Raw genomic sequence first — 276,744 nt, 5'->3', positions numbered from 1 at the left:
AAGGCCTTCCTATATTTTCTAGTGTTCATCCGCCATCTCTCTGTCCAGAGTCAGAGGTATTAACCACATGCATTTACATAAGAGAGGTAGTTTCCGTGGGGACAAATGCCCACAAATGGCTCATAGTTATAAGAAAAGGTTTATTTTGGCTTTTCCCTTCCTGCACCTGGCTAGCCATTCACTCCTTTCCCCACAGGTGTGGTGGAATGTCAGGGAATCTATGCTTTCCTTCCCTTTTCATTTACAATACAATGGCAAGAGCCATCCTGGTTATGCCAATCACACAGTACAGAAACTATTCTCACAATTTCTCTGCACACCTTAACCCAAATTAATAAAATGTTCTCCAAGCCTCCTAAAATATTAATATTAATTCTGTAGCCTTTGGTACTTTACAACACCTGCGGGTGAAATGGCTCAGTGGCTCCTCACACACAAGGGAAGCAACCATGTGCTTCTCCACCTCTCCCCACCCCTCTCTCTTACTTTACCCCCTTTCTCCTCCCACAGCCACGGCTTCATTCAAGCAAATTGGTCCTAGGCATGGCTCCATGGCCTAGCCTCAGGCACTGAAATAGCCTAGTTGCTGAGCAATGGAGCAGCAGCCCCAGATGGGCAAAGCATCGCCTTGTAGAGGGCTTGGTGGTGGATACTGGTTGGGCTGCATGTGGAGGTCTATCTCTCTGCCCCCCTGCCTCTAAGTAAAAGAAAAAATAAATAAATATAGATGTTATGATGGTGAGGAGCCACTGCACCACCTCCCCCGCAGGTGTTGTAAAGTACCAAAAGGTACAGAATTAATATTAATATTTTGGGAGGTTTGAAGAACATTTTATTAATTTAGGTTAAGGTGTGCAGAGAAATTGTGAGAAATAGTCTCTGTACTGTGTGATTGGCATGACCAGGATGGCCCTTGGCATTGTATTGTAAATGCAAAGGGGTGAATGGCTAGCCAGGTACAGGGAGAGAAAAGCCGAAATAAACCTTTTCTTATAGCAATGAGCCATTTGCGGGCATTTGTCCCCACAGAAACTACCTCTCCTATGTAAATGTGTGTGGTTAACACGTGTGACTCTGGACAAAGAGATGGCAGATAAACACTAGATAATATAGGAATGCCTTTTAATATGTAAGAGACATCTTTCTGCCATTGTGTTGACTTGTAAATTTTGTTTTCTCCAAAATGATGTATGGCTTGCAAATTGAACATGGTCCTATCATGTTAAAGGACATATGACTATAACCAATAGTGGTAAGGGGCTCCTAATTACAATTTTTGTTTCTGTACTTCCCTCTTACAAAACTATAAAAACTAAGTAGAACAAAGGGCTGGTGCGCGCTCTCCCTCACACCTTTGTCGGAGTTGCCCCTGCTTGACCAAGCTAGACAATAAAGCTTTGATGTGTAATCGACAGACTTTCTTCGTGTCTTCAATGTTTCGGGTCCCTCCGGATTAGGCTTAACAATGGTCAGAGTGCCTTTTATCTCTATGAGTCTAGAGCATCAATAACTATACCAAAGAGACCATAGTTAACTAGGAAGCCTTCAAAAACAACCTAAAATCATTGCTCTGACAAGGAAGGGGTTCAAGTTTCCTTATCTTATCACCAGTGAAGCAGCCCTGCCTTAAACATGGTAACTGGGGTCCTCAATTTTCAAATATTTGTTATCTAAGTCTCCACATTTATGAGTATGGATAGGGAAAATTCATCAAAACATGAAGACATTTAACCATCAACTTCCAATTAGCCCCCTTGCAAAAATTTCTCCCCACTTAATATTCATATCTATCCCCACCTCTCTAGGTAACATCTTGTCCCTCAGGTGATATAAACATTGCATAATAAAATAAAAATACTGTATAATAAAAATTATTTTAAAGCAATACTGCATATCTTCCACCAAAAGAAGAAGTATTTCCACAAAGTACATAAAAATGATGGGGGAAACTGCTTGAATCACAAGCAAAGCCACTGACAAATGAGAATATGGCAGAGAAAAGTAATACATAATAGTGACAGATACTTCTTGTTCTGGTTATATATTGCTACCTGACCAATTTACTGGTTTAAACCAACAACAATTGCCCTGGCCGGTTGGCTCAGTGGGAGAGCATCAACCCAGCGTGTGGAAGTTCCAGGTTTGATTCTCAGCCAGGACACACAGGAGAAGCATCCATCTGCTTCTCCACCCTTCCCCCTCTCCTTTCTCTCTTCCCCTCACACAGCCAAGGCTCCATTGGAGCAAAGTTGGCCGGAGCACTGGGGATGGCTCCATGGCCTCAACCTCAGGCACTAGAATGGCTCTGGTTGCAATGAAGCAATGCCCCATATGGGCAGATCATCGCCCCCTAGTGGGCTTTCTGGGTGGATCCCAGTTGGGCACACACAGAAGTCTGTCTCTCTGCCTCCCCACTTCTCACTTCAGAAAAATACAAAAAAAAAAAAAAAAAAAAGCAATCATTTCATTTCCTCTCACAGTTTCTGTGGTCAGAAATCCGCAGGGGGCTGGGCTGGACAGTTCTGGGTTGCAATTTCTCACGCAGTTGCAGTGGGATAATGGCGCCCCCTCCTCACACCCAGGTACCCAGCCCCATTTAATCCCTAATAGGTCTGTTGCCTTTGGAATAAAGCCAAAAAACATACATATGGCTTTCCAAATGTTCTGTGGTGTGGCTCAATTTTTCTAAGCTCATCTCATGCCATCGTGCACCCTTCTTGTCGACCACCTACACTGGTCTTCAGTTTCTCAGATCCATTGCCAGCTGCCATTGCCAGAACCTTGCTTTCAAAAACAACCTAAAATCATCACTCCTGCTGTAGTTCCTGCTACCAGTAATTCTCTCCCCCTATCGCCTTTCATAGTAGACATCTGCTACTTTGCCTATCCAAAGAACTGTCTCATTTTCCTGATAAAAAAACAAACAAACAAAAGAACCTGTTTTTTCTTTCCATCACCTCATGGACCTTGTAGTAACATGGCTCCCTTCCCCCATCCTAACATGTAATTCAAGCTGGCAGATCAAAGCACCTCATCTACTAGATACAGTGATTGGTCCAGGATGGACCATGTGATCCAAGCAGAACTGAGCAGTCTTTTTCCTATAATTGCTAGTAATTCTGGGCACTGGAACATATTTGTATATGGGGGGAAAATCTATGAAGTCAACACAGAGTAAAGCAAGACTAAAAGATGGAGGAAAAGAAAGAAATCGTGATGACAGTGTTTAAATCCCTGAATTCTGGCCTTTCCTGAAGACTGTCTACCCTCTTGACTTTTTTTTTTTTTGTATTTTTCTGAAGCTGGAAACGGGGAGAGACAGACTCCCGCATGCGCCCGACCGGACCCACCCGGCACGCCCACCAGGGGCAACGCTCTGCCCACCAGGGGGCGATGCTCTGCCCCTCCGTGGCGTCGCTCTGCCTCGACCAGAGCCACTCTAGCGCCTGGGGCAGAGGCCAAGGAACCATCCCCAGCGCCCGGGCCATCTTTGCTCCAATGGAGCCTTGGCTGCGGGAGGGGAGGAGAGAGACGGAGAGGAGGGAGGGGTGGGGGTGGAGAAGCAAATGGGCGCTTCTCCTATGTGCCCTGGCCGGGAACCGAACCTGGGTCCCCCACACGCCAGGCCGACGCTCTACCGCTGAGCCAACCGGCCAGGGCCCCCCTTGACTTTCCTGTTACATGAAACTAGTTATGCTCAAGTTAGGGTTGGGTTTCTACTGCTTCATTGTCCTTTATCTGCCTAACTCTTAAAGAAAAGTCAGATTCCAGAAAGCCTTCACAGACCTTCCTGTGTAGGGCAAATCTTTTATGTGTTCTTTGTGTACTCCCCAGCATAGCAGTCACCACAATTATTGCTTCACCTTTATTCATGGAATTGTGTAAATATCTTCTCACAAGTTCCATGAGAGGGCCTTGGGTTTTGCTCAACACCTGGCCTAGAGCAGGCATTCCATGAATATTTGCAAAACAAATGAATTACATAATGAATACAAATTTCTGATGAGCAGCATGTGAAGCCCAGAAGAGATCAGAAAGAAGAGTCCTTCGTTCTTATAAAAAAAAAAAACAAAAAAAAAAAAACTGGTCCTGGCTGGTTGGTTTAGTGGATAGAGCGTAGGCCAGCTAGGACATCCCAGATTCAGTTCCCAGCCAAGGCACACAAGAGAAGTGACAATCTGCTTCTCTTCCTCTCCCTCTCCCCCTTCTTTTCCTCTTCCCCTTCCCTCAGGTAAGCAGCTAGGTGCTGAGGATAGCTCTGTTGGTCCCAGCGTCAGCTTCAGGTGCTAAAAATACCTCGATTGATTCGAGCATCATCGAGCATCAGGCCCAGAAGGGGGTTGCCAGGTAGAGGGGCACATGTGGGAATGAATCTGTCTCACTATCTCCCCTTCTCTCACTTAAAAAAAATAAGACTAGAAACCAAAATAAACCACTCTTAACATGACTTCATATTTCTCAACAAAAATGTAGCTGCTGTCTTTCCCTGGAACTCCATTTTCATTCTTCCAGTTTAAGCAGATTTTGGTTCTTAAAATAAAACAAAACAAAATTCTTTTTAAAGAACCTTTTATTTTTTTATTTTAAGATAAAATAAGAAATACAAAAAAACCCATTCATGGTTACAACGTTTCTGGAAAAAAAGTAGAGTAAAATATATAACCAAACACATGTAAATTTAGTTAATGATAATAGCAGCATTTTTTGAGAGAGAGAGAGAGAGAAGACAGGAAGGGAGGTTGGGAGGAGGAGGAGGAACAGAGAAAGGGAGAGGAGTACTAAGCTTCAACTCATAGGTGCTTCACTTTAGTTGTTCACCAATTGCTTCTCCTACGTACCTTGACCTGAGGGGAGGGCATGTTCAAGCAGAGCCAGTGACCAGCTGCTCAAGCCAGCGACGCCCACACTCAAGCTTGGGACCTCGGCGTTTTGAATTCAGATTTCTGCATTCCAGGGACGGGGGGGGGGGGGGGGGGGGGGGGGGGGGGGGGAGTGATGCTCTATCCACTGTGCCATCACCGGTCAGGTGATAAAGGGAGCATTTAAAATCAGTGAAGAAAAGGAGGATGAGCCATTAAATGGAACTCAGAAAAGTTAAGTAACTTACCCAAAGTCACACAGCTCGTAAATGAGCTGAACAAAACTGTAAAGTTATTTGATGGGGTCCTCCACTCCGACGGACAGGGCGATGACCAACCGTAGGTAAGTCTAGGACCTCCGGAGGACTCTACATCTCAGTGATAACCTCGCTCACTTGGCGCTGGCACCAGCAGGTGCACCTACCTGCGCTGTGCAGGACCCTCTAGGAGTGGACTCACAGGAGACTCAGCACAGGACCGAGCCGGTCGTGTTGGCGCAGAGTAGACACCTGAGCCTGTGGGAGGCGGCCTGGGGGAGCACGCGCGGGCTGGTGGGCACAGCAGAGGTCAAAAGGAAAGCGCCGGGTAGGACGACCGCCTCCTGGGGGAGCACACCGGAAGTGGCCGCTGAGCCGCGGGCGTGACGTCCAAGAAGTTGGCCCCACGCCCCAGTGAGAAGCAGGTGCATGGCGGCCGTGGAGGGGCCCCAGTAAGGCGGGAGGCTGGGGGGTGGCCTGGAAGTGAGACCTCGCTGCATTCGCTGAGCTGCAGGCACCGGCGCCTGGGTTCCTCTGGGAGGTGGGGTGGAGAGCAGCTCTTCGGAGGTAGGAGGTGAACCCCTCTTCGAGTTGGGAGAGACTGCGGCCTCTAGGACGCAGGAGCGTGGGGCTGGGCCTTCTATGTCCCTGGCCCTCTTCTGGGTCTCGGTGAGCCTGGTCCAGGGCCCTCCCCCTGCTCTAGTGTGTTCCTCCTGTGGGTATCGCAGACCACACCTCCCCCCAGACCCAGAATCAACCCTCACGCTACATTGACCCTATTCCTTGCCCCGCGCCGTGGCAGGCGCGTTTATACGTGTAACTTAATGTACAAGATCTAGTTACCACTCTCCAGGAGTAACTGACAGCCCTGCACGGGAGACTAGACTGAACTGAACTACAGGAATGAACTGTATAGTTCAGACAGGTTCTAATATTTGATCTAAAATATTCGCACTGTTGGAGTTAAGAGAAGAGAGGGATTTAGGCTGGTCTCTTTGTAAAGGTCTGCATATCCTTTTAGGAGTAGCTTCAAAAGTCATTTTCTTTAGGAAGCCTTCCAGATTGCCACCTCCCTACCTCCATCTTTAAGCTTTTCAACTTTTTTTTAGCTTATTTAGCTAGTACTTACTAAATGTCTAATTCATAAACACTTATTACCTTGTTTCAGGTGTGTGTGTATCTTCCTCTTCAGGCCCCTCTCTAGGCAGGGATTCTTTGTTTAGTCACCTAATACATGCACATAAATGTTAATTAAAAAGGATTGAAATGGTTAGAAGGTACTAACTGAGGTGGGCCTGCAACAGTGGGAAATATTTCTGTAAGTCAGATTGAAAAACGATGGCCCCTGGACAGATCAGACTGTAGGCACATTTTTGTAGTTCATGCTGTTTGTTTTTATTTGAATTAGTGGCCAGATTTTTAAATCAGGAAATTTCTTTCACATCCACACACACAAATATCTAGATTTTCAGTATCGCTTGAAAAATCAGATGTGGGCAAACAGGGCCTACATACCTGCATGGAGCTATTAGCAGGAGTTGAGTAGCAATTCATTCCTTTAGATTCAGTATAAAATGTCCAGATTCTGCCAGGTGCTCAGTGGAGAGCATCGAACTGGGACACAGACGACCCAGGTTCGAAACCCCGAGGTCGCTGCCTTGAGCGCAGGCTCACTAGCTTGAGCATGGGGTTGCTGGTTTGAAGCCTAAGGTTGCTGGCTCGGGCCAAGGTCGCTGGTTTGAGCAAGGGGTCACTCGCTCTTCTGTAGCCCCCCCCCCCATGAGAAAGCAATCAATGAACAATTAAGAAGCCGCAAGGAAGAATTGATGCTTCTTGTCTCCCTTCCTGTCTGTCTGTCTCTATCTGGCTCTCTCTCTGTCACACACACACACACACACACACACACACACACACACACACACACACAAATTTCCAGATTCCACCTGTGATGGCACAGTACATGAAGCATTGACCTAGAACGCCGAGGTCACTGGTTTGAAACCCTGGGCTTGCCTGGTCAAGGCACATGTAGGAGTTGATGCTTCCTGCTCCTTCTCCCCTTCTCTCTCTCTCTCTCTCTCTCTCTCTCTCTCTCTCTCTGTGTCTCTCCTCTCTAAAATGAATAAATAAATAAATCTTTAAAAAAATTTCCAGATTCCCTGTCCCCAGTAACCCATTATCTCCCTAACACTGAAGCAAGGTGTTAGTTGTCATTTATCACCTATTTTGCTCCAATCCTTCTGATTAACTGCCTGACCTCTTGTAGTCATTTGAATTCTTGATTCCAGATGTAGATAGAGGTGAGTAGGATGGGCATCACAAGTGGGAGAGTCATGGGAAAATGGGTGGAATGGGAAGAAACATAGTACATGGAAAAATTAGGATTCTAGAGCATAGGTTTGTTTTTAGGTGAATCATCAAGTAGGGCTATTGTTATAGGTTGAATTGTGCTCCCCCCCCAAAAAAAGATACTTGAGGTCCTAATTCTCAGTACCTTACAAAGTGATCTTATTTGGAAATAGGGTTGTTGCAGATGTAACTTTGATAAGATGAGGTCATACTGGAGTAGAATGGGCTCCTAATTCAATGTGACTGGTGTCCTCATAAAATGATGACCATGTAAAGGGACAGACACAAGAGTGCCATGTGAAGATTGAGTCAAAGATTGGAGTGATGCATCCTACAGAGCAAGGAACACAAGGATTGCTGACTGTCACTAGAAGCTAGGAGAGAGGATGGAACAGCTATCCCTCAAAGCCTATAGAAGGAAGCCCTCCTGCCATATCTTCATTTCAGACTTTTAGCCTCCAGAACTGTGAAAATAAATTTCTGTTGTTTTAAGCCTACCGATGTGTGGGACTTTGTTACGGTGGCCCTAGGATACTAATACAGTGCAGTAAGTCAAAAAAGAGAAGCTATCATTTCCTTTAAGAGGAACTTGGTAGACTTTTGAACATCGGTGTCAGTAAAAGCAGTGTTTTAAAAAATTGTTTCTTCTGACAGTGTTACCAGGATAGACTGGAGCAAGAAAACATGTTTGGAGACTTTATAGCAATCCAAACATGAAGTGAGAAGGTTCTGTATTAAGGTGGGGCTGGAGAGAGCCAAACAAGCAGCTTTCACCTTTTTCACCCAGCTCCCCAAACCCCCTACCATCTGTCACTCTGTTTTCTGTCTCTGATTCTGTTTCTATTTTGTTCATTAGATTCCACATCTAAGTGAAATCACATGGTATTTGTCTTTCTCTGACTGGCTTATTTCACTTAGCATAATACTCTCCCAGTCCATCCATGCTGTCATAAAAAATAAAGCTTCCTTTTTATGGCTAAGTAGTATTCCACTGTGTAAATATACTACATCTTTTTTATCTACTTATCTATTGATGGATACTTGGGCTGGTTCCAAATCTTGGCTATTGTACATTAACACTGCAATGAACATAGGGGTGCATATATTCTTTCAAATTAGTGTTTCTGGGTTTTTTTTATATGTTCCCAAAGTGGAATCTGTGGGTCATAAGGCAGTTCCATTTTTAATTTTTTGAGGAAACTCTATACTGTTTTTCACAGTAGCTGCACCAATCTGCATTCTCACTAACAGTGCACAAGGGTTCCCTTTTTTCCATATCCTTGCCAACACTTGTTGTTTATTGATTTATTGATGATAGCCATTCTGACAGGTGTGAGGTGATATCTCATTGTGACTTTGATTTGCATTTCTCTGATTAGTGATGTTGAACATCTTTTCATATATGTATTGGCCATCTGTATGTTCTCTTTGGAGAAGTGTCTTTTCAGATCCTTTTCCAATTTTTTAAATAGGACTGTTTGGGTTTTTTGGTGTTGAGTTTTATAAGTTCTTTATAAATTTTAGATATTAACCCCTTATCAGATGTATCATTGGTGAATATGTTCTCCCATTCAGTGGGTTGTCTTTTCATTTTGTTGGTTTCCTTTGCTATCAAAAACTTTTGTTTGATGTATTTGTTTATATTTTTCCTTTTGTTTCTCTAACCTTAGCAGATATATCAGAAAAGAAAAAAAAAACATAGCTGAGAGAAATGTCCAAGATTTTACCACCTATGTTTTCTTTTTTTTTTTTTAAGACTTTATTTATTGATTTTACAGAGAAGAGAGTGGGGAGTAGGGAAGCAAGAAGTATCAACTCATAGCTGCTTAACCTTTTTTGTTCATTGATTGCCTGTTGTATGTGCCTTAATCGGGCGAGCCCAGGGCTTCAAATCAGCGACCTCAGCATTCCAGGTTGACAATTTATCTACTGTGCCACCATAGGCCAGGCCTGCCTATGTTTTCTTTTAGGATTTTTATGGTTTCAAATTTTACACTGAAGTCTTTAATCCATTTTGAGTTTATTCTTATGCATGGCGTAAGAAGGTGGTCTAATTTCTTCTTTTTTTTTTTTTTGCATATATCTGTCCAGTTTTCCTAATATCATTTATTGAGTAAAGTGTCTTTACCCCATTGTATGTTCTTGCCTCTTTTGTCAAATATTAATTGACCATATAGACTTTGGTTTATTTCTGGGCTCTTTATTTTGTTCCATTGATCTATATGTATGTTTTTATGCTGGTTCCATGCTGTTCTGATTACTATGGCCTTGTAGTATAATTTGATAGCAGTTAGCATAATTCCTCCAACTTTGTTCTTCTTTTTCAAGATTGCTGTTGCTAGTAGGGGTCTTTTGTGTTTTCATTTAAATTTTTGGAATATTTGTTCTTGTTCTGTGATATATGTCATTGATATCTTGATAGTAAGTGCATTGAAGCTATAGATTGCTGAACATGGTATATGTTTCTACTTGTATATTCTTCAGTTTCTTTTATTAGTGTCTTATAATTTTTCAAGTACAGGTCTTTTACATTAATGCAATTGTAAATGGTATTGTTTTCTTAGTTTTCTGATAGTTCATTATTGGTGTATAAAAATGCAACCAATTTCTGGATATTTACTTTGTATCCTGCTACTTTACTGAATTCATTTATAGTTCTAGTAGGGTTTTTTTTTATGGATTCTTTAGAGTTCTCTATATAGAGTATCATGTCATCAGCAAATAATGACAGTTTTACTTCTTCCTTTCCAATTTGGATGCCTTTTCTTTATTCTTCTTGTCTGATTGCTATGGCTAGGACTTCCAATACTATGTTGAATAAGAGTGGTGAAAGCAGACATGCCTGTCTTGATCATCATCTTAAGGAAAACGCTTGTAGTTTTTGCCCATTGGGGATGATGTTGGCTATGGGTTTGTCATATATGGCCTTTATTATGTTGATGTGTATTCCCTCTATTCCCACTTTTCTGAGTTTTATCATAAATGGGTGCTGGATTTTATCAGATGCTTTTTATGCATCTACTCATATGCTCATGTAATTTTATTTTTCATTTTGTTTATGTGGTGTACCACATTTACTGATTTGCAGATATTGCACCAACCTTAAATCTCTGGAATAAAGCCCACTTGATTGTGGTATATGATCTTTTTAATGTATTGCCGTATCCAGTTTGCTAATATTTTGTTCAGAATTTTAGCATCTATGTTCATCAGGGATGTTGACTTATACTTTTTTTCTTTGTAGTATCTTTATCTGGCTTTGGAATTAGAATAATGCGGCCTTATAAAGTGAGCTTGAAAATCAGCCCTCCTCTTGAATTTTTTGAAATAGTTTGAAAAGGATAGGTGTTCTTCTTTGAATGTTTGGTAAAATTCACCTGTGAACCATCCAGTATAGGACTTTTTTTTTTTTTTTAGTATAGGACTTTTATTCACAGAAAGTTTTTTTTTATTACTGCTTCAATTTCATTAGTTGTAATTGGTCTGTTCAGGTTTTCTGATTCATATCGATTCAGTTTTGGAAAAGTATATTTCTAGGAATTTATGCATTTCATTCAGATTGTCCAATTTGTTGGCCTATCATTGTTTGAGATATTTTCTTACAATACTTTTTTTTTGTACTTCTCTGGTGTCAGTTGTTACTTCTCCTCTTTCATTTTGATATTATTTATTTGGGTCCTCTCTTTTTCTTGATAAGTATGATTAAAGGTTTGTCAATTTTGTATATCCTTTCAAAGAATCAGCTCTTGTTTTCACTGGTATTTTGTATTTTTTTTAAATTCTATTTTATTCTTTTTTTTTAGTGAGCGAGACAAAGACAAAGAGAGAGAGAGAGGGACAGATAGGGACAGACAGACAGGAATGGAGAGAGATGAGAAGCATCAGCTCTTTGTTGCAGCACCTTAGTTGTTCACTGATTCCTTTCTCATATGTGCCTTGACTATGGGGATCCAGCCGAGCCAGTGACCCATTGCTCAAGCAGCAATCTTTGGCTCAAGCCAGCAACCTTTGGGCTTAAGCCAGTGACCATGAGGTCATGTTTATGATCCCATGCTCAAGCCAGTGAGACTAAGCTCAAGCCGGTGACCTTGGGGCTTCAAACCTGGGTCCTGTGCATCCCAGACTGACACTCTCCACTGCACCACCACCTGGTCAGGCCTATTTTGTTTCTTTTTACATGATCTTTATTTTTTCCTTTCTTCACTTACTTTGGGAGTTGTTTGTTGTTCTTTTTCTAGTTCTTTTAAGTATAAAGTTAGATTATTTATTTGAGATTGTTCTTGTTTTTTGAGGTAGTCCTGTAATGCTATGAATTTCTTTCTGAGGACTGCTTTTGCTGTGTCCCATAGGTTTTGGGTTGTTGTGTTCTCATTTTCATTTGTTTTAAGGTGTCTTTTGATTTCTTCCTTGTTCTCATTGTTAACTCATTCATTGTTTAGTAACATCTATTTTCCATTCCTTTGTGTGTTTTTCAGCAGTTTTTTATTGTGATATTTTTAGGTTTTACACCATTATAGTCAGAGAAGATGCCTGATATGATAATTTACTGAGACTTGTTTTCTGTCCTAACATGTGGTCTATCCTAGGAAATGTTCTATGTGCACTTGAAAAGAATATATATTCTGCTGCTTTGCAGTGAAATGTTCTGAAGATATAAATTAAATCCATCTGATCTAGTGTGCCATTGAAGACCACTGTTTCCTTGTTATTTTCTGTCTGAAAGATCTCTTCATTGATGTCAATGGGGTGTTAAAATCCTCTACTATGCCTGACCAGGTGGTGGCACAGTGGATAGAGCGTCAGACTGGGATGCAGAGGACCCAGGTTTGAGACCCTGAGGTCACCAGCTTGAGCGCAGGCTCATCTGGTTTGAGCAAAGCTCACCAGCTTGGACCCAAGGTCACTGGCTTGAGCAAGGGGTTACTCAGTCTGCTGTAGCCCCACGGTCAAGGCACATATGAGAAAGCAATCAATGAACAACTAAGGTGTTGCAATGAAAAACTGATGATTGATGCTTCTCATCTCTCTCTGTTCCAGTCTGTCTGTCCCTGTCTATCCCTCTCTCTCTAACTCTCTGTCTCTGTAAAAAAAAAAAAAAAAAAATCCCCTACTATGACTGTAGTACTGTCAACCTCCCTTTTATGTCCGTCAAGATTTGCTTTATAGGCCTTGGCTGGGTTGCTCAGCAGATAGAGCAGCATCCTGATATGCTGAGGTCATGGGTTTTATCCTAAGTCAGGGCACATGAGAAGCAACCAATGAGTTTACAACTAAGTGGAATGAGCTGATGCTTGTCTCTTTCTCTCTTCTTGTCTCTATCAAATCAAAAGGGGGAATTTTTTTATTAAAAAATTTTTGCTTTGGCCCTGGCCGGTTGGCTCAGTGGTAGAGCGTCGGCCTGGTGTGCAGGAGTCCCGGGTTCGATTCCCCGCCAGGGCACACAGGAGAAGCGCCCATCTGCTTCTCCACTCTCCCCCCTCTCCTTCCTCTCTGTCTCTCTCTTCCCTCACGCAGCCAAGGCTCCATTGGAGCAAAGTTGGCCGGGTGCTGAAGATGGCTCCATGGCCTCTGCCTCAGGCGCTAGGATGGCTCTGGTTGCAGCAGAGCAACGCCCCAGATGGGCAGAGCACCGCCCCCTGATGGGCATGCCGGGTGGATCCTGGTCGGGCGCATGCGGGAGTCTGTCTACCTCCCCGTTTCTTTTTTTTTTTTTTGCATATTTCTGAAGCTGGAAACAGGGAGAGACAGTCAGACAGACTCCTGCATGCGCCCGACCGGGATCCACCCGGCACGCCCACCATGGGGCGACGCTCTGCCCATCCTGGGCATCGCCATGTTGCGACCAGAGCCACTCTAGCGCCTGGGGCAGAGGCCACAGAGCCATCCCCAGCGCCCGGGCCATCTTTGCTCCAATGGAGCCTTGGCTGCGGGAGGGGAAGAGAGAGACAGAGAGGAAGGCGCGGCGGAGGGGTGGAGAAGCAAATGGGCGCTTCTCCTGTGTGCCCTGGCCGGGAATTGAACCCGGGTCCTCCGCACGCTAGGCCGGCGCTCTACCGCTGAGCCAACCGGCCAGGCCTCCGTTTCTAACTTCAGAAAAATACCAAAAAAATTTAAAAAATTTTTGCTTTGTATATTTATTTAGGTGTTCCTATGTTGCGTGACTAAATGTTTACAAGGGTTATATCCTCTTGTTGGATTGATCCCTTTATCATTATGTAGTGTCCTTCTTTCTCATTATAGCCTTTGTTTTGTAGTCTATTTTGTCAGATATAAGTATTACTACCCCAGCTTTTTTTAAATTTCCATTTACATGAAATATCTTTTTTCATCCCTCTACTTTTAGTCTGTATCTTTCATTCTGAAATGGGTCCCTTGTAGACAGCATATATATGGGTCTTGTTTTCTTATCCATTCAACTATGCTAGGTCTTTTGATTGGATCATATAAACCATTTACATATAAAGTGACTTTTTAAATTTTTTAATTTTGTTGATTTGAGAGAGAGAGAGAAACATCTATTTGTTGTGCATTCATTGGCTGCTCTTTGTATCTGCTCTGATTGGCAATCGAACCTGCAACTTTGGCATATCGGAAAAATACTCTAACCAACTGAGCTACCCAACCAGGACTTAAAGTGATTATTGATAGTATATATTTATTGCCATTTTATTCTTTATAAATATGTTCCTCTGTTTCCTCCTCCTCCTTCTCCTCTTTCTCCTCCTCCTTCTTCTTCTTCAAGATCTTTTAACAGTTCTTGTAATATTGGTTTGGTGGTAATGAACTCCTTTAGCTTTCTCTTATCTGGGAAGCTCTTTATTTCTCCTTCAGTTTTAAATGATAGCTTTGCTAGGTAAAGTAGGTCCTTGTTATTCATCACTTTGAATATTCCTGCCAATCCTTCTGGCCTGAAATGTTTCTTGTGCTTTATTTTTTGTTTTTAATTACAGTTGACATGCAATATTATATTAGATTCAGGTGTATACCCATACACCTGATCAGACATTATGTAACTTACTAAGTGATCATCCCGATAAATTTCATACCCTCTGACACCATGCATAATTATTAGATTATTAACTATATTACCTATGCAGAACTTTATATCACCATGACTATTCTGTAACAACCAATTTGTACTTCTTAATCCCTTCACCTTTTCATCTACCCCCCAACTCCTTCTCATTTGGCAATCATCAGAATGTTCTATCTGTGAGTCTGTTTCTATTCTCCTAGTTTATTTTGTTTTTTAGATTCAATTGTTGATAGATAGATACATATTTATTGCCTTTTTATTGTTCATATTTTTAATCTTTTTTTTCCTCTTCTTCATAAGGAAGACCTTTCCACCTACTCTACCACCATCTTGGATCTTGGTCTCATATATTGTTAAAGGGAGAGGCAATATTATCTACTGAGACTAAGAATAATGAGGGAAATAGTAGAGATACAAAAAAAGAAGAGAGGGTATGGATTATCTATTACTAGCTCTCTGTTGGGAATTTATTGAGCAGGAACTTCTATTTCAGGAATTCAAGATGCTGCAGGATGTGTTGTGAATGAATCACAAAAGGATGCTGGTACGCTCAATGGAATCTCTACAAGGATGAGATGCTAGAGGAGGAGGCATAGCTGGTCTCACCGGGTAAGGGCACTATCCTCTAATTTAGAATCCATACACTCTGAGTTTTCTGAGTTTCAGTTGAAAAATAAAAACAAAACAAAACATGATAACTTTTTAAAGAGCTCAGTGGAATTAGAGTATTAAGGATTCCCAATGGCTTTGACTCTTGGAAGCAAGATTCTTCAGCTCTTTGTTGAAGGAGGGCTGGTCTGATCTGTGGTGTGGTGTTGGAAACTGACAGCCCCTTGACTTTCCTTGAGCTTGCTCTATCTCTGTCTTATTAGTCCTGTTAGACCAATGGATGATCAAAACTCAACTCATCTTCAAATCTTCAAATCTACTCTTTCCATCTTCAAAACTTACTCTTCTTCCGGTGTCCTCTATCTTTGTACACAGCACCATATCCCACCCATTACTCAAGTCAGAAAACTAAAGTCGTTTTTTATTTCTTTCTTTTTCAATAGCCTTACATTGTCCCTCCAGCATCCACTATTGATAAAAACCTAAATCTTGTGCCAGCTGGCAAAGGAGAAATGATCCAGATCCAGTAACACAAGCAAAGCAAAGAAGGGTAGGTATGGAGTTGAAAGACAATAACTTGCACACTACACTTTCCTCCCAATATTCCATGACAGTTCACCAGATTTAAAACTATGCCTCAAAAAAAAAATGTTTGGCTGTCATTTCAATAGAAATCACTTCTCAGCCCTGGCTAGTTGGCTCAGCAGTAGCGTGTCAGCCAACATGTAGAAGTCCTGGGTTCAATTCCTGGTTGGCACACAGGAGAAGTACCCATCTGCTTCTCTACCCTTCCCCTCTCCTTTCTCTCTCTCTCTTCCCCTCCTGCAGCCAAGGCTCCATTAGAACAAAGTTAGCCCTGGTGCTGAAGATGGCTCAGTGGCCTCCACCTCAGGCACTAGAATGGCTGTTTGCAATGGAGCAATGCCCTAGATGGGCAGAGCATCACCCCCTAAAGGGCTTGTGGGTGGATCCCAGTCTGGCCCATGCAGGAGTCTGCCTCCTCCCTTCTCACTTCAGAAAAATACAAAAAAAAAAATGTGTATGCATATGTGAAATGCTAATTAGAATGAGCCACTAATTGAAAGAAAACAAGTAACAGAAATGACAACAAGATAACTGAAGGCCAAGACACAAGAGTCAAGTGCGGAGTTTCCCCAGAGAAACAGTAGTGACTACTAGGAGTATCAAGAAATGAAAGAGCAAGAGACAAGAGAACAGTAGGTTTAGGGACCCAGATAGGACTGAGTGCCAGGGCAGAATTTAGATGACATGAGTTGGTGGGAATTAGAAGAAAGCATCTTCTATGAAAGGTTAGATTATAGGGAGAGTGGTTTTGTCTTGAACCAGAACTTTGTAATTGGGCACATTTTGAGAATTGGGGAGTCTAAATAGAATTTTGAAGAGAGGTCATCATTTAAGCTGCCAACTAATTTGGTAATTGGGCCCTGCCTGTCTGTGCAATCGTACACAATCCTTAAATATTTCTAGTGCTCTGAACTACTGGCATATTATATCTGAATTTTCATGAGTCATCAAATAAGAAAGCTACTGAAAGGGACAATGTAAGGCAAGAGGTTTTTTTTTAATTTATTGGGGTGACACTAGTTAACAAAATTATACAGGTTTCAGGTGCACAATTCTACAACACATTATCTGTACACTGTATAGTATATTCACTGCCCCAAGGCAAGGAGAATTTCATTCTCATGCCTTTCTTCAGTGGGAGTAGCTTGTAAGATGATGGAAGAAATCAGTAGTTCTCAACTGGGATGGTTTTGCCTCCAGGGTACATTTGGCAATGTCCAGAGACATCTGGTTGTCACAACTAGAAAGAAAATATTGGCAACTAAAGACTGGGGAACATTGCTAGTATCTTAAAATACAGAGTCCTCCCCCACCCCAACAAAGAATTATCTGGCCCCAAGTAGCAGAAGTACCATGCTCAAGAAACCCTGCCTGGGCCCTGGCTGGTTGGCTCAGTGGTAGAGTGTCGGCCCAGTATGTGGAAGTCCTGGGTTCAATTCCCGGCCAGGGCACACAGGAGAAGCGCCCATCTGCTTCTCCACCCTTCCCCTTTCCCTTTCTCTTTATCTCTCTCTCTTCCCCTCCTGCAGTCAAGGTTCCATTGGAGCAAAGTTGGCCCAGACACTTTGGCCCAGGCACTGAGGATGGCTCCTTGGCCTCTACCTCAGGTGCTAGAATGGCTCTGGTTGCAACGGAGCATTGCCCCCTAGTGGGCATGCCGGGTGAATCCAAGTCGAGTGCATGCGGGAGTCTGTCTCTGCCTCCCTGCTTCTCACTTCAGAAAAATACACACAAAAAAAGAAACCCTGCCTGTGGGTATTTAGAACAGCAATCACCTGGAGCCATGTAAATAAGCATTTCAGTGTGATGTGGGCAGTGGCCCCAGGGGAACCCAGAGCCTGAGAGAAAACTTTAATGTGATTAACATTTTTTTAATTTTACTTATTTATTTTTAGAGAGAGAAGAGGGAGAGGGAGAGAAAGAGAAGGGGGGAGGAGCAGGAAGCATCAACTCCCATATGTGCCTTGACTAGGTAAGCCCAGGCTTTCAAACCAGCAACCTCAGCTTTCCAGGTCATCGCTTTTTCCACTGCACCACCACAGATCAGGTCTGAGTAACTGTTTTAAGAGGCAATCTGGAGATGTAATTAAGGCTGTCAGGGTTACCGCATGAGGTAAAGAAGAACAATGTTTGGTCAATGGTGAATATTTAAATGCAAGTTAATGGCCCCAGGGCAACAAAGTCTCCCTTCAGTCTGTTAAAAGTTGTTTTGCATATTAATAGGAAACATCACCAGCAACTTGCCCATCTCCTAGTCTGCTAGGTCCTAGTAAATAGGAAAACACTACATTACTCGTGGTCAGGTCCTTATTTAGAGCTTCGTAGGAGGGTCCAACCTGACGTTAAAAAGGCAAGTTATCGCCTGACCAGGCGGTGGTGCAGTGGATAGAGTGTCGGACTGGGATGCGGAGGACCCAGGTTCGAGACCCCAAGGTCGCCAGCTTGAGCGCAGGCTCATCTGGCTTGAGCAAAGCTCACCAGCTTGGACCCAAGGTCTCTGGCTCGAGCAAGGGGTCACTCGGTCTGCTGTAGCCCCACGGTCAAGGCACATACGAGAAAGCAATCAATGAACAACTAAGGTGTCGCAACGAAAAACTGATGATTGATGCTTCTCATCTCTCTCTGTTCCTGTGTGTCTGTCCCTCTCTCTGGCTCTCTCTCTCTCTGTCTCTGAAAAAACAAAACAAAACAAACAAACAAAAAAAAGGCAAGTTATCTTTTTATACCATTTTATGGAATGTGAGGATTTGTTTTCTTAATCCCATTTCACACAAAGTTGAAACAAACAGTACAGTTCTTTCATGAGAAAGATATTGAAAAATGTAAATGTAACTAAAACATCAAATGTGAAATCAACTCAGTTAATGGTGGTATTGCATTTAGAACAAGTATAAAATAAGCAAGTAAAAGAGGCAATCTGGGCCCTGGCTGGTTGGCTCAGTGGTAGAGTGTCGGCCTGGCGTGCGGAGGTCCCGGGTTCAATTTCTGACCAGGGCACACAGGAGAGGTGCCCATCTGCTTCTCCACCCCTCCCCCTCTCCTTCCTCTCTCTCTCTTCCCCTCCCGCAGCCGAGGCTCCATTGGAGCAAAGATGGCCCGGGCGCTGGGGATGGCTCCTTGGCCTCTGCCCCAGGCATTAGAGTGGCTCTGGTCGTGGCAGAGCGACACCCCGGAGGGGCAGAGCATCGCCCCCTGGTGGGCGTGCCGGGTAGATCCCGGTTGGGCGCATGCGGGAGTCTATCTGACTGCCTCCCCATTTCCAGCTTCAGAAAAATACAAAAAAAAAAAAAAAAAAAAAGAGGCAATCTGGTCCTGGCCGAATAGTTCAGTTGGTTTGAGTGTCAGCCTGAGCATGGAGGTTGCTGATTCAATCCCCGGTCAGGACATATACAGAAAGATTGATGTTCCTGTCTTTCTCTTTCTCTCTTCTCTCTAAACAATAAATAAAAATGTAAAAAAAAAAAAGAGCCTGACCGGGTGGTGGCGCAGTGGATAGAGCATCGGACTGGGATGCGCAGGACCCAGGTTCGAGACCCTGAGGTCGCCAGTTTGAGCGCAGGCTCATCTGGTTTGAGCAAAGCTCACCAGCTTGGATCCAAGGTCGCTGGCTTGAGGAAGGGGTTACTCAGTCTGCTGAAGCTCCACGGTCAAGGCACATATGAGAAAGAAATCAATGAACAACTAAGGTGTCGCAACAAAAAACTGATGATTGATGCTTCTCATCTCTCTCCATTCCTGTCTGTCTCTCCCTATCTATCCCTCTCTCTGTCTCTGTAAAAAAAAAAAAAAAGAGGCAATCTGGTGTAGTAGAGGGAGCACAGACATGGGTTTGAATCCCAGTACAGTGTATTGGCTTCAGGACTAGAGCAAATTATATAAGCCCTCTGATATTTATTTTCCTTATTAATAAGATGGTGATAAAACAATCTACCTCGTGGAGTAATTATGAGGTTTAAATGAGAAAATGGAAATTTACTGTTGACACATAGAAGGGCATCTGGAGCTCTAACATTTTAAAGCAAGATGAAGGCCCTGGCTTGGTGGATAGAGCATCAACTCAGAGTGCAGCCTCCCAGGTTTGATCCCTGGTCAGGGCACACATGAGAACTGACCATGTGCTTCTCTTCCTCTCCCTCTCCTCCTTCTCTTCCTCTTCCCCTCCCACAGCCAGTGGCTCAGTTAGTTCAAGAATCAGCTTCAGGCACAGAGGATAGCTTAGAGCATCAGCCCCAGACAGGGTTTGCCGGGTGTGGATTCTGGTTGGGGCGTATGCAGGAGTCTATCTCTCCTCTCATTTAAAAAACAAAAAACTGGACCATTAAAATGACCAGAATATCTCACATTAAGTTGTTAATCATGAAAAACTACAACATACACACACACAAAAGTAACGCTTGTCTTGTTAGGAAAGATAAAAGATCTCCTCAAGCAGAGCAGGAAATCAAGAACAAAATGAATAGCTTCTTCAAACCTGAGGCTAACAGAGCACAGCAGGTTGGGGCACTCAGGTAAGGGTGAAACTTACAGGATAGGGACTGGTATACAAAATTATTAAGACTAATGAAACAATGTACTTTGGAATAATAAACATTAGAAAGGGATCAAATCAGTAACATTGTAAAGAAATACTTTCCTTATCCAAAGTTAGTATACTGGTAAAACTGTTCACAGAGGAGGATAAAAACATACAGGGATAGAGCTGCAAAAAGTGTGAGGGTATTTCTGGGTAGACAGGGCTTTGAGATTGTGAGACCTGGATTTTTAAATGGATGTAAAATTAAGGAAATTCAGGTTTTTCTCTCTTCAGAGAATTCCACTTGCACAGAATGATCACCAGTCAAAATTATGGTTAGGGTTTGACTCCCAAGTACATAGAGAGGGAGACAAATGAGAGAAATCTTCCCGAGGTAACTGGGTGAGGTGGACAAGGGTAGAGAATGAGGTTACAGTATGTGTGTACAGTACCTATAACAAAGTAGAAATAATTTTGTTCACTAGAATTTCTCTCACCTGACCAGGCGGTGGCGCAGTGGTAGAGCATTAGACTGGGATGCCAAGGACCCAGGTTCGAGAACCTGAGGTTGCCAGCTTGAGCACGGGCTCATCTGGCTTGAGCAAAATAAAAAATGCTCACCAGCTCAGACCCAAGGTCGCTGGCTCAAGCAAGGGGTTACTCAGTCTGCTGAAGGCCCGCAGTCAAGGCACATATGAGAGCAATCAATGAACTAAGGAGCTGCAAGGAAAAACTGATGATTGGTGCTTCTCATCTCTCTCCGTTCCTGTCTGTCTGTCCCTATCTATCCCTCTCTCTGACTCTCTCTCTCTCTCTGTCCCTGTAAAGAAAAAAAAAAGAATTTCTCTTGTTGGAAGATTCTTCTTAAAAAAAATTCTTCTTGAAAAGTGAGACCTACCCTTTTATAAAGATGCTTCGGTACAACACAAATTGATCACTAAACTGCCTTCTAATGTCTCAGATGAGTGTATTGTTAACTGAAGGACCTTTTCTTTTTCTGAGCAGTGGGTTTAAGATAATTGAAGGGGGACCAAAGGGGTGAAATAGGAATATAAAGAGGCTCTGCATGGGGCATGGAGGCACAATTCAGGGTATTGAGGGTGAAAAGAAAAAGCTAATTGAGCTGGGGCAGAGGGGCAGGGATTGGATAGCTGACAAGAAAAAAGGAACTAAGGTGACTGAATCCCATGAGGAAAGACCGAGAAAAAACTACAGTGGCAGTCCAGCCAAGGGACCTCTGAGAACTAAATGTCTAGTGAGATGTGAACCACTTCTTCACCTCTTCCACAACAGCATCATCAGGACAGTGTTACTCATGGATGTGTTTGTGTAGGGGGATTCTTTGGGGGGAGCTTGAAGAGGCACTGGCATCTATATCAAGGGCTGGTAAGGGGTGAACGTAGAAATAAGTATGCAAACACAGAAGTCGGAAGTTAAAGAGATAGGTAACATCCAGATTTCATGTGAGAAAGATATGGTCTGGCTACAATTCAGTTTGAGCTTGAGATTTCACTGCACTTGTAATCACGCTACAGAAAGAGGTAAGTCAAAGAACTTCTGCTGCCCTGGCCAGTTGGCTCAGCGGTAGAGCGTTGGCCTGGTGTGCGGGAGACCCGGGTTCGATTCCTGGCCAGGGCACATAGAAGCGCCCATTTGCTTCTCCAAGGGAAAAAAAAAAAAAGAACTTCTGCTAAGAGTTTGACTGCTAAAGGCAAGAGTACCTGGAAGGATGTGGAAACTGTGTAATCAACTGTTTACTTGTGCAGCCCTTTTCTCAAGCCAAGGGTATGAACCTGGGAGATCATATATTGGGGTACAGAATAAACCCACTTGGTGGATTTTGGCTGTGGCCAGTTATTTTCCCAAGCACACGATATGAATCCATTATATTCAAATCCACATAGCAATTAAGAATATAAAATGTGCAAATGATTTCAAATAAGGCAGTGATGAATTCACCAGCCACAGCACAACACAGTGGTTAAGAGCACAGACCAGGGTTGCGGTTTTGGCTCTAACACTCAGCAGCTGTGTGATCATGGGTACGTTACTTACCATCCCGCCTGCCCCTCCTCATCTTTTAAGTTAGTGTAGGAGTACCCACATCATTGATGGCTGTGCAACTGTAAATCAAGTAAAAAGCATTCAACACTTAAAATTTGAATTTTATAGTATGTAAAGTGTACTCAAGCTGTTTTTAAAAGGGAGAGTACCTAGATCATAGAGGTGCTGTTCAAGTAAAAATGTAAACTGTCAGGCACTATGCCTGACACACAGTAAACACTCAATAAATACTAGTGATTAGTATTAATGTAATAAAGAGATTAAAGAATAGAACACTGAAGATAAGTCAAAAGTACTATTGGGTTAGTTGAAACTTCAGAGATCATTTAGTTCAACTCCCCTCGCTTTACAGAAGAGATAATTAGGGGCCAGCAGATGAAGTGCCTTGATCAAGGTCTAGCTGTAAAACCAGACCCTAAGCCTGCTGGATCCCCATTAGTGCAATTCCCACTCCTACCCACTGCCCCGTAAACAAGGACATGTGAAAAATTGAGCATGGGTTCCCTCAAAAAAAAAAACACATAGGAGGACACAGAAATCTCATGTAGAGATAATGAGGAAGAGAATTCCAAAGCCAAAGGCAAAGTAAAGAGAGGCCATCACATACTGGCCTATCAGTCCAGGGGGGTCCAGGTCATGAGTTAAGTGCTTTGGCATGTGACCCTGGTCACTCAGGTGAACCAGCTCATCACTGTGGCCAGGTGCCTGATATGGTGAAGCTGCAGTCCTCTCTGCTACTTCCTGACACAGGATCTGTCTGCAGCAACAGTAGCTGGGGCCAAAAGTGAATGCAGTCCAGTTCTTGGGCACTGTCAGTCTGAGTAGCCCAAAATGAAAAATAGCTGCTAAAGAGCTGCTTCGCCCATGCTGAGTAGTCTGTTTATCACCCCCTGGCCTTGCTCATCAGCCCCTCTAGATTCTAAAGTCCTTTATTTATGATCCTGTAAATTGGCTGTCAGTTTCCTCCATCATGGCACCCTCTTCTAGCAATAGATAGGAAATGACTCAAAGATTGCCACTTCATTAGTGCTGCCATCTTCTAAGGGAATGTAATAGCATATCTGAAAGATTCTGAAGCTAAGGAAAACCTATATTATTCCAGTGCTAAATGTTAGAGAAGAGAAAAAGATGTTTCTTCTAGGCTACAACTTCCCAACATTTCAGGGGATAGCAATCAATGAGTCAACTCTCATTCTTAGAAGGTGGTGGGGCCCTGGCCAGTTGGCTCAGTGGTAGAGCGTCGGCCTGGTGTGCAGAAGTCCCGGGTTCGATTCCCGGCCAGGGCACACAGGAGAAGCGCCCATCTGCTTCTCCACCCCTCCCCCTCTCCTTCCTCTCTGTCTCTCTCTTCCTCTTCCGCAGCGAGGCTCCATTGGAGCAAAGATGGCCCTGGGCGCTGGGGATGGCTCCTTGGCCTCTGCCCCAGGCGCTAGAGTGGCTCTGGTCGCGACAGAGCGTCGCCCCCTGGTGGGCGTGCCGGGTGGATCCCGGTCGGGCGCATGCGGGACTCTGTCTGACTGTCTCTCCCCGTTTCCAGCTTCAGAAAAATACAAAAAAAAAAAAAAAAAAAAGAAGAAGGTGGTGGAATCACATTCCTCCATTTTTCCTGAAGAATAACAATTTAGGCTAAATGGCTGGCACATAGACCCCAAACCGTATGTGACCCACTAGGGGAGGAAGGAAGAAGGGAAGGAAAAAGGGACAGAGGAGAATTAAGACCTGAAACAGCTTTTATGATTTAACTCAGTACATTAAAACTTCTCAAAGAATAATTCATAAAAGTGCCTCATCCTATTTGAGCAACTGCTTAAATAAAAATCAGGACAGAGGAGGTTCTGTCCATTCATTTGATCTGAGAACTTGGGGTGTAGATTATAAGTCTGACTTCAGCTCTTCCACAGAAAGTTTCCTATTTTGCAAATCATTCCATACAATGAACACTTTGATGTCGGAGGAGGTGAGAGCTCCGACTAAAGGTCTTCTGACACTCCTGACACTCGTAAGGCTTCTCTCCAGTGTGAATTCTCTGATGTATGATAAGTTGAGAATGCTGGCTGAATGTCTTCTCACACTCATTACATTCATAAGGTTTCTCTCCAATGTGAATTTTCTGGTGGAGAAGAAGCTCAGAGTTGTCCCAGAAGGTTCTTGCACATTCATTACATTGATGAGGTTTCTCTCCAGTATGAATTCTCTGGTGGACAATAAGATGAGAGGTCCGCCTAAAAGCCTTTCCACACTCAAAGCATTCATAGGGTTTCTCTCCAGTGTGAATTCTCTCATGTCTAAGAAGTTCTGAGTTCCCCCTAAAGGCCTTCCCACATTCCTTACATACATAGGGCTTCTCACCAGTATGAATTCTAATATGTCTAATGATCTCTGAGTTCTGGCCAAAAGTTTTTCCACATTCATTACATTCATATGGTTTGTCCCCTGTATGAATTCTTTGATGCCGGATAAGCTCAGAACTCTGACCAAAGCCTTTCCCACATTCATTACACAAATAGGGTTTTTCCCCTGTATGAATTTTCTGGTGTCTGATAAGGCCTGAGCTATGCTTGAAGGCTTTGCCACACTCGTTGCACTCATGATATCTTTCTTCAGTATGAATTCTCTGATGCTGAATAAGCTGTGAGCTAACCCTAAAGGTCTTCCCACACTCATTACATTCATATGGTTTCTCTCCAGTGTGGATTCTCTGATGTAGAATAAGAGCTGAATTCTGACTGAAGGCTTTACCACATTCTTCACATTTATAAGGTCTCTCCCCAGTATGAATTCTATGATGGTGGATAAGATGCGAACTCTGAATGAAGGCCTTTCCACATTCATTACAAGCGAAGGGTTTCTCTCCAGCATGAATTCTCAGGTGCCTGCGAAGGCTTGAGTTAGTTCCAAATGTTTTTCCACATTCTTTGCATTCAAAGGGTTTCTCTCCACTATGAACTCTCATATGCTGGATAAGGTGTGAATTCTGATTAAAGGCTTTCCCACATTCTTTACATGAATGAGGCTTTTCTCCCACAGCAGTTCTCTGTGTTCTGTTAGGTTCTAAATTCTCTATGAAGTTTTGGCCAGAAGTGGCAAATGTTCTAACTGCCTCTGCTGTAATATCTCCCTGATGTGTAATCAGGTTTGGGCTCGGGGTACAGACTCTCTCACTCTCATTCTCTTGGTCTTTCTCACTGGAGGGTGATTTCTTAAAGATAATCAATCCTGATGCAAAGTTGCTCTCCTGAGGAGACATCTGCTCCATAATCTCTTCTGTAGACTCTTTTAAATACCCCTCCAAGTCTTCTTCACATGCTGCTTCAAACTTGTGACCCTTGTAAACTACCTTAGTAGGTTTCTCTAATATTGCCCCATGTGGCTCAGATTCTTCAGAAATTTCTTCCTTGGCAATTATCTCCTTGTTCTCAGTCCCCATCTGACAATCTGAAATGAGAGAGGGTAAGTATGTGAACTGGCTATATCATATCTAAATGAAGCTAATGCTAGAAGAGCATGCAGCTTTGGCATGGTTCTCACAGCACTCAAAACAGTCTTGGTGAGCCCTGGCCGGTTGGCTCAGCGGTAGAGCATCGGCCTAGCGTGCGGAGGACCTGGGTTCGATTCCCGGCCAGGGCACACAGGAGAAGCACCCATTTGCTTCTCCACCCCTCCGCCGCGCCTTCCTCTCTGTCTCTCTCTTCCCCTCCCGCAGCTAAGGCTCCATTGGAGCAAGGATGGCCCGGGTGCTGGGGATGGCTCTGTGGCCTCTGCCTCAGGCGCTAGAGTGGCTCTGGTCGCAACATGGCGACGCCCAGGATGGGCAGAGCATCGCCCCCTGGTGGGCAGAGCGTCGCCCCTGGTGGGCATGCCGGGTGGATCCCGGTCGGGCGCATGCGGGAGTCTGTCTGACTGTCTCTCCCTGTTTCCAGCTTCAGAAAAATGCAAAAAAAAAACAGTCTTGGTGAAATTGTAGAATGCTGTTAAGAGAAGAAACAAACAGCAAAACAGCAAATGCTGACTGAAAAGAATGAGAGAAATTATCAGAAGAAGAGAGTTAAGGAGAGGAAATAGATGGTAAGGAAATGCTGAAAAAGTTCCATTAATAGTAACAGTTGAATTAGGGCAGAATTTAAGGTTTGGTAAGAAAACATTTAGGGAAAATGGTGGCCATATTAATACATGGTACATGAAAAAAGTTGGGAAAAAGGGGAAAAAATAACTAATACAAACAACTTTTGGATTTATAGAAAAAGCATCCATAAAATAAGTAGCAAGAGGAACTCTCCTGAGCCCAGTCCGATGGCACTCACCAGCTCTGCAGAATGGGACTGTATGTGTACCCATTCGAAAGGTTTATATGACTTGGCTATGCTAACACAGACCCTTAGCTCCCTTATAGTTGGTTAAAGTAAGGTTCTAGCTTAACTTTCTCCAGATGGCTAGTAAATTGTAAAATAACTACTTTTCTTTTCCCTACTGATTTGAAATGCCATCTATCTCATAGTCCAAAGGACCATATATATTTGGGCTCATTTCTGGGTCAATTTCCAACTCTATTCTGTAGACAGCCACTGCATCTGAATGCGTCCAGCCTACGTGCAGCTGAAGGCAGAGGAAGGGACCTGCTCGACCTTGAGTGACCTGGCAGGACAAGGTCACTGAAACCACTTGAAGGCTGTTCATGGCATTGACGCCAAAGCAGAGCCAGCGGTGACACAATAGATAGAGTGACGGACTGGGATAACAAAGGACCCAGGTTCGAAGCCCCAAGAGATTGCCAGCCTGAAAACAGAGCTGGGGTCATTGTGTCTCTATCAGAGCACACTGTCCCACCTGGCCCAAACTTGATCTATGTCTCTGTGTTTTCCTTCATCCTCCATCACCCCCACTCAGGTCTTCCCTTCCCTGCACTGGTCGCAGCACTATTCAGTTCTATTCATCTGTCTACTCCCTCTCTTAATATCAAACTGTTCAACCTATTATAGCTTTATTTTCAATATGTTAATCCTAGCCAGACAACTTGGTTGGTTAGTGTCATCCCAAAGTGCAGAGGTTACCTGTTCAGTCCAGTCAGGGTACACGTAGGAACAGATCAATGTTCCTGTCTCTCTCTCTCTGTCTCCCTTCCTCTCTCTAAAATCTATAAATAAAATTTTTTTAACTTAATATGTTAGAGGAAGTTCTCTCTGTCTTCTTTATTACATATTTCCTACTTTCATAATTTTCTAAATAAATGTTAGTACAATTTTGCAAAATTTCCTAACTTATCCTGATGTTCTGTATCCATCATGTCTCTATATAAATTTTCTTTTAGTACATTTTTTGTATATTTTTCTAACTGGTTATTATTTTTATGTATAGCAATGCTGTTGATTATTATATACATATTAATTTTGTAATTGGCCCCTTTATGAAATTTTCTTAGTATTTTTATAGCTCTAAAGCCTATACTTTTTTAAAACTTCCAAAAGGCTGTAGCAAATGCTTAGTTGTCTATCCCAATATCCATTCTTCCCTACCTCATCAGCAACAGAATAATGATTTATTTAGTACAGCAATAAGCCTAGCTAAAGAAATAAATTCTCAGCCCTCTCTCTCTCCTCTCTTCTCCCCTGCCACCCCCAGAGCATGCCTGTTCAAATCTTATTTTCCAGTGTACTTCCCTAAGCTGCAAGGGCCCTTCTTTTGCCTCTGTAACTTGTTTACTTAGCCCATTTCTTATATGGCTGACTTTTACTACCTCTGTAACTTTCTAAATAAGCTTTCTCTTCTACTTAAAAGAAAAATATATATATTCTCAGACATCTTTGCAGCTAGGTATTGCCAGGAGACCAACTTCTGGCCAACAAAACAGTAAGAGGCAAATGAAAGGACACAGGACTTATGGGAAGTCTCCCTCATAATGAGGGGAAGCGCTTCTTCCCCCTCTTCTTCCATGTTGTGCCTACCAGCATGAGCTGGTAGTTAGAGTGCCATCTTGCATCATTGGCATACCCTATGACAGGACCAAAGCTGGAAGAAACCTGGGTCCCTGATAATTCCATGGAGCTACCATAGCAGCCCTAGAATGCCTGGCTCTGGACTTCTTTCATTTAAGATAGAAATAAGCTCTTCCTTCCTTGATCCTTATGGTTTCTTTATTTATGAAGACAAACCTATCCTAATTGGTACACTGGCCCCAGGAATTTAGCTGGGTCACCTACTTGAGCATGGGATCACTCACAGGACCCCATAGTCACTGGCTTGAGCCCAAAGGTCACTGGCTTGAAGCCCAAAGGCCAGTGGCTTGAAGCCCAAGGTCACTGGCTTGAGCAGAGGGTCACTGGCTTCCCTGGTCAAGACACCTATGAGAAGCAATCAATGAAAAACTAAAGTGCTACAACTATGAGTTTATGCTTCTTATCTCTCTCTTCCTGCCTGTATGTCTGCCTCTGCCTCCCGAACTCACACACACACACACACACAAATATATATATATAACTATACATTGCCATGTATATATATGCCTAAAGTATTGAGAAGTCTACAGCTATAGATCTAAGAGTACTCAGCATATATGTTATGAGAACTGTCAGATATACTAGAACAGAACCTAAAAGCCAAAGCTAACATTTAAAGGTACTCCAGTTCCCTTCCACCTTCTCCTCCAGAGCTACCTTTCTCCACCTGCTCTCCACCTCAGAAGGGTAACATATATAGCACATAACAACAACAGGATCTTCAGCATCTAGTTGTGTTCCACCAATGGAAAGGCCCAGCAGGAGGCCAGAAGTAGGGAAGAGAGCAAGATCAGGGTATTTATTCTCCTGGTTCCTATGAAATCACCATGGGCTGATGGTGTGAAGGTCATTACTATTCTCAAGGAGTCTATCCTACTCAAATGTCTCAACTAGGTTCTCTAATCACTTTTCCTACCTCTTGTTTCTTATGACCTGGGGCTAGTGACCACTCACTCCACAGTTGCCTCAACACCCTGCCCACATGTATATTATTTATAATTAACCTCTCTGCAAATAAACCCTCTCAAATTATCCTTATTTGATTGAAATATCTGCCCCCTTTTAGATTTCTAATGATAAAGAGGTGGATGAAGGAAGAGAAGTTTGCCATGAAGAGAAAAAATGGTTATAAGAACCAAAATACAGTATCACAGAAGTCATCAAGGGGGAATTAAAGTGTCACATGTAGTTGAAAGATCCAACATAATAAGAACTGGAAAATGTCTACTGGGACAATTAAGTAGTCACATCTATGGCCATACCACCCTGAACGTGCCCGATCTCGTCTGGTTAGTACTTGGATAGGATGTAGTCACAGTCTGTAAAAACAGATTCAGTAGAATAACAGAGCAGAAGCCAGTGACAGGGAGCTTTTGAGTAAATTTGCTGCTGCTTTCAAAAAAATTGGATGAAAGGAGAGGACCAAGATGGGCAGTAGCATTAGAGCTCAAAAAAGAGTCAAATGAGGATTTTCTATGATGGAAAAGATTTGAACATGTTTATATTAGGAGTGATGGTGCCACTACTGAGACAGCAGTTAAGAGGAAAAAGATTACTGAAGAAATGAAGACCCTGAGAGGTAGAAGAGACTAGGGTCAAATGGTAAGGGAAAGGGAAAGTGGTGATTTGGGGGTGACCTCTGTACTGTCCTTTTTCTCTGCTCAACCTCCCAGTCATCCACAGGATGGAAGTTATTACCACCACCCTGCCCTGTGGCCTCCTTCCTCATTCATCAGTGCAGCTCTGGTAACATCCTCTGCAACCTCCCACCTCCAACTCAAGTTCCTAATGGAATCCTGAAGTTGTAGAAGCTCTCTGTGCTACCCCTCAGAACGACCCAGAATCTTCTTCAACTTTTGCCACCTTGGCACCTTCTCTCACTTTCCCATGGAGTAAGGGCGGGCACCCAAAAGCTGGATTTCTCCTTTTTGTTGAAATTTTTGAAAATTATAGATAATATGTACCCATATAATTGTAAGGACCCATTGTAGAGAATTTAGCTATCTTCTTCATCCATGGTATCATCTGAGTTGGGAAATATTGTCTTAAATAAATTTCTCAAAAAAAAAAATTCTCTCTAATACTTAGCCAAGAACAAGTTCCATAAGCTGGTTTTTCAGTCCCTATCTACGTCCACCCCCCATCCCCCTGCCTTTCCTTTTCACCCTCATCTCTCCTAGCTCTTTTCCATCATCTAGCTCTTAACAAAGTCATCATTTATAGAACCTACATCTGGACCACACCATATGGAAAATCACTTGTCCACAGTAAAACAAGATAAAGATATGAAAGTTAGGTATGTACCTATTCCTAGCTTCATGATCTGGTTCAAAATTCAAATCCAGAAAATCTTCCCCAATGAAATCTGACCCCATCTTACCATTCTTTTTTTTTTTTTGTATTTTTCTGAAGCTGGAAACGGGGAGAGACAATCAGACAGACTCCCGCATGCGCCCGACCGGGATCCACCCGGCACGCCCACCAGGGGCGGCTCTGCCCACCAGGGGGCGATGCTCTGCCCCTCCCAGGCGTTGGTCTACTGCGACCAGAGCCACTCTAGCGCCTGGGGCAGAGGCCACAGAGCCATCCCCAGTGCCCGGGGCCATCTTTGCTCCAACAGAGCCTTGGCTGCGGGAGGGGAAGAGAGAGACAGAGAGGAAGGGGGGTGTGGAAAAGCAAATGGGCTCTTCTCCTATGTGCCCTGGCCGGGAATCGAACCCGGGTCCCCCGCACGCCAGGCCGATGCTCTACCGCTGAGCCAACCGGCCAGGGCCAATCTTGCCATTCTTTTGCTTTGCATTCTACCAGTAACACAATATTAATGTCATTTGTTAAATATGGCTTTAGAGGTACCTTCTCATATACAAAGCAAAGTCCGTCTCCGTTTGGTTTACTTTCCCAGAGGAACAGCCACACAACAAACCTCATCCTCGTATGGAAACACTCCACTATTCATTATTATTATTATTATTATTTCATTTTTCTGAAGCTGGAAACAGGGAGAGACAGTCAGACAGACTCCCGCATGCGCCCGACCGGGATCCACCCGGCACGCCCACCAGGGGCGACGCTCTGCCCACCAGGGGCCGATGCTCTGCCCATCCTGGGCGTCGCCATGTTGTAACCAGAGCCACTCTAGCGCCTGAGGCAGAGGCCAAGGAGCCATCCCCAGCGCCCGGGCCATCTTTGCTCCAATGGAGCCTTGGCTGCGGGAGGGGAAGAGAGAGACAGAGAGGAAAGCGCGGCGGAGGGGTGGAGAAGCAGATGGGCGCTTCTCCTGTGTGTCCTGGCCGGGAATCGAACCTGGGTCCTCCGCACGCTAGGCCGACGCTCTACCGCTGAGCCAACCGGCCAGGGCCTATTCATAGCCTAAATGTACATGTCCAAACATACTTTCCTGTACTTACATTTCTCATTTCTTCTTCCTTTTTTTTTTTTTTTTTTTTGACAGAGACAGAGAGTCAGACAGAAGGACAGATAGGGACAGACAGACAGGAAGGGAGAGAGATGAGAAGCATCAATTCTTCGTTGCAGCATCTTAGTTGTTCGTTGATTGCTTGTTCATTGATTGCTTTCTCATATGTGCCTTGACAGGGGGGAGGGGGGGGCTACAGCAGAGCAAGTGACCCCTTACTCAAGCCAGAGACGTTGGGCTCAAGCCAGCGACCTTTGGGTTCAAGCCAGCAACCGTGGGGTCATGTCTACGATCCCAAGCTCAAGCCAGCGGCCCCACACTCAAGCCAGCAACCTCAGGTTTCAAACCTGGGTCTTCCACGTCCCAGTCCAATGCTCTATCCACTGGGCCACCACCTGATCAGGCTCATTTCTTCACTTTTCTAAATTGCAATTAGCTATTTCTGGAGAGAGCTATTTCTTGGTCCTCAGTCTGGGGGATGACAAAGAGACCTCTAGTGGGTCTCCACAGTTCAGAATAGGGTCATCAACTCTGCAGACCTGGATTTTTTTTCCAATGAACCTTAGAGCAGGCTCAGAAAGTCTCATTCACAAAATACTGATGCATAAACCAGATACCCACCTATTAATTAACAATGAGAAATAACACTTTGAAAGGACCACATTGCCTAGATGAAAATCTACAATGGGAAGTCACATGGAAACTCTGAAAATTGTTTAGTAGGCTTGCAATCAGAGCAAGATTTTTATTTATTTATTTGTTTTTGATGAATGATTCTTAACAAATGATTCTTGGCCTGGAACTAGGCTAGATACATAGGAATCAATTGGGAAATCTGTTAAAATACTCATTTCCCACCTCAGAACACTCAGAATCAGAATCTCCAGGAGTGACCAAGGGCTCTGTATTTTTTTTTTTTTTTTTTTGTATTTTTCTGAAGCTGGAAACGGGGAGGCAGTCAGACAGACTCCTGCATGCACCCGACCGGGATCCACCCGGCACGCCCACCAGGGGGCTATGCTCTGCCCATCTGGGGCGTTGCTCTGTTGCGACCAGAGCCACTCTAGCGCCTGAGGCAAAGGCCATAGAGCCATCCCCAGCGCCCGGGCCATCTTTGCTCCAATGGAGCCTCAGCTGCGGGAGGGGAAGAGAGAGACAGAGAGGAAGGAGAAGGAGAGGGGTGGAGAAGCAGACGGGCGCCTCTCCTGTGTGCCCTGGCCAGGAATCGAACCCGGGACTTCCGCACGCCGGGCTGACGCTCTACCACTGAGCCAACCGGCCAGGGCCGGGATCTGTATTTTTAACAAGTGCCCCAAGTGATTCTGTTGCCCCTCCAGGTTTGGAAACCACTGTGTTAGAGAGTCCTTTTTTTTTTTAAGTGAGAGGAGGAGAAATAGAGAGACAGACTCCCACATGCACCCCATCTGGGATCCACCCAATGACCCCGTCTGAGGCCTATGCTCTGCCCATCTGGGGCCCATGCTTGCAACCAAGTTATTTTTAGTTCCTGAGGTGGAGGCTCCATGGAGCCATTCTCAATCAATCAAGCTATGGCTGCAAGAAGGGAAGAGAGAGAGAGAGAGAGAGGAAGGGTGAGGGGGAGAAGAAGCAAATGGTTGCTGGTTACTTCTCCTGTGTGCCCTGACTGGGAATTGAACCCAGGACTTCCACATACTGGATCACTGCTCTACCACTGAGCCAACCAGCCAGAGCCATGTTAGATAGTCTTAATGACTGAAGTTATCCCACTCTTAATCTGGTGCAGACATCCTCATCCAAGGTCTGGCCTACCAAGTAGCTAAACAGATGTATAAAGCTGCAGTATGATAGGTATACTGCCAGTTCTTGCTCTAATTTTTTCTTACCCTCCACCTTGACTGCCCCCTGCTCCTACCTTTCCTTAAACAGACAGGGAAGATAAAATAAATTGACTAGATTCCATTTTCTGAGTTAGAAATTACATTAAATCACTTTAGTTGTTCACTGCTTCTCATATGTGCTTTGATGGGGGGGGGGGGGTGCAACACAGTGCAAGTGGAGCCAGTGATGCCTTGCTTAAGCCAGCAATCTTCGGGCTCAAGCCAGTGACTTTGGGATCATAGAGATGATCCCAAGCTCAAACCAGCAACTTCAGGGTTTTGAACCTGGGACCTCAGCGTCCCAGGTCGACATTCTATCTGCACTAGCAACAGTCAGGCTCTAGAAATCTCTTTTTTTTTTTTAAGTTTTAAGTGAGAGGAGGGGAGATAGTGAGACAGACTCCCACATGTACCCCAACCAGGATACACCCAGCAACCCCGTCTATGGCTGATGCTTGCAACCAAGTTATTTTTAGCACCTGAGACCTACACTCAGAACAACCAAGCTATCCTCAGCCCCAGGGGCCAATGTTCAAACCAATCAAGCCACTGGCTGCGGGAGTGGAAGCAAGAGAGAAGGGTGAGAGGGAACAGGAGCAAAGCAGATGGTTGCTTTTCTTGTCTGCCCTGAACAGGAATCAAACCCAGGACATCCATATGCCAGGCCATCACTCTATCCACTGAGCCTCCCACCAGGACCAACAATTTCTTATAATAGCAATATCACTTAATCCTTTAACTTACCAGCCAAAAATCATAGTTATTAGCAGTAAAAAATAATAATAAAAATAAAATTTAATAATCTATTAGCCTACAGTCTGATTTGGTCTTTTTCAAATTTTGTTGAAAGCAAGATTGGTACTTAAATTACAAAAGGTCCAGGAATCATTTACTTCCTCAATAAACTCTCCCTCTCCCTTTGTGTAATACTACAGAAGTTTTTCTACCCCAGAGTAATACACCATAGTAAAATTAGGAGGGCATGGGTGAGAAGTATGTCTTTCTTTCGTAGAGGAGGAAAAGAGAAAGCTATAGACCACAGGCCCAATCTTAAGTAGATTGGTGGTAAGCAAGGATAAATACGGAAGTCAAGGATCTAGAAAATGATTCCCATTCAACAATCCATGAGCCTATAGACTTACAGAAAGGGTTTGTGTACCCCCTCCATGTGTTTCAGTTCAAAGACTACTGCACAACTGCATTCTGGGCAGAGAATGGGATAAGGAAAGCCTCAGAGGCCAGGAAGTACAGGAGGAATGAAGGAACAGAAAACATTCTAACTTCAATGTAGTATGTGCAGAGCTGGAGTAGATAAGAAGTGAGGAAGCAAGCACTGATATTTTTATGTGAAAAGTGATGATGAGCACTTACTATGCACTGCACTAAGCAACTTAGATAATAATAGCTTGTTAAACCCTCACAACCTCCTATGGGACAAGTATGCTGGACAGTATCAGTGTGAGAAGCCAATCAGCATGCTTTCCCGTCTTTCTCCAGCAACACTTTTGACAGCCCCGGAGCAGGCTGGGAATCTGAGTATATAAGCTGTGGAAGAATGAGGGAGTGAGGGACTTGAGGATGTTAGCCAGGACACAGTTGAGATGACTGAGACAGAGAAGCAAATGACATGGGGGGAAGGAGGGAAGAGTATGATGCTAATAGAAGTAGGTTACAGAGAAGGTGAAGAATGTGGTGAGCACAAGGAACCCAGGGCAGGTATCCAGGAAACTGGATGAGGTTTAATTTTGAAATGTTAAAATTTACAATACACCGCCTGACCTGTGGTGGCGCAGTGGATAAAGCGTCGACCTGGAAATGCTGAGGTCGCCGGTTCAAAACCCTGGGCTTGCCTGGTCAAGGCACATATGGGAGTTGATGCTTCCAGCTCCTCCCCACCTTCTCTCTTTGTCTCTCTCTCTCCCTCTCTGTATCTCTCTCTCCCTTTCTCTCTCCTCTCTAAAATGAATTAAAAAAAAGAAAAAATATTTATAATACATAAAAAATAGTACCCTTTGCAACTACTCAAATTTATGACAAAAGAAATGAAACCTTTTGGATGTCAACTTACATATATGTAAGGGGATGCAAAACTTTTCAAATTACTTTATGGGGTATTTGAGGAAAAAGTTTGCAGTGGCCTTGCTCTCAGAGCTCCTGGAGTGAACCCCAACTGAGTTAACCCAGTCAAATGAATACCATCCCCCTTGCTAGTGACTGTTCAGAACAGCAGGGATTGGTTCAGAAATGGGCATATGCCTTCATCTGGCCCAGTAATATTCTCAGTAAGTTTGCTGGGACCTTCCGGGAATAGTTTCCTGCCATTCTGAAAGAAGTCACAGGAAGAGATTTCTATATATGGTGGCCTGGAACTGCTGCTGCCATTTCACTCCCAAGTTGTGGATGAAGGCCAGTAGGGCTAAGAAAACAGAGGCGAAATGGAGCCAGCACTGAGGTATTAAGTCAGTCCTGAAATCACTTTACCTGTTGTCTTAAGTCTATGAGAGTTTATATATTGCATTAAGCTAGCTCGATGCACAGCCTTACTTACTGACAAAAGCATTTTAACTGATAAAAATACTTTCCCTTATCTTCTGAAAGGCCAGATACTCAAGATTTAGTATAAGAATCACATCCTCCCCAAAGTCTCCACTAACACCTGCAGGAAGGTTTTCTTTTGGTCCTCCGAAGCAGCATTTTACTCAACTCTTTCTTTTGTATCCTAGTTATCATGTTGCTTCCTGTTCATTGCTTCCTTAGACCTACAGAATAAAAACTTAATATGGCTCATAATGCCCTCCTGGTCAGGCCTGTCTCCCTTTCCATCTCCTATTCCATGCTCTCCAATCACGGTTGAAAGCTGCAGTCATGCTCATGGTCCTGCAGTGCAAACACTTCCTATTCTTGAATGCTCCTTGGCCTTTGCAGACAGGTTATTCCAGCTGCCTGCCCACCTTGTGCACTTAACATACACAGGACTCATGAGGCTCAAGCACAGACAGTCCCTCCTGTTTTTTTTCCCTGCCCCTGCCCCTAAGGCTTCTTCATCTCATAGCAGTTACCTTCGTTGTACTAGCAGTCTATTTTCATATTTGCTTTCTTCTTTATAACATGAGCAAGGATGATGTTCCATTCATCTTGGTGTTCCCAGCGCCTAGCACATGTCAAATACCTGGCAAATATTTGTTAAATGAATCTGTAAACGTCTTATCTACATAAAGAATCTGTGATACCCTTGAGGACTAACTGGATATTTCATTCATTTTGTATCTAAAGAGCCTAGAACGATGTCTGAAACATAGCCGATGACAATAACTATTTGTAAAAATCAAGGTTCCTTTTCCCATTGGGATGATATTTAATTTAAAGCACTATTATCTTCCTTTCTGCTGTCCTCCCCCTGGTTCCCACAATCAAGAAGGCTTTATTATCAGCTGTCTCCTTACCAAAACTAACCCTCATGAGCCAATATCCTGTCTGCTGACACAAGACACACTGTGACATGGGGGCCTTAGGTGTTTGACATTGCCCGGCCATTTCATCCCCGCAGTTTACTTGGGAATGGTATGTCAGAAAACCATAGCTCCCACTGGCTTCCAATTGGGGACCGAGGAAGGGAGTGCCCCTGCTTCTGCTGCCCCCGCGGCTAACAGGCACGGAACCACAAAGGGGATGGACCGTGGCAGAGTCCAGGCCCCACAACCTCTGCGTGCAGGTGGGAAATGGAGGCCCGGTCTGACCATAAAGTCCAAGGTCACTGAGCGAACCCGGATCAGGAACGGGCCTAAATGTTGGGTTTCTGCTCGGCTCGCGGGCCGGGAAGTCGGGAGCCTAGCGCACTCCTCCCGCCCGCCCGCAGGGGCAGAACAAGCTCTCACCGCAGGTAGCCTACCGCCCCACGCTCGCTTCGCTCAGACTCCAGGGTCAGCTCCACCCGCTCGCACAGAACCCGCAGCTGTTGTCTTGGTTTCACTGGCGACGGGCATCGGCTACTTCCGGTATCCGAGCGACACTCCAGCCAATCAGAGAGCGCCGCACTCAGCTGGAGGAACAGGTGGTTCGCACGCTAACACCTCCTCGCGTTTCCCAGAGTTGCTTTATGGGGATTGGCGCTGTAACCAGAGCGCCATCTCCCCACTGCCTGCCAAAGCCGCTTCCTGCAGTGACCCTGTGAACCGGCGGATGCCCATTTCAGCCCCAGGAGCAATAACGAGCTGGGTCCTCCTGGTTTCCTAGAACGGCTCCAGGGATGCACTTCCGCCCTGTGACCGGCCGCTCTGCGCGCTAGTGTTGCTCCTCAAGCATTGACCTGGGCTTGAGAATTGAAGTCAGCTTCGCTTCCTCGCAGGGCGGACATTGTGGGACCCCAATCTGCATCTCTTATCCCGCCACTACCTTCCCTGAGCTCCATGAGTCTGTTAAACACAGACCCCTAAATCCCTGGAAGAATCTGGAGACAAAAGTCTGAGGTCAGGAGGGCTTTCTGTAGGGAGGGAGTGATGTTTGGGCTGAAATCTGGAGGCAGAATGAGAAATACTCAAATTAAGAGAGAAGGGACAGGAGTCATCCTGGCCTGTGGTGGAACAGTGGATAGAGCCTCGACCTGGAAGCCCACCCCTGGGCTTCTCTGGTCAAGGTACATATAGAGGCAAAACTACTAGTTGATGCTTTCTGCCCCTGCCACCACCACCTTTCTCTCTCGCTCTTCCCCCTCTCTCTGAAAAATCAATAAATAAAAATCTTGGCCTGATCTATGGTGGCACAGTGGATAAAGCGTTGACCTGGAGCGCTGAGGTTGCTGGTTCAAAACCCTGGTCTTGCTGGGTCAAGGTACATACCAGAAGCAACTATGAGTTGGTGCTTCCTCCTCCCCCTGTACCCCCTCTAAAATCAGTAAATAAAAATTTTTTTTTTATTTTGCCTGACCAGGCGGTGGCACAGTAGATGGAGTGTCAGACTGGGATGCAGAGGACCAAGGTTCGAAACCCTGAGGTCGCCGGCTTGAGTGCAGGCTCATCGGGTTTGAGCACAGCTCACCAGCTTGAACCTAGGGTTGCTAGCTTGAGCAAGGGGTCACTATGTCTGCTGTAGTCCCTCCATCAAAGCACATATGAGAAAGCAATCAATGGACAACTAAGTTGCCACAACGAAGAATTGATGCTTCTCATCTCTCTCCCTTCCTGTCTGCCCCTCTCTCTGTCTCTATCAGAAAAAAAATTTTTTTATTTTATTATTCACTGAGAGGAGGGGAGGCAGACTCCCATGTGTGCCCCTACTCCACCAGGCAAGCCCACTTGGGGGTAATGCTCTGCCCATCTGGGTCATTGCACTGTTGCTCAGCAACCGAGCTGTTCTTAGTGCCTCAGGCAAAGAAGGCCATGGAGCCATCCTTGGTGCCCAGGAGCCAACTTGTTCCAGGTGAGCCATGGTTGCAGGAGGGGAAGGGAGAAAGAGAAGTGAGAGAGAGAGGTGTGGGAGAAGCAGATGGGCGCTTCTCCTGTGTGCCCTGACCAAAATGGAACCAGGGACATTCACACCCCAGGCCAGTGCTCTACCACTGAGCAAACCGGCCAGGGCCAATAAATAAAATCTTAAAAACAATCTTGGATGAACTATTTAGTCCCCCAATAAGATCCCTTCACTGTGACCCAACATTCCTCCTCATGCTAATGTGATCCATTTGCCATGTCCCACACTCTAGTTCTCTTCATTCTGTGTTTTCTTTTAAGCTGCAAGCCTGTCAACAATGCTGATTTTGTTCCACTGCCACTGAAATCCATAACTGTAATAATATCTAAGGTCCCTCTCAGGCAAAAAGGTATCTTTGTCTCTGAGACTTAATTCTGCTGCCAACACCCATGAATTCGCCCTCTAAACCAGCGGTTCTCAACCTGTGGGTCTGCCCCAGGCGCTAGAGTGGCTCTGGTCGCAACATGGCGACGCCCAGGATGGGCAGAGCGTCGCCCCATGGTGGGCGTGCCGGGTGGATCCCGGTGGGGCGCATGCGGGAGTCTGTCTGACTGTCTCTCCCTGTTTCCAGCTTCAGAAAAAAGAAAAAAAAAAAAAAAAGATAAAAAAAAAATAAAAGTTGCATTCCAGAGATTGTCATAGTCAGCAGATGTGCTGTCCCCGGCTTTGCTTGCAGTCCCCTGGGGCAGAAAGGTGGATTTCTTGTAGTCCCCTGGGGCACAAAGGTGGATTGCCTGCAGATCTCTTGAAGTCATATAGGTCCATTCAGGTATTCCAGTTCTTGGAACAAAGCTTTTCCTTGCATTAACCATTAAGCCTATTGATTATAACTAAAGTTATTACTCAAGCTTAAATTTTAACTATTGAGTTCTCCCTATCATTTGGCTCAAATAAACTCTCATCAACATCCCCAACAGGTGTCTTGCATTTACATTTCTCACACTGCTTGCTTGTCTGTCTTCACATCTGGACTCAACATTCCAACACCAAATGCTGCTTTTGGGGTGCCATGTAAGTGAATACTTAAGTCTCCATGGTTACTGTTGTAAACTCCCTCTCAACTGTAGGGGAGTGCTGTGTGTGATGTTTATCAGGAATACAAAACCAGCTCAAGGATGCAGTTAAGTTTTCCAAGCTTATCTTTTCCCTCTCCTTCCCTTTCCCCTTGCACAGCTGTACTAAAAGCAGGAATATGCCCCCTGCCTTGAAATTCTCTGATGTTCAGTCCTCCTGGGAACATCTTATTATTTGTTTGTGAGAACAGAAATAAAATTAATGCCCTTAAAAGGAGACAAGTAACAGCGTGAGAAGGACAGTGCTTGCCCAGGCAGCCTCCTCCTTTCTCCACTCTGGCCTGCACCGAGTGAAGTATCCCGTGCCTGAGAAGACACCCAAAAGGGGTGTCTGTAGTTTGTCCTGTCCTTGAAAGAAAGCAGGGTTTGTAAAGGCTCCCTATCCCTGCAGGTCTCCCTCTGTTGCCAGTTGTAGGAATTGTGAAAAGTGCAACCCCATCTCAGGGCCTTAACTGTAGGAAAAGCTTCTGAAACAGAAATCATTTGTGCAGCAAAACCAGGCAGAGGGCCAGCTGTGCTGGATGTAGTTTATAGCAGAGAATCAGAATCAGAGCAACATGTTTCTCTTCCATCCAGTAGGTGGCAGCCCCTTTCACTCCACTGTTCACTCTACCTCTTCTCCCTTCGGCTTCTCCACCCATGATCTGAAAATCCACCTCCCCCTGTAAAACTTTAAAACTTGTAAGCCAAATACCTTTGGCGCAGATTGAAGTGCTTAAAAATCACAAAGCCCTGAGCTTTTTGTTTCTCACAATGATAACAAAGAAAGTAAGGAAATATTAGAGCAGCTATAAAATGTAAGTTAAATCTTTTTTTTTTTTTTAAGCAAGATAGAAACAGAGAAAGACAGACAGCCAGTCAGGAAGGGAGAGAGATGAGAAGCATCAGTTTTTTGTTGTGGCACCTTAGTTCATTGATTGCCTTCTCATATGTGTCTTGATCAGGAGGCTATAGCAGAGCAAGTGACTCCTTGCTTAAGCCAGAGACCTTGGGCTTAAGCGAGTGACCATGGGGTCATGTCTATGATGCCATGCTCATGCCAGCAACCCTGTACTCAAGCTGGTGAACCTGCACTCAAGCTGGCGACCTCAGGGTTTCGAACCTGGGTCCTCTGCATCCCAGGCTGATACTCTACCACCGTACCACTGCCTACTCAGGCTGTAAGTTAAATCTTTACTTATTCTATTATCTTGTCCTGCTAAAACTGGGTTTCAGATTCTTGTCTTATTTTATTTTATTTTTATTTTCCTCTTTTAAAAGTGTCCAATAGTTTTTCATTAATATTAGAAAAGTTGTTTTTATAAATCTAAATTGTTCATTTGTAACCTCGAGCCTATAAATGTTATAGGAATCTATATTTGTTTGAGTGTTTGGTATAGAAAACTGTTGTTCACTTAAATTGTAAACTTGTTAATCATCATAAGACCTTTGAATTGACTCAGGAACAAGTCTTAATAACCCTAGAGGACAACACTGGTCTATCTCTCACTCTGCTGAGATAAAAAACAAACAAACAAACAAAAAAAAAAAAAAACCCTCACCTTTCTGGGTTCTCAGGAACCTGTCTAAAGGCATTCCATCTTTCAAAAAAAAAGTCAGCAAATCTTTAGGATAAACTGGAAAACACAATACAGAATCTTTATTTTCCATTCCTAAACTGCAGACCCAAACCAAGTAATCCACACAAATATCTAGGACAATATGAAGTTCTCTGGGAGGATTTCATAACTCACCAGTGGTTTGGTCACAGCAGATCTGGGGGCTAAGGAAGAAGGGCATGAATTCAGGGAGGAAAAGGGTCTCATCACATGATGGCTTTTTTTTTTTTTTTGTATTTTTCCAAAGCTGGAATCGGGGAGGTAGTCAGACAGACTCCCACATGCGCCCGACTGGGATCCACCCGGCACACCCACCAGGGGGCAATGCTCTGCCCATCTGGGGCGTCGCTCTGTTGCAGCCAGAGCCATTATAGCGCCTGAGGCAGAGGCCACAGAGCCATCCCCAGTGCCCGGGCCATCTTTGCTCCAATGGAGCCTTGGCTGCGGGAGGGGAAGAGAGAGACAGAGAGGAAGGAGAGGGGGAGGGGTGGAGAAGCAGATGGGCGCTTCTCCTGTGTGCCCTGGCCGGGAATCGAACCCGGGACTCCTGCACGCCAGGCCAACGCTCTACCACTGAGCCAACCGGCCAGGGCCATGATGGCATTTTCATGCTGAGAACAGCATATCCAGCTCTGACACATTTTGGAGGAGGAGTGGACGCCTCCCAATGTGTATAGTGTGCTAGGCACAGGACTAAGTGTTCACTGACTCCTCAACACACTTCATGAGGCAGGTATTATTATACCCATTTTCTGTTGGGGCATCTGATGAACAGAAAGTTTAACTAGCCCAAAGCCACACAGCTAATGAGTGGCTCAGAGTCCATGCCATTAAGCCAAGTCCACCTTACTGATGATAGAAGGGAGTACTTCCCTTCAACAAATATTCGAGCAGCTACCATAAATTAGGTAATAAGGGAAGTTCACAAGTAAATATTGGTCTCTGCTGTCAAGGAGGGGGAAATATTATTTTATTATTATTATTTTTAGAGAGAGCAAGAGATGGACAGGAGGGGACAGACAGAAAAGGAGAGAGATGAGAAGCATCAACTTGTTGTTCAAGCACTTTAGCTGTTCATTGATTGCTTTCTCAGACGTGCCTTGACTGGGGGGCTCAAGCTGAGCCAGTGACGCCTTCCTCAAGCCAGCGACCATGGGGTCATGTCTATAATCCCTCACTCAAGCCAGTGACCCCCTGCTCAATCTAGAGATCTCAAAGTTTCAAACCCAGGTCCTCAGAGTCCCAGGTTGACGCTCTGTTCACTGCACCACTGCCTGGTCAGGCAAGAAGGGGAAATCTAATGGGATAATTTAGTAGAAACAAGAGAAGAACCTAGGTAAACAGTAAAATAACAAGATTAAGTTTCCTAAGAGAGGTATATAAATTTGTTTGTAGGTGCGCAGAGGAGAAAAGAGAAACCCTCATCACACACCTGATTAGGAAAATGAAGGAGGCTCCACTCAAGAGGTAAGATTAGAGCTGGGTCTGTAAAAAGAGCAGTATTTTGACCAGGAGATAATTGGAGAAGGACAGAAGTTATTCTTGGCTGTGGAATAGATATGACAAGTTGGGGACTCTCATTTGGCTAATGGGGTCTCGTTATGGACTAGAGTGAATCTAAGGTAAGGCATCAGCTGGAACAAAGCATGAACCAGGACCCAGGTCATCTCCTGATGCCTGGTGTTGGGCTCTCTCCACTACCTGCTACTTCCTTGTCAATCAGAACATTCACCTGATTATGATCCTGATATAACCTCCCTGAGACTCAAGGCCCTTAGCTCTGAAGCTAAGTCTGACATGGTTTCAGACTCCTCCCCAGTCTAGTCACCTTCAGCTGAAGGCGGTCTTCTAGCTCTGACCTGTTGCCAACAAGCCAAAAGTTGACCTTAAACACGTAGCAGCCTCAGTTTCCTCATCTGGTATTTATAATACCTACCTTGATGTAATCATTGTATAAGAAGCCTCATGGCAGCTTTTCTATCCTACTACATTGCAATCTTCATTAGACGTGAATCTAGGTCTGATTCAAAGGGTGAATAAAGCTCAGTTCTTAACTTCAAAAGTCCAGAGGCAAAAGGAGAAGACAAGAACAAAATTCACAATTATTATTTTTATGTATATATGTATGTATGTATGTATTTATTTATTTATTTATTTATTTTAGAGTGAGAGATAGATGCTGGGACAGATGGCGGTTGACAGGCAGGAAGGAAGAGAGATGAGAAGCATCAACTCATAGTTGTACCTTGGTTGTTCATTGATTGCTCCTCATATGTGCCTTGACTGGGGAGCTCCAGCTGAGCCAGTGAACCCTTGCTCAAGCCAGCGACCTTGGGCTCAAGCTGGTGAGCCTTGCTCAAACCAGATGAGCCCGTGTTCAAGCTGACAACCTCGGGATTTTGAACCTGGGTCCTCAGCGTCCTAGGCTGATGCTCCATCCACTGTGCCACTGCCTGGTCAGGCCAGAATTATATTATTATATATGATAAATGTAGTGATAGAGATGTGTCCAGGGTAAGCTTGAAAAGAAAAGGGCCCCTGGCCCCAGCCAGTGGCTCAGTGGATAGAGTGTTGGCCTGGCATATAGATGTCCCAGGTTAGATTCCTGGTCAGGGTACACAGAAGAAGCAACCAACTGCTTCTCCCCCTTGCCCTTTTGCCCTTTTCTCCTTCTTCCCCTCCCATAGCAAGTGGCTCAATTCGTTCGAGTGTAGCCCTGGGTGCTAAGGATAGCTCCATTGGAGCGCATCAGCCTCAGGCACTAAAAATACCTCAGTACTTGAGCATTGCCCCCAGATGGGGTTCCCAGGTGGATCCTGGTTGTGGCACATGCTGGAGTTTGACTCACTATCTCTCCTCCTGTCACCTAAAAAAAATAGAAGAAAAAAAAGAGCTTCTAATCCAGATGGAGGGAATCAAGGTCTCCTGAGACTGCAGCAGCTAAGCTAAGACTCATGGGTGAGTAGGAGGCAGCCAGTTGAATGGGGCTGAGAGGTATAGAGTAGTGGTCCCCAACCTTTTTTGGGCCATGAACTGGTTTAATGTCAGAAAATGTTTTTATGGACCGGCCTTTAGGGTGGGACAGATAAATGTATCATGTGACCGAGACAAGTGTCAAGAGTGAGTCTTAGACAGATGTAACAGAGGGAATCTGGTCATTTTTTTAAAATAAAACATCGTTCAGACTTAAATATAAATAAAACGGAAATAATGTAAGTTATTTATTCTTTCTCTGCGGACCGGTACCAAATGGCCCATGGACCGGTACTGGTCCGTGGCCCGGGGGTTGGGGACCACTGGTATAGAGGACCTTCCAGGAGGAAGAAAGTCACAGGAAACAGTATATTGTCCACAAAGAACCATAAACAATTTAGTGGAGGCAGAGAGCACCAGAACGAAGGTGGGAGAGGTGAGGGCACTGGCTTGAGTGCAGGCTCATCCGGCTTGAGCACAGAGTCACCGGCTTGAGCAAGGGATTTTTTTTTTTTTTTTTTTTTTGTATTTTTTCTGAAGCTGGAAACGAGGAGAGACAGTCAGACAGACTCCCGGATGTGCCCGACCGGGATCCACCTGGCACACCCACCAGGGGGCGATGCTCTGCCCACCAGGGGGTGATGCTCTGCCCCTCCGGGGTGTCGCTTTGTCACGACCAGAGCCACTCTAGCACCTGGGGCAGAGGCCAAGGAGCCATCCCCAGCGCCTGGACCATCTTTGCTCCAATGGAGCCTCGCTGCGGGAGGGGAAGAGAGAGACAGAGAGGAAGGAGAGGGGGAGGGGTGGAGAAGCAGATGGGCGCTTCTCCTGTGTGCCCTGGCCAGGAATCGAACCCGGGACTTCTGCATGCCAGGCCGACGCTCTACCACTGAGCCAACCGGCCAGGGCCGAGAAAGGGATATTTTTTAAATAAATAAATAAGATGATGGATTCAAAGTTTCTAGCCCTTCTCACAGGTCAGTGGTGCTGCTCAAGGCCTCTCCAAATATTGTGGGTTTCAAATATGAATGTATCAAACCTCATTTATTACAGTATTTTCCCCATGTATAAGATGTTCTCATGTATAAGATGCACCTTAGTTTTGGGGCCCGAAATTTGAAAAAAAATATATTACATAAAGTTATTGAACTCAAGTTTTATACATCATAAAATTCATACTACTCCTCATCACTGTCAAAACTCTCATCCATTAGCTTGTCCTCATCTGTGTCTGATGACAAATCATTGTTTTCAATAATGAGCACAAAAACAAGTGCGGGAAAAGCAGGAAATGCAAGTAAAAAAAAACTACAACCATTGTATTAGATGCACCCAGTTTTTAGACCCCAAATTTTTTGGAAAAGTGTGTATATTATACGTGGGGAAATACGGTATTTCTGAAATCAGTAAGAATGATTTATCTCATACATAATAGTTTATGAATCAAGGGCCTTCAAGGTATGTACCCCAGGGCCTGCCCAGTCTTCACAAGGCTATGAGGATTTTTTTTTAAATTTTTTTTAAATTTTTTAAAATTTATTCATTTTTAGAGAGGAGAGAGAGAGGGTGAGAGACAGAGAGAGAGAGAGAGGAGAGAGACAGAGAGAGAGAAGGAGGAGGAGCTGGAAGCATCAACTCCTATATGTGCCTTGACCAGGCAAGCCCAGGGTTTCGAACCGGCAACCTCAGCATTTCCAGGTTGATGCTTTACCCACTGCGCCACCACAGGTCAGGCATCATAAGGCTATGAGGATTTTGTGTCCACCCTCCTACCCACCCCCAACATTAATTTAATGCTGTGTGAGGTCTTAAAAAAAAAAGGAACCCTAGCAATTGTCTAGGATTTCAGTTACTCTGTGGCTAATAGGTAAAGACATTAGGGAAAGTGAATCAGGGAATGGAGATTTGGAAAATCTTTACCACTGGCCCCTCCCACCCATCTGGACTGGATATTATGAGGGAGCGTGAAGAACCATCATCTTTCTTTTTTTTCTTTTTTCTTTCTTTTTTTTTCTTTTTATTTATTTATTTTTTTTCATTTATTTTTTATTTATTCATTTTAGAGAGGAGAGGGAGAGACAGAGAGAGAAAGAGAGAGAGGAGAGATAGAGAGAGAGAAGGGGGGGAGGAGCTGGAAGCATCAACTGCCATATGTGCCTTGACCAGGCAAACCCAGGGTTTTGAACCGGCGACCTCAGCATTTCCAGGTCGATGTTTTATCCACTGTGTCACCACAGGTCAGGCTATTTTTATTTTTTTTTACAGAGACAGAGAGAGAGTCAGAGAGAGGGATAGACAGGGACAGACAGACAGGAACGGAGAGATGAGAAGCATCAATCATTAGTTTTTCGTTGCAACACCTTAGTTGTTCATTGATTGCTCTCTCATATGTGCCTTGACCAGGGGCCTTCAGCAGACCAAGTAACCCCTTGCTTGAGCCAGCAACCCTGGGTCCAAGCTGGTGAGCTTTTGCTCAAACCAGATGAGCCCACGCTCAAGCTGGCAACCTTGGGGTCTCGAACTTGGGTCCTTCCATATCCCAGTCCAACACTCTATCCACTGCGCCACCACCTGGTCAGGCCCGTCATCTTTCTTGGCTGGCTTGGTTTATGGCTGCGGACGTTTGGGCTAATTTCTTAAGCTTTATGTGCCTTAGTTTCCTCTGCTTACATGGAATAATAATAATAGTAATCACTTCATTGGGCTGTTATGAGGATTGAAGTTTTTAATATTTTAAAACTACTTAGAACACTGCCTGGCACATAATCAGCACTATAAAAATGTTGGATAAATTGTGTCTTTTTCACTCTAAACCTCTCATGGTATTAAACACACCATTGCTTGGTATTATTATGAGGACGTAAATTTGGCCACATTTCAGTCTGGTTTAGCCTTTCCCCTCAGTAGTGAGGCCAAGCCGGGTTACATATCACCTAAGGAGTTTGTTTCTGTTTAAGTACAAATTCTAGGGTTTCATTGGTTCTTTCATTTGACAACTATTTGAGCACCTACTATAAAGTGTAGTATTACTGAGAATAGAATAGGTAATGAAATAGGTAACTACTCTCAGCGAACTTATATCCTAGTTCGGGAGATAGACCAGAGGTCAGCACACTTTTTCTATAGATGGCCAGATAGCAGATATTTTAGGCTTTTTTTTTTTTTTTTTTTTTTTTTTTTTTTTTTTTCTGAAGCTGGAAACGGGGAGAGACAGTCAGACAGACTCCCGCATGCGCCCAACCGGGATCCACCCGGCACGCCCACCAGGGGCGACGCTCTGCCCACCAGGGGCGACGCTCTGCCCCTCTGGGGTGTCGCTCTGCCACGACCAGAGCCACTCTAACACCTGGGGCAGAGGCCAAGGAGCCATTCCCAGCGCCCGGGCCATCTTTGCTCCAATGGAGCCTTGGCTGCGGGAGGGGAAGAGAGAGACAGAGAGGAAGGAGAGGGGGTGGAGAAGCAAATGGGCGCTTCTCCTATGTGCCCTGGCCGGGAATCGAACCCGGGTCCCCCGCATGCCACGCCAGGCCGATGCTCTACCGCTGAGCCAACCGGCCAGGGCCAGATATTTTAGGCTTTAAGGGCCATAAAGTCTCTGTTGCAACCATTCCATTGTGCCCTTGAGCAAGAAAGCAGGCATAGACATTATGTAAGTGAATAAGAGTGGCTATGTGCCAATAGAACTTATTTACAGACACTAAAATTTGAATCTCATGTAATTTTCATATTTAATGAAATATGATTTTTTTAATTTTTTTTCAACCATTTAAAAATGTAAAAACTATTCTTAGCTCAAAGGCCATATTAAAATAGGTGACAAGCCAGTGCAGCCCCTGAGATGGACAATAAACAAGCAAACAAGTACAAAATATCATTTCAGCTCAAATAGAGAAGTGGACTATGAAGAAACAAAACAGGGTGGTATGCTAAAAGTGTGTGTGTCTGTGGGTAACACTGATGAAGTTAAGGAAGAGGAGGAAAGGAGGTTCTCTGAGAAGACGACATTGAATTGAGAACTAAATGACATGAAATTCTCATGCAAAAATTGGGAAGGAAAGTGCTTAGAAACTTGAAGATAAAATATAAGAACCAGTCCTGTGGAACTGGTGGGCCATGATAAGGAAACTGGCTCTCATTCCAGGTGTCCTGAGAACCACAGGATTTGAAAGAAGAGAAGAGATGGTGAGATTGGGTTGGGAAGTTTTGTTTCTAAGAAGCTTCTCATGTGATTCTGATGCACAACCAAATTGAGAACTCTATTTTATAGCAGGCTCAACAGGACATTTTTAAAAAGACTTTAGTTATTCATTTTAGAGAGGGGGGAGAGAGAGAGAGAGAGAGAGAGAGAGAGAAAGTGAAGAGCAGGAAGCATCAACTCCAATATCTTCCTTGACCAGGCAAGCCCAGGGTTTTGAACCAGCAACCTCAGCATTCCAGGTCGACACTTTATCCACTGCACCACCACAGGTCAGGCCTCAACAGGACATTTTCAAAGGCCTCCTTCCCTCTACTACATAGTCTGCAGTAAGGGCTTCTTCCTGGGTCCTGGTCTCACAATTTCACATCTGCCCATTTCATTAAGAAAGAATGGGGCCACCCTGGCTGGTTAGCTCAGTGGTGGAGCGTCGGCCTGGCGTGCAAGGGGTCCCAGGTTCGATTCCCAGCCAGGGCACACAGGAAAAGCTCCCATCTGCTTCTCCACCCCTCCCCCTCTCCTTCCTCTCTGTCTCTCTCTTCCCCTCCCGCAGCCAAGGTTCCATTGGAGCAAAAGATGGCCCGGGCGCTGGGGATGGCTCCTTGGCCTCTGCCCCAGGCACTGGAGTGGCTCTGGTCGCGACAGAGCGACGCCCCCTGGTTGGGCGTGCCGGGTGGATCCTGGTCGGGCACATGCGGAGTCTGTCTGACTGCCTCCCCGTTTCCAGCTTCAGAAAAATACATACACACACACACACACACACACACACACACACACACACACAAAGAAAGAAAGAAAGAAAGAATGGGGCCTGACCAGGCGGTAGCGCAGTGGATAGAGCGTAGGACTGGGATGTGGAAGGACCCAGGTTCGAGACCCCGGGGTTGCCAGCTTGAGCGTGGGCTCATCTGGCTTGAGCAAAGCTCACCAGCTTGGACCCAAGGTCGCTGGCTTGAGCAAAGCTCACCAGCTTGGACCCAAGGTCGCTGGCTTGAGCAAAGGGTTACTCAGTCTGCTAAAGGCCCGTGGTCAAGGCACATATGAGAAAGCAATCAATGAACAACTAAGGTGTCGCAACAAAAAACTGATGATTGATGCTTCACATCTCTCTACATTCCTGTCTGTCTGTCCCTATTTATCCCTCTCTCTGACTCTCTCTCTGTCTCTGTAAAGAAAGAAAGAAAGAGAGAGAGAGAGATAGAAAGAAAGAAAGAAAGAAAAGAAAGAAAGGATCAAGAAATTTTGAATCACACAAAAAGCAAACTGAGTGGCTCCTCCGATCACAGAGTGATAGGCACCCACCCGGTTCTTTGGAACTTGTAAACTTTCACAAGAGCTAATTCAAGTGTGAATTCCCTAGAATTTAAAAAGATAAGAATCTAGCCTGACCAGGTGGTGGTGCAGTAGATAGAGCGTCGGCCTGGGATACTGAGGACCCTGGTTTGAAACCCCAAGGTCACTGCTTGAGCGTGGGGTCACTGGCTTGATTGTGGGATCATAGTCATGACCCCATAGTCGCTGGCTTGAGCCCAAAGGTCGCTGGCTTAAACCCCAGGGTTGCTGGTTTGAGCAAGGGGTCACTTGCTCTGCTGGAGCCCCCAGCCAAGGCACATATGAGAAAGCAATCAATAAATTAAGGTAATGCCTAACCAGGCGGTGGAGCAGTGGATAGAGCGTCGGACTGGGATGCGAAGGACCCAGGTTCGAGACCTCGAGGTCACCAGCTTGAGCGCAGGCTCATCTGGTTTGACCAAAGCTCACCAACTTGGACCCAAGGTCACTAGCTTGAGCAAGGGTTTACTCAGTCTTCTGAAGGCCCACGGTAAGGCACATATGAGAAAGCAATCAATGAACAACTAAGGTGTCGCAATAAAAAACTGATGATTGATGCTTCTCATCTCTCCTTTCCTGTCTGTCTATCCTTCTCTCTGACTCTCTCTCTGTCTCTGTAAAAATAAATAAATAAAATAAAATAAAATAAAATAAAATGAGGTGGAAAAAAAAAAGCCTGACCTATGGTGGCACAGTGGTTAAAGCGTCGACCTGGAATGCTGAGGTCTCCAGTTCTAAACCCCAGCTTATCCAGTCAAGGCACATATGAGAAGCAACTATTATAAGTTGATGCTTCCTGTTCCTCCCCCGCCCTACCCCTTCTATCTTTTTCTAAAGTCAATAAAATAAAAAAAAATCCATCTGACTTTTTACCATATTAATGAAACGTTTACCTATCTTCCAGTATAAATCCTGCCATCCACTAAGTTATGATATAGCCAAAGGCTATTCATTATGTCTACAGACTATCTCCTCAGTAAGAATTATCCAGGCTCTGTCTGACCAGGCCGTGGCACAGTGGATAGATAATCAGATTGTGACGCAGAGGACCCAAGTTCGAAACCCTGAGGTCGCTGGCTTGAGCACAGGCTCATCCGGCTTGAGCACAAGCTCATCCAGCTTGAGTATGGGCTTACTAGTTAAGCGTGGGGTTGCTGGCTTGAGCATGGGATCATAGACGTGATCCATGGTCGCTAGCTTGAGCCCAAAGGTCGCTGGCTCAAAGCCCAAGGTCTCTGGCTTGAGCAAGGGTTCACTCGCTCTGCTATAGCCCCTAGTCAAGGCATATATGAGAAAGCAACCAGTGAACAATTAAGGTGCCACAGCGAAGAATTGATGCTTCTCGCCTGACCAGGCAGTGGCGCAGTGGATAGAGTGTCGGACTGGGATGCAGAGGACCCGGGTTCGAGGCCCCGAGGTCGCCAGCTTGAGCGCGGGCTCATCTGGTTTGAGCAAAAAGCCCACCAGCTTGAACCCAAGATCGCTGGCTCCAGCAAGGGGTTACTTGGTCTACTGAAGGCCCGTGGTCAAGGCACATCTGAGAAAGCAATCAATGAACAACTAAGGTGTTGCAATGCGCAATGAAAAACTAATGATTGATGCTTCTAATGATTGATGCTTCTCATCTCTCTCCGTTCCTGTCTGTCTATCCCTCTCTCTGACTCACTCTGTCTCTATAAAAAAAAAAAAGAAAAAAAAAAAAGAATTGATGCTTCTCATCTCTCTCCCTGTCTCTCTCTCTCTGACTCTCTCTCTGTCAAAAAAAAAAAAGAGAGAGAGAGAGAATTATCTAAGCTTTAATTATTATCTGAGAATGCCAGTTCTGACGTTTTTCCTCCAAAATAAATTCTCCGAAACTCAATTATGTTAGAGTTTAATTTAAAGCCTGAGCCACATTTGATACGAGAAAAATGGTACCAGTCTGACCTGTGGTGGCACAGTGGATGAAGTGTCAACTTGGAATGCCAAGGTCGCTGATTCAAAACCCTGGGCTTGCCTGGTCAAGGCACATATGGAAGTTGATGTTTCCTGCTCCTCTCCCCTCCTTTCTCTGTCTCTTTCTCTGTCTCTCCTCTCTAAAAAAATGAATAAATAAAAAATAATTTAAAAAAAAAGAAAAAAGAAAAACGTACCAGCCTAGAAATCTGAGATCCAGTGTCCAATTCCAGTCCTACCCTATTGGATTCTAAGCAAGTCAATTAGCTTTTCTGGGCCTCATTTTCCTCATGAATATTAAAATTCCGATAGTTTATAATTTTGTATATAATTAACATTATATATTATTATTTTGTTTTTAAAAGTCAAAAACTTACAAGAAAAAAAATTAATAAAATCAGAAATTTGGGCTAATTTTCCTTGTACACTGTATATATTCTCTAATATGCAATTGGATTCAAATGCAGGCTGCAGTGCGTTCATCATAGCCACAGCTCCTTTCTGTGAGTTTTCTTTTCTGAAATCCTTAGTAAAGTGACTCTGGCTTTTGCTATGGGATTTGCCCTTAAGACACTAACATGTGTTCATTTGCAGATTTCTAAAAACCCTGTTTCCTGATCATCCTTCTCTTCCTTTGTAGTTCCCATACAAGTGAACAATACTAAGCACATAGTATAAGTAGGTGTCTGATAAATACTTTTTAAAATAAATATTTTTTGAACAAAAATTCTAGGATAGATTTTCGGGAGGTATTAATGGATACTTTGGGGTGAGGAAATACAGATTATTTTAATTTTCTTCCCTCTCCTTTTCTGTATTTGCTAAATTTGGGGAAAAGCAAAGCCCCAAACCTTCTCTCCTACAGGAGTATCACTCCTCCTAAGGTTGGTCCACTTCTCTTGCACTGTCTCTATGGCAGAAGGCACTCAATAAATGTCCTTTCTCTTCCCTTTCTTTGGATTTCAGGAGCACCCACGATGGGGGAAAAAATACTAACTCTGAAGGGAGTCAGGTCGTCCATTCGGACAACGAAGATGAAAACCGATCCCGGAGGAAGAAGAAAGGACCGCAGAAACCTCACCCTTTACCACCCTGCTCTGGCCCCTAGCCAGCTATCCTCCAGCCAGAAAGGGAAGCCGTGGCTGGCGTTGCGTCATGCCCTACCCAGCCTCTGCGCCAGCGCATCCTGCCCCGCCCCTGGGAGACTCAAAGCTGTGAAGGCGCAAGTGAAAGCTGCCAGTGTGGGAACCTGCGCCTTTTCTCCTCCTGGCGGACAACGGTGGAAGGACAGAGCTTAGGGAAGAAGTGGCAGGTAGGGAGTGCCAGGCGTTGAGGTGGGTGGGCCTGGAGAGGAATTTTCACATTTTGGGGGACCTGCCCCATTGTGCAGCACCTCCCTTCTTTCCCAGGATTTTATTTCCAGTTAAAAATAAGGGAAAAGGCAAGGCACCAACCATGAGCTAATAATGTGCCGGGTCCTTTACACGTATTATCTCATCAAATCGTCGCAGCACCTTCCTTGGGCCATGTCCTATATACAGAGAAGAAATCTGAATCCTAAGGTGGGTGACTTACCCAGAGTGACACAGCTAATTAGTTACCAGGCAGGAACCCAAGTCTGTGTGCTCCAAAGGTTGACTGCAGCCCTAACCTGTTGGGAATGGGGCCTGGGCTTGGAAAAAGGAGTTTATTCTCTCTAGCTGACCAGATCTACAAGAACATCCAGGACAGTTTCCACTGACATTTTTAAAGAAGCTCAGCTTACTAGGCACGAAAACTTTTCCTAGACTAGTGCATCTAGTCTATCAAGTAGGAACCCAGCTACAGCCTGGGAGCTAGAGCTCAGGCCAAGGCCTTCCCAAGTATCTGAAAACATAGTCCTCCAGGATTGGGGGTGGGGGAGCACAAGAAAGTGGGGAAGGCCTGATCTGTGGTGGCGCAATAAAGTGTTGACCTGGAACGTCCAGGTTCAGAACCCTGGGCTTGCCTGGTCAAGGCACATTTGGGAGTTGATGCTTCCTGCTCATCCCCCCCTTTTCTCTCTCTCTTTCCTCTCTAAAATGAATAAATAGATGTTCGTTCTTAAAAAAAGAAAGAAAGAAAGAAACTGGGGGAGTTGAGGGAATCCTCATTGCTGAGGCTGTCAGAGAAATTGCAGATTAATGTCAGCTTCTGTAACAATAGAATTGTTCAGGGATGATAGAAGCAGTTTCTGCAACACCCGTCCAGTGACCAGAACTTTAGATGAGACATGTATCTAGATGATGTCAATCTCCTCTTGCCTTTCAAGAGAAACAGAAGATGGTAGGAGTGAGAACTTGTATGGGGCAGAGGCTGCTAGCCTTTGACCTGACGAGGTGAACACTAAGCCAGTAGTGGGATTCAGCCAGTTCACACCGGTTCAGCAGAACTGATACTTAATTTTTTGTTGAGTTCAGTGAACTGGTTGTTAAAATGGCACTTGTAATCAGAGTTCTCTCTAAGGTGGGCATCTGGGCAGCCGCCCAATATGGAAATCACAAATTTACATTCCTACTCTTTTTTAATGTTCATCTACACAACAGCATATTCTAAGTGCCTGTAGTAATGTTCATTCCGTTCATGGGTGAAAAAGTTTGATAGAACTATGCTTGTGGCCCTGGCCGGTTGGCTCAGTGGTAGTGTCGGCCTGGCGTGCGGGAGTCCCAGGTTCGATTCCCAGCCAGGGCACACAGGAGAAGCGCCCATCTGCTTCTCCACCCCTCCCCTTCTCCTTCCTCTCTGTCTCTCTCTTCCCCTCCTGCAGCCAAGGCTCCATTGGAGCAAAAGATGGCCCAGGCGCTGGGGATGGCTCCTTGGCCTCTGCCCCAGGCGCTAGAGTGGCTCTGGTTGCGACAGAGCGACGCCTCGGATGGGCAGAGCATCGCCCCCTGGTGGACGTGCTGGGTGGATCCCGGTCGGGCGCATGCGGGAGTCTGTCTGACTGCCTCCCCGTTTCCAGCTTCAGAAAAAAAAAAAAAAAAGAACTATGCTTGTAATATTTATTTATTCATTTCATAAAACTCATTATACCTTTGATGAAATACTACATTTTAATTCCCTCTCGTTTGTTACCTCAGTAAACAAATATATAATGTAAAGAGAAAAAGTGCCAACCAGGGGGTGACAAGCTGTCATTGGAAATATCTTAAATAACAGTTTTATTGTCTTCTGTCAGGTATTATTTAATATTTTTTATTAATATTTTAAAACTTTCGAATAGTGTTGTGTTTCTCTTTTATTGTTTTTTTATTTTTTTTAATTTTTTTTATTTTTTACAGAGACAGAGAGAGAGTCAGAGAGAGGGATAGACAGGGACAGAAAGACAGGAACAGAGAGAGATGAGAAGCATCAGTCATTAATTTTTCATTGCGCGTTGCAACACCTTAGTTGTTCATTGATTGCTTTCTCATATGGGCCTTGACCGTGGGCCTTCAGCAGACTGAGTAACCCCTTGCTGAAGCCAGCAACCTTGGGTTCAAGCTGGTGGGCTTTTGCTCAAACCAGATGAGCCCGTGCTCAAGCTGATGACCACAGGGTCTCGAACCTGGGTCCTCTGCATCCCAGTCCAATGCTCTACCCACTGCGCCACCGCCTGGTCAGGCCTCTTTTATTGTTTTTAAGTATTAAATGCATGAAATAATAAACCTTTTGGTATATATATTTTTTGGGGTTTTTTTTTTTTTTTTTTTTTTTTTACAGGGACAGAGAGTCAGAGAGAGGGATAGACAGGGACAAACAGACAGGAACGGAGAGAAATAAGAAGCATCAATCATCAGTTTTTTGTTGCAAGACCTTAGTTGTTCATTGATTGCTTTCTCATATTTGCCTTGACCACAGGCCTTCAGCAGACTGAGTAACCCCTTGCTCAAGCCAGCGACCTTGGGTCCAAGCTGGTGAGCTTTTGCTCAAACCAGATGAGCCCGTGCTCAAGCTGGCGACCTCGGGGTCTTGAACCTGGGTCCTCCGCATCCCAGTCTGACACTCTATCCACTGCGCCACCGCCTGGTCAGGCGGTATATACATATATATATTGTGTTTGTTTGTTTGTTTGGGGGCTTGTCCGGGATATTTTTTTATACTTAAAATGGTCACTAGGGCAGAGAACTGGTTGTTAAATAACTGGAATGTTGGGGACCGAAAAGCCAACAATGTTTTTGCAGTTTAGATTTTGGGGGGACAGAGATGTGGGGAGCTAGCTGTAAGCTGACAGTCTGCCCAACCCCCCACCTCACTTGTTCTGTGAAGTTGCAAAAGGCTGTTAAACTGTGGTGTTGGATTGTTTATACTCATCCTATCCCCCATGTTCCCCTGGAAAGACTGGAGGCAAATTTCTTCTACCCTTTGTTTTGTGTAAAGTTAAGATGTTATGTATGGTGGGGATATTCTGCACTTGGTAAAATTCTTGGATTGCCTGAGAAATATGATCAGAGATCTCATTGATTTGCTAATGGCCTCACTTTGCCCTATAAATAAAGCAAGAAATAGGCTCTCTTCTTGCCAGCAGCAATTGCAGAGCCCTCCCAACCACATCCTTTATTTCTTTAAGCCAGTTTTCTTAATTCTGTGCTGTTCCCACTCAGAACCTGGAATTACTAGCTGCATTGGTTCGTGGCACTTGAATCCCACCACTGCACTAAGCCCACACTAGTGGGTAGCCAGAGATGTTAATGAAGCAATATTACCAAAGGGAGAGGCTGGAAGCAAAGTTGGGTTAAGTGGGATATTTAAATACCAAATAACTTTGGTATTTTTCCAAAGTTAGAAGCAGGGAAGCAGTCAGATAGACTCCTGCATGCGCCCAACTGGGATCTACCCAGCATGCCCACCAAGGGGCAATGCTCCATTCCCGCCAGAGCCATTCTAGCGCCTGAGGCAGAGGCCATGGAGCCGTCCTCAGTGCCCCAGCCAACTTCACTCCAATGGAGGAGCCTTGGCTGCGGGAGGGGAAGAGAGAGATAGAGAGAAAGGAGAGGGGGAGGGGTGGAGAAGCAGATGGGTGCTTCTCCTGTGTGCCCTGGCCGGGAATCGAACCTGGGACTTCCACACATGGGCCCGACGCTCTACCACTGAGCCAACTGGCCAGGGCCAAAGCCAGCCTCTTGAGGAGCATTCTCTAAAACTCTACTGGTACAGGAAGCAGGACTCCAGTGATAGAGTTTCAAATACTCCACGTGAAGGACTTAGATGATAATACAAGCAGAGTTTGTGATCAGGCAGGACTAGTGGGTCTTTGGGACTGGTGAGTAGAATTACCCACAGTCTACCAGAACCAGAAGGTCATCAAGTAGGTGCTGACATTATATCTTTAAAAGGAAAAAGAACAATTTAAAATCAAACCAAATTAGAAACTAGGAATATAGGAAAGGTGTAAAAAAAAGACTTTTAAAAAGTCTTAGAAGCCTTGGTCAGATAGCTCAGTTGGTTAGAGTATCGTCTTGATATGCATAGGTTGCAGGTTCAATCCCCTGTCAGTGCGCAATAAGAATAAATCAATGTTTCTGCCTCTCTCTCTCTCTCTTCCTCTCTCTAAAAAAAATCAATTAAAAAAACCCACTTTTTAAAAAAGTCTTGGGAGCCTGACCTGCAGTAGCACAGTGGATAAAGTGTTGACCTGGTATACAAAGGTGGCCGGTTCAAAACCCCTGGTCAAGGCACATATAAGAAGTAACTACCGTATTTCCCACTGTATGAGATGCACCCTTTTTCAAAAAATTTGGGGTCTAAAACGGGGTATGTCTTATATAGTGGTTATGGGATTTCAAATGCCATAGATGTTACTGAGGACCAGGCAACATATGAAGACAGTGATTAATCATCAGACACAGATGAGGACAAGCTAATGGATGGGAGTTTTGGGGTGTTTTTTTTTCTAGACAACTGCAGAATAATTTATATTGCTTTTTGTTTTTTTTCTGAAGTTGGAAACGGGGAGGCAGTCAGACAGACTCCCGCATGCACCCGACCAGGATCCACCCAGCATGCCCACCAGGGGGCAATGCTCTGCCCATCTTGGGGCATCGCTCTGCCGCAATCAGAGCCATTCTAGCGCCTGAGGCAGAGACCACAGAGCCATCCTCAGCGCCCATGCAAACTTTGCTCCAATGGAGCCTTGGCTGCGGGAGGGGAAGAGAGAGACAGAGAGGAAGGAGAAGGGGAGGGGTGGAGAAGCAGATGGGTGCTTCTCCTGTGTGCCCTGGCCGGGAATCGAACCTGGGACTCCCGCACGCCAGGCCGACGCTCTACCACTGAGCCAACCGGCCAGGGCTATGGATGGGAGTTTTGACAGTGATGAAGAGTTATATGAATTTTATGATGAATAAAACTTGAATTCAACAACTTTATGTAATACTTTCTTTTTTAATTTTGGGCCCCAAAATTATGGTGCGTCTTATACATGGGAGCATCTTATACATGGGGAAATATGGTACTACTATGAGTTGATGCTTCCCATTCCCCCACCTCCCCTTTCTCTAAATTCAATGAAAAAAATATCTTTTAAAAATAAGTCTTGGGCCTGACCAGGCGGTGGCGCAGTGGATAGAGTGTTGAACTGGAATGCTGAGGACTTTGGTTCGAGACCTGAGGTCCCCAGCTTGAGCACAGGCTCATCTGGTTTGAGCAAAGCTCACTAGCTTGGACCCAAGGTCACTGGCTTGAGCAAGGGGTTACTTGGTCTGCTGAAGGCCCCGGGCAAGGCACATATGAGAAAGCAATCAATGAACAACTAGGTGTCGCAACGAAAAACTGATGATTGATGTTTTGCATTTCTCTCCGTTCCTGTCTGTCTGTCCCTATCTATCCCTCTCTCTGACTCTCTGTCTCTGTAAAAAAAAAAAAAAAAGTATTGGAAGTCCCCAAATGTACTCAAGATATGTTAATTCCAGGTGAAAAAATTCCAAATGATTAACTAACAAATGGAAAGAAGCCTTCAGAAAAAAAATTTTTTTAAATAAAATGGAGCCTGACCAGGTGGTGGCGCAGTGGATAGAGCTTCGGACTGGGATGCGGAAGACCCAGGTTCGAGACCCCAAGGTCGCCAGCTTGAGCACGAGCTCATCTGGGTTGAGCAAAATATAAAAAAAGCTCACCAGCTCAGACCTAAGATCGCTGAGCAAGGGCTCACTCGGTCTGCTGAAGGCCCACGGTCAAGGCACATATGAGAAAGCAATCAATGAACAACTAGGGTGTCGCAACGAGAAAACTGATGATTGATGCTTCTCATCTCTCTTCGTTCCTGTCTGTCCCTATCTATCCCTCTCTCTGACTCTCTGTCTGTCCCTGTAAAAAAAAATAAATAAATAACATGGAGCCTGACTGGTGCTAGCACAGTGGATATCGCGTCGGCCTGGAATGCTGAGGTTGCTGGTTCAAAGCCCTGGGTTTGCCCAGTCAAGGCACATACAAGAAGCAACTACTATGAGTTGATACTTTTCTCTCCTCCCCTCACTTTTCTCTCTCTATCCTTTCTAAAAATCAATAAATAAAATCTTAAAGAAAAAAAAAGAAGAAAATGGAATTTCCAAGCAAACCGAGAGTGAAATTGTAGAAGTGTTCCAACTGGGCAAGTGAAAAAACTGGCAGACTGGAGTTTCTGCCCAATTCTGGATAAGACTCACAAATAGTGGTTTACACTCCTTCAGGGCAACTCTGGGAGAGAAACTAGAGACAGACTCATGAAATAATTGAGAATTCCTAACAGGAGAACACAACATAACTTCTAGAAGGAAAAGTAGTAGTACAGTATCCTAGAGGCGTCAGAGATCAAGTCTAGGCTTCTGTCAAGCTGACTTGGGTTGGAATCCTAACTTTGCCTCTTAAGAACTTTTTTTTTTTTTTTTAGATTTTATTTACTTATTTTAGAGAAGGGGGAGAGAGGGAGGGGAGGAGCAGGAAGCATCAACTCCCATATGTGCCTTGACTGGGCAAGCCCAGGGTTTCGAACCAGCGACCTCAGCGTTCCAGGTCGACGCTTTATCCACTGTGCCACCACAGGTCAGGCCGCCTCTTAAGAACTTTTATGCCCTTTAGGCCTGACCAGGTGGTGGTGCAGTGGATGGAGCGTCGGACTGGGATGGGGAGGACCCAGGTTCGAGACCCTGAGGTCGCCAGCTTGTGCGCAGGCTCATCTGGTTTGAGCAAAAGCTCACCGGCTTGGACCCAGGGTCACTGGCTCAAGTGGGGGGTTGCTCAGTCTGCTGAAGGCCCGCGGTCAGGGCACATATGAGGAAGCAATCAGTGAACAACTAAGGTGTCGCAACAAAAAACTGATGATTGATGCTTCTCATCTCTCTCCGTTCCTGTCTGTCTATCCCTCTCTCTGACTCTCTCTCTGTCTCTGTAAAAAAAAAATTTTAAAAAAAACAAAACAACCCTGAGGTCACCAGCTTGAGTGCAGGCTCACCAGCTTGAGTGTGGGACCATGAACATGACCCCATGGCCACTGGCTTGAGCAAGGGGTCACTGGCTCAGCTGGAGCCCCCCAGACAAGGCACATAAGAGAAAGCAATCAATGAAAAACTAAGGTGCCTCAACGAAGAACTGATGTTTCTCTCTCTATCTGTCCCTCTCTCTCTCACAAAAAAACAAAAACAAAAACCTTTTATTGACCTTCAGAAATTCATTAATCTATTCAAATCTTCTAATCTGAAAAATGGAGACAAAAAGAAACCTACTTTACAGGCCTGTTTTAAGAATGATATGCTAGTGTGTAGCATAGGTAAGAGATTAGTAGGCACTTCTCTGAATAAAATCTAAAGTTCATTACATTTTTTTTTAAGATTTTAAAGAGAGGAGAGAGAAATGGGGGGTGAGAGAGGAACAGGTAGTTGCCTCTAGACCAGGCAAGCCTGGGGACTCAGGCCGGTAATCTCAGCCTTTCAGGTCGACACCTTACCCACTGTGCTACCACAGGTCACACTAAAGTTCATGACTATTTTTTTTTTTTTTTTAGCAAGAGAGAGACAGAGACAGGAACAGAGACAGACAGACAGGAAGGGAGATGAGAAGTATCAAACTTGTAGCCAAGGCACTTTAATTGTTCCCTTATTGCTTTCTCATAGATGCCTTGACTAGGGGGCTCCAGCTAAGCCAGTGACCCCTTGCTCAAGCCAACCACCTTGGGCTTCAAACCAGTGACCTTTGGGCTCCAGCCAGTGACCTGGGGTCATGTCTATGATACCACGCTCTAGCCAGCAACCCCACGCTCAAGCTAGTAAGTTCATGCTCAAGCCGGATGAGCCTGCACTCCAGCTGGCGACCTCAGGGTTTTGAACCTGGGTCCTCACTGTCCCAGGTCAACACTATCCATTGCACCATCACCTGGTTAGGCGGTTCATTATATATATATATTTTTTTTTTTTTTTTGGTTCATTATATTTTTAAAGATTGATTTGGAAGTGAGAAATGGATAAATATGGCAGATAACACATTTACATAAGGTAGCCTTTAAATAAAAATATTCTAACACTATTTTAAATGAATGAGCTATCTTTCCCATCTTAACTCCCACAGCATGACCTACAGAGAACTTCCTATGCTATCATCTTCTTGCTCACATTTAGTCTCCCTGACCAGATTGTAAACTGCTCGAGTAAACAATGTTGCCAAAACTATCCATTACAACCCAGATCTTGAATCACTGTCAACAGGTCCCTGAAGACCTGACAAGTCAAAGGTGCCAAAATAAAGGTCGCCAGCATTAGGGTACAAAACCAATAGTAAACTGAATTGTACCCTTGCCCAGAGCTGTGGTTTGGCTGCAATTGGGATAATGTCTGTGGTTTTGGCTACTTGTACCTCAAGACCGACATCAGGAGGCTGCCGAGAAGCAGCTCAATTTTCCAAGTGGGCTGAAGTGTTTTCCTGAGAACAGGATGAAAACATGGGGATTCCAAGGATCCACAAGGTGAATGGGTGGAGCAGGGGGGATACAATCTAACCTGCAAAACCTTTACAACACTGCACTGCCAAGGGCTTGTTCCCCAAGTCAGAACATTACAAGCAGGCAGCATACTTCTTTTATTATTTTTTTTTTTAATTTATTCATTTTAGAGAGGAGAGAGAGAGGAGAGAGAGAGACAGGCGGGAGGAGCTGGAAGCATCAACTCCTATATGTGCCTTGACCAGGCAAGCCCAGGGTTTCGAACCGGTGACCTCAGCATTTCCAGGTCGACGCTTTATCCACTGCACCACCACAGGTCAGGCATTTTTTTTTTTTTTTTTTTTTTTTTTTTACAGACAGAGAGTGAGTCAGAGAGAGGGATAGACAGGGACAGACAGGAACAGAGAGATGAGAAGCATCAATCATCAGTTTTTGTTTTTTTTTCTGAAGCTGGAAACAGGGAGAGACAGTCAGACAGACTCCCGCATGCGCCAGACCGGGATTCACCCGGCACGCCCACCAGGGGCGAGGCTCTGCCCACCCCGGGGGCGATGCTCTGCCCACCCTGGGCGTCGCCATGTTGCGACCAGAGCCACTCCAGCGCCTGGGGCAGAGGCCACAGAGCCATCCCCAGCGCCCGGGCCATCTTTGCTCCAATGGAGCCTTGGCTGCAGGAGGGGAAGAGAGAGACAGAGAGGAAAGCGCGGCGGAGGGGTGGAGAAGCAAATGGGCGCTTCTCCTGTGTGCCCTGGCCGGGAATCGAACCCGGGTCCTCCGCAGGCTAGGCCGACGCAATCATCAGTTTTTCATTGCACGTTGCCAACACCTTAGTTGTCATTGATTGCTTTCTCGTATGTGCCTTGACCGTGGGCCTTCAGCAGACCGAGTAACCCCTTGCTGGAGCCAGCGACCTGGGGCTCAAGCTGGTGGAATTTTGCTCAAACCAAATGAGCCCGCGCTCAAGCTGACGACCTCCGGGTCTCGAACCTGGGTCCTCTGCATCCCAGTCCGACGCTCTATCCACTGCGCCACCGCCTGGTCAGGCAGCATACTTCTTGAAAAGTCTTAAGACAAAATATTATTTGGAATACTGCATGGACCCTGCCTAAAGGCAGGAAACAAACAGGGTGAAAATAATCAGTAAGTGTGGTCAGCCTGAGTAACCCATTCACCAGTGGACACCTTTAGATGGAACAAAATCTGGCCCACCTGTGGCTGCTTGGGAGCACTTTCCAAGTTAAGTGATTACATGAAGCAGAAGCTCTCCTTGCCCCTCAACCCCATTCCATTTCCTGTTAAAAATAGCCAACTAGGTGTTGACAGAGCTGTATTCCCTCTACCTCCCCTCACACCCTCCCTCCCCGTCCTGGACAACCTGGATGATGACAGCAGTGTTGGGGGCAGACATGGAGATACTAGGAAGGCAAAAATGAATGGGTAATAAAGAATGGGTCCTGGCCCTAGCCAGTTGGCTCAGTGGTAGAGCATTGACCCAGTGTGTGAACCCCGGTTTGATTCCCGGTCAGGGTACACAGAAGCGCCCATCTGCTCCTCCACCAACCCTGCTCCCTCCATTTCTCTCTCTTCTCCTGCAGCCACGGTTCAATTGGAAGTTGGCCCCAGGAGCTGAGGATGGCTCTATGGCCTCCAGCTCATGTGCTAAGAGCTCAGTTGCTGAGCAGTGGAGCAATGCCCCAGATGGGCAGAGCATCGCCCCCTAGTGGGCTTCCCGGGTGGATCCCAGTCGGGGTATAAGTGGGAGTCTTTCTGCTTCCCTCTTCTCACTGAATGAAAAATAAATATATTGGGCCCTGCACTCTAAAGGGAGGAGACATGATGCTGAAAGTTCATGAAACCAATGTGGACATGTTCTTGTATCATGATCTGGGTGGTAACTGCAGGGGATCATACCTATGTACAAATTCAGAGCCACTCACTAAAGAGCTGTGCATCTTACTTATATTACCTGTACCTCTATTAGACACCAAAACCAAACAACCACCAGTAACAAGCTCCCTCTGTTTGCTATCCTTTATTGTAGGGTCCCATATTGTCATGAGACCCCAGCCAAACCAGAAACCAGAAACCAGACAGGGCCTCCATATACAGCGGAGGCCTGTAAGGGAAGGGGAATAACTGATGATCCTGCTACACCTCCCTGGAAACAGAAACCACCACAGACAGACAGACAGACAGACAAGGACTGGGGAGGAGAACTTGCCTCACTCTGTTCTCTCCCCTTTGCCTCCACTTGAAAAGAAAGTCAAACACTGGCTACAGAGCACCCAAGCCCCCACCCCACCCATAGCAGCGTTTGTGGGACTCCCCTCTGTAAGGGGTGGCCCCCAGGCAGCTTCCCATCACTCTTCCTTCACTTTGGTTTGCTCTTAGCAACTCCGTGCCCTCTTCCTTCCTTCAGCCTCCGGCCTGTCACCCCATGTCATCTAGCACCTACTCGAACCTTCTCTCATTTCTAGGGCCTCCCAGCCCCAGGGCTTCTGGGGAAGCAGCGTCTCAGGCTTCTTCTCTCCTCCCATCAAGGGGCCCCACCAGGCCCTTTCTGCTTAGGATGTGGGACTCACACGGCTGCCCCACTCTCCTTGAGGTCAGGGGCTGAGCGCTGCCGTCTCATTCGCGGGGGAGTAGTGTATGGGGGGTAGCGAGGCCCTGGGGGCCGTTGGGCTGGGTACGGTTGGGGCTGCTGGGGATAATAGTTGTGCTTTTTCGGCTGGAAGTGCTGGGGTTCAGGCTGTGCAGAACCCCCTCCCCGGGATCGGCCGCCTCCATCCAGGGAATTCCTGCGGGGTCGGTGGGACCTTCGGGGACTTGGGGGCCTGCGGGCAGGGGTAGCTAATGGGGGAGTAACCTCCTCAGGGGGTTGGGGTGGAGCTGGGACCTCCCCGCCCCCCATCCCTGGCCAGGACTCCCTGTGCTGGGGGTTGCTCTTAAAGGGGAAGCGCAGTTTACAGTCGTGAGGGGGCACAAAGCGGGCTGGGGGTCTGCGCAGTCCCCCACCTCGGCCCCCAGAACCCTGCAGTCCTTGCAGCCGCAACTGCTCCTGCTTGAGCCAGCGAAGGCGGCCACGACGAAAGGCAGGGTCCTCCTCCATCAGCCGTGACACCCGCTCCCAGCTTGACAGGTGTGACGAACTAGGCTGGGCTGAGGGCACATGGTCACTGGGGGCTTCCTCTTCTACCATCTCTGATCCTTGGGGCGTGGCCCAGGTGGCCTCATTGGCTTCTTCATTCTCATCCTCATCCTCATGATCCTGGGAGGGAGGGGGTAAGAGAAAAGGAGAAGGAATGTAAGAAGAGCCGAGTCTCCTGAGCAGAGGGAATTTGGGAGAAGTCAGAAGGCCCTGGAGTGGATTCCCAGAGGAGCTCGGAGATCAGGGCACTAGAAGAATAGTGGTTTGGCCCTGGCCAGTTGGTTCAGTGGTAGAGCGTCGGCCTGGCGTGCGGGAGTCCCGGGTTCGATTCCCAGCCAGGGCACAGAGGAGAAGCGCCCATTTGCTTCTCCACCCCTCCTCCTCTCCTTCCTCTCTGTCTCTCTCTTCTCCTCCCGCAGCCGAGGCTCCATTGGAGCAAAAGATGGCCCGGGCGCTGGGGATGGCTCCTTGGCCTCTGCCCCAGACGCTAGAGTGGCTCTGGTAGCGACAGGGCGACGCCCCAATGGGCGGAGCACCGCCCCCTGGTGGGCGTGCCGGGTGGGTCCTGGTCGGGCGCGTGCGGGAGTCTGTCTGACTGCCTCCCCGTTTCCAGCTTCAGAAAAAATACAAAAAAAAGAAAAAAGAAAAAAAGAATAGTGGTTCAGGAGCACAGGCCCAGGGACCAGAGGATCTGAGCTCAATCCTGGTCTGCCACTTCACAGAATGGTCTGGAACTTCAGCTTGTAACCTCTCTGTGCCTTAGTCTCTTCATGTGTAAGATGAGATCAATAATATAGTAGCTACTGCATACAGTTGTTCTAAGAATTGAATAAATTAAACCATGTAAAATTTTTAGAATAGTGCCTGATACACAGTAGGCACTCAGCAAATACTGCTGAATACATGATGTGCCCTAGGGATACAGCAGTCAACAAAAAGGGAAGAAAAATACTTGCTATCATTTTAGTGGGTGAGACAGTTGAAAAATGAATAAGAAAACTATAATACATTACATATATTATACTATAATAAAAAGTTAACTCCAAGTATATATAAACTAGTATATATCATATTATATAAGCATATAAATTATATAATATACTTTATATTAATTATACCTATAAGAAGGAGAACAGAACAAGGAAGTAGGATGGGAGGCTGAGGAGCGGGGTTCACTGAGAAGTTATTCTCATAGGAAACACCTGAAGGAAGCGAGGGGCAAGCTGTAAGACTTCCAGGGAGAAAGGCATCTAGGCAGAGGGGACAGCAGGTGCAAAGGCCTTGAGGCAGGAGTGTGCCCAACAAGTTCAAGGAACAGCAAGGAAGCCAGAGTGGCAGGAGCGGAGAGCAAGAGGAGGGAGCTGCGTTTGGAGGAGCCAGCCTTCAGTGACCACGAGCTGTTGTGATCCGCTGCCTGTTGCCCTCCATTAGGAGGAAGGCAAGCTGGAATAGAGCAGAAACCCTGCCTGTGGTCAGCCCCAGTGGCTAGCACGATGCCAGCTACACAGTAAGCACTCAGGTATTAATTTGTTGGATGAATACATGCAAAACAGGATCAGTGATAACACTGCAATTCACGGGGCTAATTGTGAGGATTAAATGAGGTGAGGTGACACAGGAAAAGTGCTCAGCACAGTGGCTACCACAGAATAAATGGTCACCCATGGAGAGGGGAGGTTATGAGACTGTATACATATGTTCATCAAGCAGTAATTTAAGAATTGTGTACTTTATATCAGTGATTGTCAATCTTTACTGTACCTCAGAAACACCTGGGTACTTATCATAAATGCAGATTCACCCCAAAGATACTGATTCAGTGGGTCTGAGGTAGAACCCAGGAATCTGCATTTTCAGTTAGTGCCCTGGTTACTGAGGCACATAATTCACAAACTATACTAAGAAAAGTTGCTACACGTCAATAATATTTCTGAAAGCAAGAAGGGGAAGGAGGTTGGAGGGAGGTTCAGACTCCAGAAGGGAAAAAGTGAGGAGGGAAAAAGGGAGAGAGCCGGGCCAAGGCGCTCGTACCTGGGTCAGGGGGATGACCCTCTCCATGCGGAGCATGCGGTCCCTCAGGGCCTGCAGCTCTCGGTCCTTGCTGCTGTTCTGCAGCTTCACCTCCTGCAGAATCCCGGTCAGCTTGTCGATGTGAGCCCGCAGGTCCTCCACCTCTGCCCCGCGGGCTCCCTCCTCACCACCGCCACCCCCACCTCCGCTGCCTTCCTCCTCGCCCACTGTGTCCCAGACATCCCGGGCCACAGCCCTCCAGGCGTCCCCAGGCCCCTCTGGCTTGCCATAGGTACGACACAGCTCCCGCATCTTGAGGGCGGCCAGGGCCTCAATTTCAGCCCGCCCGTGGCGGAAGTCAGCCAGGGCCACCTCATAGCAGATCTCTTTCACTGCCTGCATCTTCAGATCAGCCATGGTGGCCCAGCGGGGGTCTTTTCCCTGCAGCCGTCGACGCTGGGGGATCTGATACACCCTGCGTGGGGCCCTGCGCTTGCCACTACTGGGCAGGCCACAGCGCTTGACGATGGTCTGGACTGTGGTGGGTGGCAGCTGCTCCCGCAAAGAGGAGATGAGCCTCCAGCTCTCTTCACAGGAGCGCTTGTCAGAGTCATCCCCACTGTCAGAGTCTGCATACTGGGGCCAGAGAGAGATCAAACTGCGAGAAGGCTAAGGATATCCCAAAACCCTTGAGTCCCAACAACAGAACCACACAACCCTTGGGTGGACTGCTTAACCTCTACTACGGAAATGACACCACTATCTTCCTCACAGGTCCATTTTGAGAGTTGATGTACACCAAGTGTGGGGAACACTGGCACAAAGTGACCAAGAAGTATAAGCTGCAGCTACATCAAGTCTAGATTTCTTGCATATCTGTTACTGCTCAGGATGAGGTTAAAGATTTAAAAGTAAGTCCATATGAAGAACTACCATAAACAAAAATATAAGTAGTATTTGGTTATAGTAAAAATCATAAAGGTACCACAGGATTGACTGGAGTCTGGGAAGCCCTGGTCAACTGGAAGGAGTCCCCACCACACACAGTGTCCTCCCTGGGTCACCGTTCTCTCACAGCCATCTCCGCCTAGAGGCCATTGCCACGCCCACCCCCACCCCTCATCCCCATGCCCGCTCCCACCCTGGCTTGCAGTGTGAACCAAAAGCAGAACAACGGCCCTGGCCGGTTGGCTCAGTGGTAGAGCGTCGGCCTGGCGTGCAGAAGTCCCGGGTTCGATTCCCGGCCAGGGCACACAGGAGAAGCGCCCATCTGCTTCTCCACCCCTCCCCCTCTCCTTCCTCTCTGTCTCTCTCTTCCCCTCCCGCAGCCAAGGCTCCACTGGAGCAAAGATGGCCCGGGCGCTGGGGATGGCTCCTTGGCCTCTGCCCCAGGTGCTGGAGTGGCTCTGGTAGCAACAGAGTGACGCCCTGGAGGGGCAAAGCATCGCCCCCTGGTGGGCAGAGCATCGCCCCTGGTGGGCGTGCCGGGTGGACCCCGGTCGGGCGCATGTGGAAGTCTGTCTGACTGTCTCTCCCTGTTTCCAGCTTCAGAAAAATAAAAAAAAAAAAAAAAAGGCAGAACAAGGCTGTTGCACTGCCAGCCTGGTTGCTCATGTCCCAGCCAGTGCATCTCCTTTCCCACTACACCCCCAGGGGACTCCTCACCAGTCGCTGCTGCTCCAGCAGAAGATCAGCCTCTTCCTTTTCTTTCCGATATTGATTCTCTAGATCCTGCAGCCTGGGATTAGGTAGGGAGGGAGAAGAACTGTGTAGTATTCTGAAGCCAACTCAAGAGGGGTGTCCAAACATAGGACGCTGGGGCCTGGGGGCCTGGGAGGGACAGCCTAGAGGGCCCCAGCGCACGGAGCACCCTCTCTCGCACCTCTTCTCCATCTCCAGCTTGATGTCGATGCCTTGCTGCTCCAGCAGTTCCTTCTGAGCAAAGTTCCAGTCCACGGGCTCCGAAGGTGGTCCTGGGGGTGGGGGGACCCCTCGCTCCCGTTCTAGCCGTGCCTGCTCCGGGTGATTGAAGCGGAAAACGTGGTTCTTGCCCATCACAATCCTATTCCCTGGAGATGGGAGGAGGGGAAAGTGGACTCGCTCCCCCATAGCCACAAACTCATCCCCATGCCCAAGGTGTACAGGGTCTTGCTCACAAGTCTCAGGGGCCCTGACACCAATTCTCTCATCATACCAAGTCTGAGGATGGTCAAGCCAAGGCTCTTTCAGCTTACACCAGGAACCACACTATTCCTAACAGCCAAAGGGAACTGGGGGAGTTTAGTATCCTCTCTCTGTTTCCCCAAAAGAGAAGAAAGCTTTACTCCTTGATCCTCACTTCCCGGTTTCTTCTTATCCCCACACTGTTTCATATTTGTTTCTGGGTGCTGCCCTTAGATTCACCAAGGAAGCTCTGACCTAGGGTTTCCTATGCACAGCCATGTCCAGAACCCTCACTTTGTAACACGTCCTCTACCTGACTTCAGCACCAGTGGCTCAGTCACAAGCTTCCCATTGACATAGGTCTCAGCTCCTTCACAAGGTTCCAGGGTGACCACCACTGAGAGAGAGAAAGGAAAAGAATAGATTAGACCCTGGGGGTAAGGGGGTTATGGTCATACTCCCATCTTGCATTACCTCCCAAAAAACACATGCCCCTCCAGTCCCACCCCCTAGTACCTGTTAGGGGTGTCATGGCCCCTCTGGTGGCAGGCAGCAAGGAAAAGGAAGAGCAGAAGGAGGGTTAGAGCCCTAGCTAAAATTCCCAGGAGCCTCTGCAGGGGCTCTGTACGCACCCACCACAATCCTCCCCAAAGCAGCTTAACAAACCAGTAATTCTCAGGGGGCTTCATCTCTTAAAGCCAACTGGTCATCAGGCCTTGTCATTTCTGCCTTCCAGATGTACATTCCTTGCTTCCCAACTAACATTATCCCTACCTAGGCCTGGATTCCTCCAGCAGGCTCCTGGCCCACTTCTGTCTCATGCATCTTGCAAAACACATCTTCTCACCGAACTAATCTTCTCAAGCCACAGTCAACAAACAGATCATCTTCATAGGACAAAATAAAGTCAACCCAACCCAAACATTTATCAAGGTGCTCCTCCGAACACATCACCAAACCTACTGCTTGCTGGGACACAAAGATGCATGAGGCAGCTTCCTATCCTTGCGGAGCAGTGCCCTGTTATCACAGAAGGGAGCTCTGTTCTCCCAAAAATCCAGGCTTTGTGACTCCTTAGCTGAGGGACACCAAGCAAGTCACCCAACTTCTGAGCTTTCATTACCCCATTTTATAGCTCACAGAAGTTAGCTCAGTCTGACCAGGCAGTGGCACAGTGAATGGAGTGTCAGACTGGGATGTAGAGGACCCAGGTTCAAAACCCCAAGGTTGCTGGCTTGAGCGTGGGCTCTCCAGCTTGAGCACAGGGTCACTAGCTTGAAGCTCAAGGTCGCTGGCTTGAGCTCAAAGTTGCTGACTTGAGCCCAAGGGGTCACTCGCTCTGCTGGAGCCCCCCAGTCAAGGCACATATGAGAAAGCAATCAATGAACAACTAAGGTGCTTTAACAAAGAACTGATGCTTCTCATCTCTCTCCCTTCCTGTCTGTCTGTCCCTATCTGTCCCTCTCTCTGTCTCTCTCTCTGTCACACACCACAAAAAAAGAAGTTAGCTCAGAGTGGTTGAAAGCTTACATAAAGTGGAGGCGGAAGTGAGTTATTTATGCTAGATGTAATAGAGAAACCAGAGTGAATTTTAAGTTAAGGCAAAGATGGGGCCACTGACACTATAGAACTCAGCTTAGACACACAGGACTAGAAATGATTATGGGAAAGCTACAATTTCTGAGCCAATGCTTGAAGGAAGCCTCAAATTTCAAGGGGCAAAAATGATAGAGAAGAAAAAGAAGATAGAGTGTGCACTAAGGCATTGGTCACAATGCCCTAGAACAGCAATGAAAGAAGGCAGCAGAGGACAGGACAGAATGCCTGTAATGGGTACCAGTCTATGCCCACCCTTATCATCTGTCACGCCCCAAATTTCATTCATCCATTCCACAAATAGACTCCATCCCTATCATCTGCCAGGCACTATAATTAGGTCTTGGAAATACAGTAGAAGTGAAAACCAAAATTCCTGCTCTTACAGAGAGCTCCCTTCCAGGTGGTAAGACAGACAGTAAACGAGTAAATCAGAAGGTAATCTAAAGTCAGGAAGAAATAGGTGTTATGGAGGGACTGGGGCCAGGCAATGAGAGGATTTTGCTCCAGCTGGCCAGGGCAGCCTTCTCCATGTCCATGAACCCACAGGATTCCATACTAATGCAGCTCAAAGCAGAGCTCAGAGCACATCCCTGGAGCCTGCCATGCTATATTCAAACCCACTTCTGCCATCTTCCAGCTATATTGGTCTTGCTATATTGGCAAATTCCCTAACCTAAGAGGTTCAGTTCCCTCTCCTGAGTTGCATGAGGAAAAAGCAAAGGCACAAAGTAGATGGTCAGTGATAGCTATTCTAGGTTCGCACCCATCTCCTCTCTGTCTGTTTTTGGTCAAATCTTAGATCTGCTGTAAGAACAGAGGCCCAAAAGGATGGAACTTTTAGATCCCCCAATCTTTGGGGCACAAATTCATCAGCTGCTTTTACCGATGTAACAGTTTTCATGCCTGCCTGTCATTTCTCAAAACACACTCAAAGCTACTAAGGGTGGGCTCACTTCGTAGCCTTTGGATGATTTTGGTGCCATCTCAGCACAGGACTTGAGGAAACTGCAGAACAAGAACTCAGCAGTAACTCACTGGGCTAAACTGATTCAACAGCTTTTAGCCCATCGTGCCAGAGCATTTGCTACCACTGGGGACCTAAGCCAGACCAGAATGACTGCACTAGTCCGCTGACCCAAATGAAGCCCAACAGGCATTGTCTTAAACCTGAGCTATAAACCACACAACAGGCCCTGGCCAGTTGGCTCAGTGGTAGAGCATCGGTCTGGCGTGCAGGAGTCCCGGGTTCAATTCCCAGCTAGGGCACACAGGAGAAGCGCCCATCTGCTTCTCCACCCCTCCCCCTCTCCTTCCTCTCTGTCTCTCTCTTTCCCTCCTGCAGCCAAGGCTCCATTGGAGCAAAGTTGGCCCGGGCGCTGAGGATGGCTCTATGGCCTCTGTCTCAGGCGCTAGAATGGCTCTGGTTGCAACAGAGCAATGCCCCAGATGGGCAGAGCATCGCCCCCTGGTGGGCATGTCGGGTGGATCCCGGTTGGGCGCATGTGGGAGTCTGTCTGACTGCCTCCCCGTTTCCAACTTCAGAAAAATACAAAAATAAATAAAAAATAAAAATAAACCACACAACAGTGTCATTTCTTAATTTTAAAAATGTGCTGATGTTGCCTGACCAGGCGATGGCGCAGCAGATAGAGCATCAAACTGAGATGCAGAGGACCCAGGATTGAAACCCTGTGAGGTCACTGGCTTGAGCACAGCCTCATCCGGCTTGAGCATGGGCTCACCAGCTTGAGTGCGGGGTTGCTGACTTGAGTGTGGGACCACAGACATGACCCCGTGGTTGCTGGCTTGAGCCCAAAGGTCGCAGGCTTGAAGCCCACAGTCACTGGCTTGAGTCCAAGGTCACTGGCTTGAGCAAGGGGTCACTCGCTCTGCTGTAGTCCCCCTGGTCAAGGCACATATGAGAAAGCAATCAATGAACAACTAGGGAGCCGCAACAAAGAACTGATGCTTCTCATCTCTCTCCCTTCCTGTCTGTCTGTCCCTGTCTGTCTCTCTCTCTGACTCTATCTCTGTCTCTGTCAAAAAAATAAAAATAAAAATAAAAATGTGCTGATCTTACATGCCTCATTTCCCTTTGCCCTCAAAATCATCAGACTAGGCACTCCTGTCAGATTTGGGAGACATGATGCATGGGGTCAAAGTGATCAAGAGTTCATGTGCGACACCAGTCACACTGCCTAGTTCATGTTCTAGAGCTCAACTATAACTGAACACAAATCACAAATCATTCCGCTTTTTTTTCCTTAAAACCTGAATAGGGTGATACTGATCTTTTTCTCTTTTTTTTTAATTTAGAAATTAAATTTAATGGGGCAATAGCCATTTTTTTAAAAATGACCTAGAATGAAATGGTGACCTCAAAACACACCCTGAACCATATGAGTATTGTTTTGTTGATGTCATACAGGACACTACCTTCACCCTTAGAGCTAGTGATTCCTAAAAGCTTTTGCAGCTATGGCCATATAAGGGCTAAAAATCTCTGAAAGTTTTGGAATTAGAGGGATACATGGTCCAATTAACTCCTTAAAACCATAGCAGTCATACCTGGATAGATAAGCAGGTTTTCCAGAGATAAATTCAGATAGCCCACTGAACATATACAGTTTTTCAAAAAAAATTACCAGGGTGATATTTTAGGAATAAAAAAAATAAAGGAAGAAGGTGGACCTGCTCTTCACCAACATTTCACCTTCTGGCACGCAGGGGTTCTGTCTCCGCCTTGGGGACCCCCGCCACCCGCTGCCCTTGCAGCAGTCTGCACTCTCAGGGTGGTGCCCACGGCCTGGCCCTTGAGATTCCCCCACTGCTTACCATGAGCCCTGTGAGGGCGAGGACATGTCTCCTCTTACACGGCTGTACATGCAGTGCCCAGTTCAGAGTGTGGGGTAAAACATGGGACCTGTCTCTCCCTGTCTGGCCACTCCACTCTCACCCCTTCAGCCATTACCTTCTCCGTCCGGCTGAGGGAGGCTCCGGAACAGACAGTGTTGCTCCTGAATGAACTTCCCAGTCAGCTTGATGTCCACATCTACCTGGCCAACCCTAGGGAAGGAATGGCCAACATTTTTAAGCATGTGCCAGACATTTACCAAGCCCCTCCTGAATACAAGTTCACCCAACTTTATAAGCTAAGTGTATTTCTATTTCAATAGATGAGGAAGCTGCGACTCAGAAAGGTAAAGGAACTTGCCCAAGGTCATGCAGCCCAGCAGTGCTGAGGCTGGAATCTAAACCCACATCTGCCTGATTCCAAAGCCCCTGGCCAAAGCAGTGGTGCTAAGAATGCGATGGCCTAAGTTTTCAACTCACTCCTGTGCTCCACTAAATCAGAAGCTATCCCACAAACACTGGGTCAGTGTGGTCCCAGGGGGCATCTCACCCAAACCAAAGGGGTGGGTGAGCAAGACAGCCACTTAGCAGCGAGTCTCAGAAACTCTCAGGAAGCCTAGAAAGTGAACGGGGCTCTGGAGTCAGCTGCACTGACATCTGGGGTGTGTCCAGTGAGGTCACCAGGAAAGGGAGTCACTACCGTGGCCATCCCTCGTCATGCACACTCCAGAATGAGAGGGTGCTACACAGGCCCCTGATTAAACACTACCTGGTGATGCCATCTTTGATGTGGTAGAGCAGACATTCTGACATCAGGGGATCTTCATTCAGGTTCACCAGGTGGGGAGTCTGTGGGAAAGAGGGGTGGTCAGGGGAGGGGTGCAGCAGAGGGAAAGAGGGAGCTGCAGCAGACATCCCCCCAGGTTCCAGCCCTAAGGGCTGCTCCTCCTCCCCTCACGTGGGACAACTTTCCCACTCTCCTTACTCTCACCTATCCCTATCACTTTCCAGACAGCCTAACCCACCCTCTCTCCACACACAAGGGGCTGACAAAATAGCCCCACCCACTTATCCCTTCCCAAGTCAGCAACCCTTCCGAAGGCCCCTAGACCCACTCATCTCTTTAACCATCTCTTTATCTGCTTTCCCTGTATTCCCTCTGTCCCCGCGTCTTATCAGTTCTTCCTCTAAAATGTATCCTGCCACTTCTGGAGAGTACAACAGGGGGTTGGGTTGGGGACTGGTACTTCCAACTTTTATTCCAGCTTCCCTTTCTTAGGAGCATGGATTACTTTTATAATTATAATTTAAAAAGAAAAAGTGTCCGTTCAATTCAAAAGCACATAAAACAGCCTGACCAGGCGGTGGCGCAGTGGATAGAGCGTCGGACTGGGATGCAGAGGACCCAGGTTCAAGACCTTGAGGTCGCCAGCTTGAGTGTGAGCTCATCTGGTTTGAGGAAAAGCCCACCAGCTTGAACCCAAGGTCACTGGCTCCGGCAAGGGGTTACTCGGTCTGCTGAAGGCCCGCAGTCAAGGCACATGTGAGAAAGCAATCGATGAACAACTAAGGTGTTGCAACGCGCAATGAAAAACTAATGATTGATACTTCTCATCTCTCTCCGTTCCTGTCTGTCTGTCCCTGTCTATCCCACTCTCTGTCTCTGTAAAAAAAAACAACAAAAAAAAAACAACCAAAAAACCCCCCACATAAAACAAATGAACTTGTTTTTCATAGCAGACTCCCCACTTTTCCCCTGCCACTGCCTGTCCCCAACCCTGTACCACCAGGGCCCAGGGTCACTGCTGCAGCTGCCTGGTGCTGTCCCTAGCCAAGCCTAAATCCACCCCTCTAACTGGCTGATCCTTATGCTGCTCCACAATGAAAACTCAGCCCATTCCCTTTCCCCAAAGCACCCCTTCCTGTCTTGTTTCTCTAGGGACACCCCGCCCTCCCCAGGCAAGTAACTGGGAAGTATACAAGCCTTGATCCCTCTACACCCCTCACGGCACTGCTGCCAAGCCTGGTGCAGTCCCCGCCCTAATATCTACCACAGGCCTGCCTGACTTCCTGCCATCTCCAGCGGCATCCCAGCTTTCCTGCTTATACCACACCATGGCCGTGTCATGGTTCTCCACTCAGACCTCGCCAGCTGGCACCCCATGTCCACCTGACTTAAGCCTGCTTTTTATGCTGGTATCCCTGGGCCTCCTCCACATCAGGGCCCCAGTTCACCTATCCCAGCCGCTATCCTGGGCCCCCCCCTCCCCTTCTGTGTTCCTACCCAGTGGATTGCTGAGCACTTATTGCAGAAGACCCCCTTCATCCCTGACCACCCCTGCGAGCTGCTCCCCATGGCCCCTCACCTGGAACAGCCTTGCTCCCAGCCCTATCCCTACCCCACCTGTCAAAATCATCCACTTCGCACAGTCTGTCTCAAATGCCACTTCCTCCACAAAGCTTCCCCTGCCTTCCAAATGAATACAAGATCCTCGGCCTTCTTTCTACAAGCGTTTACATTCTAAAGGCCCTATGAGGTGCTAGGTGGGACAGAGATGAATCAAACCCAGATGCTGCTGTCCTGTCAGTGAGAAAACCAGAGTCAACTTGGGCAGATAAGACTTGGCAATGTTACAAACGGAAAACGGATGTCTCATAGTAGAGTTTCTGATCTTTTCACACCTTCACTTAGCTCATTAATTCATTCACTCATTTGTTCTCAGGAGTCAAGTGCCACCATATCCTGGGAGGGGCTCAGACGCAGACAGAGTAAAAAACTGCAGGAACTCAGAGGGAGTTCAAGAGGACCTCATGGAAAGACAGCATGAGATCCCGTCTTTCAGGATGACGGGGATGTGAACATGCAGAACGAAGAGCGCTGCAGGCAAGAGGGGTCCCCACAACAGCATGGAGGCATGAAAACACATGGTATATGGAAAGCGGCCAGTAGTCGGGGCCCCGTATTTCTTAGGGGACCCCCTAAATGGTGAACCCAAGGCTGTGCCCATGGTGGATCTGACATGACATGACCCATGTATCAGCCCCTCTACCCAGGCACCCTAATGATCACTGCTGCCACACTTCCTCTTCTCCGGAGGGACTCTCACACCCCTCCCAACAACTGCAGTGTCAGGAATGGCAAACACTGATGGGCTCTGGGAGCAGAAAGTGATCTGTCCCTCAGGAGAAGGGACATGATTTAGGACAGTGCTTTTCAATCTTTATTCAGCCCTGGAACCCTTTGTTCAAATGAAACCTTACCTAGAAGCCTACTATTTCAAGCAGATAAGCAGGGAGCCACTCGGGTTGAGGTTGGGGGTAGGGGGCCCAGAGTTCAGTCCTGCCCTCCCTCTACCCTAATCCACCCCCATGAAGGAAGCACCAAGCCAGGTTTAAAAATCACCTATTTAAGAAGACCTGGTGGGGGGCTGTCCAAGAGAAAGGAGACTTTCCATAGGCTCTTGGCTTTCTCCAAGACAAGCTGTACCTTTCCCCCAGGACCCAATTTCCCACCCTGCCATTCCCAGTTTGGAGCCACCAAATCCATTTTTATATTTGTAAGTCTAACAGTTCTCTCTCCTGAAACATACATGGTTTATTTTTGGTTTTTTGGTGTGTTTTTTTTTTGTGTTTTTTTTTAGCGAGAGAGAGAAAGAGAGAGGGCCAGATAGGGCCAGATAGACAGGAAGAAAGATGAGAAGCATCAATTCTTTGTTGCGGAACCTTAGTTGTTTGTTGATTGCTTTCTCATATGTGCCTTGACCAAGGGGCTCCAGCTGAGCCAGTGACCCCTTGCTCAAGCCAGCGACCTTGGGCTCAAGTCAGTGACCATGGGGTCATGTCTATGATCCTACACTCAAGCCGGCAACCTTGGGGTTTCGAACCTGGGTCCTCTGTGTCCCAGGCCAACGTTCTATCTACTGTGCCACTGCCTGGTCAGGCCATACATGCCTTTTAAACAGATAAAAATATATTCATCCTCATCACCTTGAGAAAATGCAAAAGTAAAACACCATTTTACCAGATTGGCAAAGATCAAAAAGTAGAAAAGAATAGGGGAACATGACCTCTCTTGTACGTTGCTTTTAGGAGTATAAAGTGACATGGTTATCATCTTTGGAGGGCACTTTGGCAAAATACATTAAAATTTTACATACCTACCATTTGACCCCAAATCTCCACTTTTAGGAATTTTTTTCTACAGATAACAGACCTATTTATAAGACCACCTGTTGTAATACTGTTTACAGTATCAAAAAATGGGAAACAACCTAAATGACCATCAGTAAGAACCTGGCTAAATAAATTATTCTATATTAACAGGATATTCTGACACCATGGTAAAGGACAGTCAGAATTACAATGTTAACCTGAGAAGGTAAAGTATAAAATATGCAACCATGACTTTTCCAAAGAGATCATGTATGTACACACACGCACCTGCGTGCACACATATCTTTGGCTAATTATACATAACTCACACTCGTGTGTTTACAGGATACCTCTATAAGAACACATCAGAACCTGATGACAGGGCTTGTCTCTGGGAGAAAACCCTGAGGGCGCAAAGGAAAAAGACTTCCTTTTCACTGTACACATCTCTCAACACAATGTGAAGGTTCTCTCTGGTGTATGTCACCTTTACAAGATCAATTACAAACAAAACAAAACAACTCACGCCATTGGTCCCTGGGCTTCAGTAGGTGGAATCCCTGTGCAGTGGGAGCCCTCCAGGTACCCTCCACCCACCTCCCATCAGTTTCTCCACCCTTTTAAACCCTGCAACAGCCTGACCAGGCGGTGGCACAGTGGATAGAGCGTCGGACTGGGATGTGGAGTACCCAGGTTCGAGACCCTGAGCTTGAGCGTGGGCTCATCTAGTTTAAGCAAAAGCTCACCAGCTTGGACCCAAGGTCGCTGGCTCGAGCAAGGGGTTACTCGGTCTGCTGAAGGCCCACGGTCAAGGCACATATGAGAAAGCAATCAATGAACAACTAAGGTGTCGCAGCGAAAAACTAATGATTGATGCTTCTCATCTCTCTCTCCATTCCTGTCTGTCTGTCCCTGTTTATCCCTCTCTCTGTCATTGTAATAAAATAAATAAATTAATTAATTTTAAACCCTGCAACAGTCGTGGAAGCGCCTCAGGTACCCAGCAACTGAAGTGGCTATAAGCCATGTTGAGAGCTATCTGTAGGCCCTCCCCCAGATGTGAATTTCAGAAGGAGCCAAACCCCTGGACCAGGGGTATCAGAAGGTATCTACCCCTGGACCAGGTCCCTCAGCACAGCCTGCCACCCTCCATCACCCACCCGTAGCTCTCTTAACTCCCTCACTGGGCCTAAGCCACACAAAGCAAACCCTTCTTCTCAGATCGCTATTCAACGATCCCTGCTTGCTCAGTCTTCCCAACTGCCCAGATCTCATGAAACCAGGTGAGGCTACCTCCCAATAACCTACCACCTCTTCCAGGTAGCCCCTGTGACCCTGTCTGCCCCAAGCACACTGTATATGACTTAGGGTCCAATCCTATTTTACTTCTTAAAGTGAACCAGGCAGACATGGCTAGCTCTCCACTGGGACTGGATTTCCAGATTGATTCAAACTTTCCACATCACCCTTTCATCAGTATGCACAGCCCATACAGCTGTGCTGGCTGTTGACAGTTAGTGTCCATTCTGATTGGTCCATATCTATGCCCTGCTGGTTATTAAAAACACTGAATACCATTCCTGCCTCCAGCTGAGCTTGATCACTCCTACCCTGCTTCCTTCCTTCCTTCCTTCCTTCCTCTCAGCAAAGATGTACTGAGCACCCACTACACAGCAGGCACATGACAGACACTGCTATGCCTCACTGACACTTCCCTGTGTTTGCTTAACCTAACGTTCTCCATGCTCCTCTCAACCCCCAACTCCTGACCATCTTTCAGGCTCCACCTTCTCCAAGAAACCAGTTTCCATCCACCTCCAGGCTGTATTGATGCTTTACCATCTTTAAACCTCTCACTGCATTTACAATCAACATCTTAGTTTGGAGCTTTCTCCTCTATTCCCTTTACAGTCTTGCTTTTCCAAATTATCTTTTTTTTTTTTTTTTGTATTTTTCTCAAGTTGGAAACGGGGAGGCAGTCAGACAGACTCCCGCATGCGCCCGACCGGGATCCACCCGGCATGCCCACCAGGGGGCGATGCTCTGCCCATCTTGGGGCGTCGCTTTGCCGCAATCAGAGCCATTCTAGCGCCTGAGGCAGAGGCCACAGAGCCATCCTCAGCCCCCGGGCAAACTTTGCTCCAATGGAGCCTTGGCTGCGGGAGGGGAAGAGAGAGACAGAGAGGAAGGAGAGGGGGAGGGGTGGAGAAGCAGATGGGTGCTTCTCCTGTGTGCCTTGGCCGGGAATCGAACCTGGGACTCCTACACGCGAGGCCGACGCTCTACCACTGAGCCAACCGGCCAGGGCCCCAAATTATCCTTTTAAAAACACATTGTTTGGCTAACTTTTTTAGTAGATATCACATGTACAGGATACAGAATTTAAATGACACAGAAGGGTATTCAGTAAGTCTGTATCCAATCGAGTTCCACTCTCTCAGGTCCTCTCCAGAGATCAAGTCTATGCATGAACTTACATACAATACACACATATAAGGTTATGTTTGTAATAACCTAGATTCTAAGTAGCTTTTAAATCTCCCTAAGGGCAAGACCCTGTCTTCCTTCTGTGGTCCCTAGAGTCCCTGGCCACAGGCACTTAATGAGCACTTGCCTCTCTGGCTGTCAGATGGAGGGAGAAAGAAGGCAGGCATGGCCAGACAACACAGAAAGAAGGTAGCAGAAGTGAGGAGAGAAATGATGGAAAACAAGTCAAAGATCTTAGCGATCAGGGTTAGATCTTATCACCCTTCCACACCTAACCCTTGTAAGCATCCAGGGTCTCTTCATCCAACTACTTACTCACCTTCTTTGGAGAAAAGACGCCCACGGTTCCCCCATCTTCCCGGACAGCCACCCCCATCTCAGCCAGCAATGCTTCCCTGCAAGCCAAGAGACAAATCGTAGTCTTATTGTCGCTAGCCACGAACTCTCCCCTGAAGAACCTGAGCTTCCTTCCCTTCCCCCACACCTCCCAGGGCTCCAACTGCTGCCCGTGCCCCTCACACCTCTCCATCCTCAGGGCTTCTGTCTTGCGGAGTTTCTCCTCCCAGGTCTCATTCAGCTCAGCTATGATCTTCTCTGTTTCCTGGGGACATGAGACAGACAGGGATGAGGACAATCTGGGACAAGTAGCTGCCATGGGGCCCACACTGCTCCTTGGATTCCTTCTTCCTCTTCTACCCTGGCTTTGGACAACTATACTCCGATCAGCACCCCAGGCGTACAGCCCTGGCCAGCTCCAGCTTCCTACCTGCAGTCTCTCCATGGCCTCCTCAGGCCCAATTGGGGGCTCAGCGTTGGGGGAGAACGATGGCTCCAGTTCCCCGTTGTGTGTGGGGGGGGATGAGGGCGAAGCTGGGGCAGGGGGAGAAGCTGTAGCTGGCAAAGCACCTCCAGGACTCCCCTCGTCCACCTTCAGGCCTGGGAGGGAGAAAGATGGAGAAAGATATAGCTGATTAGAGACACAGAGATGGCCTCAGAGAGGACCAGTCTATAAGGACTTCAGCGAACATCTGGTCAACCTCTACCAAGCAGGAAGTCCTCCTACTGCAGCTTTAACAAATGGACACCCAGTCTTTGCTTGTTCCTCTCTAGAAATGAAGAGCTCATTACTGAACAAGGCAGTGAGTTTCTTCCATTGTTAGATAACTCATACTATCAGAAAGTTCTTAGCTATAGTGAGCTAAAATCTGCCTGTTGCATGTGCTTGGTGTTTCTAGTTCTGCTCTCTGGCATAAGACTGAGTATACTTCTTTTCCTTTCGCAAGACTACCTTTCAAATGTGGGAAGGTGAAAATCACGTCTATTTTATCCTTCTTGTCCCAAAGAAGGACAGCCTTAGTTCCCCCATGATGCCCCTCAGCACCCTGACCGTCCTCAGTGGAATGGACCCAAAGACTGAACACGGAATCCACACCTGATTCAGGCAACACAGATTCCACATCCTTTGAAATGAACACCATTTTGCACCAGTGAGGCTGAACATTAAGATTTAGAAACTATCCCACTGTTGACTATTGTTAAGCTTAGAGTCAAACAAACCTTTGATGTTTCACAAGAACTTTTATCAAGGCGTGGGAAGTACCCTCTCCATATCTGTATCCATGCCACAGAGAACATGAAGGGCTTCATGGTCAGTGGTCTCTCCCTTGCCCCATGACTGGGCAAAGGCAAATGAAGAGGGATGAGGCAAGCCAAGGGGCATCCCTAAGTGATTCCTCTCCTGGAGCCCTACCTCCCAGAGCAGAGGCTGAGAGCCCCTGAGCCATCAGCAGTTCCCGTAGCCGAGCCACCTCCTCCTGCAGCTCCCGGATCAGCCGGGCGTTAGGGTCCTCATTGATGACGGCATTGCAGCGGATCTGCTTGGTGCGGTCAGCATACCTGGGCGAGGAGGGAGGATTGGGATTGGTGAGGCCCAGACCCAGGTGACCTTAGTCTGCTGCCTATTTCCCTCTCTCCCTCCCAGGTTTTAAAATATTGGGGCACAGTTAAGGGTCCACTCTTCCTCAGGGGCAGGGTCTGGAGGTACCAGCCTCTGAGTTCCCCTGGCACGTTTCATGCGCTGCCCTACTCCACCAGAGCCCCACCTGAGGGTGCTGAGAGTCTCCTCGTAATTGATGTCTGCGGGGCTCAGGGCTGCAATCATTGCTGTGCGTGAGTTCCCACCTGTGCATGGAGAGGAAGGAAAAGCTTAAGCTGCAATGGGTCTGATGGAAAGTCATACCGGGTCGGGGGGGGGGGGGGCCTCAGTGCCCAGGCAGGGAGGGGTCTGACAGGGGCATGGCCAAGGTAGAGTGAAGTAAGAGTTGTGGAGCTACCCATGAAATCTGGTAGTTAGAGGGAGCAGGGGTGAGGTCAGGGAGACATCAGACATCTGTGAGACAATCAGAGATCAGTGGGAGGAGAATGAAGTCTGCAGTGGGTGTGGGATCAGAGGAGGATCATGGGTGGCCAGGTTAGTGAGGCGCTTGGCAGGCAGGGTATGGCCTTGATCTCAGCAACAGGACATCTTCAAAGGATGTTCCCCAGGTCAAGGGAAAGTTAATGAGACAACTAGAGGATCTCAGAGTCTTGGGGTGGCAAGGGGGTTTGTCAGATGTATAAAAAGGGTTAGGCCCTGGCCGGTTGGCTCAGCGGTACAGCATCGGCCTGGCGTGCGGGGAACCCGGGTTCGATTCCCGGCCAGGGCACATAGGAGAAGCGCCCATTTGCTTCTCCACCCCCCCCCCCCTCCTTCCTCTCTGTCTCTCTTTTCCCCTCCCGCAGTGAAGGTTCCATTGGAGCAAAGATGGCCCGGGCGCTGGGGATGGCTCCTTGGCCTCTGCCCCAGGCGCTAGAGTGGCTCTGGTCGTGGCAGAGCGACGCCCCAGAGGGGCAGAGCATCGCCCCCTGGTGGGCAGAGCGTCGCCCCTGGTGGGCGTGCCGGGTGGATCCCAGTCAGGGCGCATGCGGGAGTCTGTCTGACTGTCTCTCCCCGTTTCCAGCTTCAGAAAAATACAAAAAAAAAAAAAAAAGTAATAAAAAGGGTTAGTAGGATGGTGGCAAGGTCAGCAAAGAGAGAGAGAGGAGGAGCCCCTCACCCAAATTTTCCTTGAGCAGCCAGGTGAGCACAGAGTCCCTGTAAGGGATAAAATCCGACTTCCGCTTCTTTGATTGCTGGGGGATGAAAGGCGGAAGGGGGTCAGGGTGGACCATCCCCTGCCCCCTTTACCAGAGCCCATTCTCGTCCACCCCTAGGTCTTACCATGTCTGCAAGGGCAGAGATCACCTTTCCTAGAGTAGTCAGAGACTTATTGATGTTGGCCCCTTCCTGGAAAGGGATGAGGAACATGGGGAATGAGGTCCTACTCTCCCACTCCATTCCACTTCCCCGCAGCCAGAGTCCAAGGTTAGGGTTACAGATCACTACACACAGCCCCCAACCCTGCCCCTGCCCATCCCTCCAAAGCTTCCTCACCTTCAGGCGCATGCCTCGGGCACCTGAGGAGTCAGCCCGCTCACTCCCAGCAAGGTCCACCAAACTGATCTTACTAACCTGAGTCAGAAGAAGGAGGTAAAAGATAACTGGGGTCAGTGGGGTGGGTTAGGCAAATCAGCAGAACACCCAGCAAGGAAATTGGGTAGTTGGCAAAAGATGGAGAAGAGCAGAAGAGAAGGATGGAAGGGGACAGGAGAAAATGAAACTTATGAAGGCAACAGTAAGGGGCTGGTGACCTGGATGGGTGGCTCAGTGGATAAAGTACTGTCCCAGCATACTGAGGTGGCAGGTTCGATCCCAGTCAAGGCATATACAAGAAGCAATCGGCGAGCACACAACTAAGTGGAACAAGTTGAGGTTTTCTCTCTCTCTCTCTCTCTCTCTCTCTCTCTCTCCTTCCCCCTCCCTTCTTCTCTCTCTTCCTCTTCCCCCTTCTTTCCTCTCTTTCTCTCTCTCTCTTCCTCTCTCAATGGAAAAATTTTAAAGAAAAAAAAGTTAAAATATAGTAAGGGCCTGACCAGGTGGTGGCACAGTGGATGGAGCGTTGGACTGGGACGCAGAGGACCCAGGTTCGAGACCCCAAGGTCGCCAGCTTGAGCGCGGGCTCATCTGGTTTGAGCAAGGCTCACCAGCTTGAGGCCAAGGTCGCTGGCTCGAGCAAGGGTTCACTCAGTCTGCTGTAGCCCACTGGTCAAGGCACATATCAGAAAGCAATCAATGAACAACTAACATACAGCAACAAAGAATTAATGCTTCTATCTCTTTCCCTTCCTGTCTGTCTGTCCCTATCTGTCCCTCTCTCTGACTCTCTGTCTCTGAAAAAAAAAAAAACAATGCCTGGCCTGTGGTGGTGCAGTGGATAAACCTTCAGCCTGGAATGCCAAGGTTGCTGGTTCAAAACCCTGGGCTTGCCTGGTCAAGGCACATACAACAAGCAAGCAATGAACAACTAAAGTGAAGCAACTATGAGTTGTTACTTCCCATTCCATGCTCCCCTTTCTCTCCTGTCTCTGTAAAATCAATAAATAAAGTATTAAAAAAAAGTGTGTGTGTGTGTGTGTGTGTGTGTGTGTGTGTGTATAGTAAGGGGCTGGTTTCTCCTACACTGGTTCATTTATCAGTTTATAGATATTTATATGCCCACTGTGTGGGATCCAAGCCTTGAAAAGTCTAGTAAGAAGGACAAACAAACAAGTAGGAGTTTGTACCACACTGATTTGACAGGGGAAGGACAAGGGACTATAGAAACCCAGAGAAGGCACTAAAAACTAGCATGGGCGAGGAAGAGGATACAAAGTCATTTCATGACATTACTGTCCCTGTTACTAGGTGGGGATGTGGGTCCCACCTTCTCTGAGTCCAGGCCAGTGAGCTGGTCATGGCAGCGCTGTGTGAAGACAATGGTGAAGACAGCATGGGAACGGCTGCTGGTCTCATTCATGTTGGTGGCAGCCACAGTCCTGGGGGAAGGGAGTGGTCACTGCGTCCCACCTCTCACCTTCCTAAGCCTGGTTCCTTTTCCCTCCACTCCACCAGCCCACCTCACCTCGCCTTATTTCCACAGTCCATGAGGTCGGCAATGTCTGCATAGGAGGTCACAGCCAATTTAGACAAGTCCTGCACATAGGGGCCCAGGATGGGATGCTCTCGCACCCGCAGAGAGCCCCGACTCTTGGGGTTCAAGAGGTCTCGTACCCGTTCACAATAGATCTCCATATAGCTCACCTGAGTGGGAGAAAAAAAGAACAAGTCTGCTCTCCCTTCTGGGAGCATGCCCCCGCCGTTCCCCTTTCCTTTTCCCCCTACAGGAGTACATCTCCTAAAGCTCTAAGTGTCCCCATCAGACTGTTATCCAGGGGAGCAGTGGGCAGCAGCAGTTTGTCCCGGCTAACCCCTGAACCTGTCTTCGAGGTCCCCTTTTCTGACTTCCCAGTGAGCCGAAGCAGCCCCGCCTAGGCTCTCCTGTTGCTTCTTCTACCTTAAGCCCCTCCTTGTTTCACTGTCCCTGGCTTTAGTAAACATATTCTCAAAAATATAAAAGTTACAAGCTACAACAGTATGGTGATCACCAGAGGGAAAGGGGTGGGGGGAAGTAGAAGAGGACATGGGGGGGGGGTAAGTAGGGTTGCAAGAAGACCTGACCTGGGATGGTGAACATACAATACCATATACAGATGATGTGTTATAGAATTGTACACCTGAAACCTACATACTTTATTAACCAGTGTGACCCCTCCCCCAAATTCAATTTTAAAAAGTAACCAGCTAACCAAATACTGATTATGAAACCTACCCTACATTGCACTGAGTATGAAACAAGAGCTTTCGGCTAACATACACTGTGCATTTACTAGGCACCACAGCTGCCTACGCAGGGTCACCATGCCCCACCCCACTGCCCACCTAGACCCCTACTTACCTCCACAGAAAAGGAGAGCTGAGCACTCTGGTTCTTATTAACACGAGAGAAGAGGTCCTCGCAGAGCTGGAGAGGACACAGAAAAGCTGCTGTTCACGGCACAGCCGCAGTACCCAGCACCAGTCCAGGTCCCATCCTAAGTGGCCCTGTTAAACCCTAACTCAGCCCTGAGGGAGGGGTCAGTGCCATTTGACAGATGGGAAAGCAACCTCAGAAAGGTTCATACTTGCCCAGGGTTACAACTCAGTATTTGGTGAGCCAGGAAGCAAACATAGGCATCCTAACTACAGAGCCTATGTGCAAAGGGGAATTATGGCCAACTCTGTTATCCTCAACTGGCTTTTTCTATAGTCACTACCTTAACTATAGCGCACCAGTCTACAGGGGAAGTATACTCACAAGCAACTGAGACAAAGCAAGTAGTAAGTGGTAGAACCAGGGTTCAAACCAGGGCTCTCTGATGCCACAGCTTTGGCTCTCCTTCCTAAGACTTATTGCTTCTAGTGGGGGTCCTGGATGTCCAGGCTGCAGCCAACCCCTATCCCCCATCACATTCCCTGTCACTAAGGGCCTCGGTGAGCCAGCTCTCTTCTCCATAATCAATGCTTAGACCCCCTAGGGGCAGCTGGAGATGCTCCTGCCCGGGCTGCTCTGCCAGGTCCTGGCATGTACCTGGGGCACAATGCCCTGTTGCCCTGGCTCCTGCCGCCCCATCATGGTGTAGGATTTCCCAGCCCCGGTCTGTCCATAGGCAAAGATGCACACGTTGTAGCCTTCAAAGGCATGAAGCAGCATCTCTTCTCCAATGTCCCGATACACCTGTTGCTGAGATGCAAACTGGGGGTCCTCAGCCTAGGTGGAAAGGGGCAGAGAAAGTCAGCAGGAGCCCTAGATGATTTTGTCCTTAATGTGTAGGTCCCAGCAATCTTGCCCCCATTGCTAATGATTGCCCAAAGGTTCTGTATGTCTCCTCACTCCCGTCACAGTCTTAATCATCCCTGAGGGTCCTATCCAATCTCCTGCTGGTCCTAATTATCCCACAAGATTCTGCCTCTCTCATCCTGTCCCAGTCACAATCTAAAGGTCCTACCCACCCCAATCCCAACCAATCCCCCAGAGGTGCTATTTCCCTACAAGGCCCAGGACCTAAATCCTGTCCCTCATTGCTTAGTTCTTCCCGAGCCCAACAACCTCACCGAAGTGTGTGACCAGTAGGAGTAGTCGAAGGTGAAGCTTTTAGGGCCATCTTTGCTCTGTTTGGGGTTGATGATGGCTGAGGGGGCCGGAGAGGACAAAGTAAAGCCAAGATCAGGTACTCCCAACCTCTGCCCACAACCCACAAGCCCCCAAATTCAGGTATCCTACTATTCACCACCTCTGCCCTGGTTCATCTCTCCCCTTTAATACTCCCCACCCCCTCAGGCACCAAAGCTAATTTTGGCTTCTTAGGACCCGCCCCCACCAGACTGCCTCCTAGGATTGGGCAATGGAGGGCTCCAGGCCAACATTCCCCCTCCCAGGGACTAGGAGCACAGAAAGGCCAGCCTGTCCCAACCCCCGCCCTTACAACTAGCACCTGCTCTGTGCTGGACACAGCTCTACTCCTGGTTCTGCCCAACAGGACTAGCCTGCGTAGTGGGCTTAGCCCACCCCACCAGTACCCAGCTAGGCCCCTAGGACTCACTCACAGGTGGTGCTACCCTGCATGCTGACCACACACTTGGCATCCCGGCTTGTCTCACGGGCATTGAAGGGCCGAACCCTCACTGCCACTTTCACCGAGGCACCAGTCATGGCTCCAGATACTCCCACCTTCCTCAGCTGGAGGACAGAAATACAAGAGGTGGTTAGAGCTGCTGGGGTAACCCAGACATTGCCTCCCAGCTTCTCCAAGGAACCAGTCTCTCCACCCCTCCTTCCTCAGCTACCTAACCCTTCAAGAACCCCGTTCCTAGTTCCCTGGCCTTCCTCCCATGTGTCACTCCCCTCAGAGACTCCCAAAGATATTCCTGCCTCTCTCCCTAGCCATATCCCAGCTCGCAGTTACCTGTCGTCCTGGCCCCAGATCAGGGGGGCTGTATCAGTTCTGGCTGCCACCGGCCCTCGTAGGGGGAGCCCCATCCTACACTTGGGGCCTGGACACACCAGCTGGGGCTGTGGGGGAAACCCTGGTTGTGGGGGAAGAGTGGTTAGGAGGCACCTGTGGCTCCAGAGGTATGTAGGGGGTTGCATGATTGTAGGGTAAAGGGTGGGGGGTAATGTCAGGAAAAGTAAGAATGGCTGTCCCTCTGGAGTGGCCAAATGCAATGTGAATCCAAGGACAGGGATGGTGATATTTTTATTCCTCGTCACTCACAAGTGTACTGAACGTCAGATAGAAGAGAGGCTGGACAGAGGGCAATTCAGAGAGAGGGACACATGGGCAGAGACACTAAGGGTGGCAGCAAGGGGGAAGGGGGAACGGGGAAAAGGAGGGGCAGAAAGTCATAGACACCAAGAAAACAAGAGACACAAGAGGAAAGGCAAGATCCAGTTCATGGTATGAAGGAAATAAGGGGAGGAAAAGGAAGGAGAGTCAGAGTCCAGCAAACACAGAAATGGGAGAACAGGCAGGGAGAACTCCAGGACAAAAGCACAAACTGGGAGCCCAGAAGAGAAACAAGACAAGAGAAAAATTCCGAACATAAAACCTATCCTAAAATTCCCCACAGGGTCAGCCAGGGAAAAGTAGCAACCAGCTCCCACCCAGAGCCCACAACCTCCACACAGAGGCAAGGATTGCTAATAGGCAAAGTCCAATGGCTGGAGGTACAGCCCAAGACTTGGATTCACAGGGCCTGCCTGTAGCCCCAAACCCCTTGCCCAGCCCCCCGCACTTCCTCCTCAGGATCCAGGACAATGGGCAGGGGAGGGCGGGGTCATCCTGTATCCATCAACCCCAGGGATCTTCGGTTGAGGAAGCCAGAATACCTGTGTCTTTATGGGGAGGGGAGAGTAACACTGGGGTCTGTCTCCTTACAAAGGCAATGAAGGGAAAGAAAGCAGGCAGGTCCCACTGCCTGAGGCTAATGCTATGGCGTCCACTGCCCTGGGGAAGGTGCCAGGCTGGAGCCCAGGAATGTGGGTGATCGAGTGCCCACACCCTGGGAGGAGAGGCTGAGCAGCCCACGCCCACGGAGACAGGGTGGGGAGTGGTAGAGAGAGATCGGGGATGCTAGGGCCCCCTTCTGAGGCCCTAAAGGACCTCAAACCCCTGTCATGTTGGTTGGGTCTCACCTCACCAACCTTGAGAGTAGAGGTGCGGAGTGAGAGGAATGGTCTGTTCCAGGACAGGAAGGGAGTAGCTGAAATTAGAGGCTTTCTCAGGAAGCACAGCCCTGACCCCCAGACCCTGCCCACAAGGGAAAGAAGGGACACTGGTGGGGTCACGCAATGGTGACGTCGCTGCGGCTAATGGGGCAGAGAGAATGGGGTGGCACGGCGGGGCAACAGCAGGGTAAAGGACTAGAGAGGACAGGGACAGGGGTCGGCCGGTACAGCGTAAAAGAGCAGTGGGGCACAGGGAGGATCCACGGCTGGGGACGGGTCTACCCACCCGAAAAGGGGTGCTAGGGGGCCTAGACCTTGCCGGCCCGGGAGTTCTCATGCAGGCCCCGGTCCCGGCCTTGCTGGGAGGCCGTGCGGACCATGTCCTCCTGTCCAGCCTACGGACGGCTGCCCCGGGCCTGGCACCTCTCTGTGCCTCCGCGGGACAAATAGCACATGATCCCAGCTCTCGCAGCCAGCAGCCCCCGCCGGGTCCTGCAAACGAGGACCCCGGCTCCCAGCCCCCTAGCCCGACACATTCCTCTGCGGGCGTCCCCTCCCTTACCCCCCTCCCCCAGCTCTCACTTGCTTGCGGCAGGGCTCCGGAGTGGCTCCGCACAGTGCAAAGAGACAAACTTTCTGAGAAGCGTAAAACGAGAGCGGGGGAGATCCGGGCCGGTTCGGGGCTGCCCCCGCCCCTCGCCGGGTCCCCGGGCGGCGGGCGGCAGCAGTAGCGGCGCCAGCGGCCGGCGCCCGCCCGGGCAGCGCGAGCTGGGGCGGGAGCGAGGGGCGGAGAACCGACGGGCGCGCGCACGCGGGCGGGGGCGCGCATCGTCTCGGGAAGGGCCCGGGAGCGACTTGCACTACTGTTAAAGGGGCAATGCCTTTGGAACTGTAGGGCCCACCGGGCAGGGTCGGGGGAACTAAGTTGCGGGCGCAGAAGGGCGAGCTGGCTGCCAGGATTCGGGAAGGACCATTGGCGCCTGACAAGCTCGGAACGGTGGGGACTGAACCTGCAGGGAACCCGGGCCCGCGCACGTTGCCGTCCTCGGAGGCGCGCTTAGGGGGCGGAGCCTCTCGCCTGTCCCGCCCAGGAGGTGGCTCCACGCAGGCCCCGCCCCAGGCGCGCGAGACGGGTCGTCTTCTCCGTCAGGTTACCGCCTCGCTCGCTAGTCTCCTTCGCCCGGCTCAGCGTTCTAGAATTCGCCGCGCAGCTGCCTCAGGTGCTGTGGCCAAGTTCGGTCAGCGGCAGCACAACCACCCGGCGCTCTGTCCCTGCCTGGCCCCTCAAGTTAGGCAGTCCTGGCAGACCCGGGCCGCTGCCTCAGGCCCACGCCACCCGGATCCAGCCTGGCCCCACAGAGCCCAAACTGTCCCCCTAGGCATGGGCCCTCCACTTGGGAGCCACATTCCTTCCTCAGATTCCCCATTTTGTCCTCAGGCCTGGCTGCTCGGGAAGGGCTGGCCACGCCGCAGTCTACCTGCCAAGCTTCCCCTTCGCCCCCTGAGGTGAAGCCAGGCATTCAGGCCTTGCTCTTCGCTCCGGGCTGGGCCACACCCACACCCACTGCCCCCAGCCCAAGCTGACCCCTCAGGTCCTCATCTGCCTCTTCAGACCCTCCAAGGCCTTGACTACCGTTAGGTTAATTGTTGAGTGCTCCGTCTAGCTTCCTTAAGCCCCCTCCTGTCTCATATCTAGATTCCGCATTTAAGCCCAACTACCTGAAGTCTGAATGCCTCAGTTCCTCACAGCCCCCTGAGGTCAGCCTACCCCTCTGGCCCAGGACATCCCGTCTGGACCCCTCCTGCCTTATCAGCCTGGCTCTATCCCATCTGCCACCTCAGCCCTTAAATACTCCTATGCTTTTTTTTTTTTTAACCTCACCTACTTTCTCAGCCCATCCTCAGTTGCCCTTGGATAAAGTTTCCAGTTGGTCTTTTCTGTTATTTGATTGCTACAGGCACTCTCCCAGCTAGCATTCTTACCGTTTGTTTGTTTGTTTGTTTTTTGCCCACTCCAATAGGCTCTCATGTTGTATTTGGCCTCCCCTAATTCTGGCTCTGTGACTGACTTTTGCTCACCTTCTTTCCCTATGGATATTCCCAAGTGCCCCCCTCTTCCCTGTCATCAACTGATTACTCTGTACATACTTAACTTAACTTTCATTAATCCCTCATATCTGTTGTGTGTGTGTGGTTTTTTTTTTACCAACCCTCAATTCTCTAACTGCCCCCAACCACCAATTCTGTACCACAACCCACAAATACCTCTGTCCTATCTAGTTTCCACCTGCTATCCTTTTTCATTTCATCATTGCATAGTGCCAATTAAGTCATTTTACTGCCATCTGTAAATTTTCCTTACTCTATACATTTGGCTCCAGAAAATTTTCTCCTTTACTTCTACAATATCCACATTTCCTGGACTCTTCATCTTCAACCTGTATATTCAACTAATAGGAATGTCCAGCACTAGAAATACCTTTTATGCTCTTTCCTTTTTCAAGACGACCCATATGTCTTCTTTTCAATCTCTAGATCTGCTACTGGTCTCATCCCTAGAGCCATTGCTTGAGTGAGTGATTCATTTTTAATTATCCTCCTAGCACCAATGAAGAGGCTCAGTCCAGCCACCCAGCCCAGTCCAGTCGTGCATGTACACGAAGATGGAGGCAACCTCATCCCTTTTGCCAAGTGAGTCATCCCCACCCAGTGGGAGAATGGTGACAGGCTGGAGGAAAGATAACATGCCTGGGTTCTTTCCTAAGAAGAGTTGGAAATAAGGAACGAGAAGCTCAATGCCTGGGCTCAGGGAATTAGTCGCTCATTAATTTATTCAACAAATAGTTTTTGAACACTGTATGTATTACTCTAGGCACTATATTAGGCACCAGGGATTCAGCAATTAGAAAGACAGAAAGACGGGGTCCTGCCCTGGCCAGATAGCTCGGTTGGTTGGAGCGTTGACCCAGAGTGCAGAGGTTGCCGGTTCGAACCCCAGTCGGGGCACATATAGGAACAGATGTTCCTGTCTCTCTCTTCTGCTCTCTCCCTCCCTCTCTCTAAAATATCAATAGAATAAAACATTAAAAAAAAAAAAGAAAAAGAAAGACGAGGTCCTGCTCAAAGAGCTTACATTACAGGAAGAGACAGAATATGCAAATAAATATAATTTCAACTAGTGATAAGTACCATAAAAAATAAAATAGGCCTGACCTGCGGTGGCGCAGTGGGTAAAAGCATCGACCTGGAACACTGAGGTTGCCGGTTCAAAACCCCAGGCTTCTCTGGTCAAGGCACATATGGGAGTTGATGCTTTCTGCTCCTCCCTCCCTTCTCTCTCTGTCTCCTTTCTCTAAAATGTATAAATAAAATCTAAAAATAAAATAGGCCTTGGGCCCTGGCCGGTTGGCTCAATGGTAGAGCATCAGCCTGGAGTACAGGAGTCCCGGGTTTGATTCCCGGCCAGGGCACACAGGAGAAGCGCCCATCTGCTTCTCCACCCCTCCCCCTTTCCTTCCTCTCTGTCTCTCTCTTCCCCTCCCGCAGCCAAGGCTCCATTGGAGCAAAAGATGGCCCAGGCACTGAGGATGACTCCATGGCCTCTGCCTCAGGTGCTAGAATGGCTCTGGTTGCAACAGAGCAGTGCCCCAGATTGGCTGAGCATTGCCCCCTGGTGGGCAGAGCATCGCCCCCTGGTGGGCATGCCAGGTGGATCCCGGTGGGGCACATGCGGGAGTCTGTCTCTCTGCCTCCCACTTTTTTTTTCTTTTTTTAAATATTTATTGATTTCAGCAACAGAGGAAGGGAGAGAGAGAGAGAGACAGAGAGAGACAGGAACATTGTACTGCTCCTGCATGTGCCCTGACCAGGATCGAACCAGCAACCTCTGCACTTTGGGATAATGCTCTAACCAATTTTGCTATCTGGCCAGGGCTCTGCCTCCCTGCTTTTCACTTCAGAAAAATACAAAAATCAATAAATAAATATAAAAAATAAAACAGGAGTTGCCTGACTGGTGGTGATGCAGTGGATAGAACCTCGACCTGGGACTCTGAGATCCCAGGTTCTAAACCCCAAGGTTACCAGCTTGAGCATGGGCTCATCCACCTTGAGCACAGGCTCATCGGCTTGAGTGCGGGGTCGCTGGCTTGAGCCCAAAGGTTGCTGGCTTGAAGTCCAAGGTTGCTGACTTGAGCCCAAGGTCTCTGGCTTGAACAAGGGATCACTGGCTCAGCTGGAGCTCCCCCCTTCACCCTGGTCAAGGCACATATGAGAAGCAATCAATGAACAACTAAAACTCTGCAACTATGAGTTGATGCTTCCCATCTCTGTCCCTCTCCCTCTCTCTCAAAATAATATTACAGGAGTGCAATATAATGGAAAAGCAGAATGTCACGAAGACATAAATTTAGATAGGGTGATTGTGGAAGACTATTCAGGGGAGGTAAATTTGAATTGAGATATGAAAAATGAGAAGAGGCCAGTCTGATAAGAAATAGGGGAGAAGAAGGAATAGTAAGTATTAAAAAGTCCCAAGAAAGTGTGCGCTTCAGCAGCACATATACTAAAATTGGAACGCAAATTCATGAAGTGTTCTATATTTTAGAAAATAAAAACTCCTGTCTGACCTAAGGTGGTGCAGTGGATAAAGCATCGACCTGGAATGCTGAGGTCACCTGTTTGAAACTCCTGGTCAAGGCACATACGAGAAGTAACTACTACAAGTTGATGCTTCCTGCTCTCCTCCACCATTTCTCTCTCTCTCTAAAATCAATAAGTAAAATCTTAAAAGAAAGAAAAAAGAAAATCAAAGTCCCAAGAAAGAAACAGGCTTGGTATCTTCTAAGACCAAGAAGCAGTTCAGTGTAACTGAAATTTAGGGATCAAGAAAAATAACAGGCCCTGGCCGGTTGGCTCAGTGGTAGAGCGTCGGCCTGGCGTGCAAGGGGTCCCGGGTTTGATTCTGGCCAGGGCACACAGGAGAAGCGCCCATCTGCTTCTCCACCCCTCCCCCTCTCCTTCCTCTCTGTCTCTCTCTTCCCCTCCCTCAGCGAGGCTCCATTGGAGCAAGGATGGCCCGGGCGCTGGGGATGGCTCCTTGGCCTCTGCCCCAGGCGCTAGAGTGGCTCTGGTTGCAGCAGAGCGACGCCCCGGAGGGGCAGAGCATCGCCCCCTGATGGGCAGAGCGTTGCCCCCTGGTGGGCATGCCGGGTGGATCCCGGTCAGGCGCATGCGGGAGTCTGTCTGACTGTCTCTCCCCCGTTTCCAGCTTCGGAAAAGACAAAAAAAAAAAAAAAAGAAAAAGAAAAAAAGAAAAAGAAAAATAACATAGTTGGGCAGAATACTTAAAGGCCATTGAAAGGAGTTTGGGTTTTATTCTAAGGACAGTAGAAATCAGTGGAAGTTTGTAAGCAAGAGAATTACACAAGCTTGACCAGGCGGTGGCACAGTGGATAGAGTGTCAGACTGGGATGCGGAGGACCCAGGTTTGAAACCCGAGGTCGCCAGCTTGAGGGCAGGCCATCTAACTTGAGCACGAAGTCGCTGGCTTGAGCATGGGATCACAGACATGACCCCATGGTCACTGCTTGAGCCCAAGGTCTCTGGCTTGAGCAAGGGGTCACTCACTCTGCTGTAGCTCCCCCACCCCCATTAAGGCACGTCGAGAAAGCAATCAATGAACAACTAAGGTGCTACAATGAAGAATTGATACTTCTCATCTCTCTCCCTTCCTGTCTGTCCCTGTTTGTCTTTCTCTCTGACTTTCTGTCTCTGTCAAAAGAGAGAGAGAGAGAGAATGACATGAGCAGACTTTTTTTTTTTTTTTCTGACATGAAAAGCAGGGAGGCAGAAAGACAGACTCCCACATACACTCCGACTGGGATCCACCCTGCAAACCCCCTATGGGGCAATGCTTTGCTCACCTAAGGCTGTTGCTCTGTCACTCAGCACGGAGCTATTTTAGCACCTGAGGCAAGGCCATGGAGCCATGCTCAGCACCCAGGCCAATTTTCTCCAACAGAGCCATGGCTGCAGGAGCAGAAGAGAGATAGAGAGAGAGAAGGGAGAGGGGGAGGGTGGAGAAGCAGATAGTTGCTTCTCCTGTGTGCCCTGACCAGGGATCAAACCCAGGACATCCACACACTGGGCCAACACTCTACCATTGAACAAATGGGGCAGGGAAATTTTTTTTTAAGTGAGAAGAGGGGATATCGTGAGATAAACTCCCACATGTACCCTGACCAGGATCCACCCAACAACCCAGAAACCTCTTCTGCGGGCCAATGCTTGAAGCAACCAAGTATCTTCAAGGCCTGAGGCCAACACTAGGACCAACTGAGCCAGGGGTCCCCAAACTTTTTACACAGGGGGCCAGTTCACTGTCCTTCAGACCGTTGGAGGGCCAGACTAAAAAAAACTATGAACAAATCCCTACGCACACTGCACATATCTTATTTTAAAGTAAAAAAAACAAAACAGGAACAAATACAATATTTAAAATAAAGAACAAGTAAATTTAAATCAACAAACTGACCAATATTTCAATGGGAACTATGCTCCTCTCACTGACCACCAATGAAAGAGGTGCCCCTTCCAGAAGTGCGGCGGGGGCCGGATAAATGGCCTCAGGGGGCCGCATGTGGCCCGCGGGCCGGGCCGTAGTTTGGGGACCCCTGAACTGAGCTATCCTCAGCACCCAGGGCCGATGCTTGAACCAATCAATCCACTGGCTGCAAGAGGGGAAGAGGAGAGAAAAGGGAGAGGGAAGGGAAGAGAAGCAGCTGGTCACTTCTCATGTGTGTCCTGACTGGGAATCGTACCAGGGACATCTGTATGCTGGGCTGACACTCTTTCCACTGAGCCAACCAGCCAGGGCCTCTTCAACATGCTTATTATGGAAAATTTTAAACAAATACAGAAGTAGAGAAAGTAGTAATCATGAACCCAGTGCACCTTTTTCAGTCAGCTTTGGTAATTGTCATTATATGGATAATCTTTTCATCTGTACATTCAGCCTCCAGCTGCTCAGATTATTTTGAAGTAAATCTCTACTGTTTATCATTTTACATGACCTTTTTTTTTTTTCCAGAGAGAGAGAGACAGACAGGAAGGGATAAAAAGATGAGAAGCACCAACTCAGTTGTATCACTTTAGTTGTTCATTGATTGTTTCTCATATGTGCCTTGACCAGAGGGCTCAAGTTGAGCCAGTGATCCTTTACTCAATCTGAGCCAGTGACCCCTTGCTCACACCAGTGACCTTGGGCTTCAAGCCAGTAACCTTTGAGTTCAAGCCAGTGACCTTGGGATCATGTTGATGATCCTGCGCTCAAGCTGGCAACCCCGCGCTCAAGCTGGTAAGCTTGTGCTCAAGCTGGATGAGCCCACACTCAAGTTGGCAACCTCAGCGTTTAGAACCTGGGACCTAAACATTCCAGGTAGACACTCTATCTACTGTGTCACCACTGGTCAGGTTACACGATCATTTTTATTTTTATTTTTTTTTGCATTTTTCTGAAGTGAGAAGCAGGGAGGCAGACAAACTCCTGCATCCACCTGATGAGGATCCACCCAGAATGCCCACCAGGGGGCGATGCTCTGCCCATCTGGGCCATTGCTCCCATTCAATGGGAGCCATTCTAGCGCCTGAGGTGGAGGCTATGGAGCTGTCCTCAGTGCCAGGGCCAACTTTGCTCCAATGGAGCCTTGGCTGTGGGAGGAAAAGATAGACAGAGAGAAAGTAGAGGGGGAAGTGTGGAAAAGCAAATGGACACTTCTCCTGTGTGTCCTGTACAGGGATCGAACCCTGGACTTCCACACACCAGGCTGACGCTCTACTGTTTAGCCAACTGGCCAGGGCTTACATGATAATTTTTAAAAGATTACTCACATTGCTCTGTGAAGAATAGTTTGTAGGGGTTTGGTGGAAGCAGGAAGAGGAGGAAGCCATTGCAGTAGTCCAGGCAGGAGGTGCCTCTTCCTTCTGGGAGCACGCCCATGGCTTTCTTCTCTTACAGGCATGCATTTCCTAAACTCTAAGGGCCCCCTGGAATCTTGAAACTAGGGGAGTAGTGGGCGGCAGCAGCAGCTCATCCCAGGATAACCCCCTGAACCTGTCTCCAAGGCCCCCTTTTCTCTGACTTTCCAGTGAGCCAAAGCAGCCCCACATCGGCTTTTTCCTGTTGCTTCTTCTATCCTAAACCTTGTTTCACTGTCCCAACTTTAATAGATGCACTCTCAAAAAGAAGAATAAAAAAAGCCCAAGCAGGGGAAAATGAGCTAGAATACATTGGTGGGAGTGGAAATGATGAGGAATGGTCAAATTTGGGTATATTTTAGATGTAGAACTGAATAGGACATGCTGATAGATTGGATATAGAAGGTGAGGGAATATGAGGCATACCAGGGTACTGGCTCTAACAACTTGGCATTTGGGGTGCCTTTCAGTGAGATGGGGAAGGCTAGGAAGAAGTTGAGTGGGCAGTTGAACCTGCAAGACTGGAGTCCAGGAGAGGAGTCAGGACTGGGAATTAGATTTGGGAGTTATTAATGCATTGGTGGTACAGTCATGGTGGGAAAAAAGGAAAAAAAAGTCATGGACCTAGGTAAGATCATCTGAGGAGAGATGGAGATAGAGAAGATAAATGGCTCAGGCCTTCTAGAGAGCAGGAGAACAGTCATTCAGTCTGTGACAGTCTTTGGAAGTGATGAACACTGTTCTCAAACAGCTCCACATGCCCCTCATTACCTACAAAGATATTATTCTTTCTGAGACAGGGAAGACAAAGCAGGAATAAACAGAGATTTTTCTCTCTTGGATCCTTGTGTTAACCAAAAGGAACCTGTTTATCATCATCTAAGTAGCTGGGGACTTCCTCTTTAACAGCCCTGCTTGCTAAGTATGATGTTCTCTGGTTGTGGGGTGTAGAAGCTTGAGATTCAGTGAGATCTGAAGCTCAAACAGTTGCTAATCTCCACCCTCATCCCAGCTCCAATCTTTCAAGTTAGAGGTTTTATTTTTAAAATTGATTAAGTTAGGACATGTCCTGAGGGAGCCTGGGCAACTGGATGACCTCATGGAAAGACAGGGTCTCTGAATCCTTGGGGTGAGTAGAATCTATAAGGAAAGAGCAAGACCTGAGCCTACCTTGTCCTCACCTCAGATGTTCCAGGGTGGTCAGCCGATCTCTACCCTCCAGCTTGCCTTCCCAGAGCCTCAGACTGACGCCCCAGCATTATGGAGACACCTTCTGGGACAACCTTAGTCAAAGGCCCAGGTAGGTAGAAATAGTGAAAATGGGGACTAACTGAAGGTGGGAAGGTGACGCTATACAATTTTAAACAACCATAAAGCTTTACAACATACGCATCAGTCTGGGGATAACTGCCTCACTGGCTGATGGATGTTGTAGCTCCTAATGCCATTTATATAGGTGGTTGGAAGAGGTCATTAGAGAAACATGGATAGGGGTGTCCTCTGTGTACTTAGCCTGCTTTTTGTGCTTTACAGACCCACCTGGATGGAAGAACAGTACATCCCATCCCTGCTGGTATGACAAACTTCCTGCCTTTCAATACTTCTCGGTTAAAATTGCACCCACTGCCATCCTACCCACAGTTCTCCTTATTACAGCTTCCCTCTAGTGTCCCCCAACCAGAGCACTAAACAGGCCCTCCTTTCTATGAATCAGTCAGTGTGTTTTCCCTATCATACCTGTTTTCATGATCTGGGCTTCCCAAGACCCTTGACTCCCTATTTTAGTCCAAAATCCCCTGAAAGCCCCCATTCTGTCATCTATCTCCTTTTCTCCGTTCTCTACACAGAGATCCACTGATTGTTCCCAATCTGGAGTGTATTCTCTTGAGGGGCTCCCACCCCCTGAGACGCTTTGCAGAAGAAAGAGAAGGAGGCCATATTTCGCAGGAATGCAGCAGGGACCTGGGGGCATCCCAGCCCGGGTGAGGGCTGTCACTTACCACCTGGAAGATCTGAGGAGGCGACAAAGAATCATCAATGAGTAAGGAGACACATTAGGTCTCTGGAAGCCAAGCAGGGGTTGGAAGCAGAATGATTTGAACTAAGGAAGGGGTGGAGAGGATTTTTTGTGTGTGTGTGGGGTTTTTTTTTTGTATTTTTCTGAAGCTGGAAACGGGGAGGCAGTCAGACTCCCGCATGTGCCCGACCAGATCCACCCGGCATGCCCACCTGGGGGCGATGCTCTGCCCATCCGGGGTATAGCTCTGTTGCGACCAGAGCCACTCTAGCGCCTGGGGCAGAGGCCAAGGAGCCATCCTCAGCGCCCGGGCCATCTTTTGCTTCAATGGAGCCTTGGCTGCGGGAGGGGAAGAGAGAGACAGAGAGGAAGGAGATGGGGAGGGGTGGAGAAGCAGATGGGCGCATCTCCTGTGTGCCCTGGCCGGGAATCGAACCCAGGACTTCCACACGCCAGGCCAACGCTCTACCACTGAGCCAACTGGCCAGGGCCGGGGTGGAGAGTTTTAAAGGGATTAGAGGTTGTTTGGAAATGAATCATGAACTTGGTAGGATTGGAGTAGAATTTCCATAATGTGAAAAGGAGGGAACTAAGGGATGATGAGCCACATCAGTTGCAAGAAGCGGAAACTGGACCACGAAGACAGGAAAGCACTCCAGAGAACTGGAGAATGATGGAAAGCTAGATAGAGAGAGGTCACTTATGTATTCTTGAACAAAAAATACTTCAGTGTGGGGGAGCAAAAAGTTGGGAGTAGAGAATTGGAAATCAAATGACAAGGACCCTGGGTCCCAGCAGGAAGGTTTTTTTGTTTTGAGACAGAGAGAGACAGACAGGAAAGGAGATGAGAAGCATCAACTCATAGTTGCAGCACTTAAGTTCACTGATTGCTTCTCATACATGCCTTGAGTGGAGGACTCCAGCTGAGCCAGTGACCCCCTCCTCAAGCCAGTGACCTTTGGCTTAAGCCAGCAACCATGGGATCATGATCCCACGCTCAAGCTGGCAAGCCTGTGCTCAAGCCAGATAAGCCCATGCTCAAGCTGGCTACCTCAGGGTTTCAAACCTGGGACCTGTCTCAGGTCAATGCTCGATCCACTGTGCCACCACTGGACAAGCCCCAGAAGGAAGTATTTTAGGGAAGGGAGATGAATGGAGAAATGGGAGGCCTGGCCTCCAGGCGCTCTTTCCTAAACCTAAGATTTCCACAGACTAAAGAAGGCACAGAGGTACAGCTCTAGGGCTGCATCTGAGCCCCTGGTGCCTGGTGAAGCAGGCTGTAGATTCCCCAGCACCACTGAACAATCTAATCTGGAAGAGGAGAGGGCAACCTATCCACAGGAAGAGGACCACTTTCTCCCTCCTGCCAGGGCCCAGGTATGGTTGGAGAAAAACTTGGTGGGTAATGAAGGGTGATGTGGTTGCCTGGTCTCGCATGGGAAGACAGCAGAAGGCAAGAGTTAAGTTGGATGGCTGGATTTGAGGGAAAGAAAAATAAAGTAGGCGAGAATCAGAGACTTAGGTGTATCTGGGTTTGGGTACTAGGAAATCTGGAGAGAGATGTATTTTTCTATTCTTTCATTCTTTTTTCAATTTCTCTCATCTATACAGCTGCTTTGGTCTCCCTGGAGTCCTCTGGTTCAGGAAGGTTCTTGTCTGTCCAGACAGCTGAGCTCTCTACCCCCCTACAGCACTGTCACAGCCAGTAGGAACCCCTTTTACAGTGCCTGGGGGACAGAGTTTCAGTCTGAGGAGTAAGGAAAAACTGTCTATGCCCATCCGACATGCTAACATTGCCTCAAGGACTGAAGCCTCCTTCTCATCGCTGGAATCACCCCTATTTCTGGCATGAAGGCATTTTCCTTTCCTTAGCTTCTCCCCCAGCTTCGTCTCCCATCTGCACCAGGCACTAACTGCTCCCAGAGTCTCCCATCTCAACCCACCCCTCTCCCAGGAGCTCCCCAAGGCCTGTTGCCGCCCCAAGGCTCGCTTCCTGGCCTGGCCGTGTTCTTTGCTCTGTTCTATCATTAAAAAGCAAACAAGTTGAATCCAGAGTTGTCTTTTTCTCAGGGAAGCCGTGATGAAGAGACTCATGGGGAAGACCCAGCTACAGTGAAGTCGGGTTGAGTCCCCAAAAATCAAGGCGAGAAATGTCCTGTTCCCCAGTCCAGCATTCCTCGCCCATCACGGGACGGCCGCTGGTGCCCCACTCTCCCGGCCTGAGAGTCACGACAGTTGGCCGAGCTTCCGCCTCCGAAACCCCGGAACCCTGCGGCTCCATACTGCTGCCCCTCAGGGTCTTCCTGACAGCCCCTCCCTCCACCAGCGCCCCACCCGGAGTCCCACTTCTGCTGCGCCCGGGTCCCCTTCCCCTTAATTGGGTGGCCCCGCCCCGTGCGCAGTGACGTCGGACGTCGCTGTCAGCCGGCGCTGGGGGGGGTCGGTGTGGGGTAGAATGGCCGCTGCTGCCGTCACCTGCGGGACCCCGGGAGGTAAGAACCAGGGCCTCCAGACCCCCTCTCCGCCTCCGCGCCAGGGGGCGCAACTCCACCGGCCCCGACGTCGCGCGCCGCGCGGGAGACCACCGCCCCTTCTCCGGGTTCGCTTCCACTGCCCGCTTCCGTCCTCCTCCCCCGCGTCAGGGGGCGCCGCGCCTCGTAGGGCCCCACCGCGGACCTGCGGGGCCGGGACTGCCTCAGGGACCCCGCACCCTCGCTGCTCCTTGCCTGCCGCGCGTCCGCGGACTCTGCTCCGCAGTTTCTCTCTAGAACATCCCTCCTTGTGGGCGGAAGGCAGGACCCTCCCACATCGGAGCTTCTCCCGGGACCACTACCCCACTGTGGGGGGACGCCCCCGGGCCCGCTCCGCACCCTGGTAGGCGGCCTAGCCAGTACTGCGCACCTGTGCCCTGGGGCGGAGTCCTTACTCCAACCCACGCAGCCGAGCTCGGAGGGACCTCCTCCCCCTCTTCATTCTCGGACACCTGGCGGAGCCCGCGCTGAGAGCCACCTCCAGCTTCCATCTGTTCCCTCAGGGGGGTGGGGGCTTAGGCTGGAGCCAGAGTGGTAATGAAGGGTAGGCCTGGAGACCAGGGGAGGCAGAGGCGTTTGGAGAAGGTGGGGACAGAGGTGGGTAGGGGGTGAAGAGGGCTGTCAGCCTTTAGGTTGTCCTGAGGTTGGGAAGCTGAGTCCTGGGTGTCTAACCCAAATTGTACTAGGCCTTGACCAGCCTAGACCAGAAACAGGTTAGGATCGGTCAGATCTGCCCTTCCTCTTGGAAAAATCAAATAGAGAAGGGACTCAGGGTGTGTCTTCTAAGGCCTAGCTCTCCACTCGGACTTAGATCTCCTGCCCAACCCCCAACCTCCAGAATCCAGGCTCTGAATTGCCAAAATACTCTCCAAGGACCCAGATGCCCTGAGTCCTGTCCCCAGGACCTGACCCCACCAAAGCCCCAGCCTCTTCAAAAACCCACGTTGTAGGATGCCAGCCCTGCCAGTTTCTCCCCTCCCCCACCCGACTCTTCTTGATTACTGTGTTCTGTGGTGTCTCCCCACTCGCGTTGGTTTCTGGCATCATCGATTCTGGGTTCTCTGCCTTTCCCATTCCTTATCTCTACTCACATCAGCCTATCTGCTTCCTTCCTCTCTCTTCCTCATCTTTCCCAGATATCATGACCCAGTTCTGTACTCCCTCCCCCACCCCCTACTTCTCATCCTGGATAAGTGTGGGGACTTCTGCCATGACCTGGTCTCTCTTTTCCCAGCACAGACTCCCCCTCCCCCCGGCCCCTCAGGCCGGGGGTGACCTTGCCCCTGGAGCCCTCACCATGAGTACCAAGGACACCACTGAGGTTGCTGGTGAGTTCACAATCCAGGTTCTCATTTGGGGTACAACCTTTCTTTCTCCTTGCCCTGTGGTGACTGTAATTCTTGGATTCCCTGCTCTCCGTGTTTCAATTTCTCCCAATGCTCTAGATCAGGGGTCGGGAACTTTTTTGGCTGAGAGAGCCATGAATGCCACATATTTTAAAATGTAATTCTGTGAGAGCCATACAACAACCCGTGTACGTTATGCATTATCCAATAAAAATTTGGTGTTGCCTGACCTGTGGTGGCGCAGTGGGATAAAGCGTCGACCTGGAACACTGAGGTCGCCAGTTCGAAACCTTGGGCTTGCCTGGTCAAGGCACATATGGGAGTTGATGCTTCCTGCTCCTCCCCCTTCTCTCTGTCTCTCTCTCTAAAAAATCAATAAAATATTAAAAAAAAAAAAAAATTGGTGTTGTCCCAGAGGACAGCTGTGATTGGCTCCAGCCATCCGCAACCATGAACATGAGCAGTAGGAAATAGATTGTAATACACGAGAATGTTTTATATTTTTAATGTTATTATTATTTTTTATTAAAGATTTGTCTGCGAACCAGATGCAGCCACCAAAAGAGCCACATCTGGCTCGCAAGCCATAGGTTCCCGACCCCTGCTCTAGATTTCAGCCCTTTGCCTCTGGGCTAGCACGCTAAACCCTCCCTTTTAATTCCCTCTAGAGAACAGCCACCACCTGAAGATCTTTCTCCCCAAGAAACTGTTGGAGTGTCTTCCTCGCTGTCTGCTGCTGCCTCCAGAGCGTCTACGGTGGAATACAAATGAGGTTCTCTAGGGAGCGTGGGATTTTAGGGCCTAGCAAGGTCTGGTGAGCTAGAGGAAGGTGAATAGGGTTCTTTCTGTTTCTGTCCACACTCCCAAGTACAGAGTGTCATTCTGGGCTCCTTGAGGGTCATAGGAGAGGTATAAAGACCTGCATCTTGTAGGAGCTCACTTCTTGGCATATCCATCTGAGTAAAAATAATAGCTACTGCTTTTGAAGTATATCTAACAAACTCGGCACTATGCTAAGCACTTGACCTGCATGATCTCATTCAGTCCTCCAATGATGCTATAGAGCAAGCACTGTTGGTAATATAGATAAAGAAACTGACTTACTTCATGTTGTTTATTTAACTCACTCTGGAGCTCCTGCTTTTAACCACCACTGATGCTAGCTCCTTCTGGGGGGTATGGTCCTGTGTTACACAGTTTCTGTACTCCCCACACCCAGTGTTTTGTATGTGCTTGGTGGTGGATTATTATTGATTTAATTATTTGACTAGAAGTGTCAGTAAAAAGGTATGTGTGTGAGTTATTGTTGTAAATGCAGGAAGGGTTACATGGGTCAGCAGGGCTTCATGGAGAGCTAGGAAGGGATTTGGTTTAGGATGGGTAGGATTTCCAGACTCGAAGATATGTGTACATGGCACTTAGAGATTGTAGGGCACTAACATTGAGGAGGTTACTGCTCAGGGAAAGTTTGGGAAAGACTCAATGGACCAGTCTGGCAGGAATGGTAGGTGCAATATGGGTAAATAGTGTGAACATAGGAGTGACGGTTTGATCCCTGGTCAGGGAGAACCTTGAAGTGAGGTTGAGGAATCTGGAGTTCTTGGCAGTGTCAAACTATTGAAGTTTTCTGAGTCATAAAGTATAAAAATGGAATTTGGAGATATGCAGTGTAAACAAAGAATGATGAAGAGCTTGGACCTCGTCCCAAGATAAAAGCCCCCGTTGGAAGGGAGGAAAGGAGAGGTTAAACTTTTGTCTGAGGTGAAACCTGGAAATCTTAGGGAGACAGTGGCCTTGCTGGGTCCAGATACCTGACAACATCTTCCACTAGCTACCAGAACTCAGCAGAGTCAACTCTTCCTCTGAGGGCATAACTAAGAGGCCAGGTTGAGACTATATGAAGAGGACACCCACCTGAGTACTTCCTCTCCTACAGGAGATTGCTTCCTACTTGATCACCTTTGAGAAGCATGATGAGTGGCTATCCTGTGCCCCAAAGACAAGGTGAGAAAGATTGTGAACGTGGGGAATGGCAGGGGTCCTGAGTTCTGTTCACAGAACTCAAGGCCAACCATTTTAACTTCAGGCCTCGGAATGGCTCCATTATCCTCTACAACCGCAAGAAGGTGAAATACCGGAAGGATGGTTACCTCTGGAAAAAGCGGAAGGATGGGAAGACCACCCGAGAGGACCACATGAAGCTGAAGGTCCAGGGCATGGAGGTAAGCAAGGCATCCAACTCATCTGCCCTAGCCCACCCTTAGCTAGGTTCCAGCCCTGCCAAGGCGTGGCGCCATCCTCCACCTCACCACCCTTCCTTCTCACTCACTGCATCAGCTGGCTGATAGCTTAGCCCACCCTCCATATCCCATTTCCCTCCATGTCCCAGCTGTCCAGGCCTGAGGCCATACCTCCTCTGGAGGACACCGATGCCCAGTCCTTTTACCTCTCTGCATCTTCCTTAGGGGTCCAAATACCAAACCTCTTAAGCACAGGTTTCTCTTCCTTAAATCACTGCTTCTCATCTCAGATGTGTTCTTGCCCTGCCTTCTGATTTCTAGATAGTCCCATATCTCAAATATGGTCCTCATTGTAAGGACCTGGTCCCACTGTTCCCTTCTCCTATTCCTCATCTGTGATTTGGGGTGCTGGGATTTTAAAGGTGTGGGGACTAGGTTGGGGTGGATAAGGGTTGAAGAGGAACTGGTGGAAAGATTGGGATTCCTGCAAAGGGACTGAACAGAGGAAGAGTTGGGGAGCAGACTAGCCCTCCCCCCACCCCAGCCTGTCTCCTGGCAGTGTCTCTATGGCTGCTACGTTCACTCTTCCATCGTCCCCACATTCCATCGGCGCTGCTACTGGCTGCTCCAGGTAAGGATGGAAGAGCTTAGGGAGCCACACTCTTCCTGGCTCTTTGAGGGAGATGGGGTCTGAAAGGATGCAGTGGAAGGATGACTAGGTTCTGAGTGGGAAATTGAGTCTGGGAAGATAGGAAATTGGGAATCGATAGAGCCCAAACTTGGAAGTGAGGTTGGGGGGTGCCCGGGAAGAAAGGGAAGACTGGGAAGCTGAGCCCCTGGATCTCAGGACCCCATGGTGCTCTGTGTGTGTACCCTTGTGCCCTCAGAACCCCGACATCGTCCTTGTGCACTACCTGAACGTCCCAGCCCTGGAGGATTGTGGAAAGGGCTGCAGCCCCATCTTTTGTTCCATCAGCAGTGATCGTCGAGAGTGGTTGAAGTGGTCCCGGGAGGAGCTGTTGGGACAGCTGAAGCCCATGTGTAAGGCAGCAGGGCTAGGACAGTGCTCCAAGGGGAGAAAGGAAACAGGGAACTCCCAAAGGCGCCAGGAGCCTGTGGGGTGACCATTTCCTTCTAAGCCATGGGCGTGCTTTCCTGTGGGTGCTAGGCTTCCTGGTGATATCTAAGGTGTTGGAATATGGAGAAGGGAGATCTGAGAACTACAAATGCAAGCAGTCTTGAGGCTGCTAGCCTCTTTATACCTGGCCAGAAGTCTTGGAGCATCTCAGGTGCTTGGAGGAGCCATCAAGGTGCTCTGGGTACTTTTGTGGGGTCCCATAGCACTTTCCCCCAACTCTTCTCTAGTTCATGGCATCAAGTGGAGCTGTGGGAACGGGACAGAGGAGTTCTCTGTAGAGCAGCTGGTGCAACAGATCCTGGACACCCACCCGACCAAGCCTGCACCCCGAACTCATGCCTGTCTCTGCAGTGGGGGCCTTGGTTAGTGAACCCTCCTACCCGATCTTGGAGCTCTTTTCCTGTCTAGTCATACTGCACTTACTCAAGCCAGGGGGGTATCCATCTTGCTAGGATTTGCATGCTGATTTGCATGTCCCAGAAAAATGGGCCTTCCCATCTGGGTACACATTGGCCCCAGCTCCTCTTACTTGAGTCTTGGCAGCCCAGACTTATCTGCCTTCTACCTTTAGCAACTCCTTCCACCTCAGCACTACCACTTCGACCCAACCTTAGTTTTATTTCTAAGTTAGTACCCCCCTTGATTCTGTTCTTTTGTCTTTATTTTATGCCTTTATCTATTTTTCTCAGCTGTTTCTCCAAGCCCTCAATTCTCCGGTGCAATGCTCCTCCAGTCAGGTTTAATTTGGGGGAGGAGAAGTCTGCTGCTCCCAAGTGGCCACAATCAGTATTACATCGCTGGTGTATAGCAGAGTCCCAGGAAATACCTAAAGGCTTCCAGGAAGGGAAGGCTGGAGAAAGATGTGTCATATACATTCTCTCCCCACCTCTTCCATTCCAGGTTCCGGGAGCCTTACCCACAAATGCAGCAGCACGAAACACCGTATCATCTCTCCCAAAGTAGAGCCCCGAGCTTTAACCCTAACATCTATCCCCCATCCCCATCCCCCTGAACCCCCTCCACTGATAGCCCCACTTCCCTCAGAGCTCCCGAAGGCACATACCTCCCCATCTTCTTCTTCCTCCTCTTCCTCCTCTTCATCAGGCTTTGCAGAACCCCTAGAGATCAGACCTAGCCCTCCCAATTCTCGAGGGGGTTCATCGAGAGGAACTGCTATCCTCCTCCTGACTGGACTGGAGCAGCGTACAGGGAGCTTGACACCTACCAGGCACTTGGCTCCTCAGGCTGATCCACACCACCCTTCCATGAGCTTGACTGTGGTTGTAGGCTCTGAGTCCTCTGCCCCACCAGCTCCTCCCAGCCCTGCCTTTGACCCTGATCGTTTTCTTAACAGCCCCCAGAGGGGCCAGACATATGGAGGGGGGCAGGGGGTAAGTCCAGACTTCCCAGAGGCAGAGGCCGCCCATACCCCCTGTTCTGCCCTAGAGCCTGCTGCTGCTCTGGAGCCCCAGGCGGCTGCTCGGGGTCCCCCTCCACAGTCAGTAGCAGGTGGGAGAAGAGGAAACTGCTTCTTTATTCAAGATGATGACAGTGGGGAAGAGCTCAAGGCTCAGGGGCCTGCCCCACCTGTACCTTCACCCCCTCCTTCACCCCCACCCTCACCTGCTCCCTTGGAGCCGTTGGGCAGGGCAGGAAGAGGCGATGCCTTGTTTGGTGGAGCTGGTGGAGCCAGTGAGCTGGAGCCCTTCAGTCTTTCATCATTCCCAGACCTTATGGGAGAACTCATCAGTGATGAAGCTCCAAGCATCCCTGCCCCAACCCCCCAGCTCTCTCCTGCTCTTAGCACTATCACGGACTTCTCCCCAGAGTGGTCATACCCAGAGGTGAGTCTCCTCTCCACTCTCTCCCTCTTACCCCTTGGTCTGTGGCCTAGTTACCATGGCTGCTTAGCTCTCCTCCAAACCTCTATTTTTCCTCAGAGTGTATCTCCTTTCCTGTTTCCATAGTCCTGACTCACCCTTCTCCCTTCCTTCCCTTTCCTTCCCCTTCCATGTGGTTGTGTGAGTCCCCCAAGTAGGGGACTTTATTCTCTTGGTGACTTTCATGGAGGGAGTTGGGGCAACTCAGTATGGAAAAAAGAAAACATGGCTGGGGTATGATTGCAGATTTTGGGAAGCTAAAAGACTGTTTTTACCAGTAGAGAAGTTCTGCTTTATGCTGCCCTAGAGAGGGAAAGGAGGAACTGCAGTGGAGGCCTAAGGAAAGGACTTCCTCCTGAAGATAGCTATCTGCAAATGAGTTGGTAGCCTTGGGCAAAGCTAGCAGATGTTTGGGAGGAGGGCAGACTAGCTAACCTTATGCAGTGGGTCCAGTCCAATCTATATACCACCGGACTCCAGCACAGGTCCTGCCACATAGATACTCTCTCAGGGTCTGAATTAATGAATGAGTGAGTGAATGAATTCCCAACAGAGCTCTAGTCATGTGGCTCTTTGACTTCTGTCTGCAGGGTGGGGTCAAGGTGCTCATCACAGGTCCTTGGACGGAGGCCACCGAGCATTACTCCTGTGTCTTTGATCACATCGCAGTGCCAGCATCACTTGTCCAGCCTGGTGTCTTACGCTGCTACTGTCCCGGTATGGGGCTTGGGAACAGTGTGGGAGGGACTAACATATGGACATTGAGGACTTCCCAGAAGCACTGTATCAAAGGTGTTGAGTTGTTCCTAGGAACACAGATACCTCATCCAGTCTTGAGGCTGAGTGTCATGGTCCCCTAGAAGGCAGATGAGCCAGGGCTTAGGTGTCAGGTCTGGGTTCTGGTCCAAGAAATCTCCTTATCTGACTAGTGACCTTGGATATGTCTGCTCCTTTCTTGTGTCTTTGGACTGCCCTCCTGTACTGTCAGGCATTTGACCCAAGCGGTCTCTGATGTCATTCAGGCCTCTGGCTTAGAGTCAGAGTGTCTGGGTCTTGGGAGAATGAGAAGGGAGATCTTGGTCTCCTCCGCCCATTCTTGGGACTAAAGGACATTGGCTTCTAGACCTGTGCCTTCTGTTATGGTAGCCATTAGCTACATGCACCTATTGAAATTAAATTTAATTTAATTTAAAATTCAGTTCTTCAGTCACACTGATCACATTTTTTTTTTTTTCATTTTTCTGAAGTTGGAAACGGGGAGGCAGTCAGACAGACTCCCGCATGTGCCCGACCGGGATCCACCCGGCATGTCCACCAGGGGGCGATGCTCTGCCCATCTGGGGCATTGCTCTGTTGCATCCAGAGCCATCCTAGCACCTGAGGCAGAGGCCACAGAGCCATCCTCAGCGCCCGGGCCATCATTGCTCCAATGGAGCTTCGGCTGTGGGAAGGGAAGAGAGAGACAGAGAGGAAGGAGAGGGGGAGAGGTGGAGAAGTAGATGGGCGCTTCTCCTGTGTGCCCTGGCCAGGAGTCGAACCCGGGACTCCTGCACGCCAGGCCAACGCTCTACCACTGAGCCAACCGGCCAGGGTTGATCACATTTTGAGTGCCCAATAGCTACGTGTGGCCAGTTCTACACTATTGAACAGAGCAGGTAAATATTTCCATCACTGAGGAAAGTTTTGTAGGACAGCACTGGTCTAGATGTCATTGCCAAGGCTTGTCTCTCCCCTTTTGCCACCATCCTGGCCCCTTACCCTGCCTTCAACAGTCAGCCTTACTATGGTACCCTCAAAGATCACCAGAGAAACAGGTTAATACTTTAGTCGTCAGCGAGTGTGCTCTACCCCTCCACCCCCACCCCCACCCCCCGTCTCAACAGCCCTGTTCAGTGGTGCATGGACAGAAAGAGGATGAGACCAAAGAAGCTGGTGCTTGGGAAAGAGTCTCAGCCCCGAGTCTTGGGACCAGGGCCTGGTGGTTTCATTCTTAAGGCTATATATTGAGACCCCGAGACATGGCTCTCACTAGGTACCATTGGTGAGCAGCTAGCACTCCTTCCCCCATCTTCGTAATAGGGTCATGACCTGTGGATACTGAGCCTGGGAGAAGACCAAGGGGTTTATCTACCATCATACTGTTCATATATATAGGAATCTGTTGACCCTCAGCTTTCAGGCCTTGGTGCTGAATAATAAACATCTTTAACTACAGGATCTAGACTTTAAGCAGGTTCTGGCCCGTAGCAGGCATTCAGTTCTCAAATGAATGGAATTCCTTCCCAGCTAGTGCCAAAGCCACCAAAGCCAGGGGCCTCTTGGACCACAGCAGGGAAGTTGGGGAGTCAATATGAAATGACTATCTGTGGCTTTAAAACAGGGAGCCAGAGAAGGAGCTGGGGAAGAGAGCCCTTCTCACTAATCTTGCCCTCCCCAGCCCATGAGGTAGGGCTGGTGTCTTTGCAGGTGGCTGGGCGGGAAGGGCCCCTTTCTGCTTCTGTGCTCTTTGAGTATCGAGCCCGCCGATTCCTATCACTGCCTAGTACTCAACTTGACTGGTTGTCACTAGATGGTAAGTACTAGTCCTCTGACCTCAAGTGTCAGGCCCCACAACCTTTGAGCATGACATGCTCTTAGACCCCTCAGCACTCAGGTGGCTACCATCTAGCCCACATTTACCAGTCTTTTCTTAACTCCTGCTTCATTGGTCATTTCTAAATGCAGCAGCAAACTTCCCTTACCTCCTTTTCCTTGTAAATCTTGCAGCTATCTTGTCCCAGCTCTTGCCCTGTCCTCTCTATCCCAAAGGATGGGATCTAGGCAAGCAAAGCCAAGAGATAGGAGCAGGGACAGTGTCTAGAGCAATATATATGGGATGTGCATGAGTGTTTATATTATAGGCACACACCCACACATATATATACATACACACACACACACTTCAATTTTCTTATTCTCTATGAAGATATGCATTTATTATAGGAAATTTGGAAATGACAGAAAAGCACAAAGTAGAAAATAAAAACTGCCTATATTACTACTCAGTAATATCTACTATTTTTAATTTTTAAGTTCATTTTAGAGAGAGAGGAAGGGGGAGAAAGAGAAACATCAATTTGTTGTTCCACTTATTTATGCACTCATTGGTTGATTCTTGTATGTTCCCTGATGGGGGATGGAACCTGCAGCCTTGGCATATCAGTATGACACTCTACCAGTGGTCGGCAAACTCAGTCAACAGAGCCAAATATCAACAGTACGACGATTGAAATTTCTTTTGAGAGCCAATTTTTTTTTAAATATTTTATTGATTTTTTAGAGAGAGGAGTGAGAGAGACAGAGAGAGAGAGAGAAGGGGGAGGAGCAGGAAGCATCAACTCCCATATGTGCCTTGACCAGGCAAGCCCAAGGTTTCGAACCGACGACCTCAGTGTTCCAGGTCGACGCTTTATCCCACTGCGCCACCACAGGTCAGGCCTAAGAGCCAAATTTTTTTAACTTAAACTATATAGGTAGGTACATTGTTATTAACTTAATTAGGGTACTCCTAAGCTGGCCTAAGAGCCACATGTGGCTCGCGAGGCGCGGTTTGCCGACCACTGCAAGCTACCCTGCCAGGGCCAATATCTACTACTTTAATATTGTGGTGTACTTTCTAATACAAACACACAGAGATGCACACACATTTTTATGTGTATATATTTAAATCTAGAACTATGTTTGTTCCTTCTACTGGTTATCCCTCCTTTGGCTTTGAGAATTGTTTCTCTCTCTGCTCCTGCTGCTTTTTCAAGGTTTGCGCTTTTCTGTCTTCTCCTCTGGGTGTCTCTGTTGTTGCTTCTTGTTTTCCCAGTTCTGCTGTCATCCTGTTGAGTGTGTCTTTCTCATCCCTACTTCTCTCCCTCAGGGGCTGGTCCCTGGCTTGCCTCACTCAGAGCTGCCCCTTCACAAAGCCTGTGTGTGGGTTGTGTGCAGGTTGCCCCGCAGTCTACCTTGGGACCTTGCCAGGTCTCCCAAGCCTGTTCTGTCTGTCCTGCTATAACTGCTCACCTTACTTTCTTGTTTGCCTAGTCCTAGTCTGTTATACAATGTCTCCTTTTTTCCATTTCTCCTTGCGCTAGGGTCTTAATTTGTTCTCTTCCTTGTTGCTTGTTTAGTATAGTCCCCAGCTTTCCTGTGTCCTTTGTCTTCTCTTCACCATATTTATTCTTCCTGTTCTCTCCTGTAATACCTTGGTTTCTGCTCATCATTCTCCACCTTCCTACCCACATCCCTTCCATACTTTCATCCTCTTCTGCCTAGCATCTCAGAACATCCCTGACCTCCACCCTGTTTCTCTGTGCCTGTTTTTCCATGGCTCTGATCCCCTCCCGCCTCTCCTCCTTGTCCTTGTGTGATCTCAAGAGGGGACAGATATAGCTTGGGATGTGTGTGTGTGCATGTGTATTTGTGCATGGGGTGAGGGGAGGAGGAGGAATGGACATGGCTATCCATCTCTGTCACGTTCCCTCCCCACCATCCTTTTTGTGGACAGCTGCGGGGGGCCAGGAGGAGGGGACGGTGCTTTTCAAATCACAGTCCCTGAGCTCTTTTGGACAGTGGTTAACAGAGCAGGGACCCTGGAGTCCTTCAGCCCCAGCATGGGGGACAAAGGTAGTGTCTGGGGCAGGGAGAACTGACCGAATAGTTCATGCTGGGGGAGTGTGTGTGTGTATGCATGATCTGGGGCAATTCAGGGATGGATGCTATGTGGGAATTCCTACTATCTTTTTTTTTTTTTTTAAGATTTTTAAAATTGATTTTATAGAGAGAGGACAGAGGGGTGTGGGGCTCGAGAAGTACCAACTCATAGTTGCTTCACTTTAGTTATTCATTGATTGCTTGTCATATGTGCCTTGACCGGGCAAGCCCAGTGTTTCGAACAGGAGACCTCAGCATTCCAGATCAACGCTTTATCCACTGCGCCACCACAGGCCAGGTTCTGTTTCTGTGTCTTAAAGGACACAACTGTGGTTCTAGATTCTGGTCCTAGGTCGATGAATAGTGTTAATGACTAGCTTAAGGACTGAGTCCTGGTGGGCTACATTTCAAAGGTGGGTGGGTAAAGGGGCTGTTGTTTTACAGAAGAGAAAAGAATATGATTCTGTGTTTTTACCTACTGGATCCTGGGATAGGTCCAGTTCTGGTGTTCAGGGCATCACCTAGACCTTGCCAACTAAGCCTCCCATACCCGTGCCCCCTCAGACAACCAGTTCCGGATGTCCATATTGGAGCGACTGGAGCAGATGGAGAAGCGAATGGCAGAGATTGCAGCAGCTGGGCAGGCACCCTGCCAGGCTCCTGATGTGCCTCCAATTCAGGTATTTCCATGAGAGGTCTACAGTGAGCAGGGGGAGGGTCTTCCTAAAGAAAATGGCTCTAGTATATGACTTCTCCCTCTCCCATCCCCAACCTCCTCTCAGCCAGCCCTCCTCCCTAATCCCTGACATCACGCTGCTCCCACCCCCGCCCTGTGGCAAGAGTGGCTATTCTGGGCACCCTCTTGGCATGACAGGCTTCAGACTATTTCTGGTCTGAAGAAGGGTGGAAGCGAAGGAGAGGGTGGGGGGAGGGGAACTGGAGGGTTGGGACTCAGTGCTCTGTGGGTGCCGAGTCTCTGGAGGAAGAAGATGGGTGAGGACTCGGTTCTGAAGGGGAGAAACCATCTGTGGGTATGGCACTGATCTAAGCTGATGTGGAGGCACTATATGAGCAAGGGTGTGTGAGGTCTGGCTGCCAGACAGGCTAGAGGAAGTTGGCTGTGGGAGTGGGAGACATGCAGGAGCCTGAACTGGAAGAACTGACCGGCCATCAGAGGTCTGGGTGATGGGAACCTGGAGTGAGAAGTGTGAGAGGGGGTAGAATTAGAAACTGAGAAGACAGGTATGGGATGGCCAAGGCCATTCCAAGCCAGAGGACCAGATGCTCAGTCTTTGCATAAGGGTGTGTGTCCTGCAGGATGAAGGCCAGGGGCCTGGGTTCGAGGCTCGGGTAGTGATCTTGGTAGAGAGCATGATTCCACGCTCCACCTGGAGGGGTCCTGAGCGTCTGGCCCATGGGAGTCCCTTCCGAGGCATGAGCCTTCTGCACCTGGCCGCTGCCCAGGGCTACGCCCGCCTCATCGAGACCCTGAGCCAGTGGCGGTGAGCAGGGGCAGCAGGGAGGGGGCTGGGCAGCCACTGGGACAGAAGTGCCAAGGGACTGAGGGGCACTGGAGGATTGGAGCTCTGCCAAGAGGGAGTTAGGGTCACTGGGAAGGAAGAGGGGCTGGAAGATTTGTATTGGAGGGAATTTTAATATCCCCCCAAGTTACAACACTGACTTCTTGACCCCCTTACATTTATTAATCTCTGACTGCCTCATCCCACTGACTATAGTGCTTCTATTTTTTTTTTAAAGATTTTATTTATTCATTATAGAGAAATGAGAGAGAGAAAGAGAAGGGGGAGGAGCAGGAAGCATCAACTCCCATATGTGCCTTGACCAGGCAAGCCCAGGGTTTTGAACCAGCAACCTCAGCGTTTCCAGGTTGACGCTTTATCCACTGCGCCACCACTGGTCAGGCTATAGTGCTTCTAGATAGCTTGTTTTCCAGTCCCTTCAGCACCAATGTTCCCACTTTGCCCACTTTTTCCCTGACTGGGCTTTGTTGTCCCATTCCCAAACCCTCCAGAAGTGTGGAGTCCGGAAGTTTGGACTTAGAGCAAGAGGTTGACCCGCTCAACGTGGATCACTTCTCTTGCACCCCTCTGGTGAGGATGCTGGACTCCTGAGAGCACGTGGGCTGATGGGAAATGGGGAGAGTACTTCACAGGGAAGACCTCTTGCAGGAGGAGTGGGGGGGGGGCAAGGGGCTGAAGATGTAGCCACCAGGAGAAAGGGCTTCAGGCCTAATTTCTACCTCTGTCCCCTCATTCCTGTCCTGTTCCTGCCTCTCCTCAGATGTGGGCTTGTGCCCTGGGACACCTGGAAGCTGCTGTGCTCCTTTTCCGCTGGAACCGACAGGCGCTGAGCATTCCTGACTCTCTGGGCCGTCTCCCCCTGTCTGTGGCTCATTCCCGGGGTCATGTGCGCCTTGCCCGCTGCCTTGAGGAACTGCAGAGACAGGAAGTTTCAGCTGAGCCCCCACTTGCCCTGTCACCACCCTCCTCCAACCCAGACACTGGTGAGGGTTGCCCCTAATCTTTATAAGAGGGGAATGTGGGTGGGAGGATAGGCCAGGGGAAACTAAAGCGTGGGAAACAAAGTGAGAGGAGGGAAACCAAGGAGGCAGGGATGGGGAGGTTATACTAGCAAGACAGGGACCCTGCGAGGAAAAATGAGGCAGTTGACTCAAGGGACAGCATATGGCTTCTGCTGCCCTCACCCTCTTCCCTTACCTTACAGGTCTAAGCAGTGTCTCCTCACCCTCGGAGCTGTCGGATGGCACTGTCTCTGTCACATCAGCCTATTCTAGTGCCCCAGATGGGAGTCCTCCTCCAGCTCCTCTGCCAGCCTCTGAGATTATTATGGAGATGGTCCCAGGCCAGCTCTCCTCTGGTGCCCCAGAGGCCCCCCTACTCCTCATGGACTATGAAGCCACCAATCCCAAAGGGCCCCCACCTTCATCACCTCCTCTCCCACCAGCCCGGGAAGCTGGGACTGCTCCGGAAGAAGCTCACAGCCTACCAGCTGTGGATATGATCTCGGTACCACTCATGTTGATGGAATTATGAGGGCTAGAAAGAGTAGGGTGCTGGGATGGGGTGAAGCTGACTAGTCCACGAAACAGACTATTACTTCAGTTTGGGAAGAAGGGACCATTTATCCTCATTTTTGGACAAGCAAGGTAATCCTTTGCTTAGCTCCTACCAGAGATTGACTCCTAAGTCATGAGATATCAGAGGTTAAAAATTCTGGGGAATATCTTCAGTTAGAGGTGAATGTAGGCGTTACCTGTTGATCCAATGAAGAGACAAGCTTCTGGATCAACAAAGTGATGAAGGGAACTTGGGAGGACTATGGAAGAGAGAGGTTGGCAAGATGAAGGTATCTTTGGTGAGGAGGTTTGCACATGGTAAAAGATAAGAAAGTCTTGTGGAATGAATAAATGAGAGAGTAAATCTTCAAGTGGAGCAGCAAGAACCTGAGGATATATCTGCTTTAGAGGAGCTAATGGATTAATTGGGTAGCACGGTAAGTATAAAAAACTTGAGATCTCCACAGGCAGGCAGTGTTCCATGTGGCCAGAACGAAGTGCTGCAGGGCTGGAGTGAAGGCAAGGCTGAAGCCCTTCAAAAGGTTTCATGTGATCAGTAAGCTTTGAGTTGGTTCTTGGAGAGTGAAAGAGGATGGGGTGGCAGGCATGGCCAAAGCTGCAGGGTAGGATGTGCTGGTTGGCCTGCATGGGCCAGGCTTGGATGGGACAGTGGGCAGTCAGCCTGGAAGGCTAAATCTTTTATTTGCTCAGCTCTTGAACCTCCATTTGGAGTATATCCTTCCTATCCTGTGTTTTCCACATCTCAACACAGGTGGAAGCCCAATAAGTATAAATGAATGAATCTGGAACAGTGGCCAAGAAAAACGGGGTTAGAAAGGACAGCAATCCCTGAGGCCTCATCTGGTGGTGAGAGGAAAGAACAAGATAGGAAGTGGAATGAGACTACAACTGTGTCAGGGCAGGAACATCTGGCAGTTGGGACCCCTCAAGGCTCACCCAGCTTCTCCATCCAGGTGGACATGATCTCACTGGCCAAGCAAATCATCGAAGCCACACCAGAACGGATTAAACAAGAGGGCTTTGTGGGGCTGCCTGAGGCTGGAGCCCCAATTCGGGAGCGGACGGGGGCCCTTGGGCTCAGCGAGACCATGTCCTGGCTGGCCAGCTACCTAGAGAATGTGGACCATTTTCCCAGCTCTGCCTCTCCCAGGTGACCAGCTTAGGACAAAGCCTCCAGATTATTCTTCAAGGGAAGATGGGAAGGAGGAAGGCAGCTTCCCCATAGCTAAAGCTTCATTCTGGCAGAGGCCCCAAAGGCCTTTGAGAAGGGTATTGGAACTGGCTGATGAGCTCTGAAGTCATGCTCTCCAGACTGTGTTGTGGGAGGTCTCCCTCACAGCAAACCTTAGGCCAGACAGATAAGAGGGACTACACATGCCCAATGATTCGCCTTTTTCCCTATCCCTACAGTGAACTTCCTTTTGAGCGGGGTCGCTTGGCTATCCCTCCAGCACCTTCCTGGGCAGAGTTTCTCTCTGCATCTGCCAGTGGCAAGATGGAGAATGATTTTGCACTGCTGACATTATCGGATCACGAGCAACGGGAACTGTATGAGGCAGCCCGAGTCATCCAGACAGCCTTCCGAAAGTATAAGGTCAGGAGGCTGGGAGATCTTGGGATGAATTACAGTCTTGAGTCAGGGGGAGACTGTGGGCTCCCAGGACTTTTAGGAGGGAGAGCAGTTGTCCAGAGAGGTCTCAGATGGGGTGAAGGGTCAGGGACCTCAGGCAAGTTGGAAGGACAGATCACATGTCTATTAGGTAGGCAGTCAGGTACTGAGACTTCCTTTTTCCCCTTAGGGCCGGTGGCTGAAGGAGCAGCAAGAGGTAGCAGCAGCTGTGATCCAGCGCTGCTACAGGAAGTACAAGCAGGTGAGACCCTTTTCTCTCTAAAGCATTACACTAAACCACACCCACACACACCCCCATTCCAGCCCAGAGCATCCAGAATGCTCCTGGAGCCCTGACTCCCTTTCTCTCTCCACAAGCTGACCTGGATTGCACTTAAGGTATTAGGCATGAGATCTGGGTGTGAGGTTGTCTGTGATAATTCAGGCCTTTCCATGAGCATGTGGATTAGAGGAAGAGACCTGTGTCAGCTGAACTTGGGGTGGCCTTCAGGGGTTTGGGTTTCTATTCCTCCATTTCAGCCCCTTACTCTCCTTCCCACCTGTACAGTTTGCACTCTATAAGAAGATGACCCAGGCAGCCATCCTGATCCAGAGCAAGTTCCGAAGCTACTATGAACAGAAGCGATTTCAGCAGAGCCGCCGAGCAGCTGTGCTTATCCAACAGCACTACCGCTCCTACCGCCGCCGGCCCACAGGCAGCCTGCCTACTCGCAACAAGTACGGGTCCAGCCCTTAAACCCTCTGAGCCTGCCCACAGCATCCATGACCATTGCCCATGGACCCCCCCAACTCCCAGCTCATCGTTCTGCCCCCGGCCCTTCCTTGCTAGGGTCCTTAAGGGACTGAGGGCAGAGGATGCCTCAGTGTTCTGTGAGGTCTCATCTTTTCTTTCTTCTGCTAGAGGCTCCTTTCTCACCAAGAAGCAGGACCAGGCAGCCCGGAAAATCATGAGATTCCTGCGACGCTGCCGACATAGGTACTCATCCTTTCTCCTGCTGGATTTTCCTCTGCCACCTCCATCACCCCCTTCCCCAGGCCTGATGTTCTCTTCTGACTCTTTCCTTATCTCTCTGCAGGATGAGGGAACTGAAGCAGAACCAGGAGCTGGAAGGGCTTCCCCAGCCTGGACTGGCCACCTGACCTTCCCACCCTGGAGACAGCTCCTTGCAGTCTTAGGGAGAGGGTTCTCGGGGGAGGAGGAGCCCCCTGTCGGCAGCTTTCCCAGTCAGTTGGTTTGGAAATCTCCTAGGTCTCTACCGTCCTCCCGCTCCAAAGTGCTGAGCTCCCTCTCCCATCCCCAGCTCCTCTTTCCTCTGGGTCGTGCCCCCTCTTTTGGTCCCCGGTACCAGAAGCCCCACATACCTGCATCGTCAGCTGTGACCTCCAGAACCCTGCCTGCCCCTTCTCCACCGCTCCCTCCCTGCCTGCACCCATCTCACCTGTTTCCTGACTTGCCTTATTTATTTGTTCGACGCATTTCTGAATGTATCAGCCTGGCCCCACCTCCACCTTCGCTGAGCACTCGCCTCTTGTGTTTCCAGCGGACTCCGCATGTTTGCGTCTGTTTCCTCCCTTTCTGGCCCTATATCCCCTACACCCCCTCCGTCACTCCGACTCTGGCCACCAACCTCGGAGTCAAAGGGGATGCTGTATATATAGGAACGCTTTGCGGAGTTCCGCCCCATCCTCCGATGGGAGCGGGCTTGTAAATATGTAACATACAGAGTATAGTGAAGAATCTATTTAAGGCGCCGCAGGAAGGGCTGCAGGCCAGGCTTGTGATTCCCCGGGCGCGGTGGGGGCCTCCTGCCGGCCCCATGAGCACTTTCTACTTGTGCATGGGCTTGGTTTCTACGAATTGCCATTAAACTTCGCTGCACCAGTCAACCTCCGACTTCTGTCTGCTGGGGACGGGGAAGGGGCGGGCCTCCGCAGGTGGGCGGCTACCGTGTACCCTGAGCCAGATCATCGCATGGGCCCCGCCCAGGGTTTTCCGCCTCCGACGTGTTTCCGGCCTTAAAGGCTCTTAGCCCTTCCCTTTAAGACGCACCGCCCCCTGTCTCTGTCACTCCCAAGATGGCGGACCTACTAGGCTCCATCCTGAGCTCCATGGAAAAGCCACCTAGCCTCGGTGACCAGGAGACTCGGCGCAAGGCCCGAGGTGAGGATCCCAAATTTACATCCACCTCCACCTGGTTCGCAGGACTGCACTCTTCTTTCTTAGACGGTGCCGCCTCTTCAACCTTGAAAGACCCCTCACAGGCCCCTTTAGAGACCCCCCAGAGCCCTTCAAGGGCTGCGGGACCCGCCCGCTGTTTGTAGCGGACGGTGATTGGATACCCAAAATCTAGCTCCAGCTCCCTCTCTACCCTGGCCTTGCAGTTCTTCTTTTTCATTCGGCAACAGGTCCGCTTGTCTGCTGCTGGTGTGTTCTGATTGGTAGGCTGCCTCCTTGGTGTTCCTTGGCCCGCCTTCAGGTCGTAGGAGGGCGTGTTTAGCTAGTCAACCCTCCCCATCTTCCAGCGGAGTGTCCCACGACCCATTCCCTTTTCTGATTGGGTTTAGGACACGCCCATCTGCTACCTTTTACCTCTATTGGCCATCTTAACCTATTAAGGACCCCCCCCCCTCTGGCCCACCCACAGCACCTCCAATTGGTTGCTAGGTCCTTTTGATGCCCTTCTGCCCCTTCTATGTGGTTTAACCCGGTCCTTTCTGCCACTTTACACCCCTTCTTTCATATGTAGTCTGACATTCTCGAGTTCCCTGTGTGGGTCGTGATGCTGATTGGAGAGGTGAGGATGCCTCTGCCGGTCCATCGGCTATAGGCTCCCCGCCTGTGTTCTTTTAGTAACTCCCCTGCAGGCAGGCTCTAGGAGTGCGGCTGCCAGCGTAGGGCGCGGCCGGCCTGGTGATGCTAGCTTCCCCTGGGTTGCTCGTGTGTGGCGTGTGAACGAGTCTGACAGAATGACTCCCTTGGAGAAGACGCCAGCCCCCGACCCTGCGGGCCTTGAGACCACGGACAGGCCGGTCCCGAACACTGGCTCCCCACCCACCCGAAGTGGGGCCAGGGCAAACCGGATACCTTCAAAGTGCTCATCAAGTGCTGCTTAATACCTAAATGTCCGTTATTTACTGAACAGTTGCTAGGGGTCCTTAACCTAGTCTGTGGTGAGCTGAGATCTGAAGAATAGATAATTCAGTGAGAGTGGAGAGGAGAGGGTTACAGGCAGAGATGTGTATTTGAAAGCTCTGAGGAAGCAGGGGGAGCATAATGGAAACTGGCAACTGGAAGTGTTTCAGGCTCACCATGACTGTCTAGGTGGGGTTCATCAGTGGTAGTTGACAGGCTAGGAAGCCAAAGTTCAGAGTTTAGTCACTTGCCTGAGGTCACCTGCCTAAGTGGCAGGATTTTAAACCCATAATCTTATGTTACCTTTTCATATACAGAGGGAAGACTCACAAACCAATTAGTGAACACATACATGTACAGCTAGTGAACAAGGGTCAGAACCCTTGATGTCAAAGAGATAAGAGCTCCTAAGCTGTCATGCTCTGGGGCCACAGAGAATAACTGGATGTGAGATAAACAGGGTCCCTTCCCCCTAGGAGTTTATAGTCTGGTAGGGGAGACAAACAGTTAAATTACATTAGTTTTCAGCACATGCTTTGGCAGATGTCTGAACCAAATGTGTATGCACCCCAGAGGAAGAAGTGAATAACTCTGACTCATGGTGGGTCTCAAGTTTATAAGAGAAGGAAAAGTATTTCAAGCAGAAGGAATAACATGTGCAAAGGCATGGCGTGATTAGGAAAATGGGAAGAGGTCAGTGCAGCTAGAGGTATTCAAATCCTGTGGAAGAAGTGAGCCTTAAGGATATGTTTTTTGTTGTTGTTGTTTTTCAGAGACAAAGAGTCAGAGAGTGGTATAGACAGGGACAGACAGACAGGAACGGAGAGATGAGAAGTATCAATCATTAGTTTTTCGTTACGTGTTGCGACATCTTAGTTGTTCATTAATTGCTTTCTCACATGTGCCTTGACTGCGGGCCTTCAGCAGACCGAGTAACCCCTTGCTCAAGCCAGCGACCTTGGGTTCAAGCTGGTGAGCTTTTGGTCAAACCAGATGAGCCCGCACTCAAGCTGGCGACCTCGGGGTCTCAAACCTGGGTCCTCTGCATCCCAGTCCGACACTCTATCCACTGCACCACTGCCTGGTCAGGCCCTAGGATATAAAGGATTTGAAATGACAGAAGAGAGGAGAGGGGACATTAAGGTGCAAGCGTGGGAAGTTCCTGTACAGCTGACTGAACACCTACACTCCCAAAGAAGAAGGATGTCATATTAGCCATTTCAGCTTCATCCTGTCTATAAAAGTGAGAAGTTGGGGTGGGGGTTACAAAATATAGGAAGTTAAATAATTTCCCCTTTCCTATGTGGACAATGAGATGATAAATTCTTTAATGCTAGGGCTTAGTCCATTCTCCTTACCTCCCCACTTGCTTTATAGTTCTGTATATTGTGGGTATTAAATAAATGTTTGTTAATTGGTTTCTCCAGTGAGGTTGGGAAGTGGGGTTAGGCATGATTCTAATCTTTATGACTCCCACTACACTGAGCTCTTGAAGGGCAAAGCTGTGTCTTTTTTTTTTTTTTTTAACTTTTTTTTTCAATTTTTTTATTTATTCATTTTGGAGAAGAGAGAGAAAGAGAGGAGAGACAGAGAGAGAGAAAGGGGGAGGAGCTGGAAGCATCAACTCCCATATGTGCCTTGACCAGGCAAGCCCAGGGTTTCGAACCAGCGACCTCAGCATTTCCAGGTTGACGCTTTATCCACTGCGCCACCACAGGTCAGGCCAAAGCTGTGTCTTAAAACAATTTTAGTGCTCCAGGGCCTAGCTTAGTGCCAGGTTTGAATATTGATAAATGCTTGGTGAATAAACACAATCCTACCTTCTCAGCCTGGTACCTCCCAGTGGAGGTACCAGACCTCCTTTGAAGCCTTACAAACTCCCTACTCACGCTTCTGCCCCTGGCCTCATGCTTCCATTTCTCACCCTCAGAGCAGGCTGCCCGCCTGAAGAAACTACAGGAGCAAGATAAACAACAGAAAGTGGAGTTTCGTAAAAGGGTGAGAACAACTGGAGAGATGAAAGGCAGCCTGAGGAATGACTTCAAATAAGTTAGAATTAGAACTCAGTTTTGTTTTTTGTTTTTTGAATTTCTCAAGAGAGATGAAGTGTGAAAGCCAATGGCATGCAGGCTGGGATAGATGTGGGGAGGCAAAGGCTCATTGACCCGGATGGGGAGAGGGATATTGGGACAGAGCCATCATCTCATCTCTTTTCATTTCCCTCTCCCAAGATGGAGAAAGAGGTGTCAGATTTCATCCAAGACAGTGGGCAGATCAAGAAAAAGTTTCAGCCAATGAACAAGATAGAGAGGAGCATACTGTGAGTGTCTTGGGCTGGGGAAGGCAGGAAATGGGTGGCCAGGGTGGCATGAAAGGGGTAGTGGGGAAATCCACGAGAGGAGTGTGCTAGGCTCCCTCATGGCTCTACATACTTTCTCCCCTCTGCCCACCCTTCCTAGACATGATGTGGTAGAAGTGGCTGGCCTGACATCCTTCTCCTTTGGGGAAGACGATGAATGTCGCTATGTCATGATCTTCAAAAAGGTAGAAGGCCTGAGTTCCCCTCCTCTCTCCTTTTCAGCCTGTACCCCCCTGGGGAGAGAAATGAAATGAAACATGTATATGGAATCTTGACCCCTATCATCCCTTCTTCCCCAGGAGTTTGCACCCTCAGATGATGAGCTGGACTCCTACCGTCGTGGAGAGGAGTGGGACCCCCAGAAGGCTGAGGAGAAACGGAAGCTTAAGGTGAGTTATGCCTGAAGTTCCTAGAACCCTGTAGCCCTCCACCAGGGAGGGGTTGAGGTCTGGCCCTTGAGCACCAGCGCTCCAGCTCTGTACCCCTAGGAGCTGGCTCAGCGACAGGAAGAGGAGGAAGCTCAGCAGGGACCTGTGGTGAGCCCCACCAGCAACTACAAGGACAAGTACAGCCACCTCATTGGCCAGGGGGCAGCCAAGGAAGCAGCCCATTTGCTGCAGGCCAACAAATCCTATGGCTGTGGTGAGGCCAGAGTGGGGGCTGGGAGGGCAGGGCAGAGGAACACTGGATGAGCAAGGGAGGGAAGGCTAAGGTACAGGGGTCCTAGGCCTTCCTCTCCCCCTTTCCTCTGCCCCCAGTGCCTGTAGCCAACAAGAGGGACACACGCTCCATTGAAGAGGCCATGAATGAGATTCGAGCTAAGAAGCGTCTGCGGCAGAGTGGAGAAAAGTTGCCACCTACCTCCTAGGCACCCCAGCTCCCTTGGGCAGGGCCGGGGGTAGGGTGGGGGGGACAAGGCTGCTGCTATTAGAACCCATTCTGGAGCCCCACCTCTGAACCACCTCCTAACAGCCTAGTTAGGCTGGAGGAAGTAGATATTTGATTTGTCGCTATTAGAGCTTGGATATGTATGTGCTGTGTGTATGTGTGCAAGAGAGTGTGAAAACACAGGTGGGTATTTAATCTGTATTATTTTCTGTTCTCCTTGGAATTTTCTTCCCCATGGGGCTGGAGTTACTTTATATTCAATAAACACTGTTTGACTCAATGTCTTTGTTTGAACAGAGAAAGAGGTGTGTCCTGGAGAAGTGATTTTGTTTTATTTACTTATTTATTTTTGAGAGAGAGGGAGAAGCATCAACTTGCCATTCCGCCCAGTTGTGCCACTTAATTCCCATATATGCCCTGACCAGGGCTCGAGCTGGCAACCTTGGTGTTTTCAGGACAACGCTCTATCCACTGTACCACCAGCCAGTATCTGAAGTGATTTTAGCTTGAGCAGTGTAAAATTGTTTGTGCTTTAGCCAGCTGCGTAGTTCAGTTCATTAGCGCAACATCCCCATATGCCAAGGTTGCATGTTCGATCCCTGGTCAGGGCACATACAAGAATCAACCAATGGCTTGACCTGTGGTGGCGCAGTGGATAAAGCATCGACCTGGAACACAAGAGGTCACAAGTTCAAAACCCTGGGCTTGCTTGACCAAGGCACATATGGGAGTTCGTGCTTCCTGCTCCTTCCCCCCCTTCTCTTTCTCCCTTCTCTAAAATGAATAAATAATATTGTTGGGGAAAAAAATCAACCAATGAATGTATGAATAAGTGGAACAACAAATCAATGTTGCTCTCTCTCTCAAAAACAAAACAAAAAACCCAGTAAGAGTATTTTTAGAGTACAATCAGGAGAGCCAAATAGCCTATTTTTTTTTTTTTTCTGAAGTTGGAAACGGGAAGGCAGTCAGACAGACTCCCACCTGCGCCCGACCGGGATCCACCCGGCACGCCCACCAGGGGGCGATGCTCCACCCATCCGGGGCGTTGCTCTTTGCAACCAGAGCCATTCTAGCGCCTGAGGCAGAGGCCACAGAGCCATCCTCAGCGCCCGGGCCAACTTTGCTTCAGTGGAGCCTTGGCTGCAGGAAAGGAAGAGAGACAGAGAGGAAGGAGAGGGGGAAGGGTGGAGAAGCAGATGGGTGCTTCTCCTGTGTGCCCTGGCCAGGAATCGAACCCTGGACTCCTGCATGCCAGGCCGACGCTCTACCACTGAGCCAACCAGCCAGGGCCTCAAATTGCCTAATTTTGGATCCAGAATCTGCCAGTTACTGTTACCTAGAGTGGGGTATTTGACTTTTCTTCTGCCTCAGTTTCCTTACCCATCAAATGGGGATAATGTAACTATCTGATAGGACTGTTTCAAAGATTATACAAGTCAATGTCATATATTTAGAGCAGTTCCAGAACTTCGAGGTTCATTGAAGTGGTAATGGTCGGTTTTCACTATCTTCCTAATGAAGTACTTGACTTCATTATGACACTCTGTGGACTGTGGACTTCAACTTATTGGCAGATCTGATCCAGCTTCCCCCTCATGGTGATATCCAACCCTCGATTCCTCCTGGTTCTGGTTCCATGTTCCATCAGTGCCTCCAGCCTCATTTCACATGTGGCAGCTGCTTTCCCCAGCTTCCTTCCGAAATATGAACTTGGTTGTTCTAGATCCAGCCCAACTTCCTCTGTGGCCAGTCCCTAACTTCCTCTTTGTCCCAGCAGGTTACACACCTATCTTCCCTTCACTGCCCCATCTCCTATCTTCCCCAGTCCAGAGACCAGCATCTCCTCCCTCCCACAAAGGAGCACACCACTGTCTTGGTTGACACCAGCGTTTATTTCAGGGAGGTGGGCTTGAAGGCCTACATCTGTCCTGTGGGGGTCTGGGGCCTCCAGCTTCTCACTTGGCCTTTGGGTTGCGGAACTTGCGTCCAGCAAAAACAGCCTTGTCTCCGAGCGCCTCTTCAATCCTAGAAGGCCGACCATGTTAGCTGTACTCTTCTAACCCCCCAACACCCTTCAGCTCCCCACGCTCAAGCCCACTGTACGCACTGTACCTCATGAGCTGGTTGTATTTGGCTAGACGCTCTGAGCGGCAGGGGGCACCAGTCTTGATCTGGGAAGGAAAGAGGGATTCCAAGGGTTTCATGAGGCTAGAGAGGAGGGATTGGGCCTAAGGAAGCAGCCTGTGGTGTCATTCAACTCAGGCAGGAGGCCAGGGACCTGAAAAATCTCATTCTAAGACAACAGAGGGGAGCAATGAGTACCTGTCCCGTGCAGAGCCCGACCACGAGGTCAGCAATGAATGTGTCCTCAGTCTCCCCAGAGCGGTGGCTCACCATCACTCCCCAGCCGTTAGACTGAGCCAGTTTGCAGCTGGGTAGAAAGGATACTGGATAAGGCCTAATGGACTGCCTCAGTAAGAAAGCCAGGGGCTGGATGGGGCTTTTCTGTTTTGGGAAGTGGGCATTTTGTGGTGAATGTGATGACTAAAGTTCTTTGGAAAGTAGGAGAGAAGGGAGATTCCTGATCTGGAACTTGTGTTCCTGACATGCTGGTGGGGAGAAGGGCAGAACCTGGGAGAGAAGAATGGTATGGGGTGGGGGTGGGGATGGCAGGTCACAATGGCAAAACTCTTGGTAACTGGCCAACAGTTAGTCAAAGCCTTGAGGTCAGGAGAGCGGGTGGGTCAGAAGCCAAAGGAAAGGCAGACTTGGAGTTTGAGGGCAGGACTGCAGCTACAGTCAGAAGTGGGGTGGAGGGAGGCTATGGTGCATGCCAGGGCCAGAAGACACTCACGCCTGGATGGATTCGGTCACTGAACCAATCTGGTTGACCTTCAGCAACAAGCAGTTGCAGGCCTTCTTCTCAACAGCCTGGGCGATCCTCTTGGGGTTGGTGACCGTGAGGTCATCTCCCACAATCTGGATATCCACTCCCGAGAGGAACGAGGTCCAAGTGGCCCAGTCATCCTGGTCAAAGGGGTCTTCAATGGAGACCACTAGTGGAGGATGGGGTAGAGTTGCGTTAAAGATCTGGGGGCCTCATGAAGGGTGACGGGTCAGAAGAGTGTGGAGGGAGATGGCAATGTTGCTAAGGATTGGAAGGACCAAGCTGGTGGCAATGGAGGCTCTGAAGTCTGTGTGTTAGACAGTTGCCAGGTACTCAGGGATGGGGGGTCTCACCAGGATAGTTCTTAATGAAGCTCTTGTACAGCTCCCCTAGCTTCTCCCCAGTGATGTGCCGTGCGGGGTCATCGGGTGACTTGAAGTCAAGATCATACTTCCCATTGCGATAGAACTCAGACGCTGCCACATCCATACCAATCACCACCTTGTCTGGGTAGCCAGCTGCTTGGATGGCCGTCTTCAGCAGCTCCAGGGCTAGGAGAAGGACAAGAGAAGACCTGAGGCCCCAGTACACCCTGTCTGCACAGCCCCTTCCTTTGTGAGGACCTCAGAGTGCTCAGACTGACCCTCATTGTTCTCCAGGATGTTGGGTGCAAAGCCGCCCTCATCACCCACATTGGTGGCGTCCTTCCCATACTTGGCCTTGATGACCCCCTTGAGGTGGTGGTAGACCTCGGCACCAATGCGCATGGCTTCCTTGAAGGAGCTGGCTCCCACAGGCAGAATCATGAACTCCTGCATGGCCAGCTTGTTTCCAGCATGGGAGCCCCCATTGATCACATTGAAGGCCTGAGAGGAAGAGTGAATGTTCAGACCTGGGCCAGGGTATGAGAGATCAAGAAGAGCTAGGGAGGAGGGGTTGAGGTGGAATCTTGGCTTCCCTACTTACTAGCTGGGTTATCTAAGATGGGTAATTTTACTCCTTAGAGCCTCTTTCCTCACTTCCCTAATGGGAATACCACCTGCTTCACTGCAGGATCTTATGCTGAAAATTAAAAAAACTGAATGTAAAGCATGTACCTGGTACACATAGTTAACACTGATAGAGCACTTACTATAGGCCGGGCACTGCTCTAAGTGCTAATGTGCATTCTATTAGCTCATTTCATTCTCAAAACAACCCTATGGACTAGGCACTATTATCCCCCACTCTACACATGAGGAAACTGAGGCATAGAGAGGTTAAATAACTAGCTTAAGATCACACAACTAGCACACAGGCAAAGCCAGGACTCAAACTCAGGAACTTGTCTGCAAAGCTCATGCTCTTACAGCTATACAACCTACTTAGTAAGTAATGTTACAATTTATTGTAACATTATTATTATTTTTTTAGAAATAGATTTTTGCCCTGGTCAGATAGCTAATTGGTTTGAGGTTGGTTAGACAACTATCCCCAAGTGCAAAACTTCCAGTTCAATCTCCGGTCAGGGCACATACAGGAACAGATCAATGTTCCTGTCACTCTCTCTCTTTCTCCCTTCCTCTCTCTATAATCAATAAAATAATTTTTAAAAATAAAAACAGACTTATTGTATTAAACTGTTAATAGTTCAGGCTTTATCTGTATTATTATTGACATTAAATTCAAAGAGTTTCCATAAAGAGGGAATTTGGCTTTATAAGGATTAAAGAAGATACATAGAAATGCCAAGATCCTTGCCATGAAGAAGTTCTTTATCTGATGTGGGGGTCGGGGTATTAGACAGAATAAGAAGCTGGAGTTATTGAGCCTAGGACTAGAATGTGAAGGAACCAGGTTACATCAAAGGGAAAAAGCAGAGAGGCTTAAGGGAATGTTTGGATTGTGGGAAAGAAGGAGAGGCAGAACTGGCAAAACCATAGCAGGAGAGGTTCCATTTCAGGAAACCATTTTTTTGGAGCTGGGTCTGGAAGGTGAACTTTCCAGGGGCTGCTTATGTACTTCTCACTGGATGAGGCAACTCTGTCACTATGGGATCTGGTGGGGTAGTGGTACTCACAGGGACTGGGAGGACCAGGTCCGGGTTCCCAGCGAGATCTGCAATGTGTCGGTAGAGTGGGACCCCCTTCTCAGCTGCTCCAGCCTTGCACACAGCCAGGGACACTCCCAGGATGGCATTGGCCCCAAACTTGGCTGGAGAAAACAAGCATAAAGAAAGGGTGAGGAGCATTTGAGATTCTGCTCCCTCAATCAGGCTCAAATAAACTCTATAAAAACTAAAGGAAAAAAAAATTGTCCTGGTTGGATAGCTCAGTTGGTTGAAGCAATGTCCCAATGCACAGAGGTTGCAGTTTCAATCCCTGGTCAGGGCACATACAGAAACAGATTGATGTTTCTATCTCTCTTTATATATATAAATACATAAGAATCAATAAGTTTAAAAAAAAAAACTCAAAAAGAAAAAGAAAGGGTGAGAGCTTCTCCCTCAGGGTTTGGGTTTGTCTCCTTAAACTAAACATCCCTTCTGCTCACTCCAGGAAGAATCCAGAAATCCAAAGCAGTGCGCATTAAGAGTATGTTAACAGATCTCTCCCCAGCGACCTGAGGTGCTCAGGGTGCCCCCACCCCAGGGGGATGTGTCAGCTTCACATCTGTGTCCAAAGCCCGGCCCAGGCCTGGCAGAGGGCAAGTATCAGGAAATGCCTGTGGAATGAATAAAAGTCCATCCAGCTACAACATGCCCCAAAATGTGGGACACAGTAATAATCCTAACCAGACCTCAGCCCTGTGGTCTCGCCCCCATCTATCCCACATCCTATCCCTTCACCAATCCCTAGCCCTTCACTCACATTTATTCTCAGTCCCATCCAGCTCAATCATAAATTTGTCAACTTTTTCTTGATCCACAACGCTTAGTTTCTGGAAGGGCAGGTTCGAGGAGGGGAAAGCAGAAGTCAAATTTCTCAAGAGTCAGGGCATGTGCAGGAGGAAAACATGCAGGAAGAGAGATGGATGGTTGGCCTCTCCCAAGCATGGGCTGCTTGGGATGAGGCATCAAGAGTAGTGGTACGGGTGAGGGTGGAGTAGGAGCTCTTCCAACTTGCCTTTTCCAGCAGAGCAGGACCTAGAGTCTTGTTGATGTGTTCCACAGCCTTCAGGACGCCTAGACAGGCCGAAGGAGGGGGTTCAGATCTCTGATTCAATCATGTATCTTCCTGTGGACCCCAGCTCCTCAAGAGCTTTGAGTTTCAGTCCTCTACCCCAAGCAGACATTGTGGGCCCACATCCTGAAAGCACCCCTTACAGGTTCTTTCAGTGTTGGTCTTTCCTCACCTTTGCCCAGGTAGCGAGATTTGTCTCCATCTCTTAGTTCCAGAGCTTCATAGATACCTGTGGAAGCTCCGCTGGGCACAGCTGCTCGGAATCGTCCTGGATGAGAGGAATTGGAACATCACAGAGAGTCCCATCTACCCTCAGAGGACCAAGGTCTCTCGGAGCCCAGGGGCAGGAGGCAGTATAGACAGACTTGTGCTTCCCCTGCTAGGGGAGCAGATGGGAAGAGCTCTCAGGAAGGGGATCTCAGAGAAAGGTGAGGATGTGGGACAGCTGGAGGGCAAAAGCCAGATGGGGTTGGGGTCTTCCAAGGTAAAGATTCAATGGGCCTGTGTTACCCTTAGCTGTGTACAGGTCCACTTCCACGGTGGGGTTGCCCCTGGAGTCCAGGATTTCCCGGGCAACAATTTTCTGCATGGCCATTGCTTCAGGACGAGAGGCTGAGTGAGTGTGGGCAGTTGATCCCTTAAGGAACCCCAAATCCCTTGCCCTTTAAGTCTTCCCCACCCCAAGAAGGCAGGTGCTGGAGCTAAAAATATCCCATAAAAAGGTCACAGACCAAAGAGGCAGGCACAGCCCCCTCCCCCACTCAGAACAGCTCCTATTCCACTACCTACCACATCCTAAGAATCCAGCGGCCTCTCCTTTATAACTCCAGCAATTTCACCCTCCCTGAACCCCTCACCTGCAAAATTGCACTATGCCTTCTTCCTCCACCCTTCTAGTAAAAAAATATGCTCTCCATGACTTCCTAGCCCTTAAATCTTTTCCCATTATTCTGGTTTTCGTTTTCCTGCTCCTTAGTCTTGCTCATATCCTCAGGGTTGGGAAGGGGGACAAATTCTCTACCTGGTTCCAGCTTTAACTAGCCTTTTCTATCCTTTTCTGCCTGCCTCTCTTCATAGCCTCATTTCACTGTCCTTGGGTACACCCATCTGCTTGCTCCAACTCCTCCAGTCTTAAGTACCCCCAGTCCCAGAAAGGGAAAAAAAGCTGACATTTCCCTTATTTTCTCTAAGCCAGCACCACCCTCAGTCATTAGCACTCTTATCCCCTGGAAGATTCACCAGACCTGGATGTCTTGGCTGGGGAATTGGGGTGAGCTCCGAGTCTAGGTGGCAGCTGGGACAGTGTCAGCTCACCCCCTCTCAGGCTGGGCATTTATCCCCAGCCACCCTGTCCTCAGGCAGCCCCGCCTCTCTCCCTCTCTATACACCCTCTCCAAACCCTGCTGACAGCCAAGTGCCCACTACAGCCTGAAACCCCCTTCCCAAAGGTCAATAACTACCCCTCCTTTGTTTCTGTCCCCCAATAAAAAGTCCCTACTTTTCATTCCACCCCTGGGGAGGAGGGGGGAGGGGCTTCAGACTGGGGGGGGGTCTCTCCCCTCTCCAGGATTATATTCCCCTTTTGCAAAGGTTAAAGAGGAACTAGTGCCATTTAGGAAAGGCCAGGAGTAACTTGAGCCCTGAAGGGCTGGGGAGGGGGCCTGGAAGAGGGGCTGCTGGATTGACATCCACACATGCTCAGCTCACATGGCAGACTAGGGCTGCCTCTGCCTTCGGTTGGGGAATGAACCGGGGGTCTGGGCAAGCTCTGGAATCTAAAATTGAAGCCCTTATTCCGAAAGCTAGAGGGTCTCACCTCTCAGAATCCTCATAGCGGCCTCTCCCGGCTCCACCCCATCCTACCCTCTCCCGGTAGGCAAGGGGTGGGGGAGGGGCCAGGGAGACGAATTTAGACTGCCCTTCAGAGTAGGCTCGGCTGCCTACTGATAGATAGCTCTAGAACGGCACTTATCACCCAATGTGGAGACTGGCAGTCAGGAGCCCCTTTCCACATCGACTGCAGGCGTTTCAGGGCGCCGTCCCAGCCCATCAATGAATGCTGTTGAGTCAGGAGTGAAAAATTAATGGACAGGAGGAGAGAATGGCCTTCAGTGAGCGTCTGAACGCCCGGGGCCAGTCTAGTGATCTTCTAGTAGCATTGCAGAAAGGGGGGGTCTCTGCATTCGGTAACGCTCCGCCTCGTCAGCTCCGAGGGAAGAGCGGGGTCAGTCCCTAGTTTTGCTGCAGCCAGGGGAGGGAGGTATGCTGAGGCTCGGGCCGGCCGGCTGGTGGGCCAGGGTAACGGAGCGCAGCGCTACTCCGACCCCGACTCGGAGGCCCCTCCCGCAGGCGCCGGAGCGGCTCGCCACGGGTGACTCACTCCCGCGGCCCTCTCTTCAGCTCTCCTCCCCGTTCCGTCTGCTCCGTGCGGTTTATCTTCTAGTACCCTGCCCAGGATCCCTCCCCCCTACCACACCCCTACCCCCCCATCTCCGGCCGCTCCCTCTCGGGTTTTTTCCACCCTGGGGTAGGGGGTGAGGCAGGTCAGGGGTCAAGAGATGGCGGGCGGGGAGTGCCGCCACGTGCCCGAGTGCGGCCCCGCCCCAGTGGGCCAGTGACTCAGCCCTGGCGGCTGTCGAGGAACTTGGGATTCGGGGGCATCGGGTGCTCATGGAGTACGGAGTGGCCGTGGAGAAATCGCCCCCAGCTAGGGAGAAAGACCGATGAAACCCTTTCACCCCTGGGAAGCTCCCCTCCCCCGAGGGACCGGAAGCGGCCCAGCTCCTGGAGCAGCCCAAGCGGCTACAGCGCGGCTAGTTCACCTAAGCCGGCCATCAGGTCCTGCCCCACCCCCTTCTGGTTGGCGACGGACGATCTATTCGCACATAAATTGTTGACATAAGTTTTACTGAAAAAGAAGAAAAAACCCAACGGGCCCAAAGTAGAAGGGACTTTCCCCTTCTTGAAAAAGTTGCCAGTCTTGAAAATTCTTAGTATTCTTCCGCTTTGAAAAATAGGCCTGCCCGTCTAGCCCCACGGGCGCCCGCGCTCAGTGACCTCTGCAGAGATGCGCGAGGGGGCATGGCTGGTGACCCAATATGTTCCCCTGATCGGGGAACGGGCGAGGCTGGTACATGGGTGTGAGACCTGGGACTGATCCAGCTAGGGATAATCCCCTGGAGTGGGGGTGGGCTCTACTGAGTTTTAACTTGTGCCACCCGGCCAGACACTGTCTCCAGTGGATGATTTCAGTTCTGAAACCGGCCAGGATATTTTGTCAAATTTCCCTTTGCTCCCTTTTTTCTTGATTAAATAAAATCAAGAGTGGAGAAGCAGCAACGCGCACGCCTCGCTCTCGCTCCCACCCTTTCCGCCAGGCGGGAGACACGTTCCCGGCCGCCTTCCTTAGCTGGGATTCCAAATCGGTCCAGTCAAACGCACCACGGCGCGCGCCCGCGAAGTCGACCGCCGGCCCCAACCGCCCCACGCGCTTTCCCTTCCGGCACCGGCGCAGGCGCGGACGCACGCGCCGCCGCCCGCCGTTCCTTCCCTCCGGCGGAGGTGGGGGAAGGGGGAGTCGTTCTGTTTAACCCAGAGTTCCCCGAACCCTCTTTAATTTGCTAAATTTGCAGCTTGCTAATTCCTCCTTTCCTTTCCTTCCTCCCTCTTGCTCATTCCCTTCCCTTTCACCAGGGTGGTTTATGTTCAATACAAAGTGGAGCGAGCCTTAACCCTAACCTCTCCCTGTTCCCTCCCCCTTTTTCAACATTTTACATAGCTTCCCATTGAACTCTGCAAATTTTGTAACGGGGTAGGGATTTTTTAAATTGCATTTGTAAAGTTGGGTATCTAGGCAGGGGAAGGAGGGGTAGGGAGGGAGTGGGGAGCAGGCCCCGCCCCTACCGCCCTTTGCAAATAAAAATCTAGGAGGGGGGGAGGAGCAGGAAGTGGCGGTGCTAGGGCTGCTGCACAGCTAGCAGAGCGGCCGTCCGGACGGCAGCGCGTGCCCCGAGCTCTCCGCCTCCCCCCCCGCCCGCCAGTCCAAGGCAGCCCGAGTCCATCCCGCGGCTCCAGCAGCAGCCCCGAGAGTAGCCCCAGTAGCAGCGCCATGGCCGGGTGGAACGCCTATATCGACAACCTCATGGCGGACGGGACCTGTCAGGACGCGGCCATCGTGGGCTATAAGGATTCGCCCTCCGTCTGGGCCGCCGTGCCCGGGAAAACCTTCGTCAACATCACGGTACTGCGAGGCCTGCGCCGTCCTGGGGACTGGCCGAGTTTGGACCCTTGAGGGACGAACTTGGGTGGGGGCGGGTGCAGTCTGGGGAGGGCAGCGAAAGGCCGTGACCCGGTCTTTGCCCTGGAGGTGGCGCGAATGGTGGCTGCACGTGAGGTGGACCCTCGGTTGCCCCCTAAGTCCTACGCCCCAGGAGCGGCTCCCATCCAGCCCGCCGCCCCGCTTTCCGAGACGGGGCGTTACATCCGGGGCATAGGGCGGGGAGGGGCGCGCCACCCGGTGCGGCGGCCCACTTCCGCCTCCTTCAGGGCGGGGCGGCACGCGCTGCAGTTTCAAGCGGGGATTGTGATTGAGAAGGGACTTGGGGACCCCTGGACCCCCAGCTCCACTTCCGGCCGCCAACTTGTGCCTCCTCAACCATTGTTCCCCCCTTATGCGGGAGTGAGCGTAGCCGGAGTTCCATGCCGGTCCTCGTGGGATCTCTGCTCCTCCCAACTCCGTTAGAGAAGGCAATGCCGCCTCACCCCGTTACCCCCCACCAAGTCTGCACCGTGGACTCCACATTCCTGTGAGACCAACCCCGGAAGTCCCCTCGCCCTCCCTTCCCGCCATCCTGCGGGGCCTGGAGCAGGGGAACTTTGTGAGAAGTTATAGGATACTATAAGTAAAGAAATAAGTAATGACTATTGCTGTCTCCATCACTACCTCCCGGGTCCACACTGCCCGGAAGTGGGGAGGGGAGCGGAAGTTTGAAAGGGGGGAAGGGGATTTCCGGGCGGGAGGGGACCGGATGTGGGGATTTGGGGTGTAAGGGGGAGGGGTGGAAAAGGTTCCCTGGGGTATCGAGACCCGAGAGCTGGCGTGCTTGGTCTAGCTTCGGTCCCCTTTCAGAAGTTTTCCAACTTTCCCAGAAAGCCCCCAGGGATCTGCTGCTTCATCTTGGGGCATAGGTACCTGGACCTAAACTCTAGGTTACTTGGAGACCCAGGAGTCCGGGCCCCTAACAACTCCCTCAGAACCTTTGACCAAATAAGGGCAAAGTTGCTTCTCCTGGTTTGCCCGCCCCCTCCCTTCCCTTCTTAGCTTCTGCTTTTCCTGAAGGAGAGTTCTGAGCATCCAAAGGCTCCCCACGCCACTGGACTGATTGGCTTTAGGCCTTATTTTCCTGGGTTTGCTTTCCCTCATAAACGAGATCTAAGTCTCCAAAGGAATATGCTCTCTCTTCATGTTAGCATTCTGTAGGTTTGAGGATCCTGATCTTTTTTGTGCACTTAACTTCCAACAGCCCTGAATTTAAATTTCAGAGATGTATACAAAGTAACTAACGTACACACCTTTCTTCCCCTGGGGATTCTTGCTTCCCTGACAAGTGGAAAGCAGGTGTGTCATTGGAGAAGGTGGGAACCTTGGTGTACTAATTTGTTTGGTTCCCCTTCTAGCCAGCTGAGGTTGGTGTCCTGGTTGGCAAGGACCGGTCAAGTTTTTTTGTGAATGGGCTGACACTTGGGGGCCAGAAATGTTCTGTGATCCGGGACTCACTGCTGCAGGATGGGGAATTTACCATGGATCTTCGTACGAAGAGCACCGGGGGAGCCCCCACCTTCAACATCACTGTCACCATGACTGCCAAGAGTAAGTTTCTAATCTTAACTCTTTCTCTAGTTCCAAGTTACCTAATGTATATCCTTCTGTGAATCTTGTGGGTTTTTTATGTGGCTCCCCAATATGAAGGGGTCAGACCAGCTTTTTATACCCAGCCTACTTACTGTATGTTGGGACTTTGGATAGTCCCTCCAGTTCTGTCTCAGTTCCTCTTCTTACGATATAAAGTTGAACTGTAATATCTCACTTGTTCCTGCCTTGAGCCTTTTTAGAGAAACTTTTCTCAGGGGAGGTAGACTGTTATAGTCAGCACTTAATCATTGTCTTTTGAGCCCTTTTGTTAAGTCTTGGGAGTCGCAGACTCATCCACAACCATTTTTATCCTGAACATAAGTCAACAGTCTATAAGCCTTTGACCCCAATTTTAGCGTTCTGCTTCCAGTATTTTAGCTTGATTTTTCCTTTTTGAAAAGCCCTATTGTTTCAGGGTGATTGACAGCCTGCCTGTGGGGATGGTTGGGAGAGATGAGGTTGGGTTACAGCCCCCAGGGCTGGACAGCTGCTGAACAGCTGGCAGGGGGTGGCATTATGACACCTGGGTTCTAGCCTCCTTTCTCTTTCCTCCAGCGCTAGTCCTGCTGATGGGCAAAGAAGGTGTCCACGGTGGTATGATCAACAAGAAATGTTATGAAATGGCCTCTCACCTGCGGCGTTCCCAGTACTGACCTCATCTTTCCCTCCCCCCACCACTCCCCACTGCTTTTGTGCCCCTCCTTCCCATACACACACATACACCATTTTTATTTTTTGGGCCATTACCCTACACCCCTTATTGCTGCCAAAACCACATGGGCTGGGGGCCAGGGCTGGATGGACAGACACCTCCCCCTACCCATACCCCTCCTGTGTGTGGTTGGAAACTTTTTTTTTTTTTTTTCTGAATAAAAAAAGATTCTACTAACAAGGTGCTGTGTGGTTTTAGCTGGAGTGTCAGGATGGACAGTTACTGGGACTTGCCTCCTTTATCCTTGCTTCTATATCCAGGACTAAGCACCTGCCTCAGGCCTATCTGGTCAGATGGCTGGCTGTTTCCTTTCCAGCCCTAGATCCTCAGTGTGCTAGCTGAATTAGTGGGTAATGGAATACAGCCATCTAGACCAGAGAATGGGTCCAGGCCTGTGGGCAAGGCTGGGCCAAAATTGAGTCATCCTGTGGGTGGGGCTCCCCCTCTCTGACTCACAACAAATGCCTGCTTGGGCTATCCCTGAGACTATAGGTTAGTCTTTCCCAGCACTGCCCTGTCCAAGGCAATAAAGGGGGCACCATTCCCCAAATGTGTAAGAGATTCATCTATGTGAGAATGATCTCCCCCTTCCTTAGTTGGCAAAAACAATTTTATTAACCCAGTTAATGAAAACCCAATCCCTTTGCACCAACTCTCTCAAAAGGATGGGGTTGGATAAGGGAGAAACCCAGGGTAGGAATGTGCCCTATCCAGGCTATGCAAAATATGTCACCAGGGGTAGGGGTGATAAGGGCAGTATTAGACCAGGATAGCAGCTGAAGTGGAAGGAGAGGGTGGGGGATCTGTTGAAGACCCAGGAAAAGCAAGGGGGGCTGGGGCTAGGGAGCCAAAAGAGGTGGGAATTGTAGGGCTGGAGCCCAGAAGGGGAGTCCGCTCTGAGGCAGGTTGGTCCCTTGGTTCCCCTTCCTCATCACCATCTTGCTCCTGAGTTTCTTCCTGCTCCTCATCCCCAGGACCTCGGTGGACAGGCTGCTTGCAGATGGGGCAGGTTTTCCGGGTCTGAGTGAGCCAAGGGTCCACACAGCGGCTGTGATATGCTGCCAAGAGGAATGAGGTGAAACACCTGGTGTCTGTTGGTGGAATGAGGACATGGGCATAGGAACTGAGAGCCTCACCATGAGCACAGGGGAGCACTCTCAGCTTGTCACCATCCTCATACTCATCCAGGCAGATGGCACAGACATCATACTGGTCTCCTGGAGGTGGAAAAAAGTCCTTTTACTCTTAAGTCACATTGGACCAGGGCCCACAAGAACTCTATCTGGGAGGCCTGTTGGGAGTTAAACCTTGCAAATGTTATTTTCCCTTCTACAGAGCCAGTGGAAGAGCTAAGACTGGGCCTTGCAGGGTAAGACCAGGGTAGAACAAGAATTGGGGGTTAGGAGGGACAAAGAGAAGCAGAGGTAAGAAGGGAAGTGGGTTTTTTGAGGGGGAGGTTCAAGGGTGGATATAAGGAGTGGGAGGAGCGGAAATGGGGGCAGGGCTTCTGCTCTTGCCTTATAAGGGCACTGAAGGCTCCAGGGCCTAAAGACCTAGCCTCTCCTCACCTGTTTCTTCTTAGACTAAATCCTCCCCACTCCTTTCATTTTTGTTCTCTCTACCTCCCTTTATAGGCAAGGTCGCTCCTCCATCTTCTGCTGTTGCTGTTCTGTCCTCATTGTATGTATGGGTAAAAAGGAAAGGTGGCATCTCAGGCTGATGTTTTCTCCCTGTGATCTTTTTTTGCCCCTTATCTCCAGGGCTCAAACTCCTTCAGAACCATGTAAGCTATGGGAAAGGCCCTCTGCTACCCAATTCCCCTCACCCTTCTGATAGTCATGTGTTGGAATCTGTTTCAGTTGCTCTTTGGTCAGTCGATTCCGCTGGAGCCGTTTCCGGTGCTGGACACAACGAACTATCTGGGGGAAGGGGGTGGACAGATCAGATCAGCCTTAGGGAACATAACTGGACAATCCAGTACAAACCATCACTACCTCTAAACCCCAGATCCAGTCTGGTTTTAAAGGCCTCAGCTCTTCCCATCATGCTCCCTGAGCTACTCACCATCACTGCTCCCATGGCCAAAACCAGCAGTCCCACAATCCCTGTGAAAGGGATGAGGTAGTAACCCAATGGGAAGCTATTGTCCGGGACCAGAAGCACCCGAGCCCTGGGAAAAGAAAGACCAGTATCAGAGGTGTAAGAACAAAGGAAGAGACACAAAATAACTGGCTCTGGACAAGGTCCATGGATGGAAAAAGGGAGTGGAAAGAATCATGAGGCAGAATATTATGGACCTGAGGCTTGGGTTCCAGAATGGCATGAAAGTGCTGAAGGAAGAGTGGGAAGGAGGGACATGTCCTACCCCTTCTCGTAGACAAAGAGGGCACGTAGGTACTCAGAGCTCCTCTCCCCAATAAACACAGACGGGATCCAGATCTGCTGCTGGATTTCCTCTGCAGGGATCAGGGTATTACACTGAGTACTCAACTCTTGATTCAAACCCTTTGGTAACCCTGGCATTTGGTTCTTTTGCCCCATCCCACCCAAAGGATTGACTTTCTTTCCCCTAAGCCTTTAGCCCACATCTCTTAAGTCTGAGCTCTACTGATCTACTGATAACTCAGCTGTTCAGATCCCCCAACCTTACCACTATTCCACACCATGTTCAGAAGTTCATTGGAATTCACATTGTGTACCACAGCTGCACCATACCCAGCCTTCTGAGCATTCAGGACCTAGGGAGACAAAGCAGGGGATAAGGAACCATTATGGGCCTCGTCTCCATTCCTGGTACCTTTTTTTAGCTTCCCAGCCCAGCACCCACTCCACATTCAGCAACCTTGAGGTCAAAGTTGCAGTCGAATCTTCGAAGCAGTGCAATAAAGACTGACCCGTTGACCGGGGCTGAGGGTGGTGGGGCAATGCGGCTGCAGGCATTGGCTGGGTGAGCCTCCACAAGGAAGCCCTGGGGAAGAAAAGCAAGCAACAGTTAGATCTCACCTCTCTAGGTTCTGCTCCTCACAGGGCCCACCAAGCACACTGGCCTGCACATACTGAATATTCTCTATCCACTTCCTTCTCATTCCTAATGTCTGAGCATCCCACCCAAGTCAGAAGTCTACCTCTTCTCAGCCTCCTCAAGATGAAATTGTATCAAACAACATCCCTTACCAAACCCATTATCCCCTTCCCTGTCCCAGATGAACTAACCTATAACTCATACTCCAGGTTAATTCAAATTCTGCCTTCCAGTTTTCCATTGATTGTACATTGATTCTCCATTCATCCATGTCATTTTCTCTCAAGATCTATTTCATATTCCCTTCACCAGTACATAATCATACAGAACATATTCCCCTTTGTTAAAAGAAGCCCCAAATGGAGTCACTTATGCTAAGCCTCATGTCATCAAACAGACTTAACACATAACAATTAGTTTCAAGCCCGACCAGGCAGTGGTGCAGTGGATAGAGCATTGGACTGGGATGCGGAGGACCCAGGTTCGAGGCCGCCAGCTTGAGCGTGGGCTCATCTGGTTTGAGCAAAGCTCACCGGCTTGGACTCAAACTCTCTGGCTAGAGCAAGGGGTTACTCAGTCTGCTGTAGCCCCACGGTCAAGGCACATATGAGAAAGTAATCAATGAACAACTAAGGCGTCACAGCGAAAAGCTAATGATTGGTGCTTCTCATCTTTCTCTCTGTTCCTGTCTGTCCTTATCTACCCCTCTCTCTGTCAAAAAAAAAAAACAACAAAAAAAAAAACACCAAGAAACAAAACAGTTTCAAGTCTCTCCCAGGAAATGAACCTTAAATAAAACATTCTGGAATTACCTGATCAGCACTAGTCTTTTTCACTGCCTGAAAGACCCCTACCATCCCCTAAAGAAGGGTGGTTTTGCCACATATAACCAGCTTTTTGCTGGTATAACTCCTTGTCCCGCTCCTTTCTGCCTATGAAAGTCTGTTTGTATAGCTCTTTGGAGTTCCTTTCTATCTGCTACATGGGATATTGCCTAATTCGTAAGTCATCAAATAAAGCCAGTAAGATCTTTAAAATTATTCTGTAAGTTTTTTAACATTTCCCTTTAATTTTCCAATTACCTGCCTTACAACTATTCTGACATCTATGGCCCAGTTCTTGCTGTGTGGCAGTCTTTGTGATGAAGTACTACAAAATTGCTTACATAGTTTAATTCTCACAATAACCCTGGGATAAATTCTATTAACCCATATTACAGTAAAATCAACTAAGTCTTAGAGAGATAATTAACTTGTTCAAGATCATAAAAACCAATAACTGACCCCAGAGACCCTGCTAATAAGCACCACTTGTTTCTTTTATCTTGGTCCATTTTCAGTCTCCCTCCAGGGCTCAGTGTTCTAGGGGTGGACTTTGTCTTCTCCCTCTAGATTCTTAATTCCATACTAAATGTACTAGTGCACTTCCTACCTTGCCTCTCACCTCTAGCTTCATCCAAGGGCAAGGCTCCTCAACCCCTCTCCAGGATGGGAAATTTAGGGAAATAAAAAAAAAATCACCTGAAGTCCCTCCTGGCTCAAGGCAGGCCCGAAGAGAGCTGGGAGGTCTGCAAAATCCATGCTGGCATTGTGGTCCGAGGTCTGCGGACAAAAAATTCCATGTTCCCCTTCAGCCTGCAATTCCTCCCTTCAGCCATCTCCTTCCATCTGCCTCTCCGACTCACCGCTCGAATGAGCCCCCGGATAGGGGTCGCCCCCCACAACACAGTGGCCACAACTACAGGAAGCGAGAAGGCCGCAGGGTGCATGGCAGCGGGAGAGAAGAGGCTGAGGAGGCCGCGTCCTGGTAGCAGGAGCACAAGCGGAGTTCTGCGCTCTCTCCGCCCGTCCAGGATCCCAGGGGTCCAACCACCCCCAGGTCCCACTTCCCAGCTACATGGGGACGCGAAGAAGGAACCCTAACTCGAGGAGTAAGATATCCAACCCTTTTAGTGGACTGGGAAAGGAGACACTTAACGTATCCTTTCCTGGTATAAAGGTAAAACGGAGAAAGGGAATAAGATAAACACAGGTGACAAAAACTTATGGAAGGGTGGGGGAACTCAAGAAGGTGGGACTTCCGGCCAGGTGGCCCGTCTTCCTAGTCCCTGGAAAAGGGCTTCCGGCAAGGAAAGTCAGGCCGCTTCCAGCATTGTACGCTCAAGATGAAGGACTTCCGGTCCTAAAAGGCCTGTTAAAAGAAAGGTTAGAGCTGGAGGGAGTGCCTGTGGAAATGAAGGGAGCATCGAAGTCCCAGAAGACGACCTAGTTGATTCCCTTTTACAGCCCGGATCCTGGAGCTGACAAACTTACAAACCTCTTCTCCTTCTGGCCGCCGCCGACGCCGCGGTATCTCCAGACCTCGCGAGAGTCTTCACAGCATTTCCCTCCCACCAGCTGAAATCTTGCTGTATCTATCGCGAGAGAGCAAACTCTAGCCTACCTTACTTACTCTCGCGAGACCTTCAATCACCCTCTATTTTCCCGCGATTCCAATTCGGTAAAAACAGCCTCTGCTCTGGCTTCCTAAGTCAGCCACACCCCTTCTCGCACCCATTCCTGAGCTCCTCCTTCAGCACCGCCTTACTCCCGGTCACCTTTGCGCTGCGCGCCTGCGCCAGCTTCCAGCTGATTCTGGACCTGAGAGCTGCAGGGTTTTGCGCGCGCGCCCTCGACCCTTTTGCGCGCGCGGTGTCACCTTGGGCGCGAGCGGGGCCGCGCGCGCATGGGGCCGGGTGTCGAGGGCCATCGAGTAGTGATGGCGGCGGCTGCAAGTCCCGGGGCCGGCGGGATGGACGGGAAACCCCGTACCTCCCCTAAGTCGGTCAAGTTCCTGTTTGGGGGCCTGGCCGGGTAAGCTCAGGCCCCAGGGATGGGAAAGAGGAGGAAGGGACGGGTGCAAGGAACCGGGCCCAGTTCATCCTAGGCTCTGTTGCAGTGTACCGAGCCGGCATGGGGTCAGCGCCGTTTTCAGTGTATTTGGAGGTCCCTGATGCACTGCCAGGATCTTTTATTACCCATTGCAAGATCCCTCCTAGGCTGCATGCAGGACCATTACATGATTCCCGCTGGGAGGCCACCTGAATTTCCCAACCCATTGCTTGGCTCTGCTGGGCTAATTGGGTTCCAGGTCACTGCGTGGCTCTTGCCGGTATTGAATGCCCACTTCTCCTTGGGTCGGACTGCATGCAGTCCCAGGACACTCTTTGACCCCCTTGGAACTACATGGAGCACTTGCATTGCATGGCTCCTCCTGGACCATTGGATTTTTTAGACCCATTTCTCTTGATACATACAGAATCTCAAACACATGCCCACCAGTCGCCTGAATGTTTAGTCAATTGCATGGCAGGTCCTCCCCCTTATGACCTTTGTTGCCAGGCTCCAATGGGCATTGGTAGATCTGGGACACCAGGCCTTTGACTCTACCCCTGTCTTCCCCCAGGATGGGAGCCACAGTTTTTGTGCAACCCCTGGACCTGGTGAAGAACCGGATGCAGCTGAGTGGAGAAGGAGCCAAGACACGAGAATACAAAACCAGCTTCCATGCCCTCACCAGCATCCTTAAGGCAGAAGGGCTGAGGGGCATTTACACCGGGTATTGGGGCCACAGGATGGGAGTTAGGGTGTGGGTTGGCAGCTCCAGACCTTGACTTAATACCTTCACTCCCCAGGCTGTCAGCTGGCCTACTGCGCCAGGCCACTTACACCACCACTCGCCTTGGCATCTATACTGTGCTATTTGAACGCCTGACTGGGGCTGATGGTACACCCCCTGGCTTTCTGCTGAAGGCCCTGATTGGCATGACTGCAGGTGCAACTGGTGCCTTTGTGGGAACACCAGCTGAGGTGGCTCTTATCCGCATGACCGCTGATGGTCGGTGAGTTCCAAGTCTGAGCCTGCCTGCAGCCCCGTTTTTTAGACTCTAGAATTATGGACTAACTTCTTATCTTAGCTCTAGAGCAGAGCATTTATCTGTTCTGCCCTCCCTTTTTTTGTTCCTGTGGGGCAGGCAGGATAGTCTGTCTTGAGCTTGGCTTCTCCTTGCCTTCCCATCAGGCTTCCAGCTGACCAGCGTCGTGGCTACAAAAACGTGTTTAACGCCTTGATTCGAATCGCCCGGGAGGAAGGGGTCCCCACACTATGGAGGGTGAGTGAAGGGTCTGGGGAACATGGGGTTAGTTCTCAGGCATTTCTGACTCCTCTCCCATTCCCCACCCAGGGCTGCATCCCTACCATGGCTCGGGCTGTCGTTGTCAATGCTGCCCAGCTTGCCTCTTATTCTCAATCCAAGCAGTTCTTATTGGACTCAGGTGAGACGAAGAGCTGGGCCCTTAGCTTCCAGCCTGGCCTGGGCCAGCTGTGAGCTGACTGCCACTCCCTGCTTTGCCTCCCCCAGGCTACTTCTCTGACAACATCCTGTGCCACTTTTGTGCCAGCATGATCAGTGGCCTGGTCACTACTGCTGCATCCATGCCAGTGGACATTGTTAAAACCCGGTGAGTCTGCAGGCCTGAGCCTGGAGAAGGATGGAAGGGCCCCCTTTATGTCTCTCATGCCCCTACCTATTTTCCTTCAGGATCCAGAACATGCGAATGATTGACGGGAAGCCAGAATACAAAAACGGACTGGTGAGGAAGTAGGGCTGGGGGCTTGGGCTGAAGGATTGGATGCCCTGGGAAGACTGAGGGTGGCTGGGTATGAGGGCCAAGGCCCCAGAGGCCAGGTCTTAACACCTGTGTCCTGCCCGCCTGCCTATCTAGGATGTGCTGATGAAGGTCGTTCGCTATGAGGGCTTCTTCAGCCTATGGAAGGGCTTTACACCATACTATGCCCGCTTGGGCCCTCACACCGTCCTCACCTTCATCTTCTTGGAGCAGATGAACAAGGCCTACAAGCGTCTTTTCCTCAGTGGCTGAGGCAGGTGAGGGGCCTGGAGCCAGTGTGCTGGGGCTCCCACTCGCCTGCTGCCCCTACAGTCAGTGTGCCCCTGGGGGGCCTGGACTGCTGCCCTGGGCCCCTCTATTTATTTTCCCTCCACAGTGTGGATTTTTCCTCTGCGGTAAAGGACTTTTGTCTCTTCTACCCCTGCTCCAGCTTAACCTGCTTGTCCTGATCCTCATGGCCTCTCTGTCCCTGGTTGTGCCTTGGGAGGAACTGAAAACTCCCTGAGGATTTCCAGCCTCTTGGGTTTAGTTTCAGGACACATAGGACAGCAGAAGATTCCCCTTCTCAGTAGGGAAACCAAGGCAGAGCTGAGGGGACCAGAGAGAACAAAAGCTGTCAAGATGGTCAAAGGGTTTGCAGTGGGAGGATGTAGCCTTTCCTCCCTCCACCTCACTGAGGACATAATCAATAAATTGGATTGGTAACACTACCTCCAAATCTGAAGAGTTGTGAGGGCTGGAATGGGAGGAGACTGGACAAAGAAGCGATTGAGAACAGAAGCTGGAGTTTTGTATTTTTCTGAAGCTGGAAACGGGGAGAGACAGTCAGACAGACTCCCGCATGCGCCCGACTGGGATTCACCCGGCACGCCCACCAGGGGGTGATGCTCTGCCCCTCCGGGGCCTTGCTCTGTTGCGACCAGAGCCACCCTAGCGCCTGGGGCAGAGGCCAAGGAGCCATCCCCAGCGCCCAGGCCATCTTTGCTCCAATGGAGCCTCAGCTGCGGGAGGGGAAGAGAGAGACAGAGAGGAAGGAGAGGGGGAGGAGTGGAGAGGCAGATGGGTGCCTCTCCTGTGTGCCCTGGCCGGGAATTGAACCCGGGATTTCTGCACGCCAGGCCGACACTCTACCACTGAGCCAACCAGCCAGGGCCAGAAGCTGGAGTTTTTAAGGAAATTTACTGAAGGAAAAGCACCTGCTTTTATCATGTAATTGATGTATAAATCAGTCTTGTTGCAGCAGCTGACTGGGTGAGAAAACCAAAATCCAAGCCCCGTGTCTTGCTTCCCAGCCACTCGCCAAGAACACTGCAGATGCACAAGTCAGCACAAATCATCTCACGTAATCTTCAGGAAAAGCTCTGGGGTCTGATGACGGCTTCTATGGCCTAAAGAGGGAGGGAGTAGAGTCTGAGAAGAGAAAGCTGATCTGGGGGGGGGGAGGTAGGTGGACAGGGCTTGAGGGAGTGAGCACAGGAGCTAGGCCCCCAAAGTCTGGAGCTTTGAGGAAACATTATTGGCCAGAGACTTGATCTGCGTGCTACATTAGAGAGAGTGACTGCCTTATCAGATGTGTGATTCCTGGCCCTGTTCTCAAGGAGCCTAAAAACCTCTTGTGGCATAAAAGGGTATGAAAAGGTCAACTGGAAGGAGGGTTGGACAGGATGAGGCGCAAAGGCTTTTGAGCCAGGCCCGGGGACAGGCAGGCAGCAGGTGGGAGCTATCCCCTTGGCAGAGCTTTTTGATAGAAGAGGTGGGGCTCAGCAGCCTGGCGTCCCTACTGGGCCCTCCCACTTCTTTTTACTTGTTCCATGTACATGCTGGCCACTTTGAGACTTGAGGCATGAACATTGTACTTAAGAAATTCCAAGTCCAGGGAGGAAGATGACACAGGAGCAGTTAGGGAACTGGGAATGTAGAAATAGACTGTTGCTGGGTAACTTAGAGCACCTGGCTCTGCCTAGGGGAGGAGAGACCTGTGCACAGAAGCAGTTATACAGGCTGGGGAGGGGGGGGCAGTACTCTGGCTGACAGAGCAAGGCTCAGAGGAGAAGGCTGGGGAGCAGATGATCTACTCAATGTTTGCAATAGCTGGGGCACAGATGGTAAAGTATTTGTTGTGAGAGATAAAATAGAGTGTTCAGTGGATCAGTGCATAGAAGTCAATTGCCAAGCTCAGGAGTTTGTTCTCTGTCTGGGGAAAGAGTTCAGAGCAGGAAAAATGCAGTCAGGTTTTCAAGTTTAGGAGGATTTTTCCAGCACCTTCTGCGGAAAGGAGTCTCCGTGAAGCCAGAAAGGCTCTGCCTTCCCATTTTCTGGGCCCAATCCTTGGTTTTGGCTGGAATTAAGGTAGAAGAGAAGGCCCCATCAAATGTGGTAGGGAGAATGGGAGATTCTGGCAGCAGGTGAGAGAAGTGGGTTCCATTTGCATGTATCCTCACTTGAGAGGAGGAAACAGACTCTTCTGTAAAACCCACACCCTCTGTCCCACTCACTTGAACAGAGCCACAGGTGCAAGCAGGTACCCATCTTTACACCTACTACTGCGGGCCACAGACAGGTAGGCCTCAGCAGTGTAACTAACCTTCAGGGAAACATGGTTCTTGATCTAGAACCGGAGCTTGGAGTGGCCTGGAGTGTGGTCACCGTGGACGGGAAGTGCCAGCTAAGACTAGAGCTTTGTTAAGTGAGTAATGCAACTCGAGTGATGGTAGTTGGGAACTTGGGAATGCTAGAGACAAGTGTGCCAGCCATTCTTTCCCTCCAAAAAAAATCTAATTTTTCTTTTTGACATTTTTTATACAAATAATATGGTAGGAAACTAGAAAATGCCAGGCAGAGGAAGGAAAACTCTTTATTCCATCCAGAGACCAATTAGGGCTCACATGTTGATAAGTCTCTTTTCAAAATTTCAATACACAAGTGTGGGGGCCACATTCTTTTTTTTTTATTTGCTTTAAATTTGAAATTTTACTGATTTTTAAGAGGAAGAGAGAGAGCAAGAGAGATGGAAACATCAATCTGGTCCTGAATGTGCCCTAATCAGAGGTCAAACTGGCAATCTGTACTTTGGGACGACGCTCTAACCAACCAAGCTATCTAGCCAGGGCAAATTTTTTTAATTTATTGGTTTTAAGAAAAAGACAAACATCGATTTATTGTTTCACTTATTTATGCATTCATTGGTTGATTGTTGTATATGCCCTGGCCGGGGATCAAACCCGCAACCTTGGTGTGCCCGGGCCACAGCCTTACTTGCTTTTTCCTAAAACTTCCCCAAAGTGGTAATAACCTAGTAGTCTAAGAAACACCCCCTCCCCCATCTGACGCAGCATTGAGAGCTTTCTCCTATGACCTGCCCAGCTCCATCTCACTACCCGTCCTGGTCTGCTGGGTCTGAGGCTGTGTTCCTGTGCCCTGAAGAGGAGGCTTCTGTTAAAGGAACAGTAATTAAGACCTCCCCCTGACCCTGTGCTTTTAATCCCCCAACCCCCCAGCTAGTTCCCAGTAAGAAAGCCCATCAGAACCTCTCAAAGTCCCCAAGTCATCCAATTTCAGAGGCTGTGGCCAGAGTATCTAATGCCTACTGTACCCAGCAGATCTTGACCACGGCCCAGACTCAGGGCTGAGGGCCGCCGTCCTGCCACCAGAGGCCCCACACGGCCATTAGGCCGGACCCATAGGAAGAGGCTGGAGCGGAAAGTTGGGAATGACCCTTGAAGGAAAAGCAGCCAGGCCCGGGGGACAGTCACTTGTCTTCCTCTCTGCAGCTCTAGATGTGTGGTGTGCATGGCTGTGGCCAGGGCAACAGACTGGCCAAAGTCCATGGCCTGTGGTTTCAAGTGCTGGATCCAGGTTAGCAGCAGGATCAGGACCACAGAGGCAAACAGAAGCCAGAGGAGACCCAAGATGTAGAAACCCAGGGGGAGGAGACAGCAAAAGTCAGGGATGAGAAAAGGGTCATTTCTGAAGCTATCCACATTCCCTTGAGCCAACCCCCGGACCTTTGGGAGGTCAACAAATTCAGAGATGATGGTTGTGGTGGATTCTAAGGTAGTAGGGAGTGAGGTGGGTTCTGTGGTCGTTAAGAATATGGTTGGTCCTGAAGTGATTAGGGTTTTGATGGGTTCTGGGGTGGTTGGGGGTTCTGGGGTGGTCGGGGTTGTGGTGGGTTCTGGGGTGGTTGGGGTTGTGGTGGGTTCTAGGGTGGTCGGGGTTGTGGGTTCTGGGGTGGTCGGGGTTGTGGTGGGTTCTGGGGTGGTCGGGGTTGTGGGTTGGGTGGTTGTGGGTTCTGGGGTGGTCGGGGTTGTGGGTTCTGGGGTGGTTGGGGTTGTGGGTTCTGGGGTGGTCGGGGTTGTGGGTTCTGGGGTGGTTGGGGTTGTGGGTTCTGGGGTGGTCGGGGTTGTGGTGGTCTCTGGGGATACTAGGGTTATAGCTTGTTTAGTAGTGGGTTTTGGAGTTTTGGAGAATGTAATTGATTCTGTGGTGGGTGAAAATGTGGTCTGTTCCCTAGTGGACTCTTGGGTTGGAGGCAAGTAAGGTGTTTGGCTATCTAGAGAAGCAGTAGAGTAGGCTCCTGAGTAGAGTAGGCTCCAGTGGGTTGTAAGAACTTTGGTGCTGGTGACCACAGCCCTTGTGGCAGGCATCTTATCACTCTTATTGTCCTCTTCTTCATAGTTATCATAGTCATCTGTGTCATCACCACGACTGTCAGGGGGACAGTCCTTTCCTGAGAAGGTAAAGACGGGTGTTTTGGGCACATTGCTACATTGCACACTCTCCACATTGGGAGTCATGGCCTTGACATCCACACCCTCTTTCCATAAGTAGACATTCTGAGAATTGTCTTGCAGCCAACGACTGAAATAAAGGAGGTCGCAGTTGCAAAACCAGGGGTTGCTGTGGAGAAAAACAAAAGGCAGGAGGTGGTGCCCAAAGAAGCCCTTTGGTATCGTGTGTAGCCAGTTCTTTTGGAGGAAGAGGGTGTCAAGCTCCTCCAATCCATCCAGAAACCCAAGGGGCAGCTCACTCAGCTTGTTCTCAGCCAGATCGAGCTTCCTCAGCTTGGTTGTGTGTGCCAGGAGTTGGGCGGGCAAACTCTCCAGCTCATTGCCACGCAGGGAGAGCTCATGAAGTTGGCTCAGGCCATCTAGGGCACCAGGAGACAACGAGGTCAGATTGTTGTAGGAGACATCCAGGGTAGTGAGGGATGGCAGTGCCCGTCCTAGCAAGGGCAGTCTTTTCAACTTATTGCGGGGTATTTCCAGGGTCTCCAGCAATGGCAGCTTCCCATCAACCTGCAAGTTGGTCAGCTTGCTGTCACCCAGGTACAGCTGAGAAAGGCGAGTCAGAGGCACCAGGGATGCCATGGAGAAGGTGCCCAGGGGGTTCCCACCCAGGTGGAGGATGGTTGTGTCTGCTGGCAAATCTGGAGGCAACGCCTTCAGCCCCTGGTTATCACAGTTCACTTCCACCTGGCTGGCCACCTTGGAGACCTCACAGGTGGATCTGAGGAGTGAAGGGCTTGGCAGCAGGAGCAGCAAGAGGAGGAGAGGCATGGGGACCTGTGGGCAAAGGGAGTTTGGGTACCCCACTGGCCCTCGGCATTATTCCCCAAGGCCCTAGCTCTTGCTGAGGCTTCCAGGATCCTTTGCAGGAACAGCTCCCACACCTCCCATCCTCTCCTACCCTTGCCCCCCAAACCTAAACTGCTAGCACCAGGTTCTTGGTCCTTATCCCTCCTGCAGACCCCCACCTTCCCCAGCCCCAATCCCAGCTTACAGGCAGGCAGAGAAACCTCCAGATGCACAGAGCTTCGTCCAGGGTGTGACTCTGTCCTTTCTTCCAGCTCTGGGAGGGCCTGGTCAGGAACAGGAAGGGGATGGGGAGGAAATGCTAGCCTGATAGAGACTCCTGTGACCCAGTGAACAGTCTCCCTCCCGGACCCAGGCCCTTATCACCCCCTTCCACAAATTTCCCCCAGGCCCTCCTTTTGGCTCTATTCTCTCCCACTCTCCTTCTACACTGGGGAGATTGGGAGTGAACTCCTCCAACCACCACCACCATCCAGCTTTTGGAAACCTCTCCAGCTGCCACTCTCATTTCCCCTTCACGGCTACATTCTTAAGAGTTGTCTAATTTTAACCCTCACCTCTCTCTGCCTTCTCACCCGACTCGCTCGAGGCTGGTTTCTTAACCCCCACCACTCCATTGGTTCAGTTCTTTTCTTTTTTTTTTTTCTATTTTTCTGAAGCTGGAAACGGGGAGAGACAGTCAGACAGACTCCCGCATGCACCCGACCGGGATCCACCCGGCACGCCCACCAGGGGCTATGGCTCTGCCCACCAGGGGGCGATGCTCTGCCCCTCCGGGGGGGGGGGTGTCGCTCTGTTGCGACCAGAGCCACTCCAGCGCCTGGGGCAGAGGCCAAGGAGCCATCCCCAGCACCCGGGCCATCTTTGCTCCAATGGAGCCTCAGCTGCGGGAGGGGAAGACAGAGACAGAGAGGAAAGAGAGGGGGAGGGGTGGAGAAGCAGATGGGCGCCTCTCCTGTGTGCCCTGGCCGGGAATTGAACCCAGGACTTCTGCACACCAGGCCGACGTTCTACCACTGAGCCAACCGGCCAGGGCTGGTTCAGTTCTTGACAAAGTTGCCAGTGCCCCCATACTCCTCTACATCCACAGGACACTTGTCCATTATGATCTTGTTTTCCACAGCCTGTGTACTCATGATCATACCCACCTTGGGACTCATAACACTAATTTTTTTTCTTTTTTTGTTTTCTGAAGTTGGAAACGGGGAGGCAGTCAGACTCCCGCATGCGCTCGACTGGGGTCCACCTGGCATGCCCACCAGGGGGCGATGTTCTGCCCATCTGGGGCGTCGCTCTGTTGCATCCAGAGCCATTCTAGCACCTGAGGCAGAGGCCACAGAGCCATCCTCAGTGCCTGGGCCATCTTTGCTCCAATGGAGCCTTGGCTGCGGGAGGGGAAGAGAGAGACAGAGAGGAAGGAGAGGGGGAGGGGTGGAGAAGCAGGTGGGCGCTTCTCCTGTGTGCCCTGGCTGGGAATTGAACCCGGGACTCCTGCACGCCAGGCCGACGCTCTACCACTGAGCCAACCAGCCAGAGCCTCATAACACTAACTTTCCTGGCTTTCCTCTTACCTTTCTGGCTGGTCTTTCTTTTTTCTTTCTCTCTTTCTTTCTTTCTTTCTTTCTTTCTTTCTTTCTTTCTTTCTTTCTTTCTCTCTTTCTTTCTTTCTTTCTTTCTTCTTTCTCTCTCTCTCTCTCTCTCTCTCTTTCTTTCTCTCTCTCTCTCTCTCCCTCCCTTCCTTTTCTTTCTTTCTTGACAGAGACAGGAAGAGTAAGAGAGAGGGACAGATAGGGATAGAGATAAGAAGCATCAATTTTTTGTTGCGGCACCTTAGTTGTCCATTGATTGCTTTCTCATATGTACCTTGACTGGGGGCTACAGCAGAGCGAGTGACCTCTTGCTCAAGCCAGTCATTTTGAGCTTCAAGCCAGCAACCTTTGAGCTCAAGCCAGCAACCATGGGGTCATATGATCCCACGCTCAAGCTGGTGAGCCCTCACTCAAGCCAGCGACCTCGATGCTTCAAAGCTGGGTCTTCCATGTCTCAGTCCAACACTCTATCCACTGCGCCACCAGCTGGTCAGGCTATTTATTCATTTTTAGAGAGAAGAGGGAAGGAGCAGGAAGCATCAACTCCCATATGTGTCTTGACCAGGCAAGCCCAGGGTTTCAAACCAGTGACCTCAGTGTTCCAGGATGACACTATCCACTGCACTACTGGTGACCTTGGGGTTTTGAACCTGGGTCCTCTGGATCCTCTGTGTCCCAGTCTGACACTCTCTCCACTGCACCACTGCCTGGTTAGGCGCCCTTTATAACTTTTTAAAATGCTTATTTTTTTTTATTTATTCATTTTTAGAGAGGAGAGAGAGAGGGAGAGAGAGAGACAGAGAGAGAGAGAAGGGGGGAGGAGTTGGAAGCATCAACTCTCATATGTGCCTTGACCAGGCAAGCCCAGGGTTTCAAACCAGTGATCTCAGCATTTCCAGGTCGACACTTTATCCACTGCGCCACCACAGGTCAGGTCCTTTATAACTTTTTTTAAAAAAAGATTTTATTTATTTATTATTGAGAGAGGAGAGAGAGAGAAAAGGCAGGGAGTGGGAAGCACAACTTGTAGTCGCTTCCTGTATGTGCCTTGATGGAGAGGGGTTTTGAGCCAGAGACCTCGACATTCCAGGTTGACGCTCTATCCATGCACCACCACAGGTGAGGCTTATTTTTTTTTAATTAAAAATTGTATTATTATTATTAAGGAGAGAGAGAAAAGAGAGATGAGAAGCATCAACTTGTAGTTGTGGCACTTTAGTTGTTTACTGATTACTTCTCATATGTGCCTTGACTGGGGGACTCAAACTGAGCCAGTGACCCCTTGCTCAAGCCTATGAGCCTGTACTTAAGCAGGCGACCTCAGGGTTTCAAACTGGGGACCTCAGCATCCCAGGTCAATGGTCTGCCCACTGTGCCACCACTAGTCAGGCAGGTATTGCTATTGCATGTTTTAAAAATTCTTTTTTTTTTTTTTTTTTTTTTACAGAGACAGAGAGAGGGATAGACAGGGATGGAGAGAGATGAGAAGCATCAATCATTAGTTTTTCATTGCACGTTGCAACACCTTAGTTGTTCATTGATTGCTTTCTCATATGTGCCTTGACTGCGGGCCTTCAGCAGACTGAGTGACCCCTTGCTGGAGCCAGTGACCTTGGGTTCAAGCTGGTGGGCTTTTGCTCAAACCAGATGAGCCTGCGCTCAAGCTGGCGACCTTGGGGTCTCAAACCTGAGTCCTCTGCATCCAAGTCCGATGCTCCACTGCGCCAGCACCTTGGTCAGGCATGTTTTAAAAATTCTTGTAGCATACCAGTCTACTGTGGCACACCACTTGGAAATCTCTAGTCTAAAATAGATACACAGAGGCCCTGGCCGGTTGGCTTAGTGGTAGAGCGTCAGCCTGGCGTGCAGGGGTCCCGGGTTCAATTCCTGGCCAGGGCACACAGGAGAAGCGCCCATCTGCTTCTCCACCCCTCCCCCTCTCCTTCCTCTCTGTCTCTCTCTTCCCCTCCCTCAGCCGAGGCTCCATTGGAGCAAAGATGGCCCGGGCGCTGGGGATGGCTCCTTGGCCTCTGCCCCAGGCGCTAGAGTGACTCTGGTCGCGGCAGAGTGACGCCCCGGAGGGGCAGAGCATCGCCCCCTGGTGGGCAGAGCGTTGCCCCCTGATGGGCGTGCCGGGTGGATCCCGGTCGGGCGCATGTGGGAGTCTGTCTGTCTCTCCTCGTTTCTAGCTTCGGAAAAATACAAAAAAAAATAAAAAAAATAAAATAGATACAAAGAGCCTCACCTATGGTGGTGCAGTGGATAGAGCGTTGACCTGGAATGCTGATGTTGCTGGTTTGAAGCCCCAGACTGGCCCAGTTAAGGCACATATGAGAAGCAGCAACTACAAATTGATGCTTCTCACTCTTCCCCAACCATCTTTCTCTCTCTCTCCTCTCTCTAGAAATCAATAAATCTTTTTTAAAATAGATACAAAGCCCTGGCCGGTTGGCTTAGTAGTAAAGCATTGATCTGGCATGTGGAAGTTCCAGGTTCAATTCCTGGTTAGGGCACACAGGAGAAGAACCCATCTGCTTCTCCACCTTTCCCCCTCTCCTTCCTCTCTATCTCTCTTCCCTTCTCGCAGCCAAGGCTCCATTGAAGCAAGGTTGGCCCAGGTTTTGAGGATGGCTTTATGGCCTCCGCCTCAGGCGCTAAAATGGCTCTGGCCGCAATGGAGCAATGCCCCAGATGGGCAGAGCATTGCCCCTAAGTGGGCATGCCGGGTGGATCCCAATTGGGTGATGTGGGAGTCTGTCTGACTGCCTCCCCGCTTCTAATTAGAAAAATACAAAAAAAAAAAATAGATACAAAGGAAGAAAAAAAGTAAACAACAAAAAAGAAAATGAAACAAAAGCCAGGCCCTGGCCGATTGGCTCAGTGGTAGAGCGTCAGCCTGGCGTGCAGGAGTCCCGGGTTCGATTCCCGGCCAGGGCACACGGGAGAGGCGCCCATCTGCTTCTCCACCCCTCCCCCTCTCCTTCCTCTCTGTCTCTCTCTTCCCCTCCCACAGCCGAGGCTCCATTGGAGCAAAAGATGGCCTGGGCGCTGGGGATGGCTCTTTGGCCTCTGCCCCAGGCGCTAGAGTGGCTCTGGTTGCGACAGAGCGACGCCCCAGAGGGGCAGAGCATCGCCCCCTGGTGGGTGTGCCGGGTGGATCCTGATCGGGTGCATGCGGGAGTCTGTCTGACTGCCTCCCCGTTTCCAGCTTCAGAAAAATACAAAAAAAATAAAAATAAATAAAAATAAAAACAAAAGCCAAAGAAAGAAAGAAAAAGACATAAAAATAAAAAGGAAAGAAAATACAAGAGAAATGAAAATCACTGGTTCAGCCATTCAATCAATACAAAGAAAATGTCTAAAAAATAAACAAAGAAAATTTCTGATAGCCCTGGCCGGTTGGCTCAGTGGTAGAGCGTCGGCCTAGCGTGCGGAGGACCCGGGTTCGATTCCCGGCCAGGGCACACAGGAGAAGCGTCCATTTTCTTCTCCACCCCTCCGCCGCGCTTTCCTCTTTGTCTCTCTCTTCCCCTCCCGCAGCCAAGGCTCCATTGGAGCAAAGATGGCCCGGGCGCTGGGGATGGCTCTGTGGCCTCTGCCTCAGGCGCTAGAGTGGCTCTGGTCGCAATATGGCGACGCCCAGGATGGGCAGAGCATCGCCCCCTGGTGGGCAGAGCGTCGCCCCTGGTGGGCGTGCCGGGTGGATCCCGGTCGGGCGCATGCGGGAGTCTGTCTGACTGTCTCTCCCTGTTTCCAGCTTCAGAAAAAATGAAAAAAAAAAAAAAATTTCTGATAATCATCTTTAACTCGTCCCCTCCCTCATTCTCACATCTAACCTGTCACCAGGTTTAATTGATTTTACTTCCTAATCTCTCTCAGATCTACTTTCTATTCCTACTGCCAGAATTCTTAGTCCAGGGTGTCATCTTCTCCTTGCTGCTTCACTGCAACAGCCTTCCATGTGGTCTCCCAGCTTCTGACTTTTCTTCTTCCTATTCCCCACTGGAGTTGTCTTTCAGAACTTCAGATTTGCTCAAATCCTTCCATGGTTTGAAACTCATCAATGGCTTTTTTTTTTTTTTTTTTTTTTTTTTCATTTTTCTGAAGCTGGAAACAGGGAGAGACAGTCAGACAGACTCCCGCATGCGCCTGACCGGGATCCACCCAGCACGCCCACCAGGGGGCGACGCTCTGCCCACCAGGGGGCGATGCTCTGCCCATCCTGGGCGTCGCCATGTTGCGACCAGAGCCACTCTAGCGCCTGGGGCAGAGGCCACAGAGCCATCCCCAGCGCCCGGGCCATCTTTGCTCCAATGGAGCCTCGGCTGCGGGAGGGGAAGAGAGAGACAGAGAGGAAAGCGCGGCGGAGGGGTGGAGAAGCAAATGGGCGCTTCTCCTATGTGCCCTGGCCGGGAATCGAACCCGGGTCCTCCGCACGCTAGGCCGACGCTCTACCGCTGAGCCAACCGGCCAGGGCTTCAATGGCTTATTTTTTTCTTTCTGTAGTGAGAAGAGCGGAGGCAGAGAGACAGACTCCCACATGCACTCGTCTGGGATCCACCCGGCAAGCCCACTAGGGGGCGATGCTCTGCCCATGTGGGGCATTGCTCCATTGCAACTAGAGCCATTCTAGTGCTTGAAGCAAGGCCATGGAGCCATCCTCAGTGCCCAAACCAATTTGCTTCAATGGAGCCTTGGCTGTAGGAGAGGAAAAGACAGCTAGGGAGAAGGGAGAGAGGGAATGGTGGAGAAGCAGATAGTTGCTTCTCCTTTGTGCCCTGACCAGGAATCAAACCCAGGACATCCACATGCTGAGCTGACACTTTACCACTTAGCCAACTGGCCAGGGCCTATCAAGGGCTCTTTATAGTCCTCAGGAGGAAGTCTAAGACCCCTAATATGACCTATAGAGTCCTATTTTTCTTCCTCCCTCCCTCCCTCCCTCCCTCCCTCCCTTCCTTCCTTCCTTCCTTCCTTCCTTCCTTCTCTCTCTCTCTCTCTCTCTCTCTCTCTCTCTCTCTCTCTCTCTTTCGAGGCAGGGAGAGAGAGAGAGACAGACAGACAGACAGGAACATCAAGCTGCTCCTGTGTGTTGCCTGACTGGGAAATTGAACTGGCAACCTTCACGCTCCAGGACGAGGCTCTAACCACCTGAGCTATCCAGCCAAGACTTAATTTTTATCGATTTTTACAGAGACAGAGAGGAAGAGAGGGGGGAGGGGGAAGGGAAGCGTTTGTTGTCCCACTCATTTGTGCATTCCTTGGTTGCTTCCTGTGTGTGCCCTGACCAGGCATTGAACCCACAATCTTGTTGTTTCGGGACGATGTTCTTAACTGGCTGAGCTACAGGGCAAACAGCCCCATCTCTTAACACTCTACCCTTCACTTGACTGTTCTCTTTCTTGTGCCTGAACTCTCTTCTTATCCCTTATCCCCTTCTGTTTAACTCTTACTTATATGGAAAGTTCCAGCCCAGAAAATCTTGCTCTAGAAAGCCTTATAGGATTTCTCAACAAAAGGTTAGTTTTCTGTTCCAGAGATTTCAGCCTCCATATCTGTTGGCCCACTGCCCCTTCTTTTTTTTTTTTTAATTTTTTTTAAAATTTATTCATTTTAAAGAGGAGAGGGAGAGACAGAAGGAGAGAGAGAGAGAGGAGAGACAGAGAGAGAGAAGGGGGGGAGGAGCTGGAAGCATCAACTCCCATATGTGCCTTGACCGGGCAAGCCCAGGGTTTCGAACCGGCGACCTCAGCATTTCCAGGTCGACACTTTATCCACTGCGCCACCACAGGTCAGGTCCACTGCTCCTTCTAATGATTGAAATGTCCCACCTGCCTGACCTGTGGTGATACAGTGGATAAAGCGTCAACCTGGAACATCTGAGGTCGCTGGTTCAAAACCCCGGGCTTGCCCGGTCAAGGCACATATGGGAGTTGATGCTTCTTGCTCCTCCCTCCTTCTCTCTCTCTCTCTTTCTCTTTCCCTCTGTTTCTCTCTCTCTCTCTCTCTCCTCCCTCTCTAGAATAAATTTTTTTAAAAATTAAAAAAAATAATGTCCCACCTACTGTCTTCCAGAAAGGGCACCATGCACCCACCTGAGCATACCTGTCTGTTCACCACTGGTGACTGTAAATGGCGCACGCTTGAACCAGGTGCAGTTAATCTGTAGACTTGCCATTTATATAATTTGCCGGCTGCAAAAATTATTTGAACATGTGGAGAAAATGAGGCAGGAAGTAAGGTAGAAAGTTGTATATACAGGCTGTGATGTGGAATAAGGCCCCTGAGGCTGTTGGTTTTTGCTGCATTGGTATCAGGGTTTTTAGTTATAAGCAACAAAAATGTGTTCTATTTAGCCGGACTGGTGGTGGCACAGTGAATAGGGTGTTGGACTAGGATGCAGAGGTCCCAGGTTCAAAACCCCGAGGTCGCTGGCTTGAGCATGGGCTCATCTGGTGTGAGTACAGGCTCACTAGCTTGAGTCCAAGGTCTCTGGCTTGAGCAAGGGGTCACTGGCTCAACTTAATTCCCCCCTCCCTCGTCAAGGCATGTGTGTGAAGCAATCAGTGAACAAAGTAATGCAACTATGAGTTGATGCTTCTCATCTCTCTCCCTTCCAGTCTCTCTCTCTAAAAAAAAAAGGACATTGACCTTAACATTACCATTAAAAAAACAACAACAATGTTCTGTTCTGACCTGACCAGGCAGTGGCACAGTGGATAGAGTTTCAGATTGGGACACAGAGGACCCAGGTTCGAAACCCCTAGGTGGCCAGCTTGAGCATGGGCTCATCCAGCTTCAGCGCGGGCTCACCAACTTGAGCGTGGGGTCATAGAAATGATCCCGTGGTCACTGGCTTGAAGTCCAAGGTGCTGGCTTCAGCCCAAACATCGCTGGCTTGAGCAAGGGGTCACTAGCTCTGCTGTAGCACCTCCACCCCTGTTAAGCATATGAGAAAGCAATCAATGAACAACTAAGATTCGGCAATAAAGAAATGATACTTATCTCTCTCCCTTCCTGCCTGTCTGTCCCTCTCTCTGACTGTCTCTGTAAAAAAAAAAAAAAGTTCTGGTTAATTTAGGCTGAAAGAAATTATATTAAAAATACATTAGCTGCCTAGCGTGCGGAGGACCCGGGTTCGATTCCCGGCCAGGGCACACAGGAGAAGCGCCCATTTGCTTCTCCACCCCTCCGCCGCGCATTCCTCTCTGTCTCTCTCTTCCCCTCCCGCAGCCAAGGCTCCATTGGAGCAGGGATGGCCCGGGCGCTGGGGATGGCTCTGTGGCCTCTGCCTCAGGCGCTAGAGTGGCTCTGGTCGCAACATGGCGACGCCCAGGATGGGCAGAGCACCGCCCCCTGGTAGGCAGAGCGTCGCCCCATGGTGGGCGTGCCAGGTGGATCCCGGTCGGGCGCATGCGGGAGTCTGTCTGACTGTCTCTCCCTGTTTCCAGCTTCAGAAAAATGCAAAAAAAAACCACACAAAAAACAAACAAACAAACAAACAAAAACATTAGCTACTTCACAGATTTGTCAGTGAAGGCTAGAGAACTGGACGTGGAAATATGTAGCCAAGGCAGTGCCCAGAACTAGGCTGCAGAACCAGTCTGGTGAACAAAACTTCTCCTGCTGCAAGACCAGATCATTGAAGCCAGTGATCTGGCTCCAGCTGCCGAGCCAGAGACTCAGTATATTCACAATCTCCCTGCTGCAAGAACTCTGCACCAATGGTACCCCTTTGTGATACTAGCTCCTGATTCAAAGTCTGGTGTGAGTCTGATTGGTCATGTGCCTGTGACCCAGCTGCAAGGGGTTGGTGAAAGCAAGTATCTGATATTATCAGCTTCTGTAATAGATGCCAAGTTCTGCTTCTCTGAAGATTCATAAGTTGAAGGATTTTTGTAGTCATAGGAAAGCGATTCATATGCTTTGGCACGTACTGAAATGATCCTATGTTTTATTTTCTTCACATGTCAATGGCCTTAATTTTTTCTAATTTTGCGTCTTTGAGTACTTGGGATGAATCCAACTTGGCCATTATGAATTATTTTTTTAATGTAATTCTAGGTTGGTTTGCTCACATTTTATCTAAAACTTTTACATCTAAGTTAGAAAATAAGAAAGGCATGGGTTGATGTCAGAATCATGGCTGAGTGAGAAGACTCCCTGGTTTCTACAATTAATCTTGCAACAAGCCAGACAATTATAACTCAAAAAAGGCCTGACCAGGCAGTGGTGCAGTGGATAGAATGTCGGACTAGTACGCAGAGGACCCAGGGTTGAAACCCCAAGGTTGCTGGCTTGAATGCAAGCTCATCCAGCTTGAGCACAGGCTCACCAGCTTGAGTGTGGGATCATAGACATAGTCCCTGTGGTCACTGGCTTGAGCCCAAGGTTGCTGGCTTGAGCAAGGGGTCACTAACTCTGCTGTAGCCCCCTGGTCAAGGCACATATGAGAAAGCAATCAACAACTAAGGAGCCGCAATGAAGAATTGATACTTTTCTGGCCCTGGCTGGTTGGCTCAGTGATAGAGCGTTGGCCTGGAGTATGCAAGTCCCAGGTTTGATTTCTGGCCACGGTACACAGGAGAAGCGCACATCTACTTGTCTACTCTTCCCCCTCTCCTTTCTCTCCATCTCTCTCTTCCCCTCCTATAGCCAAGGCTCCGTTGGAGCAAAGTTGGCCTGGGAACTGAGGATGGCTCTATGGCCTCCACCTCAGGCGTTAGAATGGCTCAGGTTGCAACAGAGCAACACCCCAGAAGTGCAGAGCATCGCCCCCTTGTGGGCTTGCCTGGTAGATCCCTGTCAGGCACATGAGGGAGTCTGTCTCTCTGCCTCCCTGCTTCAGAAAAATACAAAAAAAAAAAAAAAGAATTGATGCTTCTCATCTCTCTCCCTTCCTGTCTGTCTGTCCCCCTCTCTGTCTCTCTCTCTGTTTCTGTTACAAAAAAAAAAAAGATTCTTCGCTCAACATTTATGTATCAGACCATCGGAAGGAAGGCATATTGAAATAAGTAGGGGAAGTGGCACTGGGGGAAGATGGGACAGTGGGCACTGACACAGCTCAGCACCCACCATGGCTCCAACAGGAGTGGTAGCAGAGAAGTCAGGGTGCAGCCCTCACACTATGGCCTGGAGCAGAAGAGGAGCAGAAGCAGTTCCTTGAAGAAGGCCATTTCCCTTCTCCCCTCCACATCACGGCACAGCCAAGTGACGGTGACTAGTAAGCTTAAAATAACAGCCTGACTGAGCGGTGGTGCAGTGGATAGAGCGTCGGACTGGGATGCCGAGGACCCAGGTTCGAGACCCCGAGGTCTCCAGCTTGAGCGTGGGCTCATCTGGTTTGAGCAAAGCTCACCAGCTTGGACCCAAGGTCACTGGCTTGAGCAAGGGGTTACTCAGTCTGCTGCAGCCCCAACAGTCAAGGCACATATGAGAAAGCAATCAATGAACAACTAGGGTGTTGCAACAAAAGACTGATAATTGATGCTTCTCATCTCTGTCTGTCCCTATCTATCCCTCTTTCTGTCTCTCATCTCTGTAAAAAATAAAAAAAAATAACAAATAACACAACAGTGCTCACAACCATTACTGGAAGGAGGGTGGGATTACAAGATTGCTAACTTACCTCCCCTGCCCCGTACTCCCTGGCAGAGCCTGGTAAAGAAAACCAAGATGTCTTAAGCACCACAGCAAAAAGAAAGTACTCTTATCTATCAACCTGCTGATTTTAAAAAAATTCTTACTGACTTTAGCGAGAGAGGAAGGGAGAGAGAGACAGCCACATCAATCTGTTCCTGTCATGGATTGAACCAGCAGCCTCTGCACTTCAGGACAATGCTCTAACCAACCGAGTTATCCAGCCAGGGCTCGACCTGCTGAATTGTTGAGAGCAAATAGTATCTAAAACAAACAAATTACACTACGTCAATGTGCAGACAGAGAAAGAAACCATTAAATACCATAAACAACCAAAGTAACTTGGGAGCGCAGAAAGAAAAAAAGATAAATAAAATTCAAAGTCATGGAAGATGGTGATTTAAACCAGTGGTTTTCAATTTTTTACACTTGGTGACCTAGCCAGCTGCAAATGAAAACACACAACGAATAAAGTTTTATCTTACTGAACATAATAGTGCAATATAGTATAAGCTGGTGTTTGATTTCTGAACTCCACATGTATGATGGATTGAAATCTACTTGTTTGTCTCAATGCTTTTTGTCTATTGTACATGATTTTTTTTTAAAGAAGAACATTTTACATATTTTTTTATTTTTTACAGAGACAGAGAGTGAGTCAGAGAGAGGGTTAGACAGGGACAGACAGACAGGAATGGAGAGAGATGAGAAGCATCAATCATTAGTTTTTCATTGCGCGTTGCAACACCTTAGCTGTTTATTGATTGCCTTCTCATATGTACCTTGACCGCGGGCCTTCAGCAGACTGAGTAACCCCTTGCTGGAGCCAGAGACCTTGGGTCCAAGCTGGTGAGCTTTTGCTCAAACCAGATGAGCCAGCGCTCAGGCTGGCAACCTCGGGGCCTTGAACCTGGGTCCTCTGCATCCCAGTCTGAGGCTCTATCCACTGTGCCACCGCCTGGTCAGGCTATTGTACATGATTTTTAAATGCTCTGCATGGAGCTAAAAGTTGTTTGAACGAGTCTACAAGTTCCAAAGATATCTAAGACAACCTCAATAGTATTTTCATCAATGATACAGGCTGATAAGTGGCAGTCACCCTGAGCAGAAGTGTGATTCTTGGTTGATTCTTGCAACTAAGATCATTGGGTCTATACTCTTTATACAACATTAGAGTGGTTAACTCTTTCATGGACTGACATAAAATTTCTAGTGGACCGAGGGTTAGAAAACACTCATTTAAGTGACAGAGAATTCAAGATTGCAGGTATGAAGAAACTCTATGATAAATAGGAAAGCATAGAAAGGCAATTCAATGAGCTCAGGATTAAAATCAGTGAATAAAATCAATGACTAAAAGTAATACTTTACGAAAGTGATTGAAACTATAAGAAAGATCCAAAAAGAAATTATGGTTTATTGGTTTAAGTAAATCATACATGTCTTTATTTCATCTGGGTTTTACAAAAATAAATCCACGTTAATAACTGAATTTTTATGTCTATGAAAAGTTTTTCTAGAGGTCATAAAATGTCCAAGTTAAATAATGCTAATTTATTACTTCTTAGTTTTCATTAGACATTGAGGTTTTCAGGGAATGTCTATAGGAAAACTTTTAGGGGATATTGTATGGTATAAACAATGGTTATAAATTAAACGAACAGTTAGGGCTATGGGATACCCAAGACAGCTATTTGGTTCTTCCCTGCTCCCTGGCTCTCCATTTTTTAAATGTTCTTTTATTGATTTTAGAGAAAGAGGAAGGGAGAGAGAGAGAAACATTGATTTGTTGTTCCTCCTATCTATGCATTCCTTGGTTGATTGTTGCATGTTCCCTGCCCGGAGATTGAACCTGCAACCTTGGCATATCAGGATGACCCTAAACAACTGAGCAACTTGACCAAGGCCTGCCTCCTCAGTTTGTTTGTTGTGTTTTTTTTTTGTATTTTTCTGAAGCTGGAAACGGGGAGAGACAGTCAGACAGACTCCCGCATGCGCCTGACCGGGATCCACCCGGCACGCCCACCAGGGGCGATGCTCTGCCCACCAGGGGGCGATGCTCTGCCCCTCCGGGGCGTTGCTCTGCCACGACCAGAGCCACTCTAGCACCTGGGGCAGAGGCCAAGGAGCCATCCCCAGCGCCCGGGCCATCCCTGCTCCAATGGAGCCCCGGCTGCGGGAGGGAAAGAGAGAGACAGAGAGGAAGGGGGGGGTGGAGAAGCAAATGGGTGCTTCTCCTATGTGCCCTGGCTGGGAATCGAACCCGGGTCCACCGCACGCCAGGCCGACGCTCTACCGCTGAGCAAACTGGCCAGGGCCAGTTTTTTTTTTTTTTTTTTTTTTTTTAATTTTTGAATTTTTTTTTTCTTTTAAAGACTTTATTCATTTTAGACAGGAGAGAGAGAGAGAGAGAGAGAGAGAGAGAGAGAGAGAAGGGAGGAGCAGGAAGCATCAACTCCCATATGTGCCTTGACCAGGCAAGCCCAGGGTTTTGAACCGGTGACCTCAGCATTCCAGGTCGTCGCTTTATCCACTGCGCCACCACAGGTCAGGCAGTTTTTGGTTTTTTTTGCATTTCTTCATGTATCATAGCAGATTTAAGCTGGACTTAGATGAAGAAATTTATGAGCTGAAAAATTTAAAGATTTTATTGATTGATTTGAGAGAGAGAGATATATAGACAGAAAGGCAGGGGAGTAGAGGAGCAGGAAGCATTAACTCATAGTTGCTTTTCATATGTGCCTTGACCAGGCAAGCCCGGGGCCCGAGCTGGCAACCTTAGCATTCTAGGTCAACGTTTTTATCCACTGCTACCACCGGCCAAGCTCTTAAAAAAAAAAAGTATTTATTTATTTTTATTCAGTGAGAGAAGGGGAGGCGGAGACAGACTCCTGCATGCACCCTGACTGGGATTCACCTGGCAAACACACTAGGGGCAATGCTCTGCCCTCTGGGGCATTGCTCTGTTGCTCAGCAACGGAGCTCTTCTTAGTGCCTGAGGCAGAGGCTATGAAGCCATCCTCAGTGCCTGGGGCCAACTTGCTCCAATTGAGCCATGAATGCAGGAGGGGAAGAAAGAGAGAGAGAGAGAGAGAGAGAGAGAGAGAGAGAGAGAGAAGAGGGTAGCTACTACAGGAAGTATTGACTCCCATTTGTGCCTTGACCAGGTAAGCCCAGGGTTTGAACCGGCAACCTCAGCATTCCAGGTTGATGCTTTTATCCACGCACCACCACAGGTTAGGCCCCTGAATATCTTTAAGCCAAGAAAAGGGGGATTTACTAGAAAGATGCTGAGGTACTTCATTCAAAGGAAGTACTAGGCAAGCAGCCTGTGGGAGGAGTCAAGCACAGCTGGACCTCTGAAGCTTCTGGGGCTGGGGGCTGGAGGCCGTTTCTCATCTCTGCTTGTCTTTGTGTACCTGCTGCATTCTCTCCCTCAGTCATGTAAAAGACGAGGAATGGACAAGCTGAATTTTATTTTATTTTAAAAATTTTTTTTAAAAATTTTATTTATTTATTTTTAGAGAGGAGAGAGAGAGAGAGAGAGAGAGACAGAGAGGGAGAGAGAGGAGAGAGAGACAGAGAAAGAGAAGGGGGCAGGAGCTGGAAGCATCAACTCCCATATGTGCCTTGACTAGGCAAGCCCAGGGTTTCGAACCGGCGACCTCAGCATTTCCAGGTGGACGCTTTATCCACTGCACCACCACAGGTCAGGCCAAGCTGAATTTTATATCTTGTGACTCCTACAGGAGAGAGAGACTGACTTCCTCAGTTTCTGCTTTGCAAAATTCTCAGGGAAGAGCTTTCTTTGACCTGACTTGGGTCAGGTACTCTCTCTTGGATCCATCAACTCTGGTGGGGAGTCTCTTAAGTACCTGGCAGACCCTCTGGGGTCACATAATTGAGGAAGAACAGTTCTCAGTAGACGGGAGGGTGTTGGAAAGATAAGACACTCATTTTTTTAAATTAAATTTATTGGGGTGACATTGATTAAAAAGATTATATAGGTTTCAAGTGTACATTTCTATGATACCTAATCTGTATATCGCAGGGGTCGGGAAACCTTTTGGCTGAGAGAGCCATGAACGCCACATATTTTAAAATGTAATTCCATGAGAGCCATACAACGACCCGTGTACATTACGCATTATCCAATAAAAATTTGGTGTTGTCCCGGAAGACAGCTGTGATTGGCTCCAGCCACCCGCAACCATGGACATGAGCGGTAGGAAATGAATGGATTGTAATACATGAGAATGTTTTATATTTTCAATGTTATTTTTTTTTTATTAAAGATTTGTCTGTGAGCCAGATGCAGCCATCAAAAGAGCCACAGCTGGCTCGTGAGCCATAGGTTCCCGACCCCTGGTACATTGCATTGTGTGCTCATCACCCAAAGTCAAATCATCTTCCATCACTATATATTTGAAGGCACTCATTCTTTCACTTATTCATTTGCTCAATTTTCATCGCATGCCTATTATGTGCTAGGCTCTGAGCCATGTCTTTTTTTTTTTTTTTCTACAGAGACAGAGAGAGAGAGTCAGAGAGAGGGATAGACAGACAGGAATGGAGAGAGATGAGAAGCATCAATCATCAGTTTTTCATTGCGAAACCTTAGTTGTTCATTGATTGCTTTCTCATATGTGCCTTGACCGTGGGCCTTCAGCAGACCAAGTAACCCCTTGCTTGAGCCAGCGAGCTTGGGTCCAAGCTGGTGAGCTTTGCTCAAGCCAGATGAGCCTGCGCTCAAGCTGGTAACCTTGGGGTCTCGAACTTGGTCTTCTGCATCCCAGTCCGGGGCTCTATCCACTGCGCCACTGCCTGGTCAGGCTGTGCCACGTGTCTTTTTATTTTATTTTATTTATTTATTTATTCATTTTAGAGAGGAGAGGGAGAGACAGAGAGAGAGAAGGGGGGGAGGAGCTGGAAGCATCAACTCCCATATGTGCCTTGACCAGGCAAGCCCAGGGTTTCAAACCGGCGACCTCAGCATTTCTAGGTTGACGCTTTATCCACTGCACCACCACAGGTCAGGCCTAAGCTTAGTTTTTTGGGTTTTTTTTGGTGCCACGTGTCTTGAACAGGGTAAACTGGCAAGGGCTCAGTGATCAGAGAGCTTAGGTTCCAGGGAGGAAGACAGTCCAGAAATCAGTGTCTGCTGCTGTCCTAACTCAACCAATCTACTCTACCAGTTTTCAAAGGGAAAAGAGGCTCTTTTGGTTGCGTGCACAGGGGGCCCAGTCAGAGCAGCTTGGGGGTGTTTCTACTTCGAGCACACTGATGACTGAGAAAGAGAAGTTTGGCAGGCCTGGTCAATCTGGGCAGCTGCAGCTGTTCCGAGTGACCAGCCAAGAGCCAGTAGGTGAAGGGAGTGGCTTCCTGTTGAACTAAGATCTTTGGGTCAGGGTGTCCCCAGAAACAAAATTGTCAAGCTGCCCACTGAAGTTTGGTGGAATTTTTATTATAAAAATACAAAACCCACTTGAAAGAAAGTCTCAGTCCCTTGGCTCATTGTGATCCTGAGTAAACAAACAAACAGGAGGGGAAGAAAGAAGGAGAGAGAGAGAGAGGAGGGGAGGCAGAGGCCAGCACAAGTGGGATGGATTGTGCCCAGAGTGGGGGAAGGGAGAGGGGAAAGAGGAACACCTCTCCTGGCGACTCCTTAGGGGACAGCGTTGACTTTGCAAGAGATGCCCGTGGGATTTACTAGTCTGAGCAAGTCCTCCACCCACGAGTTCCAGTCCCAGTCAGAGACCTTGCGCAGGCTGCTGAGTTGAATGTGAACATGCTGGGCTAAGGACCCAAGCTGCAACACATGGGCAGCAAGGGATGAGGATTGCCTTTTTTTTTTTGGTGGAGAGGAAGGAGGGTTTTTACTCACTCTCCCTCCACCCCAAACTACTTTCTCACATGCAGGCTGTTGGTCCAGGTGTGGCTTTGCCTCCCTACTGTATCTTATATGATGTGCAGTGTGTGTGTGTGTGTGTGTGTGTGTGAGAGAGAGAGAGAGAGAGAGAGAGAGAGAGAGAGAGAGAGAGTGAGGGTGATTGAGGATTTAACCCATACATAGGAGAATGAATGGAAATTGGAAATTATACCTGGAGCAGTAAACCTAAGAACACTGGACTTGGAGGTTGAAAGCTTTCTCAATGATTTTTCCATATTTTTGGAAGCAAGACATCAAGTTTTAGTCTTGCCAGGGAGGACACAGTGCATTTTCAGCTCTAGCAGTGAGAATGGGATCATGACAAGGTGTTTTGGGAACTGAATATGTAGGCAGAGGGCTGGGTTGGTAAGGGTGGCAGGCTCTGGGCATGTGGCCACACCCACCACCCTTGGTAAGTGGGGCTGCATTTTTTTTTTTTTTGACAGAGAGTCAGAGAGAGGGATAGACAGGGACAGAGAGATGAGAAGCATCAATCATTAGTTTTTCATTGAGCGTTGCAACACCTTAGTTGTTCATTGATTGATTTCTCTTATGTGCCTTGACCGCGGGCCTTCAGCAGACTGAGTAACCCCTTGCTTGAGCCAGAGACCTTGGGCTCAAGCTGGTGAGCTTTTGCTCAAAACAGATGAGCCCGCGCACAAGCTGGCGACCTCGGGGTCTCGAACCTGGGTCTTCCACATCCCAGTACGATGCTTTACCCACTGCGCCACCGCCTGGTCAGGCAAGTGGGGCTGTCTTAGGCCAACCCCATTGCCAGTCCATGTCTTAAATCCGCAGCCTCATGGCATCAGTTAGGTAACAATGGCTGCAAAGGCCAAATCAGCTATATCTTCGGAGAGAATCCAAGGGGTCGACTTGGAGCCAAGAGCATGGTGAAATGACACAGAAGCCATACAGCAGAAAGAGGAGACACAAAATAGAGAAAAAAGGCAGACTGCTCAGCAGCGAGAAGAGAGGAGCACAGCTGACAGCAGAGACAGGAGAGCTGGGAGTGGCCCACCTGAGCTGCCATGGCCTCTGACACTAGTCTAGTTTGTCCAGTTCATTTGTAAGCCTCTAGGAAACCTGGCTTGTGATCTGATTCTTGTAACACAAAGAAATTACCTACAGCCTCATGGATCCTGGGTATTTTTACACTTTTGACAGTTCTGGTGTCACTGTCTGCTTATAGGTCTCCCTCTCCTCCTCGAGGCCGTGTCTTAGTCATCTCTATAATAATAGCATCTGGACCTGTTAAGGGGACCTTGCAGATGCCCATTAATGTTTGAATATTTATTCTGTATTTATCACAATAACTCTCGGCTCAGGCCCTAACCTAGAGGCTCTGGCATAAGCAGCAGCACAGCTTTTAGAGTCAAGACATGTATCGGGCACATGCAAACAGGTGAGCTGGGCCAAATAGATTCTTTCTGGGAGTCTGAGTGGGTAACGTGGAATGATAAGGCAGTTAGCAGAAGAAGCAGAAGCTTCAAGGATGTGTGGGAAATAGACAAGCTGTGTAGACCCTCTGGTCTTTCGTGTCCTTGTTTGTAACATGGGGGCGATTATCAGGGACCTCACAAGTAGGGAAAGGAGCCCCCAAAATGGCCATGAAAATGTTTTGTGAAGTGTAAAATGAACACAGGTAAAAATGATTAATAAGCCCTGGCCAGATAGCTCAGCTGGTTAGAGCATCATCCTGATGCACAAAGGTTGCCAGTTCAATCCCCAGTCAGGGTGCATGCAGGAACAGGCCAGAGTTTCTGTCTGTCTCTTTGTACCCTCCTCTCTCTAAAAATCAATCAATAAATTAAAAAAAGATTAATAAAACTTATCAATAAGTCTCCTGCATTATTGCCAATCTATTTCTGTGACCTTGTATGTGACCTTTGAGTCCTCTTTCATACATTCAGCACAACAGTAACTGCTCTGCTGGTTGGCATGAGGCAGCAATGTGTGAGGCATAGAAAGTGCTTAGTTCAGCACCTCTTACCCATGAGGAAATATATGGATAGCTTCTTAAAAAAACAGATTCCTGGCACCCCATCTCTACCATCTTCCTAAATTGCGAGTCTTTGGAGTTGAAGCCTAGGAATCTCAAGCTTTAAATTTTTATTGATTTTTAGAGAGAGGAAGGGAGAGTGTGAGAAACATCGATTTGTTGTTCCACTTATTTATGCATTCATTGGTTGATTCTTGTATGTGCCCTGACTAGGGATCAACCTTGTAGCTTAGGAGTATTGGGACAACGTTCTAACCAGCTAAGCTAGCCAGACAGGGCTTAGAAATCTGAATTTTACATAAGCATTCCCAGTGATTGATTAGGGTGGTCCAGGGAGACTTTAAGAAACATTGAGCCTGGCCTGTGATGGCACAGTTGGTAAAATATCAACCTGGAACGCTGAGGTTGCTGGTTCAAAACCCTGAGCTTGGCTTTGGCTGGTTGGCTCAGTGGTAGAGTGTCAGCCTGGCATGTGGAAGGCCTGGGTTTGATTCCTGGCCAGGGCACACAGGAGAAGCACCCATCTGCTTCTCCACCCTTCCCCCTCTCCTTTCTCTCTATCTCTCTCTTCCCCTCCTGCAACCAAGGCTCCATTGGAGCAAAGTTGCCCTGGGTGCTGAGGATGGCTCCTTGGCCTCTGCCTCGGGCACTAGAATGGCTCCAGTTGCAATGGAGCAATGCCCCAGATGGGCAGAGCATTGCCTCCTGGAGGGCATGCCAGGAGGATCCCAGTTGGGCGCATGCGGGATCTGTCCTCTGCCTCCCCGCTTCTCACTTTAGAAAAATACAAACAAACAAAAAAAACCCTAGGCTTGCCTGGTCAAGGCACACATGACAAACAATCAATGAACAACTAAAGTGATGCAACTATGAGTTCATACTTCTTGCTCTACCACTGACCCCCCACCCCCCATAAAGTCAATAAATAAAGTCTTACAAAAAGAAACACTGAAGATGTCCCAGGTTTGACTTTCGGCCAGGGCACACAGGAAAAGCAACCATCTGTTTTTCCATCCCTCCCCCTTTCCCTTTATCTGTCTATCTCTCTCTTCTCCTCCCATAGCCATGGCTCAATTGAATAAGGTTGGCCCTGGGTACTGAAGATGGCTCCATGGCCTCACCTCAGGTGCTAAAATAGCTTGGTTGCGAAGCAATGGAGCAGTTACCCCAGATGGGCAGAGCATCACCCCCTAGCGGGCTTGCTGGGTAGACCCCAGTTGGGGTACATGTAGGAGTCTGTCTCTCTGCCTCCTTGCTTCTCACTTAAGGAAAACAACAACATTGAATCAATTAAGGTATGTGTGTGTGTGTGTATGTGTTTGGGGGTGGGATAGTACTATCACATGTGGCCATGAGATGGCAGCAGAGAGAGGCAAGGAGGAACTAGTGTGTCTGGTAGGTGCTCACCCAGAGACATCAGGATGTTGTCAGAGAAGGTGGGTTTAGTATTTCAGCATGGTTGTCTTTGCCAGATAGAGTCTGTTACTGCAGACTAATGCCTTGGGACCGCCTGTCTTATTACCAGGTATTTATTTATTTATTTATTTATTATTTATTTATTTATTCTTTTCCAAGTGAGAGGAAGGGAGATAGACTCCTGCTTACACCCTGACCAGGATCCACCTGGCAACCCCCATCTGGGGTGGATGCTCTGACCATCAAGGTCCATGCTCACAACTGAGCTATTTTTAGCGCCTGAGGAGGCTCCATGGAGCCATCCTCAGCACCCCAGGTATGTGCTCAAACCAATTGAGCCATGGCTGCGGAAGGAAAAGAGAGAAGGGGGAGAGGGAGGGGTGAAGAAGCAGATAGTTACGTCTCCTGTGTGCCCTGACTAGGAATTGAACCTGGGACATCCATACACCAGACCAATGCTCTACCAGACACAACTGGCCAGGGCCTTACCAGGTCTTTATAGACACTGCTTTTGCCAAATCCTGCCAGCTGAAACTGCATTAGTATGATCTTGGCTGGTGGTAATGTGGGTTCCACATGGGTGAGTATAGGAGGTAAGGGATGTCACCTGCACCAGGCATCTTATTTAAAGGACACCAGTGCATTTTTTAAATGTTTATTAATTTTTGTTAGAGAGAGGGAGAGAGAGAGACAAGAACATCAATCTGTTCCTGTATGTATCCTGACCAGGAATCGAGCCAGCAAACTCTGTGCTTTGGGATGATGCTCTAATCAACTGAGCTATCTGGCCAATGCACCAGTGTATGTTGAATACAGGGCCTGACCAGGAATCGAGCCAGCAAACTCTGTGCTTTGGGACGATGCTCTAATCAACTGAGCTATCTGGCCAATGCACCAGTGTATGTTGAATACAGGGCCTCCCATCCCCCTGCTTCCAGGCTTGTGATTCCAGCTGCTCTTAAGGGAACTGTTTGCCTGAATCTAGCTTGCCCCAGTTATGAGTGGATCATATCTGTGGCTGGGGAAGCTGGTGGAAGACCAGGCGAAGGATGCTGGGTGGGGGTGGGGGCAGGAACGCAGGATGAAGCAGCTGTCTCTGGAAGCAGACAAGATGTCCCTGGCTACAGTAGGGGTAGTAAAAGGATTAGGTGACAGTCTCCTAATCCAGCCCGGAACTAACACTCTCCTCCCCCTCACTCACAATCCTTGGTCTGCCCTGCTCCAAGCCTGCCAAAGTTCAGAATAACCCTGAGGACCAGACAGCGGGATGGCAGGGGTTCTGCTCAGCGCCTTGTTCCTCTTGAAGTTTCTCGGTATGGACAGGGGTCAGAGGAGGTGGTCGGATATACACATGGAGATACTAACATAAAGAAACAAGACTAAGACAAAGACCAAGATGTAGACTGGGACACAACATTTGGTTCCCAGGCACAATATGATTGGTTCAGAAGACACACATGGAAAAATAGTCTCAGAGGCAGACACAGAGAAGCAGAGCCTTGCACAGACCCAGGGCAGGCAGAGGGGAGAGGCCCTCTAGCCTCTTCATCTCTAGTGACTCCACTGCTTTACACCATCCTCAGGCAGAGGTGAGGGGAGGAATGAGGAGTTGCGCCTTTATCACCATCTCTTCGACAAGTATGACTCAGGACACAGGCCAGTGAGGGGGCCTGAAGACACTGTCACCATAAACCTCAAGGTCACCTTGACCAACCTCATCTCACTGGTAAGATACCCCGCCTCCGCTCCAAGCATCATCTCTGAGCTTAAAATTTCACTTCTGGCCCCAGTAGCTGAGCTGTCCTAAAGCTCACTTCTGGCCCTAAAATTCCACTTCAACCACGGTAATCTCCCATTTGCAGAACGAGAAAGAGGAGACGCTCACCACCAGCGTCTGGATTGGAATTGTGAGTCAAGTCTGGGGGACAGTGTGAGGTCTTGTCCAGGGACCCCTCTCTCCCAAACTCCTTGCAGGCACCAGATGGGAGATGCAGGACATACGTCCTTCGGTCCCCATCCCTTAGGACTGGCATGATTACCGGCTCAACTACAGTAAAGACGATTTTGGGGGAATAGAAATCCTGAGGGTCCCTTCAAAACTCGTATGGCTACCAGAGATTGTGCTGGAAAACAAGTAAGGACTGAGTGGAAGCCAGGCTGGAAGGAAGCCGAGGCCTGAGGGAGCTGGGTTGGACCCGGTTGGGTGAGGTGGGGGAGGGGTGGAAGGGAGCGTTGCTTGGAGAGCGAGGGCCATGGACCTCCGCAAACGCTGGGTATCCGGGAGCCCACAGTATTGACGGTCAATTCGGCGTGGCCCACGATGCCAACGTGCTGGTCTACCAAGGCGGCTTCGTGAGCTGGTTGCCCCCCGCCATCTACCGTAGCGCCTGCGCCGTGGAAGTCACCTATTTCCCCTTCGACTGGCAGAACTGCTCGCTCGTTTTCCGGTGGGAAGAGTTGAAGAGTTACTCAGAGACCTGAATGATAACGGGATTATGGGGGCAAAGGGCGGGGCCACATGCGGAACACTAATCTGGGGGTGGGGCTTTGAGCTGGAAGTGAAGGCAGATTCTGGAATGGGTTGGGCTTGCCCCAGTGAATCAAAAGTCGGGGTGGAAATAAGTGTGATCTGGGTAATGGGGGGTGGGGTGGTATTACGCCGCCAGATCCCAGCTTCCAGGGCAGGGCCTGAGGATAGGGCCTAGGTCCAAGTTTCTGGTATGGGGGTCCCGGCCCTGGCTTCGCAGTTCTCAGACGTACAATGCTGAAGAGGTGAAGTTTGTCTTTGCGGTCGACGAAGACGGCAAGACTATCAGCAAGATCGAAATCGACACTGAGGCCTATACTGGTGAGGTCCCCTCCTGCTCCGAAAAACCTGCTTCTAGATTGGTTACAGAGAAGGGGCTTGGAAAATGGTGCTGCCCCAGACTATCAATACTAGGGATCGACTTTGGCCCTTTAATTTGCCCGTTTCCTGTAATTATCTCGATTGCCGGACTAGTCCTACTTCCCAGCGGTCGTTCCGTACCTCACCAGGAATCCTCTTTCTGCCCGTGCCCGAACTGCCCTCATGCTGACGGCCCATGGCTCAAGCAGTCCAGACCACCTGCCCTACCCACCCTGGTCCAGACAGCTGCATACTCTTCCGCTCGGAGTTTTGAGCTCCCAACCTCAGGTGTAGAGCTTCAGAGTGGAGCGCCCCACTCCCAAGAGCAGGCTGACCGCACCACTTGTTCTGCAGAGAACGGCGAATGGGCCATCGACTTCTGCCCCGGAGTGATACGTCACCACGACGATAGCTCCGCTGATAGTCCAGGGACCAGTGACGTCATCTACACACTCATCATTCGCCGGAAGCCACTCTTCTACATCATTAACATCATTGTGCCCTGCGTGCTCATCTCAGGCCTGGTGCTGCTCGCCTACTTCCTGCCGGCGCAGGGTAAGGAGTCGCTCCAACCCTAAAACGGGGCTCGTCGTTACTGGCGCGCGGGACCGCTGCTCACTGGGCGCTACCTCCAGCCGGCGGCCAGAAATGCACCGTCTCCATCAACGTCCTCCTCGCCCAGACCGTCTTCTTGTTCCTGATTGCCCAGAAAACCCCAGAGACGTCTCTCAGCGTGCCGCTGCTGGGCAGGTGAGGACGCAAGGGGTCCTCGCAGTGCGCACGCGGGGACGTGGCTAGCGTGAGGGGCGGGGCCAGACTGACAAGGGGGCGGAGCCAATAGGGTGCGCCCTGGTGGGCGGGGTCAAAACCAAATAACTCTGGGAGTAGCTTTGGCTCCTTCATTCTTGTTTGGGCTTTATTTGAACGCGGGGTGGGGCTGGGACGATGGTGGATTCTCTGATCCGCCGTCCTCCGCACTGCTGCTGGACGCCAACTTGAAGTCTCTGAGTATCTGTTTTGGGAGGTGACGGCTCAGTGCCTCCACAACCGCTCCGCCTCTGGCCCCCAACTCACCTCCCCATCCTGAACTCACCGGTTCCCCGAGGGTTCTGAGGCCCAGTTGGCATCTATATTGCTGCAGAAATGAGGCAGAAACTTGCAGACCCGGTCCACATAGGTATAGCCACGCCCCCCGGAACAGGAGTCGCGCGCTCATTCCCACCACAGCCCCCGCTTGCCAAGCCCCCTGCCCTGCGGTCTGGGCTATCGGGCCAGCGCTCCACCAGGATCCCCCGCGTCTGAGACTGGGCCCGGGCTGCTGTCATCGCCGTCTAGTCTCTGCACCTCTAGCTGTAGCCACAGGGCTGAGATCTTCATTGGGGTACCGGAGTTAGTTGGGGGGGGATGCAGAGGTCCCTATCCTCCTTCCTCGCCCCTCCTCAACCCCCCAACGTCCCAACTCTTACAAGGTGGCGCCAAGGTTCATGACACTGGTCGCGGCTTCTCTTAGCACCAGTCCCACGGTGGGCTTCGGGGCGGGAGGCTTCTTTGGCTCCCGCGGCTCCAAGGACTTCAGCTATCTGAACCTCTGCTCCTACTTATGGGCTACTGCCACAGAGAGTTCCAGGGAAGATAGAGGAGGGGGCTGGAGGGCCCCCTAGAAAAGGAGCAGGGGCAGTGGAGCCAACGAGTCAAAGGACAGAGGTCACAGTAGAGCAACAGCAGGGTTTCCAGGGAGCTGCGGGTCCCCTTCATGGCTGCCTGGAGCAGTAGGAGAGGGAGAAGGGCCGGGGATGCCTGTGCGCCGCAGGGGAGGAGCCGTTGAGAGAGACCTCACTCTACCTCCTGCGGAGAGGTATTTGTGAGATCAAAGGACGGGCGGCTCCATCTGTGACTCCGGGGACGTGGGGAGACTGTGATGTCACGCATTCCGGACTCCACAGGTATCTCATTTTCGTCATGGTGGTTGCCACGCTCATTGTCATGAATTGCGTCATCGTGCTCAACGTGTCTTTGCGGACGCCCACCACTCACGCCATGTCCCTGCGGCTCCGCCACGTAAGCGCCGGGTAGGCGGCTGCGGGGTGCAAGGCGGGACTTCAAGCTTAATCGCTTCCCCGGCCCCGCCCCTAGGTCTTCTTAGAGCTGCTGCCACGCCTCCTCCGCTCTGGGGCTCCTGCCGAGGTTCCGCGAGCCGCCTCGTCCGCAAGGCGGGCATCTTCCGTGAGCATATTGCTCCGCGCCGAGGAGCTGATACTAAAAAAGCCGCGGAGCGAGCTCGTGTTTGAGGGGCAGAGGTACCGACATGGCACCTGGACCGGTAAGCAGAGTGGGGGGCGGGCCAATCCCGGAGTTTACAATGGGGAGGACTGCTAATAGCCCACCCCCGGGCTACTCCCCGCTTTCCCGCAGCTGCCCTCTGCCAGAACCTGGGCGCCGCCGCCCCCGAGATCCGTTGCTGTGTGGATGCCGTGAACTTCATAGCTGAGAGCACGCGAGACCAGGAGGCCACTGGCGAGGTAGGGCAGGAGCCAGAGGCCCCCACTGGCTCTTGTGATGCAGACTCCTGCAGCCTTTACGGACTCAGCTTGTGCCTGCACTTTCCCCAGGAGGTGTCCGACTGGGTGCGCATGGGGAAGGCCCTTGACAACATCTGCTTCTGGGCGGCTCTGGTGCTCTTCAGTGTGGGCTCCAGCGTCATCTTCCTCGGGGGCTATTTCAACCAAGTGCCTGACCTACCCTACCCGCCGTGTATGTAGGCCTGGGTCAGTGGCCCCACAGACTTCAATTTTCCTACGCATCTCCATAGAGAAACAGATTTTGAAAAACAAATTGCTGCCACTGATACATTATGATCCTTTACCACGCCAATAATAAATCAGTATTTTGTAAACACATGTGTACATCTTGTCACTGTGCAGGGGTCAGAAAGAGGGTAGATGGTTGTTCAAACAGGCTCTTTGAATGCCAATCCTCTGGAAAGCAAATAGTCCTTGATTCACCCTTGTTGACCTTCCAGTTTCGCTCAGGCCCCAGCCCCACGGGACCCTCTAGTCCTATGAACTTTTAAGCTATCTTAACCTATTTGAGAGAGATCCCTTTGCAGGACTGGCACTTAGGGAGTCTGGAGCCAGGAAGCCAGGTCACTATAGCCTGACCTTGCAGGGAGTGGGCAGGGCCCAAATGCCCTCAGGGCAGGTCCACACAGTCCCTCAGGTTTTGTTTTTAAATTTTTTATTTATTGACTTGAGAGAAACATCTGTTGTTCCACTTATTTATGCATTCACTGGGTGATTCTTGTATGTGCCATGATTGGGGAAGGAAACCGCAACCTTGGTGTATCAGGATGACACTAACTGAGCTACCTGGCCAGGTAGGCCCACAGGTTTAAGGCTGAGGATGCCCTGGCCCTTCCTCAGTCATTTCTTCTAGATTTTCTTGGCTCAGCATGACCCACCTACCATGCCCCCAGGATTCATCGCAGATTCCATCCCACCCTCCCCCTTCATCCCAACTCTGCTTGCATGTCCAGGCTAGTATCCAAATTGTGAGAGAAAACAGAATAAAACGGGGCCTGCAATGGTGGGAGCTGGTTGAACTGTCTTTATTAACAAAGGGGATATCCAAGGCCACTACATTGAGGATAGGGGCAGGGAGAGAACAGGGCCACTTGCTGCTCACACTATATACAGATGCAAGCAAGGGGGTGGGGGAGGGTGAGAGCTCCCTGCCCCCCCTCCCTCCACCAGGGAAGGACAGAGGCTAGGAGAAATGGGGGTTGGAAAGGGGGAGATGTTTTGGCTGTTGGGGTCCCCCTTCCATTCCCTATGGTTTGGGGGGAGGGAAATCATTAAAGTGCTTTCAGAAAATGAGGAGATGGTCCCTGCCCCTGGAGTGGCTGGTGACCCCCCCCCAAACCCAGGGCCCAGTGACTCCCCCCCCAGGGTCTGGTACATTCAAGGGGGGAGCCGGCTCCCCTGACGTGCAAATAAAGGGGTCTAGGGCCCTGCCCAGTCAGTAGCAGTGGTGTATGTGGTCCAGGCCCCAAGCACTCTCCTCTTAAGTGGAGAAAAAGGGTGATGGGGCTAGGCCCACTTAATTCCTGTTTAGAGGAAGCTGTGCTTCTCCCCAGAAGATGGGACAGGCACAGTTTTGGGAAGAGAACATGTTGGGGAAGAAGGTGGTCACGTGATCACAATAGCATCAGGGTCAGAGGTCACGTTCCCAGCAGGCTCCAGTGAATCAAACCAGTAAAAGCAAAAGCCCAAGGAAGGGAAAGCAGGTCGGCCTGGGAAGTCTGGCTGTGGGGGAAGAGCTGGGTCCATGTGGGGGGGCCCCAGCCCTGGGCCTGTCACCAATTCATGATGCAGTTGCGGTTCAGAGTCATAAAGTAAACTTGGCTGCTGCCCCCAGAGCGGACTGAGGCAAAGAATACCTGGGTGGGGAAGGAGAGGGCATCACCAAGGGGTAGGGGCTGGAGGGGGCTCAATTAATTGGGTGGGGAAGCGAAACTGCAGAGTTTAGTCTCTCAGAATTACCCCATCCCCCTAAAGGGCAGAAACGCTTTGGGAGGAGGGCAGCTGTTGGACCTCTGGGGTGAGAGAATCTGGTGTGTTCTCAGAAAGTGAGGGAAGGGCAGGCTATGACTGGGTGTTGTGTTCCTCAAAGGTGCCCTTCCAGGGAGATTCCACAACGGTCACCTCCTTGGTGCCGACCTAGTGTTGTGGAAGCCAGCCCAATGCAGGGGCCCCGGGCCTCTCCAGGGGGCAAGGGGCTCCCACCTTGTCATTCCGCTCACACAGGAACTTGAGCCTCTGAGCTCGTTTGTGCATGAAGACCCCATCTAGATGGCCCGTCTCCACAGAGCGGATCTCAATGGCTTTCTCGCCCCAGCCCATTATCTGGTTGGAGCAGATGTAGGCTGGAGGAGAAGGGAGTTGAGTGACAGTGAGTGGGCTGCAGCCCAGGCTCACTATCCCAGGACAACTTGGGGACCTGCAGCTTGAGGACAAGCACCACACTCACCCACAGAGGTGGGCATCTCTCCCCACTGCAGCACCACATCCTTAATGATCCGCCCGTATGTGTTGACATACACGCCCTCGTCCTCGTAGCACAGCAGCATTTCCATGCCATCAGTGTTGGGGAGGAAGATGATGGCGTGGGGTGTGATCTGGCTCTGGATCTGGGGAGGAGAAGGTGGGCTGGAGTCCCTGAGTCTGGAGCCCAGACTGGTGGTCCCCCTCTGTCCACAGTTCTGCCAAGCTTACATGAACAGGGATGTAGATGTCATAGCTGTTCCCCGAGTCAACATCCACAGCGTGGAAGCCAGCACTAGAGCCATAGATGACCTTGAGCCGCTGTCCCTCCTCTACTGTAAGGTCCACCAATAGAGGGCGGTGAGGCAGGTCAGCAAAGGACTGTGGAGGAGAAAAGGGATCAGGGGACACAGGTAAAGGAGTCAGACCTTGGAATAGTGTTGGGGGGCTGAGGCTGGGATTACCTTGAAGGCCATGAATTTGTGGTAGGGTTTGGGGGCCCAGGCATACACCTCTACGGAGTTCTTCAGGGCGATGACCAGGAACTTAATACGTTCGTATTTCACTGGGGGACAGGAAAGAAGCTGGAAGCTGGGACTTCCTTTCTTGGGCTGCCAGTTCCCTCCCACAAGTTTGTCACTACACCCTCAATGCCAGGCCCCAAGTTTCTGGCTTCAAGACCATAAAGACCAAGTCCCTGTTTTGTTTTGTTTTTTTGTATTTTTCTGAAGCTGGAAATGGGGAGGCAGTCAGACAGACTCCCGCATGCACCCGACAGGGATCCACCTGGCACGCCCACCAGGGGGCAATGCTCTGCCCATCCGGGGCGTCACTCTGTCGCGACCAGAGCCACTCGAGCACCTGGGGCAGAGGCCAAGGAGCCATCCCCAGCGCCCAGGCCATCTTTTTGCTCCAATGGAGCATGGGCTGCATGAGGGGAAGAGAGAGACAGAGAGGAAGGAGAGGGGGAGGGGTGGAGGAGCAAATGGGCGCCTCTCCTGTGTGCCCTGGCCGGGAATCGAACCTGGGACTTTCGCACGCCAGGCCGACGCTCTACCACTGAACAAACCGGCCAGGGCCCAAGTCCCTGTTTTTATGTTTCATAAAAAATATGCCCTGGCATCTCTGTTGTGACCTCCTCACCAACGCGGTAGTGCCCGCAGCCCTCCATGTCCCCCACAGTGGTCCAGCCCTGCTTCTTCTCCACTTCTGGGTCATTGTGCAGAATCTTGTTCCGGAGCCAGGACAGGTAATATACCCGCAGTTTGTTTCTTTTCCCTGGGGGGTGAGGAGACACACACGCATACATACACGCACACACACTCCCTCATTGGAGGTCCAGAGTCTGCCTCTCCACTATCCTTCTCTGCATACCGTAAGAGGTGAGAAAGTAGCCCCACCTTCTGGCTCCTGGACCAAGGTTGCCCTCTGCCCAGGCCGAAGATGGTGACAGAGCCAAGGAGCTGAGCCCCCTCCTCCTGGTCCTGTCTCCTATCCCTGTACTCCACCCACGCACCTGAGATGGTGATGAGCAAGTTGAGTCCTTCCAGCACATCCATTTGCTGGAAGCGTCGCCGCCCAATGAGTCCATACACCTTGCCCTGTCCACTTCGGTCCAGCAACATCAGCCCATTCTCTGTGCCCACCAGCAGGTTGACACCTGCAACAGGAGCCCTTGGGCAGATCAGAGGCAGAGGCAGAGCCAGGCCCTCACCTGACCAGGGCGTAGGGGCACACCAAATCCCTCTTCTCCTTCTCAGCCCTGGCTTACCCCAAAGGGCCGCACAGAGGATCTCGGAATTGAATCGCTTCTTGTACTTCCGAATCTCGGGGGTTTCACTGTGGGCTCGGGTGTTGGTGGGGTTCACGTTGACCACAGAGCCTTTCCGCACATCATACTGTAGTTGATCAAGCCGACTGGCCTCTCCACCCACTAGGGCTGCCAAGTAGAGAGGGGAGGACGGGTGGGCTGCTGCCCCTTTACCCTGTCTCTTCTAACCCTACCCTTAAATTTGGTCTTGGCTCCTCTGAATACTCAGAAGGAAAGGGAAAGACTAGAGAATGGAGAAGGTGTACAAGGAGGTAAACAGAGTCAGAAGGCCTGGCAAAGACCTCATCTGGTCACATAGGTCACTGCGCTGCTCTGAGCATTCTCCCTCGGGGGTAAAGCGGCCTCAGAAGCCCTTGTTGCCTCTGTGCCAGTGCAGGTGCCTAGGTCAAAGAGGAGGCCATGACTGCTTCGTGAAGCTGCATCACCCGAGCTTCACCTTTGCCCCTCTCCAGGCCTCACAGCAGATCTGTCCTCCCGTCCTCACCTGTGATGGGGATGGTGTCCCCACCGCCTCCGGGCTGGTAGATGCCTAGGTCCACAAACATCGTGAACGAGCTCTTGCCGGGAGCCTTCACCAGCCCACGAGACTGGTACTGTGGGGGTAGGGGCTGTAGTCAGGCAAGCATGGGAGACCCCAGCCTATGAACCTCCCCCTGATATTGTTCCTAGGCCCCAGGTTCCCCCAAAGGAACCCTGGCCAACTAGTTCCCAGGTGCTTTGCCTGCCCAGTGCAGGACCCTGAGCACCCCTGGATCTCCTACCCACTGCCAGTGCCCTCCCCTTGTCCGGGGGGCCAGTCTGGACCCACTTACATCACTGCCTCCATCCTTTAAGGGGGGGCTTTGACCTTTGTTGCTCTCAGTAGGCGAGTGGCTGGGCTGGACCACATCTGGCAGGTTTGTGTAACCGTTGCTGTCAGCATGCAGCAGGCTTCGCTCTTCTTCAGGAGTCTAATGGAACAGAGTGAAGGGAGCCAGTGCTGGGGCCAAGGAAGCTCACAGCAGGTGCTGGGAGGAAATTGGGGGCCTACTCACACGCTGGACTACCATGGTGCCACCCCCATAGGGGGTCTGGGTTCCGGCTATCTCCTCTACATCATGGACCACCATGGTGCTGATGCTGTCTGTGTCCCCATCGCTGCTGTTGGGGAGAGGAAGGTCATGAGTGCCCCAGGAGCAGATGAAAGCAGGAGGCCCAGCGCTTTTATTAATTTCATTCTGTTCAATGCACTCAGCCCTCACTGAGCATCCTATGCCCAGCACTTGGGAAACATTGGTGACAGAGAGGCACCTGAAGTGACCACCCGCTACTAACAGGACAGTGGGAGAGAGATGGGAACACCAGCCCCGTACCCCATTCCCTAGAGAAAGGTGGGAAGAACTGACCAGCGCTGATAGCCAGGGTTTCCCGCTGAGAAAAGGGGAACCACTTTCCTACAGATTTGCCCCAGAGGCCCCTTCCCCCAACCTGTAACCCTTCTCTTGGGGTACCTTTGATGTGGGAGTGCCCCCACCCCAGGGAGCCCCCATACCGGGCCCCCACGGTATCCCTGCTCCCCTCTGATGGTTCGCCATTGCTTTCCTCATCATCATCCTCACTGCTCTCCACCTCCTCACTGGACGATGAGTAGTCCATGGCCTTTTTAGGAGGCCGCGGGGCCTCGTCCAGAGTCCGCTCTTTCAGCAACACAAAATCCTGCAGGGGAGGAACTGCATGAGGACGGGAGGGGAGAGGGCAGTGGTACAAAGGATGCCATAGGAGAAGGGGCAGGGTCACAGGAGGGCCCCCACAAGCAGGCCCCTTCTCACTAACCTCACCAATGGCTCGCTTATAGCTCTGGGAGGGGCCACAGGGGAAGGAGGGCAGCCAGGAAAAGGCAGGAAAGAGGTTAAGAAAGGTTAGTAACTAGAAGTACACCTATAATCCCACAGCCCCTCCTCTTACGCAGGTAAACCAAGGCCCCGCCCCTGGCACCCAGGCTCCAGAGGCTCCACAGCTGGCCACAAAGTCCTGGACCAGGAGAAGGCAGGGCCACAGCTGCCACCTGCTGACTTACTGCGGGCCGGCCTGGCCGGGAGCGGTGGTCATCAGGCTTGGCTTTGTTCCCAGGAGATAGCACTGGGGAGCTGTCCAGTTTGGAAGAGGCTGGATATGGCATGGCGGGAGAAAGGACGTCACCGACAGGGTTTGACCTCAATCCCACAACCTCAGCTGACCCCTCGTGCCTCATGCCAGAGCCCCGGAACTCAGTGACACACTCCATGCCCACCCCTTCCTCTGGGGCTGTCCGTCCCGAGTTGTAAAAGGCAAGGCCCACCCTCAGAGAGATTGGGTCCAGGCTGCAGAGCAGGTTGCTAGGCCCTGCTCACGTACCTCCCACACGGTTTCGTTCCAGAGAGCCAGCCTGGGGGAGGTGCCCATGAGATGTGGGGAGGACACTGTCCGAGCGCTCCCAGCCAGGGTCACTCCTTCTGAGGTCAGGGTTACTGTGGGAGGGCAGAGGCAGGGTCAGGGAGACAAGGTGCTCCCCTCCCTGGGGGCTGAGCTGCACTGCAGAGGGAGCCATCACCAGGGGAGGCAGGTGGCAGTGAGTGGGGGGACAACTCCATTACCTACAGGCGTTGGGCGGGCCAGGGGGCTGAGCAGGGGGCCCTGGAGGCTTGGGGCTCCCCCGCTCTGCCCTCCTTTGCAGATAGATTTGCCAGGCGGAGTTGCTGCGAGGTCTGTGAAGGGAGCACAGGGGTGCCGGGGCGGGGGCAGGGAAGGGGCTGAGGTGACTGGGTTGGGGCTTGCCCGCCCCTAAGCGGGTAACCTGGCAAACTCCCCTCTGCCCCGCATCCCTCTCCCTAGCCTGCCACCCGACATCACCCAGGTGTTACCTGGCGCGGACAGCTTGGGCTGGCCGAGACCCTCCGGCCCCACTGGTGTTAAGGGCAGTGGCAATAGATGAGGTCCTCTGAGGCACCTGAGAAAAGAAAGAGGCGTGAGTGTGCTTGGTGCGAACACTGTGCTGGGAACCAGACACTTCGTCCTCCCTGAGGTTCTGACACGTACTCTTCCCGCTTTTATGAAGTAAGCTAGGTTCAGGGAAACCAATGAGTTTATTTGTCCAGGGTCACGAAGCTTGGAAATGACAGAGCTGAGATTCCAACCTAGGAAGTCTGCTCCTAGTGCTTCCCAGACACCCTGGGCATCCTTCCATGCCCACCCTCAACACTGGGGTCCCCACAGCGTGTCCATGTGCCACCAGACACTCTGGGCATCCTTCCATGCCCACCCTCAACACTGGGGTCCCCACAGCATGTCCATGTGCCACCAGACACCCTGGGCATCCTTCCATGCCCACCCTCAACACTGGGGTCCCCACAGCATGTCCATGTGCCACCAGACACCCTGGGCATTCTTCCATGCCCACCCTCAACACTGGGGTCCCCACAGCGTGTCCATGTGCCACCAGACACCCTGGGCATTCTTCCATGCCCACCCTCAACACTGGGGTCCCCACAGCATGTCCATGTGCCACCAGACACCCTGGGCATCCTTCCATGCCCACCCTCAACACTGGGGTCCCCACAGCATGTCCATGTGCCACCAGACACCCTGGGCATCCTTCCATGCCCACCCTCAACACTGGGGTCCCCACAGCGTGTCCATGTGCCACCAGACACCCTGGGCATCCTTCCATGCCCACCCTCAACACTGGGGTTCCCACAGCATGTCCATGTGCCACCAGACACCCTGGGCATCCTTCCATGCCCACCCTCAACACTGGGGTCCCCACAGCATGTCCATGTGCCACCAGACACCCTGGGCATCCTTCCATGCCCACCCTCAACACTGGGGTCCCCACAGCATGTCCATGTGCCACCAGACACCCTGGGCATCCTTCCATGCCCACCCTCAACACTGGGGTTCCCACAGCGTGTTCATGTGCCACCAGACACCCTGGGCATCCTTCCATGCCCACCCTCAACACTGGGGTCCCCACAGCGTGTCCATGTGCCACCAGACACCCTGGGCATCCTTCCATGCCCACCCTCAACACTGGGGTCCCCACAGCATGTCCATGTGCCACCAGACACCCTGGGCATCCTTCCATGCCCACCCTCAACACTGGGGTCCCCACAGCGTGTCCATGTGCCACCAGACACCCTGGGCATCCTTCCATGCCCACCCTCAACACTGGGGTTCCCACAGCGTGTTCATGTGCCACCAGACACCCTGGGCATCCTTCCATGCCCACCCTCAACACTGGGGTCCCCACAGCATGTCCATGTGCCACCAGACACCCTGGGCATCCTTCCATGCCCACCCTCAACACTGGGGTCCCCACAGCATGTCCATGTGCCACCAGACACCCTGGGCATCCTTCCATGCCCACCCTCAACACTGGGGTTCCCACAGCGTGTTCATGTGCCACCAGACACCCTGGGCATCCTTCCATGCCCACCCTCAACACTGGGGTCCCCACAGCATGTCCATGTGCCACCAGACACCCTGGGCATCCTTCCATGCCCACCCTCAACACTGGGGTCCCCACAGCATGTCCATGTGCCACCAGACACCCTGGGCATCCTTCCATGCCCACCCTCAACACTGGGGTCCCCACAGCATGTCCATGTGCCACCAGACACCCTGGGCATCCTTCCATGCCCACCCTCAACACTGGGGTCCCCACAGCGTGTTCATGTGCCACCAGACACCCTGGGCATCCTTCCATGCCCACCCTCAACACTGGGGTCCCCACAGCGTGTCCATGTGCCACCAGACACCCTGGGCATCCTTCCATGCCCACCCTCAACACTGGGGTCCCCACAGCATGTCCATGTGCCACCAGACACCCTGGGCATCCTTCCATGCCCACCCTCAACACTGGGGTTCCCACAGCGTGTCCATGTGCCACCAGACACCCTGGGCATCCTTCCATGCCCACCCTCAACACTGGGGTCCCCACAGCGTGTCCATGTGCCACCAGACACCCTGGGCATCCTTCCATGCCCACCCTCAACACTGGGGTCCCCACAGCGTGTTCATGTGCCACCAGACACCTTCGGGCAGGGCAACAGTGGATGCCCTGCCTTCCTCTTTCCTTCCGACCCCAAACCCATCTCCACCTTGCTGCTCCCTCCACTTCCTCTCTTACTACAGTTGACCCTTGAACAACATGGGTTTGAACTGGGCAGGTCCACTTATACATGGACTTTTTTCCAAAAAACATGTATTTTTTATTCTTTCTAATTTTGTCTCTAGCTTACTTTATTGTTAAAATGCAGTATATACACGTATAACATACAAAACGCATGTTAATCAACTTATGTTATCGGTAAGGCCTCTGATCAACAGTAGACTATCAGTAATTAAGTGCTGGGGCAGTTAAAATTATACTTAGAATTTTTACTGCATGGGAGAGGTCAGCACCCCTAACCTGCATGGTTTTCAAGGGTCAACTGTATTTCTCTGCTCTTTTCCAGTCCCACAGGGATGTCCTTACCTTGGGTGGGGCCTCATTTTCCTGCCGGACCCAGGCTGGGGGGTTTGGGCTGGTGCCAGGCCCTTCTGAGGTGGGGTCTGAATTCTGGCGGATGATAGCTCCTCGGGCACTGGGCGTGGCAGTGGGTATGGGGGCAGCAGGGTCAGGGTCATGAGAAGCTGGGAAGGCAGCCAGATTCCGGGTGGGCTGGTCCTGCAGGGACTGGGATCGGGGTACAGGCGCTGCATATGGCTTCAGTGGGACCCGGTGTGCCACCAGGCTCTGCAGGGAGAGACCAGGGAGGGTGGGCTGCCCACTCTGCACATCCCCACCAGGGAGCTGGGGCCAGAACTGAGAGGAAGGGGCAAGTAAAGCCTCCAGCTTCCAATTACCTATTGAATGAAAGGGTCTCCTAGAGCCTGAGAACAGGTAAGATGGAGGAATAGACATACAGCAGCAAGCAGGTGATGTCTCTGCCCATGTATCGTGAGGTCTATGATTCCTAGCCAAGGATGTGTTTGTGTGTGCGCACACCCGTGCTGAACGAGGCTCCCTATGGTTGTGCATTAAGACAAGGATGGGAAGAGGCTCACCTTGTGCGGTCCCTCCTGGGGCTCTACTGGCCTCTGCATAGGAGGAGTTTGGGAAAGTGGTCCTGGGGGCCCAGGGGAAGCCTGGGGGATGGGGGGCTCAGGCCCTGTGCTGCTTGGCTTGGTCTTGGCCAAGGGAGAGTTCTGCTGCTTGTTCATCCTTGTTCTCTCTTCTACCTATGATATGAAAGAATGCCAAGGGTGCCATAGGCAGTGGGACTGGGGGGATGATGTCTCAGGTAGCAAAGGAGGCAGTGAGTACCTCTCGGGCCCAGGCTGGTTTGTCAGCAGGGTTAATGCCCCGACCATAATGGTACAGGGGCTTCCTGTCCCCAGGAAGGATTTGTTGCTGCTGCTGTTGTTTCTGAAGCTGCTGCTGCTGCTGCTGCTGCTGCAGGGACTTGAGGTAGGCATGCTCCTGCTGCAGCTGCCTCTGCAGACGCTCTGACTGCCGCTGCTCCTCCAGCTGCTTCCGCTTGTATTCCTGAGCCCAAGGGTAGGAAGGGAGGGCTCAGCGAGGTGCAGCCCTGGAAGTTAGAGTCGGCATGCCCTTTCTTTCCTCCTGCCTAGAGAGATGTCTTCCCTTGGTGCCTGGGTGAGTCCCTTCCCCTGACGTGTTCCCATCCCATTCCGGCAGAGAAGCTCTGACACGCATCTTCCCAGAGGAAGCTGGGGGACCCCGTTACCAGCAGTAGGGCCTGTTCCTGGAGCAGCTGTTGCTGAAGGATCTCGAGCTGTCGCTGCTCTTCCTCTAGCCTGTGACGAATATATTCCTGGGGGGCGGGGTTGGGGTGGGGGGCAAAGGGCAGGGAAAGAGGAAAAGGCAGCGGCGGCGAAGGAGTTGGAGGAGGAGGAAGAGATCAGTGGGGTGAGGATGAGGAGAGCAGGGAAGAGCAATAGAAAGGACAGGGACGGGATGAGCCCCAAAGAGGGCGGGGAATGAGGAGGGAGGCAGGGTGGAGGACCCATGAAGGAAGGAGCAGGGGAGAAGTCAGGGATGGACAAAGAGATGGGAATGAAGGCACAGAGACAGGAGGAGGGCAGGGAGCCAGGGTTGGGGGTTGAAGGGTGGGAGAAAACAGAGAGAAAGAGTGAAGCTAGAAAAGATAGGGGGAATCTAGGGGTAAGGAAAGAAGGGGGAAGGTATTGGGGAGCAGGGAGGCAGGCAGCAGGAGCGGGCAGGAGGCTGGGGAAGGAAGGGGTGTGTGCAGTGTGTGCTGGGGGCGCTGTACCTGCTCCCGCTCTGCTTGCCGCCTCTCCTCCTCCCGCCGCAGCACCTGCATGTCCTCCAGCCGCCGCTGCTGCTCCTTCTCCTGCAGCTTCCGCTGCTCCCGCTCCCGCCGCTGTTGCTGTGGGTGAAGAGAGGTGTGGTCTTAAGGCTGTTCCACACAGACGGCTCTGGAAGGAAGGACCCCAGCCCACTTTTGGACATCTCTTAGAAAGGAGACCGTTCTCTTACACCGGTCTCCTTCTCACTAGGGAAGATGGTGAAAGAAAATGGCTTCAACTTGTTTTTACAAACCTATCTATTCCTACACAGGAAGAAGTCCATAGGGGCTTGGCTTGGGAAACATTACTTGTCCGGGTAGCTGTGGGCTTGGGACCAGAGAAACTGAGCAGCTGGCCGCTGCCCTTGGAGTGGGCCACATTCAATAATCCTCCTCCTATCCATTTCCCCACCAAACAAAAACCAAAGAGTCAACAACAAACCCTATGATACTACTGGCCTCTCAAAACAACCTCTATCTGTAAATCCAAATAGAGTAGGCTGACCTGTGGTGGCACAATGAATAAAGTGTCAACCGGAACACTGGTTCAAAACCCCAGGCTTGGCCCTGGCCGGCTGGCTCAGTGGTAGAGCGTGGGCCCGGCATGTGGATGTCCCAGGTTCGATTCCCAGCCAGGGCACACAGGAGAAGCACTCATCTGCTTCTCCACCCCTCCTCCTCTCACTTCTCTCTCTCTCTTCCTCCCTCCTATAGCCATGGCTCGATTGGAGCGAGTTGGTCCTGGGCGCTGAGGATGGCTCCATGGCCTCTGCCTTAGTCGCTAAAAAATGGCTCAGGTTGCCCAAATGGGCAGAGCATTGCCTCCTAGCAGGCTTGCTGGGTGGATTCTGGTTGGGGTGCAGGAGGGGTGCATGTGGGAGTCTGTCTCTGCCTCCCCTCCTCTCACAAAAACAAAAAAAACCCAGGCTTGCCTGGTCAAGGCACATATGGGAGTTGATTTCTGCTCCTTCCTCCTTTCTCTCTCTCTCTCCTCTCTAAAATGAATCAAAGTAAAAACTTAAAAAAAAAATCCAAATAGAGTAGGCTGTAATGAGAGCCTTTGGCCACAAGAGGACAGCAAGCACATATGCACAGAACCACCACCAAGAGGAGAGGGACTTCGCAACTGCTTGGCAAACATTAGTAGCTCAGGTCGCACTATACTTTCACACTCTTTCTGCCCCAAAAAGCAGAAAGAGCCTGCCTCCCCAAAAAGAAAATGATCCTATTAAAATGAACTTCTCCCACCCACTTCCAATTAGTACAACTGAAAAGCCTGTACTTTATTCTTTTTTCTTTCTGTTTAAAGATTAATTTTAGAGAGAGGAGAGAGAAAGGCAGGGTAGGAAGGTGCAGGAAGCATCAACTCATAGTAGTTGCTTCTAGTATGTGCCTTGACCCAGCAAGTCCAGGGTTTTGAACCAGCGACCTGTGTTCCAGGTCAATGCACCACCACAGGTCAGGCAAAACTACTTTCTAAACAAAAGTAAAAGGAGGTTCATTAGAAGGAGAAACTGAGCAGCTGGCTGCTGCCCTTGGAGTGGGCCAAATTCAATAATCCTGAAAACAGGATTATTCTTTCATGTTTAGAAAGAAAAAGAAAGAAAAACAAAGGGAAAGGGAAGAGAGGGGAAAATAAGAAGAAGCCCCCAAGGGCCATTACAGTAGGGACGCTTTGTCATGCCTCTCTCCACAGCGAGAACATGGCAGGCCTGTTCCCAGACACTCTGGTAGACACCATTTCCTGTCACTCAACTGCCTAAAAACAGTCTTTACTGAAGGAAATCTGCACTGTGTTCTCTTGCAAATTATTTTTTGTTTAACAAAAACGGGCCTGCTTTGGGGAGCATCGACAGCGTGGATGCTTCTATCTATTACCTAATTATTTTGTTAAGCCCAGCTCTCCATGAACTTTGAAATCATGCAACTGTTTCAATAAAAATTTCATCACTTAAGGTATTTTTTTTTTACTTAAGGTATTTTTAAAACCAACCCATGCTTTGCCTTTCCCACCATGCTCCCCTGAAAAATAAGTACATGCATTTAAATATATGTCTACAGACACATTTATCTTTTAAACTGGTGATGTAAAAAAAAAAAAAAGACCTACAGCTATTTAAATACGATTGTCTATTAAAATGAATTTCTCCCACCCACCTCCATTAAGTCCAACTGACAAGACTACTTTCCAGCAAATCTAAACCAAAAAATTTAAAAGTAAACAGAGCGTCTTTAGAAGGCTCCTCTTCATGTCAACCAGACAACTGCTTGATACTCAGATGCCCAGGGGCCTGAAGTGTTTGTACATATACCCCTAGCTCCCCCAAAATTAAGATAAACAGGGCTAGACAAACCTGGAGAGATCTACAGAAACAAGGACAGGGACAATCCTCCTGTCCACGGGAACTAGCATGGCTTTTCAGAAATGGCTCTGCTCTGAAGGGATGCTCATAACACAACAATCACCAAGGGTGGCAAGCGGGAAGTGTACCTGGAATGGGCCTCTAACAGAAAACAGACCCTTTCTATACAAATCTGAACAAAAGGGGTTAGGAAGCCCCAGCTGGCTCCCTCTTCTCCCTGCTGCCTCTATGGGACCAGGACAGGTTGTTGAACCAGGTCGGGCCCAGGCCCTTCCAGGACAACCCACCTCCTCAACGCGACGACGCTCTTCCTTCTGCTCCTCGATGCGGCGCTGCCGCTGGTGCAGGAGGTGTTTGATGTGTGCCTCAGGGTCTCGTTGCTGTTGCTGCTGCAGCTGCTGCTGCTGCTTTAAAGCCTCCGAGTTGCTCTTATTCTCCTGCTGAAGCCGAAGAAATTCGCGGCGTAGTGTGGACTCACCAGGCACGTTCATGATGGAGCTGAGTGAGGGTGGGCACCACGGAGGCTGGGGTTAAAAGCCAGCCATGCCCTCTCAAACATGGAGAGACACCTAAGTAGGTGCTTTACCTGGACCACAGTCTGCCTCTGCTCACTCCCAGGTGACTAGGAAAAGTGGCCTGTCCTCTCCCCTGCCTAGTCTTGGGCTCTATCCTTCTGTAATATCCCAGCCTGCGGCCCTGAATCACGCTCTCCCCACCTCTTGCTCATCTGTTCCATTTCTTCTCAGCACCCAGAGGTTGTTTTATGAGTCTCTAACACACCATCCCCAGTCTGAGTCCCCAAGCCAAGGACCACTTATGTCCCCCAAACTCCACCTGCCAAGCCCACCTTGGCTCTCCTTCCTCTCCGTGGCTGTCATCTTCCTCTTCACTGCCGCTGTATTCATATTCTGTCTCCTCTGCAGGGGGGAGATCACTGCTGTTTCTTCACCCAGTGCCCCAGACCCCACCCTGGGCTAGGGAAACCTTAGACGGGGATAACCAATAAGGTCTGTCTGGATGGCCACGCACCCGGGTCCCTGCCCACCTCCTTGGGACAATGGAATGATAGGGGGTCTCAGGTTTGGGCCTGGACAGACTCAGAGATTAGACCGCATAGTGGGTGGGTTATGGTTGAATGTGTACATGCACTTACAAATGAATGTGTTCAATGGGAAGATTTTGTAAGGACATAAAGGGGCCATATCCATTTGAAAAACTGATGTGGGTTGGCGCTAATAGAAGCCCTCTGGGGTTCGAAGTCTGGGAAAGGAGGTCTCTATGAATAGGGAGAACTGGGGTCTGGGAGGGAACCCAAATGGGAGCCAGGAGGAGCCAGGGATGGTGAAAAAAAGCAGGGGCTGAAGTGAGTCCTGAGACCCACCACTGACCTCCTCCCCCACTGACCTTTCTCGCCTCGCTTCTTCCGGGATCGGTCGATGTGGTCCTTAAGCTGGATGCGGACTTGCCGCTCCGTGGGCTGGTCGCGGATGAAAGGAAACTTTAGTAGCTGTTCCGTTGGTGGGCGGCTCAGGTAAGTTTTAATGAGACATGTGTCAATGAAGTCGATGAACTTCTTAGACCTGGAAACAATGGCTCATACTAGGAGGGCCCCCTCAGAAGGGGGTGTCACAGGAGGGAGAGGGGAGATCATTCATAAAAATGCCACCTTGAGGCCCTGGCCGGCTGGCTCAGTAGTAGAGCGTCAGCCCAGTGTGTGGAAGTCCCAGGATCGATTCCCGGCCAGGGCACACAGGAGAAGCGCCTATCTGCTTCTCCACCCTTCCTCCACTCCTTTTTCTCTCTCTCTTCCCCTCCCGCAGCCAAGGCTCCATTGGAGCAAAGTTGGCCCAGGCTCTGAGGGCAGCTCCATGGCTTCCACCTCAGGTGCTAGAATGGCTCTGGTTGCAGCGGAGCAACACCCCAGATAGGCAGAGCATCGCCCCCTGGTGGGCATGCCGGGTGGATCCTGGTCCGGAGCATGCGGGAGTCTGTCTTCTGCCTCCCCACTGCTTCTCACTTCATAAAAATACCAAATAAACAAACAAACAAACAGAAAGCCACCTTGACTTCCCTCCGTCTTTTCCAACCCCCACACCAGCGCCCCCAGAGCTCTGGCAGCAGCACCACTCCCTCCCATCCTCTTCTGTGGTGTAGACCAAGACTGAATGCAAGGGGTTCCGCTGAGGATGACCTTGTCCAGAGAGCTTCCTAGATACCATGTCCCCAGACACCTACCATTTCTTGGATTTGAGCCTGGGAGGCGGGTTCCGAGGGATGAGGAAGAGGGCTCGCATGGGATGCATGTCACAGAGAGCTGGGACACATAAGAGACACCTTCAGTCCCTTTGCCACACTGAGAGCCACAACCTCCCATGGACCACCTCTTCCCTACAGCCACGTTTTGGGCCCTCCCTTCTCTCCCAGACTCCGCACTTACGGGGGGCTCCCTCTGCCATCTCGATGGCTGTGATTCCTAGAGACCAAATGTCACTCTACGGAGGGAAGAGAAGGAACAGATGAATGTTCCTGCCTACTATCTTCACCTACTATCCCTGGTTTCTTCTATACCACTTCTTGGCCCAGATCCTTTCCTGAGACCCTGCTCCTCTAATTTGGCCAACATTCCCAGCCATACTTTCCTTGTCACAAAATGTCCCTTAACACCTCACAGCTAACACATCATTAGACCTTCATTTTGTCTAATATGACAACATTTAAGATAAACTGCTTAAGGCCCCGATATTGTCAATCCACCCACCACCCCACCCCATCTCACTTCCGCCCTTGGCTGCCTCCATGCTCCATGCTCTCTGCTCCGTACCCTGTAGTCATAGGTGGCATCAGGGTTCTCATCACAGGCGATGACCTCTGGGGCCATCCAGTAGGGGGTCCCAATAAAAGTGTTCCGTCTGCCCACGGTGCGGTCCAGCTGAGCACTCACCCCAAAGTCCACTGAGAAGACATGGAGAGAGGAGTCATGACACAGTGTGACGTCCCCACCTTGGACCCAGCATGTGCAAGTTCCAAGGCAGCGGAGGTCCTTGCTCTACCTAGACACTCCTTGGAACCTCTTCCAACCCACCAACACCCTAAAGAACCTGACCTGGTCTTCTTGTGTCTTCGGGAAAAACCAAGGTGAAAGGACCAAGGGACAAGATCCCAGATTGAAATTCCACCTCCCCAAAGGGACCTGCACTGCACCAGGGACATAACAGGTAGCAGGGAAAAAAACTAGAATGATTTTCAGCAGGAGGCAGGGCATCCTGGGGGAGATGGGAAAGCGCCTCCCAGCCTACAGGCCATGGGACTTAAGCCAGCAGAGAGAAAAAAGGGCCTCTCATTCTGTTCTGGAGGTGAGAGGGCTCCATCAGTCTAAAAGGAATCAGCGCACCTAGCTTGACCTCCGCATTCTCTGTCAGCAGCACGTTCTGCCCCTTGATGTCTCTGTGAATCACCTTGTGGGCGTGGAGATGGGCCAGACCCTGGGGCAGTAGAGTGGGAGAAATTAGCCTTGGTGTTGGAAGGGGTGGGAAAGAGAGAGGACTCGGACTGACTGAGACAGAGGAGGGAACGTCACCAGTCTGGCTCAGCTGGGCTGAAGGAGCAGCCTTTCCTCCACGTGCCCAAGCACAGGCTGAGCTTCCCTAGAGGGCTTCCACCCATGGTGGCTCCTGGGGACCCCCAGCAGGTAAGGGTTACAAGTGGAGAAGTAGCAGAGCTTGGGCAGAGGCACTTGTCTCCTCCAACAGTTTGAGTCCTCAACCCAACCCGATCAGGCCATCTGTTCCTTAGAGAGGGCATAGTTCCATTTCCTCCTCAGGGCAGGGAGGGTTTACATACAGGGAAAGCTCCCATGGGGGTGGCCCAGGAGCAGGAGGCAGGGCGGGGCCAGGCGCTCACCCTCAGAATCTCCCTGCAGATGTAGGCGATACAGTCCTCCTTCAGGGCATTCCCTTTTGTATTTTTTACCAGGTCTGTCACGGAACCAGCACCGCAGAACTCCATTACCAGCTATGGTCCCAGGGAGCCCCAGAAGGAAAAGCAGCAGTTAGGGTAGGCCCCTTTCCGCTGACAGCTCCCTGGAGTACCAGAGGTCTTGGGGCCAAAACTGGTATAAACTGAAAGGCAGGAACCATATGACTCTCTCACAAAGGCCACAGAACTTCCTAAGATTAGGAGAAAAGGGGGGAAGGGAATATAGTCGGAAAAGACAGAGAAGATGGGTCTGGGGAAATGATCTGTGTCCAGAGTAGGAGTCCAAGGAATCCCTGAAATTATAGACAAAGTGAGGTGGGTATGTGCATTTTCCTTGGGGAAGGGTCCAAAACTCTCATCAGACCCTCTTTAGGACCATGAACCCAAAACAGTTAAGAAATAGTGCTCTGAAGCCTGCTTGGCAAACTATGACCAATGAGCTTAAGCGAGGTTTTTACACTTTCATTTTATTAAAAAAATGTTTTTAAACTTATTTATTGATTTTAGAGAGAGAGAAGAAGGGAACACAGAGAAAGAGAGAGACAGAAATATCAATGTGTTGTTCCACTTATTTATGCACTTATTGGTTGATTCTTGTTATATGCCCTGACCAGGGATCAAACCTGCTACCTTAGCGTATCGGGAAGATGCTCTAACCCAGTCGTCCCCAACCTTTTATGGGCCGCGGACCGGTTTAATGTCAGAAAATATTTTCACGGACTGGCCTTTAGGGTGGGACGGATAAATGTATCATGTGACCGAGACAAGCGTCAAGAGTGAGTCTTGCCTGACCAGGCGGTGGTGCAGTGGATAGAGCATCGGACTGGGATGCCGAGGACCCAGGTTCAAGACCCTGAAAGGCCTAGGCCAGTTAGCTCAGTGGTAGAGCGTCAGCCTGGCATGTAGAAGTCCCGGGTTCGATTCCTGGCCAGGGCACACAGGAGAAGCGCCCATCTGCTTCTCCACCCCTCCCCCTCTCCTTCCTCTCTGTCTCTCTCTTCCCCTCCCGCAGCCGAGGCTCCATTGGAGCAAAGATGGCCCGGGCGCTGGGGATGGCTCCTTGGCCTCTGCCCCAGGCACTAGAGTGGCTCTGGTCGCAACAGAGCGACGCCCCGGAGGGGCAGAGCATCACCCCCTGGTGGGCAGAGCGTCGCCCCCTGGTGGGCATGCCGGGTGGATCCTGGTCAGGCGCATGCGGGAGTCTGTCTTGACTGTCTCTCCCCGTTTCCAGCTTCAGAAAAATACAAAAAAAAAAAAAGACCCTGAGGTCGCTAGCTTGAGCGCGGCTCATCTGGTTTGAGCAAAAGCTCATCAGCTTGGACCCAAGGTTGCTGACTCAAGCAAGGGATTACTCAGTCTGCTGAAGGCCCGCGGTCAAGGCACATATAAGAAAGCAATCAATGAACAACTAAGGTGTCGCAATGTGCAATGAAAAACTAATGATTGATGCTTCTCATCTCTCTCCGTTCCTGTCTGTCTGTCCCTGTCTATCCCTCTCTCTGTTTATGTAAAAAAAAAAAAAGGTTAAAAAAAAAGTGAGTCTTAGACGGATGTAACAGAGGGAATCTGGTCATTTTTTTTTTTTTCATTTTTCCGAAGCTGGAAACGGGGAGGCAGTCAGACAGACTCCCGCATGTGCCCGACCGGGATCCACCCGGCATGCCCACCAGGGAGCAATGCTCTGCCCCTCTAGGGCGTCGCTCTGTTGCGTCCAGAGCCATTCTAGCGCCTGAGGCAGAGGCCACAGAGCCATCCCCAGCGCCCGGGCCATCTTTGCTCCAATGGAGCCTTGCTGCAGGAGGGGAAGAGAGAGACAGAGAGGAAGGAGAGGGAGAGGGGTGGAGAAGCAAATGGGTGCCTCTCCTGTGTGCCCTGGCCGGGAATCGAACCCAGGACTCCTGCACGCCAGGCCGACGCTCTACCTCTGAGCCAACCGGCCAGGGCCGGAATCTGGTCATTTTTAAAAAATAAAACATCGTTTAGACTTAAATATAAATAAAATGAAAATAATGTAAGTTATTTATTCTTTCTCTATGGACCGGTACCGGGGGTTGGGGACCACTGCTCTAACCAACTGACCTTCCCAGGCAGGGCAGTGTTTACACTTTTAAATAGCTGGGGGAAAAAAAGAACCATATGACATGCAAATTATAGAGTCCTAAATAAAGGTTTTAGGGGATACAGTGATGCCCATTCATTTATCTATTGTCTATGGCTGCTTTCATGGTACAACAGCTGAGCTGAGTAGCTGTGACAGACAGTATGAGCCACAAAGCCCCAAATAGTTACTATCTGGCCCTTCACAAAAAGAGTTTACCAACTTCTTATCCCAAGACAAGGAGCTGAAACCAGCAATTCTCCAGGTGTGCTAGAGACAAATCAATGCATGAGATCTACCAGAGAGCTACAGAAAAGCACCTGGCAGTACTGTGGGAGAAACTCTGCAAACAGAGGCACGGTCAAGGTAGGGAGATACAGCCCACTGAAGGAAGAACCAGAGACCCACAGGAAGGTACCAAGCACAGAAGTCCCCTGGTGACCAGCATGTCTATCCAAATGTTTTCACAGTAACTTTTCTAAAAGCCACACCCAAAAGGAAAGAGCTATGGATATTTGTATATGCAAAGTAATTTGCATATGCTCAACATCTGTGCCTAACACAGTGGGAGGACAATGTCCAACAAGCCCGGAAGGGGGCGCCTGGTCACTAGTGCCTGGCCTCCAGTCCTCAAGGATCTCTCACTACACACAGTTGGCAGGTAAACCCCCTTGCGTGTGTATAAGTGTGGGTGTGTGCTTGTGTGTGCCTTCAAAAAGACTAAGTGCCGCCTGACCTGTCGTGGCACAGAGGATAAGACATCAACCTGGAATGCTGAGGTTGCCAGTTCAAAACCCTGGGCTTTCCCAGTCAAGGCACGTATGAGAAGCAACTACTGAGTTGATCTTTCTTGCTCTTTCCCCCACCTCTCTCTCTTTCTCTCCTCTCTCTAAAATCAATAAATAAAATCTAAAAAACAAAAACTAAGTGCATAGAAAGCAGGGAACATGATTCATGCTTATCTATCTGTCCAGGTACACAGAAGGTGCTCAGTAAGTACTCACTCATCTGGGAACTGCTGCAAGAGGAGACATGTTGAACTCCAACCTCCTGCCTCCCACCCCGCGCCCAGCCACTGCCATGTTCCCTGCTGCTCTGTCCTTAGGACTGGCTCAGTACCAGAGAGGGTGAGGCTGAGGAATCAGCTGGCATCAGTGCCCAGGTAAGGAGGTAAGGAGGGTGAATGACTTAGGAATGTTCTGGACCAAGAGGGAATTTGGGGGACACCAAAAGAGCTCCGGTAAGCTCTGGCTTGTATACCGCCAGGAGGGGCCCAAGCTCTGTCTGTCACCTACCACAGATATTTTGATCTGTTGCTTTCTCAGGAGCTGTGCCAATGCAGAAGAATTTATGAACTAACTGCCCTGTCCTCTCTCCCAGCCCTCACTAGAATTATATTGCTCATTATTTATGAAGTGCCTGCTGGACACAGGGGAAGGTACTGGTCAGGGCAAAGGTAGGGGCAAACCCCAGAACCCCTACCATCAAAATACCCAGAGAACAAGAGGCTGCAGAGTGGGGGGCTCTGTGTGGGTCAGGAGGTCCCCAATTCATACCCAGGGGAAGCAGCGGGATTGAACAGAGGGCTGGCGCCTGAACCATGGTCGCACAGGGGATAAAGCATCGATCTGGAATGCTGAGGTTGCAAGTTCGAAACCCTGGGCTTGCCTGGTCAAGGCTCATATGGGAGTTGATGCTTCCTGTTCCTCCCCCCTTCTCTTTCTCTCTCCTCTCTAAAATGAATAAAGTCTTAAAAAAAAGAGAGAGAGAGAGAGAGAGAGAGGTCTAGCAAGGAGACTGAGCACTGATGCTGAGTTCCAAACACACAGCCCAGAGACAGAAAGGGCAAGGCGGGGCCGGGGGCAGGGGGCAGGCCAGGGGGCACTTCTCACCCAGAGCTGGTCGTCGTTTCCAGGGGGGCTCTTCTTGATGAAGGCCCCATAGTAGGTGGCGATGTTGCGGTGGTGAGAGTATTTTTTCAACATGTTGATCTCCTGTTTGATCTCTTCTTCTTCATCCTAGGTGAATGGGAGGAGGTCAGCCTCCTTCTCAATGCTCCAACCCTCCCTCTGCCCTGCACTGCTCCCTACCTCTGTGACATCCATGACCTTGATGGCAGCCAGCTGCCCAGTCTTGACATGCCGACCCTGTTGGACAGAGAAACGGGAATAGAGGGTTCTAGGTCCATGCTCAGGGAGAGCTTGATTCTGGGAGACTCAAATAGCCACCTGTTGGTGGCTCAGCGTCTTAGTGTCTCTCATGGTAGCTAGACAACTCAATTCCTGGATTGGTCATAGGCGTAACTAGTAGGCTACATACAGGAAAACTACCAAGCCTGGATTTCCGAGCTCTGTGCTTGGTAAAGAGGAAGGGTCTGCTCCTGTACAGTACTTGAGAGAGACGAATAAGAGACATTTATGTTCTGTTCCAGCCTCTCTGGCTTGGACTTGCTTCCTAGTTTGAAGTAAAAGCAGGGCCTGACCTGTGGTGGCGCAGTGGATAAAGCATCAACCTGGAATGCTGAGGTCGCTGGTTCAAAACTCTGGGCTTGCCTGGTCAAGGCACACATGAGAAGCAACTATTATGAACTGATGCTTCCCATTTCTCCTCCCACCCTTTCTCTTTCTCTCTCCTCTATCTAAAATCAGTAAATAAAATATTTTTTTTTAAAAAAAAAGGAAGGAAGATACCTTCTCCATCCTTAGACAGTTAGAGGGAACTGGGGAAGGTTGGGGAGGGAGGGTCCTTTGCCTCTCTCTGCATTACTAAAGCCCACCCCCCACTCTGGATAGGAGGCTGTTACCTGGATCCCGTCCCAACCCTTCCCCCAGGCTTTTTTTTTTTTTTAATTTTTTTTTATTTGTTACAGAGAGAGGGATAGATAGGGACAGACAGACAGGAACGGAGAGAGATGAGAAGCATCAATCATCAGTTTTTCATTGGGACTCCTTAGTTGTTCATTGATTGCTTTCCCATATGTGCCTTGACAAGGGACCTTCAGCAGACTGAGTAACCCCTTGCTGGAGCCAGCAACCTTGGGTCCAAGCTGGTGAGCTTTTTTTTTTTTTTTCTCAAGCCAGATGAGCCCTCGCTCAAGCTGGTGACCTCGGGGTCTTGAACCTGGGTCCTTCCGCATCCCAGTCCAATGCTCTATCCACTGCGCCACCGCCTGGTCAGGCCCCCCAGGCTTTTAATTTTGTTGAAAGAATTAGGATAGAGTTGAAATTTTAGGGAACTCAGGAAAACACAGAAGGGACAACTGACATGTGTAGATAGCCCCATCACCAGTGCTAATGGAAAGTAACTTCTTCTACAGCATGGCCCTGCCATTCCTCCTCCTGCTCCTGAAACTGCTCACAGGAGCAATCTGGGGCTTGGACAGAAAAGTCCAAGTCTTCCTGGGGAGAAGCAGGGTGACAGACAGCAGCCCCTTGTGGGGATGAACACAAGTATTGCTAGGCCATGGATTATTTTTATCCTCAGCAGTCATTCAAGATCTCAAGCCCAAAAAAGCAGTAGAACACAGAGCTACAATTTCCATGGCAACAACTAGGCAAGAGATGGGAAAACGGTGTGGGGGGGGGAGGGTGTGCTTGTTTTCCAAAGCTTACACAGAAGAAGGCTAAGGGAGCAGGTGGTCCTGGTAACCCAGGAAACAGGTCCTAGAGACAAAGAAGCTGGTGCATGTTCTGGGGTATCCAACTCTGGGACAACATTCAACTTGAACATTTCTGAACATTTTTCTGCTGTGGCCACCTCTCCCCATTCAAGTATGACCAGTGATCAGGCCCCATGAGAGGCTTGAGCTGGCTAGGCTAAAAGCTACCAACAGGGTCTGAAGAAATGCCATTTCTGTAGGAGAAAGGCAGCCTCAAAAGCAGAGACCTGGCCCTGGCCGGTTGGCTCAGCGGTAGAGCATCGGCCTGGCATGCAGGAGTCCAGGGTTCAATTCCCGGCCAGGGCACATAGGAGAGGCGCCCATTTGCTTCTCCATCCCTCCCCCTCTCCTTCCTCTCTGTCTCTCTCTTCCCCTCCCGCAGCCAAGGCTTCATTGGAGTGGAGTTGGCCCGGGCGCTGAGGATGGCTCTGTGGCCTCTGCCTCAGGCACTAGAATGGCTCTGGTTGCAACGGAGTGACGCCCCAGATGGGCAGAGCATCGCCCCCTGCTGAGTGTGCTGGGTGGATCCCAGTAGGGTGCATGCAGGAGTCTGTCTGACTGCCTCCCCGTTTCCAACTTTAGAAAAACACACACACACAAAAAGCAGAGACCTGAGGTCTGGCTCCAGCCTGCTGTAGGGCAGCTGTGGGAGCTCAACAAAGCCAGTTCTCCTCTGCAGAAGGTCTGTTATTAGATCCACTCTAAGTCCTGGGTCTCTCTGTCTGTGGTCTTGGAAGAAGCCAAACCTGTACCTTTGGCCTGAGCTCTGCTCTGACCTCCAGGTAAGCTCTGGTACATACCTCCCCATACCACTCCCTCTGCCTTCACCTGTCCCATTCTCATATCTCGTTCGACTCCAGACCTGTTCCTGCTATACCAGGACCAGTTCTAAACTCAGGCAGAGGCCAGCAAAAATACCTCATTTCTTGCTGCTTCCTTCCTTCATTACTTTTACTTTTTTTAAAAAAATATTTTTCTGAAGCTGGAAACGGGGAGAGACAGTCAGACAGACTCCCGCATGTGCCCGACCAGGATCCACCCAGCACGCCCACCAGGGGGCGACGCTCTGCCCACCAGGGGGCGATGCTCTGCCCCTCCGGGGCGTCGCTCTGCCGCAACCAGAGCCACTCTAGCGCCTGGGGCAGAGGCCAAGGAGCCATCCCCAGCGCCCGGGCCATCTTTGCTCCAATGGAGCCTTGGCTGCTGGAGGGGAAGAGAGAGACAGAGAGGAAGGGGGGAGTGGAGAAGCAAATGGGCACCTCTCCTATGTGCCCTGGCCAGGAATCGAACCCGGGTCCCCCGCACACCAGGCCGACGCTCTACCGCTGAGCCAACCGGCCAGGGCCCTTCCTTCATTACTTTTATTCTCCTCTCCTCTCTCCCCCATTTCCCAGGGCTCACAGCCTCTGCAATCTCCTATAACTCCTCAAATTTCCTGACCTAAAATACACTTATTCCACCCTGAAAGGGCCCCATGGAAGAGTCACACTTCTGAATCATTACAGTCTCACCTTGTACACCTGTCCATAGGTTCCATTGCCAACCACCTCCACCAGTTCAAAGATTCCAGCAGGATCCTAAAGGGGAGGAGAGAAGGAGAGAAAGAATAAGGTGTCAGGACTTCAGAAAAAGACTATGTAGCCTGGGGGAGAGGGCAGAAGGTATTCAGTCAGGAGAGGAAAATAAAGACTAGTATATTACGAGGGGCCTGCAAGAGGGAACCCTGATGGCCAGCTGCACTTTCCCTGGATTGGTTCAGAGTTCATGATCTATGGGAAACGTCAGAAGATGAGAGAAAACAGAAGCCAGAGCCCAGCTGGCTTTTCAAAAGCAACCTCCTGATTTCAAACTTAACAAATTATTGTGTCTGGAGTCTATCTGCAAAATGGGGTGCCTGAGTACCCACCTCTGGGGTTGGCGTCAACTTTAAATGAGGCAATGCCAATAAAATGCTTAAGATAGTGCCTGGCACAGAGCACTTGCACAATAAAAGTTACTTATAATTATTAATTTTTATTTTTTAGAATTTTTCCATTGATTTGAGAGAGAGAGAAGCATAGTTCGTTGTTCCACTTAGTTGTTCCATATAGTGTGCACTTACTGGTTGCTTCTCATATGTGTCCTGACCAGGGATCAAATCTGTGACTGGGGTGCACTAGGATGATGCCCTATCCACTGAGCAACTTGGCCAGGGCCTTACAATTATTAAATTTTATTTTATTTTATTTTAGTGAGAAGAGGGGAGGCAGAGAGACAGACCCCCACAGGTGCCTCAACCGAGATCCACCCAGCAAGCCCACTAGGGGGTGATGCTCTGCCCATCTGGGGCCATTGCTCCACTGCAACTAAAGCCTGAGGCAGAGGACATGGAGCCATCTTCAGTGCCTCAGCCCAACTCACTAGAAGCAATCGAGCCAAGGCTGTGGGATGAAAGAGAGAGAGAGAGGAGGGGGAGGGGTGAAGAAGCAGATGGTTCCTTCTCCTGTGTGCCCTGACCTGGAATCGAACCCAGGACTTCCACATGCCAGGCTGATGCTCTACCACTGAGCAACATGGCCTGGGCCATTTATAGTTATTCATTTTTTAAAAGCAGGGATGAGGGGAGCTAGTAGAAAGTTGGAATTTGAGAGCTCCCATCCTTTTGTCATTTTCTACCTTCCCAGTGCCCCCGAGACCAAGGGCTTCAGAGCCAGTCTTTGTGGCCTTTGGGGGGTGGAGTAAAAGGGACCTCTAGGTGGGGAGGGAAAGCAGGTGACAGTGAGAGGGCCACTGGGAGGGGCAGAGGAGAAAGGCGAACTTTCAGTTCTTGCTTTCCTGAGCCAAGCAGTGCCAGGAGGAGAGGGCCCGAAGGGCTCAGACAAAGCCTCTAAAGAGGCACATTGCCTGCTGGGCCGAGCAGGCAGCCTGGCTGAGTGGCACAGCTGCTGGGAGGCCGCCCACACCCTCCTGGCACGACTTCTTTTTTGAGAGAGAGAGGCTGGGAAGTTGGACTGCAAGCTGAGAGCGAGCCTAGCTCCGGTGCTACTGCAGATGGGGCAGACCCTCTCCTATCACCTGCAGGACTGGGCGGCGGCGGGGGGCGGGGGCACAAGGTGAGGAAGTCATTTAACAAACTCTCCAGGCAGTGTTTTTGGCCTCTTCATAAAAAAGTATATAATCTGCCTGACCTCTGGTGGTGCAGTGGATAGAGCGTCAACCTGGGAACACTGAGGTCACCAGTTCAAAAAAACCCTGCACTTGTCTGGTCAAGGCATATATGGGAGTTGATGTTTCCTGCTCCTTCCCCCTTTCTCTCTCTCTCTCTCTCTCCCTCCCTCCCTCCTCTCTAAAATGAATAAAAAAAAAAAGATACATCAAAAAGGCTGAGATTAAAAAAAAAAGTATATAATCTAAAACTCCTTTCTCTTTGATTTTGAAAACCAATATAAAATGTCTTAAGAGAAAGAAAGAAAAGAAAGAAAAAATAAACAAATCTAAGAATGCTTCATCCTTTATCCCTGAAGCAAGCACATGGAACATAACCTGGGCATGCTGGAGACCAGAGACACCAGCCTAAGGCTTTTTATTTTTAGAATATCCTCACTGTATACTGTCTCTGTCCATATTCTCAGAGAGGGGAACTGGAGGATTAAAAATGTACTTCCCCTATCAGAGCATGTAGTATATAATACACTGACTGCAATTGTATGTTTACTTGTCTGTAAATTCCTGGAAAAAGGAACTAAGTCCTCCTTGCTTACCAGTGTCTCCAGAACTGACCTAGCCCAGCGCGCAGCACACAGCAGCCTTACAGAGCATCCCAAACCTGCTCCAGGGAAAGACCCGAACAGAAGTAGAAGAGAGTTCCTTCTACATGATGACCAGACCAAGAATTTCACGGTTCTATGTTCAGTTATTTAGCTCCAGCTAAAGTTACTAATAAAAACTTTGAACAGTTTAAGAAAACAGCAGGCCCCACAGAAAAAAAAAATATTGTTGCTGCAGTACGGGGGGGCCAATGAGGTTTGTCTGAACCTAAGAGCTGCAAGGAACCTGGGAGAGAAGGCCTTCTGTCTATTTGCAAATCTAGACTTAGAGGAAGGGAATCCAGTTCCCTAAGAATCTCCCCAAAAGAAGGGCTTATTCATTTTGGGGCCTCTTCACTCTGACTATTAAGAGTCCTTTTTTGCATCTAACTTAGTTCTTTCTAGATGGACAGAGATAAGGGAAAAGGACTTATGGCCATGATTTTCTAGATGATCCTAATCTAAAAGAAAATATGATGAGTCTGTTAGAGTTCAATGATATACAACTGTCACCTCAAATCAGCACAAAGAGATTTAACTGTAATCTTAACTCCAAGTCTGTCCTCTCCCTATATGTTTAAGAGGCACTGAGGAATGAAAGAACAATCTTTGAGATCAGACACACTGGGTTCAGATATTGATTCAATGGTTCCAGGCCCATTTTTTGACCCACTAGTATAATCCCACCTCTGTGCCATCCTCCACTCCCCCTTTCCTTCTCCACATCAGTCACCCTATCCTTTCTCCCTTCAAAACGTCCCTGTTTGTCTCTTCATCTCAATTTCTAGAGCTTCCACCCAGACCAACCCTTTCTCTTCCCTCTTGCCTCACCTTCCTTCTGCTGCCGCTGCCAGACTACACCTTGCTAACGTGGTGCTTTCCTAATTCTACTCTTCTGCCTAGAACCAACATGCCTCCCCCCCTGCTTAAGAGAGTCCAAACGCCTCAACCTGATAGTTCAAGTTGCCCTATCGTCAACCTACCAATAACAGTACACTGCCCTAATCAGGGAAAATCTACAAGGCACCTTTCTCTTCTTGCATTCATCCACTAAATATTTATTGAGCACTAACTGAGTGATGACTTCTCAATTAGGCACAAGAGGGAGCTCAACGATATATGAGAAACATGGAAGGTTCCTCAAGGACCTTCTAACATTACAAGTACCCCAATGTGTACACACAGCAGTATATGATTATATGCCATAAGAGCAACTGAAAGCACTCAAGGCATTAAGAAACCACTTGGTATAATGGAAAGAGTACCGGAGAATGACTTTCTAGGGAGAACTTTAGCACTAGCTGTGTGTCCCTAAGCAGGTATTTAACTGCTTGGGGCCTCATCTTCATCACACAAACTTAGGGAGAGTTGAACTGGGTAAAAAATCTGTTTCATGGTTACAGGGGACAGAAGAACTAAATTCAGGTTGGCAATCTCAGGCAGGCTCCCCAGAGGAGATGGTGTTTAAGCCAGGCTGTGGAGACTGGCTTCAGTTTCAACTGGTGATAGAAATTTAAGAGTGGGGAAGGCCATGATATTCTAAGGGATAGCAGTTTGGGGTTGGATCTTGAATTTGAGATGTTAGGGAACAGGCAGAATATGTTGTTTCTAACAGGCAGTTAGAAACAAAGCTCTGGAAATAAAGATTAGGGGACAGTCACAAAACAAGATGTGCAGGGACAGTGCACAGGGAAAAAAGAACAAAAGCCAAGGCCAGCCTCTCAGAAATGGCCACATGCTACACACCGGAGAGAGCAGAAGCCAGAGGAGGAGGCAATCAGAGAGGACTGAGAAAAACAGCACTGGCCTTGGAGCGGAGGAAACCACTGGGAACCTCTGTGGGAATGCAGTTGTGAGAGCAGAAGAGGGGGTAACGAGGAAGTGAAGGCTATTGGTGCAGCACCCTCGTGGGAGAAGGCTAACTTTGAGAGGAAGGGGAGAAATCAGCTGATGGCCAGAGGAGGCAGTAGGGCCAACCAAAAGGGTTTTTATTTACTTTTTTAAGTGATGGGGGGCGGGGATAGAGAGACAGACTCCCGCATGTACTCCGACTGGGATGCACCCAGCAACCCCCACCTGGGGTTGATGCCCAAATCAACCAAGCTATCCTCAGTGCCTGGGACCAACGCTCCAACCAGTCGAGCCACTGTGAGAAAGGAAGAGGCAGATGGTTGCTTCTCACGTGTGCCCTGACTGGAGGTTGAACCCAGAACTTCCACATGCTGGGCCGATATTCTATCCACTGAGCAAACCAGCTATTGCCTGACAAAAAATTTTTAAAATGGAAAGATCTCTCTCATGATTGTGGAAGGGATGAAGCCAGAAAGAGACATATATGTGTGTGTAGGCACATATATGCATATTCCATAGTATGTAAACTTGATTTTCCACTGGTTTACATGGGGATAAAATAAAAGAGTGCCTATTTCTCTCTTATACACATACTCAACAATTCAGAATGCCCAGAAATGCATAACAGTTCAAACAGGATTTATGCATTTATCTGGCCTCAACATGGACCCTTCATATATGTGCCTATCTGTGCCCGGTTACCTTCTTTGACAGTGATTTATAAGAGGCACCTGCAGAGGGAAGTACTCTGTTCCTGGGAAGCCACCAAACAGTACCGATTGCCGCATGCACATGGACACAGCTCTGTAATGATACTGTTGTAGGCCTTCTTCAGCTCATCCTCCTAGTGCTCAAACTCTTTGCTTTCAGCAGTCTAATTCTTGTCCAGCCAGCTGCTGGGAGGTGGGAAGAGATGGGGCAAGGGTATGAACGAATAAATAATGAGAGGAGGAAGAGAGGGCAGGTAGAGATAGAAAGTGAAGAGAGAGCCCTGGCTGGCTGGCTAGCTCTGTTGGTTAGAGCGTCATCCTGAAGCACAGAGGCTGCTGGTGTGGTCCCCGGTCAGGGCACATACAGGAACAAATCTATATTTCTTTCTCTCTCGCCCTTCCGCTCTCTCCAAAATTAAAAAAAATAAATAAATAAAAAGGTGAAGAGATACCAATATGCTGAGGTAAAGAGAAAGGAAGATGAGGGAACTCCATAAATATCTAATAACTTTGACTTTAACAACCACCTCAGAGGGAAGATCTGCTAAGTAGAAGTAGGGGCTTGAATGAGGTGGGAAAAACTTGGGAACAGAGGCTACACAGGGTGCTTTAAGATAAGATTTCTCAGGCCCTAGCTGGTTGGCTCAGCGGTAGAGCGTCAGCCTGGCATGTGGAAGTCCCAGGTTTGATTCCCAGTCAGGGCACACAGAACAAGCGCCCATCTGCTTCTCCACCCCTCCCCCTCTCCTTCCTCTCATCTCTCTCTTCCCCTCCCACAGCCAAGGCTCCATTGGCCATTGGAGCAAAGTTGGCCCAGGCGCTGAGGATGGCTCCATGGCCTCTGCCTCAGGCGCTAGAATGGCTCTGGCCACAATGGAGCAATGCCCCAGATGGGCAGAGCATTGCCCCCTGGTGGGCATGCCAGGTGGATCTGGTCAGGCGCATGCAGGAGTCTGCCTGCCTCCCTGCTTCTTTTTTTTTTTTATTTTTTTTTAAAATTTATTTATTTTTAGAGGAGAGAGAGAGACAGAGAGACAGAGAGAGGAGAGGCCGAGAGAGAGAAGGGGGAGGAGCTGGAAGCATCAACTCCCATATGTGCCTTGACCAGGCAAGCCCAGGGTTTCGAACCGGCGACCTCAGCATTTCCAGGTCGGCGCTTTATCCACTGCGCCACCACAGGTCAGGCATCCCTGCTTCTAACTTCGAAAAAATACAAAAAAAAGAGAGTAAGATTTCTCAAACTTCAAGATATGTAAGAATTACTTGGGGATCAGACTCCTAGGGTCCACCTCCAGAGATTCCACCCCCCAGATTCTGATTTAGGACCACAGGTCTGGGGTGAGGAGCAGGAATCTAGGTACAGTATTAAACAGATAGATGCCCTGTGTGATTCTAATGAAGAAGGCAATGGGCCCATTTTGAGAAACACCATACTTTAGGGAGTTACTAAAAGGTGAATGGATGGTATAGGACTATCCAGAAGTATGAGTGAAGTTAGGCCAACTGAGCAAGTGGTAGGTAGACAAGCTTCACTCTGGATGATCAACTACTGCCGTCACCTATAATAGCTCTACAGTGCCTCTATCTTTATTCCCCATTATTTTCTATGTTTAAGTATCCAAGCATGCCTAAAAATGGCCTCTCTCCTGTCAGCCTAGCCAAAGCATCAACCTGCCACGGTTGATAAGACCCAAGGTCATGAGTCTGACCTCTGGTCATGGCACATACAAGAAGCAATCAATGAGAACAGAACTAAATGGAACTAAGTGAAATGAGTTGATGCTTCTGTCTCTCTCCCTTCCCCCTCTCAAATAAAATAAAATAAAATAAAATAAAATAAAATAAAATGAAAATCTTAAAGGAAAATATAGAAGAAAATCTCTTCAGGATCTTGGACTAGGCAATGGTTTCTTACACACAACACTAAAAACACAAGCAACAAAAGAAAAATATTGGACTTCATCAAAATTAAAAACTTTTGTGTTTCAAAAGACACCATCAGCCCTGGCTGGTTGGTTCAGTGGTAGAGCGTCGGCCTGGCGTGCAGGAGTCCCGGGTTCGATTACCGGCCAGGGCACACAGGAGAAGCGCCCATCTGCTTCTCCACCCCTCCCCCTCTCCTTCCTCTCTGTCTCTCTCTTCCCCTCCAGCAGCCAAGGCTCCATTGGAGCAAAGCTGGCCCGGGTGCTGGGGATGGCTCTATGGCCTCTGCCTCAGGCATTAGAATGGCTCTGGTTGTAACAGAGCAACACCCCAGATGGGCAGAGCATTGCTCCCTGGTGGGCATGCCGGGTGGATCCCGGTCGGGCGCATGCGGGAGTCTGTCTGATTGCCTCCCCGTTTCCAACTTCAGAAAAATACAAAAGAAAAAAAGACACCATCAAGAAAGTGAAAAGACAACTTACAGAATGGAAGAAAACTATGTATCAGATAAGAGACTTGTGTCTAGATAAGGGACTTATATCTGGTAAGACTTGTATTCAGATAATAAAATGGACTCCTCAATAATAAAATAACTCAACAAAAAAACCTAGCCCTGGTCAGATGGCTTAGTGGATAGAGCATTGGCTTGGCATGCAGATATCCTGGGTTCAATCCCCAGTCAGGGTACACAGGAGAAGCGACTATCTGCTTCTCTACCCCTACCCCTCTTGCTTTTCTCTCTCTCTTCTCTTCCCACAGCCATGGCTTGATTGAAGCAAGCTGGCCCTGGCACTGAGGATGGCTCTATGGCCTCTGCCTCAGGCACTAAGAAAAGCTTGGTTGTTGAGCAATGGAGCAAGACCCCAGATGGGCAGAGTATCACCCCATAGGGGGGCTTGCCAGGTAGATCTTGGTCAGGGCACTAGCGGTAGTCTATTTCTTCTGCCTCCCCTCCTCTCACTTAATAAAAAAAAAAAAGATGTTCACTAGTCACTAAGGAAATGTGAAACAAAACCATGAGGATGTTACTATATACCCAATAAAATAGCTGTAATCAAAAGGATAGACAATAACAAGCATTGGTAAGGATGTGAAGAACTTGGAACCTTCGCATATTGTTCGTGGGAATATAAAATGATAAGGTTGCTTTGGAAAACAGTTTGGCAGTCCTCAAAATGTAAAACAAAGAGTTACTTATGACCCAGCAATTCTATTCCTAAGTAGGTGCCTAAGAGAATTGATAGTAGTAAATGTCCACACAAAAATCTGTACATGTTCATAGTGGCATTATTAACAACCAAAAAGTAGAAACAACCTAAATGTCCATCAACAGATGAATCGATAAATGTGATCTATCCTTACAATGGAATATTATTTGGCAATACGAAAATATGAATAATGATACATACTACAACATGGATGAACTCTGAAAACATTATGTTAAATTAAAGCCTGTCAAAAAAGGCCACATATTGTATGGCTCCATTTATGTGTAATGCCCATAAGTAGGCAAATCTAGTGGTAGTCAACCTGGTCCCTACTGCACACTAGTGGGCATTCCAGCTTTCATGGTGGGTGGGAGCAGAGCAACCAAAGTATAAAAAAAAGATAGATTTAACTATAGTAAGTTGTTTTATAAAGATTTGTTCTGCCAAACTTAGTGAAAATCCGACATAAAGTACTTGGTAAGTAATTATTATTATATGCTTTAACTTGCTGTAACTCTGCTTTATAAATTTTATAAAGTAAAGTTACTTCCCTACTTTATAAATCACCATTACTGTGGAACCGGTGGGCAGTTAGAAAATTTTACTACTAACAGAGATACAAAAGTGGGCTGTAGGTATAAAAAGGTTGACTACCCCTGGGAAAATCCATTCAGACAGAAAATAGATTAGTGATTTTCAGGGGCTTAATGGAGGTGGGAATAGTAGTTACTGCTAATGGATACTGAGTTTTATTTGGGATTGATAAAAATGTGCTGATATTAATGGTGATGGCAGGTCTATAAACACACAAAAAGCAATTTGAAACACTTTATTATTTAGAAAAGTTTTATTGACTTTATTGGGATGACACTGGTTAATAAAATTATATTGGTTTCAAGTGTATAATTCTACAATACATCATCTGTACACTATACTGTGTGTTCACCACCAAAAGTCAAGTCTCCTTCCATCACCATTTATTTCCCCTCTACCCTCTTTTTACGTCCCCCCACCCATTTTCCCCACTGGTAACTACCATACTATTGTCTGTGTCAATGAGTTTTTTTGGTTTATTTCTTTGTTTAATCACTTCACCTTTTTCACCCACATCCCACAATAACCCTTCCCCTGTAGCAGCTGTCAGTCTGTTTTCTGTATCTATGAGTCTAGTCTGTTTTTGTTTATTAGATTCTACATATGTAAAATCATGATATTTGTCTTTCTCTGATTTATTTCATTTAGCATAGTACTCATACAAAAGGCAAGATTTCCATCTTTTTAATGGCCAAGTAGTATTCCACTATGTAAACTGGCCAAGTAGTATTCCACTATGTAAATGTACCATAGCTTTTTTGTTCACTCATCTACTGATGGGCACTTGGGCTGCTTCCAAATTTTGGGCATTGTAAATAACGCTAAAATAAACATAGAAGCCTGACCAGGCGGTGGCGCAGTGGATAAAGCATCGGACTAGGATGTGGAGGGCCCAGGTTCGAGACCCCGAGGTCGCCAGCTTGAGTGTGGGCTCATCCGGTTTGAGCAAAGCTCACCAGCTTGGACCCAAGGTCACTGGCTTGAGCAAGGGGTCACTTGGTCTGCTGAAGGGCCACAGTCAAGGCACATATGAGAAATCAATCAATGAACAACTAAGGAGCCGCAATGAAGAACTGATGTTTCTCATCTCTTTCCCTTCCTGTCTGTCTGTCCCTATCTGTCCCTCTCTCTGACTCTGTCTCTGCCACAAAAACAAACAAAAAACAACATAGGAGTGCATGTATTCTTTCAAATCAGTGTTTTGGTTTTCTTCAGATATACTCCCCAAAGTGGAACTGCTGGGTCATAAGGTAGTTACATTTTTAATTTTTTGAGGAATCTCCATACTGTTTTTCCACAGTGGTTGAACCAATCTGCATTTCTACCATGAGAGCATGAGGGTTCCCTTTTCTCCACATCCTTGCCAATACTTGTTTGTTGATTTACTGATGATAGCCATTCTGACAGGTATAAGGTAATATTTGCATTTCTCTGATGATTAGTGACACCGACCATCTTTTCATATGTGCATTGGTCATCTGTATGTCCTCTCTGGAGAAGTGTCTCTTCAGGTCATTTTCCAATTTTTTAAGTTGAATTTTTTTTTTTTTGGTTGTTGAGTTGTAAGTTCTTTATAAATTTTGGATATTGTCTGACCAGGTGGTGGTGCAGTGGATAGGGCACTGACCAGGATGCTTAGGACCCAGGTTCGAAATCCTGAGGTCGCCAGCTTTAGTATGGGATCACAGACATGACCCCAAAGTCACTGGCTTGAACAAGGGACAGTGGCTCAGCTGGAGCCCCTCTGGGTCAAGCCACATATGAGAAAGCAATCAATGAACAACTAAGGTGCTGCAACGAAGAACTGATGCTTTTCATCTCTCTCCCTTCCTGTCTGTCCCTGTCTGTTGACCCCCTCCCCCAAGAAAAAATCTCACTTAAAAAAAAAAAGGTTTGGATATTAACCTCTTATCAGATGTATTATTGGTGAATATGTTCTCCCATTTAGTGGGTTGTCTTTTCATTTTGTTGATGGGTTTCCTTTGCTGTGCAAAACTTTTTTTTTTTTTCAGAGAGAGAGAGGGATAGACAGGGACAGACAGACAGGAATGGAGAGAGATGAGAAGCATCAATCATTAGTTTTTCATTGCGCGTTGCAACACCTTAGTTGTTCATTGATTGCTTTCTCATATGTGCCTTGACCGCGGGCCTTCAGCAGACCGAGTAACCCCTTGCTGGAGCCAGCAACCTTGGGTTCAAGATGGTGGGCTTTTTTTTTTTTTTTTTTGCTCAAACCAGATGAGCCCGCGCTCAATCTGGCGACCTCGGGGTCTCGAACCTGAGTCCTCTGCATCCCAGTCCAATGCTCTATCCACTGCGCCACTGCCTGGTCAGGCTGTGCAAAACTTTTTAGTTTGATGTCCTATTTGTTTATTTTCTTTTGTTTCCCTTGGCCAAGGAGATATATCAGAAAAATATCGCTACAAGAAATGTAACAGATTTTATTGCCTATGTTGTCCTCCAGTATTTTGTGGTTTCAAGTCTTACATTTAAGTCCTTAATCCATTTTGAGTTTATTTTTGTGTATGGTGTAAGAAGGTGGTCTCATTTCATTTTTTTGCATGTAGTAGCCAATTTTCTTGAGCCAGGGACCTTGGGCTCAAGTTGGTGAGCCTTGCTCAAACCAGATGAGCCCGCGTTCAAGCTGGCGACCTCGGGGTTTTGAACCTGGGTTCTCCGCATCCCAGTCCAACACTCTATCCCAGGGGTCCCCAAACTACAGCCCGCGGGCCATATGTGGCCCCCTGAGGCCATTTATCCGGCCCCCGCCACACTTCTGGAAGGGCACCTCTTTCATTGGTGGTCAGTGAGAGGAGCATAGTTCCCATTGAAATATTGGTCAGTTTGTTGATTTAAATTTACTTGTTCTTTATTTTAAATATTGTATTTGTTCCTGTTTTGTTTTTTTACTTTAAAATAAGATATGTGCAGTGTGCATAGGAATTTGTTCCTAGTTTATTTATAGTCCAGCCCTCCAACGGTCTGAGGGACAGTGAACTGGCCCCCTGTGTAAAAAGTTTGGGGACCCCTGCTCTATCCACTGCGCCACCACCTGGTTAGGATTTTGATTAGTGCTTCAATTTCATTAGTTGTAATCTGTGTATTCAGATTTTCTGATTCTTCTTGATTCAGTTTTGGAAGATTGTATGTTTCTAGAAATTTATCCCTCTTGTCCAGATTGTCCTAAATGTTGGCATACAGTTGTTGGTACAATCCCTTGTATTTCTGTGGTGTCAGTTGTTACTTCTCTTGTTTCATTTCCAATTTTATTTATTTGGGTCCTCTCTTTCTTTCCTTGATGAGTCTGGTTAAAGATTTTTCAGCCTGACCTGTGGTGACACAGTGGATAATTGTCGACCTATAACGCTGAGGTTATCGGTTTGAAACCCTGGCTTGCCTGGTCAAAGCACATATGGGAGTTGATGCTTCCTGCTCCTACCCCCCTCCTATCTCTCCTTCTCTCTCCTAAAATAAATAAAGTCTTTTTCTTTTTTTTTTTTAAGAATTCTTTAACCACAAGCATATCTGAGAATTCTTTTTTTTTTTTAATTTATTTATTCATTTTAGAGAGGAGAGGGAGAGACAGAGAAAGAGAGAGAGAGAGAGAGAGACAGAGAGAGAGAAGGGGGGAGGAGCTGGAAGCATCAACTCCCATATGTACCTTGACCAGGCAAGCCCAGGGTTTCGAACCGGCGACCTCAGCATTTCTAGGTCGACGCTTTATCCACTGCGCCACCACAGGTCAGGCAAATAAATAAAGTCTTAAAAATAAAAATTAAAAAATAATTCTTCACTTAATTTTTTTTCTCAATATTGCTTATCCTTTCAAAGAACCAGATCCTGGTTTTGTTCATCTTTCGTATTGTTTCCTTAGACTCTATTTCATTTATTTCTGCTCTGATCTTTATTATTTCTTTTCTTCTAATCATTGTGGGCTTTTTTTGGTCTTCTTTTTCTAGTTCCCTTAAGTGTAAAGTTAGATTGTTTATTAGAGATTGTTCTTGTTTCATGAGGTAGGTCTGTAATGCTATGAATTTCCCTTAGGACTGCTTTTGTTATATCCCATAGATTTTGGGTTGCTGCGTTATTTTCATTTATTTCAAGGTATCTTTTTTTTCTTCTTTTCCAAGTAAGAGGAGGGAAGACAGAAAGACAGACTCCCACATGCACCCCAAATGGGATCCACCCAGTAACCCCTGTCTGGGGTTGATGCTCTTCCCATCTGGAGTCATGCTCACAATCGAGCTATTTTTAGTGCCTGAGGCAGAGGTTCCAGAGAGCCATCCTAAGCACCCAAGGCGGATGTACTTGAACCAATTGAGCCATGGTTGTGGAAGAGGTAGAGAAAGAGAAAAAGAGAGAGAGAGGTGAGAGAGAAGGGGAGGGGAAGGGATGAAAAAGCAAATGGTCACTTCTCCTACATACCCTGACCAGGAATTGAACCCACGATATCCACATACCGGGGCAACACTCTACCATTAAGCCAACCAGCCAGGGCCCCAAGGTATCTTTTGATTTGCTCCTTGATCTTACTGTTAACACATTCACTGTTTAGTAACGTGTTATTCAGCCTCCATGCCTTGGTGCTTTTCACATTTTCTTGTGACTGATTTCTAGTTTCATAACATTATGGTCAGAGAAGATGCTTGATATGTTTTCAATTCCCTTGTCTTTAACCTTTGCCATTTTAATCATTACATGTTTTAGTGTGGGCCTTTGAGTTCATTTTGTTTGGGAATCAGCACTTCCTGGACTTGTGTGTCATTTTCCTTCACCAGATTAGGGAAGTTTTCAGTCATTATTTCCTCAAATAGTTTCTTGATCCATTGCTTTTCCTCTTTTCCTTCTGGTACCCCTATGATTCGGAAGCAGTTAAGGATGAAGAGCCAGAGGGAGACAAGAGGCACCAAGCTGGGGGAGTAAAGAGACACAGCCTGAGGGTGGGCAAATGGGCTGACGGAGACAATTGTCCCCTCAGACTCTTCTCCTCTGTCTTAAATTCCCCTTTGATGATTTTAAGTGTTAGTCTACCCAGCTACAGCTCAAGAACTTCCAGAAGGTTCACTTTATGCTCTCAACTCGCCCTAGCCGTTAGCACATGATACACTCTAGATTTCAGGGAAATCTATGCTTCAGACTCTCCCTAGCCTTCAGCACATGATATTCTCTAGATAAAGGTAAGGCAAATGACAAATAGTCACAGCATCTTGGTCCTTCCCAAGAGGTTGATTTATACCTTCATCAAGGGCTGTGTTCACTAGGACTGGCCAAGAAAGAACTGGGCACAAACTGGCCTTGGGCTCTTCCTTGCTCTGCTGACCCTCAAGGGGCTCACTGGGTCGCTCTCACAGCTCATATTTAGAGAAAGAACTACAGGGAAATGGGAGCATAGCTCTGACAAACAGTAAGGCAGTTAGTCTGATGCCTGGGGCCCAGTACCAACTGACATTTTCCTTTCTCTTCCCTGAAATCAAGAAATCATTTTAATGTAGTAGTTGGACAGATTGAGATTAGGTTAAAAATGAAGATTATCCCTATTTCCTAAGAGAAAACACACAGGAATTTATGCATCAATTGTTTCAGGATTACCAAATCACAGTTCAGTTCAGAGGTTGAGATGGGGTGGCAGAGGGGTATTGCCTGAAGCTAAAAGGTGAGTAAGCAGTGATTTAAGGTGATAGGACCAGGGAAGAAGGAGAAAAGTCCAATTACTCCCTCACTAATTAACATGTGAATACCTAGAAATGTACAGGAGAGGTCTGGAGTCATAAACCTTGTATGAAAGGGGCAGGAGACAGAATAGACAAAAGGAGGCAAGCATCTTAGGTTTGAGGTCACATTTCCTGGAAGTTACCCAGGGCTGGCAGATTAGAACCCTGGCCTCCGGTCCTGTTCCACTAACAATACCTCCTCTAACAATGTGTCTTTCCCAGGGTACTTCAGATTGCTATCTCTAAATGGGGAAAGTCATTCAGGCTGTGCCTGCTTTACATGTAGATGAAATCCCCTGAGGGGTAAGTTTTTTTTACTTTTTTAAGTACTTTAACAAAAGCAAACTGTTATTATCAATATTGGCTGGCGGCTTTTTTTTTTTTTGTATTTTTCTTAAGTTAGAAGTGGGGAGTCATACAGACTCCTCCAAGCACCAGACCGAGATCCACCCAGCAAGCCCACTAGGGGGCGATGCTCTGCCCATCTGGGGCCCTTGATCTGTTGCAACCGGAGCCATTTTGCGCCTGAGGAGAGGCCATGGAACCATCCTCAGCACCTGGGCCAACTTGCTCCAATGGAGCCATAACTGTGGGAGGGGAAGAGAGAAATAGAAGGGGATGGGGGAAGAATAGAGAAGCAGATAGTTGTCTCTCCTGTATGCCCTGATCGGGAATCAAACCTGCGACATCCACACACTGAGCTGACGCTCTACCACTGAGCCAACTGACCAGGGCCTTGGCTAGCATCTTTTTAAAGTGCCTGTCCAAAAGTGCCCTGTCAAACCTGACTCTACCTTCTAGGAGCTTCTAAGTCAAACATCAATATAGAAAATTAACATGTTAAGAGTGATATGCTATAACATATGGGGCAAGATTGCTTGTGAGGTAACTGCAGGAAAAGCAGGCAGGATGGGAAAATGTATCCCTTACTTTTTTGTTGAGTCTTATAATTACAGAATTTCAGAGCTGGAAGGGTCCATCAATTAAAAATTCTGGGAGATTCTAGGAAGCTGCTAAAATGGCAGAAAAGATTCAAACTATAAAGCCTGGGGAAGGGCTAGAATTCCCTAGGAAAGAGATGAGGAAAGGACTGGTCTCTCCTGTGCTTCCGGCTCAGCAATGACTATTCACTCAAATATGTCCTGGCAGGTCCTGCTCCATACCAGTGCCATTCCTAAAACCCAGGCAAGGTGCCATCCTACCCCCAACAGGGAAGCAGCATCAGGAGGTGGGGCTACCCCAGGGTGTGGGGGTACAGGAAGACAAGGGTCGGTGGATGGGGCCACAGCCCCACCTCCTCTCACTTACAGGAGACAGGCCCACTCCTACTGCTAAGCACAACAGGACTCCACAGAAGATGAGCGACTCCGAGAAAACTGTGACAGAGACAGGGGGAAAAGGGGGGAAAAGAACAGTGTGGCCACTAGGGAAAGAGAACGGACACTTGTGGTCTACAGAGGGAAGCCAGAGCTGGCATAAGGGAGTCCTAAGACAAACAACTCTCTTGCCCTTGAAAAGCAGGGCTGTCAAGGCCTGTGGAGCCTCTGTTTATCTGGTACTGAGCCTGGACTGGACTCAGAGACCAGAATAAAACAATAGGCCTGTTTTCCTGAGCTCTTCCTGTGACCCAGACGGCTCACACAAAGAGGAAGAGCAGAGCGGCAAAGGCAGTGTGGTGGCAGTGTGGTACCTACGCACAGCCTGGGGGAGGGGTCTTTCACCTCTCAGAAGCCACCAGCAGCCTCAAAACCACACCCAAAACCCAATAATCTAAGTGCTAAAATAGTGACAGCTATGCAAATGCAGTTTTATTTTTTTATTTTTTTATTTTTTTTATAGAGACAGAGAGAGAGTCAGAGAGGGATAGACAGACAGGAATGGAGAGAGATGAGAAGCATCAATCATTAGTTTTTCATTGCGACACCTTAGTTGTTCATTGATTGCTCTCTCATATGTGCCTTGACCATGGGGCCACAGCTGACCAAGTAACCCCTTGCTCGAGCCAGCGACCTTGGGTCCAAGCTGGCGAGCTTTGCTCAAACCAGATGAGCCCGCGCTCAAGCTAGCGACCTCAGGGTCTTGAACCTGGGCCCTATGCATCCCAGTCCAACACTCTATCCACTGCGCCACCACCTGGTCAGGCGCAAATGCAGTTTTAAACCCCATCCCTTAGTCCCCACTACCAACCAGGTTACTAACCCTCAACCCCATCTCTACAGGAGATATTCTGAAGCCACCAACGGGGGAAAGGCTAAGGGCCTGTGAGATGAGGGGGAGAGAACAGGGTTGTTCCAACAGTTCAAGTCCCATGGGGCACAGGCCAACTATATAGGAGTTAGTACTGGCAGGGATATGGAGTCATGTGAGTCTTCTGGTAGAAGGGTGGAGATTTAGACATCCTTCAAAATGCTGTGAGTAGCTACAGGATATGTGTGCATGTTCATACACGATTTAAAAAAAACATAGAGGAGGGTGTGTATGTGTGTGCAAGAGGGGAAAAATGGGAGTGGATATGTAGACTGGGGTAGGGAAGTGGCAGGAAGTTTCATTATGTTACCCCTTCCTTCCTACCCAAGCAGAGAAACCAGACAGCCTCAAAGACCCTTCAGAGGCCTGCCTTTCTCAACAGGAGGTGGTCTTCCAAGGCCTGAGTCAGTCTCCATCTACCCCTAAGTCAACCAAGGGAAGAATATCGTATCACCCCTACTCCTACCCCACAGGGCTCAGTGTGGAAAGCAGGCCCAAAGCCAAAGCATGAAACAGATGAAATATTCCTAAGGCAAGAAAGGAAGTTGATGGAGGAGAGGGGTCATCCGAGCACCTTTTCATTGAGCCAACAAACTAGAAGGGAGAGCGAAAGGAAGGGTAAAACCATCATGGCTTGACCTGTGATGGCCCAATGGATGAAGCATCAACCTGGAACGTTGGGGTCACAGGTTCAAGACCCTGGGCTTGCCTAGTCAAGGCACAGATGGGAGTTGATGCTTCCTGTTCCCCCCAGCCTAAAATAAATAAAACCTTAAAAAAAAACCCTCATCAATCCCCCATTTTGTCTATCATGTCCAACAATAAAATGGACTCTAATAAAACCTTCAAAAAACTCCTTTTTTCAGCCGGACCAGGTGGTGGCGCAGTGGATAGAGTGCTGGACTGGGATGCAGAGGACCCAGGTTCGAGACTCCGAGGTCGCCAGCTTGAGCACGGGCTCATCTGGTTTGAGCAAAAGCTTACCAGCTTGGACCCAAGGTCACTGGCTCGAGCAAGGAGTTACCCGGTCTGCTGAAGGCCCGCGGTCAAGACACGTATGAGAAAGCAATCAATGAACAACTAAGGTGTCACAACAAAAAACTGATGATTGATGCTTCTCATCTCTCTCCGTTCCTGTCTGTCCCTGTCTATCCCTCTCTGTCCTTGTAAAAAAAAAAAAAAAAAAAAAAAAGAAAGAAAGAAAGAAAAAGAAACTCCTTTTTCCAGCCTCATCATTCTGTAAAACGGACTCTCAGGTCTGCTCTGGGCTAACCCTACCTCTGACAGTGTGGAACTGAATGGAGTGCGGGCGGGGAGGGAATCAGGTAGGCTCTGGGAGCAGAGGGGAGGGACAAAACCTAGGAACAGTGTGCTAGGTCTAGGAGAGCAGTAGTTTTTAAGTCTCCTCCTGAGTCTCTATGCCAGGACATATACGTGAACATGAACACACATGCTTGCAGATACACGCAGAGGCAAAAACAAGTTCAGACATGACACATTCTAATCAGAAACCAGCCAGAGCACAGGGGACACTGTCTCCGCAAGGCGGTTGGGAGCAGTTTCCCTCCGTGCCTCCAGGTCCAGGATTAGGGACCCTGAGCTGTGCTTTATCCAGACCAGAGGTCTTTAGGGCCGCAGAGGCCCACAGAGGCAGTACATAGAGGGAGCTAGGTAAGAGATTTTTTTGGAGTGCAGAGGAAAGTAAGTCAGCAGAGGGGGAGGGAGGGAAAGGGAAGATGGACCAGAATTCAAGCAGCCTTGTGCTAGTTCTAAAATGGCTGCAGGCAAGGCAAGAGACAGATGGTCCCTTCCTGATGCTGAGCTGGAGAAGTGGAAAAGAAAAAAGGAAAAATAAATATCATTACAGTCAGAAATTGAAAAATAAACCACAAAACTTAAAAGATAAATAGCTTGCTTCTGAAGTTCCGCCTGCCTCCAGAACCTTCTAAGGGAAAGCCGAGAACTGTAGGCCTAAGAGAACAATCCCTATCAGGTCTGAAGACTGATGGAGGTCACTCTAGCCATCGCCTGCCCAGAGCTGGAAGACCTTGAATATCTAGGTAGCTGAGGCAGTACCTTCCCTTTCACTTTCCAATACTCACTTCCCAAGTCTCAACTTTTTAAGGTCTTTGCTTTTAAAATATTATAAGCTATCAGAACAGTCCAATCTTCCTACAGAGAAGAATCAATTTCATCAACTCATGGCTGCTGCCACTGCTGTCATCACCCAGCTGCCCAGCACCTTACAATCTACAACAGGGGTCCCCAAACTTTTTACACAGGGGGCCAGTTCACTGTCCCTCAGACTGTTGGAGGGCTGGACTATAAAAAAAACTATGAACAAATCCCTATGCACACTGCACATATCTTATTTCAAAGTAAAAAAACAAAATGGGAACAAATACAATATTTAAAATAAAGAACAAGTAAATTTAAACCAACAAACTGACCAGTATTTCAATGGGAACTATGGACCTGCTTTTGGCTAATGAGATGGTCAATTTCTGGTTCCATATTTGTCACTGCTAGCTGTAACAAGTGATATGACACGCTTCTGGAGCCGTGATGCGTGTGTCTGCGTCACCAGAAGTAGTACTGTACGTGAGCAACGCCGCACTCTGCAGCGCCGCCACATACAGTACTCCAGGAGCACAGAATGCGGATGCATCCTGTGCTCCTCTCACTGACCACCAATGAAAGAGGTGCCCCTTCCATAAGTGTGGCAGGGGCCAGAAAAATGGCCTCAGGGGGCCGCATGTGGCCCACAGGCTGTAGTTTGGGGATCCCTGATCTACAAAGTACCTTCACAGCCATTATCTCATCTGTACTTCAGGCCAGTAGGGAAAAGGATTACCCCGTTTTACAGATGAGAAGACCAAGGCTCCGAGAAGTTAAAAGTCAAGGTGAAGCTAGCCCTCATGCCTGTTTAGTCTTTTGAGGGCAAATCCAAGGTTTCCCATGTCCACCCCCTGGCTTTGTCCACTAGATTCCATTTATGTTCATGGGCCAAAGTGGTTCCTCCTCAGACTCAGCTCTGATTGCCTTACCGTTGATTATCCTAGGGACAGTTTGTCTGGAGCTTTCCCAATTTCCACCTTGGGCTCATTTTGTTTCTTGCTAGGTTGGGGCCGAGGCCAAGAGACGAGAACCTTATACTTGACTAGATTTCTTTCAGTTTTTCTAATACACCATGCCCTTTCTGTTTTGTTTTTTTAATTTTTATTGATTGATTAATTTTAGAGAGAGACAAACATCAATTTGTTGTACCATTTATTTATGCATTCACTGGTTACTTCTTGTATGTGCCCTGACTGAGAATCAAACCACACCCTTGGCATATCAGGACGATGCTCCAACCAATTGAGCTACTCAGCCATGGATGCCATGCCCTTTCTAACTTCTGGGTCTTTGCACATGCTGTTTACTCTTCCAAGTACATCACTCCCCTCCTTACCTGGACGTCCCCTGCTACCCTTCCAGACCTCAGCATAGACATCACCTTCTCCAGGAAGTTTTTCTGACTATCGCCTGCTCTCCCAGTACTCTGTACTGCCCCTTTCAGAGCACCAATTACATTTTCATGATTGATTATTTGTCTCCTCTGCTAAACTAAGTTCTTGGAGGTCAGGGCCACATTCAGTATCCGCCTGGTGAATAAATAAATACAGACAGAAAGGAAAGCTAGTGTTATCTAAAAGAAAACCTTCCCTGCTCCTTAATACAATGGTTTCTAACACTAGTTTTGGGTTTATCTCCATTCTTCCAAAATAGTCTGTGACCAGTCACTCAAAAACAATGCAGTACAGAAGTTACTAAAAGTGAATTCTTTGTCATGTGAATCAGCACCTCATAATTTATATACTTGGTAAATATATTGTATATCATTAGAAAGTAGATTTTGTTTTTTGGGTTTTTTTTTATTTTGTTTTTGAAAGTAGACTTTCAAAAGCAGGGAACTCCTATATAGTTGGCAAAACCCAAACGGGAACATTAATAAGGACCCAAAGACCGCAGGAAAGAAAGCAAAAGGGCAAGAAGAGAAAGGGAAGGCTTCCTGGAGGAGAAAGGAGCTAAGTATTCTAAAAGGAGAAAAACATGGGCAGAAGCTGGGTTAGGTAAGGATAGATGGCGATCCCACCCACCTCTGAGGACAACTTATAGGAAGGTTCAAAATTTTAAGAGGACAACTCAGGACAGATTTGTATTTTAGAGAGAGATAGAAAGACAGACAGACAGACAAACAGGAAGGGAATGATAAGAGAAGCATCAACTCATATATGTGGCACTGTTAGTTGTTATGGATTGCCTTCCCATATGCGCCTTGACTAGAAGTAGGAGGTGAGGGGGGGACTCCAGCCAAGCCAGTTACCTTGGGCTCAAAGCCAGTGACCTTGCGCTTCAAGCCAGCAACCTCTGGGCTCAAGCCAGCAACCATGGGTTCACATCTATGATCCCATGCTGAAGCCAGTGACCCCTTGCTCAAGCCAGTAAACTTGGGCTCAAGTCAGCAACCTTGGGCTTCAAGCCAGTGACTTTTGGGCTCAAGCCAGTGACCATGGGGTCATGTCTATAATCACGTGCTGAAGCCAGTGATCCCATGCTCAAGTTGGTAAGCCTGCTCTCAAGCCAGATGAACCCGCACTCAAGCCGCAACCTCAGGGTTTCAAACCTGGGACCTCAGCATCCTACCTAGACCAACGCTCTGTGTACTGTACCACCACCTGGTCAAGCAGAAAGGAAGCCAGGCGTACAGTATAATGAAATGATAGGAAATGGTTAATGTTTATACTTCACCAAGAATCAGAAGGCCTGAAAACTGGTTCTAATTCTCTCGTGCAATTTAAGCATGTCAGCAAATTACTTAATCTCCAAGTCTCTTTTCCTGATCTTGCCAATCCTACCTTACAAGAATTCATGGATGTAAAACATTTTGAAATCCATAATAAACTTGCATAATCATTATGAAGAGACTGTTTCCCACAGAGCAAGGAAAAACTGTGTCAAATCTAAATGCTTATCAATGATGAATGAATAGAGATGTGGTAAATCCCTATATATGGAATACTACTTGGCCATAGAAAAGAGAAAATATTGCCATTTGGAACAACATGGATGGATCTTGAGATTATTACGCTAAACAAAATAGGTCAGACAAACTTATGTTTTCACTCATATCTGGAACACAAAACAAAAAGGAAACAAACTAAAAACAAACTCAGAAATACAGGCAACAGATTGGTGGTTATTGTGGGGAAGGGGGGATGGAAAGAGGGTAAAATGGGTAAAGGGGGTCAAATATATGGTGTCAGATGGAAACTAGACTTTTGTTGGTGAGCATATTATATATAGTGTATATATATCAAATTATAACATCATACACCACCTGAAACTTACATAATGTTATTAATTAATATTACCTCAATTTAAAAAAATTCACATGTTAAAAAAGAGAGATTTACTAATAAGCCTGTTGGTGTTACTGGGATTTAGAGTGAAGAAGTGGCAGCTCAGAAGAAACAAGATGAAAAAACAGAACTGAGAAGAGGGCAGAACTGAAAGAGAAGGGAGAAGAGGATCTCTGCCCTGGCAGGGGCAGGGAGGACGGGGAGTCCGTGGGAAGCAGACACTAGGGAGAGTAAGAAAGGGCAGAGTGTGGAAGCAGGAGGAGGCAGGCAGGGAAGAGGGGAAAAGACATCAAGCTCATTCAGGCTGGCAGACACCAAACTCAGGAGGAGGGCAACATAATCAGGAGCTGGATAATAATAAGGCTTCTCACTGCTGATTTTCAACTATAGCACAAACAAATCATTATACCTCATTGCCAACCTCTCCCTGTGGGAGTCAGGTGTCCACAAATCCAAGGCAAGAGACTGGGGAAGTTTTATGACCAAGAAAACCTATGAGTTGTCTTACCCCTGTATTGCTTCTAATTCCAAATGGGAAACTAACCAGCTGCCATGAGAGAAACCTTAGGAAAGAATGCTATGAAAGACAAGAGGACCGGGAAGGACAGGTAGAGGGCCCGAAGCTGAGTCAGCTGGGAAAGGGGCAGGTAAAGGGTGGGGGAGCAGGGAAGGGGTGGGAGGACTGTCAGAATCATAGACTTAGGAAGACCTGGGTTAGTCTCCAAAGGGTGGAGACCAGATATTCTCTGGCCCCACTAAGGACCAACTCAGAATAAATTATAGTCCAAAGACCGAAGAAGGGACTTCCTGACCAGGAGGATGGAGCAAATAGGCTTACGCAACTTTGCACCAGGCCAATTCTCCTCTTTTTCTTAAAAAATCCTCACTGCCTGCATACATATCAACTCTACCGCCCAGCACACCAGATCCAGTATCAAGTGCCTGCTAGATACTACACTGCAGCATAACCAAAACAGAAATGGTCCCTTCCTTCATGGAATTTACTGGAAGCAGATATTAAGGACATGATAGCATACACAAATCCATCTATGATAGACTCTGAAGAAGAAAAGTACAGAGCACTATTTGAAAGGATAAAGTGAGGTCATGATGGGGGAGGGGAGCCAGGAAAGGCCTGCTGGGGAAGTGATATTTAAGCAGAGACCAAAAGCAAACGTTAGGGAGTGTGGAGGGCCCGAGGCTCTGAGGCAGGAAAAAGTCTTAAATCTCCAGGCAAGGCCTTGGAGAATCCCAGAGGCCCAGCCACCCAAGCCAGGAAACCTTCAACAGAAGCACTTTATACATTTTTGTACTCTCTCTCACATCAGAACAAAGCCGTGTATCCCCATCAGAACTTTCCCAAGGGTGAGGCATAGGTTCTTCCCCTCAGGCTTAGTGCTTCCTCTGGGTGGGCCCAGAGAGCTTCACACAAAAGTGTAAGCAGGGCCAGAGTGACTGCCTAGCGACTGCCAGAATTCCTGACTCAGGGGGCAGGACAAACAGGAGTTTCAAGTTCCGATATTAGATTTTGAATTTGCTCTTTTTTCCAGTGAAGCTGGAAGACTTTCAGGAGATGGTAGAAGGCTCTAGACTAGAGAAAGGGAAACCAGCTTGTGGAATTCTATGCCCACACCTGGGGGCTCAGTGACTCACCCACCCACAGCCAATAAGATAGAACTCAACAGATGGGTAGTTTTCTTTTTCCAAAAACCCCCACAGAAACAAAGGAATATTAACAGAACTCCAGGAGACACCCTTTCTGTTTTTTCATAGAAGAAAGCAGGCAGCTACCACCAATCTAATGAGCAGTCATAGACTTACAGTTTTAACCCTGCAATAGCCCTATGAGATAAGTCTTATTATCCTCATTTGACAAGTGATAAAAATGAAGCATGGTGGTAGTAACGACCTTGTCAGAGGTCACACACTGAGTGACTGAACTGGGATCTGAATTAAAGCCTGTCTTTCAAAGACTCTTAGAGAGCAGGCTGACAAGGGGTGGAGGGATTGAACAAAATGAAAAACAAACCCATACACACGGACAACAGTGTGGGGATGAGGAGTGCGGTAGGGGGAGGTAGGGGAGGGCACATGGGGGATAAATGGTGATGAATGAAGACTTGACTTGCATGTATGGATGATGTATGGTGGAATTGTGCACCTGAAACCTGAATAATTTTGTTAACCAGTGTCACCTCAATAAATTCAATAAAAAGGTAAAAAACAACTACAAGAGATATATATAAGGTCTACCGGAAAGTTCTGTCCGTTTCTATCACAACAAGTTTTGACATGTAAGCACATGTTTATTTGGCGCATGTGTGCCTCTCTATTTTTATCACTTAATGTATACATACTGATGTAGCAAATTAACTAAAACAAAGCTGATTCATGTTAGTCTTATGTGTGAAGCGATAGTGTACCCATCCATGGCTCATTTACGCCACTGTAATTTTTACGAATTTCAACAAGGAAGAAATGCTACAGAAGCATGTCTGTCGCATCCACCATATTCCCCGGACTTAGCACCCTCCGACTGTCACTTGTTTTAGTCCTTATAAAATTTTTTGAAGGGCAAAAAATTCAAAAATGACGAAGATATCAAACAAGCACTGGTTCAATTTTTTGCATCAAAAGATAAAACATTTTTGGCCCTGCCAGTTGGCTCGGTGGTAGAGCGTTGGCCTGGCGTGCAGGAGTCCCGGGTTCGATTCCCGGCCAGGGTGCACAGGAGAAGCGCCATCTTCTCCGCCCCTCCCCCTCTCCTTCCTCTCTGTCTCTCTCTTCCCCTCCTGCAGCCAAGGCTCCATTGGAGCAAAGTTGGCCCAGGCGCTGAGGATGGCTCCGTGGCCTCTACCTCAGGTGCTAGAATGGCTCTGGTTGCAACAGCACAATGCCCCAGATGGGCAGAGCATCGCCCCCTGGTAGGCATGCCGGGTGGATCCCGGTCGGGCACATGCGGGAGTCTGACTGCCTCCCCCCCAGCCCCTTTTCCAACTTAAAAAAAATACAAAAAAAAAAAAAAAAAGATAAAACATTTTACAAAAAAAAAGATAAAAACATTTTACAAAAAAAAAAAAAGATAAAACATTTTTCAAAAATGGGATATACAAATTGCCCTCACACTGGCAAGAAGTCATTAATAATAATGGCAATTATATTATTCAATAAAGTTTATTGACGATAAGAAAAATTTGTATTTTGTTTTATTCCAAAAACGGAGAGAAGTTTCCGGTAGACCTTATATATATATATATATTTTAACCTAAGAAGTTGGCAAAAATAAAAGAAAAATTGGCCCTGGCCGGTTGGCTCAGCGGTAGAGCGTCAGCCTGGCATGCGGGGGACCCGGGTTCGATTCCCAGCCAGGGCACATAGGAGAAGCGCCCATTTGCTTCTCCACCCCCCCCTCCTTCCTCTCTGTCTCTCTCTTCCCTTCCTGCAGCCAAGGCTCCATTGGAGCAAAGATGGCCCGGGCGCTGGAGATGGTTCCTTGGCCTCTGCCCCAGGCGCTAGAGTGGCTCTGGTCACAGCAGAGCAACCCCCCGGAGGGGCAGAGCATCGCCCCCTGGTGGGCAGAGCGTAGCCCCTGGTGGGCGTGCCGGGTGGATCCCGGTCGGGCGCATGTGGGAGTCTGTCTGACTGTCTCTCCCCGTTTCCAGCTTCAGAAAAAAAATAATAAATAAAATAAATAAATAAATAAAAGAAAAATTGATTAAAAAAAAAGTCAGGCCTGACCTGTGGTGGCGCAGTGGATAAAGCGTCAACCTGGAAATGCTGAGGTCGCCGGTTCGAAACCGTGGGCTTGCCTGGTCAAGGCACATATGGGAGTTGATGCTTCCAGCTCCTCCCCCCTTCTCTCTCTCTGTCTCTCCTCTCTCTCTCTCTCTCTCTGTCTCTCCCTCTCCTCTCTAAAATGAATAAAAAATAAAATAAAATAAATTAAAAAAAAAAGTCTTGGTGAGGTAGCTCAAATGGTTGGAGTGTCATCCCGATCGCAGATTCAATCCCCAGTCAGGGCATATACAAAAATCAACCAATAAATGCATAAAGAAGTGAAACAACAAATCAATGTTTTTTTTCTCTCTCTCTAAAACTCAATTTAAATAAAAATTTTCTAAAGAAAAGAAAATAGCTCATCTCTAAGGGCTATGCTTTTGGGGGTGAGTCATGATGGAGAAGGTCTTACCCTTCTAGCCTGCCTCACTTTTACGCCCCCCTCAATCTTTAAAACCGAAGTACTGTATTTCCCCATGCATGAGATGCAACTTTCCCAAAAAATTTTGAGTCTAAAACTGGGTACATCTTTTTTTTTTTTTTTAAATTTTTTTAAATTTTATTTATTCATTTTAGAGAGGAGAGAGAAAGGGAGAGAGAGAGACAGAGAGGGAGAGAGAGACAGAGAGAGAAGGTGGGGAGGAGCTGGAAGCATCAACTCCCATATGTGCCTTGACCAGGCAAGCCCAGGGTTTCGAACGGCGACCTCAGCATTTCCAGGTCGACGCTTTATCCACTGCGCCACCACAGGTCAGGCTGGGTACATCTTATACAGTGGTTGTAGATTTTTTTTTTTACCTGCATTTCCCGCTTTTTCATGCGGATGAGGAGTTGTATGAATTTTATGATGAATAAAACTTGAGTTCATAACTTTATGTAATAGTTTCCCCCCACCCCAAATTTCGGACCCCAAAATTAAGAATTAAGGTGTGTCTTACACATGGGAGCATTTTATACATGGGGAAATACGGTAAAAATTCCTTTTCTTCCCAAGTCAGTCCTCACCTGATCTGACTGCTCTCCACTCAGAACTAAGAGACTCAGAAAACAGTCTCTAGAGTGCACATTTTTTTTGTTAAGAGAGAGAAAGAGGGAGAGAGGGAGAGAGACAGGAAGGGAGAGAGATGAGAAGCATTAACTCATATTTGCGTGACTTCAGTTGTTCATTGATTGCTTCTCATATGTGCCTTGATGGGGGAAGGTGTCAAGTCGAGCCAGTGACCTCTTGCTTAAGCCAGAGATCATGGGATTATATGATGACCCCACGGTCAAGTGGCCCAGGTCAATGCTGTATCCACTGTGCCACCACTGATCAGGCACTACAGTGCACATATTCTTAAGTTCATACTCCAAACAGTCCTTTAGACCTTTTTCTGAACCTTCCCTTTCACTTCTATCCTTCCCAGATCCCAGCCCCAAACCCCAACTTTACCCCCACCCTGAGATCTTTACACAGTAGGTGCTGTAGTTTCCCAGACCAGCTCAGAGACATCACCCTCAGTTACCCAACCCCAGCAACCTCCTCCCCCAGTATTGCTCAGCTCTTCCTTTGCCCAGCTTCACACACATAATCACCACCCCGTAAGCACACCTTTCCTTACATATACTGCACACTGCCAATCACATTGCTATTCAGAAGTTTGTCAGTGTTGTGAACAGAGTGCCCCACATAGTACGACTCAAAGATTTTTAGGAAACGAGGAAGAAAAGAAGGCAGAAGTAGAGACTCCTAGGTCTAGAAAAATTTTAGGGATCATCTGGTCCGGTAGATCTGGGAGGAAACCTGCGTCAGATCACCTGGGACAACACACACACCAGGGCCCCACCTTGACTGAATCACCTGGGGGCAGGGACTGGGTATATGTAGGTAAAAAGCTATCCAGGCGATTCTGAATGAGTTTGTGATTAAGAGCCATTGTCCTCATCCCCTCCTTTTGCAAGTGAGGAAACCAAGACCTAGAGAAATGACATTCATCCTGTGAACTAGAGATGGGACTGAAACTAGAATCCGCTCTTCCAGCTCCTAATACCATGCTCACTCCATGTATCATATTGCCTAAGCTCCAATAGCCCCTCCAGTCAGTAAGCTTCCACCTGGAAGCTCTCTGGAGACTGACCATTTTACCCTATCTGAGGAAGTTAGGAGGCCAGGGCAAGGGATCTGGGAAGTATCTGGACATTCATCACTGACTTGTGAAACACACCTCACCAGAGGCGCATTAAGGTTGGTTGAGGCCCTGGGCGCAGAAGAAAATATTGAGCCTCTTAAAAAAAAGAGAGACAGGGAAAATAAAAATACACATTAACCATGTTTTTAAATAAATAAAAAATATTATGTACTATTAATGTTTAAATTGCACATATGAAACCAAACTTGGTGTCATTAGAAAAAAGTGTAAAGTTGGGGTTTTGTGGGGCTCTTCAGAAGTCGGGGCCCAGGGTGCGTGCCTGGTGCGCCTGCTGTTAAATCCGCCTCTGCACCTTACCTGCACAGAATGCACCTTGGACCCCAGACTGACCAAATACATAGGAGCCCTTTGTTTCTAGTGGGGACTGAGCAATACAACAGAGTAATTAAGCACAACAGTATCGGAAGTCAGACCTAACTAACTCTGAGACTGGCCTACTGCTGGCACCTTAAAAATGTAAGATAGCCCATGGATGCTCTGCTTTAAACACAGGCACTTAAATTTACTTTTTTTAGTGACAATGCTGCATAGTGCCACACTGTAGGATAACACCTAGGGAACATAGTGTTTCTAGGAGTGAGTGAGTGGAAAATTTCTTCATTCCAACTTTGAGTACCAGGTTTGATAAAACAGGCTCAGTCCAAGGAAAACAATAAACTCCAATTCACCCATACAATCACCACCCCATAAGCACACAATTCCTTACATATACTACACTGCAAATCACGTATCTGCTTTCAGACGTTTAAGTCAGTGTTGTGACTTAAATGTCACAACATAATGCCCCACATAGTAGGCACTCACTCAAAAGATTTTTCAGCTCAATCTAAGAGAAAAGTAGGCTTTACATTGCAGAGAGAGAGACTGTGGTGTGAAGGGCCATCCAGTATTGGGCAGGCCCTGGAGAAGAGAATGCTAAATATGTGTAGCCTTCTTCTGTTGTCATAGAAAAGGGAAAAAACTGAGTACTTAAACTCTCCCTCAGTCTTTGGGATTCAACATAAGTAAAGGAGATCTAAGGAAACAGCCCTGAACAGTGGGCCCTAAGCTGTCATCCTCAACCTACTAGCTTAAGGTCTCTGTGGCCTGAATTTCAATCTGTAAGACAGGTCCCTCTATAACATGGGGCTCTCCTGCCGTCCTCTCTTCCTGGGCGACTTGAGAACCAAGCCTGTGTCTCCTTACCTTTTCCTCTTTCTCCATGAGGGTCAATGAAAAAGTGTAAATGGTACGGGCAAAGGAAAGCGAGGAGGCCTAGCACTGAATTGGTCTAAGAAATCTAACTCAATTCTAGGTCACGCTTTAGGTCTGTCCATGGGTACTGACACTACAGATGGATATAGAGCCTGACCCAAACTGTGCAGGTTTGAAGGCCCAGAAGGGAACATCAAAGGGGCCGAAAAGGTTACTCATGGTTCCCCCAAAACATCCTGAGCAGTTAGCCACCTTCCTCCCTTCCATAAGAATATAGGTCTATCCCATGGCCCATCATCTCACAAGAGAGAAGCATCCAAACTCATGCTACCAGATATGAAAAACCTACTCTCCCTTTACCTGATGTCACCCACACAGGAGCTTCATAACCTAGAACAGTTCCTAACAATATATGAATAAAACTGTGTTGCATAAAGCTTCCAGCCACCTCTTGGGAAAGGTGGAACCAAGGAAGGACAGAGACATTCCACCAGCTCCAAGGTACTCATCTAAGGGTGGTTTTCTTCTACTACTAGGGAAATGTCCCATAACAAACAGAACCCTCACGCACAAATAGAGAAATGCTATTACATTTTTTATCGTCTCCTAAATGACATTCCTTCCAACTTCCTCTAATATCTACCCACCAGACCCCCAGGATGAGAAGTTAAGAGCAGAGAACAAGCAAGATGATGAAGACAGCACAAGAGCAGAACCAGAAAGCAAGTCATAGCTGGAAGAAGGCAAAGGAGCTGAATAAGGAAGAGAAACCTTTAACTTCTCTTTTCACTGCCTAATCCTGCTGTGATTCCATGCAGCCATTTCATTTAAAAAATCCCTCTCAGGGGCCTATCAGCTTGCAATGGAACCAGGAGGGAGGGGAGGGAGTATTGTGGGTTGGCTGATGACACATGGACTTCTGAGACAGGCCACCTCATCTGACTCAACAAATACTAATCACTTGCTATGTCAGGCCCTCTGCTCAACTCTGAACACACAAAAAGGGGGAGGAGACGTAGAATGGTGGGTTGATGAGGGCTAGGAGAGGGGAGAAAGGAGAGTTCATGTTTAATGCGTACAGAAATTCAGTTTGGGAAGGTGAAAAAGTTATGGAGATTGATGGTGGCAATGGTTGCATAACAATATGAATGTTCTTAATGCCACTGAACTATACACATAAAAATGGTAAAACAGTAAATATTACGTTGTATATATTTAACCACAAAAAAAAAATTTTTTAAAGGAGGGTGATACAACATTCCTCTCTTCCTTCTGAAGCAAAGGCCTTCTTCTGAATCACTCAACTCTTTCTCCCAGAGTAAAACTTCTGAATTCTTTTTATTTTATTTTAATTTTTATTTATTTTTTTGACAGAGACAGAAAGAGTCAGAGAGAGGAATGGACAGGGAACAGACAGACAGGAAGGGATAGAGATGAGAAGCATCAATTCTTTGTTGTGGCACCTTAGTTGTTCACTGACTGCTTTCTCATATGTGCCTTGACGGGGGAGGGGGGAGGCTACAGCAGACCGAGTGACCCCCTTGTTCAAGCCAGCAACCTCTGGGCTCAAGCCAGAGACAATGAGGTCATGTCCATGATCCCACGTCATGCCGGTGAGCCTGTGCTCAAGCTAGTGACCCGGTGCTCAAGCCGGCAACTTCGGGGTTTAGAACCTAGGTTCTCCATGTCCCAGTCCAACACTCTATCCACTGTGCCACCACCTGGTTAGGCTAATTTCTAATTTAAATTTATTATGTTGACATGGTTTCAAGGGTCCTATTCAATACAACACTCTCTACCCTTCACATCATGCACAACATGCCCAGCTTCTGAACTATTTCACATGGCTTTCCTCTCTTGTCATCAAAGTGCTCTGCTAGGCAGCCCAACATCCAGAAGTCTCACAGTTCTGGACATAGGCCCCATGGGGCTTTGTATTCCCAGTGTGTGCCCACCAATGCCAACCCATCAGCAGCTCCCAAAGGCCCAGACTAAAAGTCTGTTACTCTTTTTCCTCAAAAAATGTCTCAGGTATGTTAATAAAACCTGTCTTCTACCAAGACACAGATCAAGACCATGTTGCTCCTGGAGGGCAATAACTGTTTCTCATATAGGCTGTCTCCAATTCATTAAATAAGCCATATTCCAAGTCTCAAAATACTTCACCACAGAAACATCATGGATGGTGTCCTATACCTAAGCCCACAAAGCCTGTCTGCCACAGGTCACATACTTACAATTAAAGCAAGCAGCAAACAATATTGCTCAAAGCACATAGTCTAGAATGTCGGCCACACTGCCCTCCCTTCAACACATACTCACACACATGCCGGGACACGTGGGAGCAGGCCTCCAGCAGCACAGGGGTGAACCAGCTTGGGTACTGGAATCTAAGTCTGAGTCTGGGCTCTGCCACTTACTGGCTGTCCAACCTTAGCCAAGTTACTTAATTTTTAAGTTCCACAGGTTTCTTCATCTTGAAAATAAGAACAATATTATCCACCTAAAGAGTTATTGTGAAGGATAATGAGATTATAAAAAAGAGAGAACTTCCTTCGTAGTAAGTACATATTCATTTTATTCTTATTCCAGTCCCCAATACCCTTCTGAAATGAATACACATTAAAATATAAATGACTTGGCCTGACCAGGCGGTGGTGCAGTGTATAGAGCATCGGATTGGGATGCGGAGGACTCAGGTTCGAGACCCTGAGGTCGCCAGCTTGAGCGTGGGCTCATCTGGTTTGGGCAAGGCTCACCAGCTTGGACCCAGGGCCGCTGGCTCGAGCAAGGGGTTACTCGGTCTGCTGAAGGCCCACGGTCAAGGCACACACGAGAAGGCAATCAATGAACAACTAAGGTGTCGCACGCGCAACGAAAAACTAATGATTGATGCTTCTCATCTTTCTGTTCCTGTCTGTCTGTCCCTGTCTATCCCTCTCTCTGACTCTCTGTTAAAATATAAATGACTTGTATCAGAGTAATCTTTGTTCTGAACTAAAGAGAGAGATCTCCTTCCAGCTTTTTGGCTAAGATCAAGTGTGAATGGAAGAAAGAGAAAAGAAGGGCTTACTACAGGTCTAAAGGGAGAAAGAAACTGACAAACTTCTGAGCCACGTTCTGCCTGTCCCAACACCACAGATCACAACGTAGTACTCATGGTATAAAATGACCCTGTTAATGATAATGGGACTTTCTCCAACTTCTCCAAACCTTAGATAGATAAAGACCAAGAGCCCATCAAGTTCTGGTCTCCTATATTAGGTTAGGAAAGAGCGAGAAGTAAATGGACAGCTTTGTCAACTTGTCCATCAGCAGCTCTGCTCCCAGCCACCCATTCCCAAAGCTGTTTTACTCCGAAGAATAGACTAGGCAAGTTGCCTTCTCTTTTCTGTTTACTCTTCTGAAATTTGAGTAACGACACTAACTCATAACACCTCTGTCTTCAAGGGGACAATAATAGTATAAAAAGACCAGAGAAGAGACAGAGGTGTACTGGCCCTCTCAAACACCATGTGCACACAGCTGTCTCTGCCTCATGCTGCTTAGGCTTTGGGGTGTCTCTGTTTGATTATTTTCTTTTTCTTTTTCCTTTTTTTTGTGGCAGAGACAGAGAGAGTCAGAAAGAGGGACAGACAGACAGGAGGGGAGAGAGATGAGAAACATCAACTCCTCGTTGCAGTTCATTGATTGATTTCTCATATGTGCCTTGACCGGGGGGCTAGAGCAGAACGAGTGACCCCCTGCTCAAGCCAGTGACCTTGGGTTCAAGCTGGTGAGCTTTTGTTCAAACCAGATGAGCCCACGCTCAAGCTGGCAACCTCGGGGTCTCGAACCTGGGTCCTCCACATTCCAGCCCAACACTATCCACTGCGCCACTGCCTGGTCAGGCCGATTATTTTCTTGAAGACTCTTTCCTGAACCACTTAGAAGACCAAGTGCTACATGCTTCAGCCACTTGCTTACAAATGCACCTTGAAAGAAAGAGTGGGTGTGGTGAAGCGAACATGAAAATCATCTTCCTTAGAGTCTGGTTTGGAGCAGGCCCAGTTTACCTCCTGAGGTGTGCTGGCAGACAAATAACAGCTGTTAGAAGAGATAGAAGCCATACACAAAAGTAACTTGAAAGCCTATATTCCTCCCCCATCCAAAAAGAAGAAAAAGGTGACTTAGGAACTCTTTTCCGACATCATGGAAACCTGTTGAGTCCTTCACTGGACCTTTCCCTTGTCCATAACAAGCTCACCAAAGGCACTCTTGGAAATTTGGGTGAAAAAACAATTTTTCAATGTGCTGTCCAGAAATTACAGGGTGGTTAACATCCCTGATCCCCAAATACTAAACACTGTTAGTGCTTCCAAGACATAGGGACAATCAAACCTCCCTCCCCAACATTTCTGAGCACCCCCTGGAAGGTACTGCCACTCTGAGAAGCACAAAGTACCTGTATTTTCTGATGCACAGTGCCCAGCATATACAAGGCACACTTCGGTGCTTGTGGATTTAATCTAGTAGGAAAGGACAAACTAAAGGAATACTTAGATCTGTATCTCTTACCAAGCATGTAATTACCAAATCCCTAATATGTGCTTAGCATTTTTGTAAACACTATGAGGAATCAATGGAAAATACAGATCTTGGTCCCTATATGCAAGGAATTAATAGGAAAAACAAGACCATAAAATATTATCCAGTATGAGGCAATATATAACTAAATGCTAAATTGTAAGATCTGTGAAAAGATGGAGAAGAACATGAACAGTGAGGACTGACACAGTCAGGGGAGGCTTTGTAGAAAAAGCAGAAGTTGAGGTAACTCTTGAAGAAAGTTGAATTTTCTTCATTCAGTCCCTGCTGATCCTCCATTTGTCCCTGCAAGGACAGTTGTTTATAGAAAACTCCAAACCTGTGGTTTCAGTTCAGCACTGCAAGCCCTTCAGATCACATCCTCAAATGGTTCCTCGTAGATGAGGGTATGAGCACTTTCCCATTCCTCTTCAGAATGGGACTCTTAGCTTCAGCTAATGGCAGGCCTTCTTTTTTTTTTTGAAAGGTACCATTTAAAAAAAATTTTTTTTTGACAGAGACAGAGAGAGAGTCAGAGAGAAGGACAGTAAGGATAGACAGGAAGGAAGAAAGATGAGAAGCATCAATTCTTCATTGCAGCATGTTCATTGATTGCTTGTTCACTGATTGCTTTCTCATATATGCCTTGACTGGGGGCTACAGCAGAGAGAGTGACCCCGGGCTCAAGCCATTGACCAACCTTGAGCTTCAAGCCAGTGACCTTTGCGCTTAAGCCAGTAACCATGGACTCATGTCTATGATCCCACACTCAAGCCAGCAACCCCGCCCTCAAGCTGGATGAACCCATGCTAAAGCCAGCGACCTTAGGGTCTCAAACCTGGGTCCTCCGCGTCCCAGTCCGACGCTCTATCCACTGTACTACCACCTGGTCAGGCTGGCAGGTTTTCTTTAAGGAGGCTTTCTCATGCTGAAGGCAGGGCAGGGGTGCAATCCCTGCCACATGCAATGACTCGGTCACAGACTGAGTGGAGGGGGTTCTCGGTTGTGATTATAGAAGCTCTCCACTTCACCTGTCACCTTTAGCCCTGTAAGATTCTCCTTTTGTGGAGACATGCATTTTCCAGATGAGTCTGAGGTCCTAACTACCTCCTCTGTCAAAGGTCTTCTTGCCTCCTCCCTTACTAACCATCAACACTTTTCTTAGGCAGAGCCCATTACCTCCATTCATCTCTCTCCAGCCACCAAGGCTCCTCCCACAGGCTGTGTCACCAAATCTTTCTCACAACCCATGCCACTGTCTTCTACAGTGCCATTCTCTGATATTGAAGCTGCTCCTGGAGTCTGACTCCTCCAAGAAGCCTAAGACTGTGACTTCCCCAACTCTGTTTCATTTCAATCATGAAAATCAGTAACATTCCCCATCCACATCCCACTCACCTTTTACTTGTACATACTGTAAACTGAAAGTCTCACCTATTTATATATGTAACTACCCAATTTTAGGAAGAATCCCACTTCCCACACACCACAACAACTGGGCCTACTTGTACTTACTTCTTTCTGTGAGACTTACCTACCTTCACCTAGTGATACACAAAGGTAATTATGAGAGATGAATATGCTAATTAGCTTGACTGTAGTAACCATTTCACTATTTATATCAAAACTTCATGTTGTGCCCTGGTCAAATAGCTCAGTTGGTTAGAGCATTGGCCTGATACACTAAGGTTGTGTGTTCAATCCCTAGTCAGGGCACACAGAGGAAAAGATTGTTGTCTCTCTCTTTCTCTCAAATCAATAAATATTTTTTAAAATCATGTTATACCACACATCAGTGGTCCTCAACCTTTTTTGGGCCACGGACCGGCTTAATGTCAGAAAATATTTTCACAGACCGGCCTTTAGGGTGGGACAAATAAATGTATCACGTGACCAAGACAAGCGTCAAAAGTGAGTCTTAGACGGTTGTACCAGAGGGAATCCGGTCATTTTTAAAAAATAAAACATCATTCAGACTTAAATATAAATAAAACGGAAATAATGTAAGTTATTTATTCTTTCTCTGCGGACTAGTACCAAATGGCCCACGGACCGGTCCCGGTCTGTGGCCCGGAGGTTGGGGACCACTGCCATACATGTATGTACGGTATAATTTTTATTAAAGAAATAAAACATCTAAGGATAGACCTTTCAACCTCATAGGCCCTCTCTAAACAACACATTCACACCCCCTCTGCAGAGCAACATGTGAACCTACAGACCCCATACTCAAGAGATTCTCCTTACATACAATAATAATGAGGGTCATAAGAGTCATATGCCCTTTCCATATACATATATATTTACCATTTGAAACAAACAAACTTTTCTGCTACCATAGTAAGGCTCAGAAGAAATTCTTTTGGAAAGTCCACTCCATTCTCAGGCCCTAAGCCTGAGAATGCTTTACCCTATGAATGGCCCCATTCCAGGGTCTCCCAAGTCTAGTCATCACCAAACTCCACTTGCTAATTCACCTCTATCTACTCTTTCTATGGCAAAGCTTGGTTTTCTGATATGTGATTAATTTCTCTCTCAATCAACCAACGAAATATTTTTGTCATATAAAAAGTAAAAACAGGCCTGACCTGTGGTGGCGCAGTGGCTAAAGCGTTGACCTGGAAATGCTGAGGTCGCCGGTTCGAAACCCTGGGCTTGCCTGGTCAAGGCACATATGGGAGTTGATGCTTCCAGCTCCTCCCCCCTGTCTCTATCTCCTCTCTCTCTGTCTCTCTCTCTCTCTCTCCTCTCTAAAATAAAATAGAAATTAAAAAAAAAAAAGATTAAATTTAAAAAAAAAAAAGTAAAAACAGCTTGACCAGGTGGTAGCACAGTGGATAGAGCACTGGACTGGGAAACAGAGGACCCAGGGTTGAAACCCTGAAGTCACCAGCTTGAGCATAGGCTCATCCGGCTTGAGCATGGGTTCACCAGCTTGAGTGCAGGGTCACTGGCTTGAGTGTGCAATCACAGACATGACCCCATGGTCACTGGCTTGAGCCCAAAGGTTACTGGCTTGAAGCCCAAGGTCGCTGGCTTGAAGCCCCAGTGGCTGGCTTGAGCAAGGGGTCACTCACTCTGCTGGAGCTCCCTGGTCAAGGCACACGTGAAAAAGCAATCAATGAACTAAAGTGTCACAACGAAGAAATGATGCTTCTCCATCTCTCTCCCTTCTTGTCTGTCTGTCCCTATCTGTCCCTCTCTCTGTCTCTGTCACAAAAAAAAAAAAGAAAAAAGTAAAAACAGACCTGACCTGTGGTGGTGTAGTGGATAAAGCATCGACCCGGAATGCTGACGTCAAGGGTTTGAAACACTGGGCTTGCCTGGTCAAGGCACATATGGGAGTTGATGCTTCCTGCCCCCCTCCTTTCTCTCTACTCACTAATATTAATTAATTAAAACAATTATTATTATTTGATCTCATGCCATACTAAAGTTTTCTTTCTAAAAAAATTTTCCATTGATTAAGAGAGAGGAAGGGAGAAAAAGAGAGAGAGGAAAGTTATATACTCATTGATTGTTTCTGGTATGTACCCCAAATAGGAATTGAACTAGTGACCTCAGTGCACTGGGATGATGCTTTTTTCACTGAACCACCTGACCAGGGCTAAACTTTTCTGCTACCATCCTCACCATAGTTTGCATACACACACACACACACACACACACACACACACACACACACACACACACATATACATATATATACATATATGTATTATATACAATTATTTTATTAATGTCTCTCCTCAGTAGCTACTGTAGGAAAACTATGGCTGTTTTGTTCATCACATTATCTATCCTCTGTGCCTAGATCTATCCTCAGACAGGACATGACATCCTTCCTACAGTTAGCAAGTACATCCTCAGGCTATCTCTAGGGCTTAGGCCCTGGCCAGTTGGCTCAGTAGAACATCAGCGTGGTGTGTGGATGTCCTGGGTTCAATTCCTAGTCAAGGAACACATCCCCTTCCCACTTTTTCCCCTCTCTTACCCTCCCATAGCCATGGCTAGATTGGTTCAAGTGCATTGGCCCTGGGCACTGAGGATGGCTCCGTGGAGCCTCTGCCTCAGGTGCTAAAAACAGCTAGATTGTGCCTGACCAGGTGGTGACACAGTGGATAGAGTGTTGGACTGGGATGTGGAAGACCCAGGTTTGAGACCTCGAGGTCGCCAGCTTGAGCACGGGCTCATCTGGCTTCAGCAAAAGCTCACCAGCTTGTACCCAAGGTTGCTGGCCTCAAGCAAGGGGTTACTCGGTCTGCTGAAGGCCCACGGTCAAGGCACATATGAGAAAGCAATCAATGAATAACTAAGGTGTCACAACGAAAAACTGATGATTGATGCTTCTAATCTCTCTCTGTTCCTGTCTGTCTGTCCTTATCTATCCCTCTCTCTGATTCTCTCTCTCTGTCCCTGTAAAATAAATAAATAAATAAATAAATAAATAAATAAATAAAAATAAAAACAGCTAGATTGTAAGCATGGCCCCAGATGGGCAGAGCATTGGCCTCAGACAGGGGTTGCTGGGTGGATCCCAGCCGGGGTGCATAGGAGAGTCTATTGCCCCTCTTCTCACTTGGAAAAGAAGAAGAAAAAAAAATCTCCAGAGATTCCTTGAGTCACCACAATTCCATCCCTTTCTTCTCTCCTTCCTCTACCATTCCCTACCCTTATAAAAAGCCTCAAGTACCTTTTCAATTACTCTCTGGAGGAGCTTCCTGTATATGGGAGAATCAAGCACGGGTTGGTTGGGAGGAGAATGGCAGGAAGAACAGGAGAGAGGAGACAATGAATGTGGGCTGTGGACAGGATCCAAATCTTCTACCAAGTAATGTTTTTGTTATCTTTCTATATTTTATGGGCATTCAAGAAATGCTGTGACAGTTGACTTATTAACCTGATTACTTTTTGTTCTATTTCTTCAACTTAGGAAAGAAAAGACTGAGGGAGTTGGAGGGTATAAAATGGTTGCTGGGGGAAGGAAAAGACTGGATATCAGATTTCAAGATGACTGATCACAGGATAGCAGAAAATTAGTATAATTCATGGCAATCAAATTTAACAAGAAATTCCTAACCTCAAATGTTCTTAGATATTGAGGATAGCAAAGCAGTAACTGTTCAGAAAAGGGGAGCCTGAGCTTGCAAAGGCATTTTGTAAGTGGATGCTCCCAGAGCTCTGATTAAATAGCTGAGTATATTGGCCTGGCCTGTGGTGGCACAGTGGAATAAAGTGTTGACCTGAAATGCTAAGCTTACAAGTTGGAAACCCCAGGTTTGCCTGGTCAAGGCACATATGGGAGTTGATGCTTCCTGCTCCCCCCCCCCCTTCCTCTCTCTCTTTCTCTCTCTCCCTCTCTCCCCTCTCTAAAAAGGAATAAAAATTAAAAAAAATAGCTTTAGTATAGTACTGAGCACCATATTACATCTTTCCCATAGTACCTAGAAGCTGATTCTCAATACAGCAGACTGAAAATGATTGGTGACTGACTGATGCAGGATCATTAACTTTCTCAAGCACAAGTCTGAAACAGAAGGATTAGTCAGACTCTCAGATGGCTTCTAGAGATGCTCTCCAGTCCCAGAACTATTTTATGTTTCTGGGTTGAGAGGTTATCACATCCCTTATTTACAGACCTATACTAGTGTGCAAGCTTGTGCAAGCTTGTAAAGAGTGGTTACACTTTCTGCCACTTTGTCCCCAAGATGACCAGTGAAGACATTTTACATACCCAAGCTGTGTGAGTTACCCTGTCTTTTTTTTTCTTTTTAAAAATTATGGAATGCTTTATGAATTTTCATGTCATCTTGCACAGGGGCCACACTAATCTTCTTTGTATCATTCCAACTTTAGTATATGTGCTGCCAAAGCAAGCACTAGTTACCCTGTCTTAGATACACAGTTTAAAGCTGACAAGAATGAAGGAAACCAAGTCCAAACCCAGAATTCTATACAGCATAGTGTTAACTGAGCTGCCAAGGCAAGAGCTTGAGGGGGTGGACCAGCTGGCTCTCTTGCTATTCCTCTTACTGTTAACTGTCAAAACCTCCATGTACCCGTTCCCTCCATGTATCACTAAGGGCTCTGGCAATCTGTCCTATCCCACAGCATAAATGAGGGTGGTCTCTCTCCTCATTTGGGAAATTTCTGAACAACTAGTTTCAGCAAACTCACTGCAATCTTCCTTCCATCATTTTGCCAAAGCAGCATTTCACTTCACTCCAAATGCCATGAGCTCCCCAAACAGCCCCACTCCCTACCTGCAGTTCTCTAAGAAAGAAGTCACTATTTAATGCCATTGCTTCTGCTGTAGAAGGTCAGTTTTCCCATTCCCTTGCCTGAGGCATCTGTAATCAACATTAGGACAGCTAGCACATCATAACACAGTGGCAGTCCCACGCAGCTCAGCAGCCTAGAAATGCATGTCCAGAACTGCCAGCCTTCCGAGTGGTGCTGGCTCCACAGCCCATGAAGAGACAAGGGAGGAGAAGGAACCTCTCCAAAGAACAGACACAACAATACAAAACCACTGGATAAAGAACATCTCTGTCAGCACTTCTAGCTAGCAACAAGTCCCTCTTGACTGTGTTCCATATTATTTCAATACAGCAACACTGACCATAGCTCAACAGTTTCAAGAAAACTGTAGTCTAAAAGTTACCGCTGGTTGGACAGTAAAGAGGAGCTGTTTGATTTATGAACTGGGTCAACCAAAAGCAGCAATGCAAAGAAAAGAGGCCAGCCTGGGGTCTGCCCCCTCCTTGTCCAGTCCACTTCCGCTGATATTTGTCCTTTGTGAAAAGCCAAGAGTTCCAAGTCAGAAGATTCTTCTGGAATATAACCAAGCTTAGACACAAAGAAGATTTGAAATAAAAGCCTGAATTTTCTCTTGAATGATCCTAACTTTACTGCTAGGGCATTGCTCAGATGGAGGCTTCCAAACTCTGTTTACCACAAGGTCTAATGCCAAAAATAACTCAGAAAAGAGATATATTCTTAACTGTGTGGATATAAAAGAGGTGCAAAAGGAAGCCTAACAAGTGTGATATTTATTGCATACTTTCTCTAAGCAAGCATTGTGCTCAGAGCTTTCACTTATTACAACATGCATTTATTCAACAAACATGTGAGCCCCCATTATGTGCAAAACACGGTTATAGGTATTGGGGATACAAAAATCAACAAAACAGTCATAATACTACCTTTCACTGAACATACATTTCAGTCAGGGTTGATGAAAATAAACATATATGTGATAAATACTATGAAGTAAAATAAAGCAGACTAAGGGAATGCTATATAAAATTTTATATAAATAAGAAGGAAGGGAATGGCAATCTAGAAGGCTTCTCCGATTGCCATTTGATAACAATAAATAACAATAAGGGCTAGCATATGGTCACTAAGTGCCAGGAAGTGGACTAAGTACTTAACATACAGTATTTCATTAACTCCCAGCAACTCTGAGTTCAGTACTACAAAATCTTCACTTGTACAAATGAGAAAACAAAGCCTTACAGAGGTTAAGGCTCTCTGCAGAATCTGTAGCAAGTAACAGGAGGAGGAGGAGCAAGGCCAAGGTTACAGTGAGAAAGCCAACACTTGAACTCAGGAATACAACCCCATGCTACTATGCTGATGGTAAAACGGAGTCTCAAAGAGGTCAAGTGTGCCTGTGGTCACAAAGTGGCAGATCCATCTGGCCTCCCTACATGTAACTAAGAGATTAGTGCAATTCAATCTTCTCTAACATCAGACTATTACTCTCATCACCAGGTGAAAATCAAGCCTTATCTTGAAACAAGAGGTGAACCTACAATTTGGGCTCTTCAAGACCAGCTAATAAAAGCTGAATATGTTCCTCTCCCATCCCCATTCCCAGGCCTCCAACACAAGATGATGCAAAGGGAAACATTGTTTCTGTTCATTCTCCCCCTTACCAATCTCTCACTGGAAAACAGACAGGAATAGAACAAGAGATGACTGAGCTAGCTGCTCCACAGTGCCACAGCAGCTCTCTGAGGTGGAGCAGAGGGGACAGGCACCGAGAAAAGTTCAGCAACAAAGCAGAGCAGGCCTTCTCTAGCCCCATTTCAAAGAAAGCACAGCTCTTCCTCAAGCCCTGGAGCACTAAGATGGTAGTGCAGGGAGGGGAATGCTTTCCTAAGACTGAGGCAGGCAAGACCAAAGCGCTTGGGAGAGGGTCAGCGGCCTCTCTGGATGGAGAGAGGAGAATAAGGCAGAAGGCAACTGAAGGAAGCTAACATTGCTTCAAGTAAAAAAGTCCAAAAGGGAAATACCACATTCAAGGTCAAAGGGTGTTTACAGAATTGCTGGAAATCCCAGGCTAAGTATCCAGGCCAAACTAACAGAAGAGACTAAAGGAAAATAGAAGCCAAAGCAGAGTCCCACAAAGTTTAAATCAAAGGCCATGGTTTGGACTCACCCCCTTTTCATTATATTTCAGTCACCACAGCCACAGAAACTGTAGCCAGAGTTAACCAACAACCAAGGTGGGAAGGGAAGGTGGGGGGTTCATCCTAGAGAGGAGCACATCAAGGGGAGCCTGAATTAACATTTTATAAGCCAACTTGAGAATCAAAGTTTAAACTGACCTCAAGACTCTCTCTCCTAAAGCCCTGAGATACTCTCCCCACCAACACACACACACACACACCACAGAAATTCAATGCTCAGTCTTCCTCCTCAGCAATAATCACTGTATCTCCAGCAAGTCAGGTCTCTTAGCTCAACATTGCACCTAACAAATTATGACCTGAATGGCAAGAAAAACTGTGTCACCTAGAGAAACCCAATTAACGACATGACTCTGCTCTCTTCAATTCCCCTCTCCCTTCCAGTCATATCCGGGGCACCTGTGTGGCTGACCGCCTTTTCCAGATACTGGCCATGTTCCCTGGCTAACTCCAAAGTCAGAAAACAATTTAAACGGGCCTCCAGAGAAGCTAACCCAAAGACCGGAAATCCTGCTCTCCCCAAACCTTGGCCTGTTTAAAAGCCTGAAGAACACAGGGCAAAAATCCCACCTGGGTTACACAGTCTGGAGTGTTCACCTTGAAATCACTAAGTTGCCCCTTAAATCAGCGCTCCTTGATGAAGAAAAGCACATAAATGCTGCTGAAAGCACCCAAATGAGGGCATGCAAGCGCCCCAAGAGAAACAATAAATTGGTATTTCGAAGAAATTCCTGCTGCAGTTTCTTCTTATCCTTTTTCTAATTAACCCCCCTGCCTTGACAGATCTCCAATAACTCCCCTTCCCTCCAGCAGGTTTTCCAAACCTCCTGACTGACTCACATATAGCATGTGTTTTGTATACATACATACATAAACATCCTCTTCGCAATCCAGGCTAGTTTCCGAAGAAAATGAATGCTTCCCCTCCTCCCCCAGTGCACTTGTCTTTTCTCCCAGCCCCACACTGCTGCGGAGTTGGTAATGTAATATTCAGGGACCCTGAGACCGGAAATGCCTGGTTCTGGACTGCTGCACTTGAAACACAAGAGAAGGGCTAGAGAGAGCTGAACAGGGGGATGAGGGCCACGGCAAGAGGTGCAGAGTGGAGATGGGAGACTGAAATTCCGATCAGGTAGAGATGGAATTCAGGGGTGGCCGAAGAGAAGAGAGGGTGATGAGTCTTGTCAAGAAAGTCGCAAAGTCAATATTCGAGAAGCCCAGAAAAAGGAGGGGGATGAAAAAGACCCGAGTAAAGGCGAGTGTTGAAAGAAGCTCAAGCGGAGGTGCGGGGTGGGGGGGTCGGTGAGGGGCACCATAATAAAGATTCTGCACGTGATAAGGCTTAAATTTAAGAGAACTAGAGGGTGACCAACAAGCACTTTGGAGGAAGGGGGCCCGGAACCTCAGCAAAGGTAGAGGTGGCAGGGAAGTGTGGGGGCGGGGCACCACAGGGTGGGGACTGAACTGGCTCCCAGAATCGGCAGCAAGTGAAGAAGAGCAGAGGGCGAGGGTCCAGCCGCGGTAAGTGCCCGGGAAAGGGGCGAGGGTCGCCGAAGGGGACCCGGCGGGCTGCCGGAGGGGGCCCCTGGGCAGCCACGTGAGGCGTGCAGCCACCCTGCTCCCCTAGGGCGGGGACTGGAACCAGGGCGAAGCTGGGGGGCGGCGCGCTCACCCGCAGGGCGGACAGGTCGATGTCGTCCAGGCTGCGGGCGGGGGCTGGATCGCCCATGGCCTCCGCGGGGAATGGGGCCCCGGGGCCGCTCACGCTCCTGCTCGGTTATTCCGCTGCCGCCGTCGCCACTTCTCTCCCATCGGGGGATTCTGGGGACGGACACCACCCGGGAAGGACTGGGCCGGCGGGAGGACCGACCCACGGGCTGACAGGAGCTATCGCCGGAGAGCCTGCAACCCGAGCCTCCCGACTCTCCTGCGCAGGCGCGAAGTGGCGGTGCGCCGGGAGGATGGACGAGAGAACGTGACGCGAGTGCGCCGGATCCCCCTCCCCCTAGGCGCCGACACCTGCGCGCAAGCGCAGGAGAGATAGAGAAAGATGCGCGTGAGGACTGAGCGACCGCGGGAGACTGGCATGAAAGAAGTGGGCGGTGGCAGAGGCAGCCGCGGAGCGCGCCCACCAGCTGCCGCGCGTGCGCACACGCGTTTCCTTCCTTCTATTTTTTGCTTTCTCTCCCCCATTTTCTTCTTCTCTCTTCTTTGACGCCTTTTCTTACCTTTCCCTCCTCTTTCGTGTGCCAATCAAGCCACCCACCTCTATTTGCAGGGGAAGGGGGTGGAACCCAACCCTCTATTACTAGGGAGGTTGTTATGGTAACTCCCCACGCGAGGGTTGAGTGGCTCTAGATAGGATGGGCTGTCTACCCACCTAATTGCCATGAGAACAGGGGATCGCTAAGGGAGGGGCCTCTCAGTGAGAACTTAGCTGGAGAAACCACGGTGGAGTTGAGGAGTTCAGTGGGTGAGACTGGCAGTCTCAGGAATACTCTATATTCGCTTCTCTAGCTGGGGAGGGGCGTGGAGTGTCTAGGAGGGGTCCTTAGATTTCAGGATAGGTACTCTTTCTGAACCTCTTTTTCTGCACAAAGGAACTGTTTAAACAAATGTTCCTTGACTGATCACTGGAGCTTGTGGGGGAAGGGGTGGCAGGGAGAAGCAGAGCGGAGGAGGAGGAATCTGTCCAACCCCTTCAACTCTTCCTTGGGTCACCTTAGGTCTAGTCATGTTGGCACAGTATCCCCAGCCATTAATTAGCCTCACTGGAGGCCGGGTAACGCCATGTGAAGAACAAGGAGTCATGTTCTGCCATTGACATGCTGTGTGACCTTGGGCAAGTTGCTTTGCTTCTCTGGGCATTTCTTTCACTGTGATGCTGAGGGGAAAGGCTTATCCTCGAGATCACTTAGAAAAACAGTATTATCTCTGAAAGACCCCACTACCAGCCTTAATGTAAACATCATTTAGGAGAGTTTGGATGAAAAATCCTTGGAAAGAGACTAACACCCTCCTTTCTGGACCCTTCTTGTTAGTACTTTCAGATGCATATCCAATCTTGCTCCCCTGCCCTCATGTTTATTTACCTTGCCATTGTCTGGTCAAGACGTGCTCTCTACTCCTCTCCATTACTCTTATCAGCTTCCAGTTAGTCTCGCTGTCCAGTCCTCTTAAATCAATTCTTCATTCTCTTAGTGATTTTTCTAAAACTCAAATCTGGTGTCACCTACTGCCCTTTGTTTTGTCCTACAAGTTTTTTGTTTTGTTTTGTTTTTTAATGATTTGAGAGAGAGAGGAAGGGAGAGAGAGAGAGAGAAGTATTGATTTGTTCTACCCTTTCATGAACTCATTGGTTGATTCTTGCATGTACCCTAATGGGGAATTGAACTCACTACCCTAGTGCATCGGGATGGCACTCCATCCAACTGAGCAACCCCTCCAGGGTTGTGCTACATGTTTTGTCCTAAACCTCCCCCATGAAGCCTTCCTGGATTCACTAAGATTGAGGTTGGGTCTTCTGTTTTGCCTGGCTTAAAATCCATGGTAACATTTAATGCTTTGACTTGTACATGCCTGTTGAATCTCCTTGAAGACAGTAATTATGTCAGTTGTGTTCAGCACAGGTCTGGCACCCACTAAAGCAGGGGTCCCCAAACTATGGCCCGTGGGCCGCATGCGGCCCCTTGAGGCCATTTATCCGGCCCCTGCCACACTTCCGGAAGGGGCACCTCTTTCATTGGTGGTCAGTGAGAAGAGCACAGTTCCCATTGAAATACTGGTCAGTTTGTTGATTTAAATTTACTTGTTCTTTATCTTAAATATTGTATTTGTTCCTGTTTTGGTTTTTTACTTTAAAATAAGATATGTGCAGTGTGCATAGGGATTTGTTCATAGTTTCTTTTATAGTCCGGCCCTCCAACGGTCTGAGGGACAGTGAACTGGCCCCCTGTGTAAAAGTTTGGGGATCCCTGCACTAAAGGTTCAATAACACATAAGTGGAACTGACTGTGGTGGCATAGTGGATAAAATGTCAACCTGGAATGTTAAGGTTGCCAGTTTGAAACCCTGGTCTTGCCTGGAAACGGCACATATGTGAGTTGATGCTTCCTGCTCCTCCCCCCTTCTGTCTCTCTGTTTCCCTCCAAAGATGAATAAATAAAGTCTTAAAAAAAAACCACATAAATGAATGAAGGCATAAAGGCCTCTGTTGTCTGGGTCTGCACTAATAAGTCAAGGTCAAGACACCCTGGCTGGATAGATTGGTTAGAGTGTCTCCCCAATTTGCAGAGGTTGTGCCCGGTCAGGCACATAAAGGAACCAATTAATGTTTCTGTCCTTCTCTTTCTCTAAAATCAATAAATACATAAAAAAAATTTAAAGGTCAAAACCTTGGGATAGTAGGAAAAAACAGAATTTAAGTGAGTGCTTTGGACAGTCATTAAACTTCTCTGAAGCTCAATTCTATCATCTGTAAAATAAAGATAATATCTAGAGGGTAAGTTAGGTATGTAGAGTACTTGGCATATACTAGGACCTCAATAAACTTACTAACACCTGACTCATAGGCAGTGTTTAATGAAGAGATACAGAATCATTGAATGAGCTAATTAAGATCACAGGAATAGTGGCCATCCAAACTTTAAGAGGCAGTTAATCTGGGGGATATAGGGAAGAGTAAAACACGATTGGCCCCATGCTAGTAATTATTTTTTTTAATTTTTATTTGTACTTATTCATTTTAGAGAGCGGGGGGAGAGAGAGAGAGAGAGAGAGAGAGAAGGGGAGAGGAGCAGAAAGCATCTATTCTCATATGTGCCTTGACCAGGCAAGCCAGGGGTTTCAAACCAGTGACCTCAGTGTTCCAGGTAAACACTTTATCCACTGTGCCACCACAGGTCAGGCCCATGCTAGTAATTATTAAAGCGGGAGTGTAGATTTGCAGCTACAAGAGGGTTCATTATCCTAGTCTCTACTTTTATATATACAGAATGGGCAAAAGTAGGTTTATATTTGTGAATACATGATTTTCTTGTATTATTTATTAATTATTCTATAATTTATTATTAACCTACTTTTGCCCACTCCTGTGTGTGTGTGTTTGTGTGTGTGTATATATATATATAATGTGTCCATAATAAGAACATAAATAGAGATGATGTGGAGGAGGAAGTCCTAGACCAGGCATGAAGAAAAGTTAATATATTAAAAATAAAACAGGCCCTGGCCGGTTTGCCCAGTGGTAGAGTGTCGGCCTGGCATGTGGATTTCCTGGGTTCGATTTCTGCGCAGGGTACACAGAAGAAGCACCCATTTGCTTCTCCACCTCTCCCCTCTCACTTCTCTCTCTCTCTCTCTCTTCCCCTCCTGCAGCCATGGCTCGATAAGAGCAACTTGGCCCTGGGCTCTGAGGATGGTTCCATGGCCTCTGCCTCAGGCTCTAAGAAGAGCTCAGTTGCTGAGCAACGGAGCAATGCTTGAGATGGGCAGAGCATCATGTCCTAGTGGCCATGCCAGGTGGATCTGGTGGGGGCACATACAGAAGTTTCTCAGCTTCCCCTCCTCTCACTGAATAAAAAATAAGGAAAGCCCTGGCCGTTTGGCTCAGCGGTAGAGCGTCGGCCTGGCGTGCGGGGGCCCCGGGTTCGATTCCCGGTCAGGGCACATAGGAGAAGTGCCCATTTGCTTCTCCACCCCCACCCCCTCCTTCCTCTCTGTCTCTCTCTTCCCCTCCCGCAGCCAAGGCTCCATTGGAGCAAAGATGGCCCGGGCGCTGGGGATGGCTCCTTGGCCTCTGCCCCAGGCGCTAGTGTGGCTCTGGTCGCGGCAGAGCGACGCCCTAGAGGGGCAGAGCATCGCCCCCTGGTGGGCAGAGCGTCACCCCTGGTGGGCGTGCCGGGTGGATCCCGGTCGGGCGCATGCAGGAGTCTGTCTCTCCCGTTTCCAGCTTCAGGAAAAAAAAAAAGAAAAAAAAAAAGTAATAAAAAAAAATAAGTAAAAATAAAACAAATTGTAGTACCCCTGGGGGATGAATGAACATTTTACTCAGGCCCAGTTGTCCTCAGTGCCTCCCACCAACTTTGGGAGGCTGAATTCATTCTCTTCAACCTGGCTCTAGAGCAGCTATTTTCAACTGGTGTGCCACAAGAATTTTTAAAACATGCAATAGCTGCCTGACCTGTGGTGGTGCAGTGGATCAAGTGTTGACCTGGATTGCTGAGCTTGCCGGTTTGAAACCCTGAATTTGCCTGGTCAAGGCACATATGGGAGTTGATGCTTCCTGCTCCTCCCCTCCCTTCTCTTTCTCTATCTCTCCTCACTACAATAGATAGATAGATAGATAGATAGATAGATAGATAGATAGATAGATAGATGATAGATAGATGATAGAGAGATAAAAACAAAATAATGCAATGCCTGATCATTTAGTCAGGGGCACTGCCCTCTTTTACCTTAGATTTTTAAATTTTGTCAGAGCAGCAAAAATATATTTTTGGTGTGCCGCAGAATTTTAGTAGTTTATGTGTACCATGAGATGAAAAAGGTTGAAAATCACTAGTAGAGCTAACTCTTCCGATTCCAAGTCCACTACTCTTTTCTCTGCACCGTGATGGCCTCCAATCAAGAAACTCCGGAACTAGCCTGAGCTCAGGTGGTTAGAGTATTGACCAGATAGGCCAAATTATGGGTTTGATCCCAGGACAGGGCACATACAAGAATCTACCAATAAGTGCATAAATAAGTGAAACAACAAATCAAAGTTTCTCTCTCTCTCTTCCTTTCTCTTTCTTTAAAATAGAAAACAAACAAAAACAAAAAAACACCGCCAGGACTAATGGGGGGGCGGGGGTACATAGACAAACAGACAGTTTGAAGCAGAAGCCTACCAAATCCCAGCCCCAGGCAGCCACCACTGCCTCCTCCCCACTCTACGGTTAATGAGGTAATGATCCCCTAGGGAAAGAGGCACTTAGTGCTGACAATGAGGCTAATTATCAAAATGCCAATTAGTATCAGGGACCGCTAAATGTGGGAGGGGGGATTTCATGTGTGAAAGTAGCTTCTTCAGAGGAAGGGAGGACTAGACTTGAAAGGATGGAAAAAGATGATAGCATTTCCTCTCTCCACATCATCATCCACCAGCATGCCTCTCTTCTAGGAAAGCTTTCTAAACTCACTTTATTCCCATGTGTTCCATTCTGAGACTGTGGAGTGAGTCTTGGGGGAATGAAAGGCAAGAGCTGGCACTAAACTTTTGTCTAATTGCAAAATATTTCAGATATATAAAAAGATGTGAATATATATAAAAGTTCATATACCTACTACTCAGCTTAAGAAATAACTCACCGATTCACATGAAGGGGGCTCTCTGTATACCTGTTATCCCTTTTTCTCCGCCTACCCTGGGAGATAACCCTTCTCACTCTGGTGTCCTATACTCTCTTGTGGACAACACCCTTTATTTTCTCTCTTCCCTCCCTCTGGAGCAGTGCCATCCAACAGAACTTTGTGCAATGATGGAAATGGTCTATATCTGCACTGTCCAATATGCTAGCCATTAACTACAAGTGAGCACTTGAAATGTGGCTAGTGTGAGTGATAAGCAAAATTTTTCATTCTAACTTTAATTAATTTAAATATAAATAGCCAAATGTGGCTAGTGACTACTGTAGTGGACAGTGAAGTTTCAGGACATATATACCTATGTGCCCCACAAGGGTGGCAACTTTGTTGTACTCACTTCTGTGAGTCCAGAACAGTGTCTGGCAAATAGCAGGTGCTCAGTAAATATTTAAGTTAATGACTGAATCTTTGCAGTGAGTTGGTTATGTAAGTATTATTCCCATTTCCCAGTTGGGATCACTGAGGCCCAGAAGTGATGTGACTTGAGTAGGCACTTTGGTAGTAAGTGACAACTCCAGAATTTGGGCTCTGTTCTTCCTGACCTTAAGCCTATACCCTTAACCACTTCGAATGGGGCTTCTCTGAGCCTCTCCCCAAGCTGTCACTTGAGGAACAGGAGGCGGCTCCTCCAAGCCCTTCTCTATGCACCTCCCTCACCTGCTGCTGTAACATCAGCTCCACTGTTCTCCAGGTGTCCTGGTTTCCTTCTACTCAGGCGGCACTGTGTGAACTTCTTCCAGCAGCTAGGTGACTGAGTCCCCAAAGCCACAGAGTACAGCAGAGATGGAGACTGCCGAAAGAAGGAGTGGGGTGGCGAGGAGGTGAAGCTGGGTGCTATGTGTAGGAGGGAGGGGTGGCTGAGCCAAGTACTCTCAGTTCAGCTGAGAAAGAGCCACGCACTTTTTGTATGCATTATATTTATGAAATGCTTATTGAACTGATACAAAGTTAGTGTCTGTCATGGGGCTAGGGGACGGGGTCAGTATGCACCCTCCACCCCTCCCCACTGTGAGGGCTGAAGCCAGGAATGGCTTCCTCCTTCCCTCCACCTTGGCAGCAATGGGCTGGGAGAGGCCCTGGGGCAGAGGAAGGGAGAAATGGGAAGGCTTGCCCCAGGCATCCTGGCAGGAGTTTTGCTTCTCTGTAGTAGTGGTTTGAATTGAGCAGAAGGGAGAATGAACTTTCCTGGGAACCCTCTTCTGCCTCCCCAGCCTAAGGTTGGGAGTGTCCTCTGGCTGCTTCTCGAGAAAGGGTCCTCTGTTGCTTCTCTCATCCCCCTTCCGAGACGCTGCTTCTAGCAGGTCTCAAAGGGCACTGCCCTCGGTTCTCAGGGTCAGGGGGCAGGGAGCCAGACTCTGTGGAGCCCAGTGGCTGGTGATCTCTTCCGGCTAGAGCTGCAGCTATGTCCACACTTCTAGAGGTATCATTCCCTCCTTGCTACCCCGGGGGGGCAACAAAGACTCATCCTCCAGGAACTTGAGGGGAAAGTGGACCAGGTGACCCTGGACCTGGGTGAGCTCAGACCGGGCCAAGGGCGGGCTGACCATGGCTAGGGGCTCCACAGCCACATACTCTCGGAGTGCCCTCAAGGAACGTGTGGCGTTGGATGGCAGGCAGCGGAAGATCTGGAGGAGATGGGGGTGGGAGTGGGGCATGGAAGCCAATAAGGCTTGGGAAGGACTTTGCCAAGAGCCAAGCCCAACTGAGCTGGATGCCCCCATCCCCAACCCTGAGCCACTGAATCCCATGATATACCCCCAGACTCTCATGCCCCTTTGGGCTATGGCTGTGTCGTGGGCTTCTTTCCATCCCACCCCAAACAGGACAATGAATCTCTCCCCAGCCCACCCCCCTTAGCACCCACCTGCTCATAGATATTGGCATTGTTCTCAGCCGTGTCTTGCCACAACTGGAAGAAGTCATCACAGACAGGATCTCGGAGATCCAGGTCTGGCCGGGCATCTGCCCCGAGAACCACGCTACAGGAAAAGGGGGTCCCAGTAAGGCCGGATTAAGATCCTTCGAGAGCCTGAATACCAGGAAAGTTATGCTTTTCCTGTGCCTACCCAGGTCATTTAAAATGGATGCAAAATGTTAAACAGTAAAATATTGTCAACAAGTCTAACAGAGCCTTCATTTGTTTCTACTTTGGTGACTACTTTGATGCTTTAAAAAAATTGACCAAATTATATTTTAAAGTACTCTTTCTCATTTTTTGGTGTCCCTATTTTGCCAGGACCCCAAACTTAATCAGTCTACCTACTGGGAAATCCATCAGTGTTTACGCAATCCTCCCACTGGTCAAAGGGCAGACCCTCCTCCATCTCCTACCACACCCTGTAGCACCCACCCAGGCTCTACCTGAAGCAGTGCTTCCGCAAACTCAAGGCAAACCTGCCCGCCTGATATTCTGCACCATCCATGAGGGATGGCTCCATCTCCGTGTCCTCAATCAGTACGGCCAGCTCACTGTCCCGCTTCCCCAGCAGACTCCGGTCATTGATGTTCGCAGAGCCTGGGGTGGGTACAAAACACACCGTGTCTGCCTGAGCCCAGGGGGACCCCTCCATCACATCACCTCTCCCGGAGCACATGCCTGTGGGCAATACTCATTCTTTGGCCTCCACACCAACTGGGTCTCAGCAGCAGTCACCCCCCCCTCATCCTGTTGCCCCTGGCTGGGTCCCACCTCACCTCTCCCACCCTGCTCTTGCTGCCAGAGACCCAGATCTAGCACTGACCGATGATGACTGTCCGGTCATCGGCAATGAGCATCTTGCTGTGAATATAGATGAGTTCTGAGACTGGGTGCCCACCCAGCTCTCCGTGTGTGCGGAGCCCACAAATAGACATATAGTCCCGCCACGCTGTCCCCACTATAAGTAAAAGAGATGGGGAAGAGGGAGTGAGGTGAGAGATGCCCTCCATGTGCAGATGGAGCCCTATCCCAACCAGATCCTCACCGGAGAAGCCCTTTAGAACCCAATCTATATACTTCAGCCCGTTAGAGCCCAGTCTATATACTTCTCTCTCCAGTGAAAGATCACCTGTGGCCTAGGGCAGTAGCCCCAGAAGGACACATGAATCATAGACTTCTTCCCTCCACCTGGGTTTCCAGGTCCCCCATCTCCACCTCCCCAGGGATCCAGGGCTTGAACCCCCAGCCTCAGCACTCACTGGCTGCTTTGAGGCGATGTAGGATGGAATATTCCCCACGACACAGGGTCCTGAGGGAAAAGAACAGGTGAGAGAAATAAAGGCTGGAGGAGGGAATGGGGGATGTCAGGAGAGAGATAGACCTTCAAAGTCCAGTGGGAAGAGGTCAGGATAAGAACAGGATGGGGGCATGGGTGAACAGGGCCCTGGACACCCCTTACGAGGTCACCTGTAAGTGAAATGCAGAATGGCTTGGATGGAGTTACCACCGCCTGTGGAGATGTCACCTTCAAAACCAGGGAGCAGGGGCAGAAGCACGTAGACTCGGAAGCACTGTCCCTGTCTGGAGAGGAGGTAGAGTAGGCATGATTTCTTCCCAGAGCTCCACCCATCCAGTTGGGCTTTAACCACATCCGCAATCCCCCCTCCTGCTAGTCCACCTTACTTGTGGGCCTTCAGGATTCGGTCCACAATCTCATCGCCCACCTTGTTCAGAACCGTTCGTCCATCTGAGCAGCTAATGAAGAACTGATTCTGGGGCAGGGACCAAGGACATCAGCAGCCAGACCCCTGCCCCTGCCCGCTGCTCCCAACTGCCATCTCCAGCCCCAGACTCCAGGCCCCAGCCCCAGGCTTCTGCTTTTCTTCAGGCCCAGCTATACCAGCCCACGACATTGATCTCGCTAACATCCTAAGTGTCTCTCTTGGGACATCCCCTTCGTTCTCTCCCCTCCTCTTCCCAGTCAGACCTCAATGTAGAGGAAGTGCTGGCTCTCCCTGATGGTGTGCAGGTAGGCATTGAGGATGGAGTTCTCCAAAGTCCCCGCTGACCAGCGGTCCACTGACCGCAAGACCTGGGGGAACAACAAATATGATGTGGTCCCTGACCTCAGGAGGGAGGGGAGTCTGAGGGGGGGTCTCAGGTCAGAGAGAGTGTGCTGGAGTCGGGGCCTCACCTGCACAGTGGTACACTGTCCCCCTGGGAGTGTGAAGGGGAGCTGGTTTGCAGTGCTGATGGACTTGGGCAGCAAATAGGGGTACATGGGTGTCTTGTACTTGGCCTTGGTAGTCTGAAGTAGAGGAATGGCAGAGTCAGTGGGAGGTGGTAAGCTGTCCCTGGCTCCCTCCCAACCTCCAACACCCGCAGGAGGGAGTGAGCACCTTGGTGAAGTTCCAGCGCTGGATGAAGTGCCGGGCCAGGTCCCGGGCAGGTGGGCCGTGAACAACCACCCCAACATCCCTCCACGGCATCCGCGGTGTGGTCTTCCTGTCAATGAAGTCTGGGGGTCCCGCAAGAGTCAGAAGAGAGGTCAGAGACGGTCTCTTGGGGACACTTGGGGCAAGGAGGAGGAGGAGCTGACCAGAGGGAAGGCTGCATTATCCCTGACCCAGCTCATCCCATTCAGTCCCAGCCCCGACTTTTGCCCTTGCTCCCAGCTCTCGGAGACTTTTTGGGAGGGGACCCTCACCCTCAAAAGGCCGGTCCAGCTGCGTCCAGTCCTTAGTGATAAGATTGCTGTAATCCTTGCCCAACCAGAAGAATTGGTTGTGAGAGATATCAGGGATGTCTGGAGAGTCTGAGCACGGGGTGGGAGGCTGTGAGGGGAACACACCCAAACCATGGGCAAGGAGAGGTCATGGGGGCCATGTAGAGCCAGGGCCAAAGAGAAGATAGGAACACTGAAAGAGTGTGAGACAGAGACAGAGACACACAGAGTAAGAATGAAACAGAGAATCTGATTTCCCAGCCCCTCCTTCAACTGCACCTCCTAGAGGAATTGTGTGGGGGAGAGTGATATGTAAAAATGGGGAAGGGACTGGGTTATTATATCTTCAGAGTGGGTTCTTGGGGTTCCAGAAAGGCCAAGGAACAGTGAGTATGGGCAGCATTTGAAATGACTGAAGGGGAAAGGCTGGAGCTGGGAAGGGGTGTAGGTAGATTTAGGTTAGTTGAGTTTGAGGGAGTTCAGAAAGGCCTTGGGGAATTACCTGTGAGGCAGCTGATTCAGAGGAGTCCCCAAGGTCAGTCAGTCGGTAATGTAGGTCATCCCAGCGGCCATAGGCAAGATCCAGCCCTCCCAAGAAGGCTACTACTTGGTCCACCACCAGGAGCTTCTCATGATGGGCCCACAACGTCATATGATCTGGGTGGCGCATCACCTGGAGCAGGTATTGAGGGGTTCATGCGGGTGGACTTAGGTTAGAGGAAGATAAGAGGTGGTGTTGGGCGGGAAATGGAAAGACAGAAAGATAAGATATTTAAGGAAAGGGAGGGTTGAAAGGATGGGGAAGTGTGAGGAGGGTTGTAGTGTGGGTGACTCTGAGGCATAAGTCACCTTTATGTTGGGGTGCAGCAGCATCAGAGTCCTCTTGCTATAGCCACTGTTGATGCTCAAGGCCAGTTCCACTTCCTTAAACAGCAGTACAGACACACGGACACCCTCCTCCTGGTGGCAGGTGGCAATGTCTCTCTCAGAATGGTGCCTTTCCACGATACCAAACCCTTCCCCATGCTCAGGATTCCTGCATGTCCCTACACCCAGCCTGGAAATCCTCAATGCTCTGTCACTTACACCCTGCTTTGATGCTTGCGACACACTTAGCAATGGGTGAGCAATCCATTCTTTCACTCATCCATCTACACATCTACCCACTATTGTTATCGATCCATCCATCTTCCCAACTGTTTACTCATCCCCTTATCTACTATCATTCATCCAACTACCTACCTACCCTCCTATTGATCCACCTTTCCAAACTCATATCTTTCCATATATCTATCATTTACCTATCCATTCACCCACCCACTCTATCATCCACATGTCTTTCCTCCTGTCCATCAACATCTATGGATGCCTCCAACATGGCAGACATTGTGCCTTGTACTGGAACTACAGATATCGATCAGTCCAGTGAGAGACAGACATATACACCCCCAGGAAACACAATAAAGTTCAGTGAGTACTAGGAGGGAAGTCTCTACCTGGTAGAGGAGAAGCATGAAGAGGGAGGTTGTTCTTAGGGAAGAGGAGGAGATGATTGCTGGACATTGAGCCAGATGGGCACGTTTCCTCCTCCCGAAGCCTCAGATCCCTATGTTCCTCCATGCTCCAGTCCCTTCTAACCAACCTCCATTCACAGGCGACCCCCACCACACCTCCCCTCTAGGCCAACCACTCTCCTCACCGCCTTCTTCTTGAGCATTATGTCCAGTCTCCAGTCATCAGAACAGGCTGGGCGCATCAGATAAATTTCAGGGCTCAACCTAGGATTCAGGGCAGGAGGTGAGGAAAGTCCTGTATTTCCCCATGTATAAGACACCCCCCCCCCCAATTTGGGATCTAAAAACTGAGTGCGTCTTATACAGCAGTTATAGTTTTTTTACTTGCATTTCCCACTGTTTTGCGCTGTTTTTGCGCTCATTATTGAAGACAGTGATTCGTCATCAGACAGATGAGGACAAGCTAATGGATGGGAGTTTTGACAGTGATGGGGAGTTGTATGAATTTTATGGTGAATAAAACTTGAGTTCAGTAACTATGTATTAGATTTTTTTTTCAAATTTCGAGCCCCAAAATTAAGGTGCATCTTATACATGGGAGCGTCTTATACATGGGGAAATATGGTAGTCTAAGCCCCAGACAACCAACCATTCCCCCCTTTCCACTCCCTCCCGTGACCCAAAAGTTGATCTGTTATAGGCCCTATCCTACCCCTTGTTGCTCAGGCTTTTCCCCCACTTACCACCAGTCGGTGATGAAAATCTCCTCCTGAGCTCGCAGAATGGCATCTGCCACAGCAGCAAAGTAACCGGCCCCATTTACAAACCTGGGGGGAGGCCAAGCCAAGGAGGTCAGGGGAGTCAGAAGCCAGAAAGCTCTGGAGAGTAAAGACCAGAGGATAGTCATGGGTCAGAGGTGACAGCAGGGTCAAAGATCAAGAGTGATCAGAGAGGTCAGATGGGATCAGATACATCAAAATGAGATAAATTTGCCACTATGAGCTAAATAAAAAATTAGAAAAGACAATAAACTAAAAGAAAATGACTAAAGTTTGAGAAGATTAATACATCACACATGAAGACCTCCAAATCATACAAGCCAATGAAAAGTGAACAAAGAATAAGAACTGACAGTTCAGAGTAAATTAAAATGGTCATTCATAAGAAAAGATGTTCAATTTCACTGGTAAATAAGAAAATTGATATAAAATGAAATAACATTTTTTAAATTCACTAGATCGGCAAAAAGAATTGGTAACAATGTTAGCATATGAGAAAGTGAGTATGCTCATAGACCAGTGGTTCTCAAAGTGTGCGCCAGGGCACAATGGTGCCCTAGAAGATTTCCAGGTGCACTCTATGGAATTCCAGAGAAATATGTGCCTGTTGGGGACCAAAAAACCAACAGGGTTTTTGGAGTTTAGATTTTTTTTTATTTATTTTTTACAGAGAGAGGGATAGATAGGGATGGAGAGATGAGAAGCATCAATCATTAGTTTTTCATTTCGCGTTGCAACACCTTAGTTGTTCATTGATTGCTTTTTCATATGTGCCCTGACTGCGGGCCTTCAGCAGACCGAGTAACCCCTTGCTGGAGCCAGCGACCTTGGGTTCAAGCTGGTGGGTTTTTGCTCAAAACCAGATAAGCCCGCGCTCAAGCTGGCGACCTCGGGGTCTCAAACCTGGGTCTTCCGCATCCCAGTCCGATATCCACTGCACCACTGCCTGGTCAGGCTGGAGTTTAGATTTTTGGGGGACAGAGGTGTGAGGAATTGGCTGTAAGCTGACAGTCTGCCCAACCCTCCACCTCACTTGCCTGATTAGGTTGCAAAAAACTGTTAAGCTGTGGTGCTGGATTGTTTACACTACCCCCCCATGTTCCCGGACAGACTGGAGGCAAGTTTCTTCTATCTTTTATTTGGTGTAAAGTTAAGATGATATGTATGTTGGGGGTTTTCTGCACTTGGTAAAATTCTTGGGTTGCCTTGGAAACGTGATCAGAGACCACTGATTTGCTAACAGCCTCACTTTGCCCTATAAATAAAGCAAGATGCGGTTTTTCGGCGCACTTTGTTCTTGCCAGCAGCAACTACAGGGTCCTCCCGACCCTGTATTTTCTTAATTCCGTGTATTTTCTTAATTCTGCACCGTTCCCACTCGGGACCTGGAATTACTAGCTGCGCTGGTTCGTGGCATGTGCCCAGATATAAAAATAAATATAGTTACTCTATTATACCATTTCATTATGGAAATACCGCTTTTTGTTTACACATCATTATATTTATTATTAACACATCATTATATTATTTATGTTTCTCATAAACACAAGAATGAAAAAATAACACATTCACACTGGGACCTGCTAAATATACTAAATCTTACTAAGAATGTATCTATATATAGAAAAAGATAACTTTTTTGTCATTTTTAAATTTTTTAACCCTTTTTACCAATCCTAAAAAGCATAACTCAAAAAATATAACATAAAAATGTTTTTTAATGTCAGAATAAATTTAATTTTGTCATATTTATTTCATTTAATTACCATAAAAGCATGCTTGGACTTTATATATTTTTCTTTAATATTTGACTTATTATAACATATTTCTCAGAAATTTGTATATAGTGCTCCTACAATTGTTTGTAGGATTTAAAATGTGCCCTGACTTCAAAAAGTTTGAAAACCACTGTCATAGACTATGGATACATTGGTTATAACCTTTTTGGTTGACAATTTGGCAGTATCCATCAGAATATTAAATGTGCATACTCCTTAATAGCATTTGATGCACATAATAATTCTGTTTCTAAAAATATATTCCATTAAATGTTTAGGCAAAAATTGTGTTCATTGCTGCATTGTTTATAAGAGTGAAAAGTGAAAAAATAAAGTAAAAATGAGAAATAACCTAAACACCTAACCTCTAATAAATGTTATTAAGTGAAAAAAAATGTCAGAGAAGAGAGTACATAATCTCATTTACGTTAAAACAAAAAGTAATATATATACATAAAAGTATGAAAATATGCAGGAAAAAATCTGGTAAGATAAACTTCAAACTGTTGCCAGGGTTACTTCTGAGGTGAGGAAAAGGGATTGTTGGGAAAGAGTGTAGGAAAAACGTAAAGACTGGTGAATAAAGGGGAGAAAGGACTATACAATGAGTGGGAATTTTTAAATGTGTTTCCATATTGTGGTGTGTGTGTATGTGTGTGTGTGTGTGACACAGAGAGAGACAGAAAGAAGGACAGATAGGGACAGACAGGGGAAAGAGATGAGAAGCATCAGTTCTTTATTGTGGTTGTTCATTGATTGCTTTCTCATATGTGCCTTGACCAGGGAGCTACAGCAGAGTGAGTGACCCCTTGCTCAAGCCAGTGACCTTGGGCTCAAGCTGGTGAGCCTTGCTCAAACCAGATGAGCCCGTGCTCAAGCTGGCTACCTCAGGGTTTCGAACCTGGGTCCTCCACGTCCCAGTCCAACGCTCTATCCACTGCGCACCGCCTGGTCAGGCTGTTATTTTTATTCTTATGTTTAAAACAAATCTCAACACCACCACCCATGACTTCCCCCTGACTATCATAAAAGTCAACCTACTCAGCTTAGTATGAAGGGACAGATCAGAGGCTGCCAACTCCCTCACTCTTTTCTGGCCACTCCTTCATACTCTACAACAACAGTCAGAGCTGTAGTTCCCAAATACACCAGGCTATTTCTTTTTTTTTAGTGAGGGAGGGTAGGAAGAGAGACAGAATCCTGCATGCACCCTGACCAAGATCCACCCGACAAGCCCACTAGGCGGCGATGCTCTGCCCATCTGGGGCCATTACTCCGTTACTCAGCAACCAAGCCATTTTTTTAGCGCCTGAGATGGAAGCCAGGGAGCCATCTTCGGCACCCAAGGCCTATTCACTTGAACCAATTGAGCCATGGCTGTGGGAGAGGAAGGGGTGGGGGGAATGGAGAAGCAAATGGGTACTTCTCCTCTGTGCCCTGACTGGGAATCCAACCCAGACATCCACACGCCAGGCTGATGCTCTGCCACTGAGCAAACCTGCCAGGGCCACCAGGCTATTTCTAGCATCTCTGCATGAACTTCTTTATCGTGCTAAGGCAAATCTCAGGATTAATGCCTCCTGGAAGCCCAGTCTTGACATTTCCACAATGGGGCAGACGCTGTTCCTCTATGCTCATATCCTGTATCTACCACCAGCATGGTGAGCTTCCATTGTTTCGTGATTGACTCACCTACTGGATCGTGTCCTTTCTTTATTTTTTTACTATATCTTATTCCTGCCCCTGTTTCTAAGCATATTGTAGTGCTTAGAAACCGTTTATTGACCAGGCGGTGGCCCAGTGGATAGAGTGTCAGTCTGGGATGCCGAGGACCCAGGTTCGAGGCCCGGAGGTCACCAGCTTGAGCACGGGCTCATCTGGTTTGAGCAAGGCTCACCAGCTTGAGCCCAAGGTCTCTGTCTTGACCAAGGGGCCACTTGGTCTGCTGTAGCCCCCCAGTCAAAGCACATATAAGAAAGCAATCACTGACCTGTGGTGGTGCAGTGGATAAAGCATCGACCTGGAAATGCTGAGGTCGCTGGTTCGAAACTCTGGGCTGCCTGGTCAAGGCACATATGGGAGTTGATGCTTCCAGCTCCTCCCCCCTTCTCTCTGTCTCTCTCTGTCTCTCTCTCCCTCTCTGTCTCTCTCTCCTCTCTAAAAGTGAATAAATACAAAAAAAAATTTTTTTTTTTAAAAAAAGGAAAATTTATGCCTGACCAGGTGGTGGCACAGTGGATAGAGTGTTGGACTGGGATGCGGAGGACCCAGGTTTGAGACCCCAAGGTCGCCAGCTTCAGCGTGGGCTCATCTGGCTTGAGCAAAAAGCTCACCAGCTTGGACCCAAGGTCGCTGGCTCGAGCAAGGGGTTACTTGGTCTGCTGAAGGCCCGCGGTCAAGGCACATATGAGAAAGCAATCAATGAACAACTAAGGTGTCACAACGAAAAACTGATGATTGATGCTTCTCATTTCTCTCCGTTCCCATCTATCTGTCCCTAACTATCCCTCTCTCTCACTCTTCCCCTGTCTCTGAAAAAAAAAAATGTATCAAAAAAAAAAAAAAAAGAAAGCAATCAATGAACAACTAACGTGCAGCAACAAAGAATTGATGCTTCTTATCTCTCTCCCTTCCTGTCTGTCTGTCCCTATCTGTCCTTCTCTCTATCTCTGTCACAAAAAAAAGAAACCATTTATTAAATGAAATGAATAAATCATAAAGATTTGAGATCATAGAGGACAGAAAGTCTGGTCAATGTGGTAAAAGGTGGTTCAAAAGATCACAGGTCAGCCTGACCTGTGGTGGCGCAGTGGATAAAGCGTCGACCTGGACTGCTGAGGTCGCCAGTTCGAAACCCTGGGCTTGCCCGGTCAAGGCACATATGGGAGTTGATGCTTTCTGCTCCTCCCCCACTTCTCTCTCTCTCCCTCCCTTCCTCTCTCCTCTAAAATGAATGAATAAATAAATAAATAATTTTTAAAAAGGTCACAGGTCAGATTGTTCAGGGGTCAGAGGAGATTACCAAGTTTGAAGGTGAGAAACATCCGAGGAGATTCAGAAAGATCAGTATGGTTAAAGACGCCAGGAAATCAGGGAGATCTGAGAAGTCAAAGGCTGAGGTTACTGAGGTCAGAAGGAGTCAAAGGAAATAAAAGAGGATCAAGGAGTCAGGGAACACTAAGGGGGTTGAGAAGGCCACAGACAAGCCCAAAAGGGACATCAGTGTCTTACCACCGTGCCAAAGTCCCAGGCCGGGGTGGAGCATAGCTGTCATGCTGGTGCAGCTGCAGGAAGTCTCTGCCCGGGCCCTGGGCCAGCTCAGTGATTTCCTGGCCCCACCACCGTGCCTGCCGGTAGCTGCTACACTTGAGAATTAGGGACCTGGACAGGAACAATAAGATGGGCCACAGTCCTCACCCGCAGTACCTCTAGCCTCTAGCCTGGCCCAGAAACCTCCCCACTTTTAGGTATTGCCTCTTTCCCACTTCCTCTCTGGTCCTTAGATCATGATTCCACAAAGACTGTGTACATATCTGCCTTATTCACAGTTGGGTTCCTGGCACCTAGTGTTGTGCTGGGCACTCAGGTTTGTTAAATGAATAAGTAAATGAATGGAGTGCATTTCATTTACATAAAGAGTCCCGTCCTCACCCTGGCCAGGTAACTCAGTAGAAAGTCATCTCAATAAACCAAGATTGTGGATTTGATCCCTGGTCAGGGCACATACAAGAATCAACCAATGAATGCATAAATAAGTGGAACAACAAATCGATGTTTCTCTCTCTCTCCCTTACACTCTCTCTAAAAATAAATAAATAAAAACTTAAATAGAATCCTCAGGAGCACTTAAAAAAAGAGCCCCTCCTCTAAGGTTATACTCAGCCCCCCATTCTCTGGGCCCAGACTCTAAGAGCAGCCCCAAGCATCTGGCTAGAACAGTTCCCTGGGCAGCTCCAAGAGCATGAAAATGCCTTCTCTTCTTCTATGCTCTCCCATGAAACTCTCATCAGGGCCCTAGACTGGCTATTTACTCACCAGATGTCTGTCCATACCAGGTAGGTCTTACCTGTGGGAGGTGTCGATCCGGACCCCATACCGTGTCTCTGTACTCCTTTTCCCCACCTGCACCTCAAAGCCAGGGTCAAAGAGCTGAACAAATGAGATGGCGCCGGTCTCGAGGCACATGTACAACAGGAAGGAATCCTTTACCACTAGCCACCTGGAGCAGAAGGGCTCCGTCGGTTCCTCCCTGTCCTTGGAACCCCCTTCCTCATCCCCGCCCAAGGCCCAGCTGCCCCACTCCAGGTCTCACCTCTTGGACCAGCGATAGCAGACTTGGTCTCGGCCACAACAGGTAAAGCCAGGAACGCGGTGGCCACCAGAGCGCTTCCGGATCACCCCCTCCCTGTGGGAAAAATCAGGAAGAGATACTGGATGGGGAATCCAAACCCCCAGTCCACTCTTCACTACATTCCCTATTCTCACGCAGTGAGAGATTCAGACATTTAAAGGTAGCTGGGTGAAGGGTGTCAGACACTTACAGTCCTTTGGATCCAAGGTCTGGGATAAAGGACAGCTGACTGACTTCTAGGAATTCTGTCTGCAGAAGAAAAAAAAAGCTCAGAGGACCGATTCTGGCTTTCAGCCCTCAGACTCTACTGACTGCAGGCCTCTGCCCCTTGGAGGGTCTGATTATCCTGCTCCCCCTGAGAAGACATAGGCACCCTGCCCCCGAACCTTACCATGGCATGGTAGTTGCGGTAGAAAGACATGGTCAAGAGGCGGTTGAGGTAATTCTCCAAGTATTTCTGAAGTAGAAATGGGAGACAGACAGATGGGACCAGAGCCATTTACACACCAACGCCTTCCCAGAGAACCTGGTATCTGGTCGCACCTGTTTGCTGGATGTATGTCTGGTGGAGCCCTCAGGACCTGCTCGGGGTAGAGAGGGCATCTCTCTGTCCGCTGTCTCTTGGGCTGAAGGATAGGGAACAGCGAAACTGTGGAAGAGATGGGGTAAGGGTCAAATAAGAGCTGGGAGGCTAAGTGCCTGGATTCCCAAACCACTGGAGATGGGCCTTGGAGAAAGGCAGGAGACCCAGAGGCTGGCAGAAGGAAAGCTCCCTACACTGAGACTGGAGACAAGAAATGAGGGAGGCTGCCAAGGGCATTTGGGCATCCAGCCCAGTTAAGATACTGGCACAGAACCATGGGCAGAGAGCTGAGCAGAGAAGGTTTCCTGGTAACCGGGTTCAGAGGAGGGGGCCAAGTGGCAAGAGTTGAGGGAGAAAAGTACCTGGGGGAGGAAACCTTGGGATCTGGGGATGAAACAGGCAGAAAGGACTGATGGGGGATGGGGCAGTGGTAGCTTATGCTGCCATGGAGTGAGGTGCACCTGCCCTTCCCAGGAAGTAACCTGGTCCCCCCCTCACCGAGCCAGAGGGAGCAGACTCATCAAGACTTTATGTCTCAGGAGGTCCCGATGTAGCTCCTGGAAATGACGGTACTTCTTCTTGGTTGTCCAAGTAAAGTCACCATGAGTCAAGCGGACAGAATACAGAGTGCAGGTTCCCACCTGGGGGTGTGAGGAACTGAATGGATGTTCCCTGATTGGGTTGCAGCCCCCAACTCTGACCAGTCCTCCCTTAAACCCCCCCCCCCACTTTGGCGCCAGCCCAGCCACCTTGGATCCACTGGTATATCTTTCAGTGCCCACCACCTGAGCTGTGACAGGAACCCCAGGGGCGAACACCAAGGGGTGCATTTTCAGAGGCTGAAGGTCATAGATTGCCAGAAAGGGGTGCATCCGGTCAGCTAGGAAGAAAAGAAAGTGGAAGAGTGTAGACTCCAGAACATCTCGGCCCCCTTCTCCTCCTCTTCTCCCTTAGGGTGGGTCATACTCCCTAGGTACCTGGGTCCTCTCCATCCCTCAAAGTGTCCACCTCATCGGGCTCCATCTGTAACTGGCTGGAATCCAGATCGCCCTCAGAAGGGAAGAGGTTATGGGGGCTAGCTGTCATCCTAGGAATATGAGGAAGCCTCAGCGCAATGATTTGCCCTGAAGAACTCTGCCCCCTATCCTTCCCGCACGGTTCTCCACTTCCCACAGGTCCCCTTCTTAACCATTCGCCTAGCTCCCAATAACTTTCAATCTCTCTGATTACGGACTCATTATCTGCGACGTCTCTAACTTCCATCCCCTACCTTAGTCCTTCACCCAGAACCCCTGAACCCCGCCTCCCGACCCCCGTAACCAGGGCACGCAGCCAGGAACACCCAGCCAGGCCCCGATGGCTCTGAACTGGGGCAGAACAGATGCCAGGGAAAGGGGGCCCAGGAGTTGCAAGGGACCGGGAGTCACCGGGACTCAAGCTAGGCCAGATCGGCTGGGAAAGGGGGGTCCAAGCGGGAAAGAGGAAGTTACGCGCGCTCCGCCTGGGAGGGAAACCCCAAATCTGAGCGTGCGGCTGAGCCAGAAGGCCCCGCAACCGGGCTCATTCCAGACCCCTCCCGATCCTGGGCCCGGGTCCACCGCGGCGACCCCTCCCGGGTCCCCTCACCCAGACAGTCGGAGCCAGCGCCGCCGCCGGGTAGAGCGCAGAGAGAGCCGAGCAGAGCCAGAGTTGGAGCCCACACCCCAGCGAACCGGGGCGGGGCGGTGCTCAGGGACTGCCCTCGGGGGCGGGACGGCCCCCAGCCTCACCTCCGCGGGATTCTCGTCTGTTCTGTCCCGCCCCCGCAGCCCTCCGCCAACCCAGGGGTCCCGGGCAGTGCCCTTGGCCGAAGGGTCGTACTCTGCGCTGCTAGGATTCACTGCCGGCTCCGTGCGCCGGGAGGGCGTTCTCAGCCCGTCTGTCCTTCTGTCCCGCGCCGTCGGTCGGGTTGTACCCTGTCGCCGCCCTGTGGGCACTCGTGGCCGCACACTTTACCCCCTTTGTCGCGGCCCCCTTGCCCTTTCCGGCCCCTATTGAGAGGCGCCTCCGCGGCGGGACCTGCAGTGTTCCCTTCCCGGGAGGACAGTGGAACACACCGGTTTGCTTTTGTTTGTACTTGGAAGGAATGATAAAAGGTCGGAGGGATGGTGGCCATAAATTCTTTAACTTACTTACGTTTTCATCCTTTCATTCATTCAACATTTATCGCGCACTTGCTCCGTGCCAGTCAGGAAGCATACTGTAGTGAACAGGACAGACATGGAACCTTCTGTCCTGGAATTTACAGTCTAGGGGCTAACAGGAACATTTTCAGGTTCTAAAGGATGACTATATATATATATATATTTTTTTTTTTTTTTTTTTTTATTTTTTTTAATTTACTGACCAGGTGGCATACAGTGGATAGAGCCTTGACCTGGAATGCTGAGGACCCAGGTTGAAAACCCCAAGGTTTTGAGCACTGGGTCACTGGCTTGAGTGTTGGATCATAGACATGACCCCATGGTCGCTAGCTTGAGCTCAGAGGTCACTGGATTGAAGCCCAAGGTTGCTGGCTTGAGCAAGGAGTCAGCTGGAGCTACCCAGCCAAGGCATGTATGAGAAAATAAAAATAATAACAGTAAGCCTGATCAGGTGTTGGCACAGTGGATAGGGCGTTGGACTGAGACGTGGAGGACCCAGGTTCGAAACTACGAGGTCACCAGCTTGAGTGCGGGCTCATCAAGTTTGAGCAAGGCTCACCAGCTTGAGCCCAAGGTCTCCAGTTTGAGCAAGGGGTCACTCGGCCTGCTGTAGACACCTGGTCAAGGCATATATGAGAAAGCAATCAATGAACAAGTAAGGTGCTGCAATGAAGAATTGATGTTTCTCATTTTCCTCCCTGTCTGTCCTTCTCTCTGTCTCAAAAAAAAAAAAAAAAAAAAAAAAAAAAAAAAAAAAAAAAAAAAAAAAAAAAAAAAGAAAAGAAAAAAATAAATAACAATAAAAAAATTAAAGCAGATTTCTTTATCTCTTCTTTGGATAGACTTTTGGGTTGTTTGTAGATTTTGTCTATTATGAGTAAAGCTCCTGTAACATTCCTGTATAAGTCCTTGTGTGGATATATGGTCTCATTTCTTTTGGGGATTGCTGGGTCATATAATAACTGCTTTAACTTTTTTTTTTTTCTTTCTTGACAGAGAATCAGAGAGAGGGACAGGTAGGGACAGACAGGAAGAGGGAGAGATGAGAAGTATCAATTCTTCGTTGCATCACCTTACTTGTTCATTGATTGCTTTCTCATCTGTGCCTTGATGGGGGCTCCAGCAGAGCAAGTGACCCCTTGCTCAAGCTGGAAACCTCGGGGTTTTGAACATGGGCCCTCTGTGTCTCAGTCTGATGCTCTATCCACTGTGCCACTGCCTGGTCAGGCATACTGCTCTAACTTAATAAGAAACTGCCAAACTGTTTTCCAAAACAGTTGTTTCATCTTACAGTTTCAGTCGCTCCACCCATGGCTAACATTTGAATATTGTCCATCTTGACAGTGCTAGCCATTCTAATAAGTAATATCATACATCGCTGTAGTTTTATTTGTATTTCTTTGATTATTGATGATGTTGACCATGTTTCATATGCTTACTGGCCATTTGTAGATCTTTTGTAAAGTGTTCAAGTCTTTTGCTAAGTTTTTCTTTATATACATTTGGATACAAATCCTTTGTCATAAATATGTATTGCAAATATTTTCTCCCAGAATGTGGCTTACCCTCTTTTATTTTTTATTTTTTTCATTGGTGTGGGGACATCAATTTGTTGTTCCACTCAGTTGTTTCATCCACTTGTATACTCATTGATTGCTTTTCGTAGCTGCTTGGGACCTCAGTGTGCCAGGAGAGCACTTTATCCACTGAGCCATTCGGCCAGAGCCTACCTTGTCCTTTTAAAATAGTGGTGCCTTTTTTTTTTTTTTTTTCATTTTTCTGAAGCTGGAAACAGGGAGAGACAGTCAGACAGACTCCCGCATGCGCCCGACCGGGATCCACCCGGCATGTCCACCATGGGGCGACACTCTGCCCACCAGGGGGCGATGCTCTGCCCATCCTGGGCGTCGCCATGTTGCAACCAGAGCCACTCTAGCGCCTGAGGCAGAGGCCACAGAGCCATCCCCAGCGCCTGGGCCATCTTTGCTCCAATGGAGCCTTGGCTGCAGGAGGGGAAGAGAGAGACAGAGAGGAAAGCGCGGCGGAGGGGTGGAGAAGCAAATGGGCGCTTCTCCTGTGTGCCCTGGCCGGGAATCAAACCCGGGTCCTCCGCACGCTAGGCCGACGCTCTACCGCTGAGCCAACCGGCCAGGGCAATAGTGGTGCCTTTTGAAGAGCTTGATTAATTTGTGGTGTGTAGGCTACATTAGTCAGCAATAAAAGTGAATAAAGTATAAATGGTGCCGTCACCTTAGAAAATAGTTCCTCAAAAATGTTAAGCATGCCTGACCAGGTGGTGGCACAGTGGACAGAGCGTCGGACTGGGACGCAGAGAACCCAGGTTCAAAACACCGAGGTCACCAGCTTGAGCACAGGCTCATATGGTTTGAGTAAAGCTCACCAGCTTGAGCCCAAGGTCACTGGCTTGAGCAAAGGGTCACTCACTCTGCAGTAACCCCCTGGTCAAGGCACATATGAGAAAGCAATCAATGAACAACTAAAGTGCCGCAACAAAAAATTGATGTTTCTCATCTCTCTCCCTTCCTGTCTGTCTATTCCTATCTGTCCCTCTCTCTGTCTCTCTTGTCTCTCTCTGTCTCTGTCACACACACACACAAAAATGTTAAGCATAAATTTATCATATGGCCCAGCAATTCCACTCTTAGGTAACTACCCAAGAGAATTGAAAATATGTCCACACACACACACACAAAAGAAAGAAAATATGTCCACACAAAAACTTGTACATAAATGTCTATAGTAGTATTTACTACTCAAATAGCCAAAAAGTAGAAAGAACCCAAATCTCCATCAACTGATCAATACATACAAAAAATGTGTTTTAATCGCTACAATAGAATATTACTCAGCTATAAAAAAGAATAATGTACTGATACGCTACAACATGGGTGAACCTTGAAAACATACTAGGTGAAAGAAGCCAGATACAAGGACTACATTTTATATGATTTCATTTAAATGAAAATTTCAGAATAAGTAAATCCAGAGGAACAAAGTGGATTAGTGGTTGCCAGTAGCTGGGAAGGACAGGGGAGTGATTGCTAATGGGGAAAGACTTTCTTTTGAGGGTATGGAAATGTTACAAAATTGGTTGTGATGGTTGTACATCTCTGTGTATGCAGTAAAAACCATTGAATTCTATATTTTAAAAAGATAAATTTTTATTTAAGAAAGTTTATTTTTGCCTGACCTGTGGTGGCGCAGTGGATAAAGCGTCAACCTGGAATGCTGAGGTCGCCAGTTCGAAACCCTGGGCTTGCCTGGTCAAGGCACATATGGGAGTTGATGCTTCCAGCTCCTCCCCCCTTCTCTCTCTCTCTCTCTCTCTCTCTCTCTCTCTCTCCCTCTCCCTCTCCTCTCTAAAATGAATAAATAAATAAAAAATAAATAAATAAATAAAAGAAAGCTGTGTCATATTTAAAAAAAGAAGAAAAAAAAAAGAAAGTTTATTTTTCAAAATGTATAGCTATTGGCCCTGGCCAGGTATCTCAGTTGGTTAGAATACCATCCTGATATATAAAGGTTGCAGGTTCGGCCCCCAGTCAGGGCATATATGAGATTCAATTAATGAATACATAAATGGGTGGAATGAGTGAGTCAATGTCTCTCTCTTGTCAGTTAAAATATATATGTGTGTATGTGTGTGTGTGTGTGTGTATATATATATATATATAAACATACAGCTGTTGAGACTTGTTTTTCATGTATCTTCACCAGCAGCTGGGGGATTCCTACCTTGTTGTTTCTGGTGTAAATGACTTGAGCTCTGTGCTTTGAAACTAGGAACTTACTAAGGAGCGCCTGAAAGGCTGCCCTGGACAAGGAATCGTAGATCTTCAGCCTCTCAGAGGCAACAGCCTGAGTTATAAACTTATAGTTTGGAACATCCTTATAGAGTTTGTCAAATAAGGCTAGGTTATTGAGCTTATCCCAAACCTTGCTTTTGGACCACTTCTTCTTTAAGGCCTTGCCCCAGATTTGTTCACTAGGTCTTTGTCTTTCTTGGTTGACTTTCCGACATCTTTCTTCTTGTCCTCTTTGGCGGCATAGGGAAGCTCAAAGAGCAGCTGCTATTACTGCACCTTGGCTAAGATATTGGACAAAAGGTTAAAAGGGTGAATTTTATGATGTGTGAATTATCTCTTAATAAAACTGTTAAAGCCTGACCTGTGGTGGCGCAGTGGGTAAAGCGCTGACCTGGAACTGTGAGGTCGCCGGTTCAAAACCCTGGGCTTCTGCCAGGTTCGATTCCCGGCCAGGGCACACAGGAGAAGCACCCATCTGCTTCTCCACCCCTCCCCCTCTCCTTCCTCTCTGTCTCTCTCTTCCCCTCCCGCAGCCAAGGCTCCATTGGAGCAAAGTTGGCCCAGGCGCTGAGGATGGCTCTGTGCTTCTGCCTCAGGCGGTAGAATGGCTCTGGTCGCAACAGAGCAACGCCCCAGATGGGCAGGGCATCGCCCCCTGGTGGGTGTGCCGGGTAGATCCCGGCCAGGCGCATGCAGGAGTCTGTCTGACTGCCTCCCTCCTGGTTTCCAACTTCAGAAAAATACAAAAACAAAACAAAACAAAAAACCCTGGGCTTGCCTGGTCAAGGCACATGTGAGAGTTGATGCTTCCTGCTCCTTCCCCTCCTTCTCTTTCTCTCTCTCTATTCTCTAAAATGAATAAATAAAAAAGTTAATAAAGCTGTTACTACAAAGAAAACACAAACAAACTTTTTTTTAAAGATTTTATTTATTCACTATAGAGAGGAGAGAGAGAGAGAGAGAGAGAGAGAGAGAGAGAGAGAGAAGAGGGGGAGGAGCAGGAAGCATCAACTCCCATATGTGCCTTGACCAGGCAAGCCCAGGGTTTTGAACCGGCAACCTCAGCATTCCAGGTCGACGCTTTATCCACTGCGCCACCACAGGTCAGGCCCAAATAAACTTTTAATACATACAACATTGGTGAATTTCAAAACCATTATGGAAGAGGCCAGACACAAAAGAGTAATACTATATGATTCCATTTATATAAATTTCTGAAACAGGCAAACTCAATCTATAGTGATGGAAATCAAATCAGTAGTTGCTTGTGGCAGGAGGCAGGGAAAAAAATTGTGAAGAAGCACATAAAGGAACTTGATGATAGAACTATCCTATATCTTGATTACATGGGTGTATACACTTGTCAAAATTCATTGAACTGTACCCTAGAATGTATGCATTAAATTATATGTAAAATTTTAGTTTGATAAAGTTAACTTAAAAACAAAAAACAGCCCTGGGTGGTGGTGCAGAAGATTGAGCGTCGTCCTGAAGCACCGAGTTTGCTGGCTGGAGCTTGGGGTCACTGGCTTAATCCTGAAGGCACCAGCTCAACTCCCAGGTTGCCAGGTTGTGTATGAGGAATAATCAACTAAGTGGAACAATGAGTTAATGCTTCTCTCTCTTTCTTTTTCTTCCTTTCTCTCTCACAAAAAACAAACAAACAGATTTCTGTCTAAGTCAGGCAGTATAGTCAGCAGTGCTTCTCAACCTTTCTCATCCACATTATTGCACCCTAGGTGTAGAGGTCCTGAATAGGAACATAGAACAGGGACAGAGTTCAAGTTCAGCGCCCTGAGACAAAAGCCACAGTGGCTTTACTGACAAAAGTGCTGAATGCTGTGCTGAATGCAGCACAATAGGGAGAGAATGAGCAATTCTGATTAGTCAATAGGTGGGGACGTTTGAGCTACTTCCCTTACCCTTTTGTCTGCTCTAAATAAGTGCCCCTTTCTACCTGACCAAGCGGTGGCACAGTGAATGGAGCTTTGGACTGGGACCTGGAGGACCCAGGTTCAAAATCCTGAGGGCATCAGCTTGGGCAGGCTCACTAGCTTGAGCGCGGGGTTGCTGGCTTGAGTGTGGGATCATAGACATGACCCCATGTTCGCTGGCTTGAGCCCAAAGGTCGCAGGCTTGAAGCTCAAGGTCACTGGCTTGAGCCCAATGTCACTGGCTTGAGCAAGGGGTCACTCGGTCTGCTGTGGCCCTCCTGTTAAGGCACATGTGAGAAAGTGATCAATGAATAACTAAGATGCCGCAACAAAGAATTGATGCTTCTCATCTCTCTCCCTTCCTGTCTGACTGTCCCTCTCTCTGACTCTCTATCTCTGTCAAAATAAAAACAGTTCTCTTTCCTGACTTCCTCATTCTTGTACCTGCTTCTATTTGTATGTATCAGTAAATACCCCTAAGGACTGGGGATTGGGACCATCTCATGAAACCTGTGTAGGTAATTGTGAGGCAGTCTCCCTTAGGTCCCTCCATGCACACCATAATGGTCGCCAAGTAGTCATTGTCGTGACAAGTGGTGGCCCATGTGAGGAACGGGAACCAAAAGACACCTAGAGGGTAATATAGTGCAGCTTTACTAGAGGGCACTTAGAGTCCTTGGCAAGAGTGTTCTGGACCTGAGGCTCCCAGCACAGGCTCCGGCCACCTCCAAGACCCGGCTGAGGGCATCAGTGCCTGCCAGGGCCATGCTTGGGAATCTCAGTGTGATGGCAAACAGAGCAGAGGATTGATGCAAGGTGAGGTGAGTGCTGATGATAACTGCCTGTGTGACATCGGGCAGTTACTTAATTTCTCAGTGCCCTGAGTCCTCGCTGTAAAATCAGGATACTACTAACACTTGCCTCAAAGGATCATTGACATGATAAAATGAGATGAAATAACATGTACAAGTCACTAGAATCTACCTGGCACAGCATAATTAATTACAACTATCTTCATCAAAGAGGACAAGAACTACCAGACCATTTAATGAGAACATAATCTTTCCCTGACTAGTCAAGTTTCCTGTTCTAAAAAAAATAGACTATTCTTTAACATTTTACATACTGGGAGTGCTAAATTCTGATTTGAAACTACAAATGGCTCCCCAGCAGTGTACAGGCTGGCACCAAGTGGCCCAGCATTGCTGTAGTGAACTTACTGTACCTGTATGTCCCAACACCTCTGTGTCCATCTCTGCCATGCCACCCATCCTAGTCTCTCTCGGCTTCTCCGTGAGGTTCAAGATAGCCCCCAAATTAAGAGGGCACAAAAGGATAGGTGTTTGAGTACAGTATCGCTCCACCCCTTCCCTCCACCCTCTTCTCCCCTTCTATCCCCTGGCGCCTGTAATCACCAGGCGGTTTGAGGCTAAGTGGTAGTTTTGCCCACAGTGGGGGGGCTTGGAAACCACGCCCCTTCTCCTGGGGCTCTCCTGGCCATTCCCAACACCCGGGTACCCTCCACTGTTGAGATGGGTCTCAAGGGGGCATGGTGTTTCCCATGGTGTGGGTGCCGAAGACAGCGGGGGACTGAAAGAGGTGCAGGTATGGGGGAGACTAAGGAGAAAGAGGGGCTGTCAGGCAGACAGAGAAACTGCACTGGGAGAAAGGTAAATTCTTAAACCAGGAAAAGGAGAGTTTGTCTCCCTGTATGGAGGCGGGTTTATCACTTCCCCACAGAGCTGGCTAAATATGTTGCAGGGCCCAATGCAAAATGAAGAAGTGGGACCCTATATTAAAAAAATGATTAAGAATCTCAAGACAATGACAGCAGAGTAGTACTTCCAGCACGGGGGCCCTTCTGAGTGTGGGGCCTTTTGCAATTGCACAGGTCTCAGGTAGTGAAGCCAGCCCTGCTCTCTCGATATTCCCTTTCCTTCTCCCTGCTGATGTCAACAACACTCACCCAAGACTCCCAGATGTCTTTTCTGGCCTCTTTCTTCCTCACTGGGGGCAGTGGGTGTTGGGGAAAAGAAAAGGGGACCCAGATTCACAACTCCCTTTTTTATTTCAATCTCCCTTTTAGGTCTGGATCCTGCTGCCCCCCCAGATCCAGATCCCAGCCCAGCTATAGCCCCCATCATGACTGAGGGAGGGATACCCTCTCTAGGGTCTGGTGCCTACTTCAGCAGGAAAGCCCGACTCTCCTTCCGCCACCAGCTGCATGACATGGCGTCAGCCAATGACTCCACCATTTGAAGGGGACAACCAGGGGCTGAACTTCCGGAAAGACTTGGCAACCTTCCTTCCCTCCACTTCTCAGTGATTCTAGTTTCTGGCTCTGGCTCCCCAAGTCCGCCAGGATGGTCTTATTAAATATATTCAGAGTTGCCAAGTGTTGTGCATATGTGCATGTGTGTTGGGGTGGGAGAGTAGTTGGGGGGGCCAAGGTACTAGGCTTGGTTATGGGGCTGAGCTGGGAAGTGGAGCACTGGGTGGGAATGCGGACATAGGAGTGGCGAACATGATGCAGCTGATCTAACACAGAGCCCGCCTGTGGCTAGCCGGAAGTTTGCTGAAATCAAGCTTCAGAGTTGAGAGTGGTGAGAAGCTTGGAGAGGTTGGGGGCTAGGTAGGACAGCAGATAGGGCTGTTAATACTCCTTCAGTGAGTATCAGGTGGTCACTCTCTACCAGGCACTGAGGATTTAGCAGTGAACCAAGCAGAAAGAACTCTCTTCTCACTGCCCTTACTTTTTAGTAGAGGAGGTAGACAATAAATAAAGATATAAGCATGGGCCTGACCTGTGGTGGTGCAGTGGATAAAGCGTCGACCTGGAAATGCTGAGGTCGCCGGTTCGAAACCCTGGGCTTGCCTGGTCAAGGCACATATGGGAGTTGATGCTTCTAGCTCCTCCCCCCCCCCCCCCCCCCCGTCTCTCTCTCCCTCTCTCTCCTCTCTAAAATGAATAAATAAAATAAAAACTAAAAAAAGAAAAAGAAAAAAAAAGATATAAGCATGATAATATGATAGCAATAATTGCTGCAATGAAGAAAATGAGTATAGGATTATTTATTCTTTTTTTTTTTTTTATGAGAGAGAGAGAGAGAGAGAGAGAGAGAGAACAGGGGGAGGAGCTGGAAGCTTCAACTCCCATATGTGCCTTGACCAGGCAAGCCCATGCAATGAAGAAAATGAGATAGGACATGGCCTGACCTGTGGTGGCGCAGTGGATAAAGAGTTGACCTGGAAATGCTGAGGTCGCCGGTTCAAAACCCTGGGCTTGCCTGGTCAAGGCACATATGGGAGTTGATGCTTTCAGCTCCTCCCCCCCTTCTCTCTCTCTGTCTCTCCCTCTCCTCTATAAAATGAATAAATAAATAAAAAAAAAAAAAAAAGAAAATGAGATAGGACAATATGAGAACTGGGTGGAGGTGGGGTTGTTTCTTAAATTTCAGGTGGTTAAGGAAGGCCTTTCTGAGTAGGTGCCATTCAGAGCTGAGACCTGACGTGTCAGTGTAGGTTCTCCAATTGTAACAAGTGTACCACTCTTGGTGCAGGATGTTGATAGTGGGGGAGGCTATGCATATATATACCAAGGCAGAAAGGCATGTGGGAATTCTCTTCCAGTCAATTCTGTTGTAGACCTAAAAACTGCTTTGAAAAAATAATATTTTTAATCAGAAAAGGGCAGTCTCAGGCAGAAAACCCAGCAAGTAGTAAGTGCAAAACCTCTTAGGTTCTGGGAAAAAAAGCTAGTGACTGGAGTGCCAAGATTGAGGGGAACTGTCAAGTCTTCTAGGCAATGGTAAGGA

General features: G+C 48.7%; 15 protein-coding genes, 1 long non-coding RNA gene, 2 other non-coding genes and 1 pseudogene across 47 annotated transcripts; 8 read left to right on the top strand and 11 right to left on the bottom strand.

Annotated features, from left to right (window-relative positions):
• Positions 1–23,869: 23,869 nt before the first annotated feature.
• ZFP3 (ZFP3 zinc finger protein) lies at positions 23,870–37,541 on the bottom strand. 2 transcript variants are annotated; one of them, XM_066363350.1, is made up of 3 exons: positions 37,412–37,510; positions 36,596–36,705; positions 23,870–25,707 (listed from the first exon to the last, which is right to left on the bottom strand). In XM_066363350.1, the coding sequence occupies exon 3, from the start codon at positions 25,697–25,699 to the stop codon at positions 24,194–24,196; it is 1,506 nt and encodes a 501-aa protein (XP_066219447.1). In that variant the 5' UTR covers positions 25,700–25,707; positions 36,596–36,705; positions 37,412–37,510; the 3' UTR covers positions 23,870–24,193. The 2 variants fall into 2 exon arrangements, with proteins under 2 accessions (XP_066219447.1, XP_066219446.1); XM_066363349.1 differs by lacking the exon at positions 36,596–36,705 and having other exon boundaries at positions 37,412–37,541.
• Positions 37,542–37,853: 312 nt separating this feature from the next.
• LOC136391589 (uncharacterized) lies at positions 37,854–54,763 on the top strand. The gene is made up of 3 exons (XR_010748872.1): positions 37,854–37,995; positions 43,069–43,140; positions 53,075–54,763. It is a non-coding gene; the product is annotated as an uncharacterized lncRNA (long non-coding RNA).
• A 9,263-nt stretch (positions 54,764–64,026) lies between these two features.
• Positions 64,027–90,423, bottom strand: KIF1C (kinesin family member 1C). 3 transcript variants are annotated; one of them, XM_066363352.1, is made up of 24 exons: positions 90,225–90,423; positions 89,619–89,652; positions 88,381–88,501; positions 88,022–88,154; positions 87,530–87,606; positions 87,006–87,185; positions 86,334–86,399; positions 85,461–85,639; positions 85,263–85,374; positions 83,894–83,971; positions 83,681–83,746; positions 83,517–83,592; positions 82,524–82,602; positions 82,172–82,317; positions 81,188–81,357; positions 80,943–81,022; positions 80,741–80,816; positions 74,552–74,631; positions 73,901–73,995; positions 69,644–69,727; positions 69,050–69,236; positions 68,833–68,905; positions 67,189–67,803; positions 64,027–65,277 (listed from the first exon to the last, which is right to left on the bottom strand). In XM_066363352.1, exons 4-24 carry the CDS (start codon positions 88,125–88,127, stop codon positions 64,588–64,590), a joined length of 3,315 nt encoding a protein of 1,104 aa, XP_066219449.1. In that variant the 5' UTR covers positions 88,128–88,154; positions 88,381–88,501; positions 89,619–89,652; positions 90,225–90,423; the 3' UTR covers positions 64,027–64,587. The 3 variants fall into 3 exon arrangements, with proteins under 3 accessions (XP_066219449.1, XP_066219448.1, XP_066219450.1); XM_066363351.1 differs by lacking the exon at positions 89,619–89,652; XM_066363353.1 differs by lacking the exons at positions 88,381–88,501; positions 89,619–89,652.
• Positions 80,167–80,242, bottom strand: TRNAA-CGC (transfer RNA alanine (anticodon CGC)). Its single transcript has one exon. It is a non-coding gene; the product is annotated as a tRNA-Ala (tRNA).
• Positions 90,424–90,800: 377 nt separating the features above from the next.
• On the top strand, positions 90,801–101,611 carry INCA1 (inhibitor of CDK, cyclin A1 interacting protein 1). Its single transcript, XM_066366241.1, has 7 exons — positions 90,801–90,862; positions 92,246–92,333; positions 98,806–98,919; positions 99,153–99,192; positions 99,467–99,660; positions 100,848–101,013; positions 101,248–101,611. Exons 2-7 carry the CDS (start codon positions 92,251–92,253, stop codon positions 101,392–101,394), a joined length of 744 nt encoding a protein of 247 aa, XP_066222338.1. The 5' UTR covers positions 90,801–90,862; positions 92,246–92,250; the 3' UTR covers positions 101,395–101,611.
• A 444-nt stretch (positions 101,612–102,055) lies between these two features.
• Positions 102,056–120,086, top strand: CAMTA2 (calmodulin binding transcription activator 2). Of its 9 annotated transcripts, none has more exons than XM_066363344.1 (23): positions 102,056–102,128; positions 103,402–103,495; positions 104,182–104,285; positions 105,450–105,517; positions 105,600–105,735; positions 106,298–106,384; positions 106,641–106,794; positions 107,119–107,253; positions 107,792–108,735; positions 109,362–109,488; positions 111,209–111,343; positions 114,016–114,131; positions 114,769–114,953; positions 115,484–115,562; positions 115,753–115,975; positions 116,197–116,498; positions 117,523–117,719; positions 117,980–118,163; positions 118,369–118,440; positions 118,557–118,577; positions 118,747–118,916; positions 119,101–119,175; positions 119,276–120,086. In XM_066363344.1, exons 2-23 carry the CDS (start codon positions 103,465–103,467, stop codon positions 119,337–119,339), a joined length of 3,609 nt encoding a protein of 1,202 aa, XP_066219441.1. In that variant the 5' UTR covers positions 102,056–102,128; positions 103,402–103,464; the 3' UTR covers positions 119,340–120,086. The 9 variants fall into 9 exon arrangements, with proteins under 9 accessions (XP_066219441.1, XP_066219442.1, XP_066219434.1 ...); XM_066363337.1 differs by having other exon boundaries at positions 102,062–102,128; positions 103,407–103,495; XM_066363338.1 differs by having other exon boundaries at positions 102,062–102,128; positions 106,313–106,384.
• Positions 120,087–120,206: 120 nt separating this feature from the next.
• SPAG7 (sperm associated antigen 7) lies at positions 120,207–124,859 on the top strand. The gene is made up of 7 exons (XM_066363347.1): positions 120,207–120,360; positions 123,263–123,330; positions 123,564–123,652; positions 123,792–123,876; positions 123,991–124,080; positions 124,180–124,333; positions 124,450–124,859. The coding sequence occupies exons 1-7, from the start codon at positions 120,276–120,278 to the stop codon at positions 124,557–124,559; spliced, it is 681 nt and encodes a 226-aa protein (XP_066219444.1). The 5' UTR covers positions 120,207–120,275; the 3' UTR covers positions 124,560–124,859.
• Positions 124,860–126,455: 1,596 nt separating this feature from the next.
• ENO3 (enolase 3) lies at positions 126,456–132,604 on the bottom strand. Of its 2 annotated transcripts, none has more exons than XM_066363335.1 (12): positions 132,447–132,604; positions 131,141–131,227; positions 130,803–130,898; positions 130,574–130,632; positions 130,319–130,388; positions 129,529–129,662; positions 128,113–128,335; positions 127,823–128,020; positions 127,437–127,638; positions 126,905–127,013; positions 126,695–126,753; positions 126,456–126,607 (listed from the first exon to the last, which is right to left on the bottom strand). In XM_066363335.1, exons 1-12 carry the CDS (start codon positions 132,460–132,462, stop codon positions 126,538–126,540), a joined length of 1,323 nt encoding a protein of 440 aa, XP_066219432.1. In that variant the 5' UTR covers positions 132,463–132,604; the 3' UTR covers positions 126,456–126,537. The 2 variants fall into 2 exon arrangements, with proteins under 2 accessions (XP_066219432.1, XP_066219433.1); XM_066363336.1 differs by lacking the exon at positions 132,447–132,604 and adding an exon at positions 131,875–132,019.
• Positions 132,605–134,571: 1,967 nt separating this feature from the next.
• PFN1 (profilin 1) lies at positions 134,572–137,433 on the top strand. The gene is made up of 3 exons (XM_066363334.1): positions 134,572–134,870; positions 136,307–136,499; positions 137,097–137,433. The coding sequence occupies exons 1-3, from the start codon at positions 134,739–134,741 to the stop codon at positions 137,192–137,194; spliced, it is 423 nt and encodes a 140-aa protein (XP_066219431.1). The 5' UTR covers positions 134,572–134,738; the 3' UTR covers positions 137,195–137,433.
• Positions 137,434–137,845: 412 nt separating this feature from the next.
• Positions 137,846–142,766, bottom strand: RNF167 (ring finger protein 167). Of its 2 annotated transcripts, none has more exons than XM_066363330.1 (10): positions 142,588–142,766; positions 141,960–142,465; positions 141,796–141,876; positions 140,096–140,221; positions 139,904–139,991; positions 139,619–139,709; positions 139,318–139,423; positions 139,079–139,172; positions 138,390–138,470; positions 137,846–138,311 (listed from the first exon to the last, which is right to left on the bottom strand). In XM_066363330.1, the coding sequence occupies exons 2-10, from the start codon at positions 142,041–142,043 to the stop codon at positions 138,013–138,015; spliced, it is 1,050 nt and encodes a 349-aa protein (XP_066219427.1). In that variant the 5' UTR covers positions 142,044–142,465; positions 142,588–142,766; the 3' UTR covers positions 137,846–138,012. The 2 variants fall into 2 exon arrangements, with proteins under 2 accessions (XP_066219427.1, XP_066219426.1); XM_066363329.1 differs by having other exon boundaries at positions 142,592–142,766.
• A 93-nt stretch (positions 142,767–142,859) lies between these two features.
• On the top strand, positions 142,860–145,652 carry SLC25A11 (solute carrier family 25 member 11). 2 transcript variants are annotated; one of them, XM_066363332.1, is made up of 9 exons: positions 142,860–143,127; positions 143,720–143,872; positions 143,949–144,155; positions 144,335–144,425; positions 144,498–144,588; positions 144,675–144,774; positions 144,855–144,906; positions 145,039–145,199; positions 145,373–145,652. In XM_066363332.1, the coding sequence occupies exons 1-8, from the start codon at positions 143,000–143,002 to the stop codon at positions 145,192–145,194; spliced, it is 978 nt and encodes a 325-aa protein (XP_066219429.1). In that variant the 5' UTR covers positions 142,860–142,999; the 3' UTR covers positions 145,195–145,199; positions 145,373–145,652. The 2 variants fall into 2 exon arrangements, with proteins under 2 accessions (XP_066219429.1, XP_066219428.1); XM_066363331.1 differs by having other exon boundaries at positions 145,039–145,652.
• On the bottom strand, positions 145,339–150,784 carry GP1BA (glycoprotein Ib platelet subunit alpha). Its single transcript, XM_066363328.1, has 2 exons — positions 150,724–150,784; positions 145,339–150,506 (listed from the first exon to the last, which is right to left on the bottom strand). Exon 2 carries the CDS (start codon positions 150,498–150,500, stop codon positions 148,497–148,499), a length of 2,004 nt encoding a protein of 667 aa, XP_066219425.1. The 5' UTR covers positions 150,501–150,506; positions 150,724–150,784; the 3' UTR covers positions 145,339–148,496.
• A 21,151-nt stretch (positions 150,785–171,935) lies between these two features.
• CHRNE (cholinergic receptor nicotinic epsilon subunit) lies at positions 171,936–177,586 on the top strand. 3 transcript variants are annotated; one of them, XM_066363324.1, is made up of 12 exons: positions 171,936–172,424; positions 172,695–172,837; positions 172,974–173,018; positions 173,136–173,245; positions 173,403–173,558; positions 173,859–173,959; positions 174,353–174,553; positions 174,634–174,748; positions 175,942–176,056; positions 176,132–176,318; positions 176,411–176,517; positions 176,608–177,586. In XM_066363324.1, the coding sequence occupies exons 1-12, from the start codon at positions 172,379–172,381 to the stop codon at positions 176,755–176,757; spliced, it is 1,476 nt and encodes a 491-aa protein (XP_066219421.1). In that variant the 5' UTR covers positions 171,936–172,378; the 3' UTR covers positions 176,758–177,586. The 3 variants fall into 3 exon arrangements, with proteins under 3 accessions (XP_066219421.1, XP_066219419.1, XP_066219420.1); XM_066363322.1 differs by having other exon boundaries at positions 173,859–174,553; XM_066363323.1 differs by lacking the exon at positions 173,403–173,558 and having other exon boundaries at positions 173,859–174,553.
• On the bottom strand, positions 174,755–175,927 carry C2H17orf107 (chromosome 2 C17orf107 homolog). Its single transcript, XM_066366937.1, is given in 4 exon segments — positions 174,755–175,264; positions 175,267–175,362; positions 175,451–175,655; positions 175,841–175,927. Coding segments are annotated over 4 exon segments (738 nt in total). The 3' UTR covers positions 174,755–174,914.
• Positions 177,587–177,588: 2 nt separating the features above from the next.
• Positions 177,589–245,897, bottom strand: MINK1 (misshapen like kinase 1). Of its 11 annotated transcripts, none has more exons than XM_066363309.1 (34): positions 245,603–245,897; positions 201,802–201,867; positions 198,723–198,779; positions 198,525–198,650; positions 194,460–194,570; positions 193,951–194,041; positions 193,381–193,511; positions 192,997–193,051; positions 192,795–192,873; positions 191,964–192,139; positions 191,407–191,476; positions 190,847–191,057; positions 188,161–188,277; positions 187,615–187,701; positions 187,191–187,412; positions 186,932–187,105; positions 186,360–186,620; positions 183,748–183,833; positions 183,481–183,591; positions 183,242–183,354; positions 182,925–183,013; positions 182,681–182,704; positions 182,400–182,563; positions 181,903–182,008; positions 181,681–181,818; positions 181,353–181,461; positions 180,809–180,976; positions 180,554–180,697; positions 180,181–180,315; positions 179,502–179,602; positions 179,269–179,418; positions 179,024–179,183; positions 178,780–178,919; positions 177,589–178,433 (listed from the first exon to the last, which is right to left on the bottom strand). In XM_066363309.1, the coding sequence occupies exons 1-34, from the start codon at positions 245,657–245,659 to the stop codon at positions 178,350–178,352; spliced, it is 4,113 nt and encodes a 1,370-aa protein (XP_066219406.1). In that variant the 5' UTR covers positions 245,660–245,897; the 3' UTR covers positions 177,589–178,349. The 11 variants fall into 11 exon arrangements, with proteins under 11 accessions (XP_066219406.1, XP_066219408.1, XP_066219410.1 ...); XM_066363311.1 differs by having other exon boundaries at positions 181,903–182,005; XM_066363313.1 differs by having other exon boundaries at positions 186,360–186,560.
• Positions 241,225–241,330, bottom strand: LOC136396510 (U6 spliceosomal RNA). Its single transcript, XR_010749795.1, has one exon. It is a non-coding gene; the product is annotated as a U6 spliceosomal RNA (small nuclear RNA).
• A 6,361-nt stretch (positions 245,898–252,258) lies between the features above and the next one.
• On the bottom strand, positions 252,259–266,935 carry PLD2 (phospholipase D2). Of its 4 annotated transcripts, none has more exons than XM_066363306.1 (25): positions 266,846–266,935; positions 265,963–266,072; positions 265,735–265,865; positions 265,484–265,626; positions 264,946–265,051; positions 264,794–264,859; positions 264,593–264,651; positions 264,364–264,456; positions 264,118–264,270; positions 263,283–263,432; positions 258,238–258,321; positions 257,680–257,758; positions 256,830–256,940; positions 256,483–256,653; positions 255,963–256,089; positions 255,655–255,773; positions 255,450–255,563; positions 255,243–255,347; positions 254,939–255,027; positions 254,723–254,836; positions 254,515–254,564; positions 254,079–254,213; positions 253,699–253,852; positions 253,202–253,316; positions 252,259–252,962 (listed from the first exon to the last, which is right to left on the bottom strand). In XM_066363306.1, exons 2-25 carry the CDS (start codon positions 266,069–266,071, stop codon positions 252,738–252,740), a joined length of 2,802 nt encoding a protein of 933 aa, XP_066219403.1. In that variant the 5' UTR covers position 266,072; positions 266,846–266,935; the 3' UTR covers positions 252,259–252,737. The 4 variants fall into 4 exon arrangements, with proteins under 4 accessions (XP_066219403.1, XP_066219402.1, XP_066219401.1 ...); XM_066363305.1 differs by having other exon boundaries at positions 266,755–266,875; XM_066363304.1 differs by lacking the exon at positions 266,846–266,935 and adding an exon at positions 266,612–266,744.
• A 3,954-nt stretch (positions 266,936–270,889) lies between these two features.
• On the bottom strand, positions 270,890–274,200 carry LOC136392259 (small ribosomal subunit protein eS25-like; annotated as a pseudogene).
• A 261-nt stretch (positions 274,201–274,461) lies between these two features.
• On the top strand, positions 274,462–275,188 carry C2H17orf114 (chromosome 2 C17orf114 homolog). Its single transcript, XM_066366332.1, has 2 exons — positions 274,462–274,534; positions 275,016–275,188. The coding sequence occupies exons 1-2, from the start codon at positions 274,462–274,464 to the stop codon at positions 275,186–275,188; spliced, it is 246 nt and encodes an 81-aa protein (XP_066222429.1).
• The last annotated feature ends 1,556 nt before the right edge of the window (positions 275,189–276,744 follow it).

This window comes from Saccopteryx leptura, chromosome 2, assembly GCF_036850995.1.
Source record: "Saccopteryx leptura isolate mSacLep1 chromosome 2, mSacLep1_pri_phased_curated, whole genome shotgun sequence".
NCBI lineage: Eukaryota > Metazoa > Chordata > Mammalia > Chiroptera > Emballonuridae > Saccopteryx > Saccopteryx leptura.
This window is presented reverse-complemented; position numbering and strand designations above follow the sequence as displayed.

Bases quoted from the DNA above. Each gene is read 5' to 3' on its own strand.
- ZFP3 (XM_066363349.1), bottom strand. From the start codon at position 25,699: ATGGGGACTGAGAACAAGGAGATAATTGCCAAGGAAGAAATTTCTGAA.
- KIF1C (XM_066363352.1), bottom strand. From the start codon at position 88,127: ATGACTGGTGCCTCGGTGAAAGTGGCAGTGAGGGTTCGGCCCTTCAAT. The intron at 83,593-83,680 runs GTAAGACCTAGG...TTCATCCCCCAG, and splicing joins TCTCTGCCCTTGCAGACATG to CAATCAAAGAAGCGGAAGTC. The intron at 82,603-83,516 runs GTGAGGGGCTCC...CTCCATGCACAG, and splicing joins GCTGCTCAAGGAAAATTTGG to GTGGGAACTCACGCACAGCA.
- INCA1 (XM_066366241.1), top strand. From the start codon at position 92,251: ATGAAGAGGCTCAGTCCAGCCACCCAGCCCAGTCCAGTCGTGCATGTA. The intron at 98,920-99,152 runs GTAGGTAGAAAT...TGTGCTTTACAG, and splicing joins AACCTTAGTCAAAGGCCCAG to ACCCACCTGGATGGAAGAAC. The intron at 99,193-99,466 runs GTATGACAAACT...TTCTCTACACAG, and splicing joins AGTACATCCCATCCCTGCTG to AGATCCACTGATTGTTCCCA.
- CAMTA2 (XM_066363344.1), top strand. From the start codon at position 103,465: ATGAGTACCAAGGACACCACTGAGGTTGCTG. The intron at 117,720-117,979 runs GTGACCAGCTTA...CTATCCCTACAG, and splicing joins CCCAGCTCTGCCTCTCCCAG to TGAACTTCCTTTTGAGCGGG. The intron at 118,578-118,746 runs GTATTAGGCATG...CCACCTGTACAG, and splicing joins TGACCTGGATTGCACTTAAG to TTTGCACTCTATAAGAAGAT.
- SPAG7 (XM_066363347.1), top strand. From the start codon at position 120,276: ATGGCGGACCTACTAGGCTCCATCCTGAGCTCCATGGAAAAGCCACCT. The intron at 120,361-123,262 runs GTGAGGATCCCA...TCTCACCCTCAG, and splicing joins GACTCGGCGCAAGGCCCGAG to AGCAGGCTGCCCGCCTGAAG. The intron at 124,334-124,449 runs GTGAGGCCAGAG...CTCTGCCCCCAG, and splicing joins CAACAAATCCTATGGCTGTG to TGCCTGTAGCCAACAAGAGG.
- ENO3 (XM_066363335.1), bottom strand. The intron at 130,633-130,802 runs GTGAGGAAAGAC...CGGCCTGTCTAG, and splicing joins ATCTCGCTACCTGGGCAAAG to GCGTCCTGAAGGCTGTGGAA. The intron at 126,754-126,904 runs GTACTCATTGCT...TTTCCTTCCCAG, and splicing joins TCGGGCTCTGCACGGGACAG to ATCAAGACTGGTGCCCCCTG.
- PFN1 (XM_066363334.1), top strand. From the start codon at position 134,739: ATGGCCGGGTGGAACGCCTATATCGACAACCTCATGGCGGACGGGACC. The intron at 134,871-136,306 runs GTACTGCGAGGC...TTCCCCTTCTAG, and splicing joins AAACCTTCGTCAACATCACG to CCAGCTGAGGTTGGTGTCCT. The intron at 136,500-137,096 runs GTAAGTTTCTAA...TCTTTCCTCCAG, and splicing joins TGTCACCATGACTGCCAAGA to CGCTAGTCCTGCTGATGGGC.
- RNF167 (XM_066363330.1), bottom strand. From the start codon at position 142,043: ATGCACCCTGCGGCCTTCTCGCTTCCTGTAGTTGTGGCCACTGTGTTG. The intron at 140,222-141,795 runs GTGATTTTTTTT...TTTCTTCCCCAG, and splicing joins TGAGCCAGGAGGGACTTCAG to GGCTTCCTTGTGGAGGCTCA. The intron at 138,471-139,078 runs GTGAGGGGAATT...TTCCACCTCCAG, and splicing joins AACACATGACTATCAGAAGG to GAGACCAGTATGATGTCTGT.
- SLC25A11 (XM_066363332.1), top strand. From the start codon at position 143,000: ATGGGGCCGGGTGTCGAGGGCCATCGAGTAGTGATGGCGGCGGCTGCA. The intron at 143,128-143,719 runs GTAAGCTCAGGC...GTCTTCCCCCAG, and splicing joins CTGTTTGGGGGCCTGGCCGG to GATGGGAGCCACAGTTTTTG. The intron at 144,775-144,854 runs GTGAGTCTGCAG...ATTTTCCTTCAG, and splicing joins GTGGACATTGTTAAAACCCG to GATCCAGAACATGCGAATGA.
- GP1BA (XM_066363328.1), bottom strand. From the start codon at position 150,500: ATGCCTCTCCTCCTCTTGCTGCTCCTGCTGCCAAGCCCTTCACTCCTC.
- CHRNE (XM_066363322.1), top strand. From the start codon at position 172,379: ATGGCAGGGGTTCTGCTCAGCGCCTTGTTCCTCTTGAAGTTTCTCG. The intron at 172,425-172,694 runs GTATGGACAGGG...CACCATCCTCAG, and splicing joins GTTCCTCTTGAAGTTTCTCG to GCAGAGGTGAGGGGAGGAAT. The intron at 176,319-176,410 runs GTAAGCAGAGTG...GCTTTCCCGCAG, and splicing joins CCGACATGGCACCTGGACCG to CTGCCCTCTGCCAGAACCTG.
- MINK1 (XM_066363309.1), bottom strand. From the start codon at position 245,659: ATGGGCGATCCAGCCCCCGCCCGCAGCCTGGACGACATCGACCTGTCC. The intron at 191,058-191,406 runs GTGGGCTTGGCA...ACCCTCACTCAG, and splicing joins GGAGAGGAAGGAGAGCCAAG to CTCCATCATGAACGTGCCTG. The intron at 188,278-190,846 runs GTGGGTTGTCCT...CTTCACCCACAG, and splicing joins AGCGTCGTCGCGTTGAGGAG to CAACAGCGGCGGGAGCGGGA.
- PLD2 (XM_066363306.1), bottom strand. From the start codon at position 266,071: ATGACAGCTAGCCCCCATAACCTCTTCCCTTCTGAGGGCGATCTGGAT. The intron at 264,860-264,945 runs GTGCGACCAGAT...TTTCTACTTCAG, and splicing joins GACATACATCCAGCAAACAG to AAATACTTGGAGAATTACCT. The intron at 257,759-258,237 runs GTAAGTGGGGGA...CCTGAATCCTAG, and splicing joins ATTTTCATCACCGACTGGTG to GTTGAGCCCTGAAATTTATC.
- C2H17orf114 (XM_066366332.1), top strand. From the start codon at position 274,462: ATGGGTCTCAAGGGGGCATGGTGTTTCCCATGGTGTGGGTGCCGAAGA. The intron at 274,535-275,015 runs GTATGGGGGAGA...TCTCCCTTTTAG, and splicing joins GGGGACTGAAAGAGGTGCAG to GTCTGGATCCTGCTGCCCCC.